General features: G+C 40.4%; 14 protein-coding genes and 1 non-coding gene across 31 annotated transcripts in view; 5 read left to right on the top strand and 10 right to left on the bottom strand.

The window, feature by feature from the left end:
* Positions 1 to 1,972, top strand: part of alk (ALK receptor tyrosine kinase) — a 269,021-nt gene extending 267,049 nt beyond the window's left edge. For all 4 annotated transcript variants that reach the window (XM_048228498.1, XM_048228497.1, XM_048228500.1 and 1 more), the window contains one exon: positions 1 to 1,972. This exon is cut by the window's left edge and continues 990 nt beyond it. In XM_048228498.1, the coding sequence (XP_048084455.1) occupies positions 1 to 87 (87 nt within the window). In that variant the 3' untranslated portion in view covers positions 88 to 1,972.
* A 112-nt stretch (positions 1,973 to 2,084) lies between these two features.
* On the bottom strand, positions 2,085 to 34,596 carry zgc:103755 (uncharacterized protein LOC449988 homolog). 5 transcript variants are annotated; one of them, XM_048227459.1, is made up of 16 exons: positions 34,395 to 34,596; positions 30,692 to 30,829; positions 29,293 to 29,432; positions 28,695 to 28,788; positions 27,857 to 28,018; positions 27,573 to 27,691; positions 20,322 to 20,567; positions 18,639 to 18,774; positions 18,082 to 18,213; positions 14,580 to 14,651; positions 13,170 to 13,367; positions 12,247 to 12,381; positions 6,174 to 6,297; positions 4,550 to 4,614; positions 4,364 to 4,439; positions 2,085 to 3,788 (listed from the first exon to the last, which is right to left on the bottom strand). In XM_048227459.1, exons 2-16 carry the CDS (start codon positions 30,813 to 30,815, stop codon positions 3,386 to 3,388), a joined length of 2,226 nt encoding a protein of 741 aa, XP_048083416.1. In that variant the 5' UTR covers positions 30,816 to 30,829; positions 34,395 to 34,596; the 3' UTR covers positions 2,085 to 3,385. The 5 variants fall into 5 exon arrangements, with proteins under 5 accessions (XP_048083416.1, XP_048083417.1, XP_048083418.1 ...); XM_048227460.1 differs by having other exon boundaries at positions 30,769 to 30,829; XM_048227461.1 differs by lacking the exon at positions 34,395 to 34,596 and adding an exon at positions 32,460 to 32,556 and having other exon boundaries at positions 30,769 to 30,829.
* A 1,878-nt stretch (positions 34,597 to 36,474) lies between these two features.
* pcare1 (photoreceptor cilium actin regulator 1) lies at positions 36,475 to 42,111 on the top strand. The gene is made up of 2 exons (XM_048228856.1): positions 36,475 to 40,193; positions 41,743 to 42,111. Exons 1-2 carry the CDS (start codon positions 36,802 to 36,804, stop codon positions 41,864 to 41,866), a joined length of 3,516 nt encoding a protein of 1,171 aa, XP_048084813.1. The 5' UTR covers positions 36,475 to 36,801; the 3' UTR covers positions 41,867 to 42,111.
* On the bottom strand, positions 42,109 to 49,248 carry jdp2a (Jun dimerization protein 2a). The gene is made up of 4 exons (XM_048228857.1): positions 49,067 to 49,248; positions 44,798 to 45,015; positions 44,302 to 44,406; positions 42,109 to 43,870 (listed from the first exon to the last, which is right to left on the bottom strand). Exons 1-4 carry the CDS (start codon positions 49,152 to 49,154, stop codon positions 43,676 to 43,678), a joined length of 606 nt encoding a protein of 201 aa, XP_048084814.1. The 5' UTR covers positions 49,155 to 49,248; the 3' UTR covers positions 42,109 to 43,675.
* Positions 49,249 to 50,457: 1,209 nt separating this feature from the next.
* On the bottom strand, positions 50,458 to 58,337 carry fosaa (v-fos FBJ murine osteosarcoma viral oncogene homolog Aa). Of its 2 annotated transcripts, XM_048227371.1 has the most exons (5): positions 58,246 to 58,337; positions 57,208 to 57,312; positions 52,301 to 52,513; positions 51,872 to 51,979; positions 50,458 to 51,743 (listed from the first exon to the last, which is right to left on the bottom strand). In XM_048227371.1, exons 3-5 carry the CDS (start codon positions 52,511 to 52,513, stop codon positions 51,072 to 51,074), a joined length of 993 nt encoding a protein of 330 aa, XP_048083328.1. In that variant the 5' UTR covers positions 57,208 to 57,312; positions 58,246 to 58,337; the 3' UTR covers positions 50,458 to 51,071. The 2 variants fall into 2 exon arrangements, with proteins under 2 accessions (XP_048083328.1, XP_048083326.1); XM_048227369.1 differs by lacking the exons at positions 57,208 to 57,312; positions 58,246 to 58,337 and adding an exon at positions 53,300 to 53,561.
* Positions 58,338 to 58,374: 37 nt separating this feature from the next.
* Positions 58,375 to 61,331, bottom strand: LOC125283866 (acylphosphatase-1-like). Its single transcript, XM_048227372.1, is given in 4 exon segments — positions 58,375 to 58,677; positions 58,680 to 58,713; positions 60,876 to 60,896; positions 60,899 to 61,331. Coding segments are annotated over 4 exon segments (291 nt in total). The 5' UTR covers positions 60,956 to 61,331; the 3' UTR covers positions 58,375 to 58,498.
* Positions 58,628 to 77,872, bottom strand: LOC125283864 (serine/threonine-protein kinase Nek9). 3 transcript variants are annotated; one of them, XM_048227367.1, is made up of 24 exons: positions 77,089 to 77,872; positions 75,362 to 75,539; positions 74,227 to 74,282; positions 74,017 to 74,087; positions 73,796 to 73,901; positions 73,309 to 73,440; positions 73,017 to 73,127; positions 72,729 to 72,793; positions 72,548 to 72,598; positions 71,138 to 71,330; positions 70,345 to 70,489; positions 69,904 to 70,104; positions 69,720 to 69,766; positions 69,447 to 69,608; positions 69,049 to 69,157; positions 68,744 to 68,905; positions 68,380 to 68,550; positions 65,916 to 65,975; positions 65,496 to 65,683; positions 65,246 to 65,401; positions 65,050 to 65,136; positions 64,106 to 64,159; positions 63,797 to 63,960; positions 58,628 to 58,713 (listed from the first exon to the last, which is right to left on the bottom strand). In XM_048227367.1, the coding sequence occupies exons 1-23, from the start codon at positions 77,269 to 77,271 to the stop codon at positions 63,817 to 63,819; spliced, it is 2,832 nt and encodes a 943-aa protein (XP_048083324.1). In that variant the 5' UTR covers positions 77,272 to 77,872; the 3' UTR covers positions 58,628 to 58,713; positions 63,797 to 63,816. The 3 variants fall into 3 exon arrangements, with proteins under 3 accessions (XP_048083324.1, XP_048083325.1, XP_048083323.1); XM_048227368.1 differs by having other exon boundaries at positions 58,633 to 58,713; positions 63,792 to 63,960; XM_048227366.1 differs by lacking the exon at positions 58,628 to 58,713 and having other exon boundaries at positions 61,623 to 63,960.
* A 2,193-nt stretch (positions 77,873 to 80,065) lies between these two features.
* ktn1 (kinectin 1) lies at positions 80,066 to 122,487 on the bottom strand. 4 transcript variants are annotated; one of them, XM_048227821.1, is made up of 33 exons: positions 122,252 to 122,487; positions 119,223 to 119,815; positions 118,014 to 118,214; positions 117,341 to 117,508; positions 117,018 to 117,148; positions 116,679 to 116,792; positions 116,008 to 116,148; positions 114,726 to 114,832; positions 114,455 to 114,599; positions 114,167 to 114,263; positions 110,834 to 111,018; positions 108,963 to 109,031; positions 108,812 to 108,849; positions 108,625 to 108,715; positions 108,389 to 108,457; positions 107,857 to 107,894; positions 106,790 to 106,880; positions 106,612 to 106,680; positions 106,045 to 106,082; positions 105,834 to 105,924; positions 105,497 to 105,609; positions 105,328 to 105,412; positions 104,931 to 104,968; positions 102,009 to 102,099; positions 96,088 to 96,177; positions 93,634 to 93,732; positions 92,783 to 92,875; positions 92,571 to 92,663; positions 92,075 to 92,158; positions 90,167 to 90,250; positions 89,954 to 90,043; positions 89,161 to 89,271; positions 80,066 to 81,207 (listed from the first exon to the last, which is right to left on the bottom strand). In XM_048227821.1, exons 2-33 carry the CDS (start codon positions 119,812 to 119,814, stop codon positions 81,175 to 81,177), a joined length of 3,579 nt encoding a protein of 1,192 aa, XP_048083778.1. In that variant the 5' UTR covers position 119,815; positions 122,252 to 122,487; the 3' UTR covers positions 80,066 to 81,174. The 4 variants fall into 4 exon arrangements, with proteins under 4 accessions (XP_048083778.1, XP_048083779.1, XP_048083780.1 ...); XM_048227822.1 differs by having other exon boundaries at positions 104,931 to 104,965; XM_048227823.1 differs by having other exon boundaries at positions 117,341 to 117,505.
* Positions 122,488 to 124,360: 1,873 nt separating this feature from the next.
* msh4 (mutS homolog 4) lies at positions 124,361 to 144,081 on the bottom strand. The gene is made up of 21 exons (XM_048227424.1): positions 143,546 to 144,081; positions 143,134 to 143,238; positions 142,756 to 142,922; positions 142,283 to 142,393; positions 140,384 to 140,499; positions 139,282 to 139,455; positions 139,025 to 139,154; positions 137,830 to 137,872; positions 137,036 to 137,103; positions 135,624 to 135,698; positions 134,293 to 134,357; positions 132,487 to 132,656; positions 132,199 to 132,335; positions 131,038 to 131,141; positions 130,794 to 130,918; positions 130,249 to 130,449; positions 129,177 to 129,295; positions 128,715 to 128,843; positions 126,446 to 126,614; positions 126,083 to 126,171; positions 124,361 to 124,742 (listed from the first exon to the last, which is right to left on the bottom strand). Exons 1-21 carry the CDS (start codon positions 143,745 to 143,747, stop codon positions 124,548 to 124,550), a joined length of 2,694 nt encoding a protein of 897 aa, XP_048083381.1. The 5' UTR covers positions 143,748 to 144,081; the 3' UTR covers positions 124,361 to 124,547.
* LOC125284759 lies at positions 129,602 to 129,792 on the top strand. Its single transcript, XR_007191929.1, has one exon. It is a non-coding gene; the product is annotated as a U2 spliceosomal RNA (small nuclear RNA).
* A 1,795-nt stretch (positions 144,082 to 145,876) lies between the features above and the next one.
* On the bottom strand, positions 145,877 to 147,305 carry arf6b (ADP-ribosylation factor 6b). Of its 2 annotated transcripts, none has more exons than XM_048227428.1 (2): positions 147,170 to 147,305; positions 145,877 to 146,947 (listed from the first exon to the last, which is right to left on the bottom strand). In XM_048227428.1, exon 2 carries the CDS (start codon positions 146,846 to 146,848, stop codon positions 146,321 to 146,323), a length of 528 nt encoding a protein of 175 aa, XP_048083385.1. In that variant the 5' UTR covers positions 146,849 to 146,947; positions 147,170 to 147,305; the 3' UTR covers positions 145,877 to 146,320. The 2 variants fall into 2 exon arrangements, with proteins under 2 accessions (XP_048083385.1, XP_048083386.1); XM_048227429.1 differs by having other exon boundaries at positions 145,877 to 146,944; positions 147,170 to 147,304.
* A 177-nt stretch (positions 147,306 to 147,482) lies between these two features.
* Positions 147,483 to 153,017, top strand: vcpkmt (valosin containing protein lysine (K) methyltransferase). 2 transcript variants are annotated; one of them, XM_048227425.1, is made up of 7 exons: positions 147,483 to 147,621; positions 149,170 to 149,311; positions 149,498 to 150,126; positions 150,217 to 150,327; positions 151,048 to 151,120; positions 151,981 to 152,100; positions 152,435 to 153,017. In XM_048227425.1, the coding sequence occupies exons 3-7, from the start codon at positions 149,861 to 149,863 to the stop codon at positions 152,534 to 152,536; spliced, it is 672 nt and encodes a 223-aa protein (XP_048083382.1). In that variant the 5' UTR covers positions 147,483 to 147,621; positions 149,170 to 149,311; positions 149,498 to 149,860; the 3' UTR covers positions 152,537 to 153,017. The 2 variants fall into 2 exon arrangements, with proteins under 2 accessions (XP_048083382.1, XP_048083384.1); XM_048227427.1 differs by lacking the exon at positions 149,170 to 149,311 and having other exon boundaries at positions 147,546 to 147,621.
* A 718-nt stretch (positions 153,018 to 153,735) lies between these two features.
* On the bottom strand, positions 153,736 to 155,328 carry LOC125283895 (protein FAM181A-like). Its single transcript, XM_048227430.1, is given in 2 exon segments — positions 153,736 to 154,471; positions 154,473 to 155,328. Coding segments are annotated over 2 exon segments (810 nt in total). The 5' UTR covers positions 154,981 to 155,328; the 3' UTR covers positions 153,736 to 154,169.
* A 5,145-nt stretch (positions 155,329 to 160,473) lies between these two features.
* On the top strand, positions 160,474 to 167,681 carry pold3 (polymerase (DNA-directed), delta 3, accessory subunit). Of its 2 annotated transcripts, none has more exons than XM_048270719.1 (12): positions 160,474 to 160,625; positions 161,118 to 161,173; positions 161,263 to 161,365; positions 162,675 to 162,714; positions 162,915 to 163,047; positions 164,366 to 164,621; positions 164,998 to 165,055; positions 165,355 to 165,502; positions 166,406 to 166,521; positions 166,613 to 166,692; positions 167,024 to 167,102; positions 167,401 to 167,681. In XM_048270719.1, exons 1-12 carry the CDS (start codon positions 160,569 to 160,571, stop codon positions 167,592 to 167,594), a joined length of 1,320 nt encoding a protein of 439 aa, XP_048126676.1. In that variant the 5' UTR covers positions 160,474 to 160,568; the 3' UTR covers positions 167,595 to 167,681. The 2 variants fall into 2 exon arrangements, with proteins under 2 accessions (XP_048126676.1, XP_048126677.1); XM_048270720.1 differs by having other exon boundaries at positions 160,475 to 160,625; positions 164,366 to 164,618.
* A 1,785-nt stretch (positions 167,682 to 169,466) lies between these two features.
* Positions 169,467 to 263,114, bottom strand: LOC125283987 (latent-transforming growth factor beta-binding protein 2-like). Its single transcript, XM_048227618.1, has 38 exons — positions 262,311 to 263,114; positions 257,333 to 257,403; positions 248,286 to 248,568; positions 228,687 to 228,910; positions 227,764 to 227,934; positions 221,807 to 222,007; positions 219,481 to 219,764; positions 216,238 to 216,340; positions 212,099 to 212,173; positions 202,382 to 202,504; positions 201,695 to 201,859; positions 200,084 to 200,701; positions 199,608 to 199,633; positions 199,434 to 199,467; positions 198,937 to 199,041; positions 198,409 to 198,534; positions 197,174 to 197,302; positions 196,913 to 197,032; positions 195,337 to 195,459; positions 195,029 to 195,151; positions 194,652 to 194,777; positions 192,818 to 192,946; positions 192,354 to 192,479; positions 186,555 to 186,680; positions 186,331 to 186,444; positions 185,794 to 185,916; positions 183,300 to 183,422; positions 182,715 to 182,843; positions 177,600 to 177,725; positions 177,323 to 177,472; positions 175,614 to 175,811; positions 175,402 to 175,479; positions 174,865 to 174,993; positions 174,607 to 174,747; positions 174,047 to 174,220; positions 173,573 to 173,863; positions 172,747 to 172,896; positions 169,467 to 172,322 (listed from the first exon to the last, which is right to left on the bottom strand). Exons 1-38 carry the CDS (start codon positions 262,703 to 262,705, stop codon positions 172,147 to 172,149), a joined length of 6,108 nt encoding a protein of 2,035 aa, XP_048083575.1. The 5' UTR covers positions 262,706 to 263,114; the 3' UTR covers positions 169,467 to 172,146.
* Positions 263,115 to 275,555: the final 12,441 nt, after the last annotated feature.

The raw sequence follows: 275,555 nt of genomic DNA, 5'->3' as shown, positions 1-275,555 counted from the left end.
GAAAGCCGCCCACTCCTGGTCACCAAGGGGACGGTGCAGGACTCCAGGTTGCCCACGATGGAGGGGCACAATGCCACTGTACTTTAACAGCCTACCCCCCTCCCCTCATCACAGTCCTAGGTCAAAGGTCAATCATCCTGTGCCAACACTGTGCCGTTGCCGAGAGGGTTGTTCTGTTCTGCTTGCCCATCTCAATTCCCCTACTCCCTGACCTGAGACCTGTAAACCCGTGAAGCCGTGTTCAGCCCTTTGTCTTTCCACTTAAAAAGATTATCTAGATCAGACTTTTCACTGGTAAGGGATAAGGGCAATGCCAATGGCTATGTGGAATTTTTCTTTTTCTTTTTTTTTTAATCAGTGTCGTTATTTTATGATTAATAATCAGGTCTGATGATGACACACAGCTGGTGGCTTTCTGTATCACTCCCTTCTGGAGCCCTGTTAGATTGAAAGTCGGGGGGTCAGGACATTTTTATTTTAAAGAAGGACCAATCACATGCGCTCACTTTCAATAGGATGCGACCTGCTCATCTCAAGACTGCAGGATGCCAGAGGCACTTTTATCTTTGAGAAAAAGATGTGTTTGTTTGTTGATATTTGCTTGCTTGCTTGTTTATTTATTCATTTGTTTATTTATTATTTGGAAGCTCTGTAAATTATTAATGGTAGCATTCCATATTTTTTTAGCTCTGTTGGGTTAAAAATGTAAGTCCAACATTAAATTGAATTAAAACACTTCTAAAGGGGCACTGCTGAATGGACGGGTTGAGTGGAAAACTACAGCAAGCTTTTTCCAGTATGTTGAACATGTATCTTGATACTAAGAGTGGGTCCATATCGGCCCTGTTTCTAAATAGTGTATTTTTGTGTACAAGTGATCATTGAAAATGGATGGATATCAAAACAGTCATATTTTCATGAAATTCAACTTATGTAAATAGAAAGCATTGAAAAGATGTCAATTACTTTTGCTTGGATCTTGGTTGTTCTGTCTCAAGCAGTTGAGTAAGCATTCTTGCCAGAGGCACACTTAATGAAACCATTACCTGTACTAATGTCTAAAATATCTGTCTTTTCCAACAGCCTAATTTTGACATTGTTGTGTAGTTACCCTTTAAGTGTGTTTTAATATATCAGATATTGAGCTTACATATTTTTCATAATTTCTATCGAAGAGAAACTATTGAATAATTGAATGTTTTCCTCAAAATGGAAATAATATATATATAAATAAGATTTGTAACTGTCTGTTAAAAAGCCACGTCCCAATGCAGTAATTCACCTGTGTCTGTTGAACATAACAAAAATACCATTCCAGACAGTGGTATCAGTCCTAAATCAAGAGATAAGGCCTCAGCAAATTTTTCAATGTACTATTAAACTGGATGGTCTGTATCGCTAATTCAACCTTTCAAATTCTCATCTCCCTGACAAACTGCACCTGATATAAATAGTTCCAGCACTTTCTCAATATGTATTCCTCAATCTCTCTGACAATTTTGTCACCTGTGTGTGATTGACACATTACACATTTTATTACATTTCGTCAGTGGGAATTAAGGTCTTGACCATCAGTACGCAGCAGATGTAATAAAGAGAAAGGATACTACGCATCTCTGCCAGGACATTCAGTTTATAACACTGAAACACTTGTGTTGGACTTGTATGAGATTACCTTCTGTGATAATGGGTCATTAAAGGCTTTGAGAGAAAATAATAGATGGATTTTATGTACAGGTGATGCAAGCAGCCATTCCATCATTTACTTTTCTTATTGGTTTATTAATTAATTCTCCAGGTGAATGGAGAGCATGTTTGCATTTTAAAGTTTATTTTAAGCCATCTCCTATTGGGACAGAGCTGCCCTTGTAAAATTTGTATAGTAATTAAACTATTGTACTATGTCTCTGGTAAAACCATGTAAGTTGACCCTCATTGGTGAGAAAACTAATAAATTGCTCTATAAAATCTACTGCTTGGTTAAAAAAAACATTACCTCAAACTAGCTTGTGAAATTATAACTACTACTACTACAAGCCATAACAAATATTGTGTCCAGACAACACAGACAAATGCAGACAGTGTGCTGGGAAAAGATAGTTTATTTATTTGTGATATTTCTTACAAACACCCTTTTTACAATATGAGAAATAACACCTCCAAACGTTCCATTGCCTTGGACTTAATTTCTTGCAACTGATGATGACATACAAACAAGACAAAAATCAAAATCAAAACAGACCCACTTCTTTACAATATTACTGAATTGTAAAAACCACAACACACCAACATTCCATCTTCACCCTGCAAAATACCCTAAACGTATGGACGCAAAGATACCCAACATTCAACACTGATACAAATGAAACCATGGGAACCATCCCCTCCCCCATGCCCCCCCCCACCAGAGAAGGTGGCAGGATCTTAATCAAGCCCATTCAAACCTCACTTTAACTGTTACGTTTCAACTTATGACGTCTTCACAAGCCATTCTAAATAAAGCAAGCCAATGAGCTCATTCGATGACTTGAGAAGCGTCACAGTAGCCACACTCACACACATTTTCGGACTTTTCTGAAGCATCGCCTGCTTGTTTGAGAAGAGCAGAGAAGATGATGATGGTCAGCGATGTGTGTTCAGGAATGTTTTAGCAATGTTAAAGTGCTATGTAATGACCTACCCTATTGGCCAATATTGTCATCTTCACAAGTGCAAGAATTTGGTAAACCCACATAAAATATACAGTCATGGACACTGATGCATCACTTAAATTGAAGGCAATGCTACTATTAACAGAGTTCAAGACTATCCAAAAACACTCCGTCATCAGTGTAAAAATATACCCTTTGCTGTGCAGAAACCCCGTACATTCATGTATTGCCTCTCCAATTCCTTAGTGTTCAACTCATCAACATTCAAAACCATCGTCTTGGACTCCGAGGTTTCTGTTCTCTTCAATAAAGTGCTTAGCTTCATTCTCATATGCACTAAATCATTGACCTCATTCTCTCTGAAATGAGAGAAAAATCAACTCATTTTGATCAGTTCATTTTCAGGAATTGTCATGCTATCTTTCAGAAAGTAAAGTTAATTCCTAGTGTAAATACTAAAATAGGAACCCCAAGGGCATTATTGCACAGGCACATACCTGAAGATAGGGGAACCGTTTTAATCTTTAAAGAAACTTAATTTCCACTGTAGTCTGTTAATAGGTAGTGCTCGGTTTCCTTAGTGCTATTCTATCAGGAATGTCTCGCCATGTTAGTCAGTAACAGCACAGAAAGACAATGATGAAGGGCTCACACAGACGTTCACATCAAAACAAAAGGAGAGCATACTACAGTGCAAGGCCTTGCTCTAGCGGACGATGGTCGACAAGACTGGCTCAGCTGGACTCATCCATGAGCTTGGCACCACTGATGCCCCGGTACGTGATGCGGCTGGGACGCACCAGCACACCGTAGCCTGACCGACAGCTGAAGTAGCGGCGTCCGTCCACAGAGCCGTCGTTCTTGCCCCGAGGACTGCGCAGCTCCAACCCCAGCCACATGCCCGGGGCAAAGTCGGCGGTGCCCACGTAGCGAATGGTGCCCATCTCACTGGCACTGCTCAGCAGGACCTGCATGCCCACGTGGAGTTTGACCATCTTGTCCGAGTTGGAGGAGGCTGTGTTGGTGGTGGTGGTGGTGGTGGCACCTCCTGTGCTGCTTGGGCGACGGCCTGAGGCCTCCATACCATAGCCAGCACTCGCTGTGCTCCAGCGACGTCGAACACTGCTTGAGCGGTTCCTGTGAAATTAAAAAATACGGCAGAACAAAAAGCAGAGAAACAGGAAAGGGTAATTAAAATAGACTAAGACCAATTAAAATAGACAGAAAAATAAAACATCTTTCAATTCATATTAATTATAAACAGATGATCCAATAGGTCTTCACACAGCACAATGTAAACACAAATTAGTAATCGCATCACTCAATGACTATGTTTACATGGACAGTAATAATATTCTGATATCAACCCGATTAAAGCATTTTCTAATTACCTTAACCCCAATACGGCCATAATGGGAACGCGCAATTATCGTGTGGAAACATGGAGTGTTCCAATCTAGGTCACAGTATTTAGATATGCATGGCCTTTTGGAGTTTTGGCAGAATTCTGTGACACATACCTATGGACAGGTAAGTCCTGTAATGTGAATTTGTTATTCACTGGACTACAATCTGTAACAAACATGAATGGAATATTTTATCAGCAACTAATGTAAACACCGTAATCTAAATATTGTCTTACTTGGAATAAGATCAATGGTCAGATTATTGCTGTCCAATGTAAACACAGCCGGTGATGTAAAGCTGAATACCTGCTGACTGGACTTTTACGATTTTGTTCCTTAGGTGTGGAGATGGCTGTTGATGTACTGAAACTCCGGCGTATTCCTGTACGAATGCAGCAAAATAAATACCAAAACAGAAGGCATCTTCATATAATTTTACACGACTTTCAAGCCTGTTAAAAAGTGAAAGTGAAGTCAAAGAGAGAAGCTCACCTGTCGTCGGGTGACTGAGTCGAGAGGAGGACAGCTCAGACAAGCAGTCCACCGAGCCGTGAATCCTGATTGAAAAGGGAGGACAGACGCTTAGAGTCAGTGTCATTTCCACCAACAGGAAGTTGTTGTCATAACCACTACATGTGGAGAAGGCTTATTTTCAGTTGTTGTGTCAGATAGATTATTCACTCACGTTTGTTGTATGTCTTATTTACAAATGTTGAGAATGGAAATCTGAATAGTTTTGAGAGCACTTAAGCAAAGTAGGTTGACAAAGTCAAAAACTAAAAAGGTTTATGGAGAGAGAGAGATGGAGAGAGAGAGAGAGAGAGAGAGACTGAGAGACTACTGGACTTGATTTATCCAATTTTCTTTTCAGTTTCAGAAAAACAAACACATTTCCTTTTTTTCCTTCTACTTACCGATAATGGACCGTATGCACAAAAGGCTCTTCAGGTAGCTCGTTTGTTGTTGTTGTGGACCCAGGTATGTTTTAACCTGCCGCTATTGTTAATGTAATTTGTGTCTACACGGACCCGGTTGATGGTTGCACCTAGTGAATCACCACGTTACGATGTAAAAGGATTTATGGTTTTAAGTGTTAAAATTGTTATTATTGGGTAAACAATGTTTTCATTGTTGGAGTGAAGATGTAAGGAGCAGAATATAACAGTAGATGCCGTTACAACACAGTTAACACTCCACCGGAAACACATGAGCTACCTGAAGAGTTTTTTGTGCATAAGGTCTATTTAAAACAAATCTCCAAAGGAATAAATGGGAAAGAGTAGTGAAAACACAGTCCTGCACTCAGGACAGAATGAGGGGAACTGAGAAGAAAGGCCATCTAGAAACAATCTAGATGAAAGGCCATCTAGAAACATGTGCCCATGGGGGGCTGGGTTCAAGTCTGACCTGGGTCATTTCCCGATCCCACCCCATCTCTCTCTCCCACTCACTTCCTGTCAAAAATAGAGTCAAAAGCCCCCAAAAAATATACTTTGAGAAGAAATAGTGGAGGAGCACTGGAGAGTAGCTCAAAGCACCTCAGGTGAGCCAGGATGAAAAGACGTTGCACCGCATGAGTGCCAAGACGTGACGTGAGGGCAACACCTCAGAGTGAAGCACATAAATATAAACACAGACTCGAGGAAAGCGGGAGATTAAAAAACAGGCGTCGCTTGTCATTGCGATGACAAGCGACAGAATAAGGAGAGAATACTGGCATAGGAAATTAAAAACTATGGGGCCTGAGTTTAACACTGTGATGCTGTGCTAGTTTACATTGAGTTGGTGCTTAGTGTGCTGTCCTTCTCTAACACGGTGATGCTGTGCTAGCCTCTTTCTGCTCTCCCCCCTGGGCTTGAGAAGTTCCTTGTGAATGTAACGCCGTCATACAGAATCATTCATCATTTTTAAATGACACCATTTTTAACTACTGAAATTCAACCATAAGCTTTCATTTACTCTTTAAATGTGCTGCCTTGCAATACAGCCCAATATTCTTTTTTTCCCCACTACATTACCATGAAATACGCACAGATGGCAAACTAAAAACATTTACAATTTTCAAAGACCATCAGGGAGTGATTGTTGAAGTGAGTTGAATGGACAGAAGACATACCTCTGCACGCGTGATGGAGGAGCAAAGACCCCATGCTTTGAGGGACACTTGAAGTACCTCACACCTCCAACAGAGCCGTCGTTCTTTCCGCTTGGTTTGTCCAATTCAATGCCCAACCAAAACCCTGACAACACAAACGTTCAATCAAATTCAAACTTGTGAAACTCTCCGTTAAATCTTGCAGAGATACAGGAAAGTAGCCATGCACAAAAGGTGGTGCTCAAATGAGCTCTTCAAGGAAAGTAATGAGCTCAAAGACAGGAATGATTGCAGAGTATTTCAACAGCGCAGTGCACTCAACTCAAAACGCCAGTGTGGCTACAGCAATCAGCGACAGCAGAGCCAGGGACTGCATAAGTGGGCATGAACCTTCAGAGAGAGGGCATGAAAGGACTGAACTAACATTTGAAAAGAAGAGGCTGGACACATTCGTCTCCTGGCCGCAGTCTCTTGAAAAGAACTACCTACAGTATTTAAGTTGACTCCCATCACGAAATATTAATTTAAATCAAAGCTTGTTGGATAGCAACATCATGTCAGGAGACTTTATTTCAAGCTGGTAGTCAGGGATCTGGTATATAAAACCATGATGTAATGACAAAAAGAATGATGCCTAACCAGAGATCACACAGTCCTCAAGGCTATTCACTGTACACAATCCTCAAGGATATTCACTGTACACAATCCTCAAGGATATTCACTGTACACAATCCTCAAGGATATACACTGTACACAATCCTCAAGGCTATACACTGTACACAATCCTCAAGGCTATACACTGTACACAATCCTCAAGGCTATACACTGTACACTGACAACTTTGGTAAGATGGCAAGACCCCAGCTTTCCTTTAGCCTACAGCCTAAAACCTGGAATGTTATTTAAGAAAAGCACAAACATGGATGCTTTGATTCCACACACACACAGGGCCAACCCCAAAGTGAGCTCTGAGGACTAAGGACTAAAGATTCACAGACTTTATTGATCTCAGGTGCTAAGTGAGTGAGTGTGTGAGACCACATGGGCTCATATAGGTATAAATGGGTTTGGGACAGCACTTCACGATGTTTAATAACAAAGACATTGCATTACCCACGCTTGAACTGTGGGTAATTCCCTTTGGTGAAGTCTGCGCCGATGCAGACTCACAGAAAGGACTCGGTAAGTGTGTACTCAAACCCTGATTGAACAGGGTTTGATTGAACGCGCACCAGAGTCTGTGAGTCTAGACTTTGGTACCCCCCCCCCCCCACAATTGTCTGCATTTACTGCATTCCCTGCGGGACCTTTGCAAGTTCAGTGAAAACCTGCTCAGCACAAAGAAAAGCATACATCAGCACCCTCCCAGTATCTCTCTAAGGTGATAAGCAAGTCTTGCACAGCTCTAGCTCATCTTACCATTAGTTATTTTGGGAACATCTCATGCTCTACGGCCAATGTTTTAGTGTGTGCTTTACACCACATCACATCTTCTCTGACTGCTGAGTTGAACTGGTCGGGAGGAGGTTATGTGCTAAGTTATAGCTCAAATCGTGTAATCTACCGCACACTGACCAATCAATAGTCTTAAAAACGAAGTTCTCTCACGTGTAGGATTCTGTCATATATCTTACAGGTGGAGCTCGCTACTCTACTAACATTTTGGATCTTGAATGCGCTTTAATAGGGCGGTGCGTGCAAATATCCCACTATGGACGTGCATACCATACAACAACTGATGACAATTGATTTATTTGATGTTATAGGTTAGACACAAAAAATGACCGCAGTGTAGATTAAGCTATTGCTCATGAATGCGGAAGTAATTGTTTTTAAATAGAGGCGGTCTTGTGCGTCTCCACGTTACACGATTGGCTAAAGTCATCCCAACACAGAGAACGCGCACAGATCTAAGCTGAAAGCCTAGTTTGACAAATATATTACATAACTGCAATCGTAGTATCACTTAACGTATACCCCTGAGTCAAGGCTTTGTCAAGCCTCGATATGTCTACATAGCCTAGATATGTCTAACATGCTTCGTAGTATACCCCACAGACTTAGTCCCTGTGCCAAAAAATAACAAGCCCTTATACCTGAACGACTATCAACCTATAGCCCTCACATCACTTGTGAGTGAGAGTCTGAGAGACTTATTAAAAACATCATCTGCTCATCCATCCCCAACACTATTGACCCACTGAAATTTGCTTACCGATCTAATAGATCTACTGAGGATGCCATCTCTCATGTCCTTCATACCACCCGCATATTGACATTGGAAAAGGGAATTATGTGAGGCTGCTGTTTATTGATTATAGTTCAGCTTTCAATTCCATTGCTCCTCACATGCTGGACTCTAAGACCTTGGACTAAATACCCCCCTCTGTGACTGGGTTTTCTTACTTTCTTACTGGCAGACCCCAGGTAGTGAGAATGGGCCAGCTCATCTCTAATTCCCTTATTCTGAACACAGGAGCTCCACAGGGCTGTTACTTGAGCCTACTGCTCTACTCTCTCTACACCTATGACTGTGTGTCATCTCACAGCTCCACTTCCATCATTAAGTTTGCTGATGATACAGTAGTCCTGGGCCTCATCTCCAACAACAATGAGACTGCCTTCTTGGAAGAGGTGAAAAAGCTGATTGCCTGGTGTCAGGCAAACTGTCTCCAGCTGAATGTCTGCAAAACCAAGGAGCTAACTGAAGACTTCAGAAGGAGACAGCAGCAGACTTACACCCCTCTCTTGATTGATGGAATATACAGGTAGAGAGAGTTAGTGGTTTTAAATATCTGGGAGTACATCTCTGAGGACCTGACCTGGGCTACTCACATCCAAGCTTATGGCCAGACAACGAAGCCACTAAAATCATAAAGGACTCCACCCATCCCAGTAACTGCCTGTTCAGTTTGTTGAAGTCAGACAAGCGCTTCTGCAGTTTGATGGCCAAAACTGAGAGACTAAGAAAAGGCTATTTCCCTCAGGCCAATAGACTCCTCAACATGGACATGCCTACTCTAATGAATTCCTTGGACTCTATCCCATTTGAATAACATTATTATATTGTATTATTTATTATTTTATTATTATTATTATTATTATTATTATTATTATTTATTATTATTAATAATGTCACTTTATTTTTTTTTAATTATTTATTATTAACTTCTGTTTTTAATCTGGTATCGGTTTTACTTAGATTCTTTCTATTTAACTCAGTCATGAAGCTAACCAGGCTTACATTTCACTACTTGTTATATACTGTTATAACTGTGTATGTGATGAATAAATCTCTCTGAATCTGAACACCAGGACCCCAAAAGGGATATTTCTGTCTGCAGTTTTCACTCACCTAAATTAGACATGTTCATTTTAAAAGCCTGTTGAAAATCTTTTTCATTAATTCTTTCTGGCCCACATTGTAATAAACTGAAGGTCTTACAGAGTAAAGATACTGCAATGAAGACATGATGTGATAAATAATACAACTGAAAAACCTGGGCCCAAAGCTATGAAAAATACCAAATACTATGAGACAACAGCTAAATGAAAGAAATGGATATTAATGTTTTCTTTTTCTATTTGGCTTATTCCTTACTTCTTATCTGACAAAAACTGTAATTTATTCTGACAAACTAGACATTTATTAAAGTTATTGGCTCTCTACAAATAGAAAATTGTGGTCATCAGCTGAGGGAAAATGTATTGCAGCATGAAATCTAAAAATCACTAAGACATTACTCCATTCTTGGCAGGATTTGAAGATGACTGTGTAGGTCACTAAGAATATCAATAAAACTGCTTTCTCTCCATGTCTTTCTCTGACTCAAGTCACTGCATTTCTGGCTTCATTGACTCAAAAACCTTGAACTGAAAGTTACTTTTTTATTTACAGCAAGCCAGTGACCAGAAAAAGAAAATTCAATAATATGAAGGTAATCAGAGTGAGTAAATTAAAAACTTAACTTGCTATTTTGGCACAGCAATCAACATTGTGTCACCATGACAGATACCAATTGAACAATGTTGTGGGTTGTCTGGGTGGGAAATGTCGTACATAACAAATCTAAGCAAAAGTGCTGAGATGCTGCCATCTAAATATAGGAAAATCCCCAAATGCAAATCTGAGAGCAGAGAGATAGGTAGACGTTACCTTGCCTAGAAAAACAGATCTATAAAACTACATTAAATGACGCTGACGCTGTTGGGTCCATCATGCACCATGTTCCTCACAAGCTGGTATTTATAGAATAAAATCATTAAATTCTCAGGTGGCTCCAAGAGAATCCACATTTATCTTTAAATGAACCCACTTTGTTCTGCCCATGGACATAATGACATAAGGAATCTCTGGAACCACAACCAAATGTAATGTAAAGTAATGTGATATTTTTCTTTTAATTCTAAATAACTATTCTTATAATTCTTGCATGGTATTCATCTTTTTGCTATGTGTTATGTGTATGATATTCATATATTTCTTATATATTCTTATATTTTGTGTCTCATAATTAGAAGTTCTCAAAGAAGGATTTGTGTACTCTGTCAGGTACACATCAAAGGGCCACTCTTAGTTCCTCTATATTCTCTGTGTCACCAGATAAAGTGTCTTTTCCAAATAATCAGTGACTGCAGCATGACGCTGTCAGTGTGTTCACATCTCATCACATCAGCGCAGGGCTGGCTCTGCTGCATGACAGTGTGATCCATAATACACTTTTTCATTATTTCCATTCATCAGCTGGTTTGGTTAACAGTAGCCTGGGTGCACATGGCTTCTGTTACTTCACTATTTCTGTTTGTGTCAGTCCTCCATATTTATTCACTTTTTCTTTCATATACAGGTGTTAGCCATTGTTCTCGTATGATGCGTGATGGGGCGAGTTGCCACGTCTTCACCGGTTATACATGTAGGTATCGAGTCTGAAGCCAAATTAGTTGAGTCTATTGATAAATACAGTAGAAGAGCACCTGGTCTATTGAAATCCCCATGGCAGGAGAGTAGGGAGGCTGTGTTTTCTGCAAGATACCCACATTGTTGCGTTCATTGTTGCTGCGAGCGATTTGGAGTCAAAGCAGCGTTTTGCTAGCCTGACGAGCCAGACCCACATTAAAATGTAGGGTCTAGGCACTCACCGTTCACAGTGCTCAGTCCGAGGGGCGGGATAATCAGTTGTCTTTCAAATTCCCTCTGCACGCAATAGGACAGCGGCAGCTATGAGTCCCATGCGTTTCCCACCAGCGGAGCTTGTTGGCTGGTTCAAACGTTTGCCAACTTAATAAAAGCTTGACTCGTGTCACACTGTTCGCCAACAGCAACATCCATCTTATTTGTTTTCAAGTAGCAGGGAATTCATGCCAAACCGTTGCAACTCTGCCATCAATCATTATGTTAAGCCCACCTAATGACTCTATACACGATTTCATTGGCCTGATTGAGTTTCGATTTCTGGAGCTCACAAGCCAACAGAGAGTTGCTAGACTAGCCCTGGCAGCCGCTAGGGGCGCGTCTAGATTTCTAGGCTAGGCTTTTGCACCTGATACTTTTTGTTTTTTAATACTTTTGTTTGTTAATAATAACATGTTTTTTTCCACACCTTACATTCATTGCCACTCCTATGTTTCCATTTCCCCTGACGAAGAGGCTCCTTATCAACATGCAGCTTAACATCTACCTCGACGGTGCTTAAACTAGACACTGTTTCCCCATTAAATTAGAGATGTGGGTGAATCTTCACATAAAATCTGTCTGCTCTCCCTTGATGCACATCATTGTTAATAAATCCATGCTCCTGATTTATCAAGCATTGCCTGGCTGAGTCTCCTGATGTATTAGAAAATCACCATCAAGGGACATGCGAGTTCATATTTGACTTGAACTGCAAGATGAAAATATGATATGAAAAATGACATTTCATATGTGATGTTTGTAATAAGTTGCTATGACCGCCCAAAGACTCTGAAGCTGATGCAATTCTTGACGTCTGCATGGTAAGCATCAGCAAAACTCTGCTGAAGACACACAGCCCCATGCTCGTCCAATTCACAGGATATAAATTGTGTAGGCCTTTTTGTAGGCCGGATGACTCACCGGGGGCAAAGCTGGTCTTGCCACAGAATCGCACCACTCCTGTCCTCTGGCCCACCACCAGTACCCTCTCCCCCAGGTGGAACTCAGGGCCCTCGCCCAGCAGGCCTCCGCTCAAGGGCATCCAGCTACTCGGTCCTGATGGGAGGGAAGAAAGAGGAGCCGGAGACCCACAGACAGGAGAATGAATGACATACTGCAATCTGTCTGACTGTTGCCATGCCAACAGTGATGCTATGCTACTATATGCACTGTGTATCGTGTTAAAACATCCTTCTCTGTTGGAGCTTTTCCATTGTGGACAATGCAAAACACCACTTCTGAAAAGGCCCCTCTGCTGCCTACTGAGAAATTAAATGTGCTTGTTATCATCATAGCATCTTAGATGATGAGGAGAGGTTAGTTAGATGTGTGATTAGATGATGAGAGGTTAGTTAGATGTGTGATTAGATTATGAGAGGTTAGTTAGATGTGTGATTAGATTATGAGAGGTTTGTTAGATGTTTGATTAGATGATGAGGAGAGGTTAGTTAGATGTGTGATTAGATGATGAGAGGTTAGTTAGATGTGTGATTAGATGATGAGAGGTTTGTTAGGTGTTTGATTAGATGATGAGGAGAGGTTAGTTAGATGTGTGATTAGATGATGAGAGGTTAGTTAGATGTGTGATTAGATGATGTGGAGAGGTTTGTTAGATGTGTGATAGGAATTATGCCTAAAACATCACTATCAGTCTGTCTACCTCTTGCTCACAAAAACTTTTGGTACTCTCAAAAAACAAAACGTTTAATATCCTCAAATACTGAACACACAACAGTACCCAGTTCCATGCTTGAACAGGAACATATACGAACAACTAGTCTGGCATGGTCCCGTGGTGGCCTAATGTGTGGCGTTGTGCTGAGTGCATAGTTGTGGTGAATCACCAGTGTGGGGTGCCGTGCTCAGGGATTGGCGAGGTTGCCGGTGAGATGGAGGCTGAGGGCTTCTGCGACCAAGGGACTGGTGCTCCTGCCGAGGCCGCAGTGGTGGACGTTGCCATGGAAATGGCCGAGACCGCATTGCTGAGCCATATCTGGAGTCCAGAGACGATGAGGAAGAGGAGCAACTTCTGGACAGAGCACCTGGGGAACATTTGGAAGAGAAAGAAGGAATGATCTCAATGCACTATGGAGGTCAAAAGTGTCATGAAAAACAACTAACTCTATATTCAACAGCTAGGCAACACACTGCATCTAATTTGCACTATGGAGGTCAAAAGTGTCATGAAAAACAACTAACTCTATACACAACAACTCGGCAACACACTGCATCAAATTTGCATTATGGAGGTCAAAAGTGTCATGAAAAACAACTAACTCTATACACAACAACTCGGCAACACACTGCATCAAATTTGCATTATGGAGGTCAAAAGTGTCATGAAAAACAACTAACTCTATACACAACAGCTAGGCAATACACTGCATCTAATTTGCACTACAGAGCCACAAATGTCCAAGAATAATTAGAAAGCAAAGCCAGACACAGGCAGGTACGACAGCTAGTAGATTTATCTAAAACATTACTTAACACACCACAGCACCTTTTACAATCCTACAATAATTCCCTGGATATGTCCCTGGGCTCTTTGCTGCCTTTACCCAGTTTCCCCGTCACAGATCTATTTACCGTAGCGTACTGCTACTAAAGACACATAGCAACTCAGATGAAATGGCTCTGAGTACAGCAAGTCTGAGCATGTGTTTTGTATTGTTAAATAATTTGGGGAGGAATCCACCTAAACATTCACATTCACATTTACTGCCGTACATCGGCCAGAGGGTCAGTTTTGGAGAAATACATATTGCTGTGAAAGGACCTTCACTAGTACGATAGGCAGCACAGAGCCATGACTACAGGGAGAGTAACACCAGAGATCGCCCCTCCGAAAGAGAGAATATAAAAACAAAGAATCGTGTAATAATGATGGGAACATTCATTAGGTTGCTCACAGGCCAGTCATGCCCCTCTGGAACTAATGCACTGAGCTAAATCATTCATTAGTTCCACATTCTTATTTGTGTTAATTGAAGCAAAATACTAGTGAGGAGATTTATTTTCTTGGATTTGGACTGCCTAAATACAGCTGACCATTACAAAGTATGATACGAAATAATGTGCTCTGTGTTTTCGTTACGCACAATTTGATCTTTCTTCTCCACAACATCGACTCCACAAAACATAACATAAAATGGCAGCTACTGCAAATTACAGGATTTTATATTTGCCAAACAGTTGGTAGCATTATGTTCAGATCATTCAGGCCATTTCACACCCCACATTCCTTTCAGTACCTGTTTGAGATTCTGGAGACTCAACTTTGTCTTCATCAGTAGAAGTGTCTTTTAGCTTAATAGCTGCTAAACCTTTTTCACAACCCACGCACACAAACACACAAAACAAAGACATGTGATGAGACTAACACAAAGTCCGACAGGATGGCAAAACACATCAAATGGAAACAAAAATGAAAGGTTGACTACCCGAGAGGGAAAACAACAAACTAAAAGGAGCCATGACAAATCTACTGACAAACAGGGAGTTGTCAGATGTAGGCCTAGCAAATGAAAATGGAATCTGTTGAAAGCTGCGACTGGGGCTGGAGTTCACTGGTAGTAAAACATTTGCTAAACTTAGCTAAGGATATGTGCTACCTACCCACACATTTGTGGATATTTCTTCTTACACTTTGCGCCCTAGTCTTAAAGCAGAGAACTACTGGCTAAGACAGCAATGCATGTGCACTGTTATACAAAGAGTAAATACTTCAGTCAGAGAGAGGTGAATGGCAATGGTCAATAGTCAAAGGCTTTAAATGACCAAAGGTAAAGCTGACCAAAAGCATTACCAAACAATCTAAACTGAAAAAGTAGGATGAGATTACAACATAAGAACATGGAAATATAGACCCTTTCAACAAGGTAAACAAAAACAATGCTTGGACATTCTATTTGGGCCCCAATCTACTTCCTCTGCATTAAGAAAACATATGGAATGTTAAAAAGGAAGTCTTGTGGGGCCAACTATGATGCTGATAATGGAACTATCTTGAAAGGGTCCATAGCATCAGGTATGCCAGACATTTTTTAAAAGGAACGAATAGTGCTGCTGTTTTTCTGTTGTTCGACACAATTCAATTCTTTGACACGTAACTGTAACTTGTCTGCAGAAACATGTTTTATCCACATCCCTTTGAACTAGATATACTGATGATCTGGGATATCCCAGTGAAGGGCAGTGAAGAACCTGATGCCCAACATGCAAGAGGAGTAGTAACCAATAACCTACATCAGGGGTTTTCAACCAGTGGTCCGCGGACATTGCTGGTGGTCCCTGACCATAGATCCAGTAATGTAGTTGCAATGTGGGAATCAGTATTTTATTCAGTGGTGCTCCTGGCGTTAGGTAATTAGTCAGAATGGTGGTCCCTGGTTCACAATCAGTTGAAAACCCCTGACCTACATAGGGACTGTATAAGACATGGGAGATTGAGAGCCCCATGACCAACCTGAATACAATCTCTTTCTGAGGCCAATACATTATATACTGTAGTAGAACATGTGCTGGTATGATCCAACTTTTCTTTTCTGCCTTTTTTCTGTAGTCTAATTAACCTACAATATGTTCATAGAAATGAGACATGTATTATTAGATTACATTGGTTTCAATGTGTTTAACCTTTTGAAACAAACTGGATGTTAACTTCAAGTATATTCAACATACATTAATTGCATTAACCCTTAACACAGATGTGCACTTGCTTCCTGCTTGCTCGTACAGAAATATATAATGCACCAGTTCCAAATAAGGGAATGTGATATTTTTTGCCGGTGTGATAAATCTGACGTGGGCAGTAATTGTTTGTGATAGGCGCATTTACATGTTCCCTTTCAGGAAAGAATGTGTCACAACTCATCTGGGCAGAATAGCCTGCTTTCAGCCAAGTCTCCACCGCCAAGCTAAGGCTGTGTGAGAGAAACCCATTAGAGAACTTGGTCCTCAAATTACTTCAGAGAAAAAAAACAGCAATGGCTATTTCAGGGGAGTAATGTTCAATTAACTAAATCACTGACACAAGAGAAACCAGGCTAGGACTGAGCAGTTGCTCGGACTTTTTGGCTTAGCAACGTTCTTTGGTTGTCTTAAAAGAATTCACAAAAACCTTTATGTATCACATAAATTAGTTTAACTCTACATATAAAAAGTACATCAATGGCAATTTTATGATGCAACTCAATGTAACTCTAATGCTCTTTAGACCATGGGCTAATGAAAGTGCAGTACAAATCCCATGGAAAGCTTTCTGATTATATTCATAAGCTTCACTGCAACTGTTACCCAATTTACATCTCTCTCTTGTCTAAAACACAAGTCACAATCCCTCACATTCCCTACCCCACAGGTTATTCACAAAATTAAATGTGTTAAACAGCTGAATTATCACCGCACACTGGGAAAATCAGTCCTTGAGGTCTTAGTCTACAGTTATTATGGGTTATGAATGAGAAGCAATGGAATGTCCTTCTTCAAAGATCATCTTCCAGCTGTGCTCTGAGAATAATATCTAGATATTCAATTTAAGGTCCAACCCAGAGGCTAGACAGGAGGTATATGCTACAGGTAGAACATTCATCTACACACCTAGAGATGCTCACACACATACAGATGTGCCCTCTCTCTATCTACACACACACACAGATGTGCTCTCTTTCTATCTGGGTCTCCCTCACACACACCCACAGAACTCACACACACACACACACACACACACTTTCTCTAACTCCCTTCTCCTCTCGCTGTTCCTCTCCTGATAAATTGCTACCTGGCTATAAGACGTTGTTATTAAACCCATTTAATTAGACAATCAATCAATGGGATTCGCAGAATACTTCAGCTCCCTTTTGGCTTCTCCATTCCCATCACATCGGACACAAAGAAAACACCCAAGGGCATGGAACAGGCTAGAGGACCAGCCGCTTGGGCTGTGCCTTTCCCCCAGCAGACAGGCACACATCTGGGGGAACGTCAGGGTAAGACACGGCACCCGCATCAAAGCTCCAAGGTCCGCAGGGCGCAGAATGAGTCACAAAAGGTGCGACTGAGCTGTCTGTCATCGCTCCCATGCAAATCCAAAGGTTCTGAGCACGACTCCCGAGCACCCTTCATATACCTGCTATCTCCCTTTCTCTCTCGGAGAGCGAGAGCTTGTGTCTGAACCGGTCTTGCAGTCATTAGGGCTCACTTTGCCAAACTCTTTTTTTTACAGGCTGACAGACATCATAAAGTGTAGAGGCATCAGCTGCCAGGAGCATAAATATGATGAGAAAGGCACATCGTAAAGGAGGAAAAGACGAGACTCCCAGCGGCAGGGTTGCTAGAGAAAGGCAGAGCCATCATGTGTAACATTTAAAAGCCATAAGTCTAAGTTTAGGGGGAGCAGGCCGTCAAGCACATGAGTGGTGAAAGCTCAGAAATCAAATGCTGCCTAGAATGCTGCACTTTGTACTCAGACACATACATACATACATACATAAATAAATAAATAAATAAAGAAAGACTTTAAAATGGAGGCAATCCTATCTTACAGTCTCCAGGTGTGTGCCAGACAAACCTCTGCCAGGACTTTCCAAAATAAAGGAGACAGGAATAACTCCAGCTCTTCCCTGCGTGCCAACCACTCTCCGCCCCCTGGAGCGTCATCAACACCTGTTTGAAAAGAAGTCAGCGACGCGCTCCAGGATGGGGGGGACTGTTGAGAGATCGGACGGATGGAGAATAAAGGTGTGTGCGGCTCACCTGTGTTGACCTTAGAGGTGACGTGAGACACGTCCAAGAGACGCGGGGGCCGGACAGGTGTGGAGCTTAGCCGGGGCCGAACCCTGGGTCGCTCAGAGGGCTTGCTGATCTTCGAGAGGGGAGCGAAGATGCCTGAGGCAGTGGGGTAGGGCATTCATGAGACAATGAGGAAATGAAGTGAATGACAAGACATTCAAGTTCAGCATGTAACATTGTTCTTGAACAATTATGAATGAACATCAGCTTCATCAAATCCAACACCTAACTTTAACCATAAATTGTAGTTAACAGAGTGTCAACAGACAGGTTTGTTTATAATCTGAGCATCTATAGATAGTCTGTGGGGGAACTTTTATATACTGTAAAGTGTGACCAAAAAAAGCACCATTGCAAAGCATGATGATTCGGGGAAGGATTGGTGATGTGACCTCAGTTTCACAGAGCAGTGGATGGATTGTAACTTTTGAAATCCACTGAGCTGTAGGAGGACCTGTGAGAGGACTGTTCCACTGAGCTGTAGGCGGACCTGTGAGAAGACTGTTAGAAGAGTTTCTTACCGTGTTTCTGAGGGCAGGTGAAGTACTGCACGCCGGCCACAGAGCCGTCGTTCTTCCCCTCCGGCTGCTGGAGCTCCACACCAGCCCACAGACCACCAGCAAACTCTGTACTACCACAGAAACGCAGTGTGCCAATCACACACACACACACACACGCACACACACACGCACAGACACATGCGCACACACACACGCACAGACGCGCACAGACGCGCACAGACACACACACACGCACGCACGCACGCACAGATATACACACACACACACGCAGACACACACAGACAAACACACACACACACACACAAAACAATACACAAATAAAACCCCAGAGTTTAAATCAATGACTCATTCACATACCAAGCAGTTGGAGAAACTACAAACACAGCAAATATAGAAGTAGCCGGATAAGTGGTGATCAGCAGGGGAGAGAGCCACAAAAAGGAAACAGACACACAGACACACACAGACACACACATGTGCGTGCGCGCGCACACACACACACACACACACACACACACACACACGCACACACACACACACACAGACGTGGGGGAGAGAGAGAGAGGGAAATGTGACGGTGCAAGCGGCTTTGAAATGCAGATAATACATGTTCAGTGTGTGTGTGTGTGTGTGTGTGTTCAGTGAACCTATTACATGCTCTTCTTATCACCTCCTCTGCCTCACCCTCAGGAGAGCAGCGAGAAGTGATCACTTGTTCGTTTGTTCCCTAAACACAGCGCATGTTTATATTTGGCCCCCTCTAGCACCCCCCCCGCCTTCCCCGTGATCTCACTTCCAACACCAGCCTGCCCAGTAGCAGAGACACTTATGGGACAAGCGCCTTGTGTGTCCACATGCATAAGCAGGCAAATGAGTGAGGGGAGAGAACATGAGATGTATAGCGGAGATGAGAGCACAGGGGGCGAGGACTGAGCCGCGCCCGCACTGCAGATAATAGGGTTTTGATTAGTCAATCTCCAGATACTCCGCTGGCTGGCTGCAGCTTGGCTCCCAGTGTGCCATGAGATTTCATTACCACCTCATTCCCTAAGACCCTGTCTGGCTGGGGAGTATGTGTGTAAGAAAAATTCATCTGTGTCTGTGTGCATGTGTGTGTGTGTGTGTGCATGTGTGTGTGTGTGTGTGTGTGTGTGTGTGTGTATGTGTGTCTGACAAATAGAGAGTGTGTGTGAGTGTGTGTGTGTGTGTGTGTGTGTGTGTGTGTGTGTGTGTTTGCGTTCCAGAAAAGGACAAAGTCACAGAAAGCAATCATCTGCTTAACGATTCATTCTTTCTCCAGGGCCTCAGATCTTTCTCCACTACTGTCTAAAGCAGTACTGTAGCCAACTAGGGAATGTGTTAAAGCTGCAAAGGCTGCAGCAGAATACATCACACAAGCAGATGGGGGGAGGAATAGCTCAGTAGTGTAATGAATACCATTTTACACTCCGCACTAGAAAAACAACAGCCTGACACTTGACACTTCAGCAGTGAGTGCAATGTGTACAAAGTCTGGTGAAGAAGGACAGAGCCCACTTTACTGAACGAGTACCTTGCAGTTTATTAAATGGCTATTTGCTGTGCAGCTGCAGTCTATCTGCTGTATAAGATCGAGTCACTTGTACAGTAGGTGCAATCAAAGACTAGTGGGTGGCCATTCAGTTGAACAGTGGACGATTGTACCTTTTGTCCAGCTACGACAACGCGGTCCCCCAGGCAGACATCCATGGACGCTAGCTGGACGCGGGCCTTGTCTGTGAGCGCTCCGGCCGGGAGGGACGGCAAGAGGGGCAGGGGGGTACAGGGGCGTGGAAGAGCCTCTCTCAGCAGCACCCTCAGCTCCTTGGCCTGGGCTGCGGCGTCGGCCATCTCCAGCGGCATGTCCACCGACTCAGGAACCACGTCTGCAGGACACTGGCCCCTCTCATTCTGCGCCAATGGAAAAGGGAATCAAATGATAACCTGACTGACAGCTAATGCACAAGACAAATGGGGATTTGGCTTTTTTTCCCCCCCAAATTCTAGTGCTCACTGTAACGGTAGGTTTCCACAGAGCGAAACACCTCGCCTCAGCGTAACAGCAGAAGCACCTCGCCTCGGCGTAACAGCAAGCTATTTGGCTGTAGTGGCTGGCAAGCAGTGTCAAGTGAGCTAACAACAACAAACACATACACACAAACAGACACTTACAGCCTCTCTCTCTCTCTCTCTCACACACACACACACACACACACACACACACACACACACACACACACACAGTGGTAAATACATTTGCTCTAAAACACATGCCCACATTACTAAAGATTACTGTTTCCTCAGATCCCTCTATCAACTATTTGAGTCTGTATGTGCTCCTACTGATCAGGTGACATGAGCGTGACCTGAAGGGCTGCAGGTATCAGCGTTCTTGGAGAAAGGAGGTGGGACTTCAAATAGAAATGAGATTCCAAATGAAAATTTCACAGCAGAACTGACCAAACTGGCGTCCAACCCATTCTAAGACCTTGAGGAGCAAGAGACTGTTTGGAAAAAGAACATTTTCACATGATTAAAGCCCTCTTTGACACCAGGTGGAACTGATAGAAGGTGCCGGTGTGAGGACTGCAGACTCAGCATCCACATTCTGACCACAGTCCACCTAGACGACTCAGAAATTGAAGTGAAGCTTACTTCTACTTTCCACCTTCTTGAAACTGCCGGGAAGAAACTTGAATTGAATCTAAATTCACAGTCAATGTTAATTCACACAGATGTGTGTAATGTATGCAGATATGGTTCATTTCCTCACTAGACAAATTAGTTTCGCTGAACATTCATGAATGACTGAAACCTCATAACAGCTGAGGAAGAAGGGAAGTGAAGTGGTGTGGTGCCGCTGATTAGGCCATAAGGTGCAACAATGAGCTGCAATCAGCCGCGTAGGAGCACGGACTGGGCTTTTGTGAAGCAATGGGGAAGAGGCGGTGTCCGCTCATTCATTTGAGGTGAGCTGAACAAAGCCTAGTTAAAGCTGACCTTTGGTACACCACTTATTAGCTTTGCACCTTAGATTGGGCTAAACGGCGTCTTTGCCATCGACCAGAATCCCCTCAAGCTTTCCTCTAAGGGCTTTGCACTTGAAAGAGTGTCACTCAGCATCAGTGTTCTGGGAGTTCCACACATAGTGGGGTTCATAAAGAACAATGCTGCCCTCTTATGGTTAAAGGAGGGACTGCACCTAATGAACGTGTACTTGGAAAGAGAGCAGCAAACTGGAACATATATTCTTGTTGTTTGATTATTAGAAAAGGGGCAATCTAGCCAGGGCATAGAAACACAACTCTGGCTGATCAAAGTGCTTTCCACCTTACTGTTATTAACATGACAGCCATTGTTTGAGAAGTGTGCCATTGAGTGGCTTCTTTGGACTGAAAATAACAACTGTCCTTCATCTCAGTCATGAAGCTGTAATTACAGCAGCAAATCACAGATACAGATCCTATATTACAGAGCCCCCTATCAATCAGACAAGAGACAGTCATTCAACAAAGGCCAGAGATCAAATGCAGCCATTTTCTCCACACTCATCAAACAATAAATAATCTGCCACTGAGCCAACAAGCTATTTAGCGGAGTGGTCCGAGCTGTTTAAGAGTGGGACTCACTTTATTAAGCATTTATTTAGTGCACCCATGGGAACACACCCCTACATGTCAAAACGCTTACTGATACCAGAGTAAGACTGGGTCTCATTTACACCCATATTTCTCTCAGGATGGTGTGTATGTGGAGCCATTAAACATGGAGGATCGACTAGCCCTGGCTTGGTTTAGCCGATCATATCAGCACACCCTTAGAGAGTGACAACTCATTTTGATTTTACCTGATGCATCAAAGGTTTAGCATGTGAAAGGGATGACCAGGTAAATGTACATTTCTAAAGAATCGTCAATATTTATCCTTCATGATCCACTCGGTTAATCATGATCTGTTTGGCAAATGAACAACATTCCATTTATTCCAACATTACCACTTAAACACTGATAATGATAACAGGGCAATCCTTGATTGGGCTTGATTGCATATTTGATAGCACAATGTCACCACTGCTGTTGCCTGCTATTCTCCAGCACTGACAGATATTATTATACATTGATATGACCACAAACTCCATGACTAAATTTTAGACGGGTGATGAACACTAACTAGAGATAAATGGTAAATGGAACAAAGCAGCAAAAGTCAAAAAATAACATTTGCTGCTGTTGTTGTTGTTGTTGTTGTTGCCCTATAGGTCTAACAGTTTTACAAGCCTGGGACTTATCAGAGAGTAAACAGCGTTGGAGGGGACCAGGGGACTCGTCTCAGACATCTGCTGTGTTCCAGCTCGTGGCCCCTGGGTGTTGCACTACACGGACGTAAAAAATTAGTTCAGGAAATAAATTAGCTAAATATTTTTTTTCAAATGGCTGTGGGGAGAACTTGAAAATTGGGAATAGATGGTGATGACAAAAATGTGTGTGTCTGTCTGTGTGTGTCTGTGTGTGTCTGTGTGTGTCTGTGTGTGTCTGTGTGTGTCTGTGTGTGTCTGTGTGTGTCTGTGTGTGTCTGTGTACGTGCGTGTGTGTGTGATGAAATGGCATACTACCTGTACTCATTTTGGATAACACAGATATAGAATCTTTTTTTTAGTGACTAAGCATTGTCCTTATTAAGCTTGATAACAAGTCCCTTTTTGAAACCTGGTTTAATGTCCAAAACACACTGTTTTCATTTAATTAAAGACTTGGACAGTGGCAAGCAAAGCAAATCTGATGAATAACGTCCATGCATGCATAAGGATAATGCTACATCTTCAAAAGCATGATCCAACCCATCTTGCTGTACTGTTTCATATGCTTCATCCCATGCCACTCCCCTACGTCCAACCTCTTGGACAAATTCACCATACACCTTGCACTCCAAAATGACACCAATCACCCTCTTAATCCATATTTCACACTCCCACCATCTGGCCAGACATACAGACACACACACACACACAGCCTGCGGTGGAGAGACGTGGACATTGACAGAGGCTTTCTTCGCTACTTGAACTCACTATCTTGCTTACCCTGTTCAAATCCAAACGTGATTTGGCTATTAATGTAATGCACATAATAAGGATTTCTGTGTGAAACAAATGGCATATTGTTTGCTCTGTTCTGTATCTGTATGCTTCAGTTGTACAGACTGTGAGGTGGATTTCCTGCAGGACAATTAATAGTCCAGCCATACACCCATCTATTTGTGCACATCCTTAACACACATAAAACTCTTTAAAAGTACATTACATGGACTTGCCATACTGTACTTACTTACACACAGTGCACTTTTACTCCCTTCTCTCTCAATCTATTTATTAAATTATTCTAAATCTTTTTCTTAAATCATTATAAATAGACACCTACGCACACAAAAGTTGAGAAGCTAAATGCTATTTCACTACATGCTTTACAACAGTATCTTGAATTTATGAATGTGACTAATAAAAATCCTTGAATCCTGGATTTATCTAAAAAACATACAGGGTACAGCTTTAATACCAGTGCACTGCCTGGAATAATAATTATAGCAGAAAAGTCAAAAACTCTAATGGCAAAATAACATTTATCTCTGGGTTGCCCATGGTGTGATCAACACATATTTTATACTTAGGTAGTCTACATAATAGAACCAATCTGCCTTTAACTGCCCAGAATGTTGTTAAAGAAGTTAATCCTCCTGAGCACTTTAAACATAAAAGTACATTCTGTCCACAAGTTAATTGTGCAAATATTGAAACTTTCTGTAAGCTAGTGGAAAGGGATGTAAAATACCTTTTCCAGTCACCAAGATCCCATTCCAGATCCAACTGTACTTCAGGTGAACAGACTGATCTTTCATCTCTGGTAAATAACCCTAACATCACTGTAAAGCAAACTGATAAAGGGGGAGGGATAGTACTGATGGACACTAATATGTATAATGATGAAATCAATAGACAGTTATCTGACTGTAAATTCTACAAAAACATTCCATGTGATTCAACAAGCTCTTTTAAAAGTGAAATGAAGCTATTTTTAAAACAAGCTTTGTCATTAGGTCCTGTAAGTCAGCCTGAATATAAATTCCTACAGTAACTAATGATTTTCCTATTAAACCAGTTATCTATGGTGTACACAACGCCTCTGGTGGGTTTCCAAAATGTTATATTAACATCCCACATTCGTCTGGCCTTGATGCACTGAAGTTTTTTTAGACTCTAGATCCGATAATGTCCCCCAACAAATGTTTTGGTTGACTGAATGTCTGAAAGAACAAAGAATTACTTTCTCCATGGCAAGAACTTCTTTCTCCAGACACATGGTACAGCAATGGGTGCAAGTTTTGCCCCTGACTATGCAAACCTATTTATTATGGGTTATCTCAATATGTGTACAAAACACAATCCTTTCTCACCAACCGTTTTGGAAAAGATACATTGACGGATTGATGTATTTTTAATCTGGGGAGGTTCTATTAGTGACCTTCAAACCTTCCTCCAACATCTAAATAATTGCATATATTCAATTGATTTCGGTCTGGAATATGACCATGACCAGGTGAGTTACCTCGATAAGAGGGTAATTTTTAATGGGGGACACATCTATACCACACTCTTCACCAAACCCACTGATAGAAATAGTCTCCTGCACTACAAAAGCCATCACCCTATTTCCCTCAAAAAAGATTTGCCATTTAGTCAGTTCCTCAGGCTATGACGTGTCTGTGCAAGGGATGGTGATTTTCCGGTTGAGGCCCACAAGCTTCTCAATAAGTTGTTGCAAAGAAGGCATCCTTGTGAAGTTTTGAATGAAGCGTTTGGCAAAGCACATGGGAGGAATAGAAATTATCTACTTAAAGCTAGACCTATGAAAATCTATTTCTTGCGTTTTCAACACCACTTTCTCACCACTAGGTAGGCCACTCTATGATGTTGTAAAAAACATTGGAATATCTTGTCAATTGTTGAGTCAGGCTAATGATGTTGGTAAAGAAATCTTTAAATCTCCCCCTCTTTTCTCTTTTTCTAGAGCCAAAACTGCACAGAACCCGTCAGGAGCATCTGGACAATGTCACAGGTTTCTTTCCATGCTGTAACTGTGCTGCATGTTCCAATGCAAAAAAAAAATCAAATGTTTTCTAGTTGTGACAGAGTATAAGATTAAAAAGCTTATTAGATGCAGCTCTAGTAATGTTGTCGATCTTCTTGCATGCCTAAAATGTGGTACCCAGTAGGCTTTGTTGGTAAAACTACGAGACAACTAAGATTTCAAATTAATGAACATAAAAGTTCATTTTAAGCAGAACTGATTCTAAATCCGCTGTTGCAAGGCATTTTGCAGATGGCAATCATTCAATCAAGGACTTGGAATTTTGTGGCATTGAGCTTGTGGTCTTGATCACTGGTGTAAATGTAGACAAATGTTTATTGCAATGTGAATGCAGATATATTTTTTATTAAAAACACTGCACCCTAATGGTTTAAACAAGGAATTAGATATGTCATGCTTTCTGTGATTGCACCAAATGTATGTATCTGATTGTTTTTGCATCTTGTGTCTGATCACTGTGCCCAATCATGTGGTGTCCCCATTGAATGAGCTGTGATCTACTAGGCCATTGCCCACTGATCATATGCACCTGCTCTGGACGGTTTTATATGGGGTCTCCTCATGCTGCTGCTCTTTTGCACTGAGGATAGTCTCTATGGAAACGTTTTCACAGCACCTTTGCACAGTGGGTAAAAAAGCCTCGGAACATTTTGGGGGAAAAAAATGTAAAATACATGGTTAAAAAAAAGATCTACTTGACTTGTTTTTCTCTGAGTGCGAGTCCGCCCTAGCAGCTCTTAACTGATTATTTGAATACCGCACCAGATAAATGTATGAACTAAAAAAAAGCAAGGCGCAGCTCAACTGTGTTCTTTTTGACCCAATAATCTAAAACATTTCTCCTGCCTCCCCAAACCAGTAATGAATCATCAACCTCTCAGGAAACAAGCTGTGCAACTGATTTTAGAATCTAAATGAGGTTCAATTGCCAGCATCTGATAAATGTGTGCTGGATTTAGAAAAGTAATCAAAAGCCTACAGCTCACTGAATCTATTGTAGACTTGTAGCACTGTGTCAGTATAGTGTTCGGTATTTTAAGTTGGTGTACATCTGATTTGGACGTCATACACAATTTAGACAAACCCACATTGTACACAGAATCATACGTTTGCCTTTTTTACCTTTTTTCATTTAGAGGAGAAATCCGGCGAGTTTTCACATAGATCTTCGTTTCGAGGGCAGAGAGTACTGTCGCTAAGGAAACAAATGAACACACCGCTACACTCTGCCACTCTGCCTTTACAGCCAGCACTGGAGCTGCCTGGCTGTGTTAGCTGCTGGCTGTAGCAAATTGAGCTAGGCAAAAAGTAAAAACGATTGTTTCGGGGGGGGGGGTTTCGTACCAACAGTACTCGGTGACTTCAAGAAACTGAGATCTATGGGAAAACTCGTCAGATTTCTCCTTTAAGGAGTCCAAAAACTTCCATTTAAAGTTGGTTGTACAGTTATAGAATATCAAACTGTATGTGAATGTGTACATTTCTCCAAACATGCTATCTAGCTCTACATTTCATTAACAATTAGCAATGTAGCATTAGCAACATCTCATGAGCATAAAACACAGTTCAAATGTTTGAAACTAATGATAAAAGTTTGCTGCTTTTCATTTAAGGAGTTCCAAAACTCCAAAAACAGTAGCTGTATCAAAACAATTTCTGCATGTCATCTCATTTGCTAAAGAGAACTGCTGCAATGCATCCATCTTGGCTTCCCAAAGCTGATTGGGATGTTTTAAGAGAAGAGAAGTAGACAGCGCTACAAAGAGGGAAGACGTACCCGAAAGGCAGGGTTGGCTCCCAGCTCCAGTAAACACTTCACAGCAGACGTGCACAGGTTGGAGGCAGCGATGTGCAGAGCAGTGCCAAAATCAAAGTCACTGCAGGTGGCATCCACCTCTAGAGACAGAAAACAATCAGAGTGTTTGGTTGTGAGCGTTTCCAAGAACATAAAGAAATCCTGTTCAAACCAGAACACCACATATACACCATCTCTCTCTGTCCTGTTCTCTTCATCCTTCGTTCCCCCTCCCTTGTTTACTGTTTACTGTACAGTCATCTCACCTCCAGGTTGGGAGGCCTCGAGCACCACACGGATGAGCTGAGGGACATCAAAGTACGCAGCGTAGTGCAGGGCACTCATGTTGGTCCATCGGCTGCGGAGCGAGGGCTCAGCACCAAGCAAGAGCAGCTGCTTAGCAAAGACTGCTGCCCGCTCTGCATCACCTGGGTTGGGTCACACCATAAAATGTCTTTTAAGAAATTGTAAAGTCCATTCTGAAAGCCAGCCAGGCTTTGTGAGGACAGAAAAAGTTAGTAACCCATAAAGTTTACTGTTGTGTTTCTCCTCTAAAGAGATCAAGAGTGCTTAAGGTTGTGCATCACTTTTGTTATGATCCGGGAGCACTTGAAGGGATTTAAAAGAATTATATCAAGCATCATTCTGTGTGAAATTACCCAGGAGGACTCTTAGAGGAGTTTACAGAAACAGAATGCATTTTGGTAAAGAATTAAAACACAATATAGTGACAGCTCTTTGCTGGTGAGAATGCGTGCATAGTGGTCACTCCAATCAAGCGTGTGCATGAGTAATGACGTCAACCATGACAACGGAGCTTTTAGGAGTTGTCATTTTTCCTGACTAACTAAAACTTGGTCTCAGCAGCTTTGTGAATAGGTTTTAAGAGAAAACTCCTAGCTCAAAACTTTTAGAGTGATTTAGGAGTACTCTTAGCGGTAAGATAAAAATGCTTTGTGAATATGGGCCCAGACATATTAGTCAACGTGCAGTCAAAAGAGAGAGTGATGGAAGAAAAAATAAGAAGGAGGGAAGAAAGGAAGTGCATGGTTAATGAGCGAACACAGGAGGCTTTTCAGAAGGGCACATCAGCTAGACACCCACCAATGCCAGGAGCTCCTGCCTTGCAGCAGTAGTGCAGCAGACTCATGTCAGTCAAGCCATCTCTGTCATTCACTCCACAGCCTCTTTTCAGGATCTATAGACAAGAGATGGAAACTTGGGTGAAACCCAGAAATCAGTGGAGAACAATGACAGAATTGGTTCATATTTTGCTTTTGCCACAAGTCCAATAGTGTGCTTATCAGCCCATATATCATATCAACTTGGACACATACTGTTTTATCACATCAACTTGGTACCATATTTGAAGAGCAGCTTTTCTGAAAACAAATCCCAAGGGGGAAAACATGGCTTGCTACACATCAAACAAATCAATCAGGGCCTCTGTGTGGATTGTCACACAAACCAGCTCTTCTTTATCTTGTTTTTGGCTCAGACAAAACCTTCCCCACACACACACCCAAGAGTGATCCCAGTAATAACATATCAACAGCTGGATTTACTCCTGTGACAGTCCAATCGTTTTTAAGTTCAATTTCCTGCATGTCTCTTATGTGATGAGGTCTGTAATGATTACAACACAAAGCTATTTGTAACAATGACAACAGAAGAACAGAAATGTGTGAGTACAGAGTCAGACCTCACTGCCGATAAGACTGATGTTCTTCTGGACTTGGGGAACCCACTGTCTCAGTACAGCAAAGAGCTCAGGCACGCTGGTCTGTGGGTCCTGCAGAACCTCCCTACACATCGGATCATTGGGGTCGAAGAAAGAGAACTCTGGAAAGACAGAGAGAGATAAAGAAAGAAAGAGAGAGAGAGAGAGAGAGAGAGAGAGAGAAGTTTCAACCATACAGTGACATGAAAAGTTATGTCATCCCTCATCAAAACATCTGGAATACATATATAACTAACTCATTCTTACACAGTTGTGTTTTGTAGCTGTGTATGGTTATTGTTATTATTCTGTTAAATTGTATTTTGTCTATTAATAATATTTGTATTTCTTACTTAGGCTATATGACTTAATAAACATTAATGTAATGTTTATTGGGGTCACTGTAAATTGCATTGGACAAAAGCGTCTGATAGGAACTTAACATAAACATAACATGAACTTAACATGAACATAAACGTAGAAATAGAAAACTAAGTGGGCAGAAGTTTAAAGAAGTCCAGAAGTTAAAGATAAACTTAATGCAAGATTAGTGTATTATTTTGAATCAACAATTTTACAATGGGAAAAAGATGTGACCATTGGGACAGAGTTGCAAGCTGTACAATCAATTGCAGCCTTTGCTATTACTGTAACTAACTGCGCATTTACTAACTGCGCATGAAAAGCCTATCAACTACAGTAGTTAAAACCAGTGGTCGTAAAACTTGTATCGAAAATAATTGTATTATCACATACCCTTCACCATTCCTAGAGATTGGCATGATTTTATTTCAGTTAGCCTAATAGCTGGTTTGATTTGCATTGAGAGATGATCGTATGTAAAGTACCCACATGACAATCCTGAGATAGGGTGAAGGGTATGTGATGATGTGGGGCTATTTTAATTCCAAAGGCCAAGGGAACTTTATCAGGATTTATCACCCGGAGAGAAGAAATACTCTTTTCTGATTGGCTGGCGAGGTGGCCTTTGATTCTGGGCGGAGGAGGAGTTCTTTGCCCCCCACCCTCGTCCATTAATTCCGTATAACAGGACACCTCGGCGGCCGTTGTCCCTTACGTATAGCACCCTGGATCCATTAAAAAATAAAAATCTGCCTGCCTCTATAGGAATTTAACATAGGGGTGTGAATACTTATTTTAAGGAAGAACATTTACTTATTTACGATACATTATTCATTCACAAAGAAAATTGGTGTCCTTAAAGGTTGGATATTTCCTAATTTTTTTACTTAAGGTATTATGATAAATTTCCAAAATATTTTTTATTCCTCTTTTTAGTCACCTTTAGCATGGGTTCATAAGCTTATGAGCTCAACTGTACACTGATGATCAAGCTAAAACACAGAGCTAAGAGTCCTACCCCCGTCTGAGGGCAATGGAGCTGAGGCCACTTGATGAATGATCGGCCGTTCCACACAAGGCAAAGAGCTGCTGTACCTCCCCTGTCCCTCCGAGGGCTCCTGCACAACATCCTCCCTGGTCATGTCCCTCTCAGGACCTGCAAAATGTCAACATGTCAAAACTATTTTAGTTCATAGATTTGCTTTGCAAAAACCAAATGTCACTGTAAAAGCAAGCTATCTTGCGAAGTCAAGTGTTTGCAGGAATAAAGTGCTTTTGTACTTTTTGTCTAGCTACAAAATTAGCTAGCCTACTCTACAAAATGTAGTATAACCTAATTATAACACCAAATTACACTTACATTACATTACACTTTCTGTGAAATGGGTCAACAAAATATGTATAAATTGATATATATATATTACACCATTCATCACTGTTGGATTAATTAATATATTCTGGAAATAGACATGTCCAATATCAGTCAGTACTAATGCACAACTTGTTTGTTTGTTTTTTTACTTAATCTGCTGTCATATGAACATTGTTGTCTAATCCGGGTTCTCTTAACCTTGGCATGCTATGGAGGAGAAGCCCCTAGAACCCACATAGCATGCTATGGAGGAGAAGCCCCTAGAACCCACATAGCATGCTATGGAGGAGAAGCCCCTAGAACCCACATAGCATGCTATGGAGGAGAGGCCCCTAGGACCTACATCCTCTGGCTGTTCAAAGTACTGTTGAGGTAAGGAGGCTTCATACACCTTAGCTAAATACCCTCAAGTTCAGTTTTTAAGCATTTTGAGCATTTCATTTCAATATCCTTTTGGTTAGTTTGCTTTATTTTGATGGAATTCTAGTAGATATGCTTAGGGTAGCCTTTCACAAGCTTTGTGCATCACTGACTTTCATTTCTTCCAGCAGCACCTTGCATGAGCCTACTTTTTCAGTTCAGACTCCAAATGTTGGTGTAGCTTTCCTGTAAGGAAGGCTTTGTAATGGCCACTCCCAAACTGTATTGTCCATTAGCCATTCTGATACCATTTTGGAGGTATGTGTATGACCTGCTGAAACCTCCGTTTGCCTACAAGCCTCTTAGCTGAGGAGGAGATTTCAAAATATCCACATATCCACTTCATGATGCCACACATTTTATTAAGTATACCAGTTGCTCTTGCAGCAAAAAACTGCTCACCATTTTCCCACCCCTGTGTTTTATAGTTGTAACAGTGTTCTTTGGATTACAATCCTCAGCCTGCATCTCCCAAACATAATGTTGTCCATTGTGAGAAACAGTTCTATTTTTTATCTTGTCTGACCACAGAACATTCCTCCAAAGGTTTAAAGGGTTTGGACACAGTGCGATAAACAAGTAGCCTACGTTTTGACAAGTGACCAAAATTTGTCGAAGGTTGGGTTTAAATGGATATAACGGAAAATAGTCTTGAAAGTTGGTATTCTAAAAAAAATTGTACTTGACAGAGGATTGTCTTTTCCTCCATTTCATCCATTATTTTCATATAGGGACACAAAAAGGACTTTAACTACTCTTCCGGTTATGAACCTTTTCATTAATAACATTATGTAGCAACGGTTTCATCAATATTTCACCATGGCGTGTAACTTAACTCTTAACTGGCACCCTGTGGTACTGAGGCCACAGCCGAAGCAAACTGCACATGAACGTCAGTGCATAACACTGAAGCTTAACCAATTAAATCATAAGACACTTCACAAGATAAGGCAAGTCGCAAATAATCCTGAACTCAGCTGTAAAAGTGACTTACCATGACTGAGGTAAGTGGACTTGGACCTGCTATATTCCATTACAAAATAATTCATAAGAGCTAAGCCAACAGGTCCCAAAATAGCCCCTGGTGGGGCATCACCACACTCTGGCCCTGATATCCAAGTTCAACTGTCTACCGCTGCACCTTCAAACTCCACCCCCTCTTTTCTATGCCATGACTTTGGTACTATTTTTAGAAAGACGCACTCATGAAATGCCATTTCTCAGAATCAGAGTTTCAAATCTCTCTCTCTCTCTCTCTCTCTCTCTCTCTCTCGTGGGACACACCCAAATGATCCAAAACAGGAACAACAACAAACACCAAATAGTCTTCCTAAACAAAGTACTTATAGATCCTATTTCTTAAATTGTCATTATTTTCAATGTCACCATTAATAGTTCTTTATAAAATGAAGGATATCTGTGTGGGAGGCCTAGTGTGCCATTAAAATGTTGATATACCTGTTGCACCAGTGACCAGAAATGCAGCAACTGCATAGCCACTTAATCATACCTGTAGTGTAGCCTACTTGTTGTGATATCCAATCCAGAAAACTAGAACCTCTTCAACTAGGTAAAGCTTCACAAGTGTTTAACAGAAGGCAAAATGTGTTCTCGCCCATCAAGTTAGGGACCACTTTTCCAACTAAACAACTCAGGTCACTGCACTGGGATCTAGATCTGCACCATTCAAGTCAAACCATTGAGTAAATGTGTAAATCTTGTCAATCAACACAACCTTACTACTGATTTACATTACATGTTCCAAATGAACTTACATAGAAACCTGTGGCATTTCATGACCAAGTCTTACTTTTACCACAAATTAGCCAAGTTCCTTTTATTTACACAGGCTATGAGGTAATCACTTTGCTTTAAGGATGAGGTAGGCCTTTGGCTTAATTTACTATGCCCATCAAGTCAACAGCATCATACTTCAGCAAGTTACTTCATAAAAAAAAGAAAGAGAAAAAAAACTTTGCATGCAACTGAGACAACTAAAGGAATGCCATCTAAGCAGGTTATCCTAAGGGCTTACTGCAGGTGGATTGTGAGCAGATATTTGGAGAGCATTGCCTTAACAGAGACATTAGAGAGACTTTTTGAAAGATGTCCAAAACTCTGAGGGTTACATAAACCTTTGATTCAATGCTAAGTAGAGGTGGCTGAACAAATAGCACTAAGCTTATATGACAGCTTCTCTAAACTTTGTTTCTGCATTCACTGATGTCATCAGTAAAAATAAGGTAGACTAGGTCTGATCCTTCATGCATTTTACGGCTGGTCTAAAACACAATAGGGCAAGAGAGTTAGATCGTTTTTGTCTGTACAAATATGAACCCTTTTCCAAATTTGTGCAGCTCCATTGGTCCTGGTGTATTTTGCATTACTAGTGAACGCCATCTAGCGTCGGACCTGACCCGGAAGTATCACGTTGGAGTTGTGAACTACAAATTCTATGAATTCATTGAACAGAGATTCTTTGTAAGGTATGGATATCGGAATGACCAACAAGGGTCCTTGCACGTCCAATTTTTCCAAACCCAAGGTTGTTAAAAAAAAGAAAAGTGCCAGTACTAAAATGCTAGCTGGGTAGCACATCGAATTATTAACGCAACATAAGCATAATCATAATAAAGTTTCTGAATCCAAATATAATATGGTTAGACCACACAAGTGTGCACGTTCATGTTTCGAAATAGTGCCTGCTAATTGACAGATTCAAATATTTTGTTTTCACGTTACTTCACTCTCAGCAAGCAAGCTGGATATAAGGTTAATCTGATACATGCAGTAAACTGTCACGTTAGCTCACATTAGTCCAGGCATATGGCTAACGTCACTTCTGAGTCTAATGGTTTACCTTACATAATCATCATAAGGACATAAAACATTGCAGTAGCAGACAGTATGTGTCATAGCCATAGCCTACCTGTCGTCTTCTTACGGCGATCGTGATCCTTGATGTGATTGCTCAATGGATGCTTTTAACATTAGGCCTACAACATGTTAATTTCTTCCCAAATCATGCACTGAGGAGAAAGCCATCTAATCGATAGCAAGGCAAGTTAACAGAAGAGGATGATGGTACTGGCAGAGCCAGAGCCCGTTATAATCTCCCTAGTATCAGGAGGTTCTTCTTCTGGCGTAAAGCAGTGTTGGCTAATAATAACAAAATGTCGTAAAATCGCGTATTATCGCCACCAGCTGGGTTGGAGTAGTAGCCAGGTGCATGCCGCAGCCTTGCATGGGTGCCACCATCGGAGCCCGTTTACTGATTAGAAAATAAATTCTCTGCTACCATCAATCATGCCTCCGCACTGTTTGCACCCAGGCCAGGATGATCCCGGACTTGAGTGTAGGATCTTAGTCCTATAGACAAGCCTACTTCATAAATCTATAGGCTACTTTTTCATCAAAATCTGTAAATAGGCTAAAATGTACAACAATGTTCATCACTGTAAAATGTTGACATTGTAATAGGCCTACATCCTCCACTGAACCTTCCAAAAGCACATTGCCGTGTGCAACAGCACATTGTTTGAAAACAAGGCCTTCTGGCTTAGGCTCAACTTACAGATAATGTGGAACATCTTGGTTTGCCAAGGGCTGTGTTTTTAGATATTAAAACATGATGTGCAGCCTAGTCTCAAAACATAATTTCTGTCTAAATTCTGCCAATGTTTTCTCTGTTGTTAACCTGAGTTTATGGGTTAATATGGCAATGTCCACGTCCATGTGCAAGTGGAAATGATCGTGTTTTCACCTGAACATGATGATGGATTGTTTAAAGTTCATGATGTGAGTCAGACGACGGGCCCTGAATGTCTAGGCTTACTCCTGTTCTAAGTAGGCTTACCTACTGTGAAAATGTAGGCACCAGAAACATTTCCCTGCAAGAAAAGCCCTGGACCCGGGGCCCTGGGTTGTTGGTGTCCCTTTGTGATGTCCACTGATGTCCCTGCTAGTTTGTCTAAACTGCAAACATATGGAATCACTGCCATAAAAAAGCAAAAGGGAAAAAGAATAGTGAACACATATAGAAAAACAATCTGAAAAAGCATATGCAGCAGAGTAAAACCAATGGCTCTTTATATTTTCACATTTTACTATTTATTATTTATTATTTCCACATTTCATTTTATTCTTTTACATAGTTATTGATTTTTGTCACACTGGTGATTCCACACAAATAATTGAAATGTTCCAGTAGATTCCAGTGTTCTATAATTCCCTGGTCTTTCTTTTGTAATATTATGTGTTACTAAATCATACGTCAGGCGGTTTTTATACTTTTTTTTTTTTATACTAAAAACAACATTAACACGAAACCGTGATAAGCAATAATATACATCTGCCCGATGACATAATAAGCTGACAAATAACATACATAATTTCATCTCTAACTGAGAGAGACTCCCCTCTCTACCCTCCAGGAAGTGGTTTGTAACTACTTCCTCCATCAGGCAAATGACCTAGTGTGCAGTCCTGTGTGACGTCAACCTTCTGTAAACACAACAGGGGTTACCGTCATGTCACTGTGTTACAAGGCATGTGTTACACAGTCCCTTATCACAAGTCATTCTGTTTCAATTACATATTGATTGTTTTCATTATTTTTGTATATATATATATATATATATATATATATATATATATATATATATATTTAATTCAAAGAACTTTGATAGTTGTATATTTAAATCTACGATGTTGAAATTATATTAAAACTTTTTCAAACATGTCTCTAATACAAATATGGATAGATAAAATATGCTAAAATATTTATTGCCCTTCCTTTAAAAAAAAAATCTTCTATTGTTCAAGCAGATCCAACAGTTAGTTGTGAGTACCGTGCAAGCTATAAAAAGCTACCTGAAAGGAGCCCTGATTACCTTAATAAGCTTAAGATCTTAGGAGCATGTGAGTTTTATTTGTTTTAACATGGCATATGTGCATACTGAGGACGGCACTCAAAGCCTCCCTAATCCCTTCAGCTGCTCATCCACCACACGGTAGAGGTGGAGTTCCAACAATTTCTCTTCAGAGTTGAAATGAGGGAAAAAATCAAGCAACTTTCGAGGAACTGACCGGCTAATTATGGGATACTTACTATGTGGATTTATTTCAGTTTTGTCTAACACGGACACCTTTCACTTGTTCTTTTATGGAGACAAAAGCAAGCTGTCAGATGCATCAGTGGATTCGACCATCTGACAATGACAGGTACAAGCTGGTGGATAAAGACCTAAACCAGACTCTCTTCATGTGAAGTATTCCTAGTCACCTTGCTGTGTCTTCACTTCGCTCGATTGTAAAAGTGTACTCAGGATTCTGAGATGGGCTGCTCCCCATCCAAAGGAAACCATTTTGCTGGCGCACACAGTCCTTTCCGGAGAGGAAGGACTCTTCTGCCCGCCAACCAAGAAAATGCAGGTGAGTCTGACAATGGGGCAAGTGGAAGCTCTTCCACTGCTGGAGAAACAGATGGAGAGAGACATTCTTGGACCAGTGGGGAGAGGCAGGCAAATGGTCTGCAAGATGTCACGATAGCATGCCCAGCAAAGAAGCCTGTAAATGAAGGGGGGAGCTGCTCGAACAAACTTGAACCTCAGGAAATCAAAGTAAATGTTTTATCATCTCAAATAAAGGATAAGCCAGGGGAAAATCAAGAATCAGGTGAGAAAAAAGCTGTTAAGAAAACGAAAAAGCCCATCAAAGGAATTAAACTGGGTAAGAAGAAAGAGAAAGACAAAAAAGCTCCTGCCACTGAGACAAAAGTGGACTTTCCAGAGTTGCTGGTGAAAGCCCACCAGGCTGCCTATGGTTACCTTAACCCCAGTATAACCAAATATGACGTCTTGCTTGGACTTTTGGACCACGCCGCTCAAACTCAGATTTCGTTGCAGCCCATGGTGGCTTTCATGCTCATGCGCTACGAGGAGATCAACAGAGGGCTGGAGGAAATAGTGGAGGAAGGAGAGAGACTTCTCAAAGAAAACGGAGAACATCTGGCTTGGCCTTGCCAAATGAAAAATCTCTCAACCACTTCTGCCAGAACAAGCGCTTCCCCCTCCTCCCCCGCAGACCCCCCTCCAGATCTATTACAGCAGCTTCTGCAGTACACCATTCAAAGGATGCATCTCGTCAGCCAATCAGTGAGTGCAGTGGGGGATTCAGCACTGGAAGAGGCCGTGGATTACTTTACTTCAGTGTCTGACACACTGGAAGAGAAACTGAAGGTCAAACGTGCATCCGAGGCTCGGCTCATGCGACTGTTGGCACGCGTGGAAGCTGCCACGCTCCGCAAACCAGGCCCGGAGGACTCGGCGCTGTTCAGTGAGGACAGTGGGATCGGCGCTGAGAGCGAGTCATTGGCTGGATCAGACAGACAGAGACGCCGCCGTGAGAGCTGTGAGTCCAGTGGGACCAACTACACGTCAGCAAGCAGCCCAATGGGTGGCAACTTTACTCCAGTCTCCAAGGGAACTCCAACGTGCAAACTCACGCGTAAAACAAGTTCCAATCTCTCTCTCAACTCCATAGACTCTTTTTGTAATTTTGCAAAGGAGCAAAGAGACTCTGAATTTCTTTGCAGCTCTGCCTCAATAGATGATGATGAGAGAGAGGATGGGAAAGATGTAGATAATCACGAAGGAGGAGAATGTAATAGCAAGAAGTGCCCAAGCGCCTCCCCATTGCATGCTTGCCAACAGCCACGTCGTTTACCTTCTAAACGTATAGAAAATCCACAAAATATAGAAATGACATTGAAAATGAGGGAGGCCATTAGTGGGCGGATCAGATTTGTACCATCATCACCGAAGACCAGTCCAAAGGTAAAGCAGACAGACAGTCCAAAAATTAGTCGCCGACAGTGGAATGAAGAGGAGTCCATGCCAAAACGACCCCAAACACCCACACTTCGGACACCAAAGAAAAAGACAGCAGTGGCAAAACATCGGCGGACCCATTCTGCGGACTCAATTCGTAGCAAAGCTGAGGACCCCACACTGCTGGAGTTGGCGAGGACTCAGAAGGACTTGACTCAGAGACTTGACCAGATGAGTAAGGCTGAGGGGAACCTTAGAAACAGTGCTGCTAAACAAGGAAAGGGGAAGACCCAGCCAAGCTCACCGTCAGCACCTGTTCGTTTACGCCCTTTGCAGAAGACCCCACAGAGTCCATCAAAATCCCCTAAAAAAACAGGCCATGGAAACAGTTTGACTAAAGAAAGGGAGATACAAAAGGATCATGGAAACAGTTCAACTAAAGACAGGGAAATCCAAAAGGATCATGGAAACAGTTCAACTCAGGGAAAAGAGATAAAAACGGAGATACAAAAGGAATCAGGTGACTGTCTGGATAGAAATACTGAAACAGAAGACAAGATCCTCCCAAAACCAACTCCTTCAAGCCCAACACTACAAAAGCCCACTGGGCTGTACAGGGGCAGAAATTCTGTGAAAAGATTAATAGACACATTCAGCCATGGAGTTGAGGAGATTAAAGATACACCAGAAAATGTCAAAATCCTCGGCACTCTGAAGGGTGTGATGAAGTGTGGCATTCCTATCATTCCTGGATTAGGGGGCACAGCCACAGTGCTCACAATTGGGAATGATAACTTCCGAGTGGACTCGAGAGCCTCTGACCGAGCGGATGATGTTGACCTTGATGACCTGCCTCCCCCTCCCCCTGAGGTACTTATGGATAACTCTTTTGAAAACGTCCAAAAATCAGAACCTGAGGAAGGAGGGGCCGACAGAGGTCATTCTCCTCTCCTCAGAAGAAGTATCATGTCCCAGAAGCTACGTGCTTCCATGCAGTCAGTGACAGTGCTACCCAGTAGAGGTGGCATGCGACTGGGTTCTCTTAGCATGTTGCCACCATGTCCTGTGCAACAAGAAATGAGCACAACATCTGCAGCCTCTCACCAGGAGTCTCAGCAGAGAGACAGTAACACTTGTGATGCAGTGCCTTCAACTTCCATAAGCAACAGCCAGTCAACTGCAACATCAACGTCCAAAACTCGAATGTTGCCCTCCACTCCTGTAACTTCCTGCAGCCTTCAACGAAGACTCCCTAGTCCCCATGTCTTTAAACGGCAACCCACCCCTCCCTCTTCTGCTAGCCCTCCAGTCACACGCAAACTCCCCCAAACACCACCACCAGTGAGCCAAAGGAGACATCCCAGCCCCAGTGCCCCAAGGCAAGATGGCACCCTGACATCTACCTCCATATATCCCATCAAGGCCCCATCCCCACCAGCATCCCCAAAAGTGCAGAGATGGTTACGGGAAAACAGCAGTGCTATAAGGCAAGATGGCAGCCCAGTGTCTATGTCCACGTATCCCATCAAGGCCCCGTCCCCACCAGCTTCTCCAAAAGTGCAGAGGTGGTCACGGGAAAACAGCAGCGATGACTCGATGTCCTCATCACGCATATTCAGCAATGCCCGGTCGGTGTTCTGTCCTGCCTCACCCTCTCTGTTTGAGGCGAAGCCTTGCCCGCTGCCCCGACCCCCACAAGCATGGACTTCCACAAGAGAGGCTGCTATATCTTCTCTTTGGGGGGACCGTGGGAGGCACCCTGTGGCAGTGCATGGACCAAAGCCTTTCATCAGGCGAAGCCACTCTGACCGAAGGCCCAGTCTGAATTATCCACCCAGAGGACAAGCGGTCTCCTATGCAGAGACCTGTGGGAGCGAGCCAGCCATTGCTTGTCAGGGGTGAGTGTGGCATTTAGTCTTAATCAAGTTATGTTAAGCACCACCATTTGCTTCAAATTTGTCCTGAATCTAAAGGGGAAAGTTTGCATACTTTCATGACAGGTTTCCTAATCAGCCTATATCTAACCTTCCAAATAGCCATTGTTCCATTTGTTATTGAAATCCAGTTATAGCCTAAATTATGACCACTTTGTCATCAGTTTGGAAACTCAGGCTTGAAACTGCTGGGGGGTTTTATCATGTGTGAGTCAGTAAGTGTTTTTTTTTTTGGGAGGATGACTCTTATCATGATGGTGATAATAAGGCAAAGCTTTGAGCTTGAACTTTCTGAAAAGCAATGTTTTCAGAAAAAGCAATTGGTTCATGGTATTATACATAGTGTTCATCGGTTTAGTGTTTGACAATTAAGACCACTGTTTCTTATGCATGGAGATTTTCTCCATTACATATAATCGTAAATTAAAAGAAGACAATGTTCTTGGTAATATAAATAGTAATTGACAAATTATACAAATTACAAATTACAAATTATATTTTATACAATATGGACTAATTATTATAAAATCTAATTGAGGTCAGGGCTGGCATCTGTATGTCAACAAACAATTAATTTAAAACAAATGTTAACTATATTGTGTGTATTGATTTTGCATGCAGCAGATATGAGAATAGATATGCCACTTCTTTGAAATAATTGATCCTTTAATTTTTTCATTCAGCACTCACTGTCATGGTGTATGTTTGTATGTAGGAAATGTTAAAACATGATGTCACATGGTTCTGATCTGAAAATGCAGGGCTGAGCAACCACACACCAACATTTTCTAATTTATTGACATATGACCAGACTAAATTAAGAATAAATCAGCTCAGCGTTTTATTTTTATTTTTGTACATTTAGAGGAACAACATGCAACAGTTCAACAACAGTTTGTTGTTGTTGTCTTTGTTTTTTAAGACTTCACGGAAATGGTGCAACTTTAAAGGAACTAAATTACTGAGAACTTCCTTGTATGTCCGCTGACCCATCTTTGCCTGTAAGGTCATGCACATGATGTTAAATCAGGAAAATGATTTTTCCTAGTAGTTTAATAAGCATTCCTTTTTGTGTGGGGCCTGGTGGACTGTGTGTCATACAGTGATGTAGTTGTGTTTAGTGTAGAAAGAAGTATTATAATTGGTAGCCATACATATAGTCATGCAGAGACTAAATGTGAACATACATGTGAACATGGGAGAGTTCAGTTTGTGCTGTATGATGATGTTGAAGCAATTCTAGTAATCTTACTCTTTTGAGACATTTCACATCTTTACTGTATCCCTGGTCAGTAAAAAGTGTCTATTGTATTTTATAAATTCAGCTAATTTCCCATACAGGTGTAATAACAGCAAAAGCAAGGGTAACTGGTTAATCCTACAATGATAAATTATCTATGAGTCACTGCTTCTGCTTCTGTTGTGCGCACACCAGGTATGAGTAACCTGGCCTACTTCCCTAATCCATTTCCTCATAGAGACTCAACTCATTTCTCTTGTGTGCTTCTTTTAGGCTGGAAGATGGACCAATTAAAGACTCTGACCGATGGGACCACCACTCGGACCTCGGCGGTGCGACCCGCTCCGCTTCACATCCAGATCTGTGCATTATAGGGCAGTCCTTACACCGTGAATGAGTGGGCGGACGGAGGACCAAAATGGATTATGGATTAGCAACCTCCTCTGAGATTAAGACTTTTTTCCACTGGGAAGCGGAGAATGACTAATTCTGTGAAAGCCTCTTAAGTGGTGGTACCTCTTCTTCCCACCTCAGTGTCACTCTTCAACTGCCGTTTACTTCAAGATCTCTTTCTCTCCCTTGCTTGCTTGCTCTGCCCTCGGAAATCCTTTTCAACAACAAAATAAATTATACTTTAAGTGATTCAAATATGTCAGATTTATTATTTGAAGCTAAACATTTTCAGTTTTCTTCTGCAATATTTTAAACACCATGACATTTTTTTTCTGTACAGTGTTGATCTGATTGTAATTATTTGACATTTTTACTGTGTTTCTTAATAAAACAGTATATTGACACATCCTTGGGTTTGGGTTTTGTCATATGACCACACCAATATATGCCCCTTTTGCACCGATCCATCCAAATTCACACAAAAACAAAAATACCTCTTTCACAAATGGTACTTCTAATGGTCACAGGGTTCTCTTAAAAAAACTCAGGGGACAACTCAGGTCAAACACACTCGCATCTATCCGAGGTTATAAGATGATGTCATGGGAAAGTCCAGATCATTAAAGAACACAATTTTGTGGACTGGCCTTTTGCTACTTTTTGGCCACCAGTGATTTGATGACTTTTGAATGTATTGTTTTTTAAGTAATTTGAAATTATTCAGGAGCTTCCTAGTACTGGGCTGGTGTGAACCATCCACTGTGTATCTTGTTAGCATAAGTCAAATTGAACCTGTAGATAAAAATGCCACTTTAAATTCAGCTTTAAATAACTGATTTAAACTGTTGTGTTCAGTCCCAATTCAAGTTGTCATTAGACCTGATAATATTGCCAAATCAGAATAAAATACGTAAATGAGATGTGAGATGCTATTGGAAAATATGTTTTAATTATCTGCAAAATAAATGTTATCTAAATACATTTTATATAGAAAAGTTATTGTATATAGACAACTTGTATGGCAATTTTTCACAGCAAACAAAAATTAATTAGACTGAAATGCAGAGGTATTAAGTCTAAAAGGAGTCATCCAAACATACAGTCAATTCTTGTGAAATATCTTTAACAGTTGTCAACATTGCGCAAGATACATATTGAGCTTGTCCCAAAGCTATGAAAAAATACTGTATAAACATTTGAGACAGTAATACAAAATGGATCACATCTAGTGATAGCACATGGTAAATTTAATATACATGTACATGTAGTATAAAAAGAGCGTATATAATTGTAGGTAACAAAGATGTAAACTTCATATATGCATAAATGACGCCTGCGTCAGAAAAAAAAAAAAAAAAAAAATATATATATATATATATATAAAAAAAACTGAAACTACGGCCAAGAACAGATCTAAATCAATACCACAATCATATTTGAATGCATTCTGTATGAGCATACCCAATGAAAACACATCAAAATAACCCAAGACCTGGAGTAATGTTGAGGCTTGTATCAACCTGCTGGATGTTGTGAGAAATGCAAAGGTGTAAACGACAACAAGGGTAATGAAAGAGTCTTGGCATCAGTAACAAAGCCCAATTACATTGGGCCCCATCTTTCTGTTTCTCATTTTCTCATCAAGGGCTCAACCTCCACGCTTGCAGGCAGGAGTGCTCCTCCAGGCCTCTGTGCAGCGCTCCAGAGGGTTGAGCTAAGTGCTTCTAGCTGGCTTTGCTGGCTAGCTAGCTAGGCCTTCTGAGGCTTTTGCAGTAAACATGAACCACAGTGATGGCACAGGACACTACCAAGCTCATAACTTGGCCTCGGCCTGCAGCTGCTCCAAGAGGGGGTTAGCCTCACTGTTTGGGGTCTCCACACTGTCTCGCCGCACAATGCAGGTGGGCCGGTGTCGGTTAAGCATTAGGATCAATTGCTGACGCTCGTGCTTCAGCTCTTCAATCTGGGCCTTGAGGTCAGAATTCATCATCTCTAGCCTTTCTGATTCCTGTGACAGCCAAAATGACAAAAACAATGAATCGATATTACATGCCAAAAGCCTGGTGAAATCAATGTACACGTGCGCATTCTTATCCTTCATCTGTAAATGACTTTAGGTGGATATGTTGTTGTGATCACTGTTGGCACAGGTGTAATCATTGTCATTTGACTACTTTGGTACACAATAATACCTGCTGGTACTTTTTAAATATGGCTGCTGCTAAGACATACTACTGATTTTACAGTGCATCCAGGAGGGGCACTTCATTATGATGGAACTGAATGGAGAAGTACAGGGAAAACGCACCATCTGAAAGACTCTACTGTAGTAATGTATTTGAATATATCAGGGAGTAAATAAATCAGCATGGTGTGCACTTTGATCAGAAGCAAAACAAGACATCAGAAAATGATGGTGGTCTTTTGATAGTACCTCACCTTTTGTAGATATTCTGTTCTCTCTTTCTTTTTGTTTCGACATCGCGCTGCTGCTACTTTGTTCTTCTCCCTTCTCCTTTTCCTCCTCTCCTCCTCCTCGTCTCTCTGAGCAACACCAAGAGTAAACAATACATAAACAATAAATAAGGCTGTTGACATCAATGGATATCAAAGCTCATTTGACGTTTCATATCAAATATAGGGATTGACACAACAACATTTTCAGATAATGCATAGAGACCTTTTTAAGAGGTGTTTGGGGATAAAAAATACAAAAGTCAATATATTCAATATATTGAAGTATATTCAAACCAGTTATATAGACAAAATGCTACCAATGAGCCGCAAAGCTAATTAAGTATTCTGCTTCAAAGTAGTAGCAAAGATCCTTTAGAACTCAAAAACTAGAAGGTCTTGCTTTCTCAACCGTCTCTGGTAGTGACTTCACTAGCTGCGTAATACTGAGGTGTTCTGCCAACTGCTTTGTGGTCCTTACCTCAGTCTTCATGGGCAAGACTCTTTTGGACCTCTTGCCCAGCAGATGCAGTGGAGACAGCATGGCACCCAGACTGCAAAGGTCAGCATACTTGAGCTGATCGGTCAGTGTTGTGGCAGAGATGCCTGCTAGTAGTCCCAGACCAGGCAAGGAGCCGGCCGCCACGGAGGGATCAGGGATCGGCCCGGGCATCATGTTACTCCCTCCTACGACCACAGCTGAGACACACAGAATTGGACAAAAAAAAAAAAATGTTCAATTTAATTTTTGTTCATACAAAAGTAGGTATCAGACACAAAATGTGGTATATTTTTTTGCTGCGCAGACTGAGTATCAGTTTGACAAGCAACCCTCTCAGTTCATTATGCTCTTTGATCCCTCAATTATTGTAAATTGCCTTCAAAACTGAATTAGAACACTTTTAATCTTGACACTTTTAGATAAACAATACCCTAAATGTCTGAACAGTAAAAAAGACAAAAAAAAACTATTGCTATTACATTTTTCATAAAACAATGCACTTTAAGGAAACCATTGCCACAGTATTACTATTTGATAGATGATCCCAGTGATATTTCATGAAATGGGCTGTCCTGCACCTGTGTGGTAATTCGTCACTAGAGGGCGATAGAAACAAGATGGCCACACTTTGGAGGCCAGCTGCCAGCATCCACTTGCTTAAGTCAGTTATCTACAATGTAGCGTAGCCATAGCCTACTTGCTCAACTTTTTCTAAATATGCCTTATGTGCTTGTCTGGAATATTTAAAGACATTTGGGCACTTAATAAAAGCTGGCCATGTAATCAAACAGGAGCTTAACCTGTTTCTACACCAACATGGCACAATAATTAATAACATAATTATTAATAACAGAAATGATCAGGGAGACCCTCTGTAATCGACTTCCCCTTTCTCGAGCCATGGGTCACGCAGGGTTTCTATGCTATGCAGACTATGGAAAGAGGTGATCAGATCCACAGAACAAGCTGCACAAGGCTGAGAAAATAATTAATGGATTAATAAACAAACAAACAAACTGATAAAAAAACACCTCTGATCCCACTGCTTCAAGACCAGTCCAGAGCATGTCCTGTCTTGTTCAGCCCTCATCTTTAAATGACATACTACCTAAATTTACACTACAAATAGGCCAGAACAATTACATACTGTTTATAAATGACGACAGTGTGACGATTTGTTGAGTCACTGTGAAAACAAGATTGCTTTTGACCATTTTGTGATTTTCTCTTTGAGACATTGGTGAATCCCAGAAATGGGTAGGCCTAATACTTATCAATACTTATTTAAAAAAAAAAAAAAACATTCCAGGGAATGCAAGATAATCAAAACATGCTATGGTACAATCTATTGAAAAATCAGTTGTTAATTATTTTAGATTTTTTTTTGCTCTGGCCAAAATAACATGTGAATATAGAGGTTGGTCCATTTTTGTGCTGCCAATCAGCAAGCTGAGGACTCATACAAGGACTCATTCAATCTATCTAGCAGAGGTCTGGTAAATATACAATAAGAAATGTACTGTAGTTCAAAGGGGTTTTTCCACAAAGCTAAAATGAAACTGCCTATTCCCTGGACAACAGGGGGAAGAGGTGGGAGAAAAAGAGATTATTCATTCAGTCTTAATCACAGAAATAAGACTTGTGAACTGGCATCGACCAGGGGCCCACAAAAGGCATACTTGTGGTTTTAGGTACATTCATTGCATTGCATTCAATCCATGTACTGTGTAAGCAGTCCAGTACTCAACACCGTTATTCTCTCTCTCTCTCTCTCTCTCCCTCTCCCTCTCCCTCTCCCTCTCTATAAAATAAAATAATATATGAATTTCTGTCATTTAAAAAACAACTGGATGTGTTCCATTATTTTGAGGTTGTGGTGTGCCTTTGTATACCTTTCATACAAATACACAAACAAACAAACATACAAACAAACAAATGTCCCCTCAACAAGAGGAGCAGACAAAGAAACCTGGAAACAATATGGAACATCATGAAACCTCATTGCACAATACTACCATTTTGACATGGGTCTCTAACTTAATGGCTTTGACCGGTATGCCATTCTGGGGGCTCTGATTACACTTGAGCAAGGCCCTGTGAGGCAACCTCATATTTCATTTATTTTGAGAGTTTTATTTATCTCATGCTGATGATGAAAATCATGGAAAAATGTAATTTAAGGAACTTTTAACACCCTGCAAGATACAATACAAAGAATAATGTCCATCTCAGTCACCCCAATCCTCACCCCTCGTACACCCCTCGAAATGTCTATGGAATGTTGCAAAATACTCCCATTTACAAATAAAGATATTAGTAAATGTTTTGAACATTTGAGTTAAAGGTACCATCTCATCAAATGTCTACGGTCTGCTGGCAACTACTTAAATGCTGATATATTTTTTCACTTTTGCCATAGTGGACCTCACACAGTAACATTCTGTTAAATGACCATACTTTCTCTTACAAATGAAGATGTCAACATAAAGAATAAGATGTCCAGATGTACCAACATTCTTGTTCTTGCTCTTGTGCAACCCTGGCGTGCTGAATGATGAATTCAACTTGACCAAAAATTGGAGGCACATAGCTGATTGTTTATTGTTAGCATAGGTAACACCCCCTATATATTTATATAATTTAACAGAATAAAACAATAACCACAAACACCAACCACAACTATGTAAGAATTCACGTCTTAGATATAAGGTAAACGGATAAGCATTCAAGCGACTTTTGAAGATCCCAACACTATTGCTAGAAAAAAGAGTAGTTGGTAAATAATTCCACCAACGAGGAACCACAGTAGAAAGGAGTCTTGACTGTGACCTCTTAAGCCAGGCTGGGTAACCACACAAGTTCCATGTTCTGATTGAATAATCATGACAATTTCCTAAAGTACTCCAGAAGAAAAATTGATGTGCAATATCAATGGGGATGTTCCTGTACAACAATACTAAGGAATACTGCCCAGCAACATTGTTCAAAAAATCTAAAAGATCATTGAAGGGAATGCAAGATAATCAAAACACGCTATATGTTAAATCATGATAATTATTCAGGTTTTGTCTTCAGGCCAAATTAAGGTTGTTGGGTCCAAAAACCAAGGCCTGTAAAATATGTCTGTTCAAATCGTATATGTCTTCATAGTATGTGATCTATGGGATTCATAAAGGATGCTGCATATGATCTATAGAGTGGTTCTCAAACTTTTCACAATGAGAACCACCACCTCAGAAAACAATTAGCTCTCCAAAATACAGTAGCATAGGCCAATTTAACTACTTATTTTACATTGTACATACTGTATACTGTCATGCATCAGTTTTTCAAAAAATAGTTTACATTTAACTTCATTGATCACGTGGCTAAGGATTTTTATTATATATTTTAATATAATCTCCAATATGTGATCCTGAGGAAAATCAGAATAGGAATTCTCAAAGGACTTGCGATGATGTAAAAGTAGACCTACAGTGTCTGCCAACTGAATTGAATTTCCCCTTGGGGATCAGTAAAGTATATATCTATCTATCTAACTGGATTTGGTAAGTGACAGTGATGGAAACAACTTTTAATGGTAGAGAGTCTACAGGTTAACTCAATTTGAATATGTCAATTACACAGTATGGCTAATGCAACTGATACAAATGAACTGAATGTTTCAGCATAATAAATTCTGAGGACGGTAAAATAAGATGCATGCACCAAATGTAGATATAGGCCTACAAAAACAGTTATTTATCCAATGATTTTGAATTATCCTATAAAATGTGTTGTTTCTAAAAGTAGGCCTGATACATCCAAAGTCATTTTATGTCATTCAGTTTACAATAATGAAGGGCAGCTGGTAGATACAGTTTTAAGGCCTTCACGTTTGCTCCACAGCGTAGGCTATGTGACAGTCCAGTGTCATGACTTGAAGCGGAAGTTAATAGTCAGAAAGGCATGTAGTCTACCCTTACATAACAACACCACCAGAAGCAAGGTGACTAGACTCTCAATTGTCTCTTCTCGAAAAATCCCAAGTTCAACGTGAAACGATTCGTGAGAGCAATAGACTGCAACATAGACGGTTGTGAATAGAATAAAAACGAATTAAGAAAAACGCAACATTTGCTATTTTTTCCTACCCATGTTGGAAATTTCAGGAAATAGTAGGCTAATGTTGCAAGTTTAACTGCAACGTGAGCATGGCGCTTAGCACTAACCACCACACTAAAAGTTAGTAAAACTTTTTTTGATTACCTGGGTTGGTTTCCGTGTTCAGCAAATGTCCTTTTTTGGGATCAGAAGATGGTCTAGAGTATATTTTAAAAAGTGGATATCGTTGCATCAGCCCGTTTCTTTACCGATCCCTATTTTGAAGATTTGGGAATGCGGAAGTCAGTTGCTGTGCCAGCCAGACGAACGCAGGGATGGACAGACGCAACATGACAAAACCAAAGGGCCAGTGAAGTGAAGGAAGAACCGCTCGCTCCTCCCCTTGGAAACCAGAAAACAAACACATCATTGAAGCTTTTCTGCTGAAAAGACCCCTTGGCATTCCTATTTTCCCCTTAGACCACATGGCTTTTCTGTTCCTTATGTGTAACATTTTGGAGAAGAATTAGGCCTGTAGCATTTGTGGATGTGGAAATTAGTTGTTAAAACTCCTGCAGACCTGTAGGCCTACTGTAATAATTAGAAATGTGTTTTCAGACCTCAGAAATGCTGAACTAAATCCTCCTGGGTCGGAGAGAAATTAATTATTTAAACATACATAGGGCGTACTCTCCCTTTTATATTAGCCTGCAAGGCATAGCCTAGGCCTTGGGCCAGACAAATCTGTGCGTGCATTAAAATGTTCTCTGACATGGTTTGGTGTCAGACAGAAAATAGTCTACATCAGTGGTTCTTAACTGGTCTGGCTTTGGGACCCACAATTTCCCATGTTCATTTAGTTGATATATATATATATATATATATATATATATATATATATATATATATATATTTAGTGATCAAGCCAACGGATACAGTGAGCTACATGGTGAGACACGCACAGTGCCTGTAGGCCTACTTGTTTGTAACATGCTGATGTTTGGCATTACATTTGTGAAGTCTTCAACTCCTGATGTCACCTTTCAAAGTACTCGACAGGTTTGTCTTAGTTTCCATGGGCCATTTTAGTTTTGATGGTTTCATGCTCTCATGTGCCAGCCATTCACTGCACACCACACACTGGGGTTTCGGTCCCATTTTGTCCCCAATTTAAGTGAATCCATATCCTACTTCAAATATTCAGGGTCATAGCCTACTTGCGTATACCACAAAACTGATGTCTAACATTAACATTGATCTAACTGATGTCACATTAACATTGTCTATGTCCATGGCAACGACTGATCCGAATAAAGTCTATCAAAATAAAGGTCAGATATTAGATCTGACAAAGTAGCACTTAAAATGGCTTTTTTTTTTAACCCACAAGCTCCGCAACCCACCCAGAACGGTTCCGCAACCCACTTTTGGGTTCCAACCCACCAGTTAAGAAACACTGGTCTACATGATTATCAATCTAGCAAATAAAAATCAGCATGCATCTCTGCATAGACCTAGTCTATAGAGAGCACCAAAAACAGAAAATCAACCAAGAATTTGATGTGAATATTTATTCATAAGCAATCAATGCTCATTTCACTTTTTTGACGAACAAGTCAAAATTCAAATGGTAGAAAAATAAATTATAGTAGAGTACATCTCAATAGATATAGCACTGGATGTTTTCATGGAAAACTCTAAACATTTTTTAACAAATGAATCAAAACACAGTCTGAATGATGACACCGAGGTATGACCCATGAAGGATATGTACATAAGCACAACATTCAGAGTTATTAATATACAATTGCCATCAAAAACACAAATTCACTCAGTCCATTCCACAATACAGTAAACCCAGAACAAGAATAAACATAGAGGAAACAAACTCTGATATTATATATAGCATCTCTGCATGCTTTTCAAACCAGACCATGGTTCATACCCATCCATAAAATGAATAGCCATGCTTTTAGCTACATTAGCTACCTGGAAGAGGGTTAATACAAGTTCTTTCACACTTAACATGTTCTTTGATGCAGCCATTCAACCAGTGGCTTTACACCAACAGCACATCAATTCAAAATCCGGACAGCACAACATGACATTTAGTCTAGTGATCTCCAATCAGTCATCCAGTCAGTTCTCTGTTATCTTGTCACAATTTCACTCATAGAGCCAAAAGGGTAGGAGAGTTGAGGATATCCACTCTGGAATCGCTTTTACAAAACTCAGCCCCATCGGGGACCGAGTCCTGTTCGGGACAAGAGAATGTGAAGACCGATAAATAGCTGCTGCAGGATGGTGTCGACATGCTCACCACTGGTGTGCTAAGAGGCTGCTCCAGATCACTGGCCACTGACTTGTAGAGTGTCTCCCAATCGGCCAGGCCCAGTGGACCACTCAGGTCGATGTCAGGTACTGAGCGAGCCGTCTCGACGTGCATACGTTCCTCAGCACTGACCAGCAGATTGTCCAGCAGCTCTTCCCTGATGTCCAAGCTAGGCTCAAGGTCACAGAGGTCACTGTCCTCTGCCGTGGCACACAGTAAGATGTTAGAGTTTCCTGAGATGGCTGAATAGGGCACGATAGGGTCCTCCAGCTCCTGCAGTACAGGCGCTTCCTGGGGGCCTTCCTCGGACAGTAGCTTGCCCAAGGTGTCAGGGCTTGAGGGGTTCTGGGGAGAAGGGGTAGATTCCTGGAGCACACCTTCCAGATCTGTAAGCATCTGACAGGTGGGTCTGTGTGTTGCGAGGACATATTCGAGCCTCTTCTTTTCCTTCAGCAAACTGTTGATTTCCGCCTGCAATGTGGCTTTGTCCTCCTCAAGCTTGTCTGTCTCCTGAAAGAAATCAGAATTATCAATATGAGCATTTTGGAGGAGCAGTGGCTTTTGTTTACTCCAGTATTTAGAATCACATGATACTTCTCAAGCAAATGTATATGTACAGGTAGGCTAGGTTTACTTACAGCTTGCAAGGTATCAGTAAGTTCCCTTCTTCTATTGCGACATTTTGCTGCAGCCATCTTATTTCTCTCTCTCCTTATCCTCATCTTCTCCTCTTCCTCTGGAGACAGCTGCAAAAAGTAATATCAGGGAACAGAAAACTGTCACTACGGTCTCATTCCTCCTTGGCCTCAGTTTCCTATGAAAGGTGGTGCATGTTTTTTTTCTCCCTCTCTGCTTGTTCCCGTGTAAAGTAAACGCATCTACCAGGCACACAGACTACGCATGACTCCTGATTCGTGATAGGCTACCTACAGTATATGTTACATAGCCTACTGTAGCTACCCATTGCTGCATTGTTTCCAATACGGCGAGATCTATCTGGATTCGCTGCTACAGAGAGGTACAATATTATTGCGCACATGCACCGCAGAGAAAGCGCGTCAACATACCAGTTCGTTTTTCCCCTTCCTGGAGGAATGTTTGCCCTTGTTACTGCCAGCTTTGGGGGTCGCAGAGACAGAGTTCTGCGTTTCATTGGTCTGCGCTCTGCCCAGAGATGGCGAGACAGACGTGATGATGGTCGGCTGGACCATCCACTGCAAATCTGGGGTAGTTGAGATCGCTGTTACCGTGGGAGCAAACGGAACCTCAGACACGTCCATCTGCCAAGCAATACAAATAAAGATATTAACAAACATCGTTGCACAATTTATTTTTGTATGCAACCTATTGTAAGATTAGTTCGCCTCAGAAATAAAAATCTAAATAAAAAAATCCATTCACTCTTTCGCGTTGCCTATATATAGCCTGGCCTACCATTCAAAATACTGACACATCGCCTACTTAAGGATCCTTAACAACATAGCATATTATGTTATATAATCCATGCAATAATTGGTTAAAATATATTTAGACGTCCAAAAATAGACTCCACCAGATCAATATTCGACTTTTCATTGTTGCTGACGTCAACACTGACGCAAGGCTGCTGTGGAGTCTCCTCAATGGGTTGATTTTACTCAATGAACCACTGTATAGGCACTCCCAATGTTAGATTAACATGCATGGTGGTCATTTGATAGATCCATCAAACATTCCTATTATGGAAAATTAAAGCATATTTATAATTCCTAATTAATGTGCAGAACCATCAAGAGGATGACTAGAATACAGCTAAGGCACTATTAATGTTATCATAGCCAAATCGATTCTGGCCATATTGTCTGGATGATCAACAGCTGTCAGCTATTATTGTGCAAAATGTCACATTTGTAAACAAGTACTCGCTTTTTCATCAAGTGACAGCCATTATATAGCTAAGCCTAAACCCACATCAAATCAATAGCTTTTGTGTTCTTCGAACCCAAGCTCCTACATAGGATCGAATAAAATGTACCATCGATATAGCTATAATTTCCCTTTATCTTCTGATGACTGTTGAGTTCTACCTGGGTGGTCTCTGTCGGAGAGGCAGATGAGGTGGACAATAAAGCGTCCGCTTGCGACTGTGGGTAGTAGGCGAGGGTTTCCCCAGCTGGAGAGGCTGAGCTGCAGCGTGACAAGGAATCAGAGTCGGTATTCGCGTTGCTCGAGAACATTTTCCTCCTTTAATTCCACAGCCAGGCGGAAAACAAACAAAAACAATAGCCTATGCTACTTCGCAGTTCTTTTTCAATCCTTTCCAGATATGTGTTTTCTCCTCCAGGTTCGTATACCTGGTAACTGATAGACCACTGTGCTAGCTCCTCCTATTTATAGTCTGTCAGAATTTTATGAATGAACTGAGGTTGTACCATTTGAGCAAATGGGAGCCGCGCAATATTTTAAAACAAAGCGTTTATCACTCTTCGGCAAAAATATACGTATTTTCTATATTTAGATTTAGCTATTCATCACTAGAAGAAGGAACTGGGAAGAGAGTTTTAAAAAAAACAAGAATATGTTCCATGATGAAACCCCCCATGAGAAGGAAATAGGCCTATGGCACGTGTAACACGTTCATTCATAAATGTATGCGTGGAGGTCGACCTGACACTTGGCTGCTGTGAGCAAAACTACTGCAGCATGGGTTTATACCTATGTTATTTTTTTTCTCCAAATTAAACAATGCTCAGGTTAGATTGTGTTGCACTTCAGCTAGTTTACAATATAGTAAACGATAGATAAGAATAGCCTTTAAATTCTTCTCATGAAATATTAAAATATCAGCATGCAACTCCCATCCATTCCCAACCAACTTGGATGGTATGGGTAAAGGAGATAGCTCTGTTTATGCTTTAAAAATGTTAGACTGTCACTATAGGACCATGTTTTGTATGTTTGACACTTAGTATTGACAGGATGTTTTGTACTTCTTTGACCACATTGATTTTAAATATCTTATACACAATGTCTTGCTATACCATGTAAATATTCATATTCATTCAACAGTAATTTCCTTACCAGAGGTAGGCCAGATAATAATAATAAATAAATAAATCCTCCAGGACCAGGCATTTGGGTTTAATACTTCATGTCTGGCAGTACATGAAACTGAAACTGATACATGTACAACCCCTGGCAAATGGAGTCACCACTCTTGGAAGATATTTATTCAGCTGTTTTTTTTTTTTTTTTAGAAAAAGACAAACCACAGATGTGCCTCACATTTATTTTCTGAATATTCTAATTATGTGAAAACTAGCTAAAAATATGGACTCACAAACCTAAAACATATATTTTTGCACCTTCTCTGGCTTTTTTTTGGCTTGATTGCTCTGGGCATAGATTTCACTAGATGATAGTTATTCTTGATCAATCAGATTCCGACTTTGTCAAATGGCAAATATAAAGATGACTGCCTGAAGAAAAAAGGACAGTTTCCACAGTCATGATGATATGGGGTTGCATGTCAGCAAAAGGACCAGGGGAGATGGCAGTCATATACCTACAGTAAATGCACTAGTGTAGCCTACATCCAAATATTGGACTCTTTTGTCATTGCATCAAAGGAATTTTTGTGATGAGGAAGTCATTTTCCAGGATGATAATGTTTCTTGCCATAGAGCAAAAAATGTTAAAACTTTTTCATATTTAGGAATGACACATATCAAAAGTCTGGTCAATGGCATTGAGAATGAAGTCTGAAGAAAAAACACCATCCTGTAAAGCTGATCTGTCAACTGTTTGGTAATGAAAAGATTGATGAAGAAAGTCCAACAAAGTAGGCCTACTAATTATGATGTTTTAGGTTTGTGATTCCATATTTTCTCCTTCAGGATTGAGTGATTCCATATTTTCCCCTCTACATTATCTAAAAAATAAATTGCCTGATTTTTTTGGAGCTATGTTTCACAAAGTCAGAATCTTCATCTGTTAGAGAAAAACATTTTAGAGGCACATCTGTGATTTGTCTTTTTTCTAAAAAGTAAAACAGCTGAATGAATATTCTCCAAGACTGGTGATTCCATAATGTTTGGCAGGGGTTATATTCAAAAGTTTTATATCTCAAAAAATACTCATGTCTTTATGAAAGAAACTGATGTGTGCTTTTGTCAAGGAAAAATATCCACAATGCACTGACAGCCTAAATAATTTAATGTGAAAGGGCAGAACATCCGACATCCGTGCATGAGTGATCACCCCATAATGCTGTATGTGTGTTATAGTCAGGGATGGGCACAAATACATCAAAATGTATTTCCAAATAAAATACCAAATACCCACCTTAAAAATGTATCAAAATAAACTACAAAATACAGCAGCCAAAAAATGTATCAAAATAAAATACTGTATTTTTGTATTTTCAAAATACTACAAAATACTTCTTTCTAAAAGCCTTTTTCGTCTATCCCTTCCCCACCTGGAAAAACATCTAAAAGCAAGAGACTCCTTCCATAATCAGTAAACAGATTAGATATGCTGACCCCTCATGTTAGACATCCCAATATAAACCTCTGCCAGGGTCGGTGCCAGCAAGTGGGGGTGCATGAGCACTGCCCGGGGGGGGGACCTTTTGGATCACTGAAACAGTATGATCATGGGGGAAAATAGTGCAAGGACATAGTGGTCATAGCCTATAGTGTTTAATAGACTAGCACACAGTGTTAAATAAAATAGTTGCATAGGCTACAATACAAGCAAATAGGCTATAACAGACTCACTACTATCAGGCCTAGGCTACAGCTGAGTGCAAAATATCATCAACACTGTGTCTTTCCTTTCTATTTGAAATGTTCTTGTAAGATCCTGCTCAAAAGCCAATTGCACATAGGGCCTTCTGATAATATTGCAACATTGAACGTAGGCTTTGTGATCGCTCGAAATGTTCTTTAAAGTACTTAACTCTAACACATTTACGATTGGATGGATTCCGTGGACCCGATTTTCACCTCAACAAAGGAAGCAATCACAGAACGGAGGGGGGACAGCAAGACGATGATGACACACTGAAGCGGTTATGAGCTACGTATAGACGTATTTTAAATACATGTATTAGAAATACTGCCCATCCCTGGTTATAGTTAATAGTTCATAGTAAGTAATGTCCAATTCAACTCAGCACCTATGATCTGGAATGATAATTATGCCTTCCCTTTGATGTCCAGTAGAGCATGTGTAACTTATTATTTAATTATAAGGGCTATTATATTCATTCCAAGGTCTCAAAATTGCACTCTGTTATTGTATATGTCCACTGTCAGTGTCTGTATCATATCCAAATGTATACACTAGACTTACCACAGACACCTTAATATATATGCTAGCGACAGATGCTAGTACCCATCAATTTTATGTCCTTCTTGCTATCAGGCCCAGCTTGGAGACCCCGAGGTTGCAAGATCAAGCCCTGGTTGCTAGTTCAAGCAGAACTGTGCTGTCTACTCAATGCAGTTACACAAGATCAAGACCTGCCTGCTTCATCTTGTTCTCTGAGTTCTTGAACACCTCTGGAATTGTGCAGTGTATGGGGCACTGGGGCTCTGTTGGTAAAGTGGGTCATGTGCTGTATAGCACAGGAAGGAGTTGCACTTAAAACCTCAAATCTGTGTCTGTCAATTCTTCAGGGATAGCTCACCACAAACAAATTGTTGTGATAAAACAGACAATACAACGGAAAAAAATATAATCATAATAGCCAAATCTCTTATGAACAATAAGACTGTGTAGCAGTTAAGTGTCATTGTTTTTTTTTTGGTATTATTTCATATTGCTCCAAAATCAGAACAAAGTGCAGTACAAATCATCTGCATTTGTGGTGTACACATCTATAGTTTCTCAACTAAAATATAAATGCAACACATTCATTTTCACTCCCACTCATTGAAGCAAAATATCTAAGTTAAAAGTATAAGAAAAGGCTTATTAAAAGGCTTACATCTTCTGTAGTTGAACAGCTCTGGTGGACATTCCTGTATTCAGTATGCCAGTTGCACGCTCCTTCAACCTTGTGACATCAGTGTCATTGTGCTGAGTGATAAAACTGTGAAAAACATTTTAGAGTGGCCTTTTATTGTGACCAATCCAAAGCATAAAGTGCATCTATGCAATTGTGATTATAATTGTTAGTATGTGTAGTTGTCCTATGGCATATCTCTCCTCATATTTTTGTGTAACCATTGTAGAATATTTTCTTCTTCAGTACATCTTTGTGATCAAAGTCATAAGCATCACTTGTCCTTTGCTAAATGTATCCCCTGCAAATATGTTCTATGAGAAGCTCAAGATTTTAAAGTTGTCAAAATGGTCTTTTCCCAGGTCTAGATGTTCCACAAAGTGTAGTCTGGTGTAAAAAACAAATCTGTACTATTGAAGGTGTACAATACAATTACATACTTCCTTGAATGTGGTTCCTGTGTTATGAAATTTTTTTAAAGCAGTGAATAAAATGATGGCAAATTTGATTAAATGTATTTAAACATACTGTAAAATAGCATCCAAATTAATATGATGAACTGAATTTTAGCTAGAACATGCATTAAATGGAAATGATGTGATTACCAATCAACCCAAAGGCACATTATGCTAACTTATTAAGTTGATGGTGTGAGGAGAGCCTCAAGCCACTACATACTGACTGATACAAACTTTTCCTATGAACTTACCAATAATCAACAGCAGGGGGCAATATTGTACTATCTAAGCCTGACACATTTGTCATTCCTGTAAAGCTCTATGGAGAAAGAATTACCTTATTGGCTACTGAGAAATCTGGGATTTTACTTTCATTAGAAAGAAAATTAAGTCAGTTATGACTCATACTAGGTAAAAACTGAAGATTAAGGTGTGAGAAAAGAGTGAGCAAATAATTGTTTCCAATAAGGTTATTTATACCCATAGCCTCCACACGAAAACAACTAGACGCATTAACCACAGCTCTCTAAGTTTTATAACTGGGGACTGTTACAGAACTTACCATCACTGTGACCTTTACCAGAATGTAGGTTGGTCAATGCAAGAAGTGAAAGACTTTACAAGGGATGTTGCCCTTCTAAATCACATTTATAAGTCAGATCCACCAGTGATAAGACACGGTCACAAAAAGGCAGATACATCCTCTCCAGGGTTGTCTCTAGAGAGAGGTTTATTGTCAACACAAAACATTTACACAATTAATTTAGATACCAATTCATGTCAAATATAAATAATGATAGTAAAATGAAGGCTATTCATTTAACAACTTTAAAGTCTTCGTGATCTAAAGTTTCAATCTTCTTCTCGTTCTTGAACTCAGCTTTGTCAATTCGTGATCGAGGGCTTCCTGTCGTCTTCAGCCATTCCTGCATCTGCTTCACTTTGTCCGTTGGTCCTTGAAGCTGGCCCTGTACAGTGCCAGCCTCCGTGTTTGCACCCAGCCAACTAGGCCCAACTGCTGTCCCTCTTTCTGAAAAACAAATGAATGTCTTATCTTTCGGAAAACAACATGAGCTTTTAGATGTTTTAAAGACCACCCTCTGGGGAAAAAAATCAAGATTTTAACCCTTTTAACACATCGATTCTTTTAAGTGGCAACATCTAGCATGAGCAAAATAAACAGTAATCATCATGGTTAAGGATTTCTGTTTTGGATTTGTTTAGTGCATTTCATGTCTCATATAACCAATTAAAACAACCTGTGACGTTGCCATCTTCAAAGAACATAAGATGTAGTGGGCACTTAACTTGCCAGATTAGCTCCTGACCTAATGGTTCAATGCAGTTGCATTTGCCATTGGCAACATGGAAGGAACCTCAAAGCCAGTGGCCAGTATGGTCTGTGTTACTCTATGGGGGACTGTTAGACAAGCGGTTTGACCCCCAGGAGGTAATGGTGTGTTCATGGCATCTGGGAATATTAGGGACCGCCCCCGTGATGATGATGTTTTTCTGACTGCGAGCGTTCATGTGCTTGTGCAGTGGGAAAGAGTGAAGAACATGGACGGCACACAAAGGTTAAAACATACGCTCATTAATCTTAAATAAACAACTGTATCTACTTAAAAGTGTGGCTTGGGACGCTTGTGAAAGCTTTCAAGTGACAGAAATGGTAAATTCCCAAGTTTCACATTAAAATTGTTGGACATGAAAGTCCACATGGACTACAATTGAATTACAAAGTGACGACAAGCACACAACTGGACAACTCTGTTAGACTCTGTTTAACTCTCTTAAACTTTCCCCCCAGTTATTCCCACATGAGATGACATTCACCATGACATTTTCACTGAAAAAAATGTGGTAACACTTTACTTGACAGTATCGACATAAGAGTGACCTAACCTCTAACCCTAATCCTAACCCCAACCCTAACTTGTTATGACAAAAAAATGTCACGTATGTCATGTTTATGACTTGTTTAATGACAGTGTCATGTCACTCTTATGTCGACACTGTCAAAAATGTAACCAAAAAAAAAAAAAAAAACACACACACACCATAAGAACTTACTATTTGACACTGCAATCAGAAATCATAATCAGCCTTCATCATTCCTGGGATGTACAGTAACAATTCCAAAATCCATGGTTCGGTTCAGACCTCCATTTTTGGTCTTTCACTTTTTATGGTTATTGGATTAAGTAACCATAACCATAACTACATCCAACTAAGTAGGCCTAGGTATTGTAGCCTTCCTACGGGTAAATGAACAAACATCGTTTTCTGTACCAAGCTACTGAACAGAAAAGGTATTAAAAAAAATCAGGAAGAAAATGGAAAAGTGGACAAAGCTGGGCCTACTTTCATCACACCTCAAACTCTTTCATTCCATATTGTGATATTCTGGAACCTGATTCAAAGTCAGTTAGAAAATGTGAATATCAAACTGAATTTAGGTCCTATCATTGGTTATTTTCCACAACATTCAATCTAGCAACTTGATGGTACGTTATGGGCTATTCTGTGGGTTTGCATTCATATTCTGATATGATTAACAACAGGTATTGGGGAAATAGCCTAATATGCGTACAGAAAATGCTGATCAGCCCAGGTTAAAACATTTCAAAGAACATTAGCCTACCAAGACTAGTTCTGATTTCACATGCAGCTGCAAACCTCGTTTCTGGGACAGCTATACAGCTATGACCATAGTCAATGGCCTTTTTTTGGGGGAAACTGATAGCGCTAGCCTATACAAGTGAAATGGTGTGAAGCAGAGCCTCTGAGGTCATCTTGCTTGTTGTGGTAATGACAATGGGCCAAAATAGAATGTTCGGGTGAGTTTCGGCGTTTTGAGCGTGTGATGTTCACGTAGGCTCACGTAGGATGTGTTTGACTGGCTGTGTGTGTGTGTGTGTTTGCACCAAAATATTATCGTTGACATGCCCACACATTAGTGTGTGCATAGCAATCACGATAGCCAAACTGAGCCAATTTGTCATGTCAACTGCAGACTACACATCAGGCTGCGACACCATAGCCAGACGCCTTTTTCTTTATTGAGCGACATTTGTCCCTTGGCCATCATACCCATCACAGATTTTAGGTTCGTTTATGCTACACATCACAAACCAGGCTCTTTCTGGATTTTAGGTTACCATAGCAATTAAACAGGATAGGATACCCTACCTGAGTGTGCTTTCGAAAAAAAATACCCCTTGAACTTTACCGAAGACTTCATAATCCACTGACAGAAGGTCAGTAGCCATAGTGGAGGTCAACTAGAACTTTACTCCAGCTTCTGATGCGAATTTCACAAGCGCTTGACCCGTGGCTCTGAGGCGGTCTATGCAACTGGCTCTGGCTTCAACGTCGTTTCATTTCATTCATTCATCAGTTCAACTTCCGGCCAAACATTGGCTGCATTTATACCAAAATAAAAGTCCTCTTAAAATATCATAATACCCGTGGGCTACTTGGTCTTAATCAGTGTAGAAGCCTTCTATGCTCTTTGGAGGCTTGTGGCTGTGAAACTACTTTATAAGACCATACTTTGCACAAAATATGTTTTGACCAAAACCAAACCAATTGTATGTTTGCAAAAACAGAAATCCCCATTTTTAAGCATGTTGCTTTTTTTATGCATTCAGGCAGCGGTTTGCTTACAAGCACAAAAAAAAATCATATTCTATGTTTTGCATTTGAAAATTGGGTCTGGGAGACTAAAAATCCCAAACATTCATATCCCTTGCAGACTTGTATGGATTCAAGTTCTGTAAAAAAGACTAAAAAAAGCTGAAAAAAAAAAAAAAAAAAAAACCTTCTCAATGATAAAACTACAACCATAATGGGCCACAACAACTCTCTAAAATGAGTGCAATTTTTATGTAGGCTGCATTCTAATTCTAGAAAGACAATACACCAAATATTCAAATATCAACCATTATAGGAGCATTAGAGGTCCAACCTTTATTAGTGTGTTAACATACAATATATGATAAAACAATGTCTCATTTGTATAAGCCAGAGGATCACATAGTTTGGCACATTACATGAAGCTTTAAAGGAGAACTCAGGGATTTTTTTAACCTGCTATAGTACATGTAGGTCAAAAGGAAACAAAACACTGATACTGATGACTATACTAAGTAATTTACAGTCGTTGAGGTAACCAGGGGAGTAGTTATCTCAATAGGGATCTTCTCCATGTTACCAAGACACTTAAAACAACATTTTGAGCCTCCCAGTGGCAAAAACGGTTAAACTTTGATTGACACTCTGCCTGTAGGATTATATTATATAGATGCTTTACCCAGTTGATATGTTTTTGGTGTTCTAGCTCAATACTGCACTTTCTCATTCTACTCATTCTCATTCCACTTTCTCATTACAGGTTAAAAGACTTAAGTCTATTCCGACAATAAGACAATAATCAAAGCTCAACGCGGTCAAGTTGTGGTGTGAAAATGATTTTCACACAAAACCGTATGTACGTACGTATACGTGTTATTTATTAATATCCATGACTTTCTTTGGTTTCACTGTTAAAATAGATACAGGTAACAAGTGATTCCGAGACCATTATTCATCCACTTGCCAGTCAAGAGTCTAGCACACAGACATTATATGACAAATTGTAATACCCCTCTCAAGTACCACATTCAGGATCTTTACACAAGACTTGGTAGAATAATGTGATCAGTAGTTGCTCTGGGCCTTACTCCAGGCACTCAAACATACCTGTGACAAAATACATAATGACACTGAAAAAAGAAGGCACATAAAAGTAAACAAAAGTAAACATACTTGCTCTCTCAAGTTGGTTCTGTGAAAAGTGAGTAATGTAGTTGTTGCACTGTAAAATGCAGAATGCCTCTGAAGAACATGTCTGCAAACAACTTGAAAAATTCATTTTAAATTGTGACACAATCTGTGACTGACAAAGCTCTCCCATAGGCTTACAATCAGTCTAGACAACAGTTACACCATCAAAAGGTGAACTGGGTTTAAAAACTGTTATTGTGAACTCACACCTTTACGGCCCTTTTCAGCATAGTCAACTCCAGATACATAATTCTATAATTTAAATATGCTCCACAAGACCACTGGAGCACCAATGGATATCTGTAAGACAAATATTACTTAATATCTTAATAAGGCACGTTTTAAATTTCAACGGATTGAGGACAATAATCCTTAATTCTTTGGCGTATTCCTATACACATCTTATTCAGTAACTATATAACCAGTTACCAGTTTGGTAAATAACCGACTTGAAAGTCCTCTATCCTCCGATAAGGGTAATTTCTGCAATGTCCCATATTTTCCACTTGCTAAACTAACACCTGAGTGAACAAAAACAAACCCATAGTGTCATAAAAATGTTATTGCAGCATGTGACATGTAATTCTGTATGCTCATGACATGATGGACGGTGAATAATAGTTGTGGACAATGATACTCAAATTTAACTACCACTAAAAACATCTGAGGTGTAACAAAGTGTCCAAAAGGCTTTTTACGGCAGCCTATTCTTTTCAACAAAACTGCAGCACTTCAGTTACAGTCTGTTACACTATGGCAACATTTCACATGAGAGTCACACTGTGGCTGGAAAAAAAAATCATTTCATAAAACAAACAAGTCTATAAACCACCCAACCTATTAGGGTGAAGCTCCAAATGCATTCCTTTTAAGGTGTCATTTTAAAAGTTGTATTGTTCGCTTAAGATAAGCAATAAGCAGTATTGCTGCAAGTATATTCAAACAGCTGAGCTGTTATGAAGATGCATTGAAAGTGTCAAAAAAAATACAAGCAATATTATCTATATCTATATCTATATCTATATCTATATATATATATATATATATATATATAGTGGAAATGGAATGAAAACAACCTTCCAAATGAAATGAAAAGGCCAAAAAAAAAAAAAAAGATTCTAGACCTTACTGGTAGGTGGTGGGCATTTTCCGCCGTCACAACTAAGAGGAAAAGCAACACTCCTTCCCTACCTCTTACTGAGACCTTTGCCAACCAAAGCACAGAGGGAAGCGATTGGCCAGTGTCTAAATCCCCTCATAATAGGGTAGAACAGAACTTTCCTCACAGTTGGGCTCCTGTGTTGGCTCATCCCTCCTCCTCCTCCTCCTCCTCCTCATCACATGGCTGAGGACTTGAGAGGTGATTTGTTCGTTCATCAACAGCATTGCTGACTGTCATATTTTGAATGGCTGTCCATAATTTTTCATTCTCTTTCAGCTGGTCATTGAACTGCAGTGTCAAAGGGTGGCATCAACTCAGATTATTCAAATTCATATTAAATCCATCAATAATTTGATGCTTGATGAGATGGTATGAAAACATTCAGTTGAAACAATGAGTTTAACAATATATATCTATTGAAGCGAGACCTTACCTGCTTCTGTAACAACTGAATCATTGCCTCTTGCCTGTTAACAATTTCTTTAAGCTGTAGAGGAAGAGAAAGCATGTTATTGATGAAACCAACATGTTTCTTTATCTGGACTTTGAAGGGAAGGAAATGATGAGCACATCAAGTTGTCTGGCTACACAGTCAGTGTGTGTGTGGCTTTGCCTTGTAACTGTTATTCGGCCATTTCTACTTGGATTGTCAGAATTGGTGTGTATTGGGTACACACATGCACATGCCATTTTGGTGTCATTTTGTAATGTTGTGTGTTTAAATTGGTCTCCTGTCTGCATTGGACTGTGGTAAAATTAGCCATTGGAAAGACCAATGACGAATGATGTTTAATGAAAATGAAAGTGATTAGCAACTTTTTATCATTTCTTGATTAGAAGTAGATTACTCAGTGTCTTTGGTGAGCAAGAGAAGTGTGGAGAAGATTACGCACTGTCTTTGATGAGCAAGAGTAGTGTGAAAATGCTAGCTAGCACTGCTTTGTTTACAGCTTTGTACATCTGCACCGTATATCTGTATATTGAACTAGCAGCAGAATGTAGCCTATGCGCTAGTTGGCGCTGGACAGTTGTTGCTGTGTGTGCAGTTCTTTTCACCGTGCAAAAGCAACCTTACAGTAATTTCCTGTATATTAGCCGCTTTGTGTATAAGCCGCAGGACAGTGTTTTATGCAAGATAAAAGAAACAAAACCATATTAATACCATATTAACTGCCCCTGTGTATTAACCTCATAGCTGAAGAAATTTTGCAAAATCAATGTATAAACCGCGGGAAATTACGGTATAGCTAGTGCTTTTAAAAGTCTGCCCAGTTTACAGTCTCTTTAACAGCAGCAGAGATGATGCTAAACTGCAGATTGACATTTGTGTTGGACTTAAACCCCCAAGGAGCGTTTTGTTTGGTGTCCTTGACTGACCTCTGCAAGGTCACTGCTGGCTTGGCAGCAGGACATTCTGAGACCTGCCTCCACACCAATGGCCTTCTCGCAACCCGATGAGTCTGTCTGTTGAGCAAAGAAATGTTCAAAAAACAACAACAACAACAAACAAACAAACAAGGAAAACAAAATGTGAAAATAATATACATTTAATAATCTTTTTTTTGTGCATTACCGAGCATCCTTTCACTGCAGCAGCTGCAGCCTTCAACTCCTGCAGCTCATCATAAGGAAGTGTTGGGTGTGCGCTCTCAGAGTATGAGGCAGCCAAAGGGTTGGAGATGGAGCTGGAACTTTCTGGCATTGGGATGAATTCTGCATCCTTCAGTTCCTGTTTTGCAAAAGTAAAGTATGAATATACACAGATGCAAGCAAACATTTTGGAACAGACTATTTTTTCCTCAACAAAAATAGGAAATTGATACCTGCCGCAGCCAGGAGGGACAAGAGCTATTCCCTGTTTGGCTAGTCATGGACATCATGGAGGTGTCCAGATATCTCGCCTCCGTGTCAGCTTCTACAGTTCTCCCCAAGGTCCCATCGCGCAGCTCTGTGTCTGCTGAGCCCTGGTCAACATCCAGATCCACTGAGGCTGTGGACGCATGACTCACACCTTGATAGGAAATGTAAGAACATCATTTAAAATTCTAAATATTTCTGGTGACAGTGAAGTGGTGGTCATTAAACTGGTTATACAAACTTTTTTCTGTTACACAACATTGATTAAACTTTTTCCAACAATTGAACATGTTGGTGTGTGGTGATGTGCTTCAAGGCTCCCACTTTCCTGTGTTCCTTTATGGGAAAGGAAATCTATTCACTATTTGTTTAAAACATGGTCTTACCACTGCCAATAGAAACTCCACTGCTGTTGGACCTGATGGTTTTTGAATTGAGGACCTTTTCTGGAAAAAAGGAGTACAATATATTTTATATATACAGTATATTACATTGACATTGTTGTTTATTATTGCTATTTATATTCTCCTTAATGTAACCTTACCAACTTTTTAATTGTTTACTGTTAAATGTAACTATTGTATTGTTGTTGTTTGTATGTCGCTTTGGATAAAAGTGTCTGCTAAATACCATAACCATATATATATTACAAATACATACGTACACAATACTGTATTTAGGTAAAGCAGTCAAAAGTCATCCATCCAGGTAGCTACACTAGACAGTCTCAACATTATCACTATGTAAGAAGACCTGTTCCTATGTAAACATGAAGGAATCAGTCTAAGCCAAAGAAAGCACAAGGATTTGTACTTACAAGAAATTAAACACTAATAACAATATAATTACACCATATTCCATTTTTGCAAAAGCTGCTCAAAGGCTATTACGGAAGTTTAAAACATCCAATAATATGGACCAATGTCTGACAATGCAAGTATCTAGTATGAGGCATCTACAGTAGCATCTATCAAAAGCACTAAAGCAATATTAATAGAACATTTGTCATTTTCTGGGGTAAATTCAAACTTTTAAAGTATGAATCACTCATAGAGCCCGACCGATAAATCAGTGTGCCGATATTAGCTATTTGCCTATCTATCTGTATCCGTATTTATAACGGCTGGTAGTTATTTTTAAATTAAATAAGGGAAAGCCAAATACTGATCCTTCATCTAAATTTCCAGTTTTGTCTTTTCCGTTTAGCAGTGGTTGAGTGGTGCAGGCTAACTTGATTGTTGGTGTATTTGTGAAACATAAACACGGTTATAACAAGCACTATAATTTCCTCTTTCGATTGTCATCCCATAAATTTTCTGATCATACTGACAGTACAGTAGTTAGCGCTAGCTAATGCCATTGCTTGTCTAGTGTCCGGATTTCAAGCCCTCTGTTCAGACCTAGGTAGAGTGTCCTTCTTTTTGGGGGTTTGTCTGCCTTCATGACAAGTGCTCCACAGCTAACAATGCTTATAACAGCTGTGCAATGGCGGCAGAGCAGCAAAATGAAACATAGAAGTCATATGAGAGTATAGACTTTATCTTACATTATGCAGTTCTCCTTTCCAATCGCATTAAATATCACACTGTTGACTTAATGTTAACATTTTCACTAACACCCCCAACCCAATCCTTTCCAACAGGAATAGTCCTATTAGCAGAAATTGGGGAGTGTCCTCATTTTGGCAAATTTGTCCTCACTTTAGACACAACCTGTCCTCCTTTTCAGAGTCTGGTTGGTGGTCACCCCATTTCTGCTACTTTATACTACACATGTACGCTCCATTTCCCCTTTATATTTTTTTATAAAGGGGAATTTTTTTACACTTTACTATTTTCAACGTATTTTTGCACAGAACTGCTTGCATCAAGCAGAAAAAAATCGGCTTCCCTTCTATTCTCTAGCTGGGTGGCGGTTGCAGCGCGGTTCGAGCCGTGTCTGAGACGTGGATATGACGGAGGCCGTGTGGCTGTTGTAACCTGTTAACCTGGGCGCTCAAAAATGAAAATTAACACACAACTGAGCCGTTCCGCAGACGCGACGCAGGCAATGTGTTTAAGCAGTCATATGAGAGCATGGACATTATCTTACATTACGCAATTTTCCTTTCCAGCCACACAAAGTATCACACTGTTTAATGATGTTGTGTGTAAAAAACACAAACAATACCATCATAAACCATAAAGTAAATACCTTGAAAGTTATTGTGGTGTTACAAGTTATTGTAATAAAAACAAAAACCTAATGCTAAGACTCATAATAATTATTTCATAATTAATTGTATAAAAGCCTTTCATTAGGATACCAGATAGTGAAGCCTACTTAAACACAATGTCACACCTTGATGAGAACTTTTCAATATACTAAATATTAGAGTACATTTTTACATTGTGTTTGTTAAAAATGAATATCGGCCGATTCATCATTTATTATTTAGCAAATATCGAAATCAGTATCAGCCTTTAAAATCCCACATCGGTCGGGCTCTAATCACTTGGATAAAAACTACAAAGACTGTTTTTCCCTGAACCTAACTAGCACTAATGCAACTACAACAATGTCAATCCAATTTTAGTTTGATGCACTGAAGCAACCAAAAACAATGTTATAGCCAAGTTGGTGCACCCAGCCAGTTAAACACACAATACAGTTTTGGTTCACAATACGGTTATGGTTCACAATACGGTTATGGTTCAAGCAGCTCCACTTTTTGTACTTCAAAGCAAGAGGCAAGTACAAGATCTCCAAGGTATGTGTTGTCTTAATGCGTCTTAATGCAAGAGGAGACTGAGGGTGATAAAACTGTGTGGTCTGTGTGATTACGCGTCAGATTTAGACAGATTGTCTTACCCATGATCAGAATGGTGTGCCAGCCTCGGCAGGACAGGTCGGGCACGTGGTGGAGAGAGCCGAAGATGGGTCGGGGAAGAGCAGGACACACCTCTGAGCCAAAGCCTCTGTCTGGCGGGGGCATCCCAAGACGACCATTCCCAGCATTCCCCCAAGCAAAGATCTGATTGTCTGCAGGCACGAGAAAGTACAGCACGAGATTACCATAAAAAAAATAGCTGAGATTTGATGACTCCTCATCTTTATTCTTTACCAAGAGAGAGTCAAAGAATCTAGTCTTAATAATAGTACTTGCAATAATAATAATTCTTATTATTTATTTTATTTACATAGCGCCTTTCTCAAACTCAAGTCTTGCACTTACCCTCAGTTGCTGCAACAGTAAATCCATCTCCGCACGACACCTTGGTGACGATCTTTCCCCCAAAAGCACCCATTAGCAGTTTGACATCTTGGTGCTTCTTGAAATCCTTCACCCCAAGCTGTCCAAACTTGTTGCAGCCGAAAGTCATCAGATGACCTCTCTCTACGGAGCAGCATACACAGTGTTAAGATGTTCATCAATACTAAAAAGATCAGTCAAGCATGTCAGACTGGATTTAACTGAAATGAGAAATCAATTCAAAAGAACAATAATCAAGATTAAAAAGGGATTGAAGATAACAGTACCATCTATGGCTGCAGTATGGGTCTTTCCAGGAGAAATAATATGGATCTTGAAGCGAGCTAGCTGTTTTACAAGGGTGGGTGTGATCGTATATGGCACTCCTTGGTAACTCTAATGAAACGTGGGAAGAAACAGAGAAATTATTTGGGATCTCAATAAGGAAGTTTTGAATAAGGAAAGAAGTAATGAGGAAGTTGAAAAAAGGCAACCAAATTCTACTTATTATTTCAAGAGATATTGTTATTTAGTCTTAATTCATGTGACAATACTTAAAAATAGTCCTAAGATTTTTTAAACTTTTTAAAAATGTATTACATATCATTAGCCTACACATGGCAGGAAAACCTATTTGCCACACATAGGGCTCTAGTTCCACTCAGACAATATAAATATATCACACCTCCCAGGGTTTGTGCTTAAGGCCCGTGATGCCCTGGTTTAGACCCAGCTTGTTGAACTCATTGTTTCCACAGGCTAAAACCTTCCCAGATTCAGTGAGGAAAAATGTTCCATCACTACCACAACACACAGACTCAATGGTTGCACTTTTGGGCAGCTCCACCTGTGAAGGAGACAGGTGTAGAAGAGAAGTCACTGATGTGTTAGTACATCAGGCCCTGAAGCCTCTTAAAGGAAACCACTGTGTGCACCAATATTACTCGATTCCACTCACTTGCATTGGGGAGGAAAAGTCATCTTCACAGTCCAGGCCAAGCCGCCCTATAGAAGAAGGAATCATAAAAACAAAAAAAAAAAAAAAACAGCAATCATACAAAAGATTTGATCTCAAAATAGATTAAATAAATCAAATGAACTAAAACAGATCAAGGAAAGTGAAAAGGAGGGGTGGTCCCCACCGTACTCTCCGCAGCCCCAGGAGTAAACGTCCCGGCTGTGGGTCAGCACCACCACGTGGTTGTCGCCGCAGGACACCTGCCAGACGGGCCGCTCCGTAAAGAACTCCAGCAGCACCGGCTCCAGCACCTCCATGCCCAGCTCACTCTCCACTCCGATGCAGCCGTAGTAGTCCGAGCCAAACAGGTACAGCTGATCCTCATCTACCCTCAACCACACAATAATACAACATTACCTTGGATAGGATACATTTAGCAGGGAGTAGAAAAAGGACACATAAGAGTGCACAAGTTCTAGAAATCAACTCTTCAAGGGATATTAATTACCATCTTAAATAATTCTTAATAATCTTATACACAAATACTATCACAAAATACCATGATGGTATTATAGTAATAGTAATTCCTGTGTAGGACTGATTCTCCACGTCCGACTTCACTCACCAGTAATACAGGCAGTAAAGTCCGCTCCACAGGACACCTGGCGGATGGCCTTCCCCTGCAAGCGCTCCACACGGCGCGGCTGCCGATAGGAGGCCTGGTCTCCGTGACCTAACTGACCCACCATCTTCGCTCCACCTTGCACACTCTGTTTGTAGGCACATGCACAGACAGAAACGCAAACAGAGACCACATCAATCCAGAGATTAGAACTTTGTTCTACAGAATGTGTCCATCTTTAAGGTACATGGCTAGAACTAACAGGCTTTACTGTCTCATGACAAAAAAAAAAATCAAAAGATTTATGCAATATTTCTAATATTTAGCTCCTAGGGGAGCAAAGTATTAACGTGGTAGCGTAGTGGCTAAGGAACTGGGCTAGCATGCAGTAGTAGTGTAGTGGCTAAGGAACTGGGCTAGCATGCAGTAGCCAGACAGTTGTGGGTTCAAGTCCCGGCTGCCACCATTGTGCCCTTGAGGCACTTAACCCTGAGCTGCTCTGGGGAGACTGTCAACAATTGACAAATGCAAGTTGCTTTGGATAAAAGCAATCAGCAAACACTTAAGTATAAATATATAAGAATAAAAACAGTAAGGCAACACTAAACAGGATGCCATCAAGAAAGTATACACATACAACATATAAGGGATCACCACTATGCTTCACATTGTATCATTGCACCAGATACTTTTGGTTTGGAGCCAGCCATAAACTTTCAGTTCTGAATTTCATTAAATGAATACCTATGTCAGGAATTTCTTAGTCAATCAAAAGTTTGTCAGTTTGTCTGCTCACCGCCCAAGTGTATAATTCCTTCTCAACGGTAACAACAGCAAAGTGTGTCTCCCCAGCACAAACATGCTGTGCACTGCTGCCACCCTTGAACGTGTCAAGCTTTTGTGGGGTGAATTTGCCTCCCCCCCAGAAGTACACCTCCCTGGAGCGTGTGGTAACCACGGCAACAGGGCTCTCTGTCACTGTGCTCAGCCTAAAACACAGAGTTCACGCAGGAGAGAAAATGTTAGAAGGGACAATCACACAAACTAATTTTTTGATGGTGCATGCTCAGATTTGAGATATACCCTTGTCTTAGAGGGGATTCAATATGTCTTGAATGCACAACTACAACTACAACTACATCCTCTTCCATTGATGTGCATTGTATCTGATACGCACCACTTGAGGTATAATATGGTATTACAAGAGAGGCTGTTTTTTTATGGTAACCTTGGGCTATATTCACGATTGGCACCTTTTTTTTGACAAGAAAAGTTGGCCAGGGTGCTATTTTGAGAAAGAGAGGAAAAAGTCTGCAACACCAGTATATGCTCCCAAGACGACGAAGGGCTTGAGCTGGCCCGAAACGTCACGGTAATAAAAACATAACTATTGGGAGCATATACTGGTGTTGCAGACTTTTTCCCTCTCTTTCTCATCGTCATTTTTTTGTCCAGCACCCAGGATCAGACTTGGATGTGCGTGCGTTTTATCCTCTTCACAGGGTTGTCTTCAAAAAAACGGTGGCAGAGTTAATGTTAGCTAACATGCTATTTTTTCTATTTTATTTCAGTTAGGCTAATAGCTGGTTTGATTAACATTGAGAGATGATCTTATGGAAAGTACCCCATGCCAATCTCTACGTATGGTGAAGGGTATGTGATGATGGTGAAGGGTATGTGATGATGTGGGGCTATTTTAATTCCAAAGACCAAGGGCACTTTCATGATGCATAGGATGAAATAACTGGACTTTAGAAATAAAAATCTGCCTGCCTCTATGGGAATTTAACATAGGGGTGTACTCACTTATGACCCCTGTATTTTAAGGAAGAACATTTATTTATTTACAGTACGATACATTATTCATTCACAAACAAAATTTGTGTCCTTAAAGGTACAAAGTTCTAAATAACAAAAATAAGTATTTTATATAGTTTTTGTATGTGCTGTATAAACTAGTGTGTGGGTAGGCTATGCATTGAAATAATTCAATGTAGCTCATTTACGTATGTTTTATGCATAGGTTTGAGAATGAACCCAACATTTTATGAATAAAGCAATGGGTAGCACTGCTTTTAATGACTAAATAATAAAAAAATCATAATAGTTTAAGCAGGTTTCTGCCATGTTTATTGTTTGAACATGTAATGACGCAACTACTGAATACTTTTACAACATGCAGTGATGATAAAGCAAAGAAACTTACTTAGGCTTCTTTATAGCAGAGTTAAGTGCTGCTACTCTTTCCTCCAAACCCCTGTGAATGAACGCACACAAATGCACACGACATATGATCAATGAATTGGAAGTAAATTCCTAGTTAAAGCATGTTCCTCTCAAGTGACATTACTCTGCTATCTCCCCACCCTCTTCTTCTAGTCACTCACGGCCTGATGCACAAGATGATCGGTTCATCCATAATCTGGTTAGCAGTGGGCCTCTTTTCTGGATCCTGTTGTACAAAACGGAAATATTATGTGAACAATGTCCGCAAGACAGAGTTTGGTGACCTCAAAGATGTGAATTCAATTGATCTTTCATAGCATTTCATGATTCATGCAGATTCTCTTCATAATGAATATTACAAAATGGATGCATACATGTATGTCTATACATATATATATATGTGTGTGTGTGTGTTTGTGTATGTAACCCTGTGTACAGTAAGTCCTGACCTGATCGAGACATTTGTAGACCACCTGAAGGAGATCAGAGGAGTACACGTCTGATCTGACCTCCATCGTCCAATTGCCCTGGACAATCTTCACACAGAGGTTGAGCGGGTTCTAAGGAGAGATCAATACATACTCAACAATGACCCCAAAGCGTTAACGTCCATCCCTTCCATAAGAGGTGCACTGCACACATTAAGGTATTTTACAACATAACTGAATGACTGGTATAAATTTGTAGTGATAAAAATGTAACAATCTTCAAAACAATTAAATCATTAAAATTATGTCCTACCGTTGCATCAAAGGTTCTGGTGAGGGTCAGCATTTCGTAAAGCACACAGCCCATGGCCCAAATATCAGACTTGAAGTTGTACTTAACCCCTTGGCAAAGCTCAGGAGACATGTAGTATGGTGTTCCTACACACTGAAGAAATGCTTTCATTTAGAGGCCAATACCAGTTTATGTGCTACATACAGCATATTTGTTATAAACACTTTAACTGGGTCCTATAGTATAGTTCCATCCTCCACCAACAGAAATTCTGCACCGTGTATGGTGAAGTGCACAATTTACAGACAATGTTACAGTTTATAATGCTGTGGAATATGTATAGAAATACCTAAACTAACAACTAAATTGTTTATATAATGTTTTAATTAAACTCCTTAAAGCTGAAGTAAACACTCAAAATTGTGTCACCGTTAAAATAATTATAAATCGAATTATATATTGTTATTGTTCACTCAAACATAATAACATTGTAAGAGTCAACACTTACTGTTTCAGCCATGGAAAACTCATTGTCTAACTTCTTGGCCAATCCATAATCACCCAATTTAATAAGGTTTGTCTTGGTGAGGAAGATATTTAATGTTTTGATATCTCTACAGGAACAAAACAGAGAATATCATGGATTTCCTTATGGAATACAGATGCATACAGTCACAACATACAAAACTGTCTGATGAGTTGGGCTTTGGCGAACCTGAAATTATTTACCTGTGCAGGATGCCAGCTTTATGTATGTGTGCAACCGCTGAAGCAATCTGGTAAAGATACCAGATGACAACCTGAAATGAAATAAAACATGAACTGCCATTGAAGACATTCATATACATACATACATACATACATACATACATACATACATACTGTACAGTACATACATCGACAACAACATGGCAAAATAGTTTGATGTGTGTGCTATACCTCCTCAGTGAAAAGCTGTCCCCTCTGCTGAATGATTTTATCATACAGATTTCCCCCTGCACAAAAAACAACCAAACATTTAATGTCGAGCTTGGACTGCCTTACATTAGTTCACAGTGATCAGTTGTGAGCTCTACTTGTTGACACAAAAACAACTCTTAGGGTTAAGCCTTATTCGTTATTTTGAGTAGGATTCTGGCTGATACAAAGGTAAGTCACTTATGTTCCACCAGAAGCAGGGTGTACAATAGGCTTCCAATTGTGGTGTGTGAATTGGTGTTTTTGACATAAGCATCTTTGGTCAAAGATTTTGCAAGAACATGCATATCCTCTATTGGTATAGAAGCACTTTTTGATTTTTTTGATTATCTGTAAGGGTGACCTACAAAATCTTTCTCAAACCAACCTGATTAGAAACATTCCAAAATGTGTGTTTAAAATTATAGATACTTTATTCAGAATAACAATTAAGAGTATTTACAAAGATCCTTGATTACTAACCCCTTTGTTTCAACCCAAAATGTTGACCATACAAAAGATTGGAATTGCCCTATAAATGAACTTTCGAGACACTTACTTTTTGACATACCAATTTCAACAGTTCTATCCTATCATAAATATCCAAATTTATATTAGGATAGAACAAAGTACCTTGAATTTCAATTAATTTAATATCACGTTTGAATACTATCTTTGTTGCACAACTGAATACAAGGCATAACATTTGTAGTTTATTCAATTTTTTATGAGATAGGAAGTAATCTGTGTAATGCCAGGCGAATGTCTACATTTGTGCTAACTTCAATGCAGTCAAATTATGTGACTGCTAAAACATTAAAGTATTGTTTAACTAATCTTAGCTGAACCAAATACATTCTATGTGGGCATGACTCCATGACTTTTCCCAAAACTTGCTGACTATATTCGTCCAACATTAAAAAATCCTATTTTCAAATAAACCTGTATATCCAAACCCTGTATAATTTGTCAACCTGATGCTAAAGGGAACATTTAGGGAAATTCAAATGAAATGCCACATTAGATTTTACAACAGGATTGGCTTCCAACACCAAAGAAAGGTTCAGTTAGATATGTATGTGTGTGTGTGTGTGTGTGGTCTAACAGGGGTTCATACCATTACAGTACTCCAGCTCGATAAGCAGCGTGTTCTTGTCCATGAAGTGATTGAAATAAGCAATGATATTGTGATGCTGCAGGATGGAGAGGATGCTGATCTCGTTCATCACATCTTGTCGCTTCTTGTCTGAAAGGCAGTTGAGATCGACTTCCTTCCATACTACCAGAGAGTTATCCTAAAAAGAGATTATAGGCATTTCGCTACTTTGAGGGAGCTATTTATGTGAAACCAGTGGAACATTTGGACATGTTTCTTGTTTCTACACTTCAGATGAACAAATCTGACAAAATAACCAAATCAGGTGTTGGCATTCCCTTTGGAGATGCTTGCACCCCAGACAAGAACCAAAGTTATATCCATGGCATGGCACATTTCTCCAACAAACCAGCTTACTGCCCTGCAGAAAAAAAAAAAAACAGCCTCACCAGCTTAAGGTGGTTTGCTAGTTGACTAGCACTAGCATCACTAGCAAAACATCCCTTCAGCTGGTTTACCCAGTTTACGATGGTAATTCAGCTGGTTTCGCTTGTCGTACCACCTCAAGTTGGTCATTTTAGCTGGTGTTGCTGGTCTTACATTGCTGGTTTAACTGGCCATGCCAGCTTATGTTGGTCATTCTAGCAAACCAGCACCAACAATGTCAAGCTTGGCAAGGTGGTCACCAGCATGACCATCTTACACCAGCTGTATCCCACAAAACAGGCTGGTCACACCAGCATGACCAGCTTCCTCAGATGGTCACGGCAGCATGTCGACCTGGTGGCCCAACCAGCAAAGACCAGCTAATACCAGCTACCAGCAAAATTTGGTTTCTAGCTATTTTTTTCAACAGGGTCGTCTAATTTGCATGTTATTCACTGCTCATTGTGTCCAAGAATAAGAACAACATTATACCATATAGCTTTATCAAAACAGCTAGCCTATACATTCTATGTATGTTCCATTTCATGCATTTACAGGGTTCCCTCTAGGTCAAAATGTAAAATTCCATGACTTTTCCCTGAATTTCTATGATGAATGGCACAATATACCAAAGCAGCTGCGTAGTGTTCAAGAATCTTTTACTTTTTTAGCGTGGGAGATGAATAAATGGGCATTAATAAACAAAGTTGGGCAAGCAGTAAAGCTAATAACCAGATATACACTAATTATGCATGGATATATTTGTATTAATGCATTTTGGCAAGTAAATTTTAAACTGCTGCAACAAAATTCCCTGATATTCCATGACTTTGCCCCCAAAAATATCAAATTCCCTGACTTTCCAGAAATTCCATGACCCGAACCCTGATTTTAAGATGCTGGAGTGGACCAATATATTTTTCATATCTGGAAATATTCAGATTGACTGACCTTTAACAATTAATTCGTGGTGGTGGCATGTAACAGAACACATTTCCTGAAGTAGCTGAATTATATCAATAAATGTGTACTTTACTTGAGTATTTCAATTATAGATCGGCCTACTTTATACTTTCACTCCACTACATCATTTTATTATCATGCCAGAAGCAAATACGTTTTAGTCACGTGTCTAACAACTCACTAGTTTTAGTTAACACATTTTCACCGTCCTCCTGCCCAGTGAAACCATATTAGAATTTGAATGTTTGCGATAAATAGAATGTTTTGTTACCTAGTGTAGAAATAAATAAAGTAAAAAATGCCACGGTAAATGTTACTGACGTATCTTTCACACGTGCACATTATCCAAGATAACTCACCTCAGTTCGTCTGTACAGTGTTGCTTCACCGAACGCTCCCTTTCCCAAGATCCTGATGGGGATGTAATGCAATTTCTCCTCCTCTCCACTCAATACTCCACTAGCCGATCTCCCACTAACCACTGAGTCATTGCTAGTATCTGAAGCTAGGGAACCGTAGTGTCTCTCGCACCCGACTGACATTTTTCATTGACAGCAAGTCCACACTCAATCGTCGACTGAGGACAAAAGTGTATATCAATTAAAAAATAGAAAAACTTACGACTGTCCTCTTTAGCTCTATGGTTTTTAAATTAACGCTCCTCCAGGTAGGTTAGATGCAAGTACGTGCAGCAAAGTGATAAACATGTTGACAACGTTGAATAACGTTTAGATCAAACGTCAGGGCAATAACACCAAATGTAAATTAATGTCGATACGCAAATTCTGGGTATTGTTAGCCTACGATAAAGACACACGCGGTACAGATAACATTACAATCCACAGCGCCGAGCGTGGTTTACTTTAGATGTTGATCAAGTCACGTCTCACCCAAACAGAAGTTGGCAAGCTGCTGTTAAGACAGCTAAAACTTATTAGCTATTTAGCCTGACAGACATCGCCTATTGAAATAAACGTATTCGTCGGCAAACGTAGAGTATGTCACAGTAAGACTACATTAACAGGCAAAAGCATTCCTGTTTTGTAATAGACGAATACAGTATCTGTCTAGTTTTCCATGGGTGTCAAGAGATGTTCTGAACTCCCAACACGAACAACTTTCTACACTAACCTAAAATTATTCAGGACCCGGAAACACTTTCGGAGGGGAATGAAACCGAGACGCGGAAGTGGATCAGATGAGAAATGTTTAGCGGCCTCAGACCAGACCATGCCTCAGTCAGAGCGGCTTCAACCAGAAGCTGTGTTATAACACAAATGCATGCCCCATGTACATTTCGACTTTAGTTAATTTACTGTTAAGGTTTCCATTTAATTGCACTGTCCTTTAAAAAGTGTTAGAGTAACACAAGCCTACTGACAAGAAGCCTACAACTGTTAAGTCATATTATCAATAGGCCATCTGTCAAATGATCAGATTATTTTTTTGTTTTAATGTAATGATGGCCTACCCACTATACTTGTCAATATACATTATACTATGTTAATCATTTTGACTTTACACTAGAGCAGAGGTGACAAACTCAGATTTGTTGGAATGGGACCATGGTCACATTTTTCTGCATGGGTATTAGGGTTATTTGATGATACCCTTTCCTATACCCACTTTATGAGCATTAAGAAAAAATAATGTACTGCTGTCATATACTGCTCTTTCTCTTGAAATACCATCTTTCCATGTCAGTTTTTTACCCTCTTCCTTCCTGTTGGTTTGTAGTGCTAGGTTTCAGCAATGTATCAAATCATAGAGATATTGCCTGCACATTATTAAAGACAACTGGATGTGAACTTTTAATTTTACCTTTGTACCCAAAACATCTGCTTCTCTCTAGTGGCTTCCTCTAAAAATGGAAGTTATAAAATATTTCTAACAATTTCATAGTCATTAGGCCTAAGCTTCAAGCTGTCCCTCCCAACACAGTGAAAATATTATAGGCCTACTGTACAATACAGCAGTATGCACAGCATAGATGCCTGAGGATAATACAGATAGAGATATTTAAACTGATCTCTTAAATGGTTCTGATATCTTTGCAGCCCAAGACAGATTTATTTTATATTTCTGGTCCAAAATGGCCCTTTTAAGAGAAAAGGTTGCCGACCCCTGGTCTAGACCAAGGCTGCCCAATTTTGCCTGCGTCTGGCCAGAGTTTAATTCTGTCCCAACGTTCTATTAACTCATTGCATTTCACTATCTGGCCAGTTTAACATTGTTTTAGATTGTTTTACAGTGTAGATGGAGCTATAGGAAGGCGCTATTGAGCTTCTGTCAGCGCAGATCCTAGTCAGTTGTATGAATATTTATTTTATTATTCCTTAATGTGTCTTCTTAATGTTGAACATATTGTGTTGCACAAAACATTTTAAAAAATATGGTCCAAATTTCAATTATGTCTCCATTCCTGGAAAAAAAAAATGTTTTGAAGAATATCAATTTGTCCCATAGGGGCATGTTGTTTTATATTAATTCATATTGGTGCAAATAACTTTCTTCCGAGACATAGAATTGCTCCATATGCTTTTTTTCCCCCCAAAGATTTTGATTGCTTCAGATACACCGTATATTTCTACTCCTTAAAACAGCCATATGGATGTTCAATCATTTCATAATATTACATACAGTAACCAGTGCAAAGACAAGCACTGCAAAGAGTAGTGTTTTTATAACTTCAAAATTATTCTACCTTTTATAGTAATGATAATAATGATGTTAATTTTGCACAAGTATGCAATACATTTCAATGTAATGGTCTTAAATAGACTTAAACATTTAGTTTTGGCCCACGCCCCTCCACCCCGATTCATTTTTGGCCCTTGATGGGGAAGAATTTGGGTACTCCTGGTCTAGACTAACACTATTATATTAGTAAACTAATCAGATCCCCGTCATGGATTTTCTCCCTCAAGTTCCTGACCCGATAATTTAGGCTGAGATGGACCAAACTCAAGGGACTTTTCTCTGATGGGACACCGCATTGTGTCAATGAAATAACTAATATGTATTACTATATTTGTGACATAAGCATGTAGCTTCGAGCCTGATTCTTTTACTCAGATTTTATGACCAAGGACAAAAACTAAAACAAGGATCCATCCATTATAATAGGTTGGGGTCATTGCATTTGTGAAGAACAATTATATGATGTGCTGTGTGAGCATACTAATAGATTAAACCTATAGCTGTGTGGCTAAAGATATATCATTAATGTAAATGGTTCTTGAATCACATATTCATGGACTTCAATTAGGGAAACGTGATCTTAAACTTGAAGTACTGAGGTGTCTCTTATAGGCAATAAACAGTGGACAACAGGTATATATAATTATATATATTATCAAGCATCCCTTTTAATAACGGTCACCTGTTTTACAAAAAAAAACAAAACAAAAAAAAAACCTTGAGTGTTAATGAAATTAGTAACAGTGAAGCAAGTGTTGCGTTACAGACAGACAACTCTCTCTCGCTCTCTCATTTTGTTAGATCAATTCAAGTCAATTTACACAGAGAAATCTATACCTTTCTCTATCCGACACCCCAATTATTTAAGCTGCAATAAATCACCAACAAAAACAACCATACGCAATTGAAAATGTATTTCCCCACATTAGGATTACTGAATGACATCTGAAGGACAATGGATGATACCCCATTCCTAAAAGGACTCAGGAGTCCTCTCAAACCTGGTGAATGTGACACTTTATATTACCGTTTTAAAATAGTTTCAACTAAAATAGACGCTTTAAAAAAAACATTCTGGTAATCTCCTTGGCTCTATAATCAACAACTAAAAAATCCTACCAGTCAATTATTTAGGGGTGGATTCCTAATGTGGCTAAGTTTTGTGGAAGTAAATAAAAACAGCCACAACTGCAGGTTAAGGTAGATTGTATCACCTGGATGCCTGCTTTTTCAAGGTCTACTGTGGACAAGTAACATAACTGGATGAGTAGGAACTCAAAGGGATAGGATAGATCTGTTAATTCATATAATGTGATCAGTGCCCTCTGCTTCAGCTAGCAGCTGAAAGATGTCTGTGTGCATGTATGTGTGTGTGTTAAATAGAATGAGGGTATCTGTTCTGCAACCACATGACCCAAGGAAAGAAAGTGCATGAGAAAAGAAAGAAAACTGGAGTGTGTAGTTTGTAATCCAGTGTGAGTACATCTTTTCTGAGCCAGTCCATAGACCCATGTTTATGAAGCCATAAGCCCAGGCCATGGCTTCTCTTCAAAGGAAAAAGGGACCGCTAACATCCAAATGCTTTTACATGTGTTGAAGGGCGTCTGGCTGCACTATAAACAAACCAAACATGAGAGTGACCGCAAAGGAAGAGACCATGAAGAAAGGGAGGTCTTATCCAAGTTTCAATGACAGGAGTAGATGTTGCACAGGGCTAGTCTACAACTCCGCTTTCCTTCTCTAAATTACACCCCAGTTGAGTCTTTGTCCCCTGCTACCTGAAAAACACACACAAACAAAACATGGCTGTTATATACTCAATGCTCAATGTAAAATGATACCACAATCATCATCTGAAAACAATGTATTTTTTATTTCCATGCCCTACACAAAAGTACTCAAGAGTCACACTTCCACCACGCGCCCAATTCTATGACCTTTAAGCTACGGCTGCCCTGTCAAATCTCAATGCTAAGCAGATGTTGGATCACCATTAAAATATAGATGAAAACCGATGGTATAGTAATATTGATGACGGTCGGTGACATTGGAATAAGATCAAGTAAAGGCCAACACCCACTGGGGCGTTTGACTCGTGTCATGTCACGGCAAAGTTTAGAACTTATTACTTTTAATTAGGGTTGGGTATCATTTGGGTTTTATCCGATACCGGTGCTAAAGCGATACCTTTAAAACGGTGCTGGTGCCTGAACTGGTACTTTGTTTTTAAATTAAAATGGTCTAAAGCAGTGGTTTTCAAAGTGGGGGCCGCGAGGGGGTACCAGGGGGGCCTCAGCAAGTTGGAGGGGAAAATAAAAGCAATAAATAAATAAATACATTTGAAACATTTAAAATATACTATGAGGGTTGTTATACAATTCCATTACAATAATGTGACGCATATCTGAACATATTTCCCATGATAATGACTGGGAATAATAGTATAGAGTGATGGCTCTCATATAGCAGAAAGCCCCAAATACATTTTTTACACACTGTATGCTCCATCGCGATGTGGTTGTGGCTAAAATAATTATTATATTAGCTTAATGTATTTTTACATTTACCATAGTATTGTCGATGGGTTTAATTAATAAAACATCAAGGGGGTCCTTGGCCAGAACCTAATGGTATTTGGGGGGCCTTGTCGTGGAAAAGTTTGGGAACCCCTGGTCTAAAGCATGAATTGTTTGTTTTTTTTTTTTTTTTTTTTTTTTATAAGACAAATTTGAACATGAAATTGAACTGTTATATTGAATTTACTATTAATATCTCATTGCTCCTACGCATAATACATTTAAATGTTAAAACAGCTTGCCATGGATGCCAGTGTTGTAGTACTCGAGTCCGTGACTTGAACTCGAGTCAGAGACTCGAACTCAAGTCCGAGTCATTAGCTAAATGTAGAGACTCGTGACTTGACTTGGACTTGAGCACTAAATGACTCGAACTTGGACTTGCTCGTGCATTCGCACTCGCGATGACTCGTCGAGGACTTTTTTTGTAATAGATCATAAGGCTATAATTGTAGTATGTCATTAGGCTATAATTTGCTATATGATTCTAATATCTAAATTATTTGTAATAGGCTACTAATTTTAGTTCAAGGGAATGTTAGGCTACTGCTTCGTGTCATACATCGCAAGTCACATCATGTTCACATGCAAAGCAAACTAATGTTAACTTTAACACCAAAATGCCTGAAGACATGGCCGCCGCTATTTCAATGTAGTATTGCCAGGCAATATTAGTTCTCATACATGACATGACATTACCTAAGATTACACTCAGCTTAGGCCAGGGGTCTCAAACTCCCGGCCCGCGGGCCAAATCCGGCCCTTGAGGGTATTTTTAATTGGGACAAACATTGACACTGATTAAAATAGACGATAGATTCAAGTACGGTAACAAATCTCATTTGTACTCTCCTCCACTAGTTGCTAGACATCCAGAGCTTGATTCAAGGCCAAAATCGCTGCACACAGTTTTCAGGAAATACAGTGTATTAGCCTACATGCGAGAAACATGAAGACGTGCATTTGTTTGTAATGACGCGGAAGCGATGCAGGCCATAGTTTTGCACAAATTGAAGCAGAAATAGGCCTACACCAAATGTTGAAAAAACGTTCACGTGTGATGAAGTCTTGGGTAGGCTATGCTATTCACCTATTCTGATTCAGAAGGAGAATATCTGCCTTTTGGAGATTATATAATGATCGATCGTCTATTGACAGTGATAGTCACGGTGCGTCTGTGAATGGAGGTGCGTCTTTGCGTACGACGGTGTCCACTAAGCATACCATGCTTATTTCGATCCTTTGCCCAAAATAGCTCGAGGTGGCAGTGGTAATCGTGATGATAGTGTCCGCAATGGACGTGGTACAGACAGCTCTGAAGAACTACAAAGTCACCCGCAATAGTACTGATTTGACCAGGCTACTTTATTGTAGACCTATAATAACGGTTTGTGGAACAGGCTAGTAATAGTTTACTATTGTTACATCTTAGGCCTACTGTTTTCCTGTTAACCCTTACAAGCCCGACCGTTCTAATTTCGTTAAAATTTTAACGATGACCAATCATCTAATATCTCAGCTGTCCAATGACTGATTTTATTTCTGTAATCCCCGTAATGCTGACAACATAAGCTTCAATTTGATATGATTGGTTAAGGGGTTTATGGCGCGAAATGTTTTGGATACTTGAAGATGAGTCGTGAAAAAAACTTTTCACTTCAGTCGATTACATTTTAACATGGACGCCAGATGCCACCTGCACTTCGTTGGAGTTTACCTCGACTGGAAACCACACAGCTGGATAAACTGAGGTAATATATATTTTACATCGTTTCTAGTTATGGTTAATCTTAATTTGTAGTCATAAAATAATGTTATTTGACCGTAATATGCTTTCTCATCAGCGTCAACATTATGGCATAGCGGGGGCTAAGTGCATCGTCATGTAACTTTAGCTAGCTGCATTACTCTGAACTGCTTGCAGTATTCTCGTTGCTTTTGATATCAGTTATTTTCATTTGACAATTTCATTTAAAACCTGTTAGTATATAACCTGTAAGTAAGTTTGTTTTCTAGTACCAATTTGCTTGTTAGGTAAGCATTATATTGGCAAGTCAGTATAGCATACCAAAGCTGAATAAATCAATGGCAGCGTTTCTAAGTTCGTTCTCTTACATGAAATAAGTTGAGCGATATTTTTACTCCTCTCAATATGTAGTTGTAGAAAACAAGATGTGAAATCATGGATTCTGTCAGAAATGTAGTGCTAATTAACGTATTGCCTCTCCTCGGGTTGTTACCTCAGCTAGGCAGTTTGTAGTGAACTGTTTTACCTTGCTAACTTCTAAATGACAAACATCAGACGTGCTTGTCTCAACATTTTCTAAGATGGCATGACTTGATATTCTACTCTTCTCAATATGTAGTTTTATAGAAAACATGATGTGAAATCACATTATGTCAGAAATGTCATTATTGCATTTAAGCAGTTAGTTACTAGGTGAAATGTAATCTGTCTTTATCTTAATGGCAGCCAGGCAATCAGATTTAGGGTAGCTAAACCCATGTGTAATAAAATTACTTTTCATACTTCTAAATATTTTTGAGTTACTCAAAATGCTTCAATAGTTTAGGCTACCTCTTCTTGTGTATGTATGTGCACACATGCACACATCTGTAGTTTTGTGATTTTATTTTTTAAATTAATAAATGTATTACATTTGTATGATTTTACTGTTGTTTCAGATGGAGGATGACAAGACCTACACAGACCTCCTTGCAGGCCTGAAGAGGTAGCTGACTGCTGATGAGCTTGCGCTCACAATGTTGAAGACCATGTGAGGATGGAGGAAGAAGGTATAGATTTAGGTGGCGTGCGTAGGGTGGTGTAGACTGCCACTAAAACACTTGTTATGTTGATTTTTATGTTGTTGTCCCAGGCATATGTGGTTTTACCAACCGGAACGGGTGGGAGGTTGTGATTAGTAGGCCGTCGAATGCAAACACACAGTGCAGGGGCATGGGACGAAGAGACCCCAGAAGAGTTTCACAGTTTTCTGGGATTGATCATTGACATGGGACTTCACTTCCCTCCCTAATATCCATTGCTACTGGTGAACCAAGTCTCTGAAGGGATCAGGGAGCGTTGACCAAATGAGAAATACATATTGTGTACACTTTTTCTCCATTGACATTGCTGTTTCAGTAGTTTCTTATTATTTCAAGTTTGGCAATGCAGAATTTGGTGTTGAACCTAGGTTTGGTAGCTACAGCCAGAAAGACTTTGGCGAAAATCTATCACAACAGCTGGCAGGCATTTCCGTCAAAATTTCAGCCTCGCCTTCAGCTGCTCAAACTACTACTCTGTCGTCTTTTCATCAAGTACATATTCCTGTACAGCAGGAGCCAAAGAAAAATTGTTGGCTTTGTTATAAAAACAATACATAATAACACTAAAGTAGCTTGTATGGCCTGGAGTTTAGCGGTAGGTGACTGCTTTTTTGGTAAACAAAATTGCTGTCAGATTTGGCATTCTACAGAAGGGGATGCGTTTCGTTATGAGTCATAGGTCTTCTGTGTTTAACCTTCAGGTTCCCCACCCCACCTTTCCCCATCCTCCTCTGTGTGTGTGGGTGAGTTTGTGTGTATATGTGTGTATGTGTTTATTCTCAACAGGCTTGTTCTATGTAATCCACTTTCAAATGTTTAGACACATTGATTTTTGAGTGATGTTGAAGTTGATTGTATTCCTAGCTTTTCATAAATAATACATTTTATAGATGTATATCATTTTCATATTACACTAATTTAAATAAGGAAGTTGTATCTGTTGAATCAAATGTATTCTATGTCTCTTCAGAATTGATCTTCAATAAATATACAGTATACTTACTTCCTGTATTACTGGTAAGGTACATGTTTTTCTTTTATATATCATTATTGTTGACTGTAGCATTTGCTTATATACAAATAAATGGTTTATTCTTATGGACCAAATAAATCTAAACCATTGTGTCTGACTTCATTATTAGTTTTTATGCATACTTTTATGTTTTTGGTGAGAAAGAGAATGTGAATTCTGTCAACATTCTAAATCCCGTTTCCTGCATTTTTTTTACACTTATCACTTAATTTATCATAACTTTTGAAAGGTTAATGATATTCCAATTCAGTCTTTTTTGTTAAATAGCCCACAACTTGCTGAACATGTCATACACTCTATATTTTTCTCTATATCTCAGATAGAAATATGATGAAAATTCATTTTTATGCGAATGAAATTCAATTTTAACGAATTTCGGTATACATTTGGAGAGGATTTTCAAAGACTGTTCATTACTATATCAACATTACCATATGTATTTTACATCATTTGATAGAACTGACCCTTCTGATTACAATGGTATGTATATCCCATTGATGGTATGTATTATACTCAAGAAATAAGGTTTTTTGTGTAAGGAGGTCATCCAGCACCAAAAATGGAATGTTCGGCACGGGCACGAAAGGGTTAATTTGTTATTTGGGTAATATGACAAAAAGAAAGTAAACCTGCTCAAATAGTTCAACATCCAGTATTGACTGAAAGGTGCATAATTTGAGGTGCTTACCATCCAGTGGCAAATTAGATGAGCAAATTTACCCCCTTCATAAACTTTTGTTTATACTCAAATATTTTTACATTTACAGTAGGACTTTATCTCTGACCACTTTCTAGCCATGACCTTTTGAAATTTTGATATGCCAGGTTTAAATAAGTTATGAGAGGAAAATATTTTTATTTGGTGTGAAACACACACATACCTGTTTTTATGTTTTTTTGTTTCTTTTCATAATTTGTATTTATATTTATTTTATCATTATTTTATAGCACAGGTGTCTACAAATAGATAAAAAAAAAGACTTGCACTTTCTGTTTGCACACTACTGCTGGATAGCTGATCTTGGTGAACAGTGTTTTTCCTGACTGACGCGAGAAGCAAGGTTCCATTCATTCATTTTCATTTGGGGCGTGCCCTGCCGTGCTTCTGTCTGTTAATTTGCAGCAGGCTATTATCGGTTTCAATGTAGGGCTACGTGTCTGCGCAAGTGAAACTGACAAACTAAACCTCTCGTGGGTAGGCCAGAAACAACTATATTTAAAACCATGAATGAAGTGGATTACTGTTACTGTTCAAATGAGCGATTTGATAGCCTAATCCACTGCACGAAAAAAAAGGAAATAGCAACTTGTTCTATTTCTAACAGGTGAATATAGTAGCAAATAGTAGCCTATGGCGATGGCAGCTTAAAAAAACATTTATTTCACTCATCTTGCTGAAATGAACGTAGAATGTGGCCTGTTGCACAAAGAAATTAATTAGGCAGATGATCTGCATCTCCGTTAACCGAAAGCTAGTTTTCATCTCTATTGTTGACGTGAAATATGTCTCCATAGTGTCAGTGAAGTGATAACATTATGCACGTAACGGGAGTCAGAAAGAAGCTACAAAGACGGGCCCTGCTCTGTTTCTGCCCCTCCCAAACTGCGCTAAAATTGTGTAGGCTATTTAACAGCCAGAGTTTTTTTTAAATGCCGGGGGAGGCCCTTTTATGATCCACACTACCTCTTACAAAATAAGCCTACTCCAACGTCCATCTAGTGAAGTATGAACTTCTACAACACTGCCTATACAATTGTCAGCAGTCAGTAACAGCATAATGTGACTTAATGGCCTGTGCGATTGGGATGTGGATTGCTCATTTATTATGAGCATGGTATGGCTATGGTATGGTATTCTCTCCGATATAATAAATACAACACATTGGGTTTGGCAAGAAATTTGGCAATACTACTTTCACACAAGTGATGGCACCCCTGCTTGGAGACAGAAGATTGTCCGTTTTGCTTTTAAGGATTTCATCTGCAATGGGAAAAAATGTAACGACATGTAGGCTATGCTTACTTTAGTGCTGGACTTGGACCCGACTTGATCAATAGGGACTCGACTCGGATTCGAACACTGGGGACTCGAACCTGGACTCGGACTCGAGGCATAGTGACTTGACTACAACACTGATGGATGCACGCACAATGGTAAGCTCTGCTTTCAAGTTTACCCAGTGTAGGCGGTTTGCCATAAGGTATGTTAAAACCGCTTGCCATACTGACAGGTCATGGACAATGGCAATCGGTGTTGAATTGTTTTGATTCCCAGCGCTTGCAGGCATTTTAACAGCAACTATGGATATGCGCTAACACCAATCAGCTGAGTTTAATTAGCGATAACGTACGGAGATGGTTCCGTAGCCTCTTTAACAGCTCAGTGACATCAGGTATGTAACCTACATATTTATGTTTTTGCCAGCTAACTTTTAACATGATCTTCATATTCATTGTGATGCTATATGCTGATAACATTTCAAATAAATGCCAGTATGCCAGAGCATTAGCAAGGATATTGTGTAACGTATAGTGTTGATGTTGTTTCATAGCCTTTTGCTTGTGTGTAGGCTAGTTAGGCTCACTGCTAGATTTTGACAGGAGCTTGTGATATCGCTTTAAAGTAGCCTAAGGCTCACACAAGCTGTCAAACACTGTCCACTCGCCTATGTGGTGCACCCCTCTGGTTTATACATCCAGTGTTTATGTTAGCTAACTGTATCTGGATGTGTTGCTATCAGAGCAAGAAATTAGAGATGGTTCATGATATGCAGTGATGCCTCGTATATATATATATATATAAATGCGATTTAAGCACTGAAATGAGGCACCGAAATCCACGTTGTTATTCGATGCAGTTACTACCGTTTGCGTCGGCACCGGTGCCATATTAGAACCGTGTTTCGGTGCCCAACCCTACTTTTAACAGAGCAAAGTCCACTGACGGCATCTGAGGCCAAAGTTTAAAAAAATGTTCTGTAGTGATTTGTAGTTGACCGGGTGATGATAAGGATGTTGAAGTCTTTGTTTTGTAGTTGACTGGGAAGGCCCATTCACGTTAATGGAACTTTCTGTAGCATTCTGAGGAGCATTTTAATAAGCAAGGGGAAAAAACTAACTCCGGTGTGCGGACTTTCTTCAAAAAAAACAAACTTAGACTAACATCATAGTCCAGTGGCTGGTGTAATAAGTGAATGGGTAAGAACTAATAAGTAAATGGCCAAGGTTAACACATACTTAACACAAAGCTCTTAAATTACAGAACGTGGGTGAGAAATGTTTGCATTGCTTACCCCTAATTGGGCCTTAGTGAGCTGTTTCTTAACCGACTGCAGGTGAAGCTGGAGCTCCTTAACCGTTTGCTTCATGCCGGCCAACATCTTCTCTTTGCAGTCCATGTCCTCCTAACAAACACATGCAGAAGGAGCAATTAAAGCAGCACTTAAAGAAGATTTGCTCTCGGGGTCCCCCTACAGTTGAGAAGCGCAATAATAAATGTGTCAATAAATTTGCAGTGGTCTCTTCATTTTTAATATGACTGTCAACTCATTCGAATGTCACTCAGCAACTGTAGGATGACATCAGATAAATGTGCAGTGGTATCTTAATTTTTTCCAGAGCTGTATGCTTAAAACTTGAGGAGGTCTATACCACTGTCTTCAAAGAATCCTCTGGAATTGTTTCGAGCCCACATCAATGGATAAGAAATAATATAAGGTGCTGAGATACTATAGATTTTTGACAAAATAGTTAGAGTATATGCTGTTTATTAAAGCGCTCCACAGTTGTATGAGAGTTAATTTAGTTTCTAAAGAGCTTTCATTTTGGTGTGACACAATCTTGTCGATGTCTATGGGCTACATCATGCAAATTGATGAGATGGTAGTCCTCACTTCCCCCTGGAATATCATTGTAGGAAAAGAATAGACACAAAAAGACATTTTCACGGTACTCAAATGTTATGAGTTCCAACATATAATAATCTGCATGTCAATGAACCATATTGTATAGCTGAAAGTATAGAATCCCAAATGAATGTATACAATATTAATGTTACATTGTACCGCTTCCTTATGTTTGTCTCACCATTGGTGTGGTCAGGCTGCTATTTTCCAACAGATTATCTTGCCCAGCCTCCTTTATGATGTCCTGGATGTGCTCCAGGGATTGTTGTGCCTGGAGGAAGACAGACAAAGTCACAGACTACCAGGACTAGAAAGACAGGTGAAGAAGTAGACATACTATCAACCAGTTAAAAGAATGATGCACTCTGCGCTGCGTTCATCAAGTCCTTCTTACCTTAGAGAGATCCCCAGTGACTTCTTGTCGCTCGCTTTCTTCTGCCTCCAGCTTGCGAATGGCTTCGGTAAGTTGAGTCTTCAACTGTAATGGAAACCCAGTTGAGTCATTCAAAACATTAAATAAGAACTTCTTCACCAGAGTTTTGCCGACTGAGGTCATGAGGAGTATGAATCTGTTATCTGGTAAGATTTTTTTTTAAATGAGCAATAATGCGCAGTCCTCCACAGCCAAACAAATATCAATATCAAATTTACCCTGAAGATGTACTACTCCTTAATAAAGAGCATTATGATGGAACCTTCCTCACAGTCAATCAAAAATGAAGCCCTTAGGGATTGAGGTAGATAGTTTAATAATCCATCAATTATTGAAATTAATTATTGAAATGACCTCAAACTAATCAACAATTAAATTAGTTGGCACTTTAGACTGAAAATGTTATAATGCAGCAGGAGGTACGCATTATGAGCACCACATCCGAGTTAGGATTTGCAAGATTCTGCTATACTCTTAAACCAACAAAATAGAACAGAGAGGTTAAGACCAGGGTTCTAAATTAACACCCACCAACCCGCCAAATGCGGGTTAAAATTCATTTTGGCGGGTGTTAATAAAAACTTAATAGCCAGTTTGACCGGTGATGCATGAGGCATTCATGCATGATACATAAGGCTCTGTTTTATCCCCCGGCAGTACTTCCTACATTTCCCATGACCACTGTGCCGTAATGCTATGTCGGCTGCACGCAGTTTGCAGTGAAACCAGCGCGAGAGACCATGGAAACGAACGGAGCGTCTACCAGAAAACACAAGGAATTAGAAGAACGAATGGAGCCAGAGCAGGGAGCATAAACTGAAAGAGGTGGGAGTTAACCAGTAAAGTAAAGTAAAAAGTACCCAACACATTTACATAACACAAATGCATAATGCATTACGAAATATTAAAGCAATTAACACATTGTGTTTACCTATTTCCTTTGTGGGGGGCTGATGTCATGTAACGGAGGCCGCAAAACCTGAAGCAGCAAGATCGTTTATTTTATTGTCTATTGAGTTAGCTGAAGATGGAAAGTGAGGAGCTTGTAGGCAAAATTTTTCAGTTTTAAAAAGGTAGCCTGATCAGTTATCACCACCACCACACGCATCACACACTGTGCGTAGGGCACCAAGAGACAGAGGAGGGACCAACATTTAGCCAAAAAATAGTAGCTGTACTGCAAACTGTTTTTCACTCTTGTTAGAGAAGGTATACAATGTCAACATGCACCAACAGCATGTTACATAAAGATGATACTTTTCGGGTCCTCTCTATAAAAATCCAACTTGAACATAGGCCCTATGCTACTTCATTTAATTGAGAATGCGTCTGAGTGTGCAGGAGAGGGAGAGAAAACGAGTGGCAGGTTCTAGCTGGCTTGTCATTGTTGATGATAATTGATATCTCCTTTTTATTAAGTTAAGATTAAACTAAATGTGGCAGTGGTTGGGACAGACTTATGGGGGCGAGAATAGGAATGAAGCAGGGGATGAGGATATCGACAGAGAAATAGATAGATAAAGATCCCAAACATGAAATGAAGTGCACTTTCTGTGTATATTTTGTGGTACGTATTCATGCCAACAATGATCAAATGCATTCAGTGACACTCATCTCATAAACTCATAATTCTCTTATTTTCACCGGAAAAAAATTGGCTAATAAAAATTCTGATTGGCTAGTAACTTTAGAATGTTACCAGCCACATTGGCTGGTGATCAAAAAAGTTAATTTAGAACCCTGGTTAAGACCATCAAAAATGCACAGTGCTTGGAGAGTGCTTCAGAGCATTTAAAAAGCCTGGTGCAAACGGCAAAGCTTCTTTGTGGTCTTTACCAAAAGAACTTGTCACTTTTCCTAAAGCCTCACCTCTTGGATTTCCGATAGATAGGTGGAACTCTCGCGTCCAGCTTGCTCAAGTTCTTCCCCCAAATGCTCCTTCTCTTTCCTCAACTGAACAGAGACAAACATTATTATTTTAGTGGGTTTGAACACTGATTACTGATGTAAAAGAACAAACACCAAAAAATGAGTAATAATAAAGTTATGATTCCTTTTGAAAAGGCTGGGAGTTGCTTCAGAAAGCACAACTGAAATATTGGCAGATTATATTTATATATTGAAAACTAGAATGCAAAAAGTCTGCAAAGCTGTCACTGCTGCAAATAGAAAATCCTTCTATGACAGCTTCACACATCAAACTTTTATTTCAAGTGAAAATTATTTAGAACCTTGCCAATTTTCTATTGTGATCCCAAACCTTTGAACAGTAGCGTTCATACATTTACCGGTACTCTCAAAAAACAGGATATTGAAATACATTTCATTCCAGTTACACAACAAAGCTTTTAGTTTACACATCCACCTCTTTCAGCTCTGTTTGTGTCATTTCCAGGTTCATCCTCCAGCGAGACTCTTCCTGCTCCACACTATTCTGTAGTCTCTGGAGGATGCCCTCCTGTTGACAAATAAAGACAAACAGATACTTTCTGAGATGGATAAAAAAAATATCCAAAAAGAATTCTTCTTTGCTGTGAATTTGGAAATATTTTGTGACCCAATAGAATATTAACGTACCGTCTCTGCCAACACTTTTTTGTAAGTATCACAGTCTTTCTGCAACACCTTATGGGCCTCTTCTGCTTCTCTAAGCTTTTCCAACATGGCATGCTACAGAAAGACAAAGATGTTAGCTGTGGACAATCTTTAAAAAAAAAAAAAAAAATTCTGCAGAATAGAAAGGTTCTATGATATACACCAACATACAAAAAATACAGCTGCAAACAGCAATGATGGAGGCCAATAAGCCCATCAGCCAGAGCTGCCACAGAAACTTGATGCCATTATGTCTAGGACATGGCAGCAAGTATTCATATTTAATTTAATGTCAATGGTCAATTAGCTGGGCTGATTAAAATGATCAAAACTCAGTATCAGAACTTCAGAAAGCTTTGGATATGAAAATTCTGTGTGAAAAGAGATGTGGCCGGTGAACTGGACGGACAAAACATCCATCAGCCTGTGAAAACCGTTAAAACATTTAAATAAAACTCATTATGGCAGATTATGAACTCAACCATAGCAGTGCCATTGTCTAACGTGCAGGGCAGTCCAGTAGTACTTTCAAGGAACCCTGTACATTATAAAATTATGCTAATTAATAAGTAAATACCAATTCTTACAGACCTGTGTTAGTTTTAAACCTCTTGCTCATCTTTAAAGTATGATTCAAAGATACTGAAAATCAGATACCATCTTAAGCTTTCACAGCATTTACAAAATTTTGCTTTTTAATACTTTTCAAATGTTTTTGAGGTCATTTTGGACCAAAGCATCTGCCAAATACAATAACAATGAATGAGCATCATCAACACATGCAGTTAAAAATGTGTATGTTGCCTTGTAGAGAAGAAGAGACTAAAATTCACCTGGGCATCCCCTGTAGCTAAAGGATCTGGGTTCTTGGGTGCAGAGGCCTCAACTTCTGCCATTGCCCTTTCAAAGTTCTGCAGCCACTGTTGATGGTTCTGGAGAGAACATAAAAGGTAGAAAAAGGACATCACATCACATCAGCTACACAAAGATCTATTCCTCTGCTCTGTGTACCACAGAGGTTTGCTGAAAAGTCCAAGAGGAGCCAAGTTGTGTTCTGCCAAGAGCATATATCCAGTCTCCAGTTGTTTGTATGAAGGAGCAGCCGATGTTAAGACAGACGGAATTGGAATGACAACAGACAGAGTGTGAATGACATATGTCTGTTACTCGCAAGGGTAAAATGGATTACTGTTACTGTTACTGGTTACTGTACATAAGTATTTTGCCTTGATTCTGCCATCTTCCACCTGTAGCTCATGCCACTCAACAAATAGCTCGTAAGTGAACATAAGTTATGCGCGCCGTCACTCAGTTTACCAAAGACTAGCCGGCCACAGTCATGTTAAACAGTCATTGTACATGAAACTCATTAACCCTTAGAACCCTAAGCTGTTTTTAGGGCATTTTCACTACCTTTATTCATAAGGATTTATTCTGGTCATTGTAAGTGCCCACACACACATATTATATATTGTTTTTTTCAGGAGTGTCTGCCATCATTTCATGTATTAATACTAGCATTGATTTTATTTAGATTTTTAAAGAATTAAAATATAAAAAGTGTATTATGAAAATTCTTATATTTCGACATGTATCTCACCACAGCAAGCTCACAGCTCTACATGCATTTCATGTGTGTGTAGGGCAGACTGTCCTGAATCGGGCAATATAATTGCCATGTTGAAGGGATACTCTGGGGCTGAGCAATTTACAGAAATATGTGCTGTGTGATTTATTTTAAAATAAATGCCATTTTTATTTAGTGATGAAAAATGACCTTTCTAAGGCCCATATCTATGACAATTTAACTGATCTGACCTGACTTGACCCCGAGGTTTGCGTGTTAGCCTGCGTGCCTATGTGTATGCAGTCATAATAGTTCTCAACTTTTTACTGCATTGCCATGAATAAAGTAAAGGCAAAAAAGGTGTTTATTTGTTGAACAAATTGGGATGCAATGTGAGCCTTGAATTGGATGCCATGCAGGAATTTACTAGGATCTCAAAACCGGAATATGAACATGCTTTGCCATAGAGAAACACATGATAGCGTTGGATTATAAACATGCTTTGCCACAAGAACAGACAAAACGTTGGGTAAGTCCAGCTATATGAAGTTATTATTTTGCTGTCACTTCGTCTGTTTTATAACCCAGAAGGATGTACTTGGTATCAAATGATAGCCGAGTCTCCTCTTTCATCTGACATGCGTGGCATATCTATGCGATCACGGGTCCGCGAGTAATTCAAACGAGAGTAATGGGTGTGCAGCGTTGGTTTGTGTACATGACGTTATTATTTTGCAGTCACTTCGTCTGTTTTGATAAGCCAGAAGGATCGATAAACATGGTGCCAATGGATAGCCCTGTGCCCCCTCTTTCATCTGATATGCTTGCCATATCGATGCGATCACAGATTCACGAGTAATTCAAACGAGAGTAATGGGTGTGCAGGTGAACGCAGAGAAGTATAGACTGTAATTTCATGATTTATTTTAATTTTCATACTTGATCGTACAGACAAGTGTGCAGTCTCGTTGGAAAGCCCCACTTCTGCTCTGTCATGCAATAAAGGTTTCATCTCGCTGCGATGAACAGTTCCGGAGCAATGTAACAGAGAAGAAAGGGTGTGTTTTTTGACGCACTTTGCGTCAATCGGGTTCTAAGGGTTAAAAGTTCAAAATGACCCGTCACAGCAATTCTAGTGTTAAATAGGTTACTGTGACGTACTGTAGCTGGTCGACATGGACATATCATTCCTGATCTTTAAATAGATTGGTGAACCTAGTTGTCTAGTAGCTATATCCCTTAAAGTGTAAGTTGAGTGTAAATTGACCCATAGTCCTGTTGTTCAAGCTCATCGCATTCATCCCATAGGAAAAAGAATGAGAATTTGGGACAACATAGGCCAAGTTATTGACAGGCAGCTTAAAGCAGACCCATGGGGGCAGTGGGGAGTTACTTTCAGTTTCAGTTTTGATGCCCCTATGGGTCTGCTTTAAGCCGCCTGTCCATAACTTGGCATACGTTGTCCCAAATTGTCTAATTTTTTTCCGATGGGCTGCGTGTGGTGAGCTTATACAACAGGGCTATGGGTCAATTTACACTGAACGTACACTTTAAAGCCCTGGCGTGTAAGGTGGTTCAGGGGCACCCCGTTTTTTTTTTTTTTTTTTTTTTTTTTTTTAACTCCTCACCTCATATAGTCTCAAGGCACTGGAGGGTAAAAATGAACTTTATCATCATTAACATTGGTTGTGTGGTTGTGAGATACTAGTAGTATACACACCTGTTCAGAAGGGAGGGGAACTTGAGGAAGGAGCCTGTGTAGTGTTGCCCTACATTCAGCTTCTAAAGACTCCACTGCGGTCTGATGCTCCTGCACAAAAACAAAACACACACAAGAACACTCAAAGCCGTACTCTACAACACTGGCTGTCAACTTATTCATTCTGTTGTACAGCAGTGACTGAATCCTCACTGCAGGTCCTGGAGCTGGAGGAAAACTAATCAGCAAATACCATGGAAATCAGTTCCTGACTAATGTATGCCTGGTACGGTACAAGCTAACATTTCTTATTGCACAGACTAACTTGCAAGTCATTTGTTTACATTTGACAGGCTGTTGGCAATCTTTTTTTGTTTGCTTTAGCAGGCTGACTAAATCATCAGGATTCCTTGATTAAATTAATGGAAATTTCAATTCATTGGTGTGTGAATTGGGGTGTTGGCATACATATTTTGATCATTCAATCAATCATTTCTACATCAAAATTCAACATCAACATTTCTAGCAAATTGAGAATACCACAACATTCTCAGGGGTGTGAATGACAGAAATCCAAAGAAATTGAATCTTTACAGAACCAAGTTACATTCCATTCAATATGCTGTATCAACATCTGCCCATAATATATTTACAGCATTTGGATGGAAGCCCAACTTTAAGGCAACATAGCCAGCCCTTAGCCTCTTATAGCCCCCAACCCCCTACAAATCCCAGTTTAAACCTACATATACTGTACCTTATCTACACACATTTTACAAGTGTCCGATCAAAGCTCCATCACATTCAATTGTTTTGTAACAAGCTTTCATGTCACTTAAAGAAACTGTACGATAAATGTCTAAAAGAGTCTAAAACGTTGTTAGTCATATTCAGACTACATCCAGATGGATTTTTTTCAAAAAAAAAATCTGAAATAAACCTATTCCATACCATACCACCGTAGGGGTAAGTTGTACCATGTGGGGAAACTATTGTACTGTTGTAAATATTGAATTTATCACATTTTAAACTTTGTTAACATTTTGTACTTTGCTAGCAAGTAGTACTTGCTAACATAACTGGCTGGCAGACACCACACAAATTACATTTGGTTACAGTAACAAGGTAGTCAGAATATAAGATTTGTTGTTTATAGTTTTGGTAAAACAAATTGAATTTATATAAAAAAAACAATATAATGGCTTGCCACATCAACTAGCAAACTGAAAAAGGTTCACAACAGCGGAGCCGTGACATCAAGTCGACACAGAACCATAAAACGGCCTTTAAATCCATATACATTCTGTGTGCACCGACACTTCTCACACCTGGAGGAAAAATCTGTATGTCTGGGGTAAAGCCTGTATGAATGTGCCATGAGTTAGTACCCATATTAGTGACTAAATTTTGCTAATACTCTAATAGTCTTTGAGTGGATGTGTGGTGGTTGTACAGGGGCTACAGCCCAAGTTTCATTCACACTAGTCCTTTCATTCACGCTAGTCCTTATAACTGTCTGAAAACTTTTGAAGCTTTGTCAGAAAATTACATGTTTGTGGCAACTGAAATCTTAAGAATTTTGATTAAATCCAACAGCCCTATCAATTTGGTCAACATGATAGGATGTCTCATCTTTAGGATCTCCCAATATAGAAGACACAACAACCACTTTTATGAAGCCAACACATCAAAATGATAAAGAAAACATGTTGTTTTCACACATATTTTGCACATTGTCAGAAAACCGCCCCGAGTCTATACACTGCACATTGACTGGTGTCAATATATCAAAGAGTTGGAGAGATGTGGCCAGGTTCGATTGGCTGTAACAAACAAAAACCCTAGGTCTGGATCATCACAAGTTTGTACTAGGAGGAAAATTCATTGTAGCGGAAAGTCTGTTTGGAATCTCATGTAACCTCATTTCTGAAAATGGGGTATACAGATTCAAAACTCATGTGCATAAACACACAGTTTTGACCCGTTAAACTAAATTTGACCAACTGGTGGAGCTAGACTGCTCTAGGTAGAGATATGAAACTTTGCAGCTTTTTTGCTCAGCCTCCAATTTCAAAGTGGTTTACCTATTTCATTTGTGCGGAGCGATGCGCATCTGCCTGCCTTTAATCTAATTTGTATTTCTTGCGTTTCACATCCACAGTAATGAGGCATGCTATTCTTTAGTCAAAAACAATGCAGAGAGCCAACACTATTGTTACACTGCCATATTTCAGCTCTTTCAGTGATGATCTACACACAACAGACTGGCTATCCTAAGTGGCATTAAAAAGAAAATTGTGTTAAATCGGCAAAAATATTTTATGACGGAACCTGCAAACAGAGAGCATTATCAAAATACAGTAAAACTTCCAATATTGGCCTGGGTGTTTCTCTATTAAAATAATGCAATGCATCTGTTGATTATTAAATCCTCAGCAAGGACACCTGCATTCATTTCACATGGAACTAGTTGTAAGTGTACTTCTAAATGTACTTAGAACATTGTAAGTGTACTTCTAATAAGTGTACTTCTAAATGTACTTAGAACATTGTAAGTGTACTTCTAAATGTACTTAGAACATTGTAAGTGTACTTCTAAATGTACTTAGAACATTGTAAGTGTACTTCTAAATGTACTTAGAACATTGTAAGTGTACTTCTAAATGTACTTAGAACATTGTAAGTGTACTTCTAAATGTACTTAGAACATTGTAAGTGTACTTCTAAATGTACTTAGAACATTGTAAGTGTACTTCTAAATGTACTTAGAACATTGTAAGTGTACTTCTAAATGTACTTAGAACATTGTAAGTGTACTTCTAAATGTACTTAGAACATTGTAAGTGTACTTCTAAATGTACTTAGAACATTGTAAGTGTACTTCTAAATGTACTTAGAACATTGTAAGTGTACTTCTAAATGTACTTAGAACATTGTAAGTGTACTTCTAAATGTACTTAGAACATTGTAAGTGTACTTCTAAATGTACTTAGAACATTGTAAGTGTACTTCTAAATGTACTTAGAACATTGTAAGTGTACTTCTAAATGTACTTAGAACATTGTAAGTGTACTTCTAAATGTACTTAGAACATTGTAAGTGTACTTCTAAATGTACTTAGAACATTGTAAGTGTACTTCTAAATGTACTTAGAACATTGTAAGTGTACTTCTAAATGTACTTAGAACATTGTAAGTGTACTTCTAAATGTACTTAGAACATTGTAAGTGTACTTCTAAATGTACTTAGAACATTGTAAGTGTACTTCTAAATGTACTTAGAACATTGTAAGTGTACTTCTAAATGTACTTAGAACATTGTAAGTGTACTTCTAAATGTACTTAGAACATTGTAAGTGTACTTCTAAATGTACTTAGAACATTGTAAGTGTACTTCTAAATGTACTTAGAACATTGTAAGTGTACTTCTAAATGTACTTAGAACATTGTAAGTGTACTTCTAAATGTACTTAGAACATTGTAAGTGTACTTCTAAATGTACTTAGAACATTGTAAGTGTAGACAGCTTCCTATTTGACTAGCAACTAAAATAGCTTGCTAACTTAGTCGGTTGAACAGCTTCCAAATTCCAAGGCAAGCCCACAGGCAGCCAAGGTCTTAAACCAAGTATCTAAAGACTGCCATGGAAGTGTGACACTTTATATCCAATAAATATAATGATTTCACTTGTGGCTGTCCCATTTCATTTTGTTGGTTTAGGCTATAGACACAGACTTGCTTCTCTGTGGGCTATAGCTTGACTGACTTCATACCCATTATCTAAGTCCATTTCTTGCTTTCAAATAAGCATTCCAAATAATTATAATGGAATGAATCATCTCATACTGATTAATCCATAGTTTCTCAAACAACCACATATTTAGGCTGTTATGGGAATGACATTTCCCAAAGACAGTTACATGACAATGATGTGCCGTCCATGGCACTGCAAGCACCTTATTCCTCTCTCCTCGCACACGGGACGGAACGGGGCCTTACTATCTCCTTGCACACAGGACGGAGCAGGGCCTTACAATCTCATAGCACACGGGATGGAACAGGGCCTTACAATCTCATAGCGTACAGGATGGAATAGGGCCTTACTAGCTCATAGCACACGGGACGGAACAGGGCCTTACTCTCTCCTCGCACACGGGACGGAACAGGGCCTTACTATCTCATAGCTTACGGGATGGAGCAGGGCCTTACTATCTCATAGCTTACGGGATGGAACAGGGCCTTACTATCTCATAGCGTACGGGACACTTTCTTACTCTCTGCTAGCGTATGGGATGGAACGGGGCCATGCACAATGATTTTGTACCATATAGGATTTACTGTAGCTGGCAATAACTGACATTTTTTGTGATGACAACTAAATGCAAAGCTGTAAAGTTGCCTCTCTTTCTGATTACTGCTGTTTCTGTCTTTCACTCTGTGTATTCTTTTTCATATTTGTATAGACTATTATGGACCTTGTTGAAATTCAACTCACTGGCACAATATATAGGCCTTTACGTAAGGGATAATGTATTGATTGCCGTCGGTATCAGAAAACAAGTCCCAAAGGAATCAAAAACACTTCTCTCATGTATAGCTGCATGCTTTAGGTTATAATAAAGTTAAGTGTGAAAAAAATTACTCTCTCAAAGACAAAACAGTGTTTGATCGCACCATTAGCCACTTTGGATCACAAATGAGTGTAATGTTCAGGTCTCCACAAACCTTTGGTGGTGTATTGTAATTACCTGATAGGAAGCCAATGATGACAACATGATGCAAAATGTATGTGCAAAACGATGCAAAAAAAGAAAGAAAAAAGAATGCAAAAGAAAAAAGCAAAATTATAGACCCTTAAACTGTTGTGATGGCATGCAAGGAATCACTGATGGAAAAGCCTTTTTTAACATTCAACCTGTTGATTATTAAATATAAACAAAGCAGAACAGCATGTACATACCAAAACATTTGTTTTAAACAAGCCTCAACTTCATCCAGGATGTGTCCTTGATCTGAAGTTACCATATCCATAAATTAAGAATTGATGTCATGACAACACCCTCAGGGGTGTACCAATATATGAAAGTATTGAATGAGATCTCTACCGTGTGAAAGAACTCTACCGCGTGAACTTCCACTGAGAGAGTGCTACAGAGGCTCTAGTTTACGTAAAGTATATCTTCATTAATATTTATATGTTTGTAGTTACACTATTGATAAGCTAATTATTGCATTATCATAAGGCCAAATACAGTAAGTAATTAATAGCAGATAAAACCATAGCCAACAAATACAGTCACATTTGAAGGACTGGTTGCAACCACCATGGACTTCAAATACGAAGACACATTTTTGTCTTTGGCTTTGACTGAAAGACGACTAACATAACTGATGGGAATTATCCATATAAAATCAATGGGAAAACAAGAGTGTGCTGACTATGACAAATTCACATTGCAAGATGTACGTAAGCCAACTGAACAACTGAAATCAACACAAGGCAATCTTGATTAAAGCAATCCAATGTAGTTCCGGGTATTTTGCTGACTAGAGCTCCCCCTATTTTACACGATTCTTGCAAGATGTCTCCGAGTCACCGTCAGCCAAAGTACAAGGCTGGTTTTCTGCCTCTGAGGCTCTGCTAGCTGTGCTAACTACACGATTCTCCCCATTTCAAGTTAATTTACCATCAAAATGACTTTGAAGCTGTTATATTAAGGTAAAACACTTCCATGCTGCTGCTTTAAAAAAAAAGACGGCTCTGTCAGCTATACGGTAATACAGTTTAATGAGTAACAGTCAAGAAACATTTAAGATGGCCACTTGGATTGAACCTCTTTGATTCCTAATGTAGAACCATTCACCCATTAGGATAGCAGGAAAAAATATGCTTACATAAAACAACCTCTAAAATGACCAGTGGGGTGCAAAACCTAATCTTACGTTATTCTTCTTCTTGTGGAGTTCCACCATCTCCCTCAGCTCTACAATCTCGGCCTGTAGGTCAGACATCTGTTGGTTCTTCTCCGTCAACCTAAGAAAGACACAATTTAACATCACCTTAAAATTCTCAGACAGGATTCTACAGTACATGAGTCAAGATTTACTCTGTGAGATGTCAGTGTTCATACAAGAATGTTAAAGTAGTGTCAACAGAAGAGAGCCCCTCCAAACACTAGTGTCACACTAGCCCATTATTTTGAGAAATCCTTCTAAAACTAAATCACCTATTTATTGTTGTGTATTTGCATACTACATACTGCATAATGTCTTTTAATTATCCCTGGGACATATTCACCCCTACAATCCTACAATTTACACTGTCTGGCCAATAAAAAGGTCACACACACTAATATTTCGTTGGACCGTCTTTAGCTTTGATTTACGGCACGCATTCGCTGTGGCATCGTTTCCACAACATGTATCTCCGTCCGGCGGTGCATTAATTTTAGCCAAGATCTTGTATTGATGACGGGAGATTCGGACCACTGCGCACAGTCTTCTCCAGCACATCCCAAAGATTCTCAATGGGGTTAAGGTCTGGACTCTGTCTGGTGATGATGTCTCATGCTCCCTGAACTACTCTTTCACAACTTGAGCCCGATGAATCCTGGCATCGTCATCTTGGAATATGCCCAAGCAATCAGAGAAAAAAAAAAAACATTAATGGAATAACCTGGTCATTCAGTATATTAAGGTAGTCAGCTGACCTCATTCTTTGGGCACATACTGTAACGTTGCTGAACCTAGACCTGACCAACTGCAGCAACCCTAAATCATAGAATTGCCCCCACAGGGAGGGTCTTACATATTTGCTAAGTGGTGGTGGTGGTGACCTTTTTTTTGGCAGTGAACCTGGCCATTTGCTTTCTCCCAAGGAATGGCACAAGAGCTTTGACAAATTAAGCTATTTTTAATACCACTTCAACCCAAGGCAATACTTCATAATCATTCGTCATATTACGGGGCAGCAGATGGCCTACTGGTTAGCACTTCAGACCTGTAACCGGAGGGTTGCCGGTTCGAACCCCGACCAGTAGGCACGGCTGAAGGGGTTAGCAAGGCACCTAACCCCTCACTGCTCCCCGAGCGCCGCTGTTGATGCAGGCAGCTCACTGCGCCGGGATTAGTGTGTGCTTCACCTCACTGTGTGTACACTGTGTGCTGTGTGTGTTTCACTAACTATCAAAAGATCAAAAGAGTATATATACTTATACTATATCAATCCAATTGATCTTCTCCATGCCACTACATTAGGAGAGCCCTCCACTGGGAAGTAGTGCCCATTCAATATGGAGTCACAAGAGGTAGGGTTTTAAAATCTTTACATAGGTAATGGGACACCACTCGTTGTCTTATGTGAACAAATTTGGAGGAGAGAACAAGCCTATATTATAAGTACTAGAGCAGGGGTGGGCAAACTGCGGCATCCGGCCTGCCAAGCACTTTAATTAGGTTATCAGGCCGCTCGCTATTTTTTCCCCCGAGCGATAGAGACAACGTTGGCTAGCTTTACTGCAAACGGTTTTTCACTCTTCTCTTAGAGAATGTTTACAATGTCAAAGCATCATGTTAAATAGAAATGATAGGCCTACTCTTTGTTATCTCCTTTGCAGCAGATCTAACTTGAACGTTATGCTACTCCATTTAATTGGGAACGCATCTGAGCGCTCACGAGAGAAAGACAGAGAGAGAGAGAGAGAGAGAGAGGCAGGTTCCAGTTGGCTTGTAATTGTTGATAATTGATATATCCTTCTTATAAGAAACTTTTAAAAGGAAATCATGAGGGCTACAGTAGTTCCCACTACTGACCATTTATAAACTGTGAGAGGGGCACAGCCATAAGTAGGCTACAACACTAGCCATAGCAGAGCGGGCAGAAGATCATTGAGAACTAAACGTGAATTGTTCTTAAAGCGACAGTGCACAGTATTTGTTAAACAGCATCAAATTAGCAGTATTTTTAAGCAATTCATATTGAAAACAAAATGACTTGATACTAAATAATGTATATATAAAATATTTTATTTTGTGTGTGTTGTTGGGGTTGGGGGGGGTCATGCATGCCACAAAATTTTCAGTGCTATTTTACGGCAGTAACCTACGGTGGAGAAAAGGCCTGTGAGCTAAAGCAATTGTTTTTTTAGTCCTTGAACAATCATGCAAGAACCATATTTGACAAACATGGAATGGCCACAGAACTTTTGCAAAGATATGCTTCCATTGGCTACACCAGACGAGCAAGTTTTTTCCCCCTTTACTGTCTATGTGTCCGAGGAGCGTGTATGCGCTCCGCTTCCGTTGTTGTTTAAAGATTGAATGGGAAACGGATTTGGAGCCAAAGGCTAAAATTTTTACGCAGCTACAATTTGTAAGGTATCACCAATATCAATTTAATGTTACGGATGTATGGCTACATACATTCTTAAAATGGTTCTGGTCTAGACTTAAATATCTATTGAAAACTTCACAATGGAGCGTGTTTTTAGAGCGTGATCTGCAGGCGACCTGTTGGCTATTTTTAGGAGGTGCGCTGGGGGCACCTCATAGCCTTCCCGCGGGCTACCTGGTACCCGCGAGCACCATGTTGGAGACCACTGTACTAGAGGATAGGAGTGCCTATATTATTAAGTACTACTGTAGTCAACATATGGTAGGAAGAGAAAGTGGTAGAAGGGGGAGGAAGAGGAGGAATCTGCATAGCAGGTAGAGGAGCTACTGCATAGATACCCATATTTCTGTTAAACTGCTTCAATTTGCCAAGCTTTCTGAGAAAGGCGTCCATCCCTAGCCAGCATCTGAAAATGCTCTATTTGGGGTTTGGCCTAGGAGGGTCACAAACTAAGTCAGAGGTAGATTACTCACACTATGAGCAGCTCCTGACTTGCCTTAGCTTGACTCTGCTTCGGGAAAAGGAGAACACAAATACCAGTCACATTAAAATACAACCTTACATGACTTGTGCTCAATCCCAAACTGTACCCTTACCAGAGGGTTAAGATGACTAAACAACAGCTACATCTGTTAAAAATGATCTATCATCTGTGATAACTCCTGATAAACACAATCAAGGTAGATACTATAGGCACCATTTATGGAAAGACACAAGCCTCTGGCTGCATAAGATCCACTAACACTTTTAAAGCGTTATGGCAAATACATATTCATAGTAAACTGACTAGGGAATAAGCATAAGCATTTTGAAGTACAGTAAATGGTGATGAATTTCAGAGGGGTTGAATCATTTTAGAAGCCTCGTCACCTGCTGCTGCATTTCATCGGCATGCTTTGCTTTCTCTTCCATGTCCTTCTGAAGGGCCTGCAGCTCCAAATCTTTGGCAGCCAGCCTAAAACACATTCAACATGCAGTTACTCAACATACCAAACCCATTCTGCCATATTTCATACATACAGCTCAAGCGTAAACATACTGTGTCTGAAGATCCAGAATCTGGGGTTGAAGGTCAGGGACTTTCTCTTGTAATTCTCTCTCTTTGAGCTGATCTACTTCAACCCTTAGGGTCTCCAGCTGTTTCTCCAAAACCTGCAACCAGTTTCAGAAATACACTACCAGTCAAAAGTTTGGACACACCTACTCATTTATGGGTCCTCTTCCTCCATACCATACACAATACATATTTCTGTTTAGGAGAACCAAGCCTTTAATTGATAGACTTTGGACTCTACTGTTAAGGGAAAGCTAATTAAACCACATAAACTATATAACAATTTAGCTATTTGGTTTAGGATAGCATCCCACACACAAACCTCTATAGCTTCTTCTTTGCTTGCTCCACTGTCCATAGCTTTCTGTAGACACTCCTCTACTGATTTGATCTGCATGTCCTTCTCCTGGAGCCTTCATAGATGATAAAAAAAAAAAAGAGAAATGAATTAAATTTCTGACAATAATTAGATTCACAAAATTAGAATCACAAAACTGTAGTGCTATTATTATTATTAAATAATATAGTCTTACTGTCTCTGGAGTTCATCCAGAGCGGATTCTGATGATGCCTGTATAAAGGGATGAATATATGAACTAGTTTGCAGGTATGCGCACAGCCTAATTGTAACTCGTCAAGACATGTTTTAAAAGCTCAAGCCATATCCCTTCAAACTGACCATTACATAGTTAATCAGTGTGTGTATTTCTGAACCTATACAAAACGAAAGTGCTCACTTAAATTCCCTGACAAACTATCTTTGTTGAGGTCAATATAGCCCATCCCATAAATACACTTATTCTGAATGAATGTACTAAGGCCTAGAATGAAAAACATGTTAGATGACACATTCAATTTAGTTATCTATTTTTTCTGTAATGAAACAAATTTGTAGGTTTTGGAGGTAGTTCATCATTTTTTCCATCTGTCCATCCATTTAAAAAAAAAAAAAAAAAAAAAAACATGAATACTTTTAGAAATAGGCTGTAGGCTGTTTGATGCAGTCAATACATCCAAAACCTCAGGCAGAAGTAAAATGTGGGATTGGAAATTGCGAGCTGTGATATGCTGCACTGTGCAAGCCATTTCAATAATGGTACCTGTATTGTAGTCTGCTGCTGCAGAGCCTCTACTCTGTCTTTGAGTGTTTCATTCTCTTCCCTCACCACCTGCAAAGATCAACAGGTTCAAAGCTCTGCACTCATAACATCATAACTGTTATATTTCTGGTCATAAAGGATACAGTATGTCCTTTGTTCCGAGACCTCCTGTTCTCACCTTCAGTGCCTCCTCCTTGTTGGCCATCTCAATGAGGCCTGCCTCCAAGACAGACTCCACTGTTTTGATCTTGTTTTCTTTTTCTTGGAGACTATGACAATCGCATAAAAAACATGGAATAGAAGTAAATAAATCCAGTTAGAACACTGATTTCCTAACCAACATCCACCTATAATCAGAAACCTAATTACCAATATGATTTATATTAAACAATTTTAAAAAAATACATCTAAGTGCAAAGGCGACATATTGCTAACACTATGAAATTTTGATTAAGATTGATTGTGGGTCACTGATATATAAACTTAACTCTCACTCTTAGTCAAAATTTCAGTGTTACACAGTGTGGCACACTACTTTTCTTTATTACAACTTTAAAAATATCTGGTATGGATTCAACTTTGTTTTTATTTAAACATAAGAAGTCATGTTGGGATTGACATTGACATTGTCAGGGGCACTAAGGGTCTTCTATCTAAATTTCAAAGAGTTTATGTATTACAAACACAACACCTGAAAATTCCAAGGAAAAATAAAAACCTTGAGATTTGAGGTCCCTCTGAGGAAACCTTAAGGTCCAAAGATTGATATGTTAGGTGGTTCACCAAATCTGAATTCAATCTGAATTTTTGACTTTTTGCATGTCTGGCTGACTTTTCCCCCTCTCTTTCTTCACAGATCAAACATTATATACGAACAATATTCCTCATGACACTTTGCTTTATACACATACTGTAGTTCCTTGTTTCAGTTCAGCTATTTATATTAGGACTATTTATACTTCTCTCTTTTCTCTCCTTTTGTGTCTGATTTCAAAACCGTGACACAATCTGACCGGTGAGTGTTTGTGATCTGTTGCAACGATCACATTTACATTTATTCATTTAGCAGATGCTTTTATCCAAAGCGATTTACATGTCAATTATATTACAAGCGCCACTGTCCCCGGAGCAACTAGGGGTTAAGTGCCTTGCTCAAGGGCACAACGGTGGAAGCCGGGAATTGAACCCACGACTTTTCAGCCTACTGCATGCCAGCCCCATCACATTAACATCTTGTCCACTCACCTCATCTGGAGTTGCTCCACTGCCATCTGAGAGGAGGCCTGTAGAGAGGGAGATAGAACAAGATTACTGGATCAGTGCAAGTCCGACCAACACCAAAATGTGTGTTTTATCAAATCCAAAACAGCAAAATGCCTTTATGACTACACTCTGGAGAGAAAAAACGCCAACTGTGCTAGCGGCATAATTCCAGTTTTATAAAGCACTATATTCTGGGCAAGAGGACTCATTAAAGCGGTCTCATTAACACAAATGTATGTTGTTTGTTTTTAAATAAATTACTTTTTCACCAGAGCTACATGTTTTAAATTGTTTCATTTAATTTCGTAATTTCACTGAGGAGTGTTTTCTCTGGAGGATTTTCCGTTTTTGCTCACAAACATACATTTTTGTTTGCCAAAACTGGTCTGAAACATGGCTGCGTATAAACTAAGTGAATAAGAAATAATGATGGAGAAATGCAATGACTATTACCCATGCATTAACAATATGAATATAACAGGCAATTGTTTTGCAACCCTTTCTCTTACAGTACCTGCTCAGAAATCTGTAACTGCAGTTGCTGAAGCTCTGCCTTCAGGCTCATGTTCTCATTGTGAATAGCCTAAGGAGAAAAGACCATTCCACATTTATCAAACAAGCCCTGGTGGGACAATGGAGATTCAGCATTGACTTTTTATTAGGTTACGAGGACTTATGTAGGTGTATTGCTGGGGTACATTATTTGGTGATGGTTTTGAAGGGGTGGGGTTTGGGTTGCTGTATTCTAACCTGCATGTTAGTTTCTCTGCTGGCTCCACTAGTTCTTTCTGCATTGAGAGAATCCTCAAGACTCTTCCTTTGTTGCTCCTTCTCAGCCAATCTGAACACACACACACAAAAAAGTCAAAAGTTTGAAAAACATAAATAAGAACTATGGATGTTGATTTTCAGCATAATATCTTTATATATTCCTTACAGCTTCTGGAGTTCTTCGAAATGAGACATTGTGGTGGCCTGTAGGACAAAGTAGAACATCAAAAACAAATTAAGATCAAAAAGATCAACAAGATCAAAAAAGAGGCTTTCTACCTTAGCATGTCTTAGGCTTTGTAAGACACATAACCCACCTGAGTGTTAATGGTAGACTTGAGACTTTCAATTTGGAGCTGTAGGGATTTGTTGTCATTCAAAAGATCCTGGTAACAAAAAGAATATGAATAATCATGAGAGAATGATCTGGCATACTCGCTCATATACATACACCGCTAATGTGTACAATAAGGACTATATCGCAGTGTTTCTCAAACTATGACACAACGAGGAAACTGCTGGTCCATGGAGACAGGAAATTAAATTATGTCCAGTGCTTCCATCATTCGTCTGATCATTTGCGGCTTAACTGATCATGGAACCATGGGCCGATGGAAAAAGAAAAGAAAAAATCTTGACCCGGAAATACTTACTAATTTGGAGTAATCAAACACAGAGGCATAAAATAAGGTGATGGTGGTATAAGTGCTCATTCAATGTGGGCAGGAGAAACTGAAACCACTCAAACCGCACAGATAATGTTGGTAGTCTAAGAGGTAATGAATGCTATTCAATACAACAAAGTGGATTTCAGCTAGCCTGGGAGAAGCCCTGGGAGAATTTGTTAGCAAATTTGCCCTGGGAGAATTTGTTAGCAAATTTGAATTTGCTCTGCAGGTCAGTCTGGCAAGGAGGCCATTGACAGACATTTCAAATTTTCCAAAAACCCAGGAACCAATCACAATCGCAGATCCAGCATGGGGCGGGCTTTTATGATGACAAATAGAGAAGTGCATTCAACACTAATGGCTGTGCTGATAGCAGTAATGGCTGTGCTGATAGCAACGGGGTCAAACAGATATGGACGTGTATTTCTTTGGAAGTGAGTAAACAACGGCATTTTTAAAAAACCTTCGTTTACAATGAAGATTTGATTGCTGCACTTCTGAAACTATTTGTTAAGAATTTAATGCACCAACTTGAGTTCAATTTCACTGCTGGTTATGCCCCTGGAAGTCGTAAATCAACAAAGGCTTTCCAAATCCACCCTCAATCTCACCTGAGATTTGAGAATCGGTCTGGTGTTAACCAGGCTTGATTTTCAGCAACTGTCCATAACAAACGGAGCATAGAGACTGGATAACTCACTGCATAGCATTGAGCATAATTGTATTTAGTCAGATCTGAATAGAACATGCTCAAAAGCGATAGTAGCCCAATTATTCTACCTTTTTAATAAAGATCTCCAAATCAGTGATTTATGCCCATCTCTTTTGTCGTTACCATACCCATGGTGTTGTTTTCTGACATTCAAACATTCTAATGAAATTTATAACAAACAAAAAAAAAAAAACACCACCCATTACCCCAACATCTGACATGACAGGGCCTCAGGTCAAAGAAGTTTGAGAAAGGCTGCTCTACCCAGTGCCACACAGTGGCAGGCACAATGCTGTTGACTGGGTTTAGACCGACACAGTTGTCATTTCCCTATCCAACGGGCACCTTGTTCAAATAGCAAAAAAACTTGCACCCGTGGGTGTGTTGCTGGTTAAAAATCAAGGTGTGTTCATTGTTGGTATGTTGCTATCTTGAGTCAATTGAAAGTGATTGACTTCAGACTTTGTGCCTTTCTTCGTCAAAGGTGCAGTGTTCCACGTTCTTTAAGGGTGCCTGATCAAGAGATACCATGTTTTCATTCCCAATTCGTGAGAAAGGTTATTGTGTATGAAGAAAGAGCTAGTTTCTGATCAGCCCAGTACAGAGTGCCTTGCAATGAGTCCCTTGCGACACAGTGCAAAGACTGTGCTTGGCTTTAAAAAATAAAAATAACTCAACCATCTCGACCATGGCATCCCTAAACATTACGTGCAAGTACAGCAGCAGTGGATGCAATACTTGTAATATTGTTTTGTTAATGACTTGCATATGATTATTAATGAGACAACATGTATGGGTGTGTGCAGACCTGTACTTGTTGCTGCAGTGACTCATCAGGAAGGCTGTGCTGAGAAACCTCCAGCAGCTGCATGACCTTCTGCTCAACCTGCTCTTTAGAAACAATGGTGTCAGTGAGGCTGCTGTGGAGGTTCTGGATCTCCTTGTTCTTGTTATTCAGATCGGTCTCCAATGTCATCAGCTGGTTTTGCAGCTCTAGAAGAAAGGAATGGCAGAGACGATAGTGAAATGCATTGATCATTTCAGTACAAAACACAGTTTTATTTTCGAAATAATATCCTGAGCACCTTCCAAGAGGTGTTGTGTTATGGCGGTTTTCCATTAAAGCACTTAATAGCACTTCCATTAAAGGACAATTCCGGCGCAAAATGAACCTAGGGGTTAATAACACATGTGTACCGAGTTCGACCGTTAGCGTGTTTTCACGCTAGTCGAATGTGACCAGTTTTATTGCAAATAAAAATGAAAATGGCTGTCCCTTTGATCATACAGGGAAGTTGAGCTGTGTACTTTTCATTTAAAAATATTATTTTCTTAAATCAAATCACATACATTTAACTTTAACACAGCATAAAATCAATAGAACACTGAAATGGTAAAATTATAAATGTGAATAATAAATTATTTTTTGTCCCCCAAAATTCCGTCATTGGTGTTACTCTACACAAAACACTTTTATTTTGACATAATGCACAGACTCTGAAGTTTCTCTTGGGTCAACAGGTCAGTTGAAGAAGTGCAGTGGAAAAAGGCATAATGTTTGTGAGATGCCTTACTTCATTTGTTTAAAATATCATGATTTGTTTAGAATTTTAAGTGTGGCTTTTAAAGATGTCATTGGTGTTACTCGTTTTATAGCTGTGTGGGTGCAGGGCTCTACAGTGCGCCCATTTCACTCGCACATCGCAGTAAAAAATGATGCCCGGCGAAAGTGCAAAAAATATTTAGGCGCACTGGTGCGAATGACTTCTAACCATGTCAATGTTTGTCTACAAAATACACTGCAACATCGAGAAACATTACTGGTGCAAACCATAGAATCACGTCGCGAATGCAGCATAAAAACTACACCTCCCATCAACGTTAGCAGTTTCGCGTTGTGAGTCACTAGTAGTCGCTTCTATCAAATCCAAGAGCGCGCAGAAAAAAACGGAAAGTTAGACTAGCCAGCCAAGATGCAAAGATTGAAGAAATTAGTTCTTCTATCCACAGAGTTCATTGGATATAGGAAGAACAGGATGAGATTCTGAGAATGCAGTGAGAGAAGGAAAGGTAACCCAACATGCCTTTTAGCCCAGTTGACGTATTGGCTGCAATATGTAAAATATAGCTGTAGCGAACCGGACACAAAAGTAGCCTCCCGTAATACTCTTTTTTCCATTTTATTCAAAGGTAGAACACTACTGACAACTCCAGGCTTCCACGCATGCTTGTTTGTTTACACCGAATACAAGCTGAAGTGCAAAACGAAAGTAGGCCTAACGTTTGCCTACTGCCCCCATCAATGCAGATATTTCAAATAAAAACTAAAAGTATAAAACATATACATATATATTAGCCTATGTTGGGTTTTGTGGAAGAGGAAATGGACTGTTTTAGTAGTAGTATTAGGCAGTATGCAGTCAGATAGGTCACCATGGGCATATTTGGATTAGCTATAGATGGATTCACAAATAAATAAATTAGCCTACATTTGGCAGGATACTTGATATACAGGCTTAATGCAAATATGGCAATGTATTATATTATTTTACATTAACAATATGTAGGAAAATAGAACAGACTGAAAATAAAGTAGGCCTAGGCACTGATCTTTAAAATCCTGTTTCCTGTAGCCTAAATGTTGTCAGTCATTCTTAATATTCGCAATTGGTGCACTGGCATGTTTAACCGTTAGCTGCAGTATAATGTTAGATTATGTGTAAGTACTAAAACTTATGTGTAAGTACAGAACTGACTGTGCGCCCAAATTTTTGTCTGTGCTCCTAAATTTTTTAACTTGGGCGCACAAGTGCTCCTGAAATTTTTTTTTACTGTAGAGCCCTGGGGTGTGAAAAAATATTTTAAAAAGTATGTTTAATAATTAAGTGATTTTTATATTTCTGATGACAGGAGGTCTGTCACATGGCAGCCATTTTTGTAAAAAAATCATTTTTTTCTCGAAATTGTCATTGGTGTTACTTTCTGATCGGTAGCCTAATTAGAAAATAATATAAATTAATTAAGCTCTACTTTTTGTGGATTCATCAATTTTACAAGTAAATTAATGCTATTAAACAAGTTTTGGGTATGTTTAAAGAAATAAAATTTTCATCACCCAAATTTCACCTTTTCTGTAGAATGACCCAATCATAACAATAACAAAACGGAAATCTAGACGCCAAAAGTTCATGGTGCATCTATCTTGTTTTGAGAAAAATGTGTTTTGTTCACGATTTCACGCTAAAGCACTACACTACCCAAAATCCTAACGTGTAAAAGCAGAGCATTTAATTGGTAGATTGCCATGGAAATGTTTATGCCTTAACTCCAGTCTTTACTAATGTTGCTTGTTCCTTCAAACAACATGGCTGCTGAGCTAATGAGAAGCAATGTGTGGCCATTCAATGAACTATTTCAAATTGTGTTTAACTAAAGTTAAATCGGAATACAGTGAAAAATGCATCATTCGCAATGGCCAATGGGGCAAGCAGTTCCTTTGCTCAAAAATTAAAATATGCATCGTTTTTCTGTTAGTTTTTTTGCTTGAAATGAAATGTATGATTATGATATTTCTTCCCTCCAACCATCCGGCCATCCATGCATCTGACACTTTGTCAACATATACACTTCAGAACATAATTATTCATATCCATTTCCCATCCCTTACAATCTCTTATTTACATCTCAAGCACAATATATCATATTTTGTAGAAGGGGGTCACTTGCGCTTCAGCCTGGTTGGTGCTCACGGAACAGGACGCAGAAGTCCAAAGAGGAGGCCCAAGGTCTAACTAGGACCAAGGAGCAGGACCGGAGCATACAACGCAAACAACTAACGTTTCGACTCTGAAGAAGACGCATGGGCATCGAAACGTTCGTTGGTTTGCACTAATAAAAATCACTTAAAGCGTTGTGTGCTCCGGTCCTGCTCCTTGGTCCTAGTAAGACCTTGGGTCTCCTCTTTTGATATCATATTTTGTCTTGTGTTGATGTTATTTCCAGGCAAAAGAAACTCATTGGTCTATATATTTCCCCTTCAATATCCTAGAAACACACATGGACATGTCCAGCTGTTGAAATAACACTTAGTCAGCGTTCCATAACATAAATATTTTCCCAGAGTACAATCTCTGACTCATACCTTGTTTAGTGGCCTGCAGCTTCTCTCTTTCTGTGTTGACACTGTGAAGGTAGTTCTGAAGCTCCTCCCAGCGACGCTTAGCATCTTGTAACTGAACCTGAAAGGGAAAGAGAAAGAAAAACATGACTCAACTCATCCTTCAGACAAAGCCTCACCAGTACTAACAGGATAGAAACTGAGATACCATCCATGTGTAATGCTATTGCAAGATGTTTAACTCAAAACACACAAATGTGGTCTCTGTCAACTTAAGGTTTCAATGCATTCTGTGTGTGTTGAGATATTTACCTCAAGCTGAGAGACATTCTGCTTATAGTTGACCTCCAGATTCTTCCTTTGAAGCTCCTCTTGCTGCAGCTTGGTACTGTTCTCCGTTAGCTCCTTCACCAGGCCTGAACACTCGGAGCGCAGCTTGTTAAGTTCAGCAGATTGCCTGTGAAACACATAAATCACACACAATAAAGAAAACTGAAACATATGGGATTGTTGATATTTGGACAACGTGAGATATGGCAAGGGGACTGTGGAACTTAAAGATAGGACAAAAAGGGATAATCACTTGGACTCCATCTGGTTGGTGGCAGAGCTGACCGCATCTCTCAAGATCCCATTCTCCTGTGTTAGCCTGGCGATCTGGGTCTCTAGCTGCTCCCTCATCTGGGAGTGCTGTGGTCACAAAGGGATACATGTAATACCTATTCTAGGACTGAAATTCCATCAGTGATGAAGCAAAAGCCTTTTCATTAACTAAAACCATAGGCCATCCTAAGAAATATAAATATATGCCATAACATCTGTTGAAGCAAACAGAGTCAGGTGGCAAGGATGGCCTGAAAAGTACAGGGGTCATCCTCTACAGTATCCAAACAGATCAATTATCAAACGATAAAGCTTCCTTGTTTTCACTCCTCAGTCCAAAAAGGTCAGCATTGCAAATCATGCAATTTCAGTGACCTCTTCACTTGGAAAATTTTTACATGAAGGATTTTCTTCCATTGACGGAAAAAAACAAGTTACAGCTAACAATGAATAACCAATTAACATATAACGGGTGGCTAAGAAACATTACCAAAACTAGTGAGAAGATATAAGGACTAAAAATGTTATCGATACTTTTCTCAATGTACACCACTTTGACCTTCTGAAGTGTGAACGAACTCTTTGGTCATAGAGTCATCGAATCTGATGAAAGTGGTTCAATCCCATGAAAGCTTACAAAGTCATGTTAATATATCACTTTATGTAAGGGTTAATGTGTAGTACCCTGGAAAAATCCAAACTCATTCTGGAAGCGAAGAGTCTGGTGACTCTCGATTGAGAAACGTTTCCAGCACTTGCATAGCGACGGGCACTAACTTTGAAATCATTGGTCCAGCCTTACCAATCACATTGATCAGAGATTCCTAACATTATTTCCTACTTTGCTTAAACTTTACAAACTGACAATAAACAGCATCAACAGTCAGGAAACAATGCATGTGGATCTACCTTTGCTGTAAATAAACATTTCTGCATTTTTCCACATTTGCAGGTGTTGCTGCTTCTGTTTATCATAATAAGTTTCGGTTTCCTCCTCGTCGCTGATTGGCTTGACATTTTTCTTGTTTGGGGGAAATGGTTATGAACTATGGTGTTTCAGACTAGATCCGCCTGAAAGAAGATCTAGGTGGGCGGGACCAGGCTAAATGTCTAGCCCACTGGACTATAAATATAAAAAAATTCCCAGGAGGACAAACTGGTCCCCAATACACAGCGGATACACAACAGTGGATTACTGTCGACATGGTGGTTATAGTGACGTGGAGTGTGCATACATATGTGAAAGACGACGCTTACTGTACCTTGATTTGGTAGTTGTTTAGCTCTTGATAGCTGTTCTGTGATTTTGCCTGAATGACATTTCGTTCTTTCTCCATGGCAGCCCGTTGCTCCCTTATCATAGCTTCTGCACGGCCGTTCTTTTGTTTCTCCAACTGCAACTCCTGAAACATGAATTTAAATGAAGCCTGTCAGTTCTTATTTCTTTTTACCATTACATATTTTAAATAAACATAATCTAAAGCAACCCCTGCTGGCTGTTCTACCTATTGTTCTTTCCATAGGTATTAGGCCAAGCTCGCTGTTCTACCTATTGTTCTTTACATAGGTATTAGGCCAAATTGTAATATGTAGGGCCTAATCCCATTTTGAGTACTGGTACTGCAGATCTGGTAATCTTAAAAAGTTTGCATCTGGATCAGGGTGATTCCATCCATTGCTTTAAAAAGTTAAAAAGTTAAATGAATGACCTGATGTTAAAAACAAAAACATTTAATTACCACGCCTGTGTATTACAGTAACCTCAGTGCCAAATAACCCAATGAATCAGATCATGCTTTAATCATAAAGAAGAAGGAAGAAAATAAATACATTCCCATGTATAGCCCACCCCTGTGTATTAACCTCACAGCTGAACAAATTTTGTATAAACCTTGGTTAATAGTCGTGAAATTACGGGTGTGTGAGAACGCACCTGTGAGAGCTGCTTGACTTTATCTTTGGCAATGCAGGCTTCCTCCTGGAATGTGTTCAACAGCCGTTCTCGTTCTTGTTGCTGCTGCACTGAGGGATCATTCTTAGTAGCAGTCTTCAGTAGGGTTCAGAGTCCAAAAAGATGGACAGAAGGGGGAAAACACAACAATCAATATCTATTTTTCTTCCCTTCTTTGTCCTCTGGGGCAATAAAGGTTTCATTCATTCATTCATTCATTTCCAAGCATTGTCCTCCAAATAATGTGAGATGTTTTTCTACATTTATCTAACTAACATCAAGACATAATGCAATACAATACACAACACAACACACACTTACCTTATACCAAGACTCCATAGCTCCAGGGCTCCTCTCGTGTAGCATGGAGACTACACTAAGCACCTCTGCGTCGGACATCACCAAGCCACTCAGTCCAGTGAGCAGCTCCTTCAGTTTCATCTCAGAGTTCTCTACATGAAGCATTCACGGATTACATGTCTGTCAACAGTTTCACAATCACTATAAATCTAAGTACACCTTAGTAGCTGATAGAGGAAACATACAGGCCATTTTGATTGACAAAATAACCGCCTTGTTTTCAATTTAAAGATAAAGCTGATTCTAAGACTGGATAACAGAGGTCGATAAAAGAGAATCCTCACCCCTGTCGGTCTCGTTCTTTTGCTTCTTGCTTTGTTTAGTAGATGTGCGAACAGGGCCCGATGTAGGAGAGGGGGCATTCTCATTGTAACTGCTCTGGTGGTTGTCAGGAACCACTGAATCACCAGGAGGAACCGCTGCCTGAAGAGGGGCATTGTCCACCGCTACTACTGACACCAAGGCACAAGACAGGACAAAAGAGATCAGAGATGGTCAGGGCAAACACCAGAGAATGGGGGATGAGTGACAGACAAACAACAAATATTAACATGTTTTAACTGGCTGTGTATGGGCTATAGCCTGGCCCCTTAGTAGAAAGTAATGTTAGGAATCCCTGATCAATGTGATTGGTTAGGCTGGACCAATGATTTCAAAGTTATGATGCTAGGGTTGGAAACATTTCCCAATTGTAAGTACTCAGACTGTCTTCACAAGTGAAACTAGTGAGTGAGTCTAGTGAAACCAGGCTATACGGACCATACCTGATTATTATCCAAAGCAAGTTACATCACAAAGTAAATTACAATTCTCCCAATACTCGGGGTTAAATGCCTTGCTTAAGAGCACAACGGTGGCAGACAGAAATTTAACCCATAACTTTTCTGGTTACCTCATTTGTTGTACAAATGACTGCGATGGTTATCTAACTAACCCTAGCTGCTATATGGGCTCTACCTGATTCAGTCTTTTGCTTTTTTGAGCTCTTCCTCTTCCCACTGCTACCTCCTCCTGCTGTAGCAGCAACTGGTGGTGGGGTGCTGTTATTCCCTGGGGAAGGAACAGGCTCCTGGGATTTCACTTCAGCCAAAACTGCAGTCAAGTCTTTGGCAACAGGTGGTGGTAGATGTGATTTAATTTCACCTGCAGGCTCTTCTGCTGGGAATAAAACATGTTCGTCTTGTCAAGATGGTCTTAAAGCAACACCAAAGAGTTTTTTGTACCTTAAAATAATGTTTCCAAAAACTCGTAACAAGGTGAACGGCACTTCTGCATTCGCTTCGCGGCCCTCTATCGGCTATAACCGCACTATGTAAGTTTGCTAGCCTAGAAATCTAGACTTTACATTTACAATTACATTTGCTGCCAGGGCTAGTCTAGCAACTCTCCGTTGGCTTGTGAGCTCCAGAAATCGAAACTTAATCAGGCCAATGAAATCGTGTATTGAGTTGTTAGGTGGGCTTAACATAATGATTGATGGCAAAGTTGCAACGGTTTGGCTTGAATTCCCTGCTACTTGAAAACAAATAAGACGGATGTTGCTGCTGGCGAACAGTGTGACACGAGTTAAGCTTTTATCAAGTTGGCAAACGTTTGAACTAGCCAACTAGCTCCAATGGTGGGAAATGCATGGGACTCATAGCGCTGCCGCTGTCCTATTGCGTGCAGAGGGAATTTGAAAGACAACTGATTATCCCGCCCCTCGGACTGAGCACTGCGAACGGTGAGTGCCCAGACCCTACATTTTAATGTGGGTCTGGCTCGTCAGGCTATAAGTTTGCCAGATCGGGTAGTGGATCTGTAGTTCGATGGAATGAGACATAAGAAACTGCAACATGCAACATATTCTACCTTGTCTATGGACATCGTTATTTGCAAAGCCGTTGCTGGATAAACAAATAGCGTTAATAAGCCATGTAAAAATGAATCAGCCAATCAGGGTGAAGTTTGGTGGTGGGTTCCAAAACAAGTGATCTGGATTCCCTAAACATAGTTCTCTTTATTGTGCAGTTTATCTGATAAATAAAAAAAATACAGTTTTCAAGGAAAATGTCACATTATCTGACTCCAAACATCTGAACAACAGTACATGTTTTGTGTCACACACACACTCACACTCACACACACCTACTCACACTCACACTCACACACACCTACTTATCATACCTGTCTCTGCCTTCAGTTTCTTTGCCTTCTTCTTACTTCCAGTCTCAGATTTGGTTGGAGGGCGGTTTTGCTGTGGAGGAGGAGTTAATTGCTTGACAACTGGTGGTGGTGGGTCTGCCTTGCTTATGGGTAAAGGCTTAGAGCTGTTGACGTCTAGCTCCTCGGATGCTGGAGCTACCGCGCTTGGAGCGCTTTTCTGCTTTCTCTCCCTCCTCTTCCTTAGCCCAGCAGCTGGCTCTGCCTGAACAGGTGCAGTTGCGGTCACTACTGGCGTTACACTAGCAACCACATCCTCCTCCTCCTCGGACACGGCACTGGCGCTAGCCTCAGGTGTGTCGGCATCTCGCATCTCCTCTTCTGACTCCCCACCACCTCCTCCACCTCCTTCCTTCTTCTTACTCTTCTTCCTGTCATTTTTCTTGCGAACCTCAGGACGCACACTCGGGTACTTGAACTGAGTTTTGTGGCGTGCCAGGACCTCGTCATATGATGTCTCTTTCATGAAGAGCCAAAAGAACAGGAAAATCAGAGCAACCACCAGAGACGGTGCCAGGATCAGCAGGTACTGTGAGTCATACAGCTCCACAGCCATTCTGTAGGGGAGGAGACAAAATACAGGATCTCATTATTAACGTATAATCACTGGTCTCAAAATGACACTGGATCGATCATCTTAATCTATGGCAGATGCAACAGCGGGACCCACTCATGGTGTTTACTATGGGAAAACCAATATTAAAGGTGCTCTAAGCGATGCTGGGTAACATCACTTCTGTTGACTTTCAAACAAAACAGAGAGCTAGGTCGCTACTTCCTCCCACTACCTCCCGTGCTACTCCCGTGCAATTGAAACTCTCCTAAACGCGCATCTCGTCTGTGATTTGCTGGAACAGTTTGTTATGTTTTTATGGGCTAGGCTTGCCCAGGTTGTTTTTGTTGTTTTTGTTTGTAAAACGTGTGGCATCGCTTAGAGCACCTTTAAAATGTCTTTTTTTTTTTTTTTTTTGTTTGTTTTGTTTTACAATAGACACAGGTTAAAAGTTGTTTAATATCATTGAGAACGTTGTGCATTTTGTGTGCATAAGTCCATAAGCTGGGATACGTAAGTGGTCCCAATGCCATGGTGCCATTCGAAATACACCAAACACGTCATAAGCAATAGGGCGAAAACATCTGGATGCTCAATCCAGTGTTCTTTCTAGATCAGTGGTATCAATCACTGAGTATTGTTCAGGCACATTCCCATTGATATTGGACAATGTTTTTTTTTCCAGAGAACTTTAATCAAATCATCAATAAGGAAATTGTCATGATCATCCAAAATGTTGCCATTTATCTTCACCTTTTAAGTTGTAGTCAGTGAGATTACGTAACAGATACATGATATTAGATATCCAATACAGATCTGACACAGTACCACATATAGATGTGTCACATACCGGATGTGACTCGATGTATTTTGGTCTTGCTTTGGTCTGTGCCAAACGTGTACTGTAATAACCTAAGTGAGTTTTCCAATTGATTGAACCTAACAATTCATTAATGTAGCCTTAGCTAAAATTTACCATACGTTTCAGACTGGGAGTGGGACCTTCTAAACAGCGTCGTCAGAGATTTGCCCCAGTATTGCCAGAAAACCAACGCTATCCCCGGTGTGTTGCATATGACTATCAGCTTTGCAACAGCCATTTGCAACCCATTTTCAATATTTTGTAGGCTCACAACAGATATAATTTATAGGCTAAATTCAATGAAGTTCAAATTAATATTTTATCTTTAACAAATGGTTAAATCGTTGACAATATAACATAATTATTTCATAGGTCCTAGCATCATATTGATCATTGCGAGCATCCGCTACCTACTGCTCGTCCCAATTTGAGAACCCCGCCTGGAACCACTGTGCAAGAACAGGGATGTGAACTGTAGTTCTGTTATCCAATATGCTGCTAGTGTGAGAACGTTTTTGTAAGACAAATAAATGCTTGATTTCCACGCAGTTCCACTGGATAAGAATGACAATCTGACTCAAGACATCGGGTCAACAAAGAGTGGGTCAAAACTACAGCCAAGTTCGCTTTAAGTATGCGCACGTCAACTTGACATACGTCTCATCATTGTGGTGGTCATCTCAGTCTCCTCTCGAGTAAAAGGATACGTTGTGCTTATTGCTCTAACGTTACTAACTCTATTCATTTTTAATTACACGCAAGCTTGAAAATGAACAAAATATTTAGTTTCCCACGAATATTTTATAGTAAACGCCTGTGTAAACTACATTTAATTCCCCAGTTATGCGTGTTAGGCCTTGTATTATAATATGGCTCTTGAATGAAACAGAGCTTTAAAATAATATACATCACTGCAATTGTATCATTATTCAGCAATCTAATTTAGCTTTACGAAACCCAACATACACTGATTTAGCTTATACTGTTAGCAAATGCTATACGAATACCATCTGAGCTGCAACAGTCAAGTGTACCACCAGCCTTGCTAGCTTGTAAGGTTGCCTTAGCTTCCTAGCACCGGCATGCATTTCACTCATGTCTGACACACCAACCTAGAGGCATGGCGCTAGCTCAATGTGGTGTGCTGAACCGAGTGTCATGAGCCACGAAATGAATACTGAACTCAAAATATTAACGTTCACAAACCACAATGACGTTACAATATGGAGTGCTAACATTCGTGGGCTAAGCACGCTAACATGAGGCATAACTGGCTGGCTAATGTTAGCTGGCTTTAATCGTATCTTCCACAATGACTGTCAGATTATTGAAGCGGTAGGCTCTCACAAGGGCCTCACGTCAGATCGCCATCCCCATGCCTCTAATAATTTCCCACCTCTCAGGCACGCCAAAGCGCCGGCATAGCCGGGGGTCAAGTGGCAGGCCCGCAAGTTTGCCGACTGATACTATAACTTACGATGCGCAAAACCAAGGATAGCTAACTAGCTAGCTCTGTCTACTGCTTTTCCGGCTGACAATTGCTATTCATATTAGTGGAGAAGAAAACGTCTAGCACACCTGTAATGATTTCGCTGCTGCTATTGTAGATGAAATGAGGCTGCTCTGGTCTATTGTTGTGACTCGGGAACACTGATTCCTTCCCTGCTGCTGGGGCGCATATGTCCGTCCAATGAGGCAGTCAGGTGCGTCGTCGCAGCGCTTGGTAAATCGTTTCTCAGGACAGAGCGTACAATGCAAGGGTGGGAATGACACCCTCGGAAGGAGCATGGGCTCTCGCGATGAGAGGATTGGCTTCTAAAAGGCACAGCCTCGGCTCTGGACGTTCGGTGCCATAGGTGAGCTCACTCTTACCAACCCCAAAACTCCCCTCCGAAAATGAGACCACCCAACAATCACAATCCTTGCTGTAAAATGAATCTGACACTGATAACAATGTACAAAGCCTAGATAAGTAGTTGGGTCCTTGTATAACTCCAACAGTGTTTTTATAAATCCATTGTTCAAAAAGTGTTAACAAACTAATATGTCCTTCTGCTGGAAAACAAACGTGTGTATTTGCGCAGTTTTATGGCGTAGGTGATTTAATCTGGCAGAAACTTGCCTAAAGACACCAGACCAGAATGAAAATGTCAGATTTGGCATAGTCCTATTCTTAGCAATTATATCTAATGTGAGGCTCATGATGGGCTTTAAATACAGCATCAAATGGAACAAAACGACCTTGTGTAATTAAAATTAAATAGTATCAGAAGATAATACAGTATCTAATGGAATGTCTTAGAAAATATAAAAACAAAATAGATGTATAGATTCCAAAGCAACTTTCACCTAAAGATTGGCCCCTTTAAATAAGGCTAAGTGTAAAAAAGTATTAATTTGTGTCTGGAAACAAAAGACTAACATTTCATGGGATTGTTTCCCGTCATTGCACCCTTATTACTGCAATAACATAAAAAGACTGTTTCTAGTTAGGACCCTATCTTACACCCGGCTCAACGTGGCACCAAGCGTGACGCAAGTTTTATTCATATCTAACACCCAAGTCAGTCAGTGATGCATTTTCCGCCATGCGCTCCACTTTTATTGAACATTGCGCCCACGGGTGTGCCAATGGGAAAAAAATAGGTGTGGTCAGGAGCATGATCCAAAAGTCTTACACCCACTAATAATCATTATGCCACTGACCAAGGAAAAACCTGGTGTATAGCGAAAAGTGTATATAAAGCACAGCGGTGAAGACGAGATGTAAGCAGCCCAGCAACGAGTCCCAGAGGCTGAATGAGTCTGAGAATATGGAACGGATACAGAAGTACTGTAGCAACAGGCACTGAATTGGATGGTTGAATGGTTTGTTGTTGTTGTGTTGGTGTTATGATGACTCTATTTGTTTTTCAGATAAGACATGTGAAAGTGTTGTGAATCAGCCTCATTTGTAAATGTACATACTGCGTACTTCTTATGGTCATCTGTGATTTTTGTACCCATGTGTACCCTGTGTGTGTCTTTGGTCTGTATGCAAGCATCCTTTGTTTATCCTTGAAGTCAATGAAAGCCTGAGAGGCCTTTTGCCTATCACCAGGTGTGAAATGTTAATTTTTAGAACAGCATGTGTCCAGGCCTCTGAGGAACTTCCCAGGAAAGGGGGTAGTTTTAATTAAAAGACAATAGAAGCTGGCCAAAAGGCCACATCCCCCACACACCACACCTTTACCTTGCATATTCATACTAGTAGGTCACTCCTTCTTTTGTGTGTAACTTTAAATATGGTAGACTGTTTCTGTATAGTCAGAGAATACTGAGAATCTGGTGAAATCCATAATGGGGTGAAACAAACATGTACTTCTCTCCCTTGAGGGCCACTGGCCCCTCATTAAAAAGAATAAATGCCTGGATCCTGATCTTGCACCGTCCTGATTGAGTCTTAAGAGAAATATGGTAGTAAAAATATACTATCACATGTATAAAGACAGCATTCAGAATGCCTGGGTGAAATGTCATCTTATTAGACATTGTGTGTGAGGTAATAATATCCCACACCACACTTCTTATATTTATGATGTTAATTGTCAAATTTTTGATTAAAATTGACATCTTCCTGGCATTCATTTCTGTGAGTATGTGGGTGTGAGAAATTGCACACAATCAGAAATCACATGTAGTCACTAATGCAATTTATAGAAATCTCTGAAAATAAATAATTTATTTACCTTCTTTTTTTTTAAAGAATAAAAGGGATGAAGATGCGGGAATTTGTTTTGGTTTTACTAAAAAGGATGTGGTACAATACTGTCCACATTTTGTTTCTTTGCTTTCTCAGACTCAGTCGCAGTCTTTCTCTCTCTCTCTTTCTCTCTCATTCTTCAGTATATATTACAGCAGTTTCTGAGGCTATTTGTAGCTCATCCTCATATTGTTTCTTGAGCCCCTGTACATAGAGTCGAAGGCTGTCTGGATCCAATTGAGAATTGCGTGCTGTCTGGATTAGACGCGTGGCAAGTTGGTAGACAGCTCGCTGACGAACAGTGTCAAGGTCACTGTGTTGTTTGGCCTAGGGAAGAATTTGACAACATGCTTAATGATCATCAATCACTTGTCTCAAGATTACTTATTATGAAAAAGAAGGAACAACAATCAGTATGCATATTAACAGGGACATTTCAGTAAAAAATATGGTGTAAAGACTGTAACAAGACCTTGAAAGAAGAGAGTCCTTTAAATGCATCCAAGTAAACGCAAATTAAACATTTACATTTATTCATTTAGCAGACACTTTTATCCAAAGCGACTTATTATGTCAATTATATTACAATGGCCACTGTCCCCGGAGCAAGTGCTTTGCTCAAGGGCACAATGGTGGAAGCCGGGTACTGAACCCACAACTTTTCAGTCTACTGCATGCTAGCCCAGCTCCGTATCCACTACACTACTACTGCATGCTAGCCCAGCTCCTTAGCCACTATACTACTACTGCATGCCCAGCTCCTTATCCACTACACTACTACTGCATGCTAGCCCAGCGAATTATCCACTACACTACTGCATGCTAGCCCAGCTTCTTATCCACTACACTACTGCATGCTAGCCCAGCTCCTTATCCACTACACTACTACTGCATGCTAGCCCAGCTCCTTATCCACTACACTACTACTGCATGCTAGCCCAGCTAATTATCCACTACACTACTACTGCATGCTAGCCCAGCTCCTCATCCACTACACTACTCTACTGCATGCTAGCCCAGCTCCTTATCCACTACACTACTACTGCATGCCCAGCTCCGTATCCACTACACTACTACTGCATGCTAGCCCAGCTAATTATCCACTACACTACTGCATGCTAGCCCAGCTTCTTATCCACTACACTACTACTGCATGCTAGCCCAGCTCCTTAACCACTACACTACTACTGCATGCTAGCCTAGCTCCTTATCCACTACACTACTACTGCATGCTAGCCCAGCTCCTGTGCCACTACACTACTACTGCATGCTAGCCCAGCTCCTTAACCACTACTCTTCCACTGTCCCCATCCTCTCTCATGCTGTCCAAGAGCAGGCTCCACAATATTAATTTGAATAAGAAAGCCTTTCATCAACGTCAATTTCTACCTCCCATGATGCTAATGTGTGTGTAGTTTATGCACAAAGATCTCATAAGTGGGGTGTGTGATCACAGGCTTCCTTCTCACAAAATTCAACAACGTTCCTAGTAGGAATATGTGGCCACTGACCCCTCATGTACAAAACGCAAGGGATGTGAATTACGTGTTTTTTTCAGCAACAAATCATATGACCATTTGATACATATGACCGTAGGTGTGAAAGATGGCATACACAAAATATGTATGTGACGTGTACTTAACAGTTTGAAAGTGAAGTCAGCATACCCATAACTTCTGGTTCACTTTAGCAGCAATTGCTTTGGCTTGTTGAATTATGGTCCTTGGCAAAGCTGTCATTTCTGCTGCTCTAATACCTATGACACATACAAAAGAGAGACATTTAAAACCGAATCTAACATGTACAAGACAGGGCAGGCACTGAACCCCCCACTTCATGCTCTGTGACAGTTTCATTCATCTAGATGACGCCTATGAGACTGTGTGTGTACGTGTGTGTGTGTGTACGTGTACGTGTGTGTGTGTGTGTGTGTTTGTGTGTGTATGTGAGTGTGTGTGTATGTTTGTGTATGTGTGTGAGTTTGTGTGTGCCTGTACACGTGTGTGTACATGTGTGTGTGTGTGTGTTACCATAGTTCCTCTCCTCAGACTGCCCGCGGCTGAGCAGGTAGGTGTACAACACGCGCTCACTGCCCTCTGCATGGGTGTGCTGCACCTGCATGTGCTGGTTCTCCACATTCGGATACAGCGTCTGCAGCTGGCACAGTTCCAAGAAATGTGTGGCAAACAGGGTGAAAGCCTGCAATACATGAAGCCGCAAACTGTCAGCAAGCTGACTTTCAACATATTAATGTAATAATGTTGGTCATTAATGTATTTCAACGTATTCATGTAATAATGTCGGCTATTAATGTATTTCAACGTATTAATGTATTAATGTCGGCTATTAATGTATGTCAACGTATTAATGTTGGTTGCTTTGCTTGTTTCCACTTCTCGTTCTCTCTTCCTTCGATCTTTCTTTTTCAAAGCCTTTTTCATTTGCTCATATGTTGAGTAATATTTATTTGCCAGTGTACTCCTTCAGTTATGGCACATATTTATTACTCATTCAATATTTATAATATATCAGTACTAGACATTCTGCATAGTGGTGTGTAATGTGAAGTGTTATTAAACTGCTGCTGGTCAACAGAGGGGAGCGGAGTTTGCTTCTTTTTTCCTTTACTATATATTTTGTTGTTTTGATGTTTCAATAATTGTTCAACAACAATTGTATACTGAACTTGAATATTAATAGATGATCTGTTAAGTCTCTGTGGGTCAACTATCCAAGTAAAGCGTAACTGATTTTTCTGATGTAATCTTATCAATCAGATGCAGGAACGTCTGTCTGTCTGTGTGTGTGTCTGTCTGTTATTCGCATATCTCTCGAACCGATGGTCCGATTGATTTCACACTTGAACTGTGTTGCTACGGGCACGAGTAAGTGCAGTGCCAAGTTTGACGTTGTTTGGATAAGTAATGCAAAATATATCGGTAAAAGAAGCACACGTTGACTTTCTCCGCTCTACTGTAGCCACTCCCCCTATCACACACCACACTGCTGAACCAGAGACAGAGCCGAGTTTTGACAGTACTGAATCAGGGCACAGCACAGATTAAGATGCAAGATGTTTGGATGATTATCATGGGTGACATTAACAATAAAGATTCCCTGTATGCAGTTTGCTTCCATAAAATATTTCCGCAGATTTTCAACAACACGCCAACAAACACGGGTATGCACGTGTTCTATGCACGGGTCTATTCAAAATGACGTAAAAATTATGTGCATTTAACTGACACTTCGAATAGCCCAGGTTCCTTTGAACTTGAGACTTTGAATAAACAAATGACAATTCTGACTGCAAGGTCCCAAATTTAAATGAGCGATAGGATAATAGTGCTTTATTTAACGTTTCAGAATGCCCGTATAAGTGACATAAGCGACGTCACTTATGCTACCAAAGACCGTTTTTGAGTCATATCGTTGCAAATCTCATATGATGATGCATTTTTCTATAAAATGGTTTGTCTTCTATATCATTAAGTTATTCAATAGGCTAAACATATAGCCTTACATCAAAGCTTTAGGCTTATGTCATTTCGATCAGCTACAGACAACAAGTGGCAGACAGAGCGTGATATCACTTATAGGCTACCAGAGATTGTTGAGATACGTCATCGTTGCAAATTTCAAATGATGATGCATCATTCCACAAAATGGTTTGTCTTCTCTATCAGGAAGTTATTCAATAAGCTTAACAATAAACATATAGCCTTAACTCAAAACAGCTGTTTAGCTGGATTATGTAATTTTGATCTGTAAAAATGTCACAGTGAAATTAGGACATAGTGGGCTACACAATTATTGGCATCCAAATAAATTACTTTCAGTATCAACTGAACAAATCCAGTGAAAATATAAATAAATGTATATGGCATGACACAAACGCTGTATTGTAATTTCACCTATTTTTAAATTTAATGCCATTTTGGTCCTAAAATCCTCCTTGAATCCACACTTCTGCTTGGATCAGAAAAAGGCAACATTTGCTATATCCCTGATGTCCCCAAAGTGAGTGTTTGCAAAAGAAAGCAAATACTGACAGACTGATTACCACGTAATGGACACAATAGAGCTCAAAGGAAAACTAAGGCAATTTTTCACATACATCTCTGTTTGTTGAGGTCACTGAGTACTGTCAGTACGGAAAAAAAAAAAACTACTGTATGCTACCTAGCTCGAGTTGCTGCAGTCATCAGCTAGAGTAGCAAGGCAGCTACAGTGCTACACTCTGAGGGCATGATTTTAAAACCTTTAGTGTTTAATGCAATTAATCTTTGAGACTGGCACCTTCATGTTCAGCAGGAATTCACAGATCGCATGACAGATTCCAACACCTTCCTCTGCACTAGTGCCCCGCCCCAACTCATCAATAATGATGAGCGAACGATGACTCACGTTGTGGATTATATACGCAACCTGAAAGCACATGCAATTGAAAAGACTGAAAAATGTAATCACAGATAGCTTACAGATAGCATACAGTGACAATTTCAATCATATGGATTCATGAGAATAATGAAGGAAGTGGTCAGAAATGGGGAACAAACTAAAAATGTTAAACCACAGCTGTCTCATCGGAAGGCTAATGCCAGATAGCCTATACCCTTTGAATGTACTGGCCATTTTCCAATTCATGCAATTGTCTTATACTAAAACTAAAATAGGCCTACCCGTCAAGCGAAGTAACTACATCAAATTAATATTATTTTTTATTTAATAATATGGTATTTACCATTTTAACCAACATACCTCTTTCATCTCCACCATAAATGTGGAAGAGTTTGTCTCAAGATCGTCATCAACTCCAATTCTTGTGAAGATCTGGTCCGCAATGCGAAATGAAGCATACTCAGCAGGTACAAATGAACCTAAAAGAAACACGCACACACATTACATACATTATACACGCATACATTACACGCACACACATTCATACATTATATACAAATTAATGATCAATTATGAATTCTTATGGGGAAAATTGTGTATTAGTGGTTTTAAAAGCAGCACTAAACAAGATTTGCTCTCGGGGTCCCTAAAATAAACAAACCAAACATGCGTCTTTTGCAACAAAGTATGAACATAACTCCGATATAATATAGAGGGAATGCACCAACAGCAGTCAGCAGTTCAATATGGTGGGCCACATGTAGCCAATCATTCTTTTTGTACAAATCGCTTCTTGGCCTTTTGGGTAAGATCAAATGTAGGATATGTTCTTATCAGTTTAATATCTGATACGTCCTCTACCCGAGGACCATATATTAAACTGATTTTTGGAACAGGGAGACGGAGAAGGGGCTTACTCCGTCCGCTCCATGCATCGACCCGGTATTGCAGTGACTCCAGGAAGGGTGCACATCACTGCTCCGGGTTAGTGTGTGCTTCACTCCACTGTGTGTTCACTGTATGCTCTGTGTGTTCACTAATTCACAGATGGGATAAATGCGAGACCAAATTCCTTGTATACGCAAGTACAGCCCCGGGGTGGGTAATCGGGAGAATCGGGAGAATTCCCGGTAGGCCGCTTCACTGCCGTTTCTCTACCTTACTCAATCTACCCCTTTGTTTATGCATATGTACACACAATCTATGTATCCTAAACACTTCCCACGTTGGCCTTATGCCGATGGGGCACCCTCTTTTAGCTGGGATCTGCTCCAGGTTCCTGTTAAAGGAATGTATCTTTCTGCCTACTTGAGTGGGTTTAAGATGAGACAGAAGTTCTGAATTGCATAGATTATTTCATACAAACCTTTACTTATTATAATAACACTGAACATTCACACACACAATTGCTTAGTAAAAATTAAGCACTAACCGAGCTGAGCCATAATCTGGCAGAGAGCTACTTGCTTCAAGTAAGTGGATTTGCCACTCATGTTGGGGCCTGTGAGGATGATGAAGTTGCTGCCCTCAGAGATGTAGCTGTTATTGGAGACAGGCTGCTGTCCAGCAATATGCTCCAGAATGGGGTGGCGGCCATGCTTGATAGCAAGAGTGTCAGTAAACTCAGGGCGCACTAGAAGTGGGTTTTTGTTACAGAGCATACAATTAACATCGATACAAACCATTACAACATATACAAGCATTTGCAACTTTAAATTAGAAAAGAATATGTTTATCTACCAGTATTTTTGAAAGGCATGTCTAAATACACATACATGTGGAAAATGTATGTGTATTTTGCACTTTCAAGGTGCAAAAACTATTGTAATTCGCTAAAGAAACTCCACCTTGTCCTTAATTTTCCTAATAATAAGACCCATATCAGCTGTTTGCTTTAAATATTAAACAATAAACATTATTGCCATTCCATTGTTTTCTTCTATGAAGTGTATACACAGGTTTTGCCAGGACACATACCGTACTTAGAGACTGTGCACGCATTAGCTAGAGACAGCAGCATGTCCAGCATGGACACGGCATCAGACAGCTTGTACAAGCAGTGAATGTGATCAGTCACAACAGTCAACAACTTACACACCACCCTAAGAGAAAGAGAAAGTGAGAAAGTAAAATACAAAACAAAAAAACATGAAAAATCTCTTGAGGAGAGTTACATAAGACATTATCTGTGTGGTACTCTTATTACTGGTATGATACTCACACGTAAGACATATGGTAGATCTCACGTAAGGCCTCATCACAGCGATCGTTCATTCGTATCAGATCTGCTGTTGTGAAGCTATAGTTGCTCTTGTACTTTGTAACCTGTCATTGTTGCATAAAATGGAGGCATGTGATCCAACTATGGGTGACTTAATTTTTCATGTCACTACACAAAAGTGATAAGATCAGAGTTCCTGAATGGTCTGAAGGTGTACTGATCATTAAGCATAGGGATAAAGGAGTAGTGAAAATATACAATTTATTCACGCCAGGATGGGCAGGTAGGTAGGTATTGGGGTTTTAGGTGATTGGGGTGACCCCTTGGGGTGACCCCCCCCCCCCCCCCGTTTCGAATACAGTGGAAATTGAACAAGTCATTGGTCAATGAATTAATCTCCACCATGGACTCTACGCAGGGCACTGGGCCACTTCCTGTTTGCACTGTACACAGTAGGCTATGACAGAAAATGACAGATTACTAGCCTGTCAGTTTTAATATAGTAGGCTATTTCTTATTGAACAACATAGCTAAAGTTATCTAACCGGTTCAGTAACATCAGTAGGCTATGACAGAAAATGACAGATTACTAGCCTGTCAGTTTTAATATAGTAGGCTATTTCTTATTGAACAACACAGCCAAATGTATCTAACCAGTTCAGTAACATCAGTAGGCTATGACAGGAGGAAGAGTTGTGCATGCTGGAGGAGACGTTGTGCATGCTGGAGGAGACGTCGTGCATGCTGGAGGAGAAGTCGTGCATGCTGGAGGAGACGTCGTGCATGCTGGAGGAGAAGTCGTGCATGCTGGAGGAGACGTCGTGCATGCTGGAGGAGAAGTCGTGCATGCTGGAGGAGAAGTCGTGCATAGAGCCTATTTGCTCTATTGTGCCAAGTGACTCGCAGTCTCTTCTCTTTTCATTCATTTTACTACAGAGCAGTCAAAGTGTGATTAATATGGTGCTAATATATATATATATTCTTTTAAAAACGTATGGGTAGTTTGAAAAGGAAAACTATATTGCTCTGTCACAACAGAAAGTTATAGTAGGCAGAAAAGACAGTGAAAATTGTGTCGGGGCTAATTTGAGTCGGCCCAGTTAAGTTAAACAAACATATTTGTATGGATGGCCTTAATTAGCAATTGAGTAATAGTCTGACCTTTATGAACTCTGTGGGCATCTGTCCTCCTGGCAAAGCCACACCCTCCAGCCTCATCTGGATGTAGAATCCTCGGGCTGTGCTGAAGCTGGTCCGCAAGGGCAGGCTGTACTTCTCTCCCACCTGATCCACTAATCCTGTGCATTAACAGCAAATACATCTGAATTAACACCATCTGAATTAATTTGTAAACGGTTTACTACTGTTAAATGGTGGTCATTTTAATTATTATTATTTTTTCTTTTTACAAACATTTAATACAACTGCTTAAAAAAAGTTAAAAATCACCTGCGATGTCATCAACAATTTCAGTGTATGCTCTTCGGGCAATATCCAAGAATTCATTAATGTTAGGCCGTACAGCATAGCACTTTTGTGTGCGCATGTTCAGACTGCCATTCATGTAGTTGACGTCATCATTGATCACCGTCTTGACCTGCTCCAGAATGAGTTCAAATCTGAGACATCAAAAACAAGGTGATGTGAGTGAAGTTACCTCTTAAATTAATTTATTTGTACATCAGTGATTGAAAGAAGGATTTGTTCAATGTGCCTGAGTGAAATGTGCACTTTGCATTTAAATATAGAAAGAGACTCTAAATCTAAAAAAACATTTGGGGTTGTATTTTGGACACCAGCGCATGGCGTAAAACTCGTTTTTCACCCACGCAAAGTTTAATTCGTTATTTTGCACGTTTATTTTTTAAACATTGCGTCCAGGGGTGTGGCAATTAACAACCTAGGGAGGGGCCTGGCGCGTTGTCTAAAAATCGCTATCGTACACCACCTAAACCTGGTCAGAAGTCAATGGCGAGTTGGCACACCAGCGCACGTCCATGCAAAGCATTACAAATTGCACGATTACAATAGGAAACATAATTAGAATAAAGATATTACAAAATACTGTACATCTCATGATGAGTAGTTATTCACCATCATTTGCAAATTGGTAATGATGGTTAAAAGTGATTAGGGGAGAGGCGAGAGACAGGATGGAGCACAGCTGAAGACGCAATGTCACGAGATATAAGCAACTCCTCTGCAGGATAAATGTTGTTTTATTCAGTCATTTGAGCAATAGGGTAAGTGTTGCTTTTTCCAGCCTATGTTTTCGGTGGTAACCCATTGTCAGTCAATAGTAAAAGTAACTGCATATAACTGTCTTGTCGTTTTACTATAGTGAAGTTAGTTTCACTTTGCCAATGAGTTCAAATAATAGGCGAGTGCAAATCGTGAAGGCTATGCTAGGTTTTAGTAAAGCATGGTTTAAGAATGACTATTCCATACGGGTCTGCAAAGCAGCCTCCTTCAAAATCGCCGTTGAATGCCAAAATACCGATGCATTTATTTGACATATCGTAGCGTTAGCGCCGTTAAAGGAATGACAGATGTCATTCTCATTGGTTTAAAATGATGTCACGCCCCAAACACACCCATATGACTGATTAAAAACCTAGGAACACCTTGTTTCGCTCCACGTTTGATAAAGAAACCCCTCCCAATGTGAACTGGACATCCACTTAAATTGAATAGACTTTTGATATGCACTTTAGAATGTCATGAAGGGCCCTTGTACCTTCTGCCTAATCAGATATGGGGCCCTATTTTTTAAGTTATGAAACCTCCTTCAGAAGAAAAATTATCAGACACCAATGGATAGCAAATCAGAAGTGAATAGCACATGAATTTGTATTTTGTTGCGTAAAGCCTTCTCTAATCAGTTATGAAACCTCCTTCTCCATAAATCATATGGTGGCAACAAGATCACTATTTCTAAACTGTTTCCTCAAGAGTGATTTTTTTACATACAGTATGAATGCAAATAATGATGCTCTATGATAAAAGATCTTACTGATATTAGATAACTTAAAATTTGATATTGTCAGCTTCCTAAAATAATGGCATAAGTCTTTTTCAATTAAATTCAACTCAATTCAATTTTTGGTTAACTTTTTTGTGTTTTCTGAAAAACCTATTTTAGTTAAAATTTGATGATAATGATATTTTTCATATTTGTTATTGTTAAAACATTGTTTTATTGTTTGACATTGTTAAAAATTTGAAGTTGAGATAAAATCACATATGCCCTCTCACCTGTTATCTTCCAGCATAGCAGAATAAGCAGTGAGCAGTGCTGTTTTGCAGTTCTTTAGGACCGCCTGTTCAAATCATTAACATTTATATATTTTACACAGCAGATGCCACATACAGTAATATGCAATACACACACTGCAAAAAATAAAATCTAACCAAATGTTATTAATCTCATATTAAGATCAGAAAATCTATTTGGTGTTGTTTTTTAGTATAAAGAGACTTACCTACCTTACCTTACCTCTCTCAGATGATAATTTTAGTTTCATTTTAATAAGAGTTTGACTTATGTTAAGGAGTCTTATCAAGACAAATTTGTTCAACGCATTGGCAGCCAAATTCAGGATTGAAACGTCTTAAAATTAGATTAGTGATTTCACGCGTAAGTCTCTGTATACTGAAAACAATAACAACTAAATTTTTTGATCTTGTTATGAGATTCATAAAACTTGGTTAGATTTTATTAGATGAGCAGTTTTTGCAGTGTATACATTAGCAAAGTTAGGTATGAAGCACTACATGGATATTCACAACATTTTTACTCTATACAAGCTGGAACAACTGCTGCTAATGTTAATCAACATTAACATTTTAAGACAGATTTAGGGCCCTTATCTAAGTGGCAAAATCTAAAAAAAAAAAAATATAGGGCAAAATCTCTTTGCCAATTTAATACCATGAGCAAAGTCCTAAACCTAAACATTGGTGGATCAGCTCAATGCTTCCAAACGGCACACAATAGCCTTAGTTATTACACGGCTCTTCACAAGGCAAGTAGAACGCTCCATTGACTTGAATGGGATTTCCCAAAGTTCTAGCAGTCATTATTTTTGAGGAAAGGACTTCTGAAAAAAATAAGGACCGCTGTCAATTGCAACAGAGTTTGTGCTTCTAATTCAGGTCTTTCATATCACTACTCAAGGACTGGAACTTCATTTAAAAGTGAAAGCAGACGGTTGATCAGCTGTGTTCTAAAGAATGTTTGATTCAATCAGCGTGTGTTGTTGCGAGCAGCAAATGCCACGATGAACGGTAACAAATAGGCTAGGCTATGTAGGCTAAAGTCATATCATGGGGAGTTTATTATTTCGTTTTGGCAAGAAGGCCTGTAATAAGTGGGATAATGTATAGAACGCTGCTGCGCGTCGGGGTCCGGTTCGCCCTGTAGGGACTTATTTTCCCAATAATGACCGGCGTTCTATACTTCATGCATTATCCCTTACTTTGCTCATCATTTATGGCCCTTATGATAGACAGTGTCTGTATCTGTGCACAAATCATATTGAACAGCCTTCAGCAGTGTCTGTATCTGCACAAGTTGGCCCTCTTACCCTCAGAGGTGGTACTAGTTCCAGGGTGTGTTTTAACTGAATTACATGGGTGATCTTGGCCTCAGCTACCTGGACCTAAAACAGGATAAAACATCAACCAACATCATTACATATATTAACACATTAATTACACATTAACCTGGAGAACCTCATACAAAGACATTTCAACAATTCATAGGATCCTGTTGACGTTTTCCCTAAAAAAAGTTGTTTCATAGGCCCCAGCTGTGGCGCAACTGGCTGGGGCACCTGCACGCCGGCGACCCGGGTTCAATTCCCGCCCGTGGTCCTTTCCGGATCCCACCCCGACTCTCTCTCCCATTCACTTCCTGTCAGTCTCCAGTGTACTATCGTTAAAGGCATAAAAAGCCCAAAAAAAAAAAAAAGTTGTTTTATAGCATGATTGTGGGAGACTAATTGCACAGAAAGTAAGGCATTGTTGAAGGGGAAACGATTGGAGGACCAGTATGTAGGAAATAATGGAAAATAAATTGTAACCATTCCAAAAATTATCACCATATGTCTTCAGAGAGTAAGGAAACACGATGAATTGAAGTAATGGCTTATTTGCCGACATTCCTATAAACCGTAAACCCCCGTAAAACCAGTGAAAAAAAATGAGTTATGGGGCGGAATCTCTTGGAATTTTCGTTTATGTTTTTAATGATTAATTCTAGAATAGCGTATTAATAATGGGCTGGTGCGTCCTCCCATTTGGGTTGCCAAATTAGCAAAGGCCAACTGTCAACAGCAGTCAACTGTCAGTTGTAGTCATGAACGAGTAGCCTACAAGAGGCAGGCAAATTACCCAAATTACAACAAGAAACCAATTAAGTGGACATCGGAGGAGCTTCCTGAGATGGCGACGTCTTCGTTAAACGAAGAATATAAAGTCTGACGCAGAGCTGGCCATATTTCTCCACAACAGCCTAGGCTTAACTTCATCTGCATCGCTAACTTCAGCTAAATATGTCACGTTGGTTAGAGAGGTATTTTTTGTTTTCACTGTTTCCGTAATGTGTAGCTGGGTCATGGTTGGAGAAACGTTTAAGCAGCTGCAGGTCAACTAACGTTAACTAAGTCTGCATTAGCCTACATCTGGCAACCCAGAAGAGGCTCGCGTCTAGGTAGTCTTGAGAACGTTCACCAGTGTTTTGATTTTGGCCTACAGAACGTTCGGTAATAATCCTACAAATTTCTCCTTTAAGGGTACCATCATTTTTGCCCATGCCATTTTCATTTGTTTTATCATCTAAAATATTCTGTGATGCATGCAAGTCATTACATCATGAGGCTGTAGACCCAACTCCCATCACCATCCAAAATATTGTGTATAGCTTCACATACAGTAAAAGCATCATACCTAAACAATAAATAGTGTATAGAAGCTCACACCAACTCCAGCACCTTACCGTCTCCTGTTTTGGAATCTGGATGAGGACAGACAGCAGCTGATCTATATCCAGAAAATGTGAGATGGCTGCGAAAAGACAGAATTGTATTAGGTAGTTGCACAATCACAGTGCATAGAAAATAAATGTCCTGTCATCTGAATTACTACATTTACAAACACTACATTGGCTTTTGTGAATTGTGGTAAACTTGATTGTCACAATGGAAATTGAGCAGCTTAGACGATTTTGTAAAATGGCTGCAGTTGGGGAATACTCTGATAATAATGCGCTGTATTGTAGTTCCCTCTGTTGTTATTACTAATAATGAGGCGGAGCAGGGAGTCATATGTTATTGTTCCCACTGTGTGTTCAATAACGGGTACACTATTTTTGTATACAAATTTTCCACTTTACCACCATCAAACCACCGCCAGACCCTCACACTTCCTCTACTATGCTTTGGCAGATGAAGTCAAACAATCCTCCAGCATTTCTTCTGCATCTCACAAATGAAATCTTAGATTTGTCTATCCATAATTCTTTTTTAAATTACAGTGATTTTAAAACAGCTAAGAGGCTGAAAAGTTGTAGCACCTACCATAACATTTGACGATAGATGAGTCATTGAGGATGGAAACGTCATAGGGTTAGCATGGAAAACTACAGACTTTCTAGCTGACTAAACATGTAATCATCTGAACTAATAACAATAACATTGCCTCAACTAAAAAATAATATTGCTCCAAGTAGGACTGTTTTGTACAGCCAAAGTCTAAGACAGAGTTCAAGTCTTCACAAACAGGGCATCTTACCATTTTTCAGGCCAAAAAAGAGCTCCTCGTCTTCTAGGAATTCCTGCAGAGGATAAAGCAACGAGTAAGAGTGTTTAATATATTGTCCACAAACGAGTCCGAGGAAAAAAAAACAGATCCTAAGTAAGTTTAGTACACAGGTTTCAAGTTTTTGTAGAACCATGTGCATTAAATTACGTCTTTCCCATTCACTAAAATACTATTCATGACAAGGAATGAAACAACAGAGAAACACCACAAAATGCCACAGAAGGTCTTTTTTTTTTTTTAAAGTAGCCGTCAAATGGTAACTCTTCCCATTACTGCAGTATAGGGTTTCAACATTTTCTTTTCCGTCTGGAAAAACCCTTTGTTATTTCTCTCAGATAACGTTGAACCTCAATCACAGCAACATGGAAAACATAACCCATCATCCCTGTTCCAAAAAAAAACACTAATCACAGTTAAACCCCTACAGGCCTGTAGCTCTGACCTCCAGCATAATGAAATGCCTTGAGAATCTGGTCCAAAACATCACGTCCAACATTTCTCACCATTCCTGGATCTCTTTCAGTTTGCATACAGACAAAGGAGGGGCACACAGGATGCATTGGCCTCTCTCTCTCTCCTCTACACAGCCTACTACAACACCTGTACACAGCCTACTACAACACCTGGACATAGCATACTGCAACACCTGTACACAGCCTACTACAAGACCTGGCCTACTGGTTAGCACTTCGGACCTGTAACCAGAGAGTTGCCGGTTCGAACCCCGACCAGTAGGCACGGCTGAAGTGCCCTTGAGCAAGGCACCTAACCCCTCACTGCGTGTCAGAATGATCCTACACCTCCAATTTTGTGCAGTTTTTACCCTGTCAGCCAGAGACACCTGCGATTGCAACACCTAATTTTTGTTTTTTCCTTTTTAACTAGGTGGCGCATACATGTACTGCGATGCAATATGTAAGCTTCTTGGGCTTCCATTGCTATGTGATATTCCTCACGGCCATGACTGTGCACCGCTGTGCAAGGGCTGTGGTGGGCAGGTCTTTGGGACCATATTGTGACGTTTCACATTCCTGGACTTTACGGTTTTTGCTGCACAACCACTTTTAGCTGCACTGCTTGGACCCCTAATTAATGAACCTTCAGACGGTACATGAGGTGATTTCTCGCGGATGAGATAAGAACTATAATAAATAGGCTGTCAGACCTGTAAGGTGTCTAGACGGATATTGATGGTATCCACATCCACGAGAGGTTCCAGAATGTTGGATCGAAGTCGTCGCTCCCCTCCTGGTGTTTTAGTGTAGTTCAGCACACCCAGCAAACAATGGTTGCTCCTTAACAAACAGACAGACATCTTAAGACATGTTCATATCTGCTGGCGTTGTTGGTGTTAAAGGCATTAGGCAGTTGCCAGTGTTAGTTTTAAACAAAAAAGCAATCCCACTTCAAGATGCAACCAACCGGTGATCTCTGTTGTTGACCACCAACTCCAGGTTGCTAGCAGAGGCTGAGTCTATCATAGCTGTCTGGTCGCTGCCTTGGAAACTCACTTTTAGGGATCGTGGGGCATAAATGGAATTTTGAACGAATTCAAAGTACTTAAGAAGAGCAGCCGATGCAGCAAGACAGTAGTATCTTGGAAAGATAAGATATAAATTACACAAACATTACACATTACATTAAATCAGCAAACTTTAGATATAAATACTCAGTTTTTCATTGACTACTCCCTCAAAGATAAACTGAGATGACTTGTCCAAAGAAACTACTTAACTCTGTGCTAATACATTTCTATATTAACAGAGCCCTTTTTCTGCCAAGCATAATAGTTTCAATTTCACATGTCTCATGGCACTTTACAGAGTGTTAGACAATCAGAGAAAAGAAAAGAAGGCCCATGGGTAACAGGGGCGAGGAAATTAGTTTCCAAATAGTTGACCAAAATCCAGGTCACAGTGACATATTACATGGTTAGCACTTCGGACCTGTAACCGGAGGGTCGAACCATGACCAGTAGGCACGGCTGAAGTGCCCTTGAGCAAGGCACCTAACCCCTCACTGCTCCCTGAGCGCCGCTGTTGATGCAGGCAGCTCACTGCGCTGGGATTAGTGTGTGCTTCACCTCACTGTGTGTACAGAGCACACACTAATCTCTAATGCAGAGACCAAATTTCCCTCACGGGATCAAAAGAGTATATATACTTACTTATACTATACTTATACTGACTGATGTGAGTAAATAGCACACATCAATTAGAGGAGAAATTGCATACATGCTGGCAACCATACGCCTGCAAAAACACCACACTTTTACCCACAGCATATTATTTTTACAGACGTCAGCATGGAGTCAATAACTTAACTACCTGACTAGTTATAATATCTGCCATCCACCATTCGCTTGTTCTGGCCTTGGTGTTTACAACTTTAACCAACCCTATGTGGCTACGCAGTGCTAGCAGCGTAATAAAATTGTGCTACTTGTCTGATGGATCCAAAAAGTTAAAAACTCTGAAAAATGTGTGTGTGTGTGTGTGTGTCCGGTCTAGACAGGGTAACTTACTTAGTTTGAACTTCCATGAAAACTGTGCTTATTTCTGGAGCACTAAGTTGCTGGATGTACTCAAAACCTTTTCTCTCATTGAAATATTTTCTCTGTACGGTGGTAAGAGTCACATTCTGGACAACAGTGGAGACAAAATCGATCAAGAAGTATTTTTGACAATCTCTTACTGTACACACAGCCGCCAACTTTTTACCGGAAGTAATTAAATTTCAATGAAAGCTTGTTTCTCTCGGCAGCGAGAAGCTGCAACTCCGTCAGCATCGCGAATTGGGAGTTTTGAACAACCAGAGCGTCAAGCAGTAATATAAGTTGAAACTTTATGGAAATGAGCCATGACACGGTTCAGACCTACCCTGGAAACCCAGAGTTCTCGCGAGAGCAAAATTTGAATTTGCTCAGCAGTCACTCTGGCAATCTGTAATGATGCTCATTACCCATGCCATTGGAGCCAAGCTGCACCAATTACATCAGTGTTTCTGATATAGGCAGGCCAGAGGCGAGCTAAACAGACGACGACAGCCCTGCTACGTCAAAGTCCGAAATCAATCAGCAAACATTGGTTGTAGTGTTATCCAATAGAGTGCAACAGTCCCGCCCCTTCTCAGAGAGAGCTTAGTTTCCGGAAGTAAGTTTCCCATTAATTTCTCAAATCTACATCTGGAAAAATCCGTATAGAGTTTCAGACCATGCCTTAGGCTAACCAGCTACGACGTGTCTCATAATCATACAACATATCATTTCGAGCAAAAAAACTCGTAAAAAACACATAAACGAAAAAAGGCAAAGGTACAAGACTGTGTACATATTTTAATTTCCAAGGAACTACTCATCCCATGAGCCTTTACAAACTAACATATTTCGAACATTTGCAGCCTAACGATAGTTTAACATGCTTCTATTTTAATCTCACACAAGAAAATGACTAACTTCATACCGTTTCCATTGAGTAAATTCAACTTTCAAGTTGAGAAAAACAGCTTGTAATCCAGCTGTCAATGGAGAAATTGTATTGAATTCTTACTTCCGGAATCGGCATTGGGCGGGACGGTTGCGGTCTATTGCGTGCAGTGAGAGTTTCAAATGCATGCTTGGTGCCGCCCCTCGAGTTGGGCCATTTTCATTACTCATAGCCAGACCCTAATTCTTTCTAGATTTGGGTCTGGATTTCCAGGCTAGTTCAGACCGCCAACCAATTCAAAGTGAGGTGTACACAGTTGAGAATACAAAACCTATGTTCAGTTCATTCAAAACATCTGTTCCATTTAGTGTTTGTACTAACGAAAACGAGAGGCCAAGTTAGTGTTTTTAGAAAAATGTAATACTTGTTCAAGGTCTATATGAGTGATATAGAGAATCAATAAAATTAACATGGTGTCCGAAGTGTTCTTTTAAAATGTAGCATATAACTGAACATTTCAGCAGGCCTCTGGAATACCTAGGTTCAAGCATCCAAAACGGGACTGCCAGAGCGTGTTTTGCAGCAAGTCGGTGGCGGTGTGTACATACAGTTACAATGACCATATCATTTAAAGCAACACTGTGCAACAATTGGCCACTTTTTCAGATATGGTTTATCATGCAACTACTTGGTATCATCTAAAAAATTTTTTTGATGGTATATGGTCATGTGAAGGACAGATAAACACTTGTCATTCCTACCAGCCATCCTGGATATGCAAAAAAGAAAGAAAGCATTTCATAGTACAACATTGACAACAAGCTTCTAGAAGTGTGTCAATAAGACTCTTGGTGATATTTGCAAGGTTTTGCATGCTAGGTCGCTACTAGCTCACCAGTTTTAGACTTAAACTTGCAAAATCTAAATCTAAAATCATATGTCAGGTATGAGGGTAATTAAGCAAGGTTATGTTTGTGTAGAGGAGCAGCTGTAGATACCTGAAAGTTTTCTGTGATTAAGTTATAGAGCTTTGTGCCCTTGCCCTTTTCACTGACTGTGTCTGGCATCAAAATCTCCAAAGGCATCAAGATGTGGAGTTTGGTTACCACCTGTAATAGAAAGGCAGTGAGGACTTATACTCAACACATTTACCAAACTTTTGTCCAGTCCCAGGACACCAGAATGCCCCTTAGTAATAGCAATAATTTAGCAAATTAAAGAACTGCGAGGAATGCAAATATCAATGGCTTTATCCTTTATCTTTTGGGGTTATATGATGGAGCATTAAATTAATTAACAGCTCTAATGTCAGTTGCATGGATGGAGTATATCCGCACTTGTGAAGCCCAGTGTGCTGCTAACCATTTGCACAAAATTGTATCAGTAGCAGCAATGAACATGTGAAAATGAATGCATTGTAATATGATGAATTTCATTCACTTATAAATATAGGTTTTACTTATGAACACACCTTTGCATAGGTACCAGTGTCTGCAAACTGTGATAGTATAAGTTCCGGACATTTCAGGTTAAGGCTTGCCATGCCAATTTCACCCCTGGCCAACCCCCGTCCTTCCACCACAGCAACTATCACTGACACAGCATTGGTTGATGTTGCAGAGGAGCCAGTTGTCACTGCTATGAGACAAATAAACAAGAGAAAATTACTCAGAGAAAGCCAAAGCAAGAACCATATTTTCACACCATGAAGAAGCAGTAACAGCACAGACTCAGAGGATGCAAATATCACCATGGCAATTCCAAGGTGCAACACATTTATCTGCTAACTCATTTTGGAAAGATTTTGCAAATATTTTTGATAGGAGCTTAATTAAACAAATAAGCTTACTTGTGTGGTCTGTCTGAGGCGTGGACGCTCTTGGTGTTCTTTTCAACCTTGGAGTCCTTGAAATTCGGTTGAAAGATCTGAAACTATTGTTCAACTGACCAGATGCTGTTACAAAGAAACATTGTTTACTGACTGCTCATTATCTATAATCAGAGAATGACAGTAATTCACCTGAAGGTCACTTGTGAACAATAATTTGTTGTGCAACTTTTTCACTCTTCACATTTCACTGCCCCAAAAAATCCAAAAAGTGCATATCCGTATGTTAATGACAGAGCTAAATCTAACATTATACAGTCAATGGGGGTTATGTCTGTCAAAAATTGCTACGGTAGGTGGCGGCGAACTTTGAAGCACAAGTTAGCTGTGATGCTAACTAAAGTTAGCTAAGCAAGCAGTAAAAACTACTTACTGTTATTTGCATCTGTCTGTGGAGTGTCTGCCTCTGATGTTGAAAGAGGACATGACCTCTTGGCGTATGGGCCGAGAAGGTATGGAGTTGACTGTCCTTCAGAAGAAAGAAATGAACTTGATGGTCCAGTTGATTTTACATTGAAATGGGTAATGTTAGCATTACTTGCAGCGCTAAGGCTGTTCTCTGATGTTGCGGCCATATCTTCTTTTTTTTCTAAAACCGGGATCTAATGTTAAATACTTGTAAATAAACAAAACTAAGCGATGACACCTGTTTCTCTCAGGTTAAACTATTAAAGTTCGCAATGTCTGATTAACCTTATTCCATAACGTTAGCTCAAAAGTCAGATCTGACTAATAGACATTCTCTGCTAATAATCACTTCTGTGGTAGACACAATTCTGTCGCGCGCAACTTGCGCTAGGCTACTGAAAGATGTTCTGCCGCTAGGGTGCGTCTAGGCTAGGTGTGTGACTCGGAGGGATAGAGTGGCCACCATAGCGTGACCTTGTCCACTGCCAAAGCGGGTAAATTATATCAGAATATTGAGGGCGAATTTGATTGGTAACAAATATATTTTAAACGTCAGTAAGTGGAAACTGCTACCACTCTGCAGCATGGGCTGTCTACAGACGGCATTTTGCCGATGTGTCGAGATGTTTGATCTATGTGACAAAAATGTTTTAGCTTAGAAATCGCGTATCATGGTTACTGTATTAGTGTGCAGTTCATCTTTAGTCAGTTCATAAACAGCTCCCCCGATATAAAAAAAATCAGATTTGCAGATATTGGTCCACTGGTGGGCTATCAGTGGTGAGCCACTTCTGGTCCACTAATGTTACCATCACTTCTAATTGAACTTGTTGTGAATATTAAGAGAATACATGAAATGCTATTAAAATGCAGGAGGATGAAGTAGGCCTATTAATGAATAAATAAATAAAAAGATTGCATCAGTGGCAGAATGTCTGGCATTTGATTTGTTGACAAACTGCCAGTGGACCATCAGGAAACTGTTTTTTTTGTTGGTGTTGTGGGGGGGTGATTAGGACCCCCTAGGGCAGGGGTTCCCAAACTTTTCCACGACAAGGCCCCCCAAATACCACTAGGTTCTGGCCAAGGACCCCCTTGATGTTTTATTAATTAAACCCATTGACAATACTACGGCAAATGTAAAAATACATTAAGCTAATATAATAATTATTTTAGCCACAACCACATCGCGATGGAGCATACAGTGTGTAAAAAAATTATTTGGGGCTTTCTGCTATATGAGAGCCATCACTCTACTATTATTCCCAGTAATTATCATGGGAAATATGTTCAGATATGCGTCACATTATTATAATGGCATTGTATAACAACCCTCATAGTATATTTTAAATGTTTCAAATGTATTTATTTATTGCTTTTATTTTCCCCTCCAACTTGTTGAGGCCCCCCTGGCACCCCCTCGCGGCCCCGGCCCCCACTTTGAAAACCACTGCCCTAGGGGACCTTTTGTTGAAGATCTGTGGCCTAGTATACTGATTTTTTTATTTGGACCTATCACAGAGAAAAACAATCGTAATCTCAATTCCATTTCTTGACACTCACAATTGTAGTGGTAACACAATAACAGGAGTGGACAGTAAAACATCTTTGGATAAATCTTAGACTTTGGAGCTACATACCAGAATTAAATGCAATATGTTCTTATCTTTAAAGGTGGAATATAGATACACTTAAGTATTGAGTTTTGTTTGATACTATACTGATTCTCAAAAACTCCTTCATTTTTTAACTGATATCCCGTGTTAATTTCAGACAGCACAACAAGCAGCAGTATGATATTGGATACTGGCAGGGACTGGGACAAATGCAATGTTTTAGCATAGTGGTATGTCTCTTATACTATATAACAGACAGTTTTTTTCTATAATTAGACAGAACATTGCAAATCACCTAGATTTAATCATAAGTTATTGATTCATAATAGTTATGATTCATAACCCCTTCACCACAATACATACCGTAACACCAGATTCTTGCCAATACACAACCTTACTCATCCTGAAGCAGGGCTGTAAGGTAATTTGTTTTGCTCATAGCACTGGTGGCTAGAGGCTGATGGTTTTGAAGCTGCAAAATGTCTAGCATTGGTACGTAGTTACAAACATCTCGTCTGGCTACACTCTAGAAAACTTTTCAAATAAGGTGTCACCGGTGCTAAGCTGGTAAATCATCCAAACCACAGACTGATATTTTTGCAGACTGACACAGCCCTGTCCTGAGGTAACATACAAAATAAGATGAGTGCCCCTTGCCCCTTTAACAAAACTTGTGACAGTGAAAAGGCAACAATGCTGTATTTGTTTAGATGTGAAGCATTACATATAAATGGGGTTACACAACATATCTTCTAGTTTGTGAGACTTTCCATATGTGATTGCTTGTCTCACACAACCCTTAAAACCAATTCACCCAAGTTTCTCCAGACAGATACTTAGACTGTTCAACCATACCAACAGAACACATAAAAAAAAAACACAGGACAAAATCACATAATAAACAAATGATATTGGTCATGCCACAGTAACCATGACTATCAGTGTACTATCAAGCAGATGAATTTAAGACCAATGGAAATCATCCAGTGTCCCCGAAGTTATTAGGCCTAGTTGTTATAATACAAAATGATGCATCAACTTCTCATATCCATTTTAAAACCTCCTTTTACATAATATTTGTGATGAGTCATGTTATGGTTATCATTCCCAGTTGTTTAATTCAGTCATGATTTATAATTTGATGTTAGCCAAGTCAGGCCCTCATAGAGTCCATCACCCGTTGTTGCACATGCTGGTTGCACATACCAATTCCTATCCCGAATGCGTGTGAGACCCAGCTTTTCCTGGATTTCATGAGGCTTCATAGCATCAGGAAGGTCTTGTTTATTGGCAAAGATAAGGATAATGGCATCGCGCATTTCGCGATCATTGATGATGCGGTGAAGTTCTTGCCTGGCCTCATCAATCCTGTCCCTGTCAGCACAATCCACAACAAAGATCAAGCCCTGAGTGCCAGTGTAGTAATGTCGCCATAGGGGACGGATCTTGTCCTGTCCACCTACATCCCACACGTTGAACTTGACATTTTTGTAGGTGACTGTCTCAACATTGAAGCCAACCGTTGGAATTGTGGTAACTGACTGTCCTAATTTCAGTTTGTAAAGGATGGTGGTTTTCCCAGCAGCATCAAGTCCAAGCATGAGTATTCTCATCTCCTTGTTGCCAAATATCTTGGATAACATTTTCCCCATTTTGTAAGTTAAGCATAGGTAAGTCTTTTACAGCTTTTAGAGTGGAATCCTAGCCCAACAGCTTGTAATCAACTTCAGATTGTCAGTTGTCAATATCTTCTGTGGACAAAACACACTGCATCAGAAAATGTTTTAGTTGTTGGAAATCAATAGTTGCATTCAAATATCAATATGTTTCTTTTTTCAAGAACCTAGTCTTGATTATGAACCAAAATGCCTATAGGCCACTAGAGGTGTCACTTCCTAAAGAAGAAACGTGCTTATAGCACAAACATCCGGGTTGCGATGAAATCATAAAATCACAATGTAATTACTGCTTACGTTTAGTTTGAGCAACAGTGTGTAAGGTAACGTTATTTGATGCGTTATCCTGTCTACGGGGGCTGGATAATGATTAGATTTACTGGTGGTCAATAATCCGTATCGTTGCCTCTGTTAACGTTACACAAAGGCCCAGATACTGATACGATTAACTAACGTTATATTACGAGTCCATCAAAATCCAGAAACAACATGACATCTTCCGATTGTCTTGTTCATCCAACGTGAAAATGGAATTAAGGATTCCGAGGAAGAAATAAGAATGCCTGTCGACTTCCTCTGAGCAGATCCTCCCGGGTTCTCTCTCGTTCCTCTTGCTAGTGTCGAGCAGCCGGGATACTTCGAAGCTCGGTTACAATTCCAATGGAGATATGTTCTCCTTCGACAAGCCACGGGAATTTCAAATGGCTTTCTTTTTCACATGATGCTTCTAGGGTGAAAAAACATTTTGTGTAAGTGAGGCACAACTTAGCTGTTAACTTAGCTGATTAGCAGTTAGTTAGCTGACTAGCTAACGTTAGCTGTGTTAACGCAAACTTACAGATGACAGAAGCATTTTACAAGGGTTACGTCACCTTGTTAACGTTACATCTATATGTTCATGTATATACCGATGTATGATTGACACCAGACATTTCAGCTAGCATCCATTAATTCTGAAATAACAGTGTTATGTTAAGATATTTGCCGCACCACCTTGTTCTCAATAATGTCCACTTCGGCTGCTGCGTTGCGTCAGCAACAATCGTCAATATTCTTTCACTTCCGGACGAATTTCAATAATGCCAAAGCAAAAGTCTCAGATTACTGAACATCAAAGAATACAATCTTTGCTAAAGTAGAACAAAAATAAATTCGACAGGACTATATTTACACATATATGCACATTTACATAAGTTTTTAACTGATCTATTTCAGCAATATCCGGGTCTTTGAGGTTGGAAAGGTTGCTACCACAGGCCTTAAAGCTCCATTACTGATGGAATTCAGTAAGGTTGAAATTTGACTGGGCCACTTTAGAATGAGAATCAGATATGTTTGGCCTAGTGAGTTAGTAAGCTACATAGAATGAATTTGGGTCCAGACCATGATATCACTCATAGCTCTACAAACAAATATAGACAATATTCAATTTGCAATATAACATAGACAATATAAGATACAACAGTAAGCAAAATACAATATGATAGATAACAGGCATGCTATTTAGGACAATAAGTAACATAGGTAATATACTGCTGTAAACAGGTCAAATGATGTAGCTTACATAATCTGCAATGTGATAGAGCAAGCAACATGAATGTGCATGGTGGAGAATGGAATATGATGAAGAGTGTTGTTGGGCTGACAGGAGAGAGCGCCATCTCTCTCTTCAGCCTTCCTTCCTCTTCGGCATTTCATTCATCTTTCTCTCTTTCAGTTTTGCCATGTCTTCATCTTTCTTGAATTATTTTTGGTCTCTCTTTTCTTCTTCCATCTCTTTCAAAAATGTCTCCATCTTTCTCAACATTCCCTCCTGTTCTATTGCTTTTTCTTCCATCAGTCTTATTTGTCTTTCTTCTTCCTTTGCTTTTCCCCCTCAACATTTTCTCCTCTGGCTTTTTTCTTCTCTCTTATCAATCTTTCTTGCTCTGTTGCTTTTTCTCTTAACATTCTCTTCTGCTCTCTCACTTTCTTCATCATCTCCCTCATCTGTCTTTCCATTTCCTTCCATCTTTTGTATCTCTCTCTTCCTGCATTGCTTTTTTTTTCTTGATCTCATTTATCACTATTTACTCTCTCATCTTTCCTTTGCCATGTCTTTATCTCTCTTTCTCAGTTTTTCAACTTCCATCACTCTCTCCTGCGGCCCTTTCAGCTGGGCACTTGTCTGTCTTTCTCTTCCTGCATTTTCTTCTGTGCCTCCTGATAGATACTGTAGATATAGAAACACCGTGTCACTGACTGACTGAATAAACAAACTGAAATATAAGACAATCACAAATGAGTTTCATGTCCAGCTCCTCCAGCCACTGCTCCAGCACTCTCCTGGCCTCCCCTCCTGGGAGCCAGGGTGCAGCTGCCGTCAAAGGGGACATGGGGGATCCTACAACGCCTTCGGCTATGGTTGGATAACCAGGCCTGGTGTGGAGTCTTCTGCCTGTAGGTTTCCTTCAGACAGCCGTTTCTCTTTCTCCTGCTAGTGGGATAGAATTCTATTTTTTGTGACATACACTACACTTCTCACATGGTCTTGCAATTAGTTAACATCCAGATTGCAACGAAATAAATTCTAAATTAAAAAGATGGTTTTCCTCACTTACCATACCAATGTATCTGTTTCCACAGGACAGTTTTTCTTATGCCATTGTAACAGAAGTTCCATCATCCAACAGTGAGAGGCAGCAATGCGCCACAAAAGCGCCTAGTCTGCTTCAACTAAAAAAAGAAGAGGAAGAAGAAATTGAGTCGCTAAAATGACACGCGAAGTTACGTTAGGCTATTTTGAAAAGTAGACTGTAAATGATCAGGCATAAGTGATCATATAACTTTGGTATTTCTAATAAATGGACTCTGGTATAACCAGAGATTGGCTCTATCGGCGGATCTTTTTTCTACTGTTTATGATCCAGAATAGATCACAAATATAGGCGCCTCATCGATTTAGGAATCGTGAATGAGCACTTCACAACACTGACTAACGTTATAGCTATGGCGAATGTGTCGGAACAGTGTGAGGAAGATAACTATTTTGTCCGTGAACTTGAGAAAAATGACGGTTCAGTTCTTAAAGTGAACCAGTGTCTAAAAGGGGATGTAGGCCACGTGGTATGGGATGCAGCAATTGTTTTAGGAAAATATTTGGAAACAGAGTCATTTTTAAATTCAAGTTCAGGGGTTAGTTTTTGGACTTCAAAAAACGTGCTTGAACTGGGAGCAGGCACTGGTATTGTAGGTCTTGTTGCAGCCACATTAGGGTGAGTGTAGCTTATTACGGTTATCCAAATATCACTGTTGAATCAAAGATCCTTCTTAAGTTATTTAATGTATGTTGTTGCTGTGCTTAGAGCCCATGTCATTTTAACTGATCTGGACGACCTTCAGCATCTTCTTCAGAAGAACATCACGGAAAACCAGGCGTTGATTACAGGGTCTGCCACAGCCAAAGTATTACAATGGTTTGTATCCCTTTAGCTGTTTGCCTGTGATTTGTAGTTGTATGTTCACTTGTTTGCCCTTCATATCAAACTTTTAAATCACATTCATATAATCCTAGGAATTCAGGTAAAACACCTGCACCCTCTTTTTCTAAGTTCTCTAAGAAAGCCTTGGCCATGTTACTAAGAGAATATGTATGCAGAGAAGCCTGTGACTGTGCCTTAACATAGCCTTTGTCTATGTTTACATAAGGAGTAATATTTTGTGAAAAAACTGACAAATTACCTAGATCAGAATGAAATTACCTTGTGTTACCACCTCATCAGTGGCCCAATTCCAAATGAAAAGTAGAAAGGGCTGCTAAAAAAAAACTTTGAGAAATTAATGAGCTGAATGATGAAATAGAGCTGATACCAACAGAATAATTTCAGGACAGTGACATGCAAGGGGTGCCTTTCCACGTGCATTGCATTTCCACATAGGGTATAGGGACATGTTTGCATTTGAAGGAGGCACAGGGGCTGCTCCATAATTTATTATTTGAATCCACACATTTCAAAATGAATACTTATAGTTATAAAGAAACAATGCTTTTACCCAAGTACACTTTTTGCTTTCTCACTTCTGGTAACAGATCCAGTTGATCTTAGATGTGATGTGAAGTGCACAGAACAAAAAGTGAAGTGACGTGAGGTGCAGAGAACTGATTTGTTTGTCACTTTTGCTTTGATTATTGACAGGGGTGAAAACACTACAGATTTCCTTCCACCTCCTGATGTTATTCTGATGGCAGACTGTATCTATTATGAACAGGTATGTTTTATTTAATTTTTCTGTTTGGTGGTACTGCAACAGCTGTCTGTTTCAATTGCTTCTAGCTCTACCATTGCCACCATTGTCATACATTTCAAAATGACAGTAGCATCACACTTAGTCAGCCCTTGGTGACATGTCCTAATAAAGAATAACATTATATTTCATATATTGACTGTAGCATAGCATAACAACTGTTGTCATGCCCTGTAATGACAGAGGAATAACAGTGAGGGGCTACATAGTCATGTCCGTGTAGACCTAGTAGACCTACCTAGTACCCTCTTGTGGATCACATAGAAGAATCAGCCACATTTAGCATTTTCTGTATGTGAAATGTTAGAGTCGATTGCATTGATTTCATAGCATGGATATTCACAACATTGTATGGCATGTTAGTGATTATGGTATGTTTGTATGTTAAATTACTTGACCTTACAAACAAACAGTAAAAATGAAAAAGAAATATTTGTGGATGCTCCTTAAAATATGTCTTTTTTCTTAATTTGGTAAAATATCTTCAGTTTTCAATTGTGGATAAATTGATTGTAATATTTATTTCATGGTCATTAATAAAATCAAGAGAATAAGTCCAACTTGCCCCTAAAGTTGAGCCACAAGACAACTTTTTTGTGACAATACTATCTATTTGAACCAAACAACACAGCTAGGGTTTCAAATCATGACGCACATTCTGAACTTGTATTGTATCTTTAGTGTTTTATTATTGTTTCATACTTTTGGCTCAACTTAACCCTCTCTTCCCTGCAGACATACATGCATTTTGTTGATACAATGTGCAGATGACTGTATTATTATTGAAGAGTTTCAAGTTATTTTTTATTGTGCTTCCCGAACAGTCTGTTGGGCCTCTTGTGGAAACCCTTCAAGCCCTAGCTGGAGAGAAGACGTGCATCGTTTGCTGTTATGAGCAGCGAACTGAAGGAGTAAACCCTGAAATAGAGAGGAGGTTCTTTGAGGTGAGAAGTTGCGGAAATCACCTTTATTCTGAGAACTTCTATTTTAGGATCCTGTTGAAGACGCACACTGGAAATCAAAGTCCTGCATGATTTTTCCACCCAGGACCCTGGTTTAAATAATGGGCAAACTGCGCAGTCTAACTCAAGCTAAATTAATAACTAGGCAAATTTAGTTGGTTAATTTAACATGGGCAAGACCTTAAGCGCAAACATTGATGAGTCAGCTCAATGACATATACCATGCGGTAGCTATAGTTCATGCATGAGAACCCCCCCCCAGTTATGGTTGAAAATGTGACAATTGATTACTGTGCTCTGTCACGTTAATTTTCAGCGGCTACTACAGCATTTCCAGTCTGAGGAGATTCCACCAGACAAACAGGATCCAGAGTTCAACAGTCCTGAGATTCGCCTCCTCCATTTACGCCTTAAATGAATGTAACTATGTACTGTATGTATGTAATGCAAAATAAAGGTATGTATGTGTTTCAGTAAGGGAGTGGTGTGCTTGATTAGGATGTTGGGGTCACACAAACTATTATAGATAATTATGTACATGTCTGTGCAGTAGGTACATCTCTATATGCGAGGGAAACACTTCTTCACCATATATTTAAAGTAGACTAACTGTTATTTTTTGGTTTGATTATAAACTTTCCTTCCATCAAATGTTATAACACCACCATGAAATCACATGAGCTCTTTAAAGCTTTGTGTATGTATAACATTGACCACATCAAAATGTGAATTTATTTGTTTAGTTTGTTTTTATTATGTTATAGAGGTTCGCTTCTGCAAAACTGTGGCAATTTGCATACTTCAATTAGGGGCTTAGTTAAATTGTATAGGCCATACAACATCATCAACAAATAAGAACAAAACAAAACAATTTCAATAAATGTTGCGGGTCTTCTTTATGTCCTTTTATGTCTGTCAATTTATTTCACTGAAGGCCCATTCTTTGGGATAATTTATTGTTGTTAGTCAGATTGAAATTTTAGTAACTCCTTTAGGCACCCACATCTTCAGAATAATTAGTTTAGCTGCAAGAACTGCTAGACTAACCTTAGATCATGTGGATGATCAATTTGATTTCCTTGGCTGATTCCAACTGTTTCAATTCACCAACATCCATCAGTTGGTTGAGTCAATCCATACACAGCCTGCCCCTTGCATACCAGCTCTCATTCCTTTGACACACTCACCTTGGGACCAGAAATGTTTTTCAATGTGCTGAATGCAGCATGCAGCTGCTGGACATTGTTCTAACTTTTTAAGTATATATACTTTTTTTGATCCCGTGAGGGAAATTTGGTCTCTGCAGAGACTTTTGCATTTAACCCAAACACAAACAGCACACAGTGAACACAGTGAGGTGAAGCACACACTAATCCCGGCGCAGTGAGCTGCCTGCTACAACGGCGGCACTCGGGGGTCAGTGAGGGGATAGGCGCCTTGCTCAAGGGCACTTCAGCGGGGCGAACCAGCAAGTCCAGAGTGCTAACCAGTGGGCCACGGCTACCCCCAACTGTTTTAAAAAATTCTAGGTTTACACTCTGCATCCAGTGAACCAGTGTCAGGCCTGGTTTATGTTTTTGTTTCCATGGTTTAAAATAAGGTTGAAAATGTGCATGCTTGAAATATGTTTGTTTTTATATAAACACAACAACAGTTAAAACAGTGTTAAACAGAGTTAGAACACATTCAATTCTACTCAAATCTGCGCCGTTTTCATAATTGTAATCTTAACCTTAGTATACCTTTCTAAAAATCATCAGTACCAAGAAGTAACATTGTTACCTATACCTGGATTTATCAAAGAGAACTTATTTTCCTTTGGCATGTATCAGTCCAGTAGCCTTGCTACCGTGAAGGAACAGTGCGCAATTATAGAGCTGTTAAGAACTAATATATCGGTAAAGCTTAAACCCTATAGGGTTGCTTCATGACAGAGGCTGGTCCTGTAGCCTACCACTATCTAATACAGGTAATGAAAGACAAACAACCTAGCACTCCTAGAGAAAAACAAGATTTCACAATTTCTTGTAGCCTACAGCCTACCACTTCTCTTAAATAAATCCAAACATACTGAACATCGAGAGCGCCGGTTTGGTCGGAATTGGCTTCACAACGACATGGGTTGCATGGTACTCCAGTCGGTTTGGTAAGTTATGTCTGTCAACATCAACGGCCGTTCCTGCAGGGGGGGCAACGTCAAAACATGCAGAGCGTGGAGCAGTCAAGTGTCTTTGTAAGACGTGTCTGTGATATTGAAAAGAATAGCACCCACATAAATCTACATTCCTGTACGTTAAGTCCATCTTGAGCGGTGCGCTGTCCACAGAATCACAATAAGTGGGCAAAGAATTGACGTCGTTATTGTTCATTTTTTCCCCCACCGTCCGGCACCAAAGGTATCACAACCCTTGGACCATCCGTTTCTTTACTGGTAGGCCTACCTTTGACCAGAGCTGTCAAACTTTGTGAGGGAGATGTGGGTTCTTTCCAGAAAGAAGCTGGAAGTTGGCGATTCCGCATAGGCACCTGGTTCTGATCTTCAGTCTTGTGATAAGAGTTCTCGTGCAGCTCCGATGCCACTGATTCATTCTTTCCCCTGAGATTCCACTGACGGATGCCGTCAAGGGAATACTTAACAGGGTTGTCTTCAGATACATTAGTTGTCCCAAGTTCTGTTCTGTGCGAACGACAACGAGGTAACCTGTATCTCTTTGAAAAGCGTTTCAGCTGTTTCTGCAAGTATTTCCTATGGTCCACTGAGCGCCTGCAGGGAGCCGATTTGTCAAGCGCTGCTTTGATGTCGCTTGATGCCAAATTAACAAAGTTCAGCAGTGTCCTGACCTCGCTGTCTGCATTTGCCATCGTAAAGCCGTGCGTGCTCACGTAGCTTCAATCCATTTTAGCGCAGATCTTTGAAAAAGCATAGGCTGCACATTTAACTTAGGCTGGCCCTACTGGAAAGGTGAAAACTGCACTTCTCTGTGCAAGGTCCAAAAAATAGCATGCATTCATTTGTAAAGACAGAGATACGTTTCCAACGATTTCTCATGATGACCCCATCTATTGAAGTTGGAGTTGTCTGGCCCGTTACTCTCTCAGAGAAACAGTTTAAGCACTTGAACAAGCTGAATGAGTAACTCCATGTAGTTGTGCTGCTTTCTTTGGGCCAATCAGCGACCTCACTTTCTTCACTATTCACCCCAATGAGCAACCAAGCTCCCTGAAACCCAATTCTTTGTCACAGCAAATTGTTGTCATGGAGATTGTCCTAGATGAACGGCTAATTGATGCAGAATTCCTTTAGAGAGACTCTGTGCTTTTTTGTGCCTGCCCCAGACCCCAAGCAGGGCCTTTATTTTAACCTACCTGAGGATTTTTTGGTGGGCTAATTGTGATGGACTTGATTCACTTGCAATTTTTTATTCGTTGAAGAAATGCACATTTATTTTAATCCAGTTACACTTTGCATGTGTGTATATGCGCTTAAGCCAGATGATCTGAAAACTGTGGCAAAGCTTGACGTTGATTGGTGGCCCAGTAATTCTCACACATAAAATGACTTAATTTAATCTACTAAACCCCTCTTCTACGGCACTTTTTACCCCCCCCCCATAAATGCACAAATAGGCTGACACCAGACATAATTTCACTGCATTTCTTACTTCCAGTAACTATATGCATGTCACAATAAACTTCCTTGTATCCTTGTATCCTTGTGACTGTTAAACTTAATCTGGGTAAAGCAACTAGCCCATTGGTGCACCAATTGGTAAAAGATTAGAGCTTCTGACAGCCATGTATTCACTAGACCAGTGTTTCTCCGGGGACCACTGGTGGTCCACAAGCTATCCCAAGTGGTCCGCGAGCAGGCGTGGTAGAATATAATATAGATGAGTTGTTTGCAATATTGAACCAACTTGTATGTGAATCCAAACAGTTCTGCAAACACTGCAGTATGTGGCAGTTTAAGCAAAGACAATAAAGGTGGTTCAGTTGGCCTATTGTGTATGTTGAAGTAGGTCTACTCTTTTATTTTTTAGTTAGGTGGTGCGTGACTTTTTTTATTTTTTATTGGTTAAGTCCTTGGTCTGAAAAAGCACTGCACTAGACTGTACCCTGTGTTCTGCCCCAAGGTGAAAACACAGGTATGGCCCTCCACCACCTCCATGTCTTCTCTCAAGTTGGCAATGGTGTTCAAACTACCATTTTGCTACATAGCTAAACATATACCTCCAGCTGGGTGGTGTGTAGGCAATTACATGAATAACCATTTTTTCATGCTGAAATTGCAAGACAGATTTAACCAAAACTTATTTGTTATACAACAAATAAACAGAGGATGTTCTCAAGGTTCTCTGTGTGCACCTGTGTGTGTGTGTGTATGTCTGTTTGTGTGTGTGTATGTGAGTGTGTGTGTATGTGTGTGTTTGTGCGTGTGTGACAAAACCTACATTACTGCACTGTTACAGCGGCGGCCATAATTAATCCTGGTCATCCTAAAGTTCACAACTATCTCCTTTGTCGCGGTCACATTAATGTGGAGGTGGATGTTCCCACACCACGCCACAAAGCGATCAAACCAGTTCCCTGTACTCTCTCTCTCCACCGCTCGCACGCCCCTCTGAGTGAAGCATAAAAAGGAAATTAAAGGAACACAATGGAAAAACTGATATCTATCCCCCATGGCGTCAATATTCAATGCCATTTAGCGTTAAAACAGCACCCAGTTAGTTTAGCCATAAACTGACTAAAAGGGTCATAACATTACAGAGTGCAATATCAAGCGTTCTGTGTGAGCACTACAATGTCAGTCTCCGTGTTATAAGTCAGTCTATAGCATCAGAATGACTTTGAACTGTGTTCCTTCAAGGTGAGTGTATGGTCTCTTTTGGTGTTCCTGTGCTGCTAAACCTGCCCAGATGTACGTTCCGTCATACTGTATGTATATGTCTGTTTGTCGGGTAGTCAGTTATTCAGGAGGCTGTGAATATGAAGATGTCTTCCTGCATCTTGCAGTAGCCTGATTGTGTAAACGGCACTGGAGAAATCAAAGAACGATCCACACAGTGCCGCCAGCTTAATCCAGGTGAGACAGTTACTTTTAGAAAGTACTTCTGTTTTATCTGTGTCTAGCGATATAAATTGCAGTGAGATATGATATCTTATGCCAACAAATGACATGACCAAGTGGCTATAGGCAAACAGACAGACAAAGGTTGATTGTGGTTTTATCCTGTTCAAAGTAAAAAAAAAAATCTTGTCACCTTTGGGTTTGTTCTAGAGATTAGCTGAGGGCTCTATAAAGCAACTTTGATACAATGTTTGTCATTGTCAGTGGCACTATGTAAAAAGCGCAATTCATGTGATGGTGATGTGTTTTTAAGGGAGAAGTTATTATGTGTATAAATGTGTATTAAGGCAGACCCCACCATTGGTCTGTTTGTATCAGATTCTGTTCTGATCTTAGGGTGTCCCCTTGTCTTAAGAATGATGTCAGAAAAGGTAGGGGGTAGGGAGACTACTGAGATGCACATATATCCATGGAAAGGGGACTTGAGCGCTCAAGAATCTTGTCTTTCTGTTTGCCCCCTCAATTGAGAAACACAAAGGCTGAATTACTCATTCAAACCTCACAAGACAAAAGAGAGGGAGCTGGATAGCACTCCTGCATTTGTAGTTTAACATTTAGAGACTTAAATCGAGTCGTCATGAAGGAGAAAGAGTCGGACAAAGCCCATAGAATTGCCATCAGCAAACATTTTCCTGTGTCACATTAGTGAGGTCGCCATGGCTCCTCCTGGACTTGGGACAATAGCACAAGTTTGCACACTCGAATACTGTCACCCTGCCAACGCTTACAAGGGCCAGAAACGGGGCAATCCACACAAAAAGCATGGGCTCTGCAGGGAAGGTAGCAATTGAAAGACGAAAAGGGACTAGTGAAATGCTAATTGAGCTCCATCTGCTTATAGAGAGGGAAAAAAGTGGAAGGCTGCCGATCGTTGCATTGAGACACTTCTTCTTGAAAGCATGGAGGGAGATGGTAACTGACACTACATGCCAGAGTCCTGCGAGACTAGACCATGAGTCGCTAGAGCCATAGGGAAGTACCAGAGCTGAATAGGCAAATCACATTCAGTCCCTCCACCAGGATCAACCAGATGTGTATGTGTACAGTTTGTTCTGATAAATAAATTACCTATTCAATCAGAATAAAGGTCAACATACTGTATAGGCCTAATGATCAGTAATGTTTATTGGGCACTAATACCAGAGTATGATCACTAAAATGAAGTTGATATGTCTTCACCCTGCACCCTGAGTTGCTCCTTTGATTCAGGAGCCCATTATACATTTTTAGTACACGTTGGCTTTTCATTTGCCCCCTCAGAATTTCAGTGTTGCTGATTATAGTAGTATTAGTATAGTACTAGTATTTGTATATTTCCCAGTGATTCTGTTGCTGATCTAGAATTTGTATGTTTTCCAGTGATGCTGTTGTAAACAGTTTCCTCGGCATGTTCTCTATCTTTCTATGCTCTGCATACCCGAGTAATCTCAATAATGCCAATGTCTTTATTGCACTGAGACCAGTCAATGAGCTGAAAGCATGAATGGATAAATGCAAGAAGGTGAGGGGTGTCACACTCTCACTCCATTTGGCATTACCCCACTTGCAAGCAATTGGCTGAGCCGTGATTATCACTCAAGCCATCTGAATCATTCTGGTATCACACCTGGAGCCATAGTCATTTCTACTCGATGGCCAATGCTATGCAAGCTACTTCAGCCCAAAAATATGGCAATAACTTATGACATGTTTTTTTTTGGTCATTCTTCACAGCAAAACACTTTAATTTATCTTCCCTAGAGAATGAATTGTAGAAGATTGAATTTGTTAACGTGGAAAGGTTAGCCGAATATTAGGCCTATCTGCTGAAAAATGATAGAACGATGAATGAAAAGAGCCAAATATCACCTGCTGATTAATGATGTAGTGATGAATGAGCAGAATATTACCTGCTGAATTATAATCATTTGTAACAATGTCAAGCACCTATATTTTCAGTTGATATATGATATATGCAGAGGCGGACAGAGTACAAATTTTACTCAAGTACAAGTAAAAGTACAACAGTCAGATGTCTACTTAAGTAAAAGTACTGAAGTACTTGTTTTTAAAAGTACTTGAGTATCAAGAGTACAAGAGTAGCCTACATTTTCTAAATATTGCATTGCTACTGCCACAGTGCTTAAATGTATGTACAGAAACGTCCTACATGGAGTTATGAAAAATGATCATGTTAATACCTTGGAGAATGTAAAAGGAATTGGAAGTAAAATCAAGTAATTTTCATCTTTTTACCATGTTGCCAGGGATGGGCAGTATTTCTAATACATGTATTTTAAATACATATTTCAAATACAAAATACTATTTTGTAATTCAAACACTTGAAGCAAAAACTATCATTAACTTGTTCAGAAAATTGAAATAGTCTGGCGAGGTGGGGGCACAGGTTGGCACATTCCCGGGATGGACCTGCTGCGTCTTCATCCATTGTTTCGTCCATGGTTTCGTCTCTTATCTAAATCTGACCATGGAGTTGACTTTGGCGGAAAGCTAAAGGTGATTGCTGATAGGCTGTCCCAATCAGTCACGCCTGCACAATCCAATCACGTTTGAGAGGGAAACAACAAATGGAGTGTTTCCGAGATTTTTCTTTTTACCTTTTTTTTTAGAAGTAGTAACGGGTACTCACGGTTATGGATAGAAATGTAGTGGAGTAAAGAGTACAATATTTGCCTCTCAAATGTACTTGAGTAAAGTCATGAGTACTCCCCAAAAATGATACTCGAGTAAAGTACAGATCCTTTAAAATTGTACTCAAGTACTGTACTCAAGTAAATGTACTCCGTTACTGTCCGGCTCTGGATATGCAACCATAATGAATTGCAAAGTGGAAACATTCTGTGCTTCAATGTTCATTATGTGCTTCAATGCATTCAAGCATCACATTTAATAAATAAATACATTCAAGTAATTCAATATGGCTTTCTGTGTTTATGACGAATATACACTTGGGTCACCTCAAAAATCTGTGATATTTTCATGTAAATAAATCAAATAATCTAATTTGAGGATTCAGCACGTTTGGGTCTGCAGTCATGTCAGCCACTTATCATAAAGCAAATGAGAGGCAACAACAACAGTGGTATCAGACTTTTGGACCCCAATGTCTTTCTCTAATCAAGCGTGGCAGAAGTCCTCGTGAACTACGTGAACAACGCGGTAGGTGGCAGTATGGGTCTATTTACTGTAGTGCATTGTAACTAACCAGCGGAGAAGGAGAACACCTGACAGGAAGTTTACAAATGTACTTTTCCGCGATGATTTTCCCGCGCGCTTAAAGATCCCCCAGTCAGTTTTCAGCCAACCACACCAGGAATAATGGACGAACTATATTTAGACAACATTGATGAATACATAAATGATCATAATAAAATAGTAAGTTCATGCATTTTCAATCATTGTTGAGCATTTAAAGGAAAGCGCCATGAACTATATTTACCTAGGTAGGCTATCTGTCAATCTCTAGGCAGCGATGACATAACTTACTAGGTTGGCAGTTGGTTATCCTTGCTGTTTTGTTTGCTGTTGTTGTTAGCCAAACTATTATTGAGCAAGTGGCCCAATAAGGATCTTCTGTAACGTTAGATAGCCATAACTAGTTTTGACAAAATCGTCACATCAAAAAAAGTAACCAAAATAACTTCTGTGATGTGCAACTAACCTAACTACATCCTTCTAGAGAATAAAGATGTAAAATGGTCTGTCACAACTGAAACGTACACAATTGTCTACATAAACTGCCAGCAACGTTTTAAAACATATGCTGCAGATTCTTTGATGGTAGGGGTGTAGGGGAGACATGTGGCTTGGTCTTATTGTTAGCTCTTATGAATTTTTATACTAACCTGTGCATTGGCTTTTGAACAGGTGACATATAAATGGCTAAGTCTTGCCCTGGGTGTCCATGTCAACATTGCCAAACAGTAAGTAAGGTTACTTACTGCGTTTAGTGGATTTCAAAGAAATACAGAAAAATATAGTTTGTCATCAATGTCAATGTGTTATGTGACAGGATGCTTTACCATTACTTGGACCGGTGTCGAAAGGATGGGTCAAACACTCAGCTTCATGCCACCTACCTTGTCTCTGGAAAGTGTGTTCAGAACGGTAGCTTGGTGAGTCTGCACTTCTTACTTACCTACACAACCGACACAATATTAACATGGTCTTCACTCCATGAGACAAAGGGATTCAAGACTGACTTGACACATTGAACATTCCTTGACACATTCATTTCTAAAATAATAAAATCACTTTAGGAAGTGAATACACTTGGTTTTTTGATGGACTGCCAGTCAACAACATGCTTTAAAAGGACACCAGGCAACATTTTTGTGTTAATTAATCATCTCCGTAAGTCGGTATTTGGTTAAATGACTCATTAAAGGGCGAATGAAGACTCTCGCCCGCCCCTACTGCCTGTAGGAGGAATATCCCTCTTGCAAGTTCGGTGTACCCGACCCGCCGACCTTCAGTTTACATCCTGCAGGCTAACAAAACGCTAGCAATTGTTGCAAACGTGTGTATAATGGCAGAGCCGGCGAAGAAGCAGCGAAAACCCCTGACGGAAGATGCAAAGTAAAGGAAAAGAGCTTCAGACTGAGCTAGGGCTCGCACATGTATCGACACGTACAGACGCTTGCCCGGTGTCCCTTTAAAACAGCACTAAGATTTGCTTTCAGGGGCCTCCTCAGTTGAGAAGCACAATAATAAACAAATTATATGCGTCTTTTGCAACAAAGTATGAACATAACTCTGATACAATATAGAGGGAATGCACTGACAGCAGTCTGTAGAAAGAGATCTCTGGGATCTGTGTCTGCTTGCCTGCATGTGTGTGTCTGTTCCTACCAAACACCAAACTTCCTATGGCTGTTTTACAAGCAATTAGACTTGCTTAGAGTGTGGCAGAAGTGCCGTTCGCCCTATTAAGAGTTTATGTGCCATCGACATGATTTTGCAAACATTATTTTAAGGTAAAAAAAAAACTCTTTAGGGGCCTTTAACAACTCTTAATTTACAAGACATCTATCTGACAACTGCAAAGAGCCCTTATCAGAAGACAGAACGGCAAAACATGACATGATTTCTAACAATATAGCCTGAGTACTGCACTGCTTTGGTCAGCTTCTCTTCCTCAGGGGAAATGTGTGGCTCCTGAACTCCTAAACTCGCATTTGCACTCCTTGTTTCAGTACGCATTGCCAGATAATCTCTGATCAGCAAAATATTCTTGGGAACCTACTGTAATCTGAATGTGTTTATGAACTAGCCCCCACCGCACACACACACACACAGACACACATCACTCTTGAAGTGACCTTGCCTTGCTTTGGCAGCCCTCTGATTCGATTCCCCATTGTGAAAACGGAAGTGTTAGACTCGTTTTGTAATAGTTGATATTGTGTTTTGGTCTTGTTCTAGTGCCACAAGGTGTCTGTGGTGCGTGAAGACAAACTTGAAGGTAAGACCATTGTTTTAAAATGTCTTAACATTTCCTTTTTAGTCACAGAAGTCTCTTAATAAACATTCCCTTACAAATACGATATTTGCAGTGTTGCTGCTGTTTGCAGTGAGATACCATAAGTACAGTATGTCACACGCATTGCATGCAAGACCAAGATGACTTGGTGTGAATTAAATTCAGTGTTTCTACAACTACAGATATGAAGTCCAGGATGGAGCCAGCAATCAGCATACATGTGTACAGCATTCAGAAAGCTGAGATAAAAGACAGCAGTACTCTTTACAGTACAGACTATGATGCCGTGAGAGATAATCTGAAAAACTGCAACAAGTAGGTGCAAACTGTAATTCTAAAACAAGGTTGATTTTTCAGTAGTACCTTTTTATTCAAGTATTTTGTCTTTTGGCGTAAATCGTTGTACAGTAATGCTCATTTCATGTCGCCTTGGCCATGTTTTAAATTGAGAAGATAAGGCATTGTGATTCTAAATTCTTAAAAATATTTTACCTGTATGTAACCTGCGTTATGTTGAACCTGCGCGATTCAGCCCTGCACACGCCCGGACTCGAACCCGCGAAACAGCAGCACCTCGGATCGGGAGGCGAGCGCGCTAACAATTGAGCCAGTAGCCCAGGCTACTGGCTCGCATGCCAGCAGCACTCTTGAGGCGTTGGGGAGTGAGGTTTACCAACGTTCCACAAGCACAGCTAAGCTAGCTGGCATCCGTTACATGTAGTCAAACTGAAGTTTAGCTAAAGAACAAGACTATCAGCCAGTTTTGAAACACCTGTTTTTTCTGACGGATTCTTCTTTGGTTGGTTTTCCAACAGTCCTAAAGTAGTTCCCATACATGTTCAGCACTGGTTGGCTGTTTCCACAAGCGTTATAAGTATTTTGCATGTAAGGTTTTGCATGAAATACGTTTCTTTTTGCATGGAATGATTTTATTGCCAATTACATTTTTTCTATTTAATATGTGGTTAAGGGTGTAAGAAAGTGTAAGAAAGACCACTAGCGTTTAAAACGGGCATTGCAGTCCAATATGAAAACATTTGAAAGTGTTAAGTAGGCTAATCTGGCAATCCAAAGGTCAAAATGCTACTAGTGGTGTGATTGGTAAATTGATGGAGGCAGGCCATAACACAAACTCAAAACATAAACAGTATTTGCAGGCGAAAATAGAGGTTTGAATTGTGAATATCCTGTCTGCACCATTGTTGTCAGTGAAGCCAGTATTTGAAAATAACATGTTTCTTCAATCTCTGATAGCATCATAGCAACACAATGTATGTCGTACGTACAGCACCTTTAATAGTGTGCAATGAGAGAAGAAACACTTTTCTTTGTATTACTGCTGCTGCTTGAAAGCAGTGTCATCCACCATCCAGTGTCATCTGGTGTCAGTGTCATCCACAATGCCTGTGGCATATCTTGCAAATGAGAATCGTCATAAAGCACAGTCAAGACACTTAAAGGGTCACCCCTCGTCCATGACTCTAGCTTATGGTCATACTTAACATATCTAAAACCCATTTAACACCGGATTTCCCCTTTAAAGTTAGAATATGAATTGGCTCTGAGAAACCTGTTATCCAGGTGATATGAAACCACTGATGTCACTTATTTCTATTTCTATTTTATTTTGTAGGTACAGTGCAATCCATTGTGCTGCTGCCGTTCCCATGACCACTGCAGAATTGGAGTTAATTCAAGAAATACAACGAACCTCATCCCCAGAAAAAGTCACAAATGCTGGATTAACTGCTCAAGCTCCAGTTGCCAAAACTAATGTTAAAACGAGTAAAAGCATTATGGGGATGTTTGCAAATAAAAAAAGTACTGTGAAGAGTCAGGGGTCCAACATAGAAGTGAAAGTGGAAAAGAAAGAAGATGCACCTTCGGTAGTTGTTTATACTGAATATTTGAATATAATATGTTGGCATTCAAAAGCTTTGGGTCACTTAGACATTTCCTTCCCTTTTTCTGAATAGGAAAATGAATAGGAAGGCTAGACATGGTTAGAAATAATGACAATATAATGACAAGTTTAGATAGAAGAGAATGGCAAGGTTTGAAATAATGATTTAGAATGGAAATAATAATTGTGCCCTATAAACTTTGCTTTCTTCGAAGAATCATTAATTTGCTTTTGTTTGGAAAAAAGAAAACTTCTTAGTGACCTCAAACTTTTGAACTGTAGTGTTTGTAATGGGCATGTATTATTTTTGTATGTAATGGGAATTTACTGTATGTAGCAATCATGTTTGTTTACTGATACAGGTTGAGGCCGTGGAAGTTAAACCTGCAGGCATGGCGAAGTTTTTCACGAAATCAACAAGTAAATAAATTCTCTACGTGTGTGTGTGTGTGTGTGTGTGTGTGTGAGTGAGCGAGCGAGCGCCCATTCATGTGCTGCCTGTGTGTGTATATGTGTGTGAGTTTTTGTGTGTATGTGTAAAAGTCAAAAAGTGTAGGACAGAATTATATGTGAGACAAAATAAGTAAAGCATGTAGTGTCTGCACACTAGATGTGATGATGTGGGCCTAAGCCATTCCACAGACCCTGGTATGATGCTGATTTCACTAAAATGATCTGCTTATTTAAGTTTTTCAATTTAAACATTTTTTGTTGAATAGAAAAACAGGACAAATGCATCAAGACAGAAGCTGAGCAGTCGTCTCCAGTGGAGAAAAAAGATCCAGAGCTGCCATCCAAATTGGATGATGAGAAAGAGAAGGGACTTGGAGATTTTAAAGCTAAGAGGGAAAACAAGGATACTAGGAGGTGAGTCTGGTGTTCTTACAGAACTAATTACTCCAGTGTGCTTGCTGAACTACTAGCAGTTTACACTGCAAGCTAGATGTAGGTGTGAAGGAAATCTAAATGAATCAATTCTAATAATCTGATGTGAAGTAAATGGTGTGTTTAACAATGGATTTTTGTATCTGTACACTTAAACCCTTAAATTGGAACCGAAATGTAAAAATATGCTTTGAACCGCCGTAATACCCACATACACATCACTGCTGGTCTACATTGCTATATGTTTAATACCCACATACATCACTGCTGGCCTACATTGCTATAGGTTTAATACCCACATACTGTACATCGCTGCTGTTCTACATTGCTATATGTTTAATGGAATTCTATCCCTACCATTAACTGGAAGTCAGACAGATGACTGAAAAACACTTCGGTTCTGGGCAGAATTATCTATTACCATAGACTTTATAAATGTCTTTATTTGTTATGAGTGAATGTCTACATTTTTAAAAGTGTACATTTAAGGTAGAATGAGAGGATATATTTTATGTCTGTATCTGCAACAAGTAGGCTATCACAATAAGACCAATGAGCTGATTCTAGCACAGGAGACATCTGATAAATTGTGTATGAAATACATCATGCTCGTTATCAAGTGTTCTTTGTTCTCAATCAGCTGTGGCACAACTGGTTAAAGCGCCTGTACTATATTTGGGTCCACATGCCCATGGGGACCTGGGTTAGAGTCTGACCCGGGTCATTTCCTGATTCCACCCCATCTCTCTCTTACTCACTTCCTGTCACTCTCCACTGTCCTGTCAAAAGAAAGGCAAAAAAGCCCAATGTGTATATGTATACACATGTATATATATATATATTTGGCAGCCATCGTCTTACCTAATCCCCTTTCTATGTTATTAGTAAGACCAAGAGGCCTGACCTCACGGATAGCGAGGATGAGAAGATAGAGACTGGCAGCCAGAAGAAGAAAAGGCGAAGGATAAAGAAACCGCAGCTCGATAGCAGTGATGACGAAGGTATGAAAAATCAAGCCTATACATGAAAGGGCTTCTAATATGGAGCAAAATTGGTTGTTAATTAAAACTGATAATTTGTCAACCGTGACAGATTTACCGGCTAAACCTGCCGTGATAACAACAGAAAGCCCAGAAAAGACAACGGAAAAACAACCCATGGCAACTCCAGAAGTAAGAATTTAAACATTGTTTGTAATGTAATGTCATTTTTTTTGTTTGCCTTTTTACAAACATATGGTCGTTTTCAATATATATATTGAACCATTTCTTTCTACAACATTCGAGAACCCTTTTGCAATTAAATAAGCACATAATGTAATCTGGAAACTGTAGCCCTGTTTAAAAAATCAATGCAACTGATCTCAGCTGGTATTCTGTCTGTAGTGGAGTGGAATGGTGGAATGGGAATTTCTAAGTGACCCCAAACCTTTGACCGGTAGTCTGTGTGTGTGAGTGTGTGTGTAAATGATTTATATATCTATATATCTAATATTTTATACAGGTCTCTACCGGAGGAAAGATAAGGAAGAGGAGACGAGTTTTAAAGCCAAAAACGTTTGTTGATGAAGAAGGCTGCATCGGTACAATGTTTTCCATTTCATTTTCCTTTGCTGACTTGGTGAAAAGTATTCATGTATCCATGTGCTACTCAAGTGAAGTAAAAATGAAGTAGCTGACATAGATTTACAGTATTAAGATTAATGCTGATCAGTAAAGCAAGTCTATAAATGGCCATCCGAAAAGGAATTGTGAATACTACCGATACTGTATTTTTATAATTTCATAATGTTAATCAGTGTTAATTATCATTTCAATATGTGTGTATGTGAAATATTTTTTTTATTAAATAAATGTATGGCCTCACATCTCACATTTCAGTGACTGAGAAAGTGTTAGAAAGTGAATCCTACTCTGAGGATGAAGAGGTGGAAACCAGCAAACCGAAGGCTGCGGTCTTCCCATCATTCCCTGGGAAGAAAGATGAAGGAAGGAGAAATGCGAAGAAACCAGCCGCAGCTTCAAATAAATCTTCAAAACAAGCCTCCATCACGGGATTTTTCCAAAAGAAATGAATTTTCCACTCCTGTCCCTCCATTAGCTGTTTGCGCATCTTGTATGTTGTATCACGCAATAAAGAGTTGTTTGGTCAAGACTGTAAATTCTGCTTGGATATTGTGGATACATTAAACGTTCAGTTTATGTCATTCATGCAGAAACAATGTGGTTACACTACTTAAACCCAGTATCCATTTTGAATTCATTCATAATATTATAGTTTTCATAATGCTGCATAAGGATTGACAAGCCTTTATAACTATTTATGGTTATGCATATATATTTAGCATCAACAGTAATGACTGTGCTATTACAGGGTTTTAGCATATGGCCTTTCAGTTTAATATATCAGAATGCATAATAAGTCTTTCACTTTCACCTTAGCCTTAATGTGAGATGCTGTTAAATCGCTGAATACTTTCTATAATGCCATATGTGACTTAGGTAGGGCTTCCACTACATCACATAGTTTAATATAGGGTGCCATCTTGTCCATTCATGAGCAGTTATAGACTTTTGTCAGATTATATGATGCATTATCAATATGTTATTGACATTCATGTGTGTATAGTGCTCTACTGATACTGGTTTAAAAAAATTGTTGCCTAAAATTGGTTTTGATGATTTGAATGGCGAGTAGGTGGTCCTTATTGTAGGATTGCCCCCCCCCCCCCCCCTTTTTCGGTCATGGATATGCTTTGAAATAATCCTGATAGTCTTGAATACATTGATAATTGCCATATATTTAAATGTACAATATACACAAAGGAAGGCAAAACTATCGTTTTTTGTGTGTGCAGGATATTGCACCTGTAGAAATTATGCCTTACTGCCTTATTGAGCTCTTAAAAAATTATATTTGACATCAAATGTCACATTACCATCAATGTTTCATGTATGAATGCATTATACTGTATGTTTAATAAAATGTACTGCTCATGAAGTTTAGTCCCTGTGTCATGGTCAAATACTGTAAATTCTCTAATCCCGGGGGCCAAGCAGTAAAGGAGCATTACAGTTCTGAGTTCTAGAATATTACATCATCCTGGCAGAAACGAAGCCCTTAAAGACACAAGTGTTTTTTTTTTTTTATTATTATTTATACATTGTTAAGACTTACCATGTTATATGTCTTGTGTCAGATATCTGGATTATTTTACATAATAAAGGTTCAGAAATAAGTGCTTGTGGAAAATATCGCATGTCTTAGTCAAATATGCAGGTTTGCCAGATAAATGATAAGGGGCGAATGTATTGATGCACCAGCACCACTGTCCTTGGCATGGATCCCCAAAAATTTCAAACGAAAAAAAACAAAAACAAACAAAAACAGATGCATTACATTACAGATGGTTCGATTAAGGCATTCACCAATCATGGGGATTATTCAACCTAGTTGTTGCACAGCCACAATGAACTACCGCTGCTTCGCTATGAGCATCAACATTAACTTAATATACACTGATGATATACTGGTTCGTTAGTGTAACTGTGGGACTACAGCATAGACTCAATGCACACTGGCTCATGACCTTACGATTGGTCCAGCGTAGGATAACTTGCATTGGAGCCTTTTCAGATTTCTGTGTGTTTGTCCAATTAACTTCACCAAATTTAAATAAACTTCCAATTCACCCACAAAGGCATTTTTCCAGGTGTGGTGATCAACCTTGAGTTAGGATGTTTTCAACTGGTTCCCTTCCTGCCTTTTTTTTTATTTTCACACATGATCTCAAATCCTCAGTGAGCCTATGGAATAAGGACATTGATTTAATGTCAACTTAGTTTTCAGGTCTCCAATCCAAGCACTAACCAAACCCACACCTGCTTAGCTTCAATCATTCAAAAAGGTAAAATGTTTGAACAGATTTGAATCCAGAGACTGTACGTGGGTGGAGTATTTTCAGACTTTATTTTTTTGACCAGAGTTGCCTACAGTCAGAAATGAATGAAATAAACATGACAAATGAAGACCAGTTTATATTCTGTTTAACCATTACAATAAACATTGAAATGTGTAGATAAAATCATTTGTACCCTGAACATAGGGTGTAGAGACAACAGTGACCGCCTGATACTGCCCAGGTAGCTTACATGCTTCAGTAAATACAAGGTATCCAATAATATCACTTCATCTTGATACTTTGGAGTGTAGTCATCATCATATTTTCCATGACCATATGAAATGTTCCCAATATCAATTATATTATTGATATTCAGGTTTTTGTGAGGATGTAAATTCAGCTCAGCCCTCATCAATTGAGAAATGGTTAGGAAGGTTAAAACTGAATACACATAATTCTAAAATGAATAATCAATTTTCATCAGATTTTCTGTGAACAGGGTAAATATACCAAATGGAATTGTTTGCAAACATGACATAAGTACTAGAGTGTTTACATCACTTTAAATTGGGGGTATTTTCACAATCAGGGTAAGCAATTTGTTTCAAAAGGCTTCAAATGAAACCTTGAAACCCATTGATGTTTTTGAGGATAAATCTGTTAAAGGATTAACCGTAGCTGACCTAAACTTCGGCAAACTGACCTAAACTTCGGTAATATGACCTAAAGCGCTGCATTTGCATCTGTCTGTTGACAGCAGATAGCCAGCAAGTGGCAATAGCATTGACATTTCGGTGGAAGTTGGTTTACACAGTAGGGACATCTTGTGGGCTATAAATGGGCCAAAGTCGATAACAGACATATAATTCTAGATTCTAGTCACTAATAATAGACATAGGCCTACAATTATCCAAAATAATCACATATTTCGAGGTACAGATACACTGTATATGAGTATTCTCAAGCGCTTACCGATGGGCACTTTGGGCACTTTTTGTGTAGGTAATTTGAGGGCATCACGAAGGTGCTGCCATTGGTTAAAATTATATTTCTGCTCCACAGGGCAGGTTACAAACAATTTCTCTTGTACAGTGTAAACCACTTTTCTCAGGTATAAAAGATATAAAAAATCATTTGTACATATAATAAATCTACAAAGATCAGAGGCAACGGGTTTTGTTCTGTTGTCTTTCCTTATTTTATGTAAAAAACATTTTCTATAGTTATAATTGGATAATAATAATAATAATAATAATAATAAACAATTAATACACTGACCTTTATCTGTACAAGTTAACAAAAAAGCCTCAACCAAGGTTCAGAGTTGCATGGTAAGGAATGTGTTATGGGTGATTTTGAAAAACAAACAAACAAACTAACAAACCAAAGGTGGAAACCAAAAACCATTAAACCATAAAACCTAGGCTATTCAAAAGTCCAATTTAATTTATTTGTGCCTGAAGGTGAGTGCTGTTTAATACATAACACACTCTCGGGGGGGACAGCATTCTCTGAAGCCTCCTGAAGATAAATAGAATACACATAACACAAAACACCAAATACAAAAGGACTGCTTCACTGCTTGGTGAGTATGGTTTGTAACTTGTCATAGGACCGTTTACCTTTTAGGGTCATTCCAGCTCAGTTTCATCTGCACACTTTCTGCTTGACCATTTAAGATTTGCCCGTTTCATTACTTTCAAACATAACCCATGTGCGAAATATCAGTCCAGTTTGAATCTCTTAATGAAAATAGTCATTGACACAACAGCCAATCAAATGACACCTCTCCTGTGCTCCAGAATCAAATGCTGAAGCTGAAATTGTTTCGGGAAAGGCCACTATTCTGCCACTTTGTCCATTTTCAGGGCCTTGACTGTATGGACTCTTTTACTGTAAGTGCACACATCGCAAGAGGACCATAAGGAGCAATTTGCTGAATTTGACAAATAGAGAACTGGATTACAATTGTGGACTGTAACTTTAGGGCTTCAAGATTTAACATCTGCATTTCCTGTTTGAAGCAACTTAGAATTTGTCTTCAAGAAGAGTGCACTTTGCATATACGTAAAAGTGCACTTAATGGGTTGTTAAGTAAATCCAATTTAAAACCACTAAAATTGGAACTGATCCGATATATAACACATGGAATATGATCCTCCAGTAGATCTTGATTGTAACAAATCTGAAATGGTAATGCGTTAACATTTTATTATATTCATTAACTGAGATAGAAATAACCCTTAAACAGTCCCTGTGTCTTATCTAATATGTTATCTATCGAGCATTATAGTCGCAGATCCAACGAATGTGCACATTTTTGAGGGTGGAGGGTTGCATGTGTGTGTGTGTATATGTGCACAGTCACTCTAGTTTCCTTGGGTAACATGTGTCCCTGGCACTACACTTATTATGTTGTACCATGGACATAAACTAGCTGAGCCAGTCGTTCTAATGCTTAATCCTTCCTGTGTGATGTCATTCACATGAGTGAGGACAGATCCATTCCTATTACCAAACTTAGCCTGGAGGCCGGAGCAATCTTAGAGCGTACTTCATCTACCTGACACAACCAAGGTAGGCTACCCAAGGACATCTGAGTGAGCATGTGTGTATATGGAATGGGTCATGGCTTTATGGGTAGGACCTTATTGCAGGCCCCTTGGAAAAACAGACATGAGTATTTAGAGACAGAGGGGTGAAAGGAAGGAGTTCAGGAGAGTCGTTACTTCTCCTCCCCACCAGGAGGTGACTTCTGGGTCTCTGGAATGCACTCGTGAGGGTTGGTGGACATGACGAACCCTGGCAGGCAGTTGCACTTGTAGGAGCCCTCACTGTTGACGCATTCTCCATTCTTACACAGTGCCACCTTGTCATTGATATCTTCACACTCGTTTATGTCTACGGTTTCAAAAAAGACAAGCACAGTAGTTCATTAGCACATGACAGTGTACCACGTAGATTGTAACACGACTGTTCATATAGGATATGAATCCCCATGCTGTGAGCCCATTGAACACAATGGGCTCAAGTGTGAACCGAAATCCACATAAATTATATCATCTGTGGCCATCTGTAGCATGGCAACTAATTAGCTTGTTTGTGAGAATGTGTGCAGAAGTGAACACACATGGGACACCATTGTTGGCTGAATTAAGCTAGCCTACCATTGGCCATTGAAATTAATGGGGTCCATTTCTCCAGGTCTGTGTGATACTGTACATTCATGGTCTGAGCTAAGCGTTGAGTGTTTTCAACTCTTGGCCCCTGTTTCTACCCATCACATTAAGACAAGCTTAAAAAAACAACAACTCAAGCTTCTTACCCATACAGGCCATCTTGGTGAGGTCAAGCACGTAGCCGTCAAAGCAATCACATGTGTAGCCCTCCCGTACACGTACACAACGGCCATTTTCACAGCCATTCAACACGCCACACTCCTCTGCCCGTAGACCCTCAAAGCTGTCATAGCGGTCTGTAAGTAAATAAGCACAATGAGAATTTTCCAGAGACCTTATAGAGAGCTAATTTCTTCCACTAATGCCTCCAGCAGTCTCATGACCTATTTTATACAATCTATCATGACGTAATAAAAATGAAATTAAATAATAATGACATAATATTTGATTTCTACTTTCCACTTTAAATGACTGAACAAATAGGACACATAGAAGGACCGGAGCACACAAATAGCTTTTCAAAACCTAAAGGAGAAGGAAATGGATCTTGATCGCTTCTAAACAGTGAAATGAATTAGCTATTAGTTACCTTAAAGGAACACGCCACCCAATGTCAGTAGTAATATATGTTCTTACCTTAACTTTCACGAGTTGAGTCATACCTCTCCCGTGTGTTTGATTACTGCCATCTTCCTCCCTCTATGGCTACGTCTGAGCCCGCTAGCATAGCAACATGCTAACACATTCGCACCACCAGAGCCAGAGCGTTTGAGTGCACGTACCGACATGAGAGAGGTATGACTCAACTCGTGAAAGTTAAGGTAAGAACATATATTACTACTGACATTGGGTGGCGTGTTCCTTTAAGGCTCATTTATGTGCTTGAGTGTTTATATTGGTGCATTCTTGCCCAATATGTATAATAACAACAATCTGTGAGCGCCTTCCATGTTCGGTGGACTTGTGACTTACCTCTAAAGTCATCCACATGAACAGGGGGTGGGTTTTCTCTGGGCCGGTGAACAGGTCCACTGATTGTCTCCCTTGAGCTGTAATCACTGGAGGGGTCTGTGAACAGGGGGACGGACTGGGACTCCTCAGGGTCAAAGTATGTCCCTCCACCTTCCAGGGGCCCGTAGTTATTCCAGTAGGGGTCAAACGGGCCTTGCGGCGGCGGGAGATCGGGGCCGTACTCATAACCGGGTCTCTCGCGCAGGCTGTCGGAACCTCTGTTCGGCACATTGCACAACGTCGCAAAGTCCTCTGCGTGCACACAGACACAAACACACACACACATTGGCATGTAATCATTGGGCAGATACTTTCATCCTCAGAGGGCTCACACAAATGATGTCTGACCTTTGACCCATACCTGCACTTTCAATATCTACCTAAAAGAAGCCCAATTCAACTCATCCCAAAAGAGAGAACAGAAAAGATGCTCACCAGATGACCGTGTGGGGCAGAAGGCACATAGTTTGCCCCAGGCAATGCCATAGAGACAGCAGCATTCCGTGTAGGTAGTCCTGATGCCAATCAAAGGACTAGAACATATGTCATCATCAGTGAGCTGCTGCCAGCAGATGTCCATGTGGATGTCATCCTCCAGACTCTGGCCGTCTGTGTTGCAGAGAAAGCGGGATGGTGGTTGAGTCATGTGAGAAACAGAGTTTATGGACATCATATCACCTCATCTTGTTACACTAAAGGATCAACTATATAAACAATCATGTCCATCCCCGTGGCATTTCATGTGGCACAGAAAACAACACTGAGCTAACCGAAACTCAGGGGGAAAACAAGTTTCACTTTTGACATTCCATAGAGCTCTACGCTATAGTCGGAAATATTTTCATTACATAGTATCTGCATTTGTTTTGAACTTTTAAACCGGAAAGCCTCTAGGGACAGATTGAAAGGGTCTATATGTGAGATACTAATAGAACTTTATTTGTATACGTGCCAAATGTCAGCCATTACTAAGGTGGAGCTGAGATGGAACTCACCGCCTGTGCCGTTCACAGAGACGCAGCGGCGGCGTGTGCTGTCCAGGATGAGAGGAGGGCTGCAGAAGCAGTTGAAGGACCCTGCGATGTTCACACAAGCCCCTCCCTCACACGTTCCCTCATCCAGACATTCATCATGATCTACAGCAAACACAGGAGCACATACAAACTTAGGGTTTCCACTAGTAATGCATAGGCTATTTAAGAGATAAACTCATTTTTCTTAATTCATAGAAAACTAAAGAATGAAATACTCACCCACACATTCAAGGCGGATATTATCATAGTAGTAGCCATTTTGACAATAGCAGGAGTATGAGGAGAAAAGGTTGGTGCAGATACCATTCTTACAAATCTCAGGTCCAAACATTGAACATTCATCCGCATCTAAAGACAGAAAATAAAACATGTATACAAACTATATCTATATCATCTGTAAAAGAGAATTCCGGTGATTTTTCACGTCTCTGTTTCTCGAGGTCACCGAGTACTGTGGGTACGAAAAACCCCACGAAAACAATCAGTTCTACCTAGCTCGCCTCAAGTTGCTGCAGCCAACAGCTAGAGCTGCCAAGGAGCTACAGTGCTACATGAACATGAGTGTAGCACTGTAGCACAGTTTGGAGGGCTAATAAAATGTGTAATTCATTAATAAATTTAGCCACATTTAAAGGCTAACATACTGTATGACTCATATGAATGGCATAGTCAAACAACTGTAGGCTCTTTTCCACCTGCTGTTGCAAGTCTGTGTCGCTTTGGATAAAATACCAATTACTTTTTACTTTACCTTACCTTTGAAAAGCTGCTGTCCAAAGTCTGTGGTCACAGGCAGAACACCATTGCCCTTCGGACATAGTTGGTCATACTCAGCTTGAGCAACAGGGGAAAACAGATGTCAGTTTAATAATAATAATGTATTAATACTGAACAAGTTCACTCTAGATGATATTTTACCAGGCAGAGGGTGTGTGTGTGGTTGAGGTGCTAGTGAAGGCCTTCTTTACCTCTCCCAGTCGGAGGGCAGGGGTGGATCTCACAGTTGTCCCCCCAGCCAGCCCCGACTGTGCAGCAGCACTCCTCGATGGTAGTGTTGTGTGAGAGCACATTAAGGCACAAGTTGGCGTCGTTGAGGTTGTAGTAGCACTGCTTCCTCTCCTCGCCATGTGAGAGCGTTACCGAGGGCAACGGAACTCCCGCGTGTTCTGACATATTGAGACGGAGAACCGGATTAGTTTGGGGGAAAAAGAGAGAAGGAGCAGAAAGAAAGAACACTTGCACATTTAATTCCTTTTGGGGCTTCTGCCTTTATTTGACAGGACAGTGGAAAGATTGACAGGAATGGAGTTGGACGGAGAGATAAGGGTGGGATCGGGAATGCCTTGGGTCAGAATGACCCGAATGACCCTTAGACCCGAATGTGGTCGAGACAGCTTGCACCACAGCTCCGCCCCCCATTTCAACTGTGATTAAGTCAAATTCAAGGTGTTGACAAAACTACATTACATTACATTACATTACATTTGGCTGACGCTTTTTAGCCAAAGCGACTAACAACATAGTAAACAGTTTAAGTTTTAGAGCAGTTCTCAACAATTTTAGGACAATTTAAAAACATTAGAGTACAGTAAGAATAAGTGCATCAGTGAGTGCTGTTTTTAACAGTTACTTGTCAGTTTGAGACGGCTGGTGAGTGCTAGGATCAGTAAGACTTGTTGTAAGTGTTGCTATGAGAGGAGATGTTCTCTAAAGAGCTGGGTCTTCAGGAGTTTTCTGAAAATGGAGAAGGATGTCTCTGCCCTTGTAGGAGCTGGCAGTACTAATGCAAGTAACAGACTCAGGCAAGCTGGGTAGCATGACTGTAACACCACCACTGTGTCTGTGAAAGACTAACATTGGGCCTCATCCCCCAATGGGTTTTCTTTCCTGAAGTGTGTTCTAATAACCTTATTGTAAGGTAAGAGAACTACATTGTGTTTCTTTAAAGATGGTCAAAACTGGCGGGTCACCAGATTAATAATCTTAAACATACTTTTTTTTTAAATTATTAAACATAAAATACATTTCATGTGAATAACATCCTACTATGTAAAAGTAGCTTAGACTCTTGTTCTCTGCAGTTGAATTCAGAGCCGTATAAGCTCTGGTTGAATTTGATACAGGGCACCCTCTGCTGGACAAACTATGCAAACACATCACTAGTAATAGAATACAGTAAAAGCCCATCTATGGCTTGGTTTATATCTTTTTCATTAAATAATATATGAATATGAATTAAATTAAATTCAATATAAATGCTTACACCAGTAGATCCGTAATTGGCTTATATCAACCGATAAGCACACTGATCGATTAACTGGCTAGGCTCTACTATACGGGACAATTTAACAGTTTTTGATAGCATCAAATTAGAAGTGTCAAGCTCAATCACGTGACAAAATTGCAGTTGTAGCCTACATTGGCAGATGGATAGGATTTGGACATCAGCTGTTGAATGTTGAATTTAGCTGCCCACCCTATCCAAAAGCCCACCCAGGTGTGACGTCCTGGTAACATAATAGTGAAACAGATTTTTTTCTCAACTTAGTGTACTGTAGATTAGGGGACATTTGCATTTGGCTGGTAAGAACTAATTCTAGCGGAAACATTGATATGTGGGAGTGGGTCTACAGAACTAGAGAAGACAACGTTTTATATGTGTGTGTCTGCATCTCACCCACTAAGGCCCCCCGAGTACTGTGGCATTGGTTGCTGATGGGGTCGAATTCCTCTTCCTCATTGGTGCAGATACACAGGAAACTCCCCTCCACATTCTCACACCAGGCCTCCCCACAGTAATCGGTGCTTGTTTCACACTCATTTATGTCTGCAAGGAGGACACAGAGCATCAGCCACATACACTTGTACAGAATCACACACACACACACACACACACACACACACACACACACACCACCATTTTATCATTTGTTTTTGCACATCGTGAGACATACCCACACACCCTTGGGCATCTGGTGCATTAGCGTATCCACGGTAACATTGACAGCGATAGGAGCCATCTGTGTTCTCACAGAATCCATGCTCTCCACATATTGTCTCGTTCACACACTCATCAATATCTGGAGAGGAAAGAAGGGAAAATGTTAACACTAACCTAGCCTGGCTCCGCCTGTCTATGTACTTCCGCTCAATTACATTTCCCTACAGTACTGGTATCCAGGCAAACACTAACCTACTAATAATTGAAATTGTATTGTGTATAGCACTTTGTTATGGACTTATTGGCCATTTTTATTCTGGGCTTAATGTGTAAACTAGGAACACTATATGTCATGTCTGTGTTTGCTCTAACAACATTTTGTTGTTATTCTGTAACAATGACAACAATAAACTGAACTGAACTGAACTGAACTGAACTATTTACAATAATTTCCAATTCATACTGTGAGTAAACACTACAAGTATAACCACACACAGCTTGGGAAGTTTATCAAACATTTGAGGCTAATATAAAATGAATTAGATGATCAATGACCTTAAATGCAGCCAATACGCCATGAGGGTAACACATGCGTGATCATTGACAGTTATTAGTTTACTCTACTTATTGACAGTTGTTTCTAGCAATTACTAGCATGTGCTTCCAGTTGGGCACCAACATCTTTGCCTCACAAAATCTTCAGGAACACATATCATCCAAACATACCACATGCCTGAAAACTGGAATAATGTTAACTAACTATTACTGGTCCATATAAAATGTACATCTTCAGTATAAATTCCCTTTTTTGAATGGACATACATTATATAATGGGACTGTTCATTTATGCCAGTTATAGTCAGTTCCAGCTTTTGACCAGAGGGGGGCAGTACACTGACGCAAAGCAACACAATCCTGGCTCAGGGGCACACTTGTTCCCAGACCTGAAGCCCCTTAACTGTTTTAACAACATCTGTGACACACACTGTTCTGTCAAATATAGTCACTCAGAAAAACAAAGGGTTTTAAGGGTCAAATGGGATCCAAGTGAGGTTACAGAATGGTTTGATTGAACACATTTTTATCACTGTGTATTTTTACTAGCATTTTGTATCCGGCCAGGGGAAGACTCGGCTGGCTTCAAATTCGACTCTGTCAAGTACAGCGTGCACATCTGGAAAACTTCTGTGCAGCAGGCCCAGCCTCCACAAAACGAAAAGAGACTTGGGGTCCCTCAGCACATCAGCTAGGTCTGATTACATAACAGCAATGACTGGCTCTCAATCCATGATGGACAACAGGAGAGGTCATTGCCTGATGTTGGAAAGCTATAGCGGAAAGGGAGACCGTTAAACACTAAACTCTCACAAGCATAAAACCAATCCAGTGATCGGCATTCAACAGAATTGATATCTTTGTTGAATGCCTTTTTTTTTGCAATATGGCTTTTTTCTGACATAACAGTAACACAGACTTGCAGCAGTGAACAAAGAGAAAGACGTACCATGGAAATTCAGACATAGTCAAGTTAAGCCAAGCCAAGTTGAAATAAAAAAAAATGTTTTGACAATGTGTCAGGCTTAAGCCCTCTCGTGTCTTTTAAGATGCCAAATTCAGGCCTCTGACATTTAACTGCAAAAAGAAGTGAAAACATTGACATAATATTCAAAAGCCTTATCGGAATATTTCTCTCCTAACAAGATCCTAGTATTAATATTAGCAAATTATTCTTTTGCACCCTGTGTTATACAACTAAATCAACATAAAAACAGGTAGACTATGATGGCGTTACATATAAATTGGTGATTTACAATTACATAATAGTATGTTTCATCGTAGTTTACCCTTTAAGCCCTCACCTACAACCTTGGATTGCATTGGGTGGACCAATTGTCCACTCTTATCTAGATATTATAAACAACTTGATATTGTATGTATGTGGGGGCAAAAATGTAGCCAGTCCAGATAAAAATCCAGGGCTGAATTTTGTTCCCAGTTAGACCCAGGGGTGTGATTCCTATATTGCTATGCTGGTCTTATGCGTCATTAGCTTTACCCCGCCCACTATGCTGGTCTTATACGCTATTAGTCTAGCCCCGCCCACCTAGTATCTCTGCTCTTTTTCATTTCACTGATATACTAGTCTGGCTCCTCTCAATGCGTTTATATCTCCCCTAGCCACCAGGATGGTGGGCCAATCAGTGACGAGAGTGGATGACGCTACTTCCGAAATAGAAAGTGACTATGGTAAACAGTCGTAGCAACGGCAACACTTGTAAACATTTCAAAATTGCAGTCGGAAGAATGTGTAAATTTATATAATTATAGTTTCCTGACTGTCGATCAGTTTGTAAAGGTTAGGCGAAGTAGGAAGTAACGTTAGGAATCCCTGATAAATGTGATTGGTTGGCTAGACCAAAGATTTAAAAGTTAACATAAAGTCTACACTCATTTCCCAATGAGTACCCAGACTCTCTCCACAGAGTGAGTGAGCCTGGTGAACCCAGGCTAATACGCTAAATATGCCTGGGCATATATGAGGGCATCATATCTCATCACAGAGATCTCCAGAAAAGTAACCCATCTGTGGCTAACACTAAGATCATACTAGTACCAGGACACAGTGGTGTAGGTACCATAACTAACAAAAACATCAGGAGAGCACTTGACTGACCTGTCTGAGGTTTCAGCATAATGGATCTGCCATACATTACGAGCCTTTATCAAATGCCAGAAAATTCCCAGGAATTTTGGCAAGAGAGTTTATGTAAAACTCTCTTTTAGGTATAAGGTGTTTTAATAAGCATATGTGTTTGCCACTGTGTAACTGCTGCTGTAAACTGAAGAATGAGTCTATCTAAGCAATGTTAAGAATGTGTAAAAACAAAATAGATGTTGGTCAGCTGACACTAGCAGTGTGAGCTGTGTAGACATGAAAGCAATACAGTACCATTACTCGATGCACGTCGATAATTGTAACACAGACATCAGTCAGAGGTCGGCTTTCTGAACGTAGAGGACAAGGGCCCGTGACTCTCAGTGGCCCTCAGCCAACTCTCTACTGCTTTGTAATAAAGCTGAGCCTCAAATCAGGAGGTGATCTGACACAAGGGCTGGTTTCATGTGCCATGTGGGAATGATATTAAACAGTAGTGAGTGGGTGTGAGAGGTGGGAGGCTCACCACAACAATTCAATGACATGACACGTTTTGTTAGAATAATACAGTAGGTGTTAAATCATTTTGTTTTTATGTGGAAATAGATCGGAAGAAGAGGAACTGACTTCATTTGAGAAAGTTTCTACACATTTATAGAGGTACATAGACACATGTGTATCTCTGTAAGGATCTGCTTCGTGCTGTCTGAACCTTTGATAACATTTTGTGCCTTGGCAGTGGTGAAAATGAGTCTTGCATATGGCTCCAATGTATTGCCATTTCAAGGTTGACAGATTTAGCTCTGTAACAAATTCTGGACCCATTCTGTTTGTTTATGTCTAGTGAAAACCCCAAAACAATCTAAAAACAGGGGCCCAGACAGAAATACACGGGAGTTCCCCTTTAAGTGCAGTGGAACCCTGACACACACCCACATATATAGACACGTAAACACTGAAACATTTGTTTTATGGTGGCTGCAGCCATTTTATTCTTTGTGACGTAACTATTGTCTGACTGCTTTGAAACAGCCAAAGACAGCCTCAGTCTCTGACAGAGCTCCTGTCATGCTCATAAAAAGTAACACCCCTCACAGCAGAGTAATTACAATGTCTGGATTTGCCCATGGCCTAAATAGCCAATGATTGTTGGAAGCCTTTCGTTTGGAAATTTAACTAAATAAAGGTTGGAATTGGGGAGTTCCTTCCTTGCCAAGATTTGGTTAAAGTACCTCCTTGTCCTCCCCTGATCCTACATACACACAAGGGTTTTCTGTTAATATGGTTATTCTGTCTTAAAAACGTGCATTTGAGCAAGTGTCCACCCTACAGTAAAGGGAGTTCAGTTAAGATGTGTAGTGTTAAGGTAAGTAGCTTTGCATTGGATGTGTGGAGCTCCCCACCCCCATCCCAAACATGTTCTGCGCCTTCTCCCTGGAGGCTCATAAAAGCTGTGCTTGGAAAGACATCTAAATAGTTTTTCATCAGCAAAGTATGCGCAAGTCACCCACTCACTCGGACTGACAGTCAGTTTGGGTGGAGACTACACAACTTCAACAGTACCATTTAACGTAAATAAAGAAAAAAATTCTGTTGAAAGTCATTATGAAAACGCTGTGCAGATACCTTTTGTAGAATGTCAGATGAAAACCATAATTGTGAGGATAGCAGCGCTATGAAATCGTTATTTCACAAGTCTGCTATTTTTGATCCAGATATTGAACCATAAACTGCTGAAATACTTCATGCTGACATCCATATTGATTGCTTAACCTAAAAGACCCTGTCCAGATATGTTAACATTGCATAGTGAACTACTGCTTTCTCCCAGCTTTCATTAGAAACATGTTAGTTGCTGTTACATAGAAGCCACCATCACCAAATATAAAACGAAAATGATTATCTGTTCTTTGCCATCCCTCTTCTCTTTCATGTCATAGATTTGGTAGTTCTGAAAAGATTGGCACCTATGCCAGCCACAAATGTTCTATTTCACACAGCATGCGGACAGAAGGGGGTGGACGGTACCTGGTGGTTAGTAAGAACTAGTAAAAACACTAATGTCTCAGTCACTTTTTGTTTCACAGCTCTTCATTCAACAGCTCAAACAGCTGAAATGTCTGTGCTAGTCTACGACACACACATATACATGTGAGTTTGTACAGCCCTGGAGGAACAAAGTGGGCACTGTTTTCTGATGAGGAGCTTGATGAAGCCAGGGGAGAGGGGAGAGGCAGGTGTTTAAGATGCTTCCTGCTGAGAGCTGTGTAGCCAGAACTCAATTTTCCTGGACAGACTTCTTGTACTGTAATACTTGACTTTGACTGAGTAACATGGAATGTGCATTCGTCCTATAATAGCTATTCTCTGTTGATGTCTGGAGTGCTTGCATTGACCATACAATTTAAATCCCACCCCCCCAACTAGAATATTATGTAATTTTATAATGTTATGAAACAGATAGACACTCACCACAGTCTCCATTCTCGTCACCATCGAAACCAGGCTGGCAACCCATAAAGCAGCGGTAGGAACCCAAGGTGTTCTCACAATGCCATGTTCCGCACACATTACTACCATATTCTTTACACTCATCCAGATCTGGAGATAAAACACACACACACACACAAACACACTTAAACATTTACATTATTATTGTGTTGTTGTATTATTGTAAGCCCATATGTCACACCTTGCTTGGCCCCCAACTGGTGACATACTAACAATTGGCCAAGTGATCGCAATATTGGGAAATTGTTATGTCATTTTGTTCTGAAATATAAGCTTAACAACAGAATTGACAACAGTTCTGTCTTTCTATAATATTATGACTTCTAACGTAAACTTGAGAACAAAAGCAAAGTGCAGGGTACGCACATCCAACATTTTTTTCAGCTGCTCGATCTAAACTTGAAGATAAAAATCAAAAGAAAGATCTGCACACTGTTCAATTTGAGATCTTCGTCAGGCAATGCAGATCTTTCTTTTGATTTTTCTCTACAGTACCCTTCACATCATGCGTGTGAGGAAACGCATACACATACCCCTTTACAGTACCTTCACAATCCCCTGTCTGTGTGGAGAACTTGTAGCCAGCCTCACATACACACTGGAATGAGCCCTCTGTATTGAGACACTGGCCCTGGAAGCACACATTGCCCTTCTCACACTCATCCACATCTGGTAGAGCAAAACAAGGAGGAAATAAGGAGGGAAGAGGACAGGATCATGGTAGACATTACTGAAATACAACAATTACTTTTATACATGAGGGAAAACGATGGGATTATTCAAACCTGGGCTCTATTTTTATACATGAGGGAAAACAATTGGGATTAAGCCCAACGCACACGGCAGGTGATACGACCATCAAACTCGAAGGTGGAATTCTGTAATCACTTTACTACATACAGTGCTGGCGACGCGATCACCCATCGATTCAGTGGCCAGACAGCTGTTTTCTATTATGACGTATCAAAATCGCCCTGAAAAATAGAAAAGGGTCGAGCGACGGCGATGGTCGCCCTGTCGTTCCACTTGCTGTGTGCGTTGCACCATTCACTTCAATAGATTCTATTCCATTTTGCCTGCCATAAATCGCCGTCATGGGCTCTATTTTGTTTACTAAAATCTGTCCAGTATTGATAGAAAACTTTCAACAGCAACTAAAAAATGGCTTTACTTTAAACACAAACAGGACTTACATGGCATCAGTCTATAATACACCTGCCCAGCAAGAGAATTTCAAGTTGAAACACAGACACGCCATTTTTGGGGAGGTTTCCCTGGAAGAGGCTCACGCTAATCCGACAAAGTTAAGTGTGCGTGTCGGATAGATTTATTTCAAATTTCAAACATTCAAACATTCTGTTTGATAACTGATGAAAAGCCTCCACATACAAACCGTGGGCTTGCATACACATAGCGGCCCAAAGATTGATATATTTGGCCCACTGTAATGGTCAGTTGCAAATTCCAACTGCATTTTTCATCAATTTATTAAATAGCCTTTGATTAGGTTCTGGCCTGTAGTTGAATGGCTTATAAAAACAAAACTTGGCTGGAGGCCAAACACATTTTCCGACTCCTGGTGTAAAGAGTGAGTTTGAGAGCCGAGTCCGATGGCAAACACAACGCCAGGCATTTCTGCAAATGATTGCACTCTTGATATCTGGACCCAGCTCAGTGCCACGTCACACCTAAGGCCAGTTTCACTGACTAAAAGTGTTAGCTTTACATCACCTTCCTAATAGTTGTTTTTTAGTATCGCTGTATACAGCTGCAAACCATTTTAATGCTTCATGTCAGGATTAAGACAACTAAATCTGTGGGTATGTCAACTGACGAAATGCAATTTTTTGCATTCTAGATTATTCTAGATTATTTTAAAATATTCTAGATTATTTTAACCTTAAAATGTAATTAATTTAATATTGAAGCTCAAAAGGTTAAATGCAAAACTAGCATTGAGTCTAACTCATTCTCTATCCGTGATTGTGTCTGCATTCCTCTTTCTTCTCTAATGATTCCCCTCTTTTCTTTCCTCTCTTCATCTTCCCTTCTCCTGTATCAGACACACTAAGGGCTTTCAGATACAACCTCCGGAGTATATGCGGAGGTTTATCAAATGGAGGTCCTACCCTTCGGGTGATTCAGATATGATGCTAACCTGCGGACCTTATACTGACTTTATACGGACCTATGTGTGAACGACATACATGTACACGCACATTACAGAATCTCCGTGTGGTTGTGGAGTGAGGGGTGGGGGGATGTGGAAAAGTAGAGGAGAGGAGGCACATGAAGGGAAGAGGAGAGGAGAGGAGGCACATGACAGAGTCCATGAAGGGAAGAGGAGAGGGACACATGACAGAGTCCATGAAGGGAAGAGGAGAGGAGATGGACACATGACAGAGTCCATGAAGGGAAGCAGAAGAAAAGCAGAGCAAAAGAGAAAGAGATGTTTGTCTTCAGGCCTCAGTTTGCCCATGCTGAGAGGAGAGGAGAGAAGAAGAGAGGAGAGGAGAGGAGAGAAGAGGAGAGGAGAGGAGAGGAGAAATATCTTGGACGGCATCCATGGTCAAGGTCACCATGTTCAGCTGGGTGGAGTATGAGGGAATCTTGACTCCACAGGCCTGGATGAGATAACTAGCCAGATTTCTTTCACCCCAGTATTTCTGCATGGACAGAGATCTTTACTTTGGCAGTTGGAGAGCAAAGAGCAATCTTATTTGGTCTGGATCTTTGAAAAGGTCTCAAGTGCTGTGAGGTCCCAGCCAAGCTGTTCAACATTACACTGGCAGAAAGCGGAGTACTCAGGCCTACCCACAACAAGGCAAGTTCCACAGAAGTGAGCCGTAGTGTTCTCAGGCTAATAGGCACTTCTATCTGAGTGTCGCTTTGGTTAATGCCGTCAGAATCAAATAAATAAATATAATGATGAGATATCTTATCAACTATTTTCTCTTTCCTTTTTTAGTGATCAGACGGATATAAGCAAGCAGACTGATAGACAAGATGGATGGCTGCACATTTCATGAGAATTCCTCACCATGACATCCAAGTCCATCTTTGGCCTGGGCATATCCCACAGGACAAATGCAGAGGAAGGAGCCTTCAGTGTTCAGACAGTCTCCATCACCACACACCCCGACTGCCAAACACTCATTCACATCTGTGGGTTAGAGCAGCATATACACACACACACACACACACACACACACACACACACACACACACACACACACACACACACACACACACACACACACACACACACACACGCACAGACACACACAGACACGCACATACACAGACACACACACACACACACACACACACAGATGCACAGACACACACAGACACACACACACACACACACACAGATGCACCGACACACACACACACACACACACACACACACAGAAGCACAAACACAGACACATAGACACAGAGAGAGAGAGAGAATGAGAGAGAAAGAGAGAGACAATGTACACGTCTAACTGACGATAAGCAGCATAATACCTATTGTAGTCTTCTTATATTGCTTATATTGCCCCCCCCTCCCAAACACACACACTCACTGTACCTGTACAGCCTGTCTCATGGTGCTCAAACCCTTCAGGGCAGGAGCAGCTGAAGGATCCAGGAGTATTGGTGCACTCTCCACCCGCGCAGATGTCCTCTTCACACTCCTCTACATCTAGAGACGCAGACAACACAGCCACACAGAGGCAGCACCAGGTTAGAGAACGCAAAGGGGCAGACACATGAAGAACAAAATGTCTTCCTCCACTATTTCATTCTTTGTACCTTCACATGTGATTTTATCAGAGGACAGTTTATAGCCAGTGTCACAAGCCATGCAGGAGAAAGAGCCTGGAGTGTTTGTGCACAAACCCAGGGGACAAACTCCAGGAGAATGGCATTCGTCAATATCTGCAACACAGGAAGCACAACAGAGACAAAAAGCAATGAGTGATCCAAATCAATTGAGAAAGAGCGTGCCAGCAAACTGTTTTTATTATGTTTTTATCCTCTAATCCTCTTGATGTATTTATCTTGGGGATGTCTCAGTGTTCCAGACAACCTTCTAGATATCTAATTATTTGGTCTTGACTGTGAAACAAGTTCTGTGTGGCAGGATAGTCTATGTTAAGTAGAAAGATCTGAAATTTATGAAAATGTGTTGAAAGGGCCTGATGAGAAGGTGCAAAGGGACAGGAATGACCACCCTGCCACAAGAACAACTCAATGTCACACACTACTAGCTAGCTAATACAGGAATGACCACCCGCCACAAGAACAACTCAATGTCACACACACTACTAGCTAGCTAATACAGGAATGTAGAATGTTTGCCAGTAGGAACTCAGTCGAGACACATCTCTGCTAGTACAGGGTATTCCGTTGTTGGACCAAGAAGCTTCAGATCCAGAGAAGTCTATGGACCTCCAAGGGGTTGCCAGTTGCCACAGTCATTATATACCTGGTGGTTTTTCTTCACCCGGAGGGGTGTACTAGTATGAAGCTTTCTTTTTCTAAACTGGCTTGACAAACCCTGAACTAGCTATCTGAGGATGTACTGTAGGTACTATGATGGTGGCTATCAACTTTATTTGTTAACCCAGACTTTCATCTTCAGACTATGCGTGCGTTCTCATTAAAGGGATGGTGTTCATTGGGGTAACCCTTACCCCACATTCCAAACAAGATGGGATGCTGCGTAACATGTTTGCAAATCATGTAAACCCTATATGTTTAATTGAGAATAGTGCAAAGACAACATCAGCTGCTGAAACAGAGAAGTTTTTGTTGTTGTTTTTCTACATATATGTTAATTTTGAATTTGATACCACCAACACATTTTTTTAGCCTTTGCAATGATTTTCATTACAGATTTGGGTCTTTTTGGGTCTCTTTTTATGCAGTTCCACCTTGAAGCCTTAATATCCTGGCCATCCAATGTCGATTTTGTACAGTAGATGATGAAATCCCCAATTCTTTGCAATTTTACGTTGAGGAACATTGGGCCTCATTCACCCACATCTTCCTAAGAATTTTCTTAACTGTGTTCTTAAGAAGGTCCTACGAAAACTCTTAAGCAGATTCATAAAGGTGTTCTTAAACCTCACAAGTATTGGCAGTTTCGTTCTTATCATGCTGAATCCCATTTCTTCTTAAGTTGACAGGGTGTGCCAATTGTTCTTAATTAGCCTAGGTAAACGCCCTGTCAATCCCCATAAAATGAGCATGATACTGCAGGGCCGTGTGCACACAAATTGAGGCTGAGGCCCCAGCTTTCATTTCTACCGTGCATTATACACTACATGAGCAAGACAATTTGATTACCGTATATGACACATGCTTTGAAGTGAAAGCACTGCTGCAGAAATTGAACAGTAAATGAGTTGTTATATTTAGTAGTTAGTATAAAGTGAAAAAGTGTTATTTGTTGTGTTTATTTACTTTAAAATACCTTAATGCTTTGTGAAATAGTGGAATTAATAACTATAATATTTATATTCAAAAATATCATAAATCATAAAATATATAGTTGTCATTTAAATTGTATTATATTTTACACAAATGTGATGAAAATGCAATAACCATTTATTTTGCACAAACAAGTCAGTTCTCAAATGTGCGTAAGAGTGCTCTTGAGCGTTCATAGATTCTGTTCTTACGTAAGAACAAGAAAACATTGGTGAATACCATAATCTTCGTAAAAACTGTGTAAGTGGGTTTTAAGAACAAATTTCTTCGTAAGAACGGTTGTTGAATGAGGCCCATTGTTTTTTCTTTTTACTTTTGTTTTGTTGCTACATTTCTGATTCTGAGTACATTCACACTACTTACAGTATTGCATTGATAATTTTCATTCTATTTTTCTTTATTTCTGTAAGAATGATTGTTTTCTGTAAAAACTTTTGTTGCAAAACATGTCAGCTGATTACTGCAGAAATTCTACTTTTGAGATTCACAGAACACTGAGTCTGTGAAAATGACAATAAAAATAGAAACACAAAGACTGCAGTGTTTTATATAAAGCACATCAGTGTGTTGCTAAGAGTAATTCAAATAGTGCATGTGTGTAGGGTTTTGTTTCAATAATTACACTTTTAGAAAGGATTGTTGAGTTTTGATTGCAGTGTTTCATTTTGGCATAGATGTGAGTTGTTTATCTCCAAGTGCTATGTCTTATTTTGCTGTGTGTAGAGTTTTGACATAATGAGCCACATTCTGAAAAAAATGTGTAAGCAATAGTCAAAAACTGTAATGTGTTTGGAAAACATACAAACAATGTAGCATCTCTTTAGGATTTTCACAGTTTCTGCATTTGTCAGTCAATGCATTTTATATAGGGATTGGTAATTGGAGAACGTTGACCCAAAGACCTGAAGAATGCCACATGGGGAAGCGTACCATATTGGTACTGCTTGATACCAGCAGAAAAAAGTCCCACAGTGTATGAGTAGTTTTCTTCATTGAGCAAGTCCCTTTGAAGATGCAATTGAGGAAGTCTTTTGAATAATTTAAAGGATGCAGCACTTGGAACACACACACTGGGCCAGAGGCCACATATTTATAGAGGGCTTGTAGCTAAGTAGCAGACACTGCTTCTTTTAAAGTTTGAGGTCAGTTACTTAGAGTAACTTTAAGAAGGGGATGTTAGCCAGTGGTTATGACCAGAGGTGTAAAAGCCTAGATTAAGGAAGCAAAAGTCCTAACATGTATTGGTTTTACCTGTGCAATTAGCACAGGCAGAATTGTATAAAGTATCCGAAATCCACACTTGAGTAGAAGTGCAGATATTTGATCAGAAAATTACTTAAGTAAAAGTAAAAGTAATCTATAAGCATACCACTCAAGTAAAAGTCTTAAAGTATCTATTATTTGCAATACTTACGTATGACAAGTAGCCCTTTATAGGCCTACTGTAAAACATACTTTAAGTACTGAAAGTAGTACAAAGTACTAGTAAAAGCTTTCGAGGCAAGGTGGGATGACAACCCCCTCTCTTCGCTATTCTTTTAAAGAAAAAGAAAGCAGTCAGAACTAAGTCAGAACTAGAAGATAGGTTCATGCAGCATCTTAAAACTGTGCCTACACTTCATAAACAATGTCTTTGAAGCCTGGACAAAGGTATGGTTGCCATTCATTTTTCACTGCTGCTTCCTTTTATAGGCCTATAAGGAAGTTTATCCAACATGTTTAGAAAGGCGTTGAAAGACTTAACAAAAGTGATATTAATGAAAGGCAAGCAGTTAGAATTTTAATTTAATTCAGCTCCTTACAACAGCCTATAGTACATAGGCCTTGGTGTGCTATGTCTTAGCTCTATTTGCTAGGCTTTAACTCTCTCACTGTCTTCATTAATTGCTGTGTCCCGTGGTGACATCAGGTCAGAAAGTCTTGGGGTTGCACATTTTTAACATGCTGAATGGGAACTGACTTTTGTTTTCATTTGCACATTATTTTAGCTTACTTTCTACTTAATGCTGCTAATGAAAATGTAGTGGAGTAAAAGTATACATTAAATTTAAAAAATGTAGTGAAGTAAAAGTAGTAAGAAAAATAAAAACTCAAGTAAAGTACAGATACTCCCCATTCATATTTAAGCACTGTACTTAAGTATTTTTACTTAGTTACTTTACATCTCTGAGCACAGGTGATTCTACTAAATAGCTGATCTACGTGGGTGATTGAAACAAATAGTGGTTGGACTTTCCGAAGTCGGACTTTTACACCTCTGGTTATGACTGAGAGATATAGTCTACTGTACTTGGCTGTCATGAGAAGTTCCTTACAACTAGGCACAAGGAATTGTACATATTGTCCTATGTGGAACTGAAATATATCTGCATGTAAGTATAATCTACCAAGTGCATAGGAAAGTTGAATTAGACATCTTCTAAAACAGTGGTTCTTAACTGGTGGGTCGGGACCAAAAGTGGGTCGTGGAACCGTTCTGGGTGGGTCGCGGAGCTTGTGGTTAAAAAGTAAAAAAGTAAAAAGGTCGGCCAGGTAGATGAGCTAATTAGTGAAATTACCGTCCACAGCCAGAATCAATACCTGGTGGGACTTTCTAAAGCCAAGGTTCATTCCTGCCAACATTCTGCTACTGGATTGTGCCATCTCCAGAGGATCCAGAGAAAGAAAACAAAGTTTTTGGACTGGTCTAGTGATTCACCAGATTAAAAAAAACAAAACAAAGGAACATTTGTGGAAGGATCTGAAGGTCAAGATTCACAACAGGGCCCCCAGCATAAACTTCACCGTTTCTGTGCTGAGATATGATGCAAAAAGCATAATTCCGTTATAGTGGGCAGCAAAATGACCGCTACCACTGCAATGATTTTTTGTGATGGCTCCATTTCTGAAAATGTTCAAAGCCCTAAACTGTACAAGTATACCAAATATTAGGCTTTTTATACAAAAAGAACATTTCACCTCAGATTCAGCACGAACCACCTGGACTAGAGGTAATCGTGACTTATATGGTAACTGTATTGTAATATGGAATGGAATGTTGCTTAATAAAAAAAACGTTGACATGTTGAATATTTACGTCTACCACTGTAGCTGAGTGAGTGGTCCCACCTTGGCAACTCTGCACGTTGGGTAATGGTCTGTGCCCAACATCACATCTGCTGCAGGAGAATGAGCCAACAGTGCTTTATTACAGCTGCCCTGGACACTCATTCAAAAAACCCCTCTCTCTCTCTCTCTTGAAAACTTGACACAGAAAGCAGTCTGCTGGTAGTGTGGTCTCAGTATATTATTGTTTTTTACCATTTTGTTTTGGTATGTCTACATTGATTTACAGTAATGAAACATTATCAATCTCCATATCTATCAATACATCAATACATATAGATATGCAGACCTTTCTGACCTTTGCCATCACCAATAACACTGCATCCTGACCTCCAAATAATGCAGGCAAAGGACCACTATGCGTTGAAGCATATAGTACTTGAAGACTAAATAAAGGCGAACACTTCTCTCAAAGTCAGTATTCACAAAGTATTATAAACACATCTATAAAGGGTTATAAAGTATTTATAATGCCTCCTCATGACTAACACAGGTCTATATAACTAGACACAATAGTCATGACTGCACTCATTAAGCGATGCTTTGCTATTGAATAAGCCCTTACAGCTTACAGTATTGTATCACAATTCATTATAAAGCTTCTTTTACCACTTGATCATTTTTCATTTACATGTAATCATTTAGCAGATGCTTTTATCCAAAGCAACTTACTTATGTCAATTATAGAACAAGGGCCATTGTTCCTGGAGCAACTTGAGGTTAAGTGCCTTGCTCAAGGGCACAACGGTGGATGCCGGGAATTGAACCCACAACTTCTCAGGCTACTACATGCTAGCCCAGCTCGCTAGACACTACACCACCAGCGCCCCCATGTGGCAATGATGATTACAGAACAAGAGTCTTCTCATAGATACCATTTTATGAGTAAAACAGTGCTCAGCAGGATTTTAGTTTGTGCACACTGTGGCCTTTTGAGTCTTGTCTTTAGTAACAACTCATTACTGAGTATTTTCAGTGTTTAGTGTCATCATCAGGAAAAAGCATACATACCTTCACAGATCTCGCCATCTGATGACACGAGGTATCCAGTGGGACAGGCTGTGCAGGAGTAGGAGCCGTCAGAGTTCAGACAGATGCCATTGTTGCAGATGGATTCAGTAAGACACTCATCAATATCTAAAAGAAGATATTTCCATACTCCATGAGAAAATGACACTTTGTCAAATCCATTGAATTTCTCTTCAGTCCTATAATTACAAACGATTATACACAATTCTGGCTCTTTACATGGGAAATAAAGGGATCAGGACCAAGTATAATACACTAATGGTGATTGAGTACAAATGTCAAGAATCATTCTCCAGAATCAACAACTGTGCCTTTAAACCCAATGATCTGTTAGAAATTAAATTGGCACATATGACTACAAAAGGTTACGACAAGCTAGAACCTAGTCATTAATAACTGTTAGCTTTGAGAACAGTGTTGGCCAACAGAATTGCAGTTTTACTTACCCTCACACTGCTGCCTGTCCAGGGATAAGCGGTAGCCGGTGCGGCATAAGGTGCAAGTGTAAGAGCCCTCAGTGTTTGTACACACGCCGTCCAAACAAACGGCATCCGATGCAACACACTCATCAATGTCTAAAGCAGAGGAGACACCATTAGAATCCCAGAGGAAAACAACATTGAAAATGAGATCTGAGTTGTTTCTCCTAAACCCTTAGAAATAAGGAGCAACATGAATAGATTGAGAGGGAAAAAGGGTATTTTGAGATCTTAAGGGTGAATGGTTCATTACAAACCTAAATCTCTTCTCTGATCCTCTAAGTATACATTCAGGTTTTTTATGAAAAACCCCTCAAGGCCTTAACATGGTTTAAACACAACTTTACACCTTCTTCCTCATCTGGCCCCGCCCCCTCTCCACACAGTACTGGCTGCTGCAGCCGGCACGGTAGCTAGTTTGTCTGCATCTTTATGAAGAATTCTCACAGCAACCATTTTTGATATGAAATATATAGCAGGCATAGGGTGTTACTAATGATATAAATTAAGGTTCTGATTCTGCTACACTTAAATTGAACAGAGACTTCAAAATGATATTTAGTAACAATTGTGTTTGCCCTACTATTTCATGTCAAAATGGCTGCTCCTCATGTCTATGAGGTCATGAAGGACTACAGTTTGATGATTACACATACTGAAGATGTGATTAGTCGACCATATATTCCAGAGCAGAAATCCTTGGCAATGACATCAACACATTTAATTAAGCAATATCCCACAAGAGGGAGTGGGGTTGGTAGAGGATATTCCTGTGATTTGGAGAGACATATTGCTTTTATACAACAGTTTTACTACCAACTAATTGAGTTTGAATACGCAAGATTATGTTTCCTTTTGCTTATTTTGATATTACTTACTCATTCTCAGCCCCAAGAAATAGTTCCAACTGGAGTCTTTAGTGTCAAATGTGCCAAGCAAGGAAATACTGTCACTCTCAACTCTTATGTCGAAGTTCAGTTGAAGTGCAAATGTGTGCACTCACTTGTCCTCATTTTACACGTTACATCAAAACATTAAAATATAAACTGCTGCTTGCCATTCTGCATTCTCGCACATTCTTGCAATAGCACACATGGAGTGATCACTAGCAGTGAAGAGTCCAAGTGGGGTTGTGCCAGGATTTAAATGTACTCATTTACAAGGCACTTTTATCCAAAGCGACTTACATGTCAATTAATGTACAAGGGCCATTGTCCCTGGAGCAACTTGAGGTTAAGTGCCTTGCTCAAGGGCACAACGGTGGAATTTAACCCACAACTTTTCAGCTTACTGCATGCTAGCCCAGTTCCTTAGCCACTACTCTACCACCGCCCCAGGATATCCCCATAGCCAGTAAAATTTGAAAAGAGATCTCACTTCTTTCTCCTAAGGGATCCTTAGGAAAAAATAAGGTGAGATAAGTTTAGATTGACAAGAAAAATAGAGAGATTTTTGTGATCTTGAACTTAAAAACGATGGCTGAGACAACGATAGCGCTATTTCACACCTAAGTAATAGAGATCATTTATTTCTTGAGAGACAAAGACAACACATTTTGAGACAAGACATTTTCCTTTGGGTCTCCACACATGGGGCCCTCTTGTCCTCTCAGAAATAAATAATTCCACTGAACCCATGGGTGGACTAGCTACCTGCTGTGAACACATAACTTAACAGTGAACACATAACATAACAGAACACTAGCTAAAACACACACACACACACACACACACACACACACAGTGTGACAGTCTAGTGTAACAGCAAAATAATTCTGAATGCTCTGTGGTTCCATAAGTACCTTCACATATCTGTCCATCAGCTGATTTGACGAAACCAGACTGGCAATTTGTGCAGGTGTAGGAACCTTCTGTGTTGGTGCATATTCCATTGGGGCACACATTTGTGGTGGCACACTCATTGACATCTGTTGAACAAAATGACAGATATCACATGACATCAGGTAAACTGAAACCAGAGATGCGAAAGTTGTCAACACAACATTTGAAGATACTATTCTTACAAACCAAAGGTATGACCAATTTTGGTGAAGGTAAGAATACATAATATTGTAAGGCATCTGAATAGAACACATGTTTTGAAGTGTGTTTTAGTGCTTTTTAAAATTGCACTATGAACAGCAAAATACAGCATAAAATCAAAATTCTTCATACACACCCTCACAGGCCTTAGCATTCAGAGTTGCTTGGTAACCAAGGTTACAACTGCAGCTATAAGACCCTTGCAGATTGGTGCACTGTCCATGATCACAGATTCCAGAGAGGGAGCACTCATCCACATCTGCACAAAACCACACAGCATTAATAATACATGAAGCCAAGATATATTTCTCCTGAAATAAACACACAGATTTTTGATGCATTTGTGTCAGTATGTGTGTGTGTGTGTGTGTGTGTGTGTGTGTGTGTGTGTGTGTGTGTGTGTGTGTGTGTGTGTGTGTGTGTGTTTGTGTGTGTGTGCCATACCCTGACAACTGCTTTGGTCCGGAGCAGTTTCGTATCCAAAATTGCAGACGCACTGGTAAGAGCCCTTTGTGTTTATACAGTGACCATTGGCACACACAGTTGAGGACAGACATTCATTCACATCTGAAAGAAACATAAATGGAGAAAATGCATAAGTGTGTGTGTAAAGAGTGGGACATAAGGTATAAAACATTTAGAAGTTCAATATTATAATTTCCAAGGCAACAAATCACTCCCAAAATATGTCCCTCCTTGTAAGGTTTGGCCTAAACACTTTATAATGGCGTTTCTTCCTTGCCAGTTAGAGCTACTAGAGCACTTGAAAAACAGTAGTGACCTTCAGCAGTTGTGGACTCCCTCATGAAATATCTCTCTTCCATTAGCCATACTCATGAGCAGACAGTAACATCTACTACAGCTGCTACACTACAGAACTCCAGCCATAAAAGCCATGATGGTGTAATCCCATAGTTCTGGGATCCCTACTGTCTCCTTCTCATTCTCCCGGTCACTGGCCTGACAGAGCAGCCATGCCAAACACTCTCCCTCTCTGGTCCCCGCCGATAAGGCCAGAGCCATCCAAAAATAACACAGCGTTTGTTCAAGAGTGTAGCCAAGGCAAAATATTTTGACTATCCTAAATTGAAGGATTGCAAACAATATTTAACGGCAACAGATAATATGAAAAAGGTCTGAAAAACACAGCCATGTTTAAACAATGCTAGACTCTCCGCATGGGGCCTGTCTAGGTGGCGAGTGAATTTACAGATCTCATCTCAGCATAGCAGACAAGCGAAGCGGAGAGCAGACGTCCAACACGAGGACAACACGAGGACAACACGAGGACAACACGAGGACAACACGAGGACAACACGAGGACAACACGAGATCAAGACACAAGACAATGAAACTGGTGAGTAGTAGCAGTAAAACTAACTGGCTCCCATAGCCATGATAACCATGCGGAGGCTGGAAACATCACGGTTTCGTTGACGAGCAGGCAGGCAGGAGCATATTCCTCTGCCATGCCGGTCTAAATCACACCTCTGCTCCGTGACAAGTCAGACTGGGCCATAAAGCACAGGCCACTTCACTCATCACAACTGCCCAGTGCGGGCCTCTTTCCAACATGGAACCCTTCTAAGAACTAGCCTGAACTGTCTGCTTGCCAACTGTCTGCTGGCCTGTGAGTATGTCAAGCCTTACTTTTGAACAACTGGAAAAAGGGGGGTGAGAGAGAAAGAGTGAGAAAGAGCGAGAGAGAGAGATAGAGAGAGATAGAGAGAAGAATGTCTGAAGTATAAATGGAGGATACACCAATTTTACTATACTCATATTAGGACCAAATGAATGCCACAAAACAAATATATCAACAAAATATCTAAGACTGTATTTTGTAGTACTGTATGTGGCCTCTTCTGTGAACATTAAACCACTGTGATAGAAAAGGTTGTAAAGTTATTTAATAACACTGAGAGAGAGAACCAAAAACCGGCCACCGTGTGTGGCGCTAACTGTGATGACACAGAGGTACCCATCTCTAAACATCAATAAGGTTTTTAGGTGTTGAGTGTACCTTCACAGTGGCCTCTCCCATTCTTGGTAAAGCCAGTCTTGCACTCGCATGTGTAAGATCCCTCCGTGTTCACACAGTGGCCCCCTGGACACTTATTGGGCATGTCACACTCATTCACATCTATGAGAGAGAGAGAGAGAGAGAGAGAGAGAGAGAGAGAGAGAGAGAGAGAGAGAGAGCGTTCAGAGTTGTTGCCAAAAATGGATCCATGTACAGTATGAAACATCAGAACATTGCCCGTGTTAGTCCTGGCACACCGACCTTGGCAGAACTTCCTGTTCTGGGTGATGGCCTGGCTAAAACCAGTCTGGCAGTGACACGAATAGGAGCCATAGGAGTTGACACAGCGGGCGTTCTCGCCACACACGTTCTCCTCACACTCATTGATATCTGAACAGAAGATACAGAAGATGCTGAAGAACAGAACCTACACTCAAAAACTGCATCTTAGGCAAAAGTAATAGTGTAACTGATTTTTTAAAAATGGGAAGGTTTAAACTGGGTGATTTCTTCACTTTCAAATTGCCCTTTTGTATGCAAAAATGACATGATATGATATACCTCCTAAATAAGAAGAAAATAAAAAAGATATGAACATCAGTGTGAGTTTTGAGTGAAAGTAGAGCAGCAATATGAGCTAGATGGGTCTGAATGTAGTACAAAACAACATGACAAAGAAACGAATGCTACGCAAAGGTGATTATTCATCACCAATAACAATTCCCAGATGTATTGCTGCTTTTAGCTGGTTGAAACACAAAGACATAAACCAGCCTTAGTGAAATCTGAAAGTCAACGTACAAAGTTCATGAAATCACATAATAACACGCAATACTGAGAGAAACCCACTAACAAACTGTAGAATTTTAGGAACTACAATAAAATCCGCACTCTTCACACTCAAATGTGTGCAAGACGTAATCTAAGATTTATGTGTTTCTGTCAGCAAACAGAAGTCATTGTGTGTTGTGTGAATAAAACCACAATCTCATTAAATCATGCGGCCAGACCTCAGCTTACTGGACTCCACTCGCCACAGTTAGAAGACACTTAACAAGGCTAACAAAGTAGCCAGCTAAGAAGACAAGCCACACAAAGCTTGTTTCAAGGGAAGCATCAGAATGCTGGCATTTATTTAGGAAAATTGACAGTACCGATACATCTTTCTTTAATGCATAATATGAATGTGCTACTTTTCTGGCATGTGCCACCGCTTTAGTGAGAGTACTTCTTGTTGTCAGAGGATATAATCTATAACAGATTTGTTGGTACAACATTATTGAACTTTACAAAGGCTTAAATTATCAAGCCCTTTTCAGCATATGTTGCAGTGTGTAGCTATGTGAGAGTCATACCTTTAAATTCAAATTTGCAAGTAACATTTGATTGTTTTAAGACAAAATACAATAACTGAACCTTTAAAACATAGACTTTGTCTAGAGGTACCATTTGGGTGGGTAGGATTTGGGTTTGGGACGTGAGATGGGTGCACTTACCTATGCACTGAGTCTGCAGGGCATTATGCTGATAGCCAGGGTAACAGCGGCACGTGTACCCAGTCTGGACTGACACACACTGGCCAGGTCCACAGATTGTGGGAGTCAAGGAGCATCGGTCAATGTCTGGAAACGGGTAGAGAGAGCAGGCCAGTATAACAATCAAGAGTGAAGAAAGTACATTCAAAAGACAGCTCTCCAGTGGATTTTGCTATATTTGTCCAATACAAAATGCTCTACAACCAGCTAATTCAGATAGAGAGGAGCAGTAATTACTTGCCAACATTTGCTTATTTTTAGGACTGTACAGAGTTTAGTCCAAAATAACTCAGATGATGTAAAGTTATGTTGATAACTGAAGGAGAATACTATTTCACAATTCATTGGTCCCCAAACACATTCTGGTCAACCATGTAGTAGTTGACTCAAACTAAATGTGATTTAGAATATCCGAAGCCATACTTTTTAGATGAATCAGAACATATTTCAGCCAAATTCCACTCCGGGGAAAGTGATCTGTCATCTCACCTGTCACCTGTTTGGACACATTTCTGGAAGCAGTGGTCTTGTCCTTGATACTCGAATCTGGCTTCGAGTGGGTAGTGATGGGAGGGGTTGAAATATCCATCAAATCTGTGGGAGGAGAATTCATACCACACTATTGGTGTAGTGGTCAAGTGTAAGAATAACATAAGACATACTGAATAATCTGAACTTGAAAGGTCACTTTCAGGGTCAAATGAGGTCACATATGGCTGCAATAGTAAGCCACACCTGTTACTGTGTAAGAAAGGGTGGACATGGATCTGATTTTATGCTGATGCCTTTGTTGATTCTGCTTATTAGTCTGATTCTTTATCAATCCCTGATTCATTCACTGATTGGGAAAGAAAAAGCAATAAAATGTAGAAAGAGGTCTGAGAGACAGTCCTCTGTGACCAAATTTGTTTTTCACTGGTTTCATGGCCCACAAAACAGCAGTGTAAATCTTCAGTTGAGGAGGGCTAAAACAGGCTGAACATTACCTGGGTGGCCAGATGGTGACTCAGTGGAAGGGATCTGTGAGGACACAGCAACACACTCACTTTGACACAGGTTCTGAATTCTTCAGAACCTTCATATACTTGACACAGGTTCTGAATTCTTCATATTAAACATTTTTGTGTGCCTGCCGGTAATGAGAAACTTTCCCAACTCACCACTTCCGCAGCATCAGCATCATTATCTGTTAGGAGATAACACAGAAGATGGAAAAAATAACAGTAAAAAGAGTTGAAATTCCTCTCACAAAATATTACTAAAAAGCTGCCCTGTGTGGTACCACTGGTAATAAGGCATTCTCATGGTTTCAGCTTATCTTAAAGTATTTGGTTCTAATAAAACAAAGCTTATGGTCCACTCAACACTTAAGCTTCACCAAAGGACACTAAATTATAAAATGCATTCAGTCCAAAAGACAATAGAACAGAAGGCATTTTATAAAGAAAAATGCAATGATATCAGTGGTTAGAGGCATTGTGAAGATAACTATTCTTTTTTATAGCTTCATTAAGAAATTGAGCTTTTGCTCACAACCTTGAATTTTATTTCTAGTGTAATGTCAAAAGTGAATACAATCAGATGTCAAATGGGAATATAATCACGTTGGATTTCAATTTCTTTGATATTCACTCACCATGTGGAACACGTTGTGAAGGGATTTTGCCTGTCTGGTGTGGTTCCAGGGAAGGGTGGTGAGGTATCGGTGGGATTCTAGAGGGCCGTGGCTGTATGGGCACCTGTGGAAATGTGGGCACCTCGGGTACTTGTGGGACCTCGGACTCGTATGAGGGAACTTGTGGGTTAGCAGGAGTCTGTGGATAGGAAGGTCTATGAGGCCGGTGGGGTACTTGTGGGACCTCAGACTCGTATGAGGGAACTTGTGGGTTAGCAGGAGTCTGTGGATAGGAAGGTCTATGAGGCTGGTGGGGTACTTGTGGGACCTCGGACTCGTATGAGGGAACTTGTGGGTTAGCAGGAGTCTGTGGATAGGAAGGTCTATGAGGCTGGTGGGGTACTTGTGGGACCTCGGACTCGTATGAGGGAACTTGTGGGTTAGCAGGAGTCTGTGGATAGGAAGGTCTATGAGGCTGGTGGCTGGGGATGTGGGGAAGTTGTGGCTGATAGGGGAAGTATGGCCTTTGGGTGGCTGGAGGGTACTTCTCCTCTTCTTCCATCTTCCTGAGAGATATCTGGATGTCCGAGTGTGAGTATGTGTAGCCGTGGCCAGCCGGGCAGATCTCCCTAAAGTGCTCTTTAATAAACACGGTGTGGAAGACAAGTAGACAGAAAGAGAACGATGGTGAAAGTTAATCAGTTAATTGTGTAATTGGCAGAGTCAGTAGTAGTAGATCACTGTCGGCATTCCACATTAAAGTGCCTTTAGTCATTCGGATATGAAACAAAGCCCTGTTGTGTCCTGAAAGACACTGCTCCATTTAGCTCCATGGAATTTCAACCTTATCAAAAAAAAAAAAAAAAAAAACCTTGATTCCCTTTACATGGGTAAATGCTGTGAGGCTAATTAATGAGAGAGGTCTACCTCAGCAGGCTCCCACTATTGTTATCCTACGTGCCCTTTCCATGAGAACTCTAATAACAAACACACTGACAACATCATGTTGATAAAAAACAAAATAAAAAAAAACATACAGGGATACCAAGATTAGTCTTTGTGGCTAGTGTGTGGTATAGGTTTGGTTTTGCAGGGACAAAGGCCTGTTCACACCATGATGATATCTGTTACGATAATGGCAAAAAAGTATCGCTCTGTGAATGACAACGTCCACACATAAACTATAACATGAACGTCATGAAGAACGGAATCATTGGGGATCACTTTCAGAACGAATTTGAGAACAATAAAAAGCTGACAGCCAGTCAGAATCCATCAACACAAGAGGAGACTTTCCTTATCGCTGGTCAGCGTGGACGCTCATATCTTCATAGTTATAGTTATCTTTATAGTTATCCAGTGTTTCCCAGAGAACTGAATTCCATTTGTGGTGGTTGGCTTGCAGAATTAACTTGAATGCAACAGTTTTTAACAAATTAGCACAGCGTGGTTATAATGCTAACCAGATTTAAGCACAATTTAGTACAATCTGGAAAATCATTGTGTGGTGGCAATGTTGATATTGTGGTGGACCGCCGCAAATAAGTCAATGTATGGGAAACACTGGTTATTGTTCCAAGTGTGAACAGCCCTATTAACAGATGACGTTAGTGCGAACTGGCTCTGGAGTACCTGTGTCAGGGACAGGGCATCTCTGGCAGCTGGAGCCCCAGGCCTTTCCCACGCGACTACAGCAACAGATCTGCTTGGTGATCTGCTGGGGGAGGGGCAGGGAACAGGTGCCTTCGGAGGTGGAGCGGTAGCAAAAGTCTTTGGCTACAGACACTGCTTTATCCGCTAGGTTGAGACAGAGGAACAGATAGTGAGATCCCTGACTATAAACTCAATTAAGTTTACAAGAATCAATGATATGAGAAGATGTTTTTCTAAACAAAAACATCAAAGAAAAAAACAAGTAATATACCCAAGTATATATGGCATATGGGTGGGATGTTTTCAATGAATCCAAATCAAGGAGCAGATTTAAAGGAGAATTCCGGCAATTTTTTTCATAGACCTCTGTTTCTCGAGGTCACAGAGTGCTGTCGGTACCAACAAAAAATCAATCAGTTCTACTTAACTTGTTGTTGCAGCCAACAGCTAGAGCTGCTAGGCAGCTACAGTGCTACAATCTGGGGGCATGTTCATGTTCACGTTTTTTCCGTACTGACAGTACTCTTTGACCTCAAGAAACAGAGGTCTATGTGAAAAATCACTGGAATTCTCCTTTAAAGAGAATGGGAAATTGATCCAAACTCTTTTTTTATTGCCACAGACACCAATAAATTCAGTGCACTAATGATGTACAGAAAGACTTACAGACACAATGACTTCGGGAAGGATCCAGCATGTATCCTGGCTTGCAAGTGCATCTGTAGCTTCCTCTGGTGTTAAGACACTCTGCATGCTTACAAATCCCAGACATCAGACACTCGTTTATATCTGGAGAAAACACTCCCTGTATTAGCCTTTTCTCATAACAACATAAACAGGGTCCTGAACTCTCAGACCATAGTTGCATTAAAAATAACATTAAAGGCAAGTAAAGCATTGACAGCAATAATTAATATGTGAACATAACACTAAAGAGTCCAGTCTAGATTACAAACACAAAGGAAGAGTGGAATGTATCAAAGTTTGAAGAACCCACATTGGCCAGAGTGGTGTTGAAGGAGACTGTATGGGCTTGGCAGGAGCTGAGCAATTATGCCCACATCAGGAATGCACACCCTCTCCAAAATGCTTCCACCCTGCATTTAGCCCATTTTCACCACCAGCCTAAAGTTTAATATGAGCCTATGAGCCTAAGTGGATTCGGCAAAGGTCATTTGTTAAAGGGCTCATGATGCAGAAAAACATTTTTTTCCCACTGGCTGGATTATGTGGATGTGACTAGGGGATGTACTGGACTTTTCAACGTGGACTGCTCCCTTCCCTGCCTGGAATGGCCCTAGAAAGGAATTGGAATAATGGCAACACCAGTTCATTTAAAATGAATGTCAAGTCATTTAATTAACTAATAGTCTGTAACTATTATCAAAAGTAGGTTACTGATATGATGGTATTTCTCAAGTGCAGGCAGCTTGGATAGTTGGATAGCAGCTTGGAAGACCCAAAACTATCACAGTAACGGAGAGCACTGGGCAACTCATTCCACCAACATGGAACCACTGAGGAAAAGAGTCTTGAATTTGACCTAGCGTTTATGGCTGGTCGACACAACAGACACTCATCAAGACTGCAGTGGGAGGTTGGGGGTATATATCTTGATCATTGAATTAAGATAGCAGGGAGCGATCCAGTCAGTGTCCTATAGGCCAAAGTGAGAGATTTAAATCTAATTCTGGCCACTTTAGGGAGCCAGTGGAGAGTAACTAGGAGAGGGGTTACATGTGTCCTCTTTGGCTGATTGAAGACCAGGCGTGCTGCAGCATTCTGAATCAGTTGTAACGATCTTACTACACAAGCAGGTAGGCCAGCTAACAGTGAATTACAATAGTCCAGCTTGGAGCTAACCATGGCCTGCTCAAGAAGTTGTGTGGAATCTTGTGTCAGATAAGGTCTGATCTTCCTAATGTTGTAAAGGATAAACCGACATGATTTTGCAATTGAGGCTACATGCTCAGAGAAGTTAAGTCGCTCATCAATTACGACGCCTAGGTTACATGCTGATCTAGTTGGGGTCAGTGAAGATGAGTCAAGCTGGACGTTAATCTGTTGGGGAATAGCTGTTTTAGCTGGAAACATCAAAAGCTCTGTTTTTGAGAGATTAAGCTGAAGGTGGCGATCTTTCATCCAGACTGAAATATCCGTAAGGCATGCATAACTACGATGGGAAATGCTAGAGTCCTCAGGTGGGAAAGATAGGTAAAGTTGAGTGTCGTCCGCATAGCAATGATATGAGCAAGAAACAAATGTGTGTTTGACATTAGCACAAGCATCCATGCCTGTAGAGTGTCATTTTCCCAACACTTAGCCTCCAAGGTCACAGACTCTATTGCTTACGTAAAAGCCTGATGTGTGCCTGCTCTCCTCCCCTCATAACACAGTGCATGGCACGATGCAAAAGCAGCACTGAGTGCTTCCATGTTTCCCTCACTCTTCCTGAGTCGTGGGATGCAGAGAGCAGAGGGCTTTTTTCAGCTACTGAATCACACTGCTGCTTCAGGGGCCTGTGGGTCTCTCATCCATTAAACAATTAGTGAATCATTAGGTCCTGTCCACTTTCCTTGCCTTGAAGCTTGGAACTTCACAAGTGGCTGGACATCACACGTTTGTAGTCATACCAATGAATCTGAGTCATGTGTCATTTGTTTTGTGTTGGGCCCCCTGATGGGAAATGTGAGCTGTTCCCAGTAATTTGGGGCGTCTGAGTCACGATGACTTCAGGCTTATTTACGGTAGGTGATGCTGTGGTAGACCTGCTCTATTGTGGTATGCTATGCTATGCTGCGTAAAGTCTTTTGTTTATGGAGATTTATTGTGAAACCGAAATGTGGCATTAGAAAGCATTTTTTTTCTGTCACATATGGACCGACAAAAGTAAACCTTAGTCAAATTCTGTTTTGGTCACTTTTGAATTGTAGGGTTTTAATGTGTTTTTTTTTTTTTTAAAAGTAGGTTACAGTTGTGTAATAGAGAGTGTTATTGAATGAACCTGTGGGATTCCACAGCCTGACATGACCAGACCCAAATCCAATTCGCTCCTCACATGCTGGCTGATACATTAGGCTCTTCCAAATTCCCCAATTCCTGCAGGCAGTAAAGCAACAATGTTTTTGCCCTAAATGAATAATCATGACCGATGCTCAAGAAATGCAGTCCTGTAGGGTCAGAGTTTTCTCTCCATACTCTGCTCAGGTTAAGGGAGGCATGGCCACATCTTGAAATGATTAGACGGAGCAAACTAAGGCAACGCTATGTTTTTAGCTTTCAAGCTTTGTTGGTAGCCTTGGAAATCATTTTTTGACCATGTCCCTTAATAAACACCTGTCCTTACGAAGGCATGATTCAAAACTGAGCAGCCATGATACTCCCATACATCTAGATGAAGTGAAACTATCATGGATATGATTAATGAAATACCCTTTTGAAATCCTCTTAAAAACATACATTCATTGAGATGTGAATATAATTTCTGGTTGTATTTCGAAACAAATTACTTCGATCAAAATGCTGCACTCCAGAATGTCAATGTTGCTGTCAATCCAAATCACAAAAAAAATATAGTCAATTGAAGCTAGAATGTCGAAGCTAGAAACGTATAGGGGACTCTGAGGACATAATGAGGCAGCAGATCTGCAATGCACTGTTGAGAGCCACATTTTGTTCTCACAAACAAGCAGATGATAATCTGTTAATTATGCAACAGTCCCAACAGACGGGTTTAATGAGGGCCTGTACTACTTGCGACATACCCTCCCCTTCAATCCAAGAAAACCACAAAATAGCAGCTATTATCATGGCCTACTGTGTCAGCTCCCATTACGATCTCACTTGGCCCATTAAATTAACAACCCTAGGGACGGCATCTTGGTAAGCGAACTCTGACCTTTGCAAATGTAATTGCATGCACCCTAACGTTATTCATGTTTGTTTCTTTTTATAAGGGCCTGATGGATTATTTGTGAATGTAAAACCGATGGACAATAAATGCAGAGATGTTATGACAGGAGGACAAAGAGATGGGCTCCCATGAATGGCTAAATCTCTACATGTTAATGTAAATGTAACTTACATAATTTAACAAATACTATTGCTTAGTCTTGCAAATCAAATCTTGGAGAAATACAGCACTGGCGGGAGACTGGGATAGGTCAAACATCGATTTTTCATACATCCAGCTGTGGCTCCTGCTGGCAGATCGGCCAACACAAGAATTACTTTAAAGTACCGTAAAGGGAACTGGGAATTCCAAGAGGAACGAAATCAGGTGGCTCACTGGTCAGACAAGGACATTGCTGTGTGCAGGTTGTTGGGTTTCTTGTAAGTTGAACTGGCTGCTCCTGCAATTGCAACTTTGTGAATTCAAGTCTATTGTGAGTTAGTCATATGCATTAACAGAGACAATAAAACTAAGCAGCAATGTCAACTGTATTATTTTTTGAACATATTTTGTGTTAATAGGTAAGCGAACGTTCGGAAAGCGGACTCCCTATTGGAGGCTCTGAGGCTAATAAGGCTTCACCTGGAGTTAGCATTCCATTGACCCCCATTCATTTTGGTGTCATCTGTCGGCGAATAACTTTACATCTGAAGCGTTTTAAGCATTTATATGAACCATTTATATTTTCAGAGTAATACAACATTGTGTGACTGACGTCATGAGTGTTTAAACATAACACAGCATGTACATGGCCCCACACATGACAAAGGCCACACCTTGGATTTAGTCTGCTCCACTGGCATAACTCCCCTCAATCTCCAATGCCTGGACCTAGCTGTCTCAGATCACCGTGCCATCCTCTTCTCGGTACCTGAGCTCCCACCCAGACTGCGTGTGAATCGAACAATCACGTTCAGGAACATCAAGCGCATATCCACACCTGTACTGTCGAGCATTCTGGCAGAACATCTTGCCTCCCACCCCTCCAGCTACTCTGTGGATGCCTTTACTGAGCACTACAACAAAGCTCTCTCTCACAGTCTGGATGCTGTAGCCCCCCTGAAGACTCGGTCCGTCACTTTCAGCCAGCCCGCGCCTTGGTTCACTCCTGAGCTCCGCCATCTGAAGGCAGCTGGGAGCCTGCTTGAAAGGCTGTACAAAAAATCTGGACTGGTTGTACATCAAGAGGCCTACAAAGATCATGTGGGGAATTACAAAAAGGCTCTCTCCAGGGCTAAAACTCTGTACTACTCCACTCTCATCAGTAAACACCAGAATCAACCAAAGCAGCTCTTCTCAACTGTAAACCGTCTCTTCCGCCCTCCAGATCCACCCCAACCATCAGATGCTGCAGAACTCTGCTGCAAGTTCCAAACTTTCTTCCAGCAGAAAGTGGACGACATCCACCTGCAGCTCCGTCAGACAGGCGCCCCATGTCCACCCGCCTTTCACCTGAAGGACTGCAACTCCACCTCTTCTGCTCATCCACATCAGTGCTCTCTCTCCTCATTCTCACCACTCAGTAATGACCAGGTCATGGATCTTGTGTCAAAAGCTAAATCCACCTCTAGCAAACTGGACCCCATGCCCACGGCCCTGGTAAAGGCGTGTCTGCCCACACTTTGCCCTACCATGACCGACATTATTAACACCTCTCTCACATCTGGTGTGGTGCCATCTAGTTTTAAAACGGCTGTGGCCATTCCCACCCTCAAAAAACCCAGCCTGGACCCTGACAATCCTGGAAATTACCGCCCAATCTCCAACCTACCCTTCCTCAGCAAGATCCTGGAAAAAGCGGTGGCTGCCCAACTTCAACACCACATGTCCCACCATAACCTCTATGAACCCCTCCAATCTGGCTTTCGACCCCACCACAGCACGGAGACAGCGCTCATTAAGATCATGAACGACCTCCTCATAGCTGCAGACAACGGCCTCATCAGCCTTCTCATCCTCCTAGACCTATCTGCAGCTTTTGACACAGTCTCCCATACCATCTTGCTTCACCGTCTTCATGAACACTTAGGACTCTCTGACTCCGCTCTCTCCTGGTTTCACTCCTACCTCTTCACTAGTACGCAATACATCACTATCAAGGATTCCAACTCGACCCCAGCTCCAGTAAACCACGGCGTGCCCCAAGGCTCAGTGCTTGGCCTCCTGCTGTTCACCATCTATATGCTCCCTCTCGGCCAGATCATCCGTCAGCATGGGCTCAGTTTCCACTGCTATGCTGACGACACCCAGCTCTACATTAGCGCTAAACCATCTACCAATCTCCCTCCCCTATCACTAGTTCACTGCCTGCATGACATAAAGACTTGGATGGCCACCAACCTGCTCAAACTCAACAACAACAAGACAGAGCTCATAGTGGTGGCCCCTCCGTCTCTGTCCAAGAAAGTTGGGGACGTCTTATTGAACGTAGATGGCTTTACCATCAGGCCCTCCCAAGAAGTGCATAACTTGGGTGTGACTCTGGACTGCAACCTCTCACTCCAAGCTCACATCAGTAACATCACCAAATCCGCCTTCTTCCACCTCAAAAACATCTGCAGACTCCGGCTCTCACTGTCAGACACTGTTGTGGCGACTCTGACACATGCCTTCATCACCTCCCATCTGGACTACTGTAACGGTGTCCTTTACTGTACAGTATGGTCTTCCCACCAAAGCACTGGACAAGCTGCAGCTTGTCCAAAACTCGGCTGCCAGGATCCTCACACACACACAAAGCGATGGCAACACATTACCCCCACACTCAAGCAGCTTCACTGGCTCCCGGTGAAGTCACGCATCACCTACAAAATCTTACTCCTTACATACAAATCCCTCAATGCTCTTGCTCCCCAGTACCTCTCTGATCTCATCCAGCATCACTCCCAGCCAAGGTCTCTGAGGTCCTCTGGCAAGGACTCTCTCCTCTCTTCTCCCCTCTATTCCCCTGCCCTATCTCCTTTTGTAAAGCGACCTTGAGTTACTTGAAAGGCGCTATATAAAACCAAGTTATTATTATTATTATTATTATTATTATTATTATTATTATAACCTTGTATCTCACCTTATGGCTCCATAATAAACTTTTTCTGAAAACCCATGCTAAAATGATGTCATGAGCATGCGACTTTCAGTCACCATATTTTCTGGATAAGAAACTGAAGGCAGTCTAAGGGAAAGTCCACAGGTAATCTATTTAGGAAAGCATCGAGGGTAAAAAAACAATGAAGTGATGTTTTGTTGGGTTGGCATTATGTCTGAACAAATCACCTACCTCAAGCTGTACTCGAACTCAGATCACTCGGACGACACTCAACTTCACTCTGAAAATATCAATTTTCTTAGCGCGGCTACCAGAAGACTTACTGTGTTTCAGTCCGTTGCTTAACGTCACGTGTTATCACTCTCACACTGAGGATGTGCAGTACAATAAGGCTTCACCTTAGGGTTCAAATTGACTTCGCTTGTCTCTATTGAAGTCTATGGGGTCCATTTCTTTTACTGGCTGTGCATCCTCCAGGTGTATTGATAGTTTGCTGATCTTATTAATATAGATTGCTATGGGTAGTCCAAAGTTAACCGCGGAGGGAGCGTTTCATTAAAAGTAAGTGCACTTTTCTAATTGTCACTTTGACAATGAGAAAAGTGCACTTTGAAAAGTCCACTTTGAAAAGCCTGGTGTGTTTCCCATAATCACATTGGCAAATATGTCTGATCATCATTGTGTATCTTTTAATATAGTACTACATACTCCAAAAATTCATCCCGAAATTGCAATCAAATCGCGACTCTTGGACATTAGAGCAGAACAGCAGTTCATAGCTCTTATAGACTCCATAAATTTAGATATTTTACATCATCCCATTGATCAAATGGTAGAGGCTCTCAATCGTGAATTAGGCGCTCTGCTTGACAGAGTGGCACCCTTAAAGACTAAAAAAAGGCCCTGTAGCAAACTGACACCTTGGATGAACGAAAATATCCATGATCTAAAAAGATCATGTAGAAAAGCTGAGAGAACATGGAGAAAAACTAAGTTACAGGTTCACCGTGCCATTCTAAAAGAAAAAATAGCAAATTATAATAGAGCTATTTGGAATGAGAGGAGGAACCACTTCTCTAAGGTAATTGCTGAAAACAGTGGAAACTCTAGGGTGTTGTTCTCTACCATTGATAGGCTATTGCATCAAACACCTTTTGATACACTCAGTCAGGCATCCTCTCTAAGATGCGAAGAATTTGCAGACTTCTTCAAAAACAAAGTCATTTCTATAAGGGAGGCTATTGGTAACACAAGTAATATGGTTGATAGTACACCCAAAAACAGCCCCCCAAAATTAAGGTCCTTTAGCACTATTACTCAATCTGAGCTTGGTAAAATTATAACTCAAACCGGCTCCTCAACATGTGTTTTAGATCCAATCCCTACTAGATTCCTCAAAAAAGTATATGATAGCTTAGCTCCCTTTATTCTCAAGGTAATATATACCTCATTAGAAACAGGTATATTTCCAACTGCTTTTAAAACCGCTGTTGTGAAACCTTTACTTAAAAAGTCAAATCTTGACCATACCAATCTGAGCAACTACAGGCCTATATCAAATCTACCGTTCTTGAGCAAAGTACTTGAAAAAGTTGTTTGTAATCAGTTAAATACCTTCCTCAACGAAAACAGTATCCTTGAAAAATTCCAATCAGGTTTTAGATCAAATCACAGCACAGAAACGGCTCTAGTAAAAATAGTCAATGATCTCAGACTGGCTACTGACTCAAACAAAGTCTCAATCCTTATTCTTCTGGATTTGAGTGCGGCATTTGACACCATTGATCATAGCATCCTAGTTCACCGCCTTGCGAAGTGGGTGGGTCTCTCTGATAATGCTCTAAACTGGTTTCAAACCTACATTACTGGCAGAGATTTTTATATCAGTCTAGGAGATCATGTATCTGAAAAACATGACTTGCCTTTTGGTGTGGCCCAGGGAAGCTGCCTTGGTCCTCTGCTATTTTCTCTATATATGCTTCCATTGGGAAACGTCATAAGTCAGCATAATGTAAACTTCCACAGCTACGCAGATGATACCCAATTGTATATTTCTGTGGAGCCAACTAACCCAGATGGCCTTTGCTCCCTCAATGCATGCCTAACCTCCATTAATCAGTGGATGAGCAACAATTTTTTGAAACTAAATGATGACAAAACAGAGGTACTTTTGGTTGGACCAAAACTAAAGCGAGATATTATTCTTAGTAATCTGGGGAACTTGGCGCACCAGGTCAAACCAAAAGTAACAAGCCTCGGTGTCATCTTAGATGCAGAGTTAAGTTTTAAGCCCCATATCAGTAAAGTTACTCAGACAGTCTATTTCCACTTGAAAAACATTGCCAAAGTGCGGCCCTTTTTAACTCAACAAGATGCAGAAAAACTAATTCACGCCTTTATCACTAGCAGGTTAGACTACTGCAATGCACTTTTCACTGGTCTTCCCAAAAAACATCTAAAGAAATTGGCACTCATACAGAACTCTGCGGCTAGACTTTTAACTAAGACTAAGAAGAGAGAACACATCACCCCTGTGTTGGCTGAACTGCACTGGCTCCCTATTTCCTATAGAATTGATTTTAAGGTTATGTTAATTACTTACAAAGCTCTGAATGGCATAGCACCTTCATATATCTCTGAGCTTTTAATATCTTATCAACCACAAAGGAAACTTAGATCATCCAATTCTAATCTTTTAATCGTACCCAAAGTGCTCCACAAACAAAGTGGAGAAGCTGCTTTTATCCATTATGCCCCCAAACTATGGAACACCCTGCCTCTGTACATCTGTACAGCGAGTTCAGTAAATATTTTTAAAAAAGATCTGAAAACATACCTGTACAGGAAAGCTTTTAGTTAACTCATCTTATCCTGTAGACTACTTTTTCAGATTATTCTACATCTGCTGCTATTGGAGGGCGCAGCCAGCCAGAAGCAGATGGGCTCCCCCTATTAAGTCAGGTTCTGCTCAAGGTTTCTTCCTGGAATATGGGAGTTTTTCCTTGCCACAGTTGCCATATGGCGTGCTTGTGGGGGGTAAGAGGGTTAAGGCTGCCAGTCTTATGACGTCATTTTCTATATTTTTGATATGTTGCTGAGTGGATCATAAACAACCCCAGCAATGAAGAAAAGTGATTGATATTGACTGACTGACTATTATTGTGTTACATGCTTCAAATGTAAAGCACTTTGAGCTGCATTCTGTGTATGAAAGGTGCTATACAAATAAAGCTTATTATTATATCTTATTTCCAACAAGAAACAGCAATGATTTCCTGCTGTATGATTCCTTTAGCATTAGCATTCCTTAATGTACTTATGTAGAACAAATCAGCAACTGGAATTGGATGATCCTTGCAAAGTTATGGATGAACCCCAATATACTTACCCTGACAATGAGTACTGTTCAGTCTCTTGAATCCTTTGGGACATTCCACTTGGCCGTTGGCAATGACTGCATAGGCTGGTGAAGAGAAACAAGGAATTAGGGTTAGCTAGCTCCAGTCTACAACAACAAACAAAACCAAACCAAAACCAAACATAACAAAACCAAACAAAACAATCAATCTAAGATTTGTACGAAGGATATGAGCCAACCATGGAACACTCTTCATAACAAGAGCATGCTCAGATGTGCTAAGAACATCTCACATGCTTTAAACAGAGAATATCTCCTGTGTCACATAACAATATTATTGGAACTATCTTTAAATGGCAGACGTTTGTGTAATGAGAAAAAAATCTTTGTCTAAGTCTATGAAAATGTCTAATATGTGAATATATAGCCCTCTCCTCAAGAAAAGCAGCTTGAAATTTCACTCAATGATCTTTATTTGATCTTTTTGACAGTCTCCTGACACGTCTTTCCATCATCATAATGTAATATAATAATATATGTATATACTGTGCGAAGGACCTAGACACCTGACCTCTGGAAGGACATTTTGGTGGTTAAAACAATCCTGTTTGGAATTCCTGATAAATCATGGCACATGAGGTGGTCACATGCGGGAAACCCCTGTGTCAGTGGGTCAAAGGTCATAACTAATCACGTCAAAATATGCTATGCTCGTCACCCACCAGAAATTCCCCAGACTCATTTCAATGGAGTGACTTGCTGTTTTAAAGAGAGCCAGACAAAGCATTCTGACTAGAATCAGCATTAATGTTGGAGCTAGACAAGACAGTAGTAACTGGGTCTTGGCCCTGATGTTGAAGCTCTAACCACTTATTTACACTAAAATATAAGCAAAAGGTAACAATAATGTTTTATGTGTAGAGAAATGGTTCACAATCTATTATAAACTTTGACTTAAAATAAGCAAAATAAAAAAGGAAATACTTTCTCAGCAAAGTGTGGCTTAAAGTCATCTTGATCCTACATCCTAACACTATGACATGTACAGTATACAGTGAACATACACCCACAGCTAGCTTTAGCCACACATCTTATTTAGTCTTTCACAGACATGTCAGGCAGCCTACGTGCACACACCAGACTAGAGCAGACGTCTCAGCACAGAGTGTTTCAATGATCTTTTTTTCCAGTAGCATAACGTAGCATACTGTAACATCCTCCTCATCAAGGAGATATATGGCTCTGTTTTTTTTTATGTGGTTCATATTGTATTATGTATGTGGTCTGTTAACTGTAGTTTTTCAATTTCCCTTACCACACGGCATAACGTGGCAAGCCCAACTTCGCCCCTCTTGGGAGCATAATTGAATTGTGTGTGATTGTCAAATAAGCGTTCGGCAACTCATAACACCCCCCTGTCCCCAACAAAATATTCCACAGAAAAGGACAGGAAAGGGGTGGGGAGCGGAGAAGTGATAAAAGGGTGTGTGAGATCATGCTGACCCTATTCACCCAAGGGAGCAGTAAGCAACTTGTGAGCAATTGCTCCAGTGAGAGGCCTGATTTATGGGGACTCGAGGAGGCTCAGCGACGTTGCCCCAGGACGCCTCCCTGTGTCCCTGAACCACAGACAGCTTATGGCAGAGGATTTTCCTTGGTGTTACAGACTGAGAAATCTGCCCCTAGGTGCAGCAGTGGGTCATCTCTTATGAGTGCCGGGAAATGGCCGTGGAGGGCCAGTCAGGGAACATGTGGTCCAAGCGGATAGAATCATGACATGCTTAGGTAACCCTTTCACTCAAGACATCAGAGTTGAACGAAAACAGATAGATAGAGACTATCTCTGTGCCTGTGCAGATGTCTCCAAGTATGCATGTCAAACAGTTCCTTTTGAAACTACTTCAGGTATCAGTGTCTATAAAAAAGTTCTGCACAAAACCATAATGTCAAATTTGTGTCTATAAAATAGTGACCTGGTTTTGACGGTGACTTCATACATATCTCTGACCACTGATCTGGATGTGCTGCAGCCAGAGAGAGAGTGCTTCAGCTACTGCCTCTGGTTGATGTGTTTAGTCTGGTTGTGTGTGCTGCAGCTAGGCTACAGCGTAAACAGCCCGTTCTGTAGGCCATGCTGCTAGAAGCAGTTCTTGGTATCAAAGAGCTAGCAATCTTTCTAGTGGAAGAATAACAGAGGAAACACAAATAACACAAGCTTGTGTGTAAGCAAGCTCTGGTCTGTAATAGGCTTTGTGATTTAGTTGATGTACTGCACACTTTTGAATCCAGCATCTATAAAGCTTTATAACACGTTCATAAAGGGTTATAAAATCCTCATAATGATGGACATATGTCTGTATAACTTTATACAATGCATAAAGTGTCACAGTATTATTATATGAGTCAGTTTACAGTTTTAAGTATCATAATGCATTACAAAGCTCCCCTTATCATTGACATCACCATTGCCACTATCCAGAGACTTTATTACACATTAAGTAATGTCATGCTGTAATGCCATCTTTGCACTTTATGAGCTGAATAAAGCTGTATACATCTGTGTCAATCAATATGAGGCATATGAATACTTTCTAACCACCTAAGTTTGTAAGTGTGTAATGCTATTTCTTTATGCATATTTCCTGTCAACTCAAAATGCCAAGAATAACGTCAGGCAATGGCACGATGAAATCCCTAAAAGGATAATTTCACGGTCAGAGTAAGTGCTTGAGATCACCCAAATGTCTGTGAACTTAAAAAACATAAGTGCAAAAAACTCCCCTCCATCTCACACCCAGTATTGGAAGGATACATGACCCCAGTTGCCATGAGCCAATTTATTATCCTTCAACAAATGTATATTAAACTTAAATAAGTACATTTCAAGAAGGTTTAATTTTGAGCCTCTTGAAACAAAACGTAACCTTGTTTGTAAAGATAGATAGATAAAGCTGCTAGCTTTGACATAATTGTGATTTTCTTTGTACATAGAAGATGTGTGGTCCACTTGAAACAGCTCTCCATTTGGTCCAAAGGCAAGAGGACCAGGGAGAGTATTGTCTTGTCTATCGTGTCTGGTTCTGATTAAACTGTAGGATTGTATGGAATCTGAGCAAGTGATGTATTAGATCCTTCTGCCATTAGGTCTTATGTGAGACAGGCTGACAAGTTCTCTTTGCAGTCATCAGCTCCATTACATCAACCATTTGACATACACCATTCCATTCCATTGAGATGTACTAGTGCAATCTGCTTAAAATAGTGAATTGGCTGTAGTTTGAATTGAGTTTTTTTTCACAGACACAGGCTGGGTATCAAACGCAAGCACTCTAGTCTCACTTCTTACGTAAGATTTGGGAAAATGTCCGATGTGGTTTGCCTGGTCAGGGGAATAAGTTCTTTCATGAAGTGATACAAGACAGTAAATTTGTATTTTGTATTTTGTCAGAGCACTTCCTTTCTGGTGAGCATTAGTATGAAGCAAGAAACCTTAGGGCAGATGCAGAGCTGTGTTTTGTTTAAAAGAACCACAAAGTTGAAGAAACATAGGAACTCTGATTGCTTTGCTATTAGAACAAGAGTGTCGCAAAGTCTACGCGCTCCTAGCCAGCCCTGTTATTCATGGAACACATATGTTTTTATTTGGTGCCTTATTTGGTGTCTAGAAATATACCCAAATGTCTTTTTTTTTCTAGAAAGCCAAAAGTACACCCTGGCTATTGCAGTGGCCCAGGAGCAGCTGGATTAGGAGAGCAGTGCAACTAAAAGCTCTAATCTAAATATACAGTGAGTGGAATGCAAAATAATCAAGTGTGGTATGCTGTTTACTTACACTCTACTTACCCTTTCACTCAACATTCAATCAGATCGGAGATGAGAACCAGCTTTAGATGGGTTATGGTAAATATGTGTATGTCTCTGAGGGTTGAATCAAGTAGTGATGGCAGGTATGGAGAGAAGGTAGATTGTGTTTGCACAGGTTCTGTCTACAATATCTGCAGAGGTTGCCTGTTTTTTTTATTCAACATACAAATATATGTGATAAGAAATATGTAAGACTGTGCGTGTAAGAGTGCTTGAATATGTATCTGTTTCTGAGTGTACTGTGCGTAAGAATGTTTGAATATTTGTCTGTTTCTGAGAGTACTGTATGTGTCTGTTGATGTTACCTGGTTTGCTTGGACACTCGGTGCACTTATTGAGTCCCCACGACGCTCCCACGCTTCCACAGCAGTCGTCTTGCTTGGTCAGACCTGGGAGGGGCTTCCCGCACTGCAGCGCACATGCACACAAATAACACAACATCAAATGACAAAACAACAACAACAACAACCACCACACACACACACACACACACACACACACACACACACACACACACACACACACACACACACACACACATACACACACACACACACACACACACACACACACACACACACACACACACACACACACACACACCCACACACACACACACACACACACACACACACACACACACACACACCCCAACAAATGAGGATCCTGTACATTTTTTATCAAGCACCTATAACACTTTAAAATCAGACATCCAGAGATGTGTGGGTCAGACATACAGAAATCTTTCTGATTTTTTCTGAACAGTCATATTCTTTGCACATGATATGTGCAAATGTTTTTTCCAAGACAAAGAAATAAGACAAAGTATTGTGAGACCATACAATCACAACATATACCAGTCTATAAACTTCACACACAAAATGTCTTGTTGCATCTTGTGTGTGTATGTGCCAACCCTGTATTGGAACATTTAGATGGGTATTGCTGTATTGCCATTTTGGAATGGCTTTCTCTTCTTTCATTTCTTCTGTGCTTGGAAAACACTTTCATAAATAAACCATGTGAGGAAAAGGAAAAGAACACACAAAGCTTGCAGTTGAGAGTGAAATACTTAGACTGTTGGTTGTGGGTAAAAGGGACAAGAAACAAAACGTCTTTTCTGTAGGCGTCTTTATCAGCGTTGTTAAACAATTACACCTTCTTGAACAGATGTCTTTTTCCATGTGGCTCCAAAAAGAGCTGTGAGTAAGGGAGTGAAATATCTCTGTCTCTGGCAACTGATGGCTCATTTTCCACACCTCCAAACTTTGCTCTTGATTTATAGAGCGAGAGCGATCATGTCGCAATGTTTAAAAAAAAAAAAATTTGATCTGTATATCTGGGTTTCTGCCTTCGTTCTCCATTCATAAAAGTACAATTCAAATCACAAATCAATCATTGGGTTAAGTGTACACATAAGTCACTTCTCCTCGTTGCGGCAATTGAGCTGTAGGGCGAGTTGTGCGACATTGAAACCAGGTTCCAGAAGCAGTAATTGTGCTCTGTGTGTGTGTGTGTGTGTGTGCATGCAGAGCATCTGAGTCTAATTAGGACGGACCAAAACAGACTTTGGCAAAGATCAATCCACTGCTGGCATGGACACTTGGGGCTCTGGACTACTTGGGTGAAGATTATTGTCAGACATCCCTGCAGAAACATTCCAAGCAAGCAAGTTGTAATTTATGGGGTTTTGGAAGGCAATATATATATATATATATATATATATATATGTGTGTGTGTGTGTGTGTGTGTGTGTGTGTGTGTGTGTGTGTGTGTATGTGTGTGTGAGAGAGAGAGTGTGTTTTGACACAAAACTAGGACACTGGTGTTTACTGTCGGCACAGTATCTCAAATTTAACACTAAAAGAATGATTAAAACCCACAAGTCTCTGGACACCTCTGGTCTGTGACAGGAATTGTTGAAGTCTTAAGCACAGTTGATGCTCTCTTTTGGAGTCAAGGACAGAACTGGGCAAGCACACTGATGAATTTTATCCAAGCCTTAAATGTCCTTCCACGGGTTGTATTATGGTAGATTAACTCAAAGCCACAAAATGGATTGTGGTGACATCAGGTACTGTATTACCGAGCTGCATAACGTTTTCTCTCTTTTTTCTGCTGCACTGTTTCTCGTGCTCATTTTATTGTCCACTCTGTTCTTTCTCGGACCAATCTCTGCTTGTACACAGGGACCTTTCCCTTGCTCTGTGTAGTGGAGCGTGACTTCCGTTCTGCTCTAACTCATGACACGTTTCTCATCAAGCACAGGAACAGGAGACCGCAGGGGTGCACAGGGCCTTGTAAATACCAAGCTAAAGTGTTAATCGAAGGCAGACGGGCTTCCGGTGAAAGGTATAGCACTTTTTAAAACAGCTGAGGACTCTCTGGGCTTCCATGCTATGAGAGACTGGAAAACCATGTACAGTTATAAGTTGTGGCTACTGTCAATCATCTGCCAATGAATGTAGTAGACTATAGAGGTCTACAGTGAGTCTCTAGTGCTACTACATTACAGTTTAGGAGAGAGTTCCTCCTAAAGTGCATGTCATCATTAATAGCAAAATCATATAAAAGTCACAACAAATTTACATAGGAACATCCAACAAAACTCAAACCAAACAACTAACCAACAGGACATTCCCAAAGTATGGATATAGTTACAGTAATAAACTGTAACTGTAAATCTCATGACAGCTTTTTTATTATAAAGTCACTTGTTGTTGATGTTGGTCATTAAAGAACCTTTACAAAAATGTTGTGAGTTGAGTTCATATGGAGCATGGGCATCAGTTTGGTCTGAACAAAGCTGAGGACATAGACTGCCAGCCCAAATCCAACTTTAGCACATCCAGATTGTATCAAAATTTATTTTTGATTGTATGGTCAACACAAAACCCCATGAAATGCAATTTGGAAATGGTTTGAAATGTGATTCAAATTGTAAATTTACAGATGCATTTCATTATCAAAAAGGATTTTTGTGAGTCTTTTGGGTCTTTTGCATCACATACCAATTTCTCTCAGATTTCTCTACATGCAAGTGCACAAAACAATGGTTTCACCTTAGATGATGCTACAATCATACATGCAGCTAGCAGAAACTTGAATGACACATTCACTAGACTGATGGACACAACCCTACCTATCTTCAACAACTGGACAGAATTTGCAGCTCAGACATCAGTCCACAGGTAACCAGGGCAGCTCAAGGCAACCAATAGACCAATCTCTTTCCAGAGTAGGTCTACCTCCTCTCCTAACACCTCTTGCAACCCTAACACACCCAACTCACACTTATCAGGCACTTCCTTTCTTTTTCCTACTAGTATCTGGTTCTACTGTAGTACCTGCTACCTGGATCTTCTGCTCATTTTCTATTCAAATCTTCGGCACAATTATCTTGGATTTGTTGTTGTAAAATGTAAAATAGTCAAATCTTAGGCCTCCCATTGGACTGTAGCTAGAGTGTTGTTCCTCACATGTAAGTGGCTTTGGCTAAAAGCTTCAGCTGAATGACTAGATGGAAGTGCAAATGCAAGTGAACTTACCTGGCCATCAACTGTCTCCTGAAAGCATCTTCCCACATGTCCATTCTGTCTGTTGAGGGGCCTTGTAGGACTGGTCTTGCCGTTGCCATTGCCATGGCCGTTGTTGAGGTTGTGGTCATTGCCGTGGGCAGGCTGAGAGCGCTGCTGCACAGAGTGTGATGACCCATCTCGGCTATGATTCTGCACAGCCTGACCTGGCTTGACCCGAGCCACCTGATGCACCTGGACCTCAGCCTCTGGGGGATGCTGAATGTGGACATTCACCATTGATAGGTGCGTATGGGCTGTCACACACAAACACACACACACACACACACACACACACACACACACACACACAGAGATACAAGCAGAGAGACACAAACAGTGTGAGAGAGAGGCATAGAGAAAGGGAAGAAGTCAGCACTACAGTCTGGTTGATGATGGTGATATAGACAGTCAGATATCGGTACCATATCTTGAGCGTCTTTTTTGCTCTTCAGAGAAATCAGTTGTTTTGAAACTTGCATAAAAGTAATTTAATTCATTTAATTCTTAAACACAGAGACTGTTTAGCTGGGACCATGTTTGTCATCGAGTACCACATTTTTTTGCTGTTCACTGAAAAGCAGCGAGGCTCAGCCTTCTCTCTCTACTTGGTCTTCCGTAAATTGTGATAAAGTTCTCTCTGTATATTCCTCATATGTATACCATCCTAAATGCACTTCTTTTATAATTCTTTTTAAAAAATATAACATTTGTTGTGTAGGTAAATAGCTGTAAGGGCCCTATTGTGGCTAAGCCATTATTTGTCGAGAAAGCTGGTCTGACCGCATTGCGGCCTTTCCAACATGTATCCAGACAAATGTGTTATTAAGCGCTTAGTTGTAAATTAGGGGGAAAGATGATATTGAATGGGCCTTGGCAGACACTCAGTTGTGGTATCAGGAATTAAAAAGTGGTATAATGCCATCCCTATGGGGATGTACAAAAGAACATTCATGTGAAAGCAGGCAACTGCACACAACAGTCTTTCTAACTCAACTAGGCTGCAGTGCAGAGTGGCAGTATTTGTAACCAGGCAATTCTTGATGCTGAATCTGGTTTGGGCTATTATTTCAGGCAGAGAATATATGGCCAAAATTAAGTGTTAATGTAACTGTACTGCGATATCACACTTGTATTCATGGGTTGGTAAAGGATATCCTGACAGCTGTGAGTACCTTGGCCTCTGGTCTTGTGCATATGAATCACATCATGAGGATATCCTTTTCTTTGGAGACAAAACAGAGTTTGGCTTTGTAAAAATGGCATTCATTAAAAAATGAAATTGAAACTTCTATTGCAAGAAACTTTGGGCACGGGAAAAATGCTTTGTTTTTTTTTTTTTTTTTTTTTAAAATGTTCTTTCAATTCTTTTTTCTGCATCTTTCAGTGTTTTTACACTCTTTTCAAGTCTTGTGTCAGTGTAAGTACTTTTCAATATCAAGTTAATGTCTCTGGCAGGAGAAGTGTGTGAGTGGAGGAACAAAACAGACATATGTTTCTTTAAAACCTTGCTGAAAATACCAGCATGCAGGAGTCACCTCCTCACTGTTAAAGAGCCAAATGGAATTTTGTGGGTACTATTCCATAAAGCATCCACTGAGGACAAATGAGACAAATGTTTCTCATACTACAGATAAGACAGATGTGCTTTTTTTTTTATCCTGCACAGGTGTGCATCAGCGCCTCTCACTAATCTCTCCTGGTTAGAGCCAGTTTGCACTGCTTTGTGTAGGGCTTTTAACAGCAATATACTGACAAGATTCAGAAGTGCTGAAGAGTTTTATCTTGAGTTGATGATGAGTTGGTGAAGGTCCCTGAGGATCTGAGGGACTTCAGTATAAGGTTATGAGCTTGGCGTTTGACATTAGGGAATTTGTCTAGAGATTGATCCAGTATTCTGCATGAAATTTCCTCTTGTATAAATCACCAGTATATACACTAATTGGCATTGCATTTCTTTTCCTTTTTTTTCTTTATTTTTTTTGGGCTTTTTATGCCTTTAATGGGACAGGATAGTGGAGAATGACAGGAAATGAGTGGGAGAGAGAGTCAGGGTGGGATCGGAAAGGACCATGGGGCGGGAATCAAACCTGGGTCGCCGGCGTACGGTGCAGGTGCCCCAGCCAGTCGCACCACGGCCAGGGCCGGCATTGCATTTCTGGCCGATACGAGTCATACGGTCAGTTTTAACATCTCATTTAGTTTTGGTTACAACAAAGTCATTACTGTAATCGGCTTGAATGTTTTGGACAACTAGTCAGCAGACCAACACCACTGAACATAAACAATGATTAATTACCTCCCTGGTTGGAAAGGGGCAAAGTATACATAGAGTGGGAGGAGCTATTATGTCCTCCATTCCCATTGGATCCCTGGATAGTGGCTCTGCTTGGAGGCGGAGCTGGCAGGTGACAGAACTTCCCAGTGGAGTTGGACGGACACCAGCATTGGTTCTGACCAATACACCGGCCACCGTTCAGACAGGGTATTTGACAGAAGACTGGATAAAAGAGAAACACAAACACACACACACGCACACAGAGAGAGAGAGAAGATCAAATTTCTTGCCACAGTTTGCCAAATCTGTATTACATACACGTTCACGTGTATCTATCATACACAGTATATAACATCACATTTTGGCAAGCGAAAGAAAGAAAGAAAGAAAACAAAAGCAGCAATAAGTAGGTTTGGCCTATTAACAGGAAGACGTGTTGTTGGCGTGGAGGTTCATATTTTAAATCCACTGTTGGGAAAAAGGTACATCAAATTGTCTGTACCCTTAACACTGAATGTTCAATATTAATCAAGTAGGCCTAATCAAGCATCTTGCCACCATTGGCTGACACATGCGCATGACACCGACCGTCTGCAATGTGACATCCCAGATGCAAGGACAAACAAATCACTAATGATTTTAATGAGGACCAGAAAAGAATGTGGATGAGCAGTCGCTTGAAATGTGTTCCTCGAGAAGTCTGAACAAGTCTCTAGTGGTATATTCAAACAAGTTTGGAATAGTCATGACCATCTTCTATGCGCTTGAAAAGCTCTTTTTCATCTTTTATTGATATTGTTGACTTTTACTGTGATTGAACTGATTAATAACTGAGATCGTTTCCAAGATCATGTGAAGGCAGACCATGTGTAATGGTGTTTACATAAGAAACGCCCAGATTTTGGGTTTGCTCTGCCCAAAGCACAAAACTGCCCTCTGGACATGCAAATCAGAATCCAAGGCAGGATAAGTGTGGGCTAAAAAGTGCGTAGCTACAGTGCATGGAAGAACAGCATGGGAAAATCACACCACAAATTACACTTGGAGGGAAGGGAGAAATATATCTGACACTGTAGTATACAACATAGAGTTCATAAAATGTCCTTTAGGTCTTTATGATGTCTTCAATTCCATATGGAAGAACTCTCCTCTCAGCCTATTCTCTCTTTCTCTCCTCTCAGCCTATTCTCTCTCTCTCCTCTCAGCCTATTCTCTCTCTCCTCTCAGCCTATGCTTGTGAAGGCTTCACTCTTACACTTCTAATGACTTCCTGCTGGACCACTGATGACTTCCCATGAACTTCCACATCAACATCCTTATGATAGATTCTGGAATTCGGCCTTCCTGACTCATTGCCGAAGCCTTTAAGTACTTATAGACAATGTAACATTAACATGGTATTACTGTAGGTATCACTAAATGCTCTGAACACAGGTATGATCATAATATTTCTGTAATTACAGTCAATTTTCACAAAATTGTATTGTAAAATTGAGTATTTGACCTACTATGTAAGTATGCATGAAAACCAAATATCACAACAAACATACATATAAATGCTATATAAATGTTATATTTACATAAATAGGCCTATCTACACATGTATGATATGCTGCTGCTAGGCTGTAAGAGGAACGGGGGTCTGACCAAGCACATTCAGTCCTTTAATTCCACTTATCCTGGCAGTGGTGCCTGTGTCTCAACTGAATGGGATCTTCATGAAATGCCAGGCAAAGAACCGGCTCCTCAACCCCGAATTTAAAATAATTTCTTTCAAATGTCTAATAAGTTAATACACTACTACAGTTATACAAAAATGAGTGGGGTTGGTTGAGGGGATGTAAGGGTAACTGGGGACTGACTGAGGGCCCACCCAACCCTTTAATTCCTCCTGTGCTCTTGGCAATGGTGCTGGCGGCCCAACTGGGTGTGAACTTTATAGAACACCATTCAAAGAACCTGTTTCATGAAACCAAATTTCAAATCTCCCAGCAATATGAAAAAAAAACATCTATGCAGCAAACCCAGGCAGCATGGCAATAAATGTGTTTTAACAGGCACAGAATCACAGCAAATACGGATAATTTAGTTTGTTCATATTTGGAAGGTTTTGACTGTGTGAAGTGACAATAAAATGAGATGAAAGCAAGGCAAAAGGAGACTATGTCCATGTGCGTGCACAGACTCCTCTCTCACATTGAGCGGGAGATTGGATAAGGGAGGAGCAGCAGGAGGCATGCCAGTGATTACACATGCTGACTAAATCATGGCTACAAAGGCCATTCATTTCCCTCATATCTGTTTCCCAGTCCTGAACAGTGCGTCGCTCTCACCCACTCCACTCCTCAGCATGCCTCACAAACTATTCTTAGACAACAACCTCACTCATTTCAACTCTTTTCCGCTTTTCCCACTGATACACATATACAGTAACGACACACACATAAGACACACACAAACACACACACACAACCACATGCACAACAAGTTAGGAGTCATAAACTCTATAAGCGCAACAAATAAAACATGATATAGACAAAGGCCAAAACTATGGACACAGCAGCTCAGAAGCCTCACAATGTCATCACATCCCACTGTTCTTTTTCAACTTATACAGCCTACACCACAAAACTGGCTCGTGTCCTAGAAGGGGGCACGTTGTCTTAAAGTACACATTGGTTAAACTGTGTATGAGTGTATGTGTGTGTGTGTGTCAGGGAGACTGAGAGAGAGAGAAAGAGAGAGAAAGGGAAAGACAGAGAGAGAGAGAGAGAGAGAGAGAGACAGAGAAAGAGAGAGAGCCAAAAACAGCAGCTATGTTATTCAACCAGGTTTTACTGCCTCTCTCAGAGGGCATAGCTAAAGCATGAGGGAATTGTTTACTGTCCTCCACACGTTCCTCCAGGAGCAAGAGTAACAGAACCTTCACACACACACACACACACACACACACACACACACACACACACACACACACACACACACACACACACACACACACATGCACAAGGACAAAGTAACATAACTTGTAAGGCTTCAAACATTGTCAAGCACAAGAAGTGTTTACCTTACATATTGAAGTCTGTTCCAGAATGCTATCAACCGTTTGCCATTTTGTCTTGAATCTCATTGCAAATTCCATGCCACTTCATCACACATGTGTAATACCATTGACATAAACCCTACAGCTTCCACTTCCAATAATCTCACTGGTTGGAATGAGAGAAAATGCAACCGAGTTTCAAGAATAACTTGTTTATCTTCAGACAAGCATCACAGAGAGGGAGTTATAACAGAGGGAGATGTAACAACACTTCTGTCCATACAGTGTATATTTTATGGCGACAGAGAGGAGGGAGTTGGCACCATGTGTGATCTCTGCTACCCTCACCTCACCCAGCACTCCTTGGCACAGAGCTGAGCTTTAATGCCTCTGGTCCCTGTTGATTACAGTGGTGCTGTAAATAGTTATTTTCCTTTGACTATTCCTTGTCATCTGCTTATTTGTTGACTTTTTGCATCTTGGTCGTGCCACTATATCGTGCAGGACTGATAATAAACCCCTTTAGCAGGAATGTGCTATTGAGGCTGAGCCATAATTTGTTGAGAATGCTGGACTGAGCCCATTGCAGCCTTACCAACTTGCATCCAGACAATCGTACTTTATTTTTAACAGCTTAGCTGTTTTAAAGATGACATAGAATGGATGAACCGAGTATTTTAACATAGAAGGTATGCAACTTTGGTCTGTCAACAACATGCTGAGGTGCTATTTTACAAGCCCATTTACAAACCTATAATTAGAATGGGGAATAAAATGGCCCATTTTAGCAGATATCTAGTACCACCTCATGCTTATCTGGCATGGATAATTAAGTGTGCTTCACTCTGATTGGCTGCCTTCAGCTACTTCTACTTGAATCTCCAACTCAAAGTGGTAATGTTACATATGGGGGGGAGGGAGGGGGGGTGAGAGGGGTGGTGGTCTGTATTTGCATCAGGTCACACACTGTCTTGTTCAGATTCATCCATTTTTTTGTGTCATTTCAAAGTCTGAGATTCACAAATGAGGTTCGAAACAACCATGTTTCCGGTTAATGTTAGCTTTGTGGCCATGCACTCCACTTATTCAACAAAGCCACAGTCCGTTCTATGTTATCTTTAAAACTGGGAAACAGACGGTATCAGGTCACTTAAAAATGGCCATTCCTAAAATGACCAAGAGGGACGTAGAGCTTCACCAATTGCCTCATAAAGTATTCAAAAAGAAAGTTGTGCTGCATTCCAAGTGTTTCATAAGTGGTAATTGGCAATTGACCGATAGCAAGCCCTGCCCATTGAACACAGTTGAGCCAATGGCAGTCCAATAGCTCTGCGCAGGCAGACACACTCTGTCAATTTCAGCTCAAGGCTCCATAGAAATGCATTGGGAGCTGTGATTTTTGTCCGGTTTTAGGGGTTTTATAGTGCTGTGAGTTAAAAAGGGCGGCCGAATGACAGGTGTGGGATTAACGCTGATACACAGAATAATGGCTTTCAATGTTGATAATGCTTTCTGTAATTATGTTAAATTAGATTAAATTCTCTCCTCCCAGCTCTCCCCTGTTTTACCTATCAAAGGGTTACTCCTTAGAAAACCATAACGAAACAGTACGCCATGGCAAGAGAGACATTGGACACTAGTGTTTCTACGACTGATTTAATGAGACACAAATTGGACTGCTGATAAACAGTACATATCTCATTACTTATTAATGGGTGCAGCCATCTTGAACATTTGAACTCTGGGGGTTCAAACGAGCTGAAAAGTAGGAATTACAACTTCAAGAGGCATCCCAATTGAAATGTCTTGCTCATAACTGGGAAATATGACTGGGAACATAACTCACAAGTACAAATTGAACGCAGTAACCCAGCCTCTACCTGAACAGCCACTTGGATGGATGCAGCTCCGAAGCTACCAAGATCATAAAATCCTATTAAAAAATGGCCTATATACCAAGATCATAAAATCCTATTCAAATATGGTCTCTAACTAAAAATAAATATCATTAATCAAGAATCTCACATGTTTATAACACTTTTAGCTTTTTGCACTGTATTTTGTCATTTTTATGCTGACAGAAAGTGAAACTAAAACTTAAAATCTTAATCATAAATTAAGATATGTTACGAATCAAACTTTGATCTATCCCTTTCTAGATGGCAATCCTTCAAGTCCTTTATACCAAGCCTCAACATTTCTCCTTTTGCTATTTTCCTTTTCAAATTGTGGAAAACTGTGAAACTTAGCTTTGCAACAACTGCTTTGGAATCTTTGTAAAGTAGAAAACCGTAGCTGGCTACAACCGCTACATCTGGCGTCTCTCATAATATACAGTAGCTGTCATAGCTGTATGGGTATGCAGCATTGGTTCCTTAGATTTTCTATGTAACAATATTTGAATTCACTTTTCTGAGACCGTCATTTGCGCATTGTGCCTCATTTCACTAAAAAAAACACCATATGGCCCTGTAAACAGGTTAAAAACTTGTCACCGGAGAGGGTCTTAAAGGTTGTGGTATTGGTATAAGTATCGTATCAGGCATCAAAAGTGGTCCCCAGTCATTACAGTAATAGGCTACAGCAACACATGGCATTTAATATAGTGTTATACTGACTAAATAACAAAGAGGTTTAAGGCTGTTTTCTGTCTGTAAGATATCAATTTAATTAATATTTAATAAAATTGAAAATGTAAGAATGACAAATACCTCTGTCATAGGCTTTCTTTAAACCAAGCTAGACAGCCCCTACCACATATCCCTTTGCCCAATGTAGCCTAAATACTTTCCTGTCGAAAATACAATTTGCATTTGCAGTGTGCAACATATGTTCTGGAGACACAGATGTGGAAATTACTTGGAAGCAAAGACTGTGTGAGCCATTGTGGTGAGCCATTTAGACGAGGAAGAGAAGGGCATATTAGTACACTCACATAGGCGGAAGCCCTGGCTTTTTGGCGGCTGGTTCTGGTTCTCACTATAGACAGTGGTCTTCTCTCCCCTCTCACAGCTGTTGTAGCAGCGGCCTCCAGAGCAAGTCCTGCGGCACACCATGGGCGTGAAAACAATCTTGATGCGGTCGACACCAGAAGTGAGGTTAGCCCCTGGGACGGAACAGAGTAGGAATGGGGCCTGAGTAAGCAGCAGTAGTAAGATGGGTAACGTTACTCCTGACACCAGCTGCATTGTCCTAACACACACACACACCCACACAAACACACACACAAATGACTAGACTCCTTGCATGAAATGGACACAATAGGATGAGAGGAGGTGTGTAAGTTTGTGTTTGCAAGTGTGTGTGTGTGTGTGTGTGTGTGTGTGTGTGTGTGTGTGTGTGTGTGTGTTTGAGAGAGTATTTTTCCGTGTGCCCAAGAGTGCCAATGCCTGGATATTGTGGCAAGCCTGCAGCTGGAGAGAGGATGCGTCATTGCATAAGCTTTCTGAAGGAGGAGAGAACACAGAGAGGGAGAGAGAGAGAAAGAGAGAGAGAGAATGAGGGGGAGGGGAGAGAAAGAGAGCAAGAGAAAAAGAGAGGGAGAGAGAATGTCCACCATCTGGCAAGTCTCCAAAAAGACTTCTTCATTGAGAGTGAAACATTTGATGTGTGCATGTACAAAATCTGTGGGGAACTTGTTTAATACTAAACGTGGTAAGTAATGACACAATGAGTCCCATGAGTTTGTGGGATAGCATAGACAAGGTGTGTGTGTGTGTGTGTGTGTGTGTGTGTGTGTGTGTGTGTGTGTGTGTGTGTGTGTGTGTGTGTGTGTGTGTTTGTGTGTGTGCGTGACGGTGTATTCTCTAATATTCTCAAATACATTGGGTCAGTACTAGTAAATAACAGTATATTTACCAGATGGTGAGACTGCACTGTTGATAGAGCTCTGCCCACTTGTGTCTTGTAGTCTTGGGCTATTGTTCAAAAGACCTGGACCAAGCTCATTGCCATGTCTGTTCTCAGTGGGCAATGCATTGGAGTTGAGATGTGCAGTGGATTCTGGGTAACGCTTCACTGTCCTGGATGCACCCGTCTGTCTGGAGGAGGAACTTGCAGAGCCTTCTTTTGTCTGTGTGGTCCTGGACACATAGAACGAACAGCACTGAGATCTGTGTGCAAACTCCAAAGCCTGGTACACTAACCATCCTAAACAATGTGATAGGCAGATAAACCAATCTAATAGGCAGGCTTTCTCCAAAACACATTTGGCCTTGATCAAGAGGCCACTAGAGGATCTGGAGAATCTTGATCTACTTTGTGAGAACTGAATGTTCCAGGAATTTTACAAGAATTCCAGAATTAGTTGGTCATCTTATTCTAAGCAGAACTCATGTTATCACTACTACTACTACTACAACTACTACTACTAATACTACTACTACCCTCCACTCGGCGGCCATATTGCAACCCATTTATTTTGGGCAGAACTGCGCGTGCGCAAGGCTTCACGACACCAACCTCGCTCCAGCTGCGAGATCACAACACATGATTTGCACGACGTATTCACAACATACCACATGATTGGCACGATGTATTGACATGTCAACTTTTGGCGGTGAAAGGGGCATAATATGTGTAGATGACTGCCATGTTTGCGTTGCAAACTAACACCATACATTTCTATGGGAGATTCTTTGAGTGCTGTGTCTCCTCATTAGAAGGTCTCTGCTACTACTACTGTACAACAACTACAGTACAACTACAACTACAGCTACATCTCCATAAAGCATGGAGTTGCATCCTGAAAAGTTTGTGCTTGAGGAAAAAAAGTTTCCTCATCCAAGGCATACTGTGTGCCACCCTGAAGGACGAGGTGTGTCATTGGTAAAATTGCACATGGTACAGTATATCTTCACCAAACTAAATCAGTGACGTTCTTTCAGAATTCTTCTAAAGGCCTGGGCTTAAAAAGGATCAGTGTTTCCAATGTTAAACAATGTTGAGAGTACCAAGAGAAGGGGAGAGAGAGATAATTAGAGAGAGAACATAATAAAGCACCCCATCTTAGGTCATAGAAATATCAAATTGATTTTATGGATGACATGCCATCATTTTGACATAATTTGCCCTTACTGAATAAAGAGCATCCCTTCCCTGCTTGATAAGCCCTTTAGCCATGATTCACTGACATCTGGAGTCAGTCAGCGCACACCATGTCTTGCTAATCAACTGTGGATTCAAAATGATCAAAATGTATGCTGTAACACAAAACCAATTTTTCTGGCTAATAGAATCACTTCACAAAGAATACTTCGGATTTGCTAAAAGTTTAGTTAACACCAGTCTGGTCCCTAAGGTTAGATGGGGAGTAAAGTAATTTAGAAGAAGATTAAGAAAGACAACACATAACATAAATTCTTCAAAATGCTCAAGGCAACTCTTACTCTGTCTCAGGACTCCTATTGCACCTAATGTCTAACATCATCATTTCTGTCTGGTTAAGACCATATAATTCCATTCTATCTGACAGAATTTTCTGTGCTTTTTGCAAGTAGGACGTTTTTACAGCAATGTGCATGCACACTAATCCAAAATCTAAATTCAGAATGCACAAGGCCTGTCATAGAACACTGATGGGTCACTGACCAGCAAGACGAGAACAGAGGGCCACCCGGTGTGAGAATAATCTTTCCCTTGCAGTTATAACATGTTCGTTTAAACTCCATGGCACCATCTGATAATAAACTGAATTGTTAATTTAGTTCTTTAAGAAAGGTAGTGTGGAACAGCATTACTGGAACAATCTTTCCAATAATCTCAAGACTTGTCGTAGTGTTACACACTAAATATTTCATTACATTTAGACAAATATATTGTATCAAACCAATACAAAATATACACATATAATTGGGCACTTCACATTGAATTGTTTGGACAAAGCATGCTTCCAAGTCTGACTACACCCGAAACAATATCAACAAGACCCTATGCCTCCTCGAAACAGTAAAAAACGTGGCATAGTTATAGTGGCATAGTTTAGCTATTTATGAACCCAAACTGCTCACACAAGAATCACTGAACATGGAAGTGCTTGAGCCTTCTGTTCACTATGGGAATTGTGGACTGTTTGGTGTGGTAATTGTGGGTTGTTTGCAAAGTTTGACATCATGCCTGCACATTCTGCATGTTTGCACTATGCCAAATTTTGAGACAGATTGGGGAAAGGGTTGTTGCCATTTACTTCTAATTGTCATATTACTAATGGGAGAACATACAACACAATCATGAGATACATCTGATTACACTGTAAAGTTGCAGAAGTGATTAATGTGCAAAAACATGGCTCATAGCATTAGATCATGATTTGAAAGTCTCTCCCATTAACTTGCCAACACATGTGCTTGTTTGTATCAAGGGCAAAGTGACCCAATTCAAATATGGCAAAGCATCCACCACATAGGCCTACACCCTTGTAAACAACAAAACAAAATTAGCCAAAATACTGATTTCATTAAGGCTATATGTGTAATCACTGAAACGAATGTCCCCATTCATGAGTTTCAGGCTTGCTTCTTTGTTCCCAAACAGAACTCTCTCAGTCCTGTCTTTATTTAAAGATTTGTTTTGTTGTTGTATCTAACCATTCACTTTTTCAAAGCTTGGACACAAACTCAATGATTCAGTCATTCAGTGAGAGAGAAAAAGTCGATCTGGGTGTCATCTACATAGATATGGTAAGCCACTTTGTACTCTTAAAAAAGTTGTCCAAGAGGAAGCATGCATAAGTTAAAGAAAAGGGGCCCAAGAATGGATCCCTGCATTTTCAGTACTATGATGTTGATGAAAGCCTGACTGGAGGTTGTCATAGCAGCTGTTGATATTGTAGGAGTTGTTAGTTCAGGAATATTATATGTTGTGCAGGCTGATGTGTGTAATGCATCGTTTCCTAACCTTGGGGTCGGGACCCCATGTGGGGTCACCTGAAATTCAAGTGGGGTCGACTGAGATATTGGGTACCAGTAGGCTACATAAAAATATATACATTAAATAAAAAAAAATATGACAACCCCCCATGATATCCAAAGTAGCTAAGTAACTAATCAGATCCTTCATTACAATCTAGTAGTGCTGTCAAACGATTAAATTTTTTAATCACGATTAATCACTGAATTCCTATAGGTAATCACGATTAATCACATATTTTATTATATGATTAAAATTCTATTATTTTGCATTTCTGAACTTACCAGGAGTACATATTAACAATAAAGTAGGGCTGAAATTATGCTAATTAGCTCAATTACACAAATTGCCCAACATATGCAAATCAGCATCCGGCAGTTTCTGCATGCTGAGAACCCATACTATATATTTCCATCATAAAACTTTGGTGTACTCAACACAACGTTCTGTTCCATTCCATTCGTCAGTGCGTATTGTTTAGTTTCCGGTCTGGCTAGATCGGTGTGGTGTTGTAGTTGTTCTAACGTTACTAGTTGTTTCAACAGCATGTGAAAAAGCTACAAAGTTTGTTACACCAAAATGAACGTAAATCTCTCGATAAAAAAAATTGACGCCGTTAAAATAGGTTTCCGTTAACGCCGTTAATAACGCGTTTAACTGACAGCACTACAATCTAGCTATGTAAATATAAACTTAGACATCCCACATGAGATAATCTTGGGTATATGCTTGATCAACGTTCCAAACAAAGTAGCAAAACAACCAGGCAAGTATGTCAAACAAACAAATGAGCTTGCTAGGACATTTGGATGTTACAGCAGAGATGAGATCGCTCTCTTTCACAACATGTGAGTGATTGGGGTCACTAATGTTTTGTGACATGGAGTCACCTGCCAAAAAATGTTGGGGACCCCTGGTGTAATGTTCTGTGATCTTTGCAATAGACTGTGTTACCTGGGCCAATGTTTGGGTGCCCTTCAAGAGTGTGTGGGTGTGTTTTCGGAGAGTCTGTAAGGGACGTGTGCCTGTTACAAAATGTTGGAGTTATAACATATAAGTTATTCTTGAAAAACAGGTTGTAATGCATGATTGTGGCCAACAACAGCCTCAATTAAGCTAAACATTCACCAGTAAGTGATTCCTTGCATGACTCTTAATAGTGGTAAATGCTACAATATTTAAATAGTTACTGATTTGATTAAAAACAACCTTCTCAAAAACTTTTCAATGAGGAGCTTTAAAGGCTCTATAGTTGTTAGACAAAGGTAGAGAGGAACTTTCTCTTTTTCAGCAGAGATTTGATAACTGCAGTCTTCAGTGATCCTAGGAAAATGCCTAAGGGAGGTAAACCATTTACATTTTTTGCAACAGCTGAAATGTCACACAGCTGAAAATACTTTTAAAGAAGCTTGTGGGCAAAGTATCAATACAGCGATTAGATGGTTAAGATGCTTTATTTTATCAAGGGTCTGGCCATCAATAACAGTAATTTAGGCATATTATTTGGTGATTATTTTAGTTTGTTTGGTGATACAGACTTGATGACTGGGTGGAGTGAATGCTTACACTAGTTTTTATGGGAAAAGAAGCAAATTTGTTGCATTTCTTTAGCTGGTACAAACTCTTTCGGGAATTTGTTAACCCAGGGTTTATGCAGGTTTCCACAAGTTAAATGACATGACTCTGGAGATTATTGTGTAAAATACAAATACTCTTTAGGGGGAGCACAGTAACAAAACTCTGAAACTGCATTGGATTGTTTTAAGACTTTTAAAAACCTTTTTAAGAACATTATGAATTGAATGAAATGTAAAAGTAAATATATGAATTTCCAGGGTCCCATAATTACAAGCAAAGTAAATAAATCCTTACTGCTATAAATTCTATACTGGCTGTAAAGTGTGTATCAGTCATCAGTTCCATATCGATGCTGTTTGTTATATTATTACCAGTACATCTTGATATATCTGTTGAAAGAAAGAACTAAAACTATGCTGCCAAAGTTTTTAAATAACCACTGTAGGAGAAGTATTAAATGAGCATTAACATAATTAAAACCTGCCTAAACATATTTGTGCCTAAAAATATTATTCATTTTCATTACTATTCATTTTCAACCCCGTTGAAATCCTGTAACCTATCCACAGTGGCAGACTGTGCACAAGAGTGCCATTTGGCAAAGGCAATTTTTTATGTTGTTTAAAAAAAGACACGAGGATACACATCTAATATCCCAGGGTAGTTGGCTGCAGACAACTATAAAAACAGCCGTTTAGTTTCCCGTTGGCTCTTTAAACAAAGCTGTCTGTTATCAGACAGACATCTTTGGCAATGCTGCTCCAATCTGGGCTTCACAACACAGCAGTTTGGGAGGGTTATGATAACAGACACAACATAAAAGAAGGTTATGTTCATCCCATATACTTAGCTGTTGGAATTTAAGGCATTTGAAACATAATATGCTCAGACATTTCAACATGCTAACACAGAAACATATACAGTATATTTGCTCAGAATTCTCTGCTGAAACTCTATCTCGAGCCATTCAAACCTCATCTAAAATGCATATGTTGAGGTAGACCAAGGTCTAGTTTGAGCTAGAGGCTGGCCTAGTACATAGTGACTATTTACCAGTTTTCTCACAATTCTCGTTACAAATGAAACTATATTCAGAATTTTTTCTTCATTCTGAGGGTTAAACAAAGGACTACATCATTTTCAAAAGTAGAAATTAGTCATTTCCATTCATTTAGAACAGTGGTACAAGTCAAACAATTGATGTTAAGGAAAGTTTGACGGAATCCACCTCTACTCCATCAAAGGAGCCCTTGAAATGCGTATATGAGAGGATGTTTGAAGAGCACAGACCATTGTCTTTGAAAAATTATTTATGGCTTATTCTCACCGAAACTTCTCAATGTCCTTGGTGCCTAACCACAACTGGGGTGAGTAGTTGTCATTCCCACTGATTTAATACTACCACAAAATGAGAGAGGAGGGTTTGATGAAAATATTGCTAAAAGACATAAAAACGACTTCCCTTCGACCTTGTATGCCTGTCTGAGACTGATTTAAGATGTGATGGCTCATCTATTTTGACAACAGGATGATTTCACAAAGCTTCAGGGCAGCATTATACTCAGCGAGGCAGTAAATATATAAATAAGAATAAAACAAGTTTGGAGCTCTCCGTCACATCAAAGCCTTACCATAAATTGCAGGCCCTAAGTATGTTTAATCTCTCGTGGTCACTCGTATAAGCAGAGCACTAGAGAGTCACTGGTTTGCGGTGTGAGAGTTTTCAGACTTTCTTTTCATTGCCAAACACCGCGCTGCTGCAAAGGCTTGTGTGTCAACCAAACATTACATCTGTATCTGAAAATGTCATTAAAGCGTATCGAAGTATTACAGGAGGCATTTTTCCCCATAGTGCCTTTATCGACATCTGCCTCTCTTTTAGTTTGATAAATGTACAGAAAGAATGTCTTTGCTATTAAGTTATAGGCTATCTTGCAAACTATAAATGTGTTCGATTAGTAGTTTGAGGAGCAGAGGTTGGGTTGGAGACCTTGGGAGGAAATGTCTCAGGGTCTCAGAATGTTTCAGAGTACGCTACAGGGAGCTGTAGCTCCTGCAGCTTCTGCACAAGTTCATCTGCCTGAAGTACCATTCACAAGCTGCACAATTCAACGAAGGAAGCTACAATATTAGGCAGTTTTATTCTCCTGTCTTCCAGGGGTTCTGTACTAGTTTTGTACCACTCATCCTCCATCAACATGGCATTCACAAGAATGAGCTCCTACATCTTCACTGCTATATTTACCATTATGTGGTCCCTTACATACACATACAGTCCTTTTGTCTGCACTGGTAAAAACATTAATTTTATTTTAGCATACAGACTCCCCATGATAACAGTAAAGACTAAATTAAAGCATATTTTCATGGATATAACTTTTAAAGAATGGCAGATTGGTGAACTTGGCCCTGATCTATTCAGTGAATGTCAGGAGAGGACATATAGCCTGGAATGTCTGGGTATCGCAAATTTTATCACCTGTCTCGTGGCTTAACGGCAGCGCGTCGGTGCACTGCGCGCTCGGCCGGAGTTCGCATCCAATCTTTTCTTTTCACCTCTGAGTAAGAGTAGGCCTACGAGACACAACAATAGGTTTTGACCATACATATTTATTTACTCTACATCGAGAGACCAATAGGTACAAGACATCAGTCACAAAACAATTGAATCTACGTGTCACACTAGTTCACCTGCAGGTAGCAAGAAGCAATAGGACAATCTCACATCATAAGAAAATCGAACCTACAACACTTGGATAACAAGTCACCTGCTTTAGCCATGTGACAGAGCGCAGTGCGTCTGTCACTGGCAAAGGCGGCTTTCCCGCCGCAACGGGAACAATGACTTTACAAACATTTGCACAAAGACAGCGCTATTAAATCATGTTGCGATGTTGATTTGTTTGATAACATGTTGTGAATGCCACAGACCTGAGGCGTGTCAGGACGGGGGTTAAGTTAAACTAGAAATTGGTTTAAGGGAAACATACAGGGAATCAAAGCCGCGATATGCGGTATAGAGGTTGAAGCGTATCTATTTATCAGTAATGTAAGCGTTCTCTAAAAGCGCGCATTATAACACCAATGCTTACTAGCTGGGAGATGGAAGTGCTTTGTCCGAGTGTATGTATGATTGTGTGTATGTACTTGCCTGTTCTCGGTGCTTCAGTTGCTTTCCGGCAAACTGGAGTATTGGGCAAGGGACACTTTTCTGCGCATCTTTCGCGCCCAGACGTGGGAGTGCTTATTGGCGCAGGTGGGTTTAGAGTGGTAATATTATTTGGTGCTTAGTGAGGTTTATTATGACATTGTATGGAAATATCATGAACGATTGTTAGTAATGTGTATTGCCTATGCCATGTGTTAACCAAAGGGTGGTGAATTTGAATTAATTGATTTGTTGCTATGCATGGTTTAGTCCAGTGTTTTAAATGGTGTCTGCAGAGCGCAGTCAAAAAAAGGATTCCTTCTCAGGAGTGAGAGGTCCTGTTGAAAGGCCTCTGAGGTAGGCATAGACCCTAGTGGGCATTGTCCCGGTGTTTGTTTTCCTTTTTGTATCAGTGTTTTTTTTGTTTCCTGTTTTGTCTGTTGCATAAACCTGCCGGTAGCTTAATATTAATACTAATAAAAAAAAGGAGATTACATCAACTTGAATTTCATTGCCGGAGTCTCACCATCCGCTTGGACGCATTACTACATTTGGTGGCAGTGGAAAACTACAAGTGTCCTAAGACCAGGCTGAAATGTCAAGGTAAAGATGGCTCCAAAGGCTCACAAGAAAAAAGAAGTTGGGACGGAGGCGAAAAGTGTTGACGACCAGACACAAGGGAAGAGGGGAAGCTCTCCACAATCTACAAACAATGTTCATGCAATTCATGCATCAGCAGAAGCAACAAGAAGAAAGGTATGTTCGAGAGCAAGCACGACAAGAACAAAGATGGAAGAATATGACCCAGCAATTTGCCCTTCTGCAAGGTGAAGTCCAGCGAGAAAGGCAAGAGAGAGGGAGAGGACTCTCCTCGTCGGCGCCAGCGTCCAGAGCCCCAAGTCCAGCACGAGGTATACTGAGTTGGGATGGAGGGCCAGCGACAGGGGGCCAAGCAGCAGTCCCAACAAGAACAACAGCAGCAGCAGCAGCATCAGGTCTGACGGCAGGGCCTACGCCAGCAACAGCAGCACCAGTAGATCTGATGGCAGCGCCTAATCCAACAGCGGCAGCAGCAGATCGGACGGTAACATCTACGCCAGCGGCAGCAGCAGGGTGGAAGGCAGCACCTACCCCAGCAGCAGCAATGGCGGCAACAGCGCAGCCACTCCAGCTGCAACGGCAGGGGTCCGCTGAAGCAGCGGCAACAGCGCAGCCACTCTAGCGGCAACGGGCAAGGGTCCCAGCAGGTGGGTCGGCAACAGCGCAGCAACTCCAGCGGCAATGGCAGGGGTCCAATCATCAGCAGCCAGGGGATCCAGCGGCAATGGAGCAGGGTCGACAATTCACCGGGTGGAAGGGTCCAAAATGCAACGCCTTGCAGAGGACGAGGATATCGAGCACTTTTTTTGGCTACTTTCGAACGTATGGCAGCTATCAGTCAGTGTCCAAGGGCCGAATGGGCATTGAATCTGGTACCGTTGCTCTCGGGAAAAGCAAGAGCAGCATACCTGGCAATGGATATATCAGAATCATGGGATTACGACAAAGTCAAACAAGCCATCTTGGAAAAGTTCGAAATACACCCGGAAACGTACAGGCACCAGTTTCGTAACTCCCCAGTACTGCCGGGTGAATCGCCTAAGGAGCTGTTCACTAGGCTGAGGGAGCTGTTCAACAAGTGGGTGTGCCCTCAGTCACACTCTAAAGAGGAGATTGGAGACATGCTCGTGCTAGAGCAGTTCCTCAGGATGGTCAACAGCGACGCCCGCCTCTGGATCAGGAGAACATAACCCCAGATCGGCCAGAGAAGCTGTGCTTTTAGCAGAGGACTTCATTACAGCCATGGGACAGAGAGCATACCAACTGGGGGTGGGTAAGAGAATCCAATGTTCCACATTCTGTCAGAAAGGAGGGTGGGCAGGAGATTAAATCGGGAACAAAGAGTTCAAGACAAAATGCTGATGATGTTAAATGTTACTTTTGTGGCCAGATAGGACACATTAAGCCTAACTGCCCCAGTAGAAAGCCTAAGCAAACCCATATTTGTTATTACCTCAGCAGAGGGAAGATGGGGACTCGGTGGGGTGGGAATCCATGACCATGGTGAAGGTGAATGGTAAGCAGCTAGAAGCACTGATTGACACGGGCAGCAGCCAGAGTTTGATTAGTGCTAAGTGGCTAGCAAAGGAGAAGGTCCACTCCGAGAAGAATTTGGTCATTCGTTTGTATCCATGGGGATGAGGTAGCTTTACCCCACAGCAGATGTTTATCTGGAAGTCGAGGGAGTGTCTTACCTAGTCACAGTCGGAGTAGCTGACAACTTACCTTATCAGGTGGTGTTGGGAAAGGATATTCCTGGGTTAGCCTCCCTAGTTGAGCCAGAGAAGAGTTGTAACATGGCAATTACACGGGCACAAAGTAAGGCAGGGGTGACGGCTAGGTCATGGGAGTCCTTACCTTTTCCAGTGGGCTCACGTCCAAAATCTAAGAACCTTAGGAGGAAAGAGAAGTTCCAGGGTACTCGACTAGATGAGAGGGATCCACAGCCCAAGATAGGAGCTGATTTCGATCTGGCAATACCAACCGATATCAGACAGTTACAAAGAGAAGACGCCTCAATCAAGTCTTTGTTTAAAGACTTGGTTGAGGATCAGAAGGGTGATGCACTAGGGCCCAAGTACAAACTAGAGCGAGGCATTCTTTATCGGCATGGGGAAGAGGGAGAGCAGTTGGTACTTCCCCAAAGGTCACGTCAGATGGTCATGGAGCTGGGTCACTCAAGTGGGTGGGGTGGGCACCTAGGGCAGAACAAGACCTGGGAGAGGATTGTGGATAGGTTTCACTGGCCCAACATGTATACCGACATAGTGAACTTCTGCAAAACCTGTCCGCAATGTCAGATGACCGCACCCAATAAGAAGAGGGATCGAGCCCCATTAGTATCAATGCCAGTCATAGATGTCCCATTTAGCAGGGTGGCTATGGATATCGTCGGGCCATTAGAGCGTAGTCATAAGGGCAACAGGTACATCTTAGTGATTATGGACTACGCAACAAGATACCCAGAGGGCGCTCCCACTGAGAAATGTGCGGGCTAGACAAGTGGCCAATGCATTCCTTCAGTTAGTGTCGAGGGTGGGCATACCCAAGGAGGTTCTTACAGACCAGGGGACAAATTTTACATCACAGCTGATGAAGCAGGTGTATAACTACCTGGGTATAAAAGGCCTGAAAACAACACCTTACCACCCTCAAACGGACGGCTTAGTGGAGCGTTTTAATAAGACTCTTAAAAGTATGCTCAGGAAATTTGTCGCAGAGACTGGCGCCGATTGGGATGACTGGCTACCCTACCTCCTTTTTTCATATAGGGAGGTTCCTCAGGTTTCCACAGGCTTCTCACCTTTGAACTGCTGTATGGGAGAAAGGTGAGGGGGCCGCTAGATGTTCTCAAGGAAGCTTGGGAGGGTGAACAGCCAGAGCAGAGAATGAACATTTTGTCCTATGTCTTAAAAATGCGAGACCGGATGCAACAACTGACAGAGTTGGTGAAAGAAAATATGCAGGCAGCGCAGGCCAAGCAGAGGAGGTGGTACGACACGGTAGCGACAGACAGGGCTTTTAAACCAGGGCAAAAGGTGTTACTGTTGCTGCCAACCTCGGAGAGCAGCCTGTTAGCCAAGTGGCAGGGGCCTTATGAGGTCCTCAGCCGAGTCGGTAAGGTCACTTACATGATCGCCACCCCCAGCAAAAAGAAAAAGAACCAGACTTTCCACATCAACATGCTCAGGGAATGGCAGGCCAGGGAGCATCCTGTGGGGCAGCAGCTGTTTGCTAGGGCAGTTGCAGAAGAAGAGGAATGGGAAGAACAGTATTTTCCGGTGGCGCAGCCCAAGGAGACAAGGGTTGAGCTGTCACACCTCTCCAAGGCCCAGCAGAGGGAGCTGAGGGCCTGTATTCCGGCAGGAGTGTTCAGTGAGAGCCCAGGCCAGACTAGCCTGGTGGAGCATCAGATTCATGTGAAATCAGCAGGGCCAGTGAGACTCCCATGTTACCGCATGCCAGCTCAACTACTGCCTAAGATCAAGCAGGAGATTGAGGCTATGCGGGAGATGGGTGTCATAGAACCGTCCACTAGCGAATGGTCCAGTCCTATTGTCCTTGTCCCCAAGAAGGATGGAACACTGAGGTTCTGTATGGATTTTAGGAAATTGAACGCAATCTCTTCCTTTGACCCGTATCCAATGCCTAGGGTGGATGACTTGATCGACCGCCTGGGCAATGCGAAGTTCCTGTCAACCCTGGATTTGAGCAAGGGGTACTGGCAGGTGCCATTGGCGGAGGGTTCAAAGCAGTTCACAGCCTTCCGGACACCTTTTGGATTTTACCAGTTCGCTTACATGCCCTTGGCCTACAGGGGGCAGCAGCGACGTTTCAACGTCTCATGGACCAGGTGCTGGAGGGTGCCAGGGACTACGCATCAGCATACATTGATGATGTGGTGATCCACAGCCAGTCCTGGGACCAGCACCTGGTTCATGTGCGAGATGTGATGGGGCGGCTGAAAAGGGCTGGCCTGACGGTCAATCACCGAAAGTGTACCTTAGCCCAGTCAGAGGTGCACTATCTTGGCTATATCATCGGAGGGGGGACAATCAAGCCACAAGTGGGGAAGATCAGTGCTATCCTGGAGACACCTGTGCCAACCACCAAGCGCCAAGTCCGGGCCTTTCTGGGCATGGTGGGGTGGTATAGGCGTTTCATACCACAGTTTTCCAGCAGGGCGGCAGCACTGATTGACCTTACCCGGAAGTCTAGCCCCAATCAGGTGCAGTGGTCAGAGCAATGTGCTAAGGCCTTTGTTGAGCTTGAGTTGTCTAACTAAGAGCCCAATACTGCAGAGTCCAGACTTTTCACAGCCCTTCACGGTGCAGACTGATGCATCGGGGGTGGGGCTAGGGGCCGTCCTGTTGCAGGGAGAGCCCGGTGAACAAAAACCGGTGGTCTTCCTCAGCAGGAAGTTATTTCCCAGAGAACAAAGGTACTCAACTTTTGAAAAGGAGTGTCTGGCGATTAAGTGGGCACTGGACTCATTAAGGTACTATTTGGTTGGAAAGGACTTTACACTGGAGACAGACCATCGGGCCCTCCAGTGGCTCGATCGTATGAAGGACACAAATTCGCGGGTAACTAGGTGGTATCTGTCCCTGCAGCCGTACAGGTTTGTTGTGCAGTACAGGGCTGGCACAGAAAATGTGACTGCGGATTTCCTGTCGAGGGTCGCCGGGGACTAAGACTCTTGAGGGGGGGGGGGTAATGTGACAGAGCCGCAGCGCGCCTGTCACTGGCAAAAGCGGCTTTCCACAAGAACGGAACAATGACTTTACAAACATTTGCACAAAGACAGCTATTAAATCATGTTGCGATGTTGATTTGTTTGATAACATGTTGTGAATGCCACAGACCTGAGGCGTGTCAGGACGGGGTTAAGTTAAACTAGAAATTGGTTTAAGGGAAACATACAGGGAATCAAAGCCGATACATGCGGTATAGAGGTTGAAGCGTATCTATTTATCAGTAATGTAAAGCGTTCTCTAAAAGCCGCATTATAACACCAATGCTTACTAGCTGGGAGATGGAAGTGCTTTGTCCGAAAGTGTATGTATGATTGTGTGTATGTACTTGCCTGTTCTCGGTGCTTCAGTTGCTTTCCCGCAAACTGGAGTATTGGGCAAAGGGACACTTTTCTGCGCGATCTTTCGCTACCAGACGATGGGAGTGCTTATTGGCAGGTGGGTTTAGAGTGGTAATATTATTTGGTGCTTAGTGAGGTTTATTATGACATTGTATGGAAATATCATGAACGATTGTTAGTAATGTGTATTGCCTATGCCATGTGTTAACCAAAGGGTGGTGAATTTGAATTAATTGATTTGTTGCTATGCATGGTTTAGTCCAGTGTTTTAAATGGTGTCTGCAGAGCAGTCAAAAAGGATTCCTTCTCAGGAGTGAGAGGTCCTGTTGAAAGGCCTCTGAGGTAGGCATAGACCCTAGTGGGCATTGTCCGGTGTTTGTTTTCCTTTTGTATCAGTGTTTTTTTGTTTCCTGTTTTGTCTGTTGCATAAACCTGCCGGTAGCTTAATATTAATACTAATAAAAAAAAGGAGATTACATCAACTTGAATTTCATTGCCGGAGTCTCACCATCCGCTTGGACGCATTACTACAAGCCACTACACCATTTATCACTGTGCTGATTTTAAGTGTCCGTGAAGATTAGAATTAGGGCTGTCAAAATGACTGATTAATTTCGATTCATTAATTTGAGAAAAATTAACTGATTAAAAAAAATAACGCAGATTAATCAATTCCGTATGACCTTTGACCCCGAGCCGTTCTAGTCAGTAACCATTAGACTGTAAAATGGAGAGAAGAAAATGTGCTGCCTAGATCATTGATTGGAACATTTACTTTTAAAAAACACCTGATGGTGTTGATAAAAATAAAGTGTTGATTAAAATAAAGTCCTCTGCAATGTCTGCAGCAAGAAATTTGCATATCACTGGAGTTTGTCAACTCTAAAGTCGCACATCAATGCAAAGAAATAGTGTTGACATAGAGGGGAGTGTTAATTTATTTTCATTGTGTCCCCTAGGTTATATCTGTGGCCTGAAATGCCTTGTATGTGGAGAAAAAAAACTTATTCCCAAAGCACTTTTGAATTTATTTCCTCAGCATATTACAGTAGGTCATATAGATTATTATGGCCATTATTTGAACAGTGAAAATAATAATAAAAGAGTTTTTGAACTTTAATGTCACTAATGCTGATTATTTAATGATTAATTTGAGTTTAAATATTTAAAATACTTTCACAGCAAAAATTATATATGCGATTAATTTAGATTAATTAATCACAGAGTATGTAATTAATTCGATTAAATGTTTTAATCGATTGACAGCCCTAATTATAAAACTAGCTTATCAAAAACAAGGCAATACTCAAATTAACATAAATAGCAAGAATGAGTCAAGTAGAGGAGTCAGTGTCTTAATCAAAATAAACAGATCAATCTTTGAGTCACGATTTAAACATCCACTTCGTAATTTTTGGTTAGGCGGTTGTGATTTTTGGTTAGGTGCTCCGGACCCCAACTGGAACTACCAAGGAACGACACAAGTGCGACTGCCCAGGGGCAGTAGTTCAAACGACCAAACTTTGCGTCCTTGTTTGCAATTGAGAGTTCAAACTCCCTTTTCTAGAAACACCAAAGAACGATGGAGCGAACTAACAAGGTTGCTACACAAGTTAGTAAACGACGCTTTCTAGAAATGAGCCCCAGGGTAGTAATGAAATGCAGGATTGTTCACTGTTTTGCCTTCCTATGCAGATCAACACATTACTCACTGTCTTCATTCAAGTACACCCAAGAGATGATAACGCACATATGGGTCACATCTCTGGGTTAATATCCTTTAGACCAGAGTCTTCCTGTGAAACAAAACAAAACAACTGAAGCTGTTGTCTCCCCTTGGGGCACATCATGTAATGTTTGCCAGCCCATCACTTTTCCCCTCAGCACTTGGAAGTGAGGAGTGATGCTGGAAGAGTGCGAGAGAGCCAGGGACCAGTGACAGGGGATTGGGAAGGGAGCAATCTTGTGGTTCTGTGGTCAAGGGCAGAGGCCCAAAAGCAGCTTTGGGACATTCAGAGCTGAAAAGGGTTTACAAAACATCTTTGGAATATTACAGAGGCCTTTTCACAAAATTAATTTGCCAAATTAGAGCAGCGAGAGTCAAGAGGGAAACAGCATGGATAGATGCCAAGTCCTACAAAGCCTGTCCAGGGTTTAGTGTTGTCAGATGGCTGTAAGTGTGAAACTCTGGGGCCAGACAGGTGCTGCACACATTCCCAAATACCCTGGGTTGTACAGGCTAGCTAAGGCAAACACTTAGACTTCATCAGCACCAGAAATATTTAATAAATGGAGACTCGAGACTTGTGAGCACTTATCATCTATGAGGGATCGTGTTGATTAACAGCAGTAAAAAATACACTTCATGACAGCTTCAAGAAAGTCCCTCCATCAACCCCACACATCACAACAGTTAATCCTATGGCCTGGCTAAAAGGTCAGGTCTGTTTCACAAACACAGGCATCACTGAGAATGTCATACTGTGTCTGAAATATCTACAACAATTGTGTTGCCTCATGAAGGCAGAATGATTTTACTGCATACGGGGAGGGTTTATTGACATTAAACATTTAACATTATTGGAAAACTGATGAAATATAAATCAAAATTAAACTCCTGTATTGCAAATGTAACAAATGTAAATCAAATGAAAATCTAAATGTAAAATCAAGAAACAAACAAAAACAAGCTACAAATCCCTGGAACATCTAAATGTAAAATCAAGAAACAAACAAAGAACCAAATCCTGGAACATCTTTCCGTTTGTCAGTTCTGACCATCTACCGTTCGTCCTACCCACTTCACACTTGTGTCTTGCTCTTGTGTGTTTAAATAAAAAAAAAAGCCAAAGATATCATGTTTTACCACTTCCCCCTACACAACACAACCTTCACTGTACACCTACAAAACGTAGCATACATGAGTGGTTTATGAGTTGTCTGAATGTGAGATACAGAAGATAACATTGAAAATCAATATGTCTGACTTCAGTTGAATGCAGTGTGGAGTATGAATTAGTTTGGATGTGAAATACGAAAGATACCCTTAAAGACAGCATGTCTGACCTCAGCAATATAAAGACCGCCTCTGGATGTGGTTTACCTAGAGGCACGAAAACATTCAGCGGATCTTTACCTCAACAACATGCCAGCCGACACCAGGATGCAGAGTTCATTTGAAACAAGATACAGTAAGCATACTTTAGGACTTTTAATAAATGAACATCCAACAGCACCTCAAAATTTAACAACAGTTTTAGAGGGTCTCTAAAGAGCATTTTCAGTGGGTATTATGGCACTGTTTTTTTTTTTTACAGCATCATTCCATTTTCAAAGTACCTGTAGGTATGTTATTGGACTGTGGGTTTTCTAAAGGAATGGGCATGGTTTGTAGGGGGCAATGCACTGGTTGTGTTTAAGGTCTCTTTAAATTATTCATCTCATACTTTGTTGTCTATCCTCAACTGACCGAGCCCTGGGGGAAGTAGCAGTACTGGAACTTGTAATAGCACTTCCTGTTCTGATGGGTAGCAGATTGTCTGGTCAGTGATATCACCTCCCCAGGTGAACACACAATATGTGAAAAATCTTGTGGAATCATTTAAGAGACTAAAAACTAAACACTTTGCATTTGGCATGGCATATGTATAAAGGACATATGCTATTCCCCTAACAACTTTCAGTATATTTTCAGTTGTCAATTTATAATAACTTTGTCTAATTCAGTGGCGGCTAGTGTTGAGGATTATTTTTGAAGGGGACAGGCTGAGTTTTGGGGGGAAAAACAAATGGAAGCTGAAAAAACACAAGACACTGTTAATGTTGGGTAACACTTTACTTGAAGGTATCTACAATAAGAGTTGACATGACACTGTCATAACCCTAACACTAACCCTAACCCTAACTTGTCATGACAAAAACCGAATGACACTAACCCCAACCCTAACTTCTCATGACAAAAACCGAATGACACTTGACAGAAGCGAGTGACAGAAGTGTTATATCATAAACGTTTATGACTTGTTTATAATGTTTATGACACGTTCATGACAGTGTCATGTCACTCTTATGTAGATACCTTCAATTATTATACGGCTCTTCACAATGCTAGTAGAACGCTCCATTGACTTGAATGGGATTTCCCAACGTTCTACGGTAAAATAAATTCATGTAATTACCGCTGCAAACATATAATTACCGCTGTCAATGGCAACGGGTTTTGTGCTTCTGATACAGTACGTCTTTCATATCACTACGCAAGGACTGGAACTTCATTCAAACGCGTAAGTAGATCAGCTGTGTTCTAAAGAATGTTTGATTCAAGTTCAGCAGCGTGTGTTGTTGCGAACTATTTGTTTCTCAGCAAATGCCACGATGAACGGTAACAAATAGGCTAGGCTATGTAGGCTAAAGTCATATCGTGGGGAGTTTATTATTTCGTTTTTGCAAGTAGCCGTATAATAAGCGGGATAATGTATAGGACGCCGGTCATTATGGGAAAATAAGTCCCTTCAGGGCGAAACAAGAGTTCCGGTTCGCCCTGTCGGGACTTATTTTCCCAATAATGACCGGCGTTCTATACATTATCCCTTACGTAACGTGTAACCTAATGTTGCCTAAACCTTGACCAGTGGCATTTCCTGTCACAATTCCTGTCAGCAGCAGGACAAGAAGAGAATCTGTCCCTTGATGAGGTCTGAGAGGACATCAGATGACATGAATGGGCTGCCAAGGCAACTGTTGGAGGTATCTGCTGAGTAGTTACTAAAGCCGCAGGGTCATCTTCTTAGTAGGCCAGATTTCATCAGACAGGGCTATGTAATGGTTAAAGAGGCTTAGGCAAAGTGGTGAGTGCCTTCTGTAAAGATGGACCAAACTTCGGCTCCGGACAAAGTGGTTAGGTGTCGAGTGGAAGGGGGGGCATGGACAAGTAGAGTCCCAGTGAATTTTGTCCTAAATGGATATTCTCTTCGGGCAAAGGGCAAAGTTGGCATATAGATTCCAAGTGTAGTTTTAAGATGATGATTTGTGAACTCCTATAGCTTGCTTGCTTGATGATAATGTCTTATATTAAGTGTAATGAGATTTTGTCTTGAAAAGACAACTTGATAAGATTAAGATTTTTTTGCAGTGTTATTATTGTATTTTCATCACCTACGCCTGTTGGTTGGTTGGCTGCTTGGTTGATTGATTTGTTTTCCACATAACCCACCGCTGTGTCATAGCAATACATTTGCACACTGTACACATCCCAGGGGGAAAAAATCTGCTCCCTTCTCCATGTTTCCCACAAGAAATCCCAATGCTAGAGGGACAACTCCAGCCTCAGAAAGTAAATCCTACTATTGTGTATTCTTTATACCTGTGCAATTAACACAATTGATATCACAAATTAGCTGACCTACCTGGCTGAAAAGTTGAGCTAATTAGGATCAGCTGGTTCACTAAATGGTTGGAACAAATATTTGGCAGGACTTTTACTCTCTGAACCCGGGATGTCCACCTCTGCGGTCAATGCAAAAACCTTCATGAGCAGACACTATTGCCTGTACCATTGCCAGTGAAGTTTTAGGTGCACATAAAATACTATCCAAGACAGAAACATATATGACAAATCATGTATGCTGGAGGGGTTTCAGGGGCTTTGTGGATGCAAGCTATTGCAGAGAAAAGGTTGTTTTAGCAGCTTGTGAAAACAAGACTCCTTAATAGGAACATTAGTTCAAGCCAGAGACACATTAAAATCACTGTCAGGTGTTTATGCCAACATAAGGATGAAGATCAAAAGCAATTAGAGGGAGAATGGAATTATAAACCGATGCTCTAAATTCAAAGCAATTATAGCATTCAAACATCCTACTTGGATCCATGGTGTACACTAAATGTAAATATATATATATAAATTGAAAAACTTTTCTTTTTCTTTGCACTTGTCTTAAATACTAAAAATAAAAATGGTTCTTGACTCACAATATGCTTCGCCATTTTGTTGCAAACCAGTTGACAAAATAAAAAAGGTATACATAAACTCTGAATGCTATTGGTGCATGTCTCCCTTATGTCTCCCATTAAGTCTCCCTATTATAGTATGATATATCGGTATTATTCATCAGGGGACTACGGCACTTACAAAGAGGAGTGAGGAAGCCTGGTGGTGGCTGGTCTTTGCATCTGGGACTTGAAGCTGGTTTCAACAGGTTGTTTTTCCACAGACTCTCTGCGAACCAGCTGCTGCTGCTGCAGTTGCTCGCCACTTGGCTGGATTATCGTAAAGGCTCTTGTGCCTCCAGCACGAATATACACCTGTTCAGGTGCCACCTCCTCACAACGCGCTCCCTGGAAGCCAGAGCGGCACACGCAGGTGTGGGGACGGCTGCAGGAGCCCCGGTTCTGACACGGAGGTTGACAGTCAGCTGTACAAGTCAGATATATAAAGAGGAAGAGAAAGAGAAGTCATCAAGATCAGAAACACTTTTGTGAGTGTGTGTATAGATTGTGTGTGTATAGATTGTGTGTGTATAGATTGTGTGTGTATAGATTGTGTGTGTATAGATTGTGTGTGTATAGATTGGCAACATTTTACATTCAGCAAATTTCAACCAGGTCAGGATTCTTTTTAGATGGTGCAATTGATGAAAACAGAATAACAGAAAAACATATGACATTATAAGAGCTGGGAGGTTGATTCAAGACGCCCCATGCAGGACCATACAGGTTTCCTACCAGGCAAGAATTTCTTTGTGATTAATGTACACCCCATACATTACAAGGAAACAGGAAATTGTTTGGATAACTTCCCAATATTTCAAAAGAATGGACTCAGGACAGTTAAAGCAACACCAAAGAGTTTTGTACCTTAAAATAATGTTTCCAAAATCGTTTCAGTGGTTCATCTACTCGTAACAGGGTGGACAGTACCCATAACACAAACACATACCCTTTAGGGCATTCACATTGCTGGGCATTCACTTTGTGACCCTCAATCGGCTATAACCGCACTATGCAAGTTTGCCAGATCGGGTAGCGGATCTGTAGTTTGATGGAATGAGACATAAGAAACTACAAATTTGACTTGCTTCTGATGTCGCAATAAATCATACTTTCATAAAATCATGCAACATACTCTACCTTGTCTGTGGACATCGTTATTTCCAAAGCCGGTGCTGGATAAACAAATAGTGTGCGTGCAACAGGGGAAAAGTGCTTTGGTGTTGCTTTAAAAGGTGAATGGATGTTTGAGTAAATGAGATCCAATCAATGTGACCATGTACAGTCTCACCTGTTCAGGTGCCAATTCCTTACAACAAGGAATTGATAAAACTGAATGCACTTTGACTCGTAACAATAACTATGAATACCTGAATAAATTAATTGTACCGCCGCAATGAAACAACACAAAACATCTCAAACATCACTGCAAAAACAGGTGAGAACGTTCTTTGGACAAAATTACATAAACATAAACATGAACATAGCATAAATGTTGATCCTGCATAGACTAGCTTTCATGAACATGTTCAAGGCAAGATTAAATGTAAGCCTACCTACCTACTTGCTTTTTTGCTAGGATGTACTAGGATGTCAAAAAAGAAACGCAGCACATAGCGTATTCTTATCACAATGCAGAGTTTATTCCTATCTTACACTCAACCTAAGGTGTGGTCTGGCGCATTATCTAAAAAACGCTATCTTAGTCCATCTAAAAAGCATTACGCCACTGACCAAGAAAAATCTGGTCTTTATCGAAAGGTGCATATGAAGCACAGCTAAAGATGCACTGTCACGAGATGTAAGCAGCAACTGCTCTGCAGGCTAAATGTCCTTTGGTTTTTTATTCAGTCATTCAAACATTATTGGGGTAAGTGCTTTTTTCAGGCTATGTTTTCGATGGTAACCCACTGTCAGTCAATAGTGAAAGTAATTAACTGTGTATAACTGTTTTGTCATTGACTATGACACCACGGTGAAGTTAGTTTCACTTTGCCTATGAGTTCAAATAATAGACGAGTGCAGATGCGTGTAGGCTATACTGCTAGGTTTTAGTAAAGCATGGTTTAGTAAAATACCTGTTCCATACAGTCTTGCGTGCAAGCAGATTCCTTCAAATGCGCTGCTGACTATCAAAATACAGTTGCGCTGCTTGCTGTTAAAGGGAATGACAGATGTCATTTTCATTGGTTTAAAGGATGTTATGCCCAAAACACACCCATGACTGATTAAGAAACATAACAACAACCTTTTTGCGCCAAGCACCCGACATTTGATCACATAATCGAGCCATTAAATTAGTGAACATGGACTGGCCATGCCTTAATGTCTATAAACTTTATACACTATGCTGTAAGTAGTTTGATAGCAGCAGCAGGATAAAAAAATGGAATAAGTAATGTAAGAAGTAGAATTTAAAAAATAAGAGGCTTGTTTTAAAGCTGGCATTTAATTCCAGTGACATTGATGAATTGAGATTGCATGGTCCAATTCTGCCCCCGGGCCCAGTGTGCACTTGGTCCTTGTTCCTGCCCTGGCTCCTCTAGACCGATGTTAGATGTTACATGTAGATGTTTATGTGGGAATGTTGAGGTCACTTTGGAGCTCTGCTCTAATTCAGGAATTTTCCCATTATCATTCTGGTACAAACGGCAAAGATAAGCAATATTTGAATTAGAGCAAAGACAGGAAAAAGACCAGCAAATAATACTCTGACTGTGCTATGGCTTTGTAAGTGGCCAATGGACAAGATTAAGATCAGCTATCTACTTTGGTGAACTATATGGTGAACATTGCTAAATTAGCTGTTCTAATGATTGAAAAAAGTGTACACAATACCAACTGAATTGCTTGTGCATTCATGCTCACACACACACTCCCACAACTGAATTGCCTTGCCTCAAACTAGTGTCACATGATCCATAGGAAACACTGTCCATTGTATGAGATGACTATGTGCTCCAGGTCAGCACCGATGACATTTATGACATTGTCCTCAAACACTAAACCAGGTCATTACTCGCCAGTGTGTTATATAAACACAAGCACTCTGTCTACAGGCACAGGAATCCTATTGACACAGATGTGGCAGACATCTACAAAGAATACAGAAAGAACAGACTTCTCCAAATGGCACTCCTGCACTATTTTGCAAGTGAGCTGTTTTGTGAGCAAAGCTAGCAATGTTCCATGTTACCAGTTCATCCACACCTATACACATACAGTCTAAAGAAGACAGCATGTGGCAAGTTCAAATGTATGGCATGTGGCAGTATAGAGCGCAGTGTTATGAGAATTCAACTGAGGTTACTTCTGTAAGGCTCATAGTCATCACTTAGGTCATAGTCATACTCCTCCTAGTCATCACCTAGGTCATAGTCATATTCCTCCATAGTCATCACCTAGGTCATAACTATTCAGCTAAAAACAAACATGAATCTGAAGTAACTGGATGAAATATGGTGGTATATGAATACTTTTGGGAGGGAAGTTCAGGATTGAAAGGGAATAATATTCTTTTGTAGCCAATGTATATAATAAATATCATCAGAGAAAGAACAGATGATGAGATGGCAAAGACATTACATGTTTCCCTCAAACACTACCGATCTGCAGTCCCCATGCCTTGTCATGGTATATGGAGAACTGATGACTCTCCTAAACTTGATCGACCTACATATGTGGGCTTTGAAGCCCATCCAGCTATCCAGGAGCTCTTTTTCTGTGCTAACAATAAGTGGCTCTGTGCTCCGATAACATGCCCTTTTGAAAGCGAGTGGGGGTGTGGGGTAACAGCGCGGAGAGAGGGCTAACAGCAGTGTCACTGCCTCTTGACTGGCACTCTGCTCTCTGTTCGGCCTGACACTATTGCATTAATTGCTGTCGTGCAGATTTGTGTTTGCACATCATCATTAAAACTAATTGCTGAACATTCCGTCCGTTTTGACAAATATGTGCTTTAATTGTTGCATCAGGGAATGATAAAATAATATGTTCAGGAGAGAGTAAATGGGGAAACATTCTTCACATAGCCCTTTCCATACTAATTATTGGACAATGATGGTCGAGGAGGCAAACAAAGTCAATGGTCTAGAGAGTGTCTTTTTTGCCGACCTAGACATAGTTTCACTGGAACTGGAAATAAAAGGCACAAAAGGGGAAGAGGGAGGTGGCTATGGACACAAGTCTCACATTAGGTATGCTTGCATGTATTGACATTTATTACTGAATCAACCCACATACTGACAACGGAATGATTGCTTACATTCAAGTTTGCCAGTGTTTGAGTTCAACTATACAGCAGTGTCAGATGATCAGATTGATGTGCTGAAAGATTCGTGATTTTAAGCGTTTATGGACCTCTTGTCCTTTAATCCCCACAGTGTCATTTGAGGACAAGGTCTGCGGTGGTAGAAGCCACGGGCAATTCAGTCCTAACAGCCCTGAGCAGGTCTGTGGCAACATGAAGCTAAAATCACTCATGCTGAAACATGTTAGAGATGTCCTGAAATGATCCTGTCCATCATCTATAAACCGACCACCATTTATAAACTTTATAAAGCCCATAAAGACATCTAACAAAAAATGTTTCAGAAAAGATTTCACGGCATTTGAATAACCATACTGAACTTATTTGAAGGAGATAAAAGAATGCGTGACCATATAAAATGGCATGTAACACAGATTGTTTACAGAAATCTTTAATTGAAAACAATGTGTTGCATTAATGCTTTCCTTTCTCCATTCCGACCTTTTTAACATTTAAATGTAATATAAGAATGAGCTTATGAAACAGCTTTAATTCAGCAGGACAGATCCAAGTGGGTATACTTCCAAGGCGTCTATCAGCACATCATCAAAGAAACCTGGGGCCCCTATTGTAAATCTGAATGACGCCAGGGGCATGCACACATGCAACATCTAAAGGCAGGGAAAAGGTATGGAGAGAGTTTATTTCAATTATGACGCTAGAGTAGATCAAAGCTTATGAAGAAAACTATTCAGATCAAGAAAATCCTACATTTGTATCTTACTTAATCTTCTGAAGCACTGATAATCAATTGGCATGAGTTTTGATTAGCTATTGTACTTAAATGGCATCTTGGTTGTGATAGATTCCATTCGTGTAGGACATTCTGATGAGTGGAAAGGGAAGGTCTGCCATTTGTGTGATCAGTGTTATGCCAGACACAATGATATTTTAGCAGCTGCTATACATCTGCCGGCCAAAACAACTTGCTGGAGGACTCATCAAAAATGAATGTGACAGGACTGAGCAGAGATTAGAGACGGCTGTCAGTGCTCTACAATATGGACCATGTTAAACTGTTCAAGCTATTATTTAAGCCGATATTCATGCTTGATTATTCACCAAGGTGGCGTTAAATGAACGCTTAACTGAATTGCCATTAAATTGAATATAAAGCAACATATTGCAAATGGATAATAAGCCTTTTATGACCTCATCCTTAATTAATTACATTTAAAGATTTGTATTTTTTTTTAGGCCTTTTATTATGTCTTTAATGAGATAGGACAGTGAAGAATGACAGGAAGCAAGTAGGAGAGAGAGTGGGGGTGGGATCCGGAAAGGACCACGGGGCGGGAATCGAAGGTACAGGCATTCCAAATTTCAAACATGACCAAAACAAAACAGATACCTCTAGACCTCTCACTAATCTATTGCTGTCTTGTGAAATGAAGGCTATCTTGAGATTAAGTGAACAAACTTTGTCTAACTTTTTCATTCAAGAGCATTCTTCCTCTTAACCATGGCATTCCTTGAAGAAATCTGTTTGCCATGTCTCTGCACCAAGAGATTTAAGTATATAACATAATATATATTGTCATAAAACTAAAGGCCTACGCGGGAGTCATTTAATCATGCTATAACAGCTATCATACAAGTATAATTACTCAGGTTATGTATGAGGCAGTGTCACTGTCAGGAACTGAATAGCATGAAGGTCCAGCATTTTAGAGGAAATATCCAGCCATTACCAAATATCAACAACTCTGTATAATCCCTAGAGCAAATACTTGCTTGGGAAAGTATGGAGATTATTAGAATCATACTGTCATCTGGAAAATGTTTGCACAGTACAAAGTAAATAGGATATGTTGCAAGCAGGGGTTGAGATTCTTCCAAAAGAAGAAAGTTTTTCATGTTTTCATGTTAGCTTGACAATTTTAAAATAGTTTTTTTTTTACATTCCATAGTATGGCCCAAAATAAAATGAAAAGTTATGCAACTGCTATGATTGTATCTTTCATCTATCCTTAAACTTCTAAGATGCAACTCAGTCACTCACTATGTGTTTGTGTCTATGACAAGTGCCTCTACTGCTTTTAAGCTTTTTAACAGAGTGTGTGTGTGCATGCATGTGGGTGTGTGTGTGTGTGTGTGTGTGTGTGTGTGTGTGTGTGTGTGTGTGTCTGTGTGCATGCATGCGTGAGCATGTGAGCATGTGAGCATGTGTGCATGTGTGTAAACAAGCTCTCTCTTTCAATGAATATAAACCTTGAGCCTGATAGCTTTCTCACTGGATGGCCTCACTCTCCCTGGGTTCTACTGGCCTCACTATCCCTGCTCTAGGGTTCTACTGGCCTCACTCTCCCTGGGTTCTACTGGCCTCACTCTCCCTGGGTTCTACTGGCCTCACACTCCCTGGGTTCTACTGGCCTCACTCTCCCCACTATAGGGTTATACTGGCTGCACAAGCCACCACTGACAGCCCAGGATTTGTTTATACTAATCGCACAGTTCAAGATTTGTGCCTTTTCTTTTCCCCCACTGTGGGGGAATATTTTCTTAAGCACCGGTGTGTTTGTATCTCAGTCTTTAACAGTCCCTGTGAGGATGTGTGTGTGTGTGTGTGTGTGTGTGTGTGTGTGTGTGTGTATGGGGATTTGTTCTTCTGACGACTTTTGTTTCTTCCTGATGTGTGCAGCTTCTGGGGTATTTAAACGATGACGGAGTTATACTGTGGTGAACTACCAACCTACTCAGTGCTGTTGCTCAAAACTGAGGTACTTACATAATCAACTGCGTCCAGCAGAGTTACAACATTGTAAATACTGCAAATCAGCATGTATAGGTTCAAAAATAGTTATGATGCTGATTGACCTTTGCCTTGTGTTGTCTTTACACTTACCATTTGCACACTACTTCCTCACTGAAGACCAAGCACTTAACTTTGTGACCATGTTTTTAATTGATGGTTTGAATGCAGGAACGTTGAGTGTGTCAGTGTGTGTGCCACATATCTGACGAACCTTTGGCCCGATTGATTTGAAACTTACAAGGTGTTTTGTTACGGGCATGAGTAAGTGCAGTGCCAAGTTTGACAATGTTTGGATAAGAAATGCAAAAGATATCGTAAATATATCAGTAAAATAGGCACACATTGTCTTTCACAACTTTACTGTAGCCACTCCCCCATTTGCGTATTTGTGTGTTAACCGCATATCTGTCGAACCGTTCGTGGGATTGATTTCAGACTTGGCAGGTGTCTTGCTATGGGCACCAGTAAGTGCAGTGTCAAGTTTGACGTTGTTTGGATAAAAAATGCAAAAGATATCGTTAAATATATTGGTATAAGAAGCACACATTAGGTTTCTCCGCTCTACTGTAGCCACTCCCCCTCTCACACAGCACAGTGCGGGACCAGACAGAGGATAAAAGTGGAGCTTTGGTAGCACTGAATCAGGGTACAGCACGGGTCAAGATGTTTGGATGATTATCATGTCTGACGTCAACAATAAAGATTCCCTGTATGCAGTTTGCTTGCATAAAATGATTCCGCGGATTTTGCAACAACACGCCAATAAACACGGGTATGCAGTGGCTATTGAAAATGATGTCAATATAAACTGACACTTCGAATAGCCCAGGCTACTTTGGACTTGAGACTTTGAATAAACAAACAACAATCCCGACTGCAATGTCACAAATTGAAACGAGCTATAGGCTAATGGTCCCTAATTTATCAACGTTTCAGAATGCCACACAGCTAGACAACGAGTGGCAGACAGAGCGACATGTCACTTACCAAAGACTCAGACCAAAGACTTACGCAAATCTCATATGATGATGCAGCTTTCAACAAAATGGTTTGTCTTCTATATCATTAAGCTATTCAATAGGCTAAACATATAGTCTTACATCCAAGCTTTAGGCTTACAGTATGTCATAAGATAAGAAAACACATTTGGTTAGTGACAGCCAGGAAAGGACCAGATGCGTTGACATTTACCCGCATTCTGTTTACCCCCAGATGCATTGCCCAATGCTGCAAACATGGCCATTGAAGAGGTAACACAGACAACGTTGGGCAAATATTTCATCTCGGTGAAGGTAACATTCTCCTAAGCAGGCACTTAAGTAAGAGATCAACTATTCAAACCTTCCCCAATACTTCCAACCCTTCCGCTTTTAAATAGGCTACATTAAATGAAGGTATCCAATATTGCAGTGGTCATATAAAACACATTTCTCCAGCTACACCCATAATTAGAAATGTGTTTTCCAGTAAAGCCATGTGAAGGGTTTCTTTTCCGGGAACCTGAGCAGACTGTTGATGACAACAAAATGTGGTAACCATGTTGATAGTTACACTGACAATAACATTTCAGGAGTTTTTGTAAACTTCTGTTTGTGTTTCACAGAAATCCTTCTGTTCTCTTAGCACACTTATCTAGCCAATCACCGAAGCTATGTTATGTTTTCACTCACATAAGTGTGAATGTGCATAGATGCAGGTCTGGGCTCTCCTTGCTTGTTGTAAGTGAGTCTGTTAATTGACCTCAGATGACTAAATCCAATTCACAAGGAAGTCACAAACCACACACAGTGCCATTACTGTTGAGGATAAAAAGTGTGGCGGAAAATAGTGAGAATCAATTGCAGTTGGTACTCAGGCCGACTAACTAGTCAGGACATACTGTATATTGTTTTAGTATGGTCATCTAAATATTTAATTTCACAGTCTCAATGAATTTCTTTGCTTTTGAATGAAAGTGCACAGACAACAACCTGTAATTTACTCTTGGCTTGAGATATGAATACATTAGCAATATCTCAGGTCCACAGATCTGACATATTTTTACAGTAGAAGCATATTGAACCTGCATAGATTAATGTATGTATTTGACAACCTGTTTGTGTTCCTAGGTACTGAGAATACTTACGTTTAATGCAGCGGTTGGTTCCCCTAGCAACAGCCCATCCTGAGCAGCACTGCTGGCCACACACATGTGGTCTTGGGTCATAAAGGAAAGGAACAAACAGTAAGTACTTACATATAGAACCACAAGCTTACTCTCTCTCTCTCTCTCACACACACACACACACACACACACACACACACACACACACACAGATTGAAAAGTCAGCTCCAGAAGGTCAGAAACATTCTGGTTGGGAAGAAACACAGGGTTTCTTGATGGGTTTTCTTGAAAAAAAATGTAGGCCTTCTTCTTGAGCAGAATAAATCTGCTAACATGCTAGCTGGAACTACACTGGAACATAGAATTACACTGGAATATAGAATTGCACAGTGCAGTGGGAACAACAGGTGTGCTTGTCTGTTCTGTGTGATAGTGATAGCAAGTAGTTGTTCATTAAAAGCATACCTAGTGTCAAATTATTGTATATAGTGCTTATTTACAACAACCCCAACAAACTGACTTGCATAAGGAGGTCCTACTTACATATATTGCAAATACAGACACAAATCCTGAAAGTTTTCTCACAAAAGAACATAATCTAGAAATACACCTTCTTGCTATCTCCTTAGTTTCTCATATATCAAAGCCAGAGGAAAGCATTGGTGCTTACAAGTCTTGCCTTTGTCTAACAGAAAGAAATCAGTTTAGAGATTACTGAATTCTGGCCTGTTTCTGCGACACACCCTTTAGGAGGAATACAGAGCAAAAGAATAGACAATGAACATTTTACTGTCACATCTTAAGTTAAACTTAAATTGGATGGCGTTAAAGGAGAGGTCTCAACAGGGTCCCAAATCATCCTGTTTTTTTTTCAAATGCTCATCCATCTCTGTATTAACGCCTATGTATCTCTCAGGACAATCTAGTGTTTGGGGATGAGGCACACGTTTTCATAATTAAGTTCATTTCACTTAGCCTTGGAACCAGATGAGTCCGAGAGTTCATTTAATTTGCTCTGGCAGAATTATCTGGGCCCTTTCTTATTTAGATTTCCACCCGTCCAAATATTGGCCAAGTCCATCAAAATAATTGATCTGATATAGGACAGGCTTTATAGACTGGCATACAGAGGAGCATAGTTATGGCACCTTTATAAACAACTTTCATTTGATACAGTTCCATACAGGTCCATATGTATTTGGACATTGACACAATTTCTGTCACTTTCCTTTGCACCACCAGATTCGATCCTAAAGGAAATAATTCAAAACGTTGCTTTGAACGTTGCTACATGTTGAAGTGTAGACTTTCAACTTTTATTCAAGGGTCTGAACGAAAATAGCTGTTTAGGAGACACATGTTGTATACAAGTTGACTGACAAGCAGTCTCAAGGCCACATGTGGCCTGCTTCCTTGTAATTCCACAACAAACTAAGCAGATAACAGGTCTGGACTTCATTCCAACCATTTCTATTTGCATTTGATAGCTGTTATTTGGAACTCTGGGCATAGTGTGGTGGCTAAGGAGCTGGGCTAGCGTGCAGTAGCCTGACAACCTGTGGGTTCAATACCCAGCTTCCACTGTTGTGCCCTTGAGCAAGGCACTTAATTAACCCTGAGTTGCTCTGGGGACAATGGCCCTTGCAATATGATTGGCATATGTAAGTCACTTTTGATAAAAGCGTCTGCTAAATTATGATTATAATGATCGCAGAATTCTTTCCTGTGTGAAAAAATAAAAACATTCACAACATCTAACCAAGTCAAGGACACTCATATCATTATCAATTGCCTATTCTTTTTTGAATGTCGGCTATACAAAAACCTAGCAGAACACAATGTCATCAGAGTAGGGAACCCAGACTACTCTATGGCTAAACATTTTAGCGAGTGCCACAATAAAAACGACACCCTTGTGCATACAGGGCATTGAACACATTAAACCTTTGATGAGAGGTGTGGCAATACAATACAAAAACTAAAAGGAGACATTTTGGATACAACGTTTAGTCTCCAGGGTCTTAATTAACATACTGATCTTACTTGTTTTCTTGGTTTCCTTTGTACCATATAATATATGCATTCACCAATCAATCAAGTCTACAATCAAGAGAAGCCTGGATAACTACAAATAGAGGGTTTACAACAAGATGCAAACCACTAGCATCACTCAAGAACAGGGAGGCTAGATTAAACTTGGCTAGAGAACATCTTTAAAAGCCTTCCCAGTCCTGGAGCAAAATTCTTTAGACAGATTAAACCAAGATTAATGAATACCAGAATAAAATAAAGAGAAAAGTATGGAGAACGAAAGGAACAGCTCATGATCCAAAGCATACCACATCATCTGTCAAACATGGTGGTTATGGCATGGGCATGTCTGGATGCCCATAGAACAAGGTCACTGGTGTTTATTAATGTTGTAACTGCTGATAGAAGTAGCAGGATGAATTCTGAGGTGTACAAGGCTACAGAGGTACAAGGCTCAGACGCAGCCAAATGCTGCAAAGCTGATAGGACGGCGCTTCACAGTGTGAATGGATAATGACCCAAAACATACTGCAAAAGCAACCCAAGAGTTTCTCAAGGCAAAGAAATGAAATATTCTTGCCAATGACCAAGTTGGTCACCTGACTGAAACCCAACTGAGCATGCTTTTCACTTACTGAAGACAACTGAAGGCCAAAAGACCCGCAAACAAGCAGCAACTGAAGGAAGCTGAACTAAAGGTCTGGCAAAACGTATCGCGGTAACTCAGTGTTTGTCTCAGATGTCTATGGGTTCCAGACTTCATGCAGTCATTGATTAAAAAGGATTTTCCAACAAGTATTAAATATAATCACTATAATTATAGATATGTTTGTTTGTGCAATTTGTCTTTTTGAGCTTCAAAAATACAGTGTCAATATAAGCTCGGTGTACAGGGGCAAATATTGTCAACCGTTATGTTTATGAAGATAAATGTAAGGTACTGGTACTATGTCTCAATTGAAAATTTATTTGGTGTTATGCCAGGCTACATTTAACTAACCTTTGAAACAAGAAGGGTCCTGCTATCTTACACCTGATGTACTCCAGTTGCAAGCTCAGTGCATGCCTCTTTGCTAGTCTGAAATCAACACAGGCCAGCATCCGCATCACTTAAATACTGGGGCTGTCCATCGATTAAAAAAATGAATCGAATTTATTATATACTCTGTGATTAATTTGCTGTGAAAGTATTTTAAATATTTAAATTCAAATGAATCATTGAATATTCAGCATTAGTGACAATAAAGTTCAAAAACTCTTTTATTATTATTTTCACTGTTCAAATAATGGCCATAATAATCTATGATATGACCTAATATGCTGAGGAAATCAATTCAAAAGTGGAAGAAGTTTTTTTTCACATACAAGGCATTTCAGGCCACAGATATAACCTAGGGGACACAATGAAAATAAATGAACACTCCCCTGAATGTCAACACTATTTCTTTGCATTGATGTGCGACTTTAAAGTTGATGAACTCCGGTGATATGCAAATTCCTTGCTGCAGACATTGCAGAGGGCTTTATTTTAATCAGCATTTTATTTTTTATCAACATCAGGCCGTTTTTTAAAAGTAAATGTTCCAATCAATGATCTAGGCAGCACATTTTCTTCTTTCTCCTTCATTTCACAGTCTAATGGTTACTGACTAGAATGGCTCGGGGTCAAAGGTCACACGGAATAGATTAATCTGCGTTATTTTTTTTAATCAGTTATTTTTTCTCAAATTAATTTATCGAAATTAATCAGTTATTTTGACAGCCCTATTAAATACATATGTGTGCCTATGGTGTGTTGGTCTAAAAATGAGGCATTGTTGGCACATACCATCTATAACCAATGCAAATATGGAAATCAGGGTCAAACCACAGGAAATAGGGTTTTTGAAAATGGATATTTGATAGCAAGGAAATCTAAATGTAATCTCATTATTGTATCATCGACAAGTTCCTTGAAACAGTTTGAAACAGACAGAAGATGAGTCAATTTATTGTAATTTATGTAAATTATATGACAAAAAGATCTGGACTCCTTTCAACAACAGCTTTTAACATCTTGCCATCTTTTAATAGGCATATTTATTGTGAAATTGTGGCACTTTATTGTGAAATTGTGCGTCTCCTCTCCAAATGAGGTGATTGACTTGTCTAAACATTTAGCAAATCTGAGCACATTTTGTTGACCCTGTTAAGATCTCTCCTTTGATAACATCATGTAGATGTTAGATGTATCATGTAGCCTAATTTGTTCCGGAAAAATCTGACAAAAATGTGATGTAGCCTAAACCTCAATCTCACTTTTGATCTCATTGTTGACATGTAGAAACTAATGAGATAACAAGATCTCTTGTGGGCTAAGATTTGGCAATGGAAGACCCTCTGACACCCACAGACAAACATACAAGCAACAAGCTACTTACAGACCACAGAACATTGCAACGCACTCATCATGCATGATGACAGAGAAATATGGTGCGAAATCATAGCCTTATCTACGATTCCACGTCTATATTGTCAGAGAACTCGTTAGGTTACGCAAGGTAACCACATATTTGGAGTAGCCTAACCATGACCACTTCCTCCATCTAACAACCGCTTCGAATAAATGCTTCTGTGGACCGCTGAATTGTATTCAGCCAAACACATTCAGTCAAAAGTGATTGCGCCTCTATTCATTTCGTTTCCCGCCGATCATTTTCAGACCAGACCTAGGCTTCACGAAAAAGAAGACTGTGGCTAGCCTGGTATGGTAGCCTTACTCCAACTTTTTTGAAATTGTTTAAGCAATTTGACATGTTGCTTGATCAAGGACAGCTTGGTTGGATGGACAGGGGGAAACAGAATAATAGCCTGTTTTAGAATATAATTTTAAAAAAATGCACACTAATCCTTCCAACTTGTTTTGTGTCAACATTGTGAAAACCATAGTTTCCATAATTATGGTTACTGTTGAAAATAGAAATCTTACCCAACCAGACGCTTGGATGTAGCCGGCTTCCCTCCATTGGAGGTGGCATTGCCTCCGGTCACAGTCCGCGTCCTGTGTCTAGTTGAGCTACTCCTGCTCAGTTGCCTGGGAGTTCTACGTAACCTGCCTTCAGAGTCAGTGAGCCGATGTTTGGATTCATCCTTGGATCCATCCTTTCTACCAGTCTCTCCAAAAGGCAGCTTGCTGTTGTGATGTGAGATATTTGAGCTGGATACTGAGGAAAGTTTTTGGTTTGAGCTAACAGTTGTCGTCTGAAGACTAATAGAAAGGTCTGTTGCATTCTGTCTGCCACCTGCGCGAGCTCCATGACTATCGCACATCTGTATCAGTCCTATTGTTAACGCAGCCAGGACAAAAATCCACGAACCGTCCATGTTCAGAGAAAAACTGCCAACAAGTGAGTCGAATAGGCTATCCCTGTGTCAGAGTTTGCAGTTGCGAACAGCTCGAGTCACGAAATTTAGTGTCCTCCAAGTGTTTCCCTATTCAAACAAGCCAAGGACTGACGAACAACAGTCAACATGGATTCATCCTTTCCAAAACCAGATGAACCCTGTGATAGCTTTTCATAATTGTTTATGGAATGTTACGCAAAGTCGCTGTCCAGTCTCGTCTTCAAGTTTATATAGGCTACCAACACCCGACACTATTACAATTTCGTACTTTCTAAATATTTAACTTTCCAAATTAATCGTCTGAAATGTGTTTTAGAACTTCTGCAACATTTCATTATGAATATTTACATAACAGTAGGCCTAATCACAATAAGAAAAGAATGTAGCAAGCAGCACGGTCGAAGTCGCCTAGAACTCTCGAGTTTACATCGTCTTTCCTCTCATCTGACCACCTCCTTATTTCTGAAGTCATCGGTAGAGTTTAGAAGTTTGCATAGACTCTCAGTCGGAAACTCCCCTATTGCCAGTATGGACAACATTGCCTACCTCATTAATCCAGAATAATGTAGCCTAGCCTAAATCCCATTTTTTTTCCCAAGACATAGCCTAACAGACATACATTACAATGGCCACTTAATTTAATCACCCAGTTTGAACAAAAATGTAGTTGATAAAAAAGTGAATGATATATTGTGTGTGAGGATACAGTAGCATACCAGTTCACATCTCTGATTCAGGGTTTATGATTTCTGGTAATTACACAGCAGCGGCATCTGTGTTCCACCTCAGTAGTATGAGTGTGGCTAAATTGTTCACAGCCATGGCACCATGTCAGGTGAGGTTATAGCCAGCTACAGAAAACCATATCCACAGTCTTAGCATAGTTATTATAAAAATAATAAGTATTTCCTTGGTCTGGTGGTTGTGTATAGCCTAATATGTTTATACCAGGACTGTGGGTGCAGTGTATAAGGCCTATACTCTTTTAATCCCGTGAGGGAAATTTGGTCTCTGCATTTATCCCAATCTGTGAATTAGTGAAACACACTCAGCACACAGTGAACACACAGTGAGGTAAGCACACACTAATCCTACAACAGCGGCACTCGGGGAGCAGTGAGGGGTTAGGCGCCTTGCTCAAGGGCACTTCAGCTGTTCCTACTTGTCGGGGTTCGAACCGGCAACCCTCCGGGTACAAGTCCGAGTGTGTAAGATTTAGGAGTATAGTGGTGGGGCTCCAGATTGCAACCAACTGATTAGGCTACCTCTCCCTTTCCAAGTGTATAGGTACAACTACAAAGGCCATCAAATGTCATAAAATACATATGGTTGTGCTAGTGTTTTTGTTTGTCTGTTCTGGGCTACTGTTGGGACAGCCCGACATGGCCAGAGATCATCTGAAAAGGGAGATTCCAGCTTTGAGTGAAAAGGCGTAAATGCCATGGGGTCTGGTCTTCCCACCACTGTTTTTTTTATTATTATTGAGTCATATGAGAGTTTTTAATCCATTAATGGATCAATTGGATCTTTTGGTGCGGCAGTCAAGATAGGAGTTCACAACAACCAGGAAGGACTCACACACAGGGCCAAAAAGTTAGACGAAGTCTTGAAATATTAAGAACAAAAAAAAAAAAACATTATAGACATTCAGGGCAAAAGTGCAAAAAAGTGCAGTGCAAATGCTTCAGTCAGTCCCTGACTTTCCTCAGTGAGGAACATGAACAAAGTCCTATTTTGTGAAACCAGTTGAATCCCTTTCAATTAGTCTACCACAATTTAACATCTTTTCCACAACCTAAATAATGATGGCATATGCATATGTTTACTAAACATTTAGTAAACGTTTATTCAAAGCTAGGAAACTGTTTGGTGACGGCAAAGAATTGTATTGGCTCAGAGTGATACCCTTGAGCCAAGCTAGTTAGCGGTTGCATTTTTATAAGATTGCTATCTCCTACCTTGCCTCCTATTATGTTCCCTACTTACAACTGTAGTCGATATGGCTATCACATATTATTAGGGGAATCTGTTAATACAGTGTTATATGTGAAAGTGTTTGAGTGAAGACACAGACATTTCAACTCCAAAACCAGATGGTTCAGAGCCCCCCCGGACTCAGTAGTTACTGGCGGGCAAATCAATTTTTTTATTATTCTCTTTTATATTCTCTTATATTAGCTTCTCATTCAAACATTACGGTTATTTCGTGACATCATTTTCAGCATAATTTACGTTAAATGTTAACTATGGGGCCATAAAGTGAGTTGTGCAGTTATGGAGCCTGTCAGAGTGTCATATTTCTCTGGAAAAAAAAAAAACAGTTGTCACATACTGTAAAGCGACAGAGCACTTCAGATATTAATGTTTTGATACCAAAAAATGGCTAAATTAAGGAAATCAATGGAATGTTAATAGGCCATCCCATAAGTGGTTATTGCTCCTCTGCTAGCAGCCCAATCCAAGGGGCTGTGAGTTTGCAGGTTCAAGTTCAGGCTGGTGCAGGGTTGAACCATGCAGTCAACACAACGCAGATTACATTAGTACCATGACCGGATGGGGATAGGGTTTGGGTACGGGGGGAAAGGGGTGAGTGTATGGGTAGCCAGTATCACTTATTGAGGCCTTATTGTTGGTGATACAAGCACCATTGTGTGGAGCCCAACTTCACTGGCTTCTAGTGAGGAGATGCCAGGGGCTCTAATGATTCCAAATCCACAGCTGTTGGAGAGCAGCTTTCCTGACATAAATCTTCACTGATATGCTTCATTCTTAATTACATAACAGGGTTTCACTGGTTCTCACTGGTTATATAAAAAATATCATATCGATTCATGGCAGAACTGAGTGACTGGATTAGCCTATGTTTGAAAAACATGTATAGCCTAACCACCTCTTGCAATAATAATGTGTCAAACTTAGAAATAAAATCACATTAAAATATCCCTCGATTTCTAAGGATTCCAAATGATTGCTGATGAGTGTTTGTTGAACCACATGAAAAAGGATACAGATAGCTGATAGAGATAAAGATAATGATATAGAACACAGTGGGCAATAGTGGACAGAGATGTACAAGAAAAACAATACTATGGCATTTGCACATAACCCTGAGACTCCCAGTCGCTCAAAAACATGCTGACATTAACACCCAAAGGGGTCACAGGTAATTTCCAACATTCCAGCAGAGATCAAAATTAACATGGAACACACAGAATCTTGAGAAGTACACACTCCAACACAACTCCCCTGCACATTACAGTTTTGATTAGATTTACAGATCCTTTGGTTTGTATTCCTTTTTAAGATTTTAGTCTTGTTGGGGGCAGTTTGCGACTGTCCGTACAATATGTAAACCTGGATAGCCTACCACATGGATATACTCTGTGTGTCCCTGCTTCTGGGCCTAAACTCTAAAATTAACCCTCAAATTTCTAGAAAATGACCTCCAAATAAGTTAGGTGGCAGTCCTTCAAAAGTCTTCACCCAGAAAAAAATTCTTGTAATTTGACAAGAAATAGAACCCTTTTTTATACTGCTTATCCTAAACAAGATCAACTATCCAGTTTCATTTAGGAGTTAAAATGTACAAGGAGCGTTATTTTGGCTAACCTATATATAAGTCAGATAAAAAAAATAAAAAAAACTTGTAATGTACAATTGAACAAGGACTACAGCTGATGCATTTACTTGTACTCTCCTATGCAGTGTTCCTACAGAGCGATTACCTCGTGGCGACTGGGTCAGTGGCCAGTGCCCACCCCAGACTGGTTCCCTTCCTCTCCCCCGTCTGCCTCCCTGATTCCCAACCCAAACACGCACAGTCCGTGTGGAGACAAGCTGGGTTTAGCCTATTAACATTGCATCCCTCCCCTCTCACCGAAGGGAAATCTAATTAGGCAAGGAGGCTACAGTCATCTTATGACTGCCCTGCCTACTACACACTACTCGTTCCAATCACCCGGTTAGTTAACCCTGCAGAAAGGAAACTAAGGCAATACACAGGCATAGGTATAGTTTACCTACAAAGCCATACTAACTAGGATGTCCTCACAAATTGATATTGAGTAGGTTTCAATACCATTCAATACACACAGAACTAACCTTAGCTTCTGTACCAGCAAATGTAAAAGGGGTACAGCTTGGCAAATACCGAAATGTGTCATTTCTAGTTCTCTATGTGGCTCTATGTTCTCTTGCTCTTCTAAGTGAAATCAGCAATCAGTACTATAGACACTGACACAGCAGTCTTATGCAAAACTAAAAGCATGGAGTGCCCTGCAGGGTAGCCAACCTGTCAGCTGCTGTTTTTTAATAGAACGGTCCCTTTGGATGTTTACTGCGGGCATGTTGTGTGTGTTTAGGAGATGCTTGAGGGTAGTCCCTGCTGTCATGAAAGCAGAGCCCTAATTCAATCCAATTTCACACAATTTGTGGCATCTGGAGGGACCAGGTAATGAGTACCAGGCAGCGAGCACACTCGTTACACAAAGGCTCCACAGAAATGTCTGGCTGGCAGGAGAATAAGGCCACTACTTTCACTTTTTTTCCAAACTCACAAATTGGGACATGGTGGAACTTCAAGGTGTGAATAAATGACTCTTCAAAAATGACCTTTACGGCTTTATTGTTTGGGGCTTTAGAAATGGCATCTCCCAATTTCAAGCTACCCCTGTTTCATAGCTTCGCCCCACCCCAATCACTAAAACATGACTAATACTCCAGGATAAAGGGATAGCTTTATTAGCTCTAACTCAGACATCAGCGCTTTATAGACTGCGTCTTTGCAGATGTTTTTGGGGAATAGAGGCTGGATGGTAGCCCGGCTCTGTCTGACTGTTGATCTCCGCTCAGTTTGTTGATATTACAGTCTGGAAAGCTTCTTTCAATCATTCTTAACATCAGAAGACTTGCAATCTCTTATACATCAGCGCTTTTAATGCATGACACCAGTAATGTGCCTGTTGGCTAAATCACAATCTGATATCACCATATTGGTGTTGGACCTGGACCCTCATATGAGGGTCAGTTCAGGACCATCTTTGCAACTGACCAATCATGGTTTTGCGATGTCGTAGCTGTGCGACTAGGAGAAAAGACAGAAAAACCATAGTCATACTCTGTTCTGCCAAAAATGTTTCAGTTCTGCACCTCGTGGCCCACAAATAAACATACATTTGTTTAACATGATATTAAAACTGAACTCAGACATATTTGCATAATATGAAGCGGCAGAGAAATATAGTTTACAAAGATATAAGTAGCCAAATTTTATGTTAAATTTAAATGATTGACAGTGGTTGTGTCATTGCCCGAGGAACTGCTGACCTGTTCAATTCCAATACATCACTTTAGCACTTTGCTTTAATTCAGTCCTGTTTTGTCACTCATCATATCTGAGCTCCATTGATAATCGGGCACGCGCTGAACTCAGAGTGGAAGAACTTAGTGTTGATTGAACTAACTCAGATCAGCTGTATTGGAGGCGAAATCTCAGGGTAATTCAACCCAGAAATCAGGGTTAGGCCGAACGTTTCTTAAACCTCCTTTCTGGAATACCCCCCTCCTCCCCCCACAGTCGCCCACATTGATGCAATGCATGTAGTGCATGTTTGTTAGAGGGATTGTAATCAGCACTATGTGGTATCATATCACTGTCCATTAAAATCTTGCTGGAACAAGGCAATGGCCGTGTTCAATTTCAGTTGTTGTAGACCTACTCCCCCCAACACCTTTTTGATAACCGCACATCACCGCACATCATCATTGGCTTGGATCATGAGGCCAAACATGCTATTGGTCTCTTTCTGCTAATGATGCAATAAAGACGCAATATTTTAGAAATACCTAGTATATCGTATCTGCAACATATCTGTCATATCTTTTCTTTATGTGGTCGAGTGGACATGCATACACAGGCTTCCCACAGTTAATTTCTTTGTCCTCAGGCTTTGACGCTGCAGTTTTATTTTGAAAAGAAGATTCATGTTACTGTATGTTTTATTGAGTGTCAAACACTGTTTTTGTTGCTGATTTCTGCAGTTAGCTAGCTAACTCTTGTACTGTACACTGGGTGACAAAAACAGTTCTGTAATTGTACACTAAGCGCAACAGCAGGATAATTCCTCTGTGCAAATGGCAGAGGCAGCGCCCCTCGGTTTGCTGTAAAACAATCTCCTATAGACCCTTTCATCAATAAAAACAAAAACAATGCTTGAACGTTCTATTTGGGCCCCAATCTACTTCCTCTGCATTAAGATAACATATGGAATGATAAAAAGGAAGTCTTGTGGGGCCAACTATGATGCTGATAATGTAACTCTCTTGAAAGGGTCCATATGGACAGTGCTCTGCATGAAGTCATAGCCTTTAATGATGTCACTGGGATGGATTCAAAGGGTGTAGGAGCTCAGCTGCACTCACGTTTGTAAACAGAACAACGACTATAGCTTTCTTGTGCTCGAGAATGTTGCCCTCCTCCCATTCCTCCAAAACGCATTCTATTCCACACGCTGATGCTTACCAAAGTACTACCTCCTCTGCTCATTAATGACAATATACAATATATCTGTGACAGCAACATTGACTGACCTATGAGATTATGAGTTATTTTCTTTCTCATTTGTCTCCCATCATTATGCAATTATTATTCATTCCCCCACCTCTTCCGGATTTTGAGACGTTATGTATGATGGAACGCATCTTTTTATCTTGGATTGAATTGTGGGATATCCCACCCCTATGGCACACACACGTACCAAACACACTCCCTCTCTCCCAAGGGAACACTTTTCCAGGCCTTTCCCAGTGACCTGGTGTACGACCCCTCTCTCTCTCTCTCTCTCTCTCTCTCTCTCTATCTCCACGCTGTTCCTTCCTCTCTTCCTCTCTCTTCCTCTCTTCCTCTCTCTCTCCCTCCCCCCGGGCAGCCCCTTAACTCTGCTTTCACTTAACGCCTGTCCTCTCTGCTGTGTCTGACGAGAATGGATCACGGCCATGCCCCTGCTTTCCAGCACTGCCGGCAGCATAAGCGTAGATGATGACTCCACCAACAGAGCACGGAAAATCAAGGTCAAACTTTTTTCCACATTAACCAGTTTACTGCCCAGGAGAACAGAAATGGATATCTGAAGCCTAAACTGCAGCGAAAGTAACAGGGAACGCCAGAGAGGTGGAGAGAGAGAGAGAGAGAGAGAGGTGGAGAGAGAGAGAGAGAGTGTGTTTGCCACACTGCCTGCATGCTGGTTTTCAGTATGCAGAGTTACAGTATGTGTTATAACATATCAATTGGCCGCACTGGTTTCTGGTTCAGCTGCTTTGTGTGTTTACTCATTTTCTCCATCTTCATTCAGTTCACTGATGTTCACTGAGAATGAATGAATCAAATGTGAGTGTGAACCAGATATGAGTGGGATCAGGGAGATAAGGGGAGATAAACTCTGAAACGGTCTGTTACATCAAACCCTATTTTTCATACATTTCAGGTCATTCCCCACAATTTCCAGAGGACAAGAGCAACCTATGAGAGGCATAATCACTGAACTCTACAGTACATCCAAATGCAGTTATTATCAGATGACGACACACGTAACATGAAATCTAAATCTTACTTATATGGGCCTGAAAAACAGAAATTGTTACTAAAAAACAGTCACTCTGCTGTGGGAAGAACATTTTAGCAAAAAGTATCCACCTGTTACAATGCCTGATTATATAGATAAGAAAGGTCCCAGAAAACAGAAGTTGGCTGATATAACACTGCATTGTTAATCATGTTCATGATAAAGGTTTAGACACACGTCTAAACATACATACAGTAATCAAAATAGTTTACACCGGATAAACTTCTTGGTCACAGTGATGTGTATGTTTATGAAAATGTAAATGCATTTTGCACATAAACAAACATCTCAGTTTTTTTTATTACGCACACCAACACCAACACCTACAAAGTTACATCACATTTCACCAATATATTGTGTAAACTCTGCCATTTGCAATATGAATGCTGTGGATTCCTGAGAAAGTAGGTGCATTGTTTTTTCCCTCTGTGCGTAGCCACATGCTCAATTAGCTATGTGGTCTAGGTCATGTGCTCTCTACAGTGGTGGTTGGACACGTATTGCAGAACAATCCTCCCCATTGACTCTAATTATCCACAAGGGTCTAGCCCCAGGAGGCTCAGATGAGATTGAACCCATCCTACTAAGTCAATTTGACCTCAATAGATTCCATTATTTTCCTGACTTCAGAATTCATGGTCCAGTTGTTCTGTGTATTCATACTCGTTATTTAGAAAAAAACAATCAATGTGTAATATTGGCAGACAAGGGGCACCTTGAATGGTCAAAGAGCTGTTAATCCTTAAGACTGCTGTGGCTAAATTTAATCCTTTAACTTTATTTTGTTTTTATGTTCACATTTTGGAAAATCCCAAATTGCAAAATTGCTTGCATTAGAGTGGGCTCAAGTTTTCATAGCAACATTGAATCATTGATCAATGTTTTTCTACTCTTTGATGTAGAGATCCTTCACTGACTTTGGGAGTCAGCCATACTTCCAACAGATGTAAGCCTATAGGAAGAAAAAAAAAATCTCACATCCATCAAAGCACCTTGACATCACCACTCTTTGAACTCGCGTCCTTTCCAGCAGCTTTCTTAAGGCCTCACAGCAACAGGCCTGTCAAACAGTGTAGTGAGTCACACATTGGCAAATCAACCATAAGCATCCACCTTGGTTGTAGAGATCCTATTCCAATCGTGTTCCAGATGAGCATAACTAATGATGTAGAAGAGGCTGGTGGTTGGAAACAGAATTTCTTATGCAATAAATATTCACAAGGGCACAGTTTGTTTTGCAGATGACTCAGATAAGCTATCATGATGTTGTCTATTGTGGTGATTGACCACAACTCAATCGTCACTTTATTGCCCAAAAGGAAATTTAGTAGTAGGCTGTAGGAACCTCACCCTAAAATGAAGCATATTTTCCCATTACCGAGTGACCAGTTTGGCTATCTTTGGCTCACTTTCTAATGGTTTTTCTTTTCTGCAGAGCAGGCACGGTCCACAGTCTGGTTAAAGAACTATAACATTGCCAGTCTCCCCACAGCCCTCTCTTAGTGTATGTAATATACAGAATCTGTGTATGTAACGTTCATAACTCAGAAGATGGAAAGACTACATACTGAACAAGCATGGCCACCTCAACAGCTGAAGTATCATCACTGATACTGTATGTCTGAATAGTGGGTGATTGTTTGAGTTCTCTGTGCCATGGTTGTACTGCTACTTGTGTACACAGGAATACATTTACAGATATTGTATCTACATGTAGAATCCAAACACTTGAATGCTTTGATATTAGCCAAAATAGCCCAATGAAATGTAGTTCACTGAACAGTTTTGTGTAATAATGTGCTCATTTGAATGGAAACTATGGTATGTGCATCTCAACTATTGCAACCTTTGCCTGATCACTTTCTTGTAAATATGCCTATTATAGAGCCTGTCCTATCTGCCTGTGATCAAGATCAAACAATCTGACTCGTTGGACTGAAAGCAGCTGTTTTCAACTCTTTGCTACCACAAAACACCGAAACAGACATAACCACACAAACACAAAACAAAAGACGCCGCACTCTCTCTCCGCCAGTCCATTCTTCCTGGATAAACAGACCGCCACATGCCTATGTGCTTCAGCACACCTCCCTGCCCACGTCCAGTGCTGTTGGCAGCCCGCAGACTGGCCGCCTCACAGGGGCCAGGGCTCATTAGGCAGTCTGAGTTGCAATAAGCCTGTAGACAGACGTGCTGACACTGGATTCAGGTGCCAGGAATGGTTCTCAGGGCTAGGGTCATGCTCACTCAGCTTCTTAGCATTCTGTTGAAATAGGGGTTTGCTCTGCTCCTGATTTATTAAAAGAAATGAGCTGTGTTGTCAGGTCAGGGCTGCTTTTATTTTTGCTCATTTATTATCAACACTGCAGTAGAAAGTTTTGTTTTCATGAAACTGAGAATGCCAGATGAAGACGTGATATTCAATAGAGGATTAAAACGCATGATGTGGTAAAACAGGACCACAGAACAACTGAAATTAATTTCTTACATCCACAAATACACCTATTCAGTCTCCAATGGAATATTTGTACTTGGTGTACAATTAACTGCATTTACACAACCATGTGCTATTGTTTTTCATTGTTTTTCAATATTTCACACATACCTCATCATCCCTGACTGTTTACAACAACATGATGACGTAAGAATTGGTATACCATTGGCATTCATTTTCAACTGCATTGGCTTTTACCATAATTTTTAACGTGCAGAGTTCCATAGGACCACCGTGCACATTGGAAAATGACATGTGTAACCAGAATCTTGAAAAATTCAATTCCAGAAGTTCTGGGCTATTGCATCTCTCCAAAGAAAGTCTCTACCATACAGCATCTGTGATTAAAATTATACATAATGGGGTCAAAATGAAGTCTCCTGAGGTATCTAATACCAATCTTCAAGAGCCTAAAGTGTCCTGTGGGTAATATTGGCAATGCATTGGATGTGATATAACATTGTGATGTAACAGCCATTAACACTTCCAAATGTCCAACCCAGGATGCACGCTGAAACACCACGTAAATGATAATAGTGCAAGGTCATCCCAAAAGGGAGCTCGTATGGACAACATGCAGAGACCAGAACAGGACAGGAAATGACCCGGCAAACAGGAACAATGTTCTCGCTGCTCAGCAGTTTCCAGGTGTGTGTGGTGCCTCACTTGACCTCATCACACCACTGCTTCCTGTGCCTCTTTTTTATTACAGCTGCCAATCCACCATCGCTGTCTCTCTTACCTTTTGTCACTCCATTTTCTCAACCAATCCACCACTTGTGAACAGTTTGTGTTGTTATAATACAGTAGTGCATCTGATGCATAACAACTCCTGATGTTTTCCTGCTTTTTTCATGTTGGGAGAATAATTGGGCTGGATATTTAAATGAGTTGATTGGACATTTGAAAAGGGAAATATCTAAATGCTATGAGAACCCAATTCAAGCTAACAACAATCATTTGGGTCTTAAGATATAGAAAATGTCAGCACTTCCAATGCACTGAAATTTGTGAAGGTTAGCTGTAGTGATCCACATTTTTGGATTTCCGTCTTTCAATAGGTGACACTATACCACAAATGTGTCGTAATGGCACCCCTTGAGACCAACCTACCACAACAATTTAGGAATCTTTGGCCTTGATTTAACAATGATTGTTAAATTATTCTGTGAAAATGGAAAACATTCAGTGTTTTCGGTCTACCCTGATTTGGGGTGAAGGGAGGAAGGTTCCTGGGAACCCAAATCTTCTTTTCATTAGAAGCCTAGTGGTGCTACATGCATGCCAAGTCTCATGTGTTGGTGCTCTAGTGTCCTGGGGATCGTCGACCAAAAATCAGTGGGTCAAAAAAGAATGGGGAAAAATCGTAGACAAAACCTATATGAATAGTGATACTGGCCGTACGGGTCTATTTGGCAATAAATGAATGAATGTAAGCAACATGTATAGTGGATAGTTGCTAACATAAAATTGTAAGAAAACAATATGACTGTGGCAGTGCATCTAGATGTTGCCGTCTTTGGATAAAATACACATAAAGTCAGAGCAATGATAAATATCTGAACTTGGCATTGTTTTAGTGGTTGGATTATGTACTGAAGACTCTAGGCAGCTGTGGTTGGAAACCGGAATAACATTCTTGGTCAGTGCCAAGCCTTTGGCTTTGGTCAGAGGCTTTAGCCATTGTATCAGTCAGTATCATGGTAAGATGCCTCCCTTCTTTTCATCCTTCAAGAGAGCCAGTGCATCATCATATCATAAGATCTTAGGATGGGAATGTATTTGGCCAATGAATTTGGGCAGAGCTGACAAAACCATGTCTGAAGGCTTAAGCAATGCTTTGACTGAGCATGCTTTACAACATTTGGCTGTTTTTGAGACAACATGAAGAAACACTGTTCATGACAGAAAATGAGAACGCAGACAGTGAAATGATGTTGCTGCTTGTATTGTTCCAATACAGGAGGAGCCTCGAAGCTCATACCACAGGAGCATAAATACATAAAGCGGGAAAACATGGTCTTTCCACTCCACGACTACCACTTCCATGGAGGTGGGGAATTCCAACACAACGGACCACTGCTACATTTTATGACATACTCTGATCTGATTTCACTCTCTCTCTCTCTCTCTCTCTCTCACACACACACACACACAGGTACTGTTACCTGTTACCTTTTTGATTAAAACAAACTGTGTATTGGCTATGGCGTCAAAAAGACAGAAAAAGAAAGCTCATGCTGAAGTATGCCTGATGTCCTCAGAAGTTGTACAGCATCAGCCCAGTTTGTGCATCATTTCTCTAACAGATAAAGCATTGTAGATGTCATGTTATGGAGTAACATCCAAACAAATTGTTCTTTTTTACTGTAAAATGATGCGCTACCAGTGTGGATCTCATGCAAAGAAGCTAATAAGCTACTTGCACGGCCTCACAGAGTGCAATGGCTGTTGAAACACTCATGCATGAATATTACATTGGCCACACTGGGCTTTCTTTGCCCCACAGAGAAGCTCAGTGTGTCACATATCAAAGGATTATTTCAAAGAGGCACTGTGGAGATTAGACAAATACCACTAGTGTACAGCAGGGTGTTTGTGTGTGTATGGGGGTGGTGCGGTGGTTGGGGGCTATAAAAAACTAGCCTTAGTGACATAAACACAGTGGATTCCTCAACGGCAGATTTCAAGTGTGCTGGTCCAAATTCCTGTAGGG

The sequence above is a fragment of the Alosa alosa genome, chromosome 19 (assembly GCF_017589495.1).
Source record: "Alosa alosa isolate M-15738 ecotype Scorff River chromosome 19, AALO_Geno_1.1, whole genome shotgun sequence".
NCBI lineage: Eukaryota > Metazoa > Chordata > Actinopteri > Clupeiformes > Clupeidae > Alosa > Alosa alosa.
Note: the sequence above shows the minus strand (reverse complement) of the source record. Positions and strands in the feature narration are given on the sequence as shown.

What these genes read in the sequence shown, in the direction of transcription:
- zgc:103755 (XM_048227458.1), bottom strand. Translation starts at nt 32,514, where the DNA reads ATGAATTATTTTGTAATGGAATATAGCAGGTCCAAGTCCACTTACCTC. An exon ending in GTCCACTTACCTCAGTCATG is followed by an intron (nt 30,830 to 32,459) that starts GTAAGTCACTTT and finishes GACATTTTGCAG; the next exon opens with GTCCTGAGAGGGACATGACC. An exon ending in CACCTGCCCTCAGAAACACG is followed by an intron (nt 18,214 to 18,638) that starts GTAAGAAACTCT and finishes CCACTGCCTCAG; the next exon opens with GCATCTTCGCTCCCCTCTCG.
- pcare1 (XM_048228856.1), top strand. Translation starts at nt 36,802, where the DNA reads ATGGGCTGCTCCCCATCCAAAGGAAACCATTTTGCTGGCGCACACAGT. An exon ending in CCAGCCATTGCTTGTCAGGG is followed by an intron (nt 40,194 to 41,742) that starts GTGAGTGTGGCA and finishes TGCTTCTTTTAG; the next exon opens with GCTGGAAGATGGACCAATTA.
- jdp2a (XM_048228857.1), bottom strand. Translation starts at nt 49,154, where the DNA reads ATGCAACGATATCCACTTTTTAAAATATACTCTAGACCATCTTCTGAT. An exon ending in GAACACGGAAACCAACCCAG is followed by an intron (nt 45,016 to 49,066) that starts GTAATCAAAAAA and finishes TGTGTGTCTCAG; the next exon opens with CTGTGGTCGTAGGAGGGAGT. An exon ending in TCTTGCCCATGAAGACTGAG is followed by an intron (nt 44,407 to 44,797) that starts GTAAGGACCACA and finishes GGTGTTGCTCAG; the next exon opens with AGAGACGAGGAGGAGGAGAG.
- fosaa (XM_048227369.1), bottom strand. Translation starts at nt 53,449, where the DNA reads ATGTTCTCGAGCAACGCGAATACCGACTCTGATTCCTTGTCACGCTGC. An exon ending in CTCCGACAGAGACCACCCAG is followed by an intron (nt 52,514 to 53,299) that starts GTAGAACTCAAC and finishes ATTGCTTGGCAG; the next exon opens with ATGGACGTGTCTGAGGTTCC. An exon ending in GGAAGGGGAAAAACGAACTG is followed by an intron (nt 51,980 to 52,300) that starts GTATGTTGACGC and finishes TACTTTTTGCAG; the next exon opens with CTGTCTCCAGAGGAAGAGGA.
- LOC125283864 (XM_048227367.1), bottom strand. Translation starts at nt 77,271, where the DNA reads ATGTCAGTCGGGTGCGAGAGACACTACGGTTCCCTAGCTTCAGATACT. An exon ending in ATCATCTTGTGCATCAGGCC is followed by an intron (nt 72,599 to 72,728) that starts GTGAGTGACTAG and finishes GTTCATTCACAG; the next exon opens with GGGTTTGGAGGAAAGAGTAG. An exon ending in GTCCCTCCTGGCTGCGGCAG is followed by an intron (nt 65,402 to 65,495) that starts GTATCAATTTCC and finishes TTTGCAAAACAG; the next exon opens with GAACTGAAGGATGCAGAATT.
- ktn1 (XM_048227821.1), bottom strand. Translation starts at nt 119,814, where the DNA reads ATGGCTGTGGAGCTGTATGACTCACAGTACCTGCTGATCCTGGCACCG. An exon ending in ACAAGGAGGAGGCACTGAAG is followed by an intron (nt 106,681 to 106,789) that starts GTGAGAACAGGA and finishes TGATCTTTGCAG; the next exon opens with GTGGTGAGGGAAGAGAATGA. An exon ending in GCAAAGAAGAAGCTATAGAG is followed by an intron (nt 105,610 to 105,833) that starts GTTTGTGTGTGG and finishes AACTGGTTGCAG; the next exon opens with GTTTTGGAGAAACAGCTGGA.
- msh4 (XM_048227424.1), bottom strand. Translation starts at nt 143,747, where the DNA reads ATGGCCGCAACATCAGAGAACAGCCTTAGCGCTGCAAGTAATGCTAAC. An exon ending in GTCAACAACAGAGATCACCG is followed by an intron (nt 139,155 to 139,281) that starts GTTGGTTGCATC and finishes CTGTTTGTTAAG; the next exon opens with GAGCAACCATTGTTTGCTGG. An exon ending in TCCGTCTAGACACCTTACAG is followed by an intron (nt 137,873 to 139,024) that starts GTCTGACAGCCT and finishes TATCCTCTGCAG; the next exon opens with GAATTCCTAGAAGACGAGGA.
- arf6b (XM_048227428.1), bottom strand. Translation starts at nt 146,848, where the DNA reads ATGGGGAAAATGTTATCCAAGATATTTGGCAACAAGGAGATGAGAATA.
- vcpkmt (XM_048227425.1), top strand. Translation starts at nt 149,861, where the DNA reads ATGGCGAATGTGTCGGAACAGTGTGAGGAAGATAACTATTTTGTCCGT. An exon ending in CTTGTTGCAGCCACATTAGG is followed by an intron (nt 150,127 to 150,216) that starts GTGAGTGTAGCT and finishes TGCTGTGCTTAG; the next exon opens with AGCCCATGTCATTTTAACTG. An exon ending in TAGAGAGGAGGTTCTTTGAG is followed by an intron (nt 152,101 to 152,434) that starts GTGAGAAGTTGC and finishes GTTAATTTTCAG; the next exon opens with CGGCTACTACAGCATTTCCA.
- pold3 (XM_048270719.1), top strand. Translation starts at nt 160,569, where the DNA reads ATGGACGAACTATATTTAGACAACATTGATGAATACATAAATGATCAT. An exon ending in AAGAAGATGCACCTTCGGTA is followed by an intron (nt 164,622 to 164,997) that starts GTTGTTTATACT and finishes TTACTGATACAG; the next exon opens with GTTGAGGCCGTGGAAGTTAA. An exon ending in CGATAGCAGTGATGACGAAG is followed by an intron (nt 166,522 to 166,612) that starts GTATGAAAAATC and finishes CAACCGTGACAG; the next exon opens with ATTTACCGGCTAAACCTGCC.
- LOC125283987 (XM_048227618.1), bottom strand. Translation starts at nt 262,705, where the DNA reads ATGGACGGTTCGTGGATTTTTGTCCTGGCTGCGTTAACAATAGGACTG. An exon ending in TGGGAGAGGCCACTGTGAAG is followed by an intron (nt 195,460 to 196,912) that starts GTACACTCAACA and finishes TGTTTCTTTCAG; the next exon opens with ATGTGAATGAATGTCTGTCC. An exon ending in CACCAAGATGGCCTGTATGG is followed by an intron (nt 172,323 to 172,746) that starts GTAAGAAGCTTG and finishes TTGAAACCGTAG; the next exon opens with ACATAAACGAGTGTGAAGAT.